The sequence below is a fragment of the Phodopus roborovskii genome, unplaced genomic scaffold (genome assembly GCF_943737965.1).
Source record: "Phodopus roborovskii unplaced genomic scaffold, PHOROB, whole genome shotgun sequence".
Lineage (NCBI taxonomy): Eukaryota > Metazoa > Chordata > Mammalia > Rodentia > Cricetidae > Phodopus > Phodopus roborovskii.
The window spans coordinates 78,670,879-78,874,994 of NW_026126418.1; the positions used below are offsets into that span (position 1 = coordinate 78,670,879).

A 204,116-nucleotide genomic window follows, 5' to 3' on the forward strand; every position below is an offset into this window, starting at 1 on the left:
CAGTGAGAGACCTGGCCTCAAAAATAAGATGGAAATTGCCTGAGTAAGACACTCAACATCAGCCTATGGCCTCCAGATACACAAACAGGCATACTCCCCCAACACACACAGGAATGTGTATATGTATATTCATATACCTGTACATACACTAGACAGACACACACACACAGAGGAATGTGTACATATCCATACACTATACAGACTCACACAAAGAGGAATGTGTACACACCCATACACTATACAGATACACACACATAAGAATGTGTACACACTCATACACTACATACACACACACACAGAGGAATATATACACTCTCATACATTACACACACACACACACAGAGGAATGTGTACACACCCATACACTACACTATATACACACACACAAAGGAATATGTACACACCTACACTACACGTTCAAGGACAGCAGGTTTTGTTTATTGTGTTTTTGTTTGTTTTGCAGAAGGAAAGTTTCATTTTCATCATTGTGCATATGTATGATGGAGAAGGTGTCATGGAGAGGCTGGAGGACAACTTTATGAAGTCAGTTCTCTCCTTCCACCTCTATATGATCAGGGGTCAAACTCAAGCCACTAAGCTTGCATAACAAGCATCTTCCCGTGAAGCTGCCTCATTGGCCTGAAAGCATTTTAATCTCAAGTTCTTAGAGATGACTTTTAGAACAGCTTTAGGCTTACAGGAAAAGAAATAGCAGGTACAAGAAGTGCCTCTGCTACTATCCCACCACTTCCCATACTGATTAATTTGTGAACACATGTTGCATTTGTGTCAGCTGATAAGTGATATGGATACACTCATTAACTAAAGCCCATAGTTTACATGGGTTCTACCCACCAGGTTACACGTTCCATGTGTAGCGAAAATGTATGACTAATGGATTCAAATTTAGTTCATTCATTATGAGTAACCCCTGATATTATGTAGCAGTCATTGCAGTATCATACAAAAGAAACTCACTGCCCCACATCTCCTGGGTCCTACCTCTGACAGACATGGACCATCTTACTGTTACCACAGTTTTGTCTCTTCCAGGACTTCATGGAGTTGGAATTAGAGCCCTTTCAGGCCTGCCTGCTTCAATTAGTAATTTGCATTTGTGCTTTCTTCATGTCTTTTCATTGCTTACTTTCTATTACTATAATAATATCATAATTATTATAATGTACATAAACTTTCTGCTGTAATTATTTTTTGTGTGCACATGTGTGGAGGTTGGTGTTTGTCTTCTGAGACAGGGTCTCTCACAACAATAAGCAGCTTAGAGTAGGAAAAGATTTATTTGGCTTGCAGTTCCTGATTTGAGTCTATCACTGAGGGAAAGTTAAGGTAAGGACTCCAATAGCTAATCATATCACATCCACAGTCAAGAACAGAGATAAATAAATGTACCTATGTTGTCTGCTTGTTCTCTGCTTATTCACTCTTACAAAATCCAGGGCTCTTAACCTAGGGAGTAGTGTTGCCCACGGTAGACTGGGTCCTTCTATATTAATTGTGGGTCAAAACAACCCCCCCACAGACCAACCTGATCAAGATAATTCTTCTATTGAAGTTTTCTTCTCAGATGATTCTAGATTGTGGCAAGTTGATAATTAAAAACTAGCTCTCATACCCACTGGACCGGAAGTTCCCCAATTCAGCTAAACTGGCCAGCCAGCAGGTATCTGGGATCCTTGTGGCTCTGCTTCTCCAGCAGTGGGATTACAAGTTCATGCCTCCATGCTGTTTCATGAATGCTATGGATCCAAACTCAAGTCCTCATACCTGCATAGCAAGCACTTTACAGATTGTGTTCTCTCCCTATCATCCTATTCAGCAATTTTAAGTTTACAGCTCAGCGACATTAACTCTATTTTCATGTGTGCAGCCATCACCACTATCTGATGTTCAAGCTGGAATTGCATACATGGTAAACATTAACTCACCATTCCTAGGCTCATTTGTTTTTTACCAGTAAGTAACATGCCACTGTCTGGTTGAGCCACAGTGTGTTTTCCCAGTCCCATGTTAAGGAATATCTTAGTTACTTTCAAGTTTTGCCAGTTCTTAAGAAAATCACTTCAAACATCTGTGTAGGCTTTTGCATGGAAATGAATTTCTAAGTTACTGGAGAATGTGTAATGTTAGACCTCTGTCTGACTTGATTTCACCATTACTAAGTAGAGAATGGCCAGAGCCAGGCAACACACCATGGAGGTTGCTTGTATTTAATTGCCATGACAACTGAGACCCAGAGCTGCTATCCCAAATTACAGATATGCAAACTGAGGCTTGAGGAAATGGAAACACAGAGCTGTGGGGCCACAGTTGCCCATCTGTGAACTCATGGGGCCTTCCGATTTGGAGATGTGAGCTAAGGACAAATATTGTCTCTACATTTCACTCATTCTGCTTTGTTTGGATTATTTTCTCTTTTGAACAAAATGAGCAGATCTGTTTTCCAGTCTTGATAGTTTTCTGTCAGCTTAGCAGCTGCACACGAATCTACTGATTTTAAAATTATCAGCTGCAGCCTCATAGCCAGCAGTCAACACCCTGCTGGCCACTTTGGACAGGTGAAAACCTGCTAGATGACAGAAGCTGAGAGGCAACTGGCTGACCTTACTTTTTGGTCAGAGACTGAGCAATGTCCATTCAATTGTCTGTCCCCAAACAAAAAGGCAGTGCCAAACCCAAGTCCCTGCCCTTTCCTTCCTGTGTGTCTTCTCTGTGCAAATTGATGGCTTCTCTATGGCAAATTCTAGTCAGCTAGTCACTAGTTCCACCCACTTACTCAAGGTAAGCTTTAACAGTCTTGGAGTGACACAGTGCCATCAAAATTCCCGGAACACAGTCTGCTTACTGGAGAAGGGATCTCCTTTTCTGCACAGTCTTTCTGTCAGTGGAAAAAATCCCCAACTCTGAAGCCACAGCTCATTTTTGGCTAGTACAAGAACTGTTATAGCCACTGTGCATCCCGAGTTCCCTTCTTCACTTGGCACATGCCAGAAACTTTCTTGGAAACAGCTGGTAATGGAAAAGTAACAGCCTCAGGTGGTACATTCTTTTCTCTTATAGAAGGACCCTCCTCTCCTGGTGCCCTCATGACTGTGAAGTCCCCTGGGAGAGGAACCTGGTGGAGGCACTGCCCTGATGTAGCAACCCCTGTGATAGTTCCCATGATGATCTAGGCAGATGAAGGCAAAGGAGTGGAAGCTCATGGGAGTCATGTCATCTTGGGATCATGAGAAAACACAACCATCAGCTCAGCAATCAGGCCCCATCACAGGCCTCCCTATGCTCCCACCCGGCCAGCTCCCTCCATCCTCAAGCCCCCTTAAGTACCAATAATGGAAGTGCTTACTAGGCCCCCGCAACAATTCACCCTTATCTTTTATTTATAGCTGACAAAGCTCCAAGCAGGAAAAATATAATCACACTTTAAATAATGGAAGTTGTAGGTATTAGAGCTATGCAGGCAGTTACTGGAGATGCAGAGATTCCTCCCTGCAGACCTGACAGGGGCACACCAACTGCATTTTTAATTTTTAAAACATATTTCTTCCCAAATTATTCTGCATTTCCGAGGAGCCACATTTATGGGGGTGATAAATTACTGTAATAAAATGCCTCTTCTTCAGATATATAGGACAAAACCACATTGTGCTCAGCCCAGCTCAGGTGGACCCGAGAGAGTGGCGACAAGTCCCACTGCCGCACTCCTCACTTTAATTATTTGGCCAGTGTGCCCTACATTTTTAATGCAGTCACAAGTTTTCTTTAAGCAAAGAATTCAAACAGGCCACCAATTTGTATTTGTAATGGCAATGTGCATATGAGGTCTTAAGAATGTGAGTGCCTGAGTGTGTACCCTTGGGTTGACAGTCATGTATGCACCTGTCATGAATGTGTCTGGGAATAAATACACTAGTTAATGCCTGTTCCTCTGTGTGTGTGTGTGTGTGTGTGTGAAGTTGGTGGATCCCAGATATACACATGCACTGTGAACACATCCATGAGTGTGACAAGCATGAACATGTGCATGTTGTGTGCATCTACATGCATTAGCTAAGCATGCCCATACATGCAGACTTGTGTACAGTGTCCACACAGATTGTGTGCAGGTGTGTGAACAGTATATTGGTGTGGCATTGTGTTTGGGCACATCTGCCTCAATTCACTCGCCTTCTTGAAGCCTCTTCTGTGTGTCCTGAGTTCTTTTGTATCAAGTCATCCTCTCCTTTGCACAATGAAGCCCAGAGTCTATCTCACAGACTTGGAGGACAGACTGCCTCTTGTTAGATATAGGGTCTTGGATGGACCATTTGGTGCCTCGGTTTCCCCATCTATAAAGTGAGAGAAGATTAATGGGCTTGGCACATGAAAAGCAGCTCACAGGCAGTGGGTATCAAGTATGAACCATTTTTCCTCCTCTTTCCTTCCCTTTACCTAGCTTCCCTTTCTCACTCACTCCCAGCCTTATGTTTTCTAGGTGGGCCCTGCATGAAATGGAGCATGCTACCTGGTGATAAGGAAGGCCAAGCAAGCAAGTAGAAGAGTGAGCACCAAGTTAGGTAGATTTCCTTTGAAGAGGACATAACTCATTGGAGCGCTTGGGATCCAGGGATGGATCAAGGGCCATGGACTAAACATAAACAGCCATAGTTCCCTGTCTTTGAGTGTATTAACTTGTCTTAGTTAGAGGTCCTATTGCTGTGAAGAGACAATATGACCACAGCAACTCTTACAAAGAAAAAAACATTTAATTGGTGACTTACATTTTCAGAGGTTTAGTCCTTTACCATCATGGTAGCACTCAGGCAGACATGGTGCTGGAGAAGGAGCTGAGATTCCTACCTCTTGCAGGCAACAGGAAGTGGTCTGCCACACTGGGAATTGCTTGAGCATATATGAGACCTCAAAGCCCAGCTTCCATAGTGACACTTCCTCCAACAAGGCCACATTTATTCCAATGAGACCACACCTCCTAAAGTGCCACTTGCTATGAGATTATGGAGGCCAATAACATTCAAACTACCACAGGACTCATGAGCAAATGTGGGGTAGAATAGACAGACATATGTGATACTTTCAGACACACAACTGGTATCTTCAGTGTTCTGGCTTCTCTCCCTAGCCCAGCTCCTCCCAGTCCCCAGTCTCCATGTGCTGGTCCCTCTGTTCTGAATTCCGATCAGTTTGAAAAAATCCCCCCTCATAAACCCATCATGGCTCAATTCAACCAACCCGGTACAGCTAGACTTCCTGTGTGCCCTGAGTGTAGTAATGCTTACTGGCTGTCAGCTGGTGTAACAGTAACTGTAGGTGTTGATACATCTGCCCCCACCAGTTCTGGGCTCCTCACAGCTGCTCAGCATGAAGGCAGTACCTCAGTTGTTCCATCTGGAATATGTGTGGTGACAGTGCCTACCACTCCATGTTGCTGGGAGGGATTGATGGATTGGTGTGTCTACATGGCTGTCCTGGAATAGGACACAGCTCTTAGAAACACTTGGCAGAGAAGGAAGTCAAGACTTCACTCAGGTCTGTTCTCCATATTTGTGCCCCAGCCCCCAGTCTTCTCTCCATCTTTCATCTCTCCAGCTGACATCTCTATCTTCTATGTCTATGTCTATCTTTCCATCTCTGGATTTCCACCTCTCTCCTCCTTGCCAATGCTCTCTCCCCTAAGCATGGCTACTAAGACTGTGTTAGAAAGAAAGACATAGATGTTGATGTTTGACTGAACCTAAACCCAGCCTGCTACTTGAACCCTCAAGTCTGAGAGTTAGGCCTGTGGTCTCTGATCCCTGGGTTTTGGTTTCCTCACTGTCTCCTGAGACATTTGAGACATATTTATCAAGACTCTGGGAAAAGCTGAAGCCTCAGAAATCTTCCATTGCATTGGCCTGTGTGTCCCTGTGTGTGCACATGAACCTGTGTGCACTCATGCAAGTGAGCCAGAGCCTGCCAGGTGTCTTCCTCAGTCTCTCTTAACTTACTTTTGGGGACATGGTCTCTGACTGAACCTGGATTCAGCGTGGCCTAGACCACTATCTCCGAACCATGTACACCCTAGGGTTTGAGTTGCAGAAGAGCACTACCACAGCAGCTTTTACATGGGTGCTGGGCATCCAAACTTATAACAAGCACTTTATCGACTGAGCCATCTCCCCATCCCCCTACACCAACTGCCACACATACATTTGCCTTGTACTTTGATCATCTTCTCACTCCTGTCCTCTTTTGTCTCCCTGCCCTTCCTGCTGGTCCCTTTCCTCTTCCCAAGTGACTCTTCCTTTTACTTTCATATCTTAGTTTAAAAAAAAAAAATCTAGATCCCATGAGAGAAAACACCAATTATTTGTTGTTCTGAGTCTGATTTTTTATTTTTTATTTTCTTTTTTGCTCACTGTGATGATCTCCAGTTCCAATGTAATTTTGTTCCTATCGACAGCTGAGTAAGACTCTATTGTGTGTGGGAAGCACATTTTCTTTCCCATTCATCTGTTGGTGGACATCTAGAGTGGTTCCCTGCTATTGTGAGTAGTGTCACAACAAATATTGATTGATAGTATCTCTGTGGTGGGACATGGAACCCTTTGGTATTTGCCTGTGTGGTGGTATAGTTCTAGTTTGTTTGCATTCCCCCAGAAGTGGCTGAGCATAGAGATGGAACTCCACAGGGATGGCAGAGCTCAGGGGTGGAGCATGTGCTTAGCATGTCTAAGCCTGGGTTCAGTCCCCAGCACTAAAACCAAAGCAAAGCTGGACATCCCAAGTATAAATGTCAGGTCCCCAAAGCTGCAATAAGCTCAGCTGAGCCAAAAGGCCTCAACACACAGTCCACAGGCTACACGACCCCAGGGTATCTATGAATGAGACCCAACACAGAATGGTAAATTTACAACATTATGGGAAAGTGTGTGTGTGTGTGTGTGTGTGTGTGTGTGTGTGTGTAGTAATGTAACTTGATTTGTGGTTCTCAGTTGTGAACTCTGTAGATGACAACTTTGTCTTATAATATCAGAAAGTTGAAGGCTCATGCCAGGTGATGGTGGCACACCACACCTTTAGTCCCAGCACTCATAAGGCAGGGGCAGGTGGCTCTCTGACTTAGAGGCCAGCCTAGTTGACACAGAAAGAGCGAGTTCCAGGACAGTCAGAGCTACACAGAGAAACTCTGTCTTGAAAAACCAAAAATAAATATATAATGTTTTTAAAAGATTGGAGACTCTTATTCAGCATATTACTGTGTTTTTCCTTTTTTCTCTTTGTGTGTGTGTGTGTGTGTGTGTGTGTGTGTGTGTGTGTGTGGTGGATGCTCGTCACCCAGCTCTTAAATAAATACATAGAGGCTTAGTCTTTCTTCTGAATGCCCAGCCTTAGCTTGGTTTATTTGTAGCCAGCTTTTCTTTTCTTTTCTTTTTTTAATTTATTTATTTATTTATTTATTATTTATTTATTTATTTATTTATTTATTTATTTATTATTTTACATGTCGATCCCAGTTCACTCTCCCTCCCTCCCTCTTTCCCTCTTACCCTCTCTGCCCCTTCACATGCACCCTAACCACCCTACCCCAATTCCACATGTAGGGCAATGCCATCCAGGTGGGGTCATGTAGATATGTCAAGTCATTTGAAGTGGGGACTAGGTCTTCTCTCCTGTCTCTAGGTTAAGGCAGTATCCATCCATGGGGGATGTGTCTGCAAGGTCCTTTTGTGCACCAGGAATACATCCTGGTTCCACTGTCTGAAGTCCCTTAGACTGCTCAGTCCTTCTGGCTGAGACCCATAATCAGGGGGGCCTGAGTCAGTCCCATGCTGGATTCCCAGCTATCAGTCTGGAGGTCTGTTAGCTCCTCCTTGTTCAGGTCAGCTGTCTCTATGTGTTTCTACAACCTGGTCTTGTCCTCTCTCTCTGCATCTGGATTCTAGTTCGACTCAGTGTTTAAGTATGGGTGCTTGCTTCTGTTTCCAACAGGTACTAGATGAGGTAGCCAGCTTTTCTTGACTTAAATTATCCCATCTATCTTTTGCCTCTGGGTTTTTATTTTTAATCCTATATACCTATATACCTTTCTTTACTTCTTTCTCCGTGACTAGTTGTATAGCTGGGTGGCTGACCCCTGGAGTCTTCCTTTCCTCCTCTTTCTTGTTCCTCCCTCTCTCCTAGATTTCTCCTCCTATTTATGTTCTCTGCCTGCCAACCCTGCCTCTCCTTTCTCCTGCTTAGCTATTGGCCATTCAGCTCTTTATTAGACCAATCAGGTGCTTTAGACAGGCAGAGTAACACAGCTTCACAGAGTTAAACAAAAGCAACATAAAGGAATGCAATACAGTTTTGCATTATTAAAACACATGTTCCATAGCATAAACAAATATGTAACACATCTTCAAATAATATTCCACAACACACTACAGCTGGGACACCATGGAATCTAGGGTAGTGGCAGACACTTCCCCCAACCCCAGGCTTTGCTAGTGTCAGGTCCCTTAGCATGGATAGTGACACAGGCCTAGAAGGGTGAAGGAACTTATGACAGAGACAGATCACACAGTGGATGTCAGGGTTGGACTTGAACCCAGATCTCCCATATGCAAGGCCAGACCTTCTGATTCTGTCTGTTGGCTGCCCTGGGGACAGAGGCAGTTGCTCAGCCTTGAGGCTTTGGGCTGCAGCTGGAAGAATGACTCAGGGCTCTTGAGTACCCCAGGGGGCAGGGGCAACTGTGGGTGGGGTTGCCCAGGAATGCAGCTAAAATAAGAAGTGGCTTCCTCTGAGAGGGCTCTGTGGTCTGTAAAGGGGAAGGAACTGAAGGCCGGAAACAGGAGTGGGCAGAGCAGTGAGAGGTGGAAACTGTAGCCTGCATCTCATAAACCAAGCTGGTGCACAGCAGATCCTGCAAGGCTGCAGCTCTGGGTCCTGGAGCCAGGGGACCTGAGAGAGCTTTTGGTCCTATTTCTTTCCATTCTCAAAGCATTGGTCTTTTTGCATGTAGTTCCCTTTGTCCTCCTGACACTCATTTAAGACACAACACCAAGATTGCTTCTGGGAAGTCTTTCCTTCCCTCTCTCTCTCTCACACACAAAGAGGCAGGATTAGGCAACCACAGACCCTTATCATAGCTGGTAGTGCTCACTTGTAGAAGTTGGCGAATCTTGGCTGCTTCATGTTTACATGCTCTACATGGATGATGTCATCGAATTTTTACAGAAACACAATACTGGGACTTGATCCATTGATTTCTTTTACAGGTGAGCAAGCAAAGGCTTGGAGACAATAACTAACTTCTCTTCATGGTTCTATAGTCAGTAAGTGGCCAAAGAGAGAGAGTGTAGCCCACACCAAGCAGCACAACTAGATTACCATCTAGTCAGCCTCGGTACATGTACAGTACCCTCCAAGTTGGGCCACATACCTGTAGCAAGAGTTGCTGCCATCATTTGTGAAGCACCCCTAGGGTAGCTGGGAGCTACAGAGAGTTCTAAAGAAAAGGAGAAGCCCAGGTGAAATGAGGAAGCATTTCCTTGTAAATATTTCTGGTAAATGTGTGGAGATATCACCAAAGTATGTAGTAGGCTTCTGTACTGTTTTCTATTCTTCCTCTAATTTTTTGCAGTGTTGTAATTAAAATTCAGGACTATCCTTAGTCCCAATCTTCACTTTTTTTTTTAAGATTTATTTTTATTTTGATGATGTATATATGGGTGTATCTGTTCAGGGTGTGTCCATGTGAATACAGTTGCCCATGGTGGCCAGTAGAGGGCATCAGTTCCCCTTGAGTTTGAGTTACAGGAGGTATTGAACTGCCTAACATCAATATTAGGGAACTGAACTCAGGTCCTCTGCAAGAACAGCAAATCTTCCTAACTGCTGAGCCACTGCTGAGCCACCTCCCCAATACTCACCCTTGGATCTATTCTTGTATTTCGCTGAGCCACCTCCCCAATACTCACCCTTGGATCTATTCTTGTATTTCGCTGAGCCACCTCCCCAATACTCACCCTTGGATCTATTCTTGTATTTCAGAAGAACTCCTTTTGAGCCAGCCATGTTGGTACATTCTTATACATACTCCCAGTATTTGAGGATGAGTTTGAAGTCAGCCTGGACAGCAGAGTAAGATCGCAGGGTGTGTGTCAGGAGAGCCTTTCAAGCTTGATGTCTGACCTGGTGGCACACTGTGACAATCCACCACACTGCCTGCCATTGCCCCCGCTCTCTCTAAGGCCTTTTCCCTTTCCCATGTTCTCATGATGTTGGGGTTTCCTGCTGATGGTCTGTCCCCTAGCCCACTTCCCTCACTATGGACTATGAGCTCTTTGTAAACATGAGGATCAAGGGAGATTTATTAGTGAGGAAATGAATGAATGCAGGTGTCCCTTTAATGACCATCAAGGGATGTAAAATATTCAATTCCAGCTTTGCATTCCAGCTCCAGCTTCTGTGTGCCAAGGCCACCAAGCTGCTGAGTATGGGTAGGGCTTGGCATAGGCCAGTGTCTCCTAGGAGGCACAGAGCCCCTTCTGCCATGCTTTACAATAGAAGTGACCCTTAGGCCTCAGCTTCCTGCCCTCAGCAGAGCCTGAGCTGCTCCTTGGGACTGAAGAGTCCTTCAGTGACAGCAGGTCAAAGGCCTTCTCCAGAGGAGGAAGTGAAAGTGTTCTGGGTGAGGCATTAGGCCCAGAGGGTTTGGTGCCAAGAGAGGCTAGGTAGAAAGCAGCACCAGAGGGACAGGGAAGGCTGGAAGTCACCTCCTGGGGCAGGTTTCCCTACACACTGGGGTTTTCAGATAGAAGTGAATGTGCACAAAACACCTTCTCTGTTCCTTGTATCTGAAGTGATATTGAGGGACAGACAGAACCAAAGGGCAGGTGTCAGAGGGTACGGGGTCTGAAGCATGATGGCCACCTGGTAGTAATGACAACCAGTGCAGGCAAGGCTGTCCCAAGTGTGGTCAGGGTGTGTGCTGCAGGGCCTTCAGCCTCTCACTAGCTGCAGTATATCAGATCTACACTCTGCTTCCTCTCTGAATGCCCTCTACTTCTGAGAACTGTAAGCCCACACTTAATGCAGAGCACCTGCTGCCTCGTTGTGGCTTGTCCTGAACAAAGCTTGCTTTCAAGCTTCATCCCCAGTTTTAAGGTCATCATAGGAGATGAATGTTTTCCTCTTGAGACTGGCTATTACATAGCAAATTTAGCTTCTTCTGCTCCAGCCCTGGTTTCATCTTTACACATTCTTCAACCATGTGATGTTATTCACTTTGTTGTGACACAATTCAGAACCCTATCAGAATTTTATCCATTGTATCCCTCCCCCGCCCCTCCCCCCACTTGACCACAGTTTGATCACCTTTCTCCCAGGCTTGGGGCTTAGGAGTCACTTCCTAGGTGTTTGAGACTTCCCCTTCTGTCTTCTAGCTGTGGGCCTTGGAGTGTCCATTTGGCTTCCTATTGCCCCAGAGTCTTCAACTGCAGTGTAGGAAGGAGGGAGCCTGGACTGAGTTTGTTGTACTACCGTGACAATGCCATGAAGCATGCTTAGGGGCATGTGGCACTAGACAAGGGGATAATCTGCTCATTGAGATCTTATCAGAAGTAAGCCATATTCAGAGTCCTGGGGTACTTACTGCCAAGCACTTTTTTTTTTTTCCTTTTCCAGAAAGTTCTTTGGCTCTGTGAAATGCATCATAGGCAATTGAGCAGGGTGCTACATGTTTGCTGGTCTGCAGGTCTGCTCATTTTCTGCAAATGTATTTTCCCAGACTCCTTCACCAGCTGGCATCTTGCTGTGTTGGGCCAATGGAAAGATTCAGCAGAATAAGCAAGAGGAGAGCAGAAGTTGGGATAGTTCTATCCACTGCCCACCCTCCTCACAGGTGTGTTGCAGCCATTTTCCCAGTACTGGCTGTTCTCTGCTGTGGCTTTAGCTCCTACAGAACCACCCATCCATCTACAATTCCAGTTCCACCTGTGACCTTTAGCCCTTCTTCTCCATGGAACCAGTTCCCTGAATTCAATCCCTGTTTCTGAAATACTCAGAGTGGCTCCAGTTTTTCTTATTGGCCTGATTTTTGCATCGAGCATTAGGTGTTTCCCTTCTGCCTGCAAATGTGCTCCCCACTTCTCCATCCTCACAGTCCTTGAGGGTCAGAGGCACGACCTTGAGGTCCTGTCATCTTTGGAATGCAGGAAGCTCTAACTCCTCCAAGCTTTTTTTTTTTTTTTTTAAGCAAATAAGAAAGCGTGCTTCTGAGCAGTCCTGCCACACTGGCTTGCTCTGAGACAGGGAGGGAGAGGGCCACACACTTCACTTCTTTAAGACTGACAGTCAGTAGGGAGAGAGGACAGTACAAAAGGGAGTCACCACCTCTTCCCTTTCCACATCCTGGGATTCAGACAAAGATTTGAGAAGAAACCCTGGGAGGGGGGGAATGCATGTGGAGTCTGTGCTCAACAATGGCCCTAGAGCCCTGCTCCCAAAGAAGCAGCTGCTGGGACAACTTTTAGAGCAGAGAGTGACTGTCCTGCCTTGCAGTGATGTCTCCCGGGGCTGTGTTTAGATATCCTGGAACTAGTCTCTCAGCTCCTCTCTGTCTGTCCAGAGCCTGGGCAGAGGTCATTTTAGTCATGAAGTTAAGAGAACTCATCCAGTCCAACCTGGTCCTCTGTGTAACACTGTGGCATTTGAGGCTCAGAGCAGAGCTCCTACTAGAATGTGGGGACTGAGACAGATCCTAAGGACAAGTGTCCCACATAGGCGATTATGGGGAAATGTGTGTGTGTTGTATGTGCTCACATGTATCAGAGAGGCCATCACAGAGACTATAGGCTCAGCACTGGGCCTTACACATTTCTAAATATACACATATATGTGCCCCAGTGGTTTACATGCCCACTCTGCACTTTCATAAGTACTCAGGCATGTAGTGACAAGCTTATATCTTATAGAATCACAATCCTATACATGATCTTACATGCATTCATTCTACTGTGTTTTGTAGACCAAACACAGTAGAATAAATAAAATCAATAAAATGACCAAACCCTGTCATTTTATTGAGTCCTAAACCATCAATCAAACTTAAAATAATCCTCCTACCTCAGCCTTCTGAGTGCTGGCAAAGTGTTTTCCCCTTCACTAGCTCTTCACCATACCCCACAGTTACGTTTTGACTTCTAGGTTGCCCCTTGGAGCTGTCTGACTGCCTTTGGGACTGAGGAAGTTCCCTGACCCACTCACCCCCATTCCTATTGCCACCCTCAGACACTTGATGGCTTTAGGTCCCAGGGGAAGAGGAAAGGCTACCAAGAGCTCAAGGTTCTGGGGCCAAAGTACTGTTTGCAGGCCCTATAGGAAATTGCACAATCTGCCCTAGCCAGCCAGTCACTCTCATTGTCTCTGGCTTTCTAGGGACTGGCTGCAGACCCAGTCCCTAGCAGCCCAGTGACCTGTTTCTCTGGAAGAAAGTCAGGTGCTCCTCTCCCTGCCCTGTGGTGGCCAGGGGGTGACTGAGACCCTGATCCAGAGGCCAGTCTTCCCTCAGCTGAGAAGCTAAAGCCTGGGCTAGGCAGATTCTTGCCTACATCCTACCAGCCCTTGGGACTTGATATTCACCCAAACTCATGACTGAAACATTTCACAGAAACCTGGTAGCTTGAATGTTACTGAGCAGAACCTCTCTGAGTATGGAAAGAGGTGACACTGAGGATGAGTCACCCGCCACACCCAGTGGCCATCTCAGCTGAGGGGATGCCCAGAGATCACATTGAAACATCCCCAGCACACCCCCAAATCAATCCATCCACCCTGCCTTCCATAGGTCTTTTTCATTTTGTAAAATCTCCACCAAAATGTATGAGGAGAGCAGGCAAAGCTTTTAAGGGCTGAGGGTAATCAGGACTAGTCCATGCCAGTTCTTCCTGGACCTTTATTCTATCTCCCTTCAGAAAGGGGGGGGGGGTAGAAACAAACAGATCATTCCAGAAATTCCCAGATATCTTCTAAAGCCATTAACAACCATGCTATGTCTGCTACCTTTTCCTCTCTCCCCTCCATCCCTGAGACTATCTACATGGGATCATTACACAGTCTGAGAAAGGTTTTCATTCTTCTGTGCATTTGAAGTTCCAGTGTCCTGGTGACAGGATGTCGAGGTCAGAGATGAACATCTGTAGAGGTGTACCATAGGGAAATGACATCATGGATAAGGGGTCTAGATTGCTCTTTGATGCAGAAGGTGCAGGTGTGGGAAGGGAGACAGGACTCTTCCTGTGTTAGCTTGGGCTTGGGGTTATCAATGAGGACATTTGGCTGGGGAGTGAAGTTATGATGTGAGAATCCAGCCTTTCAGAAGGGAACTTGCTTGATCCTGGTGCTGAGCCCAAGAGAACATCTGGCCAACTCTGGAGCATTTTATAATGTCCAGAAGCAGAGGGAATGCTCGACAAATGATGGGGACATGCCAGAGGACACAGAAGACATCTGGCAAGGACTGCTGACCAGTGCAGTATAATTTGAATATGGCAATAAGCTGGGCTAGAGAGATGGCTCAAAGGTTAAAAGCACTGGCTGCTCTTGCAGAGAACCTGGGTTCAGTTCCCAGTACTCATGTCGAAGCTCACAATTGTCTATAACTCCAGTTTCAGGGGATTAGATGCCCCCTTCTGGCTTCTGGATGCATGCAACATACTCACATACATGCAGGCAAACACCCATAGACATAAAATGAAAATAAAACAAACCTTTAAAATAATAGTGGTAGTAATAGCAACAATGGATTATAATGCATTGGATAAATTAAATCCACCTTGCTATAAATAAATGAATTTATGAACAAAAAGAAGAGAAAGATTTTCCTTACTATAGATGCCATGCAATAAAAGAGGAAAACCACAATTTGGCAACTATTACAATAATTATTTCATGTAAGAAACATCTACAGCCAGGTGTTGGTGGTGCACTTGGGAGGCAGAGGCAGGTGGATCTCTGAGTTCAAGGCCAGCCTGGTCTACAGAGCTAATTCCAAGACAGGCTCCAAAACAATACAGAAAAACCCTGTCTCAAAAAACAAACAAACAACAACAAAAAAGAAACATTTACAGATATTAGAAGCATTGGTGTTCATGGGATATTTGCATGATGATAAAGTATCTCCACATAATGTACTTACTGCTCAAAAAGTAATGTGTGATTTGGCAAGAGAGAACTGATCAAAGACCCCAAGTAAACTGCTCTGCTCAGTACTACTGCCAAGTCCCCATCAGGAGGCCAGAGAGATGGCTCAGGGAATGAGAGCACTTGCTGAGCAAACGTGAAGACCTAAGTTTATATCCTAGCACTCACATAAAAGCTGGGCATGGCACTGTGCTGGCTGTTACCCTGAGCTATTCCAGGTAAAGCAGTAGGATTATGGGACTTTCTACTTGTCAGCCTAGCTTCAACTTCAATGGTGGACAATGCCTCAAAGGAATAAGACAGAGAGTGATAGAGGGGACATCTAACATGCAAGAAATCAATAGCAGGTCCCCTCTACTCACCAACAGAATGTATGAAGAACAGAGTGACCTCGGGGACCATCTTGTCAGAACCAGAATGCAGGCACAATCACATGAGAATATTCTACCCTATGGTGGCCCTTTCATCTTCCCAAATATCAGGGGTGTGGAACTCAATATAAATCTAGGAATTGTCCTGGGAAGGTGGCAGGAGAGACCTAGCAACTCCTGGTATATGGTTCCTGTCTCTAAGAGACATGGGGCAGCTGTTGGAGCTTCATGAGGGGTCATGCAAAGGAGAATGGGAAACTCCATGCTGTGCTTGTCTTCTGCAATTGGAAATTCTTGCAAATAAAATGAATTCTACACCCTAGGCATCAGACTTACAATGTTGAAGGAAGCTTCTGAACAGATATTTCAAGAAGACAAAGAGGCAGAGGGTTGGGGGACAATTGTGTTGGGCACCCAGAAACTAAGCAAATGAGATGAGGAAAATTGTGTTGGAGAAAGTCAGAAAGCTGTGCAAGAAAGTATCATGCAACCTGAGTACCATACAAACCTGAGCTGTCAACAAAGTTCATGTGGTCACAAAATGAATCCACATATTCCTGACCAGCCTAGGCAATGTGACAACACCCTGCCTCAAAATAAAAATAAAACAAAATGAGGGAATATCCAATAAACACAAAAATATGAAATGAGCCTAAAAGGACACTGATCTTAGGGGAGGCAGAGTAGGGCTGGGAAGGAAGTGTCACCTTACAAAGTCATACTGAAAGCTAAAACTGCTTTGTAAGCAAGTTATTTAGAAGCACACAGGTAGATACAAAATAATGTTATTTCATGTGAAAACGTGGTTTCTCAACATGCTGTGGTGATACCCATCTTCATTGTCAGCATTCCAGAGGTTGAGGCAGGAAGATTGAAAGTTTGTTTAGAAAAAAAACAAAAAAGGGGACTTGAGAGTTCAATAACAACTGAGATGCCACCAAAGTGGAAAATGGTTCTGAAAAAGCAGGGGAGAGTGCACCTCTGGGAGTGACAGTGCTGACAAAACATCTCTGGGCCCTAAGGATGGTGGCAATGCAGTGAAGGTCAGACACATTCTATGTGAAAACATGGCAAAGTCATGGAAGCCATGGAAAAGTTAAAGTCTGGAATGAGATTCAGTGAAGGGGCTGCATAACACAGTGGAGATAAAGCCCAGATGAACTTTATCCATCTGGGGACTTGGGGGCTTGGGCTGGATGACCAGAGGGGCCATGGGGGAACCTGTTCAAGACTCAGCATTTGCTTTGCCTTTAAGTGGGATGGATAAACCTGCATTTAAGACACACCAGTTACAACCAGTTTTGAATAGCATATTATTATGGTTGAAGGGAGAAAATAAAATCACATGAAGGACTGAAAATAAACCTAACCTACAAAAAAGGTTGGGAGGGTATGGCTCGGTAGAATTCTTGACTAACATGAAGCCCTTCATTCCCTAAGTCAGGTACAGTAGTATGTACCTCTCATCCCAGCACTTGGGAGATAGAGGCTTTGGAAGAGGTGGGGGGAGAGGGAGGGAGAAGAAGAGAGGGAGGGAGAAGGAGGGAGAGAGAGAGAGGATTGAAATTTCAAGGTCATTCTCAACTACACTTGAAGTTCAAGACCAACCTGGGCTACATGGGAGCCTGTCTTGGAGGAGGTGGAAATCAAGGGCAAAGACCAACAGGAGATGGCTGGGTTTAAGTCTCAGAACAAAATGTATGAAAAACTTTAATAAAGGTAAAATTCAACCTATAAAAATATAATTACCCAGTCCCAATGGATACATCTAAAAAACAACTCCCCCACCTAAGGCTCAGAGAAAAGGGAGCAGAAAGACTATAGGAGCCAGAGTATGATGGAGTTTGCTGTAAGATTGTGTCTCCTAGTAATAGCAAAGTCTCACTAACATGATTGCCTTAGTAGTTGAGTAAGGGCCATGATAGTCATAACAAAGTGGTTGGGGGGTCCACAAGTATTCAACCGTACACAAAGAGCTTGCTGGTAGGCATGCAATGAATGCTTAGAGTAAGAGAAATACCCTCCCAAGAAGAGCACACTAACTGGTTCTCCAATACCAAACAGTCAGCCCTGAAAACATACATGACACTACACAGACTGAACAGGTTATAGTATACCTATTTATATGTATACACATATACATATATAACAACAACTAATAAGAGGCCATGAATTTGAAAGAGAGAAAGAAGGGGTAGGTAGGAGCATTTAAAGGAAGAAGGGGAGAATGTATTAAAATCTCAAAAATTGAAAGACATAATTTTTAAGAGAATATAATTAAAACAAGTATATTTTGGGCAGTAGTGGCACATGCCTTTAATCCCAGCACTTGACTGAGAGGCAGTGTTTGAGGACAGCAGGGCAGCAGAAAAACTGTCTCTAAAAACCAAAACTAAAAAAGAAAGAAGAAAAGAAAATGTTCTTTAAAAAAAAAAAAGAAAGAAAAGAAAAAAAGCTGGGCTGCCAGACAGTGGTGGTGCATACCTTTAATCCCAGCAGTTGGGAGGCAGAGGCAGACGAATCTCTTAAGTTTGAGACCAGATGGTCTTAAGAGCAAGATAGCCAGAGCTACACAAAGTAACCTTCTCTCAAAAGAAAGTGAATTTTGAGTTAAATAGTAAATTTGGACATTGAGTTGAGTTGGGTTGGCTGTGTAACAAAATCTATAAAGGAATGATGACCCAAATGTTAAATAAATGTTAACAAAACAGAAAATTGATTTTTTTCTGTGATGTTCAGAGAATTCATCTAAACACAAATTTCCCATTCAATACCATGCGAAGCATAGCCATCTAACCCTCTCTCTCTCTCTCTCTCTCTCTCTCTCTCTCTCTCTCTCTCTATCTATCTATCTATCTATCTATCTTTTTTCTGAGACAGGGTTTCTCTGTGTACCTTTAGAGCTTGTTCTGGCACCCACTCTGCAGCCCAGGCTGGCCTCAAACTCACAAAGATCTGCCTGCTTCTGCCTCCAGAGTTCTGGGTGTGCACCACCACCACCCAGCTCCAGGTAACCTCTTTAGGAAGAATCCATTTCCTGTTCCCTACCTTCTGACAGGTGGACAGTCTTCCAAATGCTCACAGTTAGAAAATGGATCCATTGGAAGACTCAAACTAGAAATGAACAGGAACATACAATAAATCACAACTGACTCCAGCAAGCTTTTGGGAAATTGACCCATTTATCATTTGGGGCAGGGTCCTTCATCAAGCTTTAGGAGAACTATCCATTCTTTTTTTCTTGTGTGTGTGTGTGTGTGTGTGTGTGTGTGTGTGTGTGTGTGTGTGTGTGTGTGTGTGTAGGAACATGTCCCATAATGCATGTACAAAGGCCAAGGACAACCTTTGTTGGACCTCGACTTCTGCCTTATTTGAGACAGGGTTTCTTGCTGTGTAAATCAGGGTAGCTGTTATATGTCCTAATTAGGGTTTCTAGTGCTGTGAAGAGACACCATGACCATGACAACTCTTATAAAGGAAGACATTTAATTGGGGTGGTTTGTTTACAGTTTCAGAGATTTAGTCTATTATCATGGGACATGGTGGCATGTCCAGCAGATGTGGTGCTGGAGAAGAAGCTTCAAGTTCTTGCAGGCAACAGGAAGTGGACTGAGACACTAGATGTGGCTGGAGCATATATGAGACCTCAGAGTTCACTCCACAGTAACACACTTCCTCTAACAAAGCCGTGTCTCCTGGTAGTACCACTCCATTTGACGCCCGTTTCTTTCAAGCCACCATAGCATCTAAGGATTCTCCTGTCTCCACATCCCATTTATACGGGTGCCGAGATCACAAACTGTACCACCACATCTAGCCTATGGGTATTCTGAAAATCCAACCTCAGATCCTCATGAAACATTTTACCCACTGAACTATCTCCCTAGTTTGAGGAATACCTTTTGCTGAGGAGTCAGCCTTTGGACATTTCATTGAACCTAGCTTGGGGCCATGTAGGCCTGCCCCCCTAGATCAGCCCCATTTGACCTGAAGCCTCTTGGGAAAAGAGCCTTACCTTACTTCCCTATATATTTGGTGGATGAGTTTATAATCCATTTTACAGATAAGAGAATAAAAGTTTGGAAAAAGCATTGTGGGAAAACTGAATCAATTGGACTTGGTACCAGCTCTGTTCTTACCCTATTCCTAGGATCTCCCATTACTGGCGCCAGACTCAATTACAGCCTTGCTGGCCCTTAGCTGATTGGCAGGTAAGTGTATCATCAGAATTTGGGACAATGGAAGTTCCTCCCATGTGTCATTAACTGTAATTACGTGAATTTGGGCTTCTGCATGGGTCTACAGAGCCATAGTGTCTCCATGAAGCCAATAGGTGGGGAAGACTCTTCTGAAGGATTTTAGTAACCTGGTCTCCATATCTGGGTGTGGGGGGGCAGGGGATAAGCTCTGGCCCCTGGCAGAGGCTGTAGTGGATCACTGTGTTGTCAAGATTTCTCCAGGATCTCTTCAGCAGTTTCCTGCAGGGGCAGGTAGTGGAGTAGAAGGGAGGGGATACTTAAGGACAGCCTCCACCTCTTACCTGACAGTCAGTCTGTTTGTATCTGCTCTGCCTCTCTGTCTCTGTCTCTAACACACACTTATGCATGCACAGAAATAAGGTTCTAGACTATGTATCTGAAACTTTGAGGAAGGAAGAGTCTGCTTCCAGTTTTATCAGATCCATTACATCAGCATTTCTAGGAAAGGGTGAGAAAGAGTCTGTGGTCCTGTCTTCCTGGCACAGATGGGTAATGGAAGGGCCCTCTGCATATGTCCACTTCATAAATGGATACTACTTGTAGCTCTAGGATTAGACATACAGTCCCTAGTTGGACAGTACTGGTGCACACCTTTAATTTTGGCCCTTGGGAGGCAGAGGCAGGTGGATCTCTGTGAGTTCAAGGCCAGACTGATCTGCAAAGTAAATTCCAGGACATCTAAGACAGTGAAATCTGCCTGAAACAAACAAACAAAAAAACAAAAAACCCACAATAACAACAACATGGAGAGAGAGAGAGAGAGAGAGAGAGAGAGAGAGCCTCAACAGGGAGAGAGACCATGGCTACACAAGTGAATGTGTTATGTGATAAGAGCATCTGAGACCCTCTCCCAAAGGCCCAAGATCCAAAGTGTAAGTGGAGGAATGATATATGGGTATAAAGAAAGGGGCCTGCCACTTCAGATGCCTCTGCTCTGCCATAACATTGCTTTTCTTTAAATTTAAATATTTAAAACATCAGGACTGGAGAGATGGCTCAGTAGTCAAGAACACTAACTGCTCTTCTAGAGGACCTGGGTTCAATTCCCAGCATTCATATGGTAACTCACAACTGTCTGTAACTCTAGTTCCAGGGGATCCAATACTCTCACAGAGATATTCATGCAAGCAAAACACCAATAAAATAAATTAAAAATCAAAACATCAAGGAAAGTATAGAAAATTACATGACAAATATTCACATATTTGCCATACATGTTAACAAATTAATCTTTTGGGGTGGTGAGATGGTTTAGCAGGTAAAGATATGTCTACAGCAGAGACAAAGAGGATATAACTCTCAATAATAATCCAGAACTACCTTGATATTGAAGCATAAAGAACTATCAGCCTAGCCCAGGAGGTAGTGTACACCTTGAATCCCAGCACTCACGAGGTAGAGGCAGGTGGATCTCTGAGATCAAGGTCAGCCTGATCTACAGGGTGAGTTCTAGGACAGGCAAGGCTACACGGAGAAACTCTGTCCTGCCCCCTCCCCAAATTACAAGCCTGCATTACTCAAGAACACAGATATTGAACAAATAGTATTGAACAAAATACTAGCAAATCAAATCTACCAACATAATAAAAGGAGAATATACAGAAACCAATTGGGCAAAAGGTAGGCCAGCCTTTAAAACGCAATGTAGAGGGTGGGTGTGATGGTGAACATCTTTAACCCTAACACTTAGGAGGCAGACACAGACAGATCTCTGTAAATTTGAGGCCATCTCAGTCAATATAGTGAGTTCCAAGTTAGCCATAGCCTTTACCTTGTCAAACACTCTCTCTCTCTCTCTCTCTCTCTCTCTCTCTCTCTCTCTCTCTCTCTCTCTTTCTCTCTCTCTCTCTCTCTCACACACACACACACACATACACGGGTGAGGGGGTGAGGGGGTGAGGGGGTGAGGGGGTGAGGGGGTGAGGGGGTGAGGGGGTGAGGGGGTGAGGGGGTGAGGGGTGGGGGGGTTTAATGTATCTTACCATATCAACAGTAAATAAGAGAAAACAAAATCGCAATGTAATAAACACAGACATAGCATTTGATAAAATTGGAAATCCACCATGATTAAAAAATAAAGAAGTAATGACAAGGGATTGGAGAGATGGCTCAGGACTTAAAAGCACTAGCTGCTCTTCCAACGAACCCAAATTTAGTTCCCAGTGAACCACATAGTGGCTCCCAACCATCTATAACTCTACTTTTGGGGGAATCTAATGCCCTCTTCTGGCCTCTTCAGACACCAAGCATGCACAAGGTACACATATATGCATGTAGGCACAACACTTAAACAAAACAAAACTTTTTTTGAAAAGGGGAGAAAAAAAAAGGAAAAAAAAAAAAAGGTCAATAAACCAGGCACAGGGAGATTGTCCCCAATCTGGTGAAGATAGCAACAACTCTGATAGTGAAAGACAGAACATTTTCTCCCTGAGGTTAGGAGCAACATCAGAATCTCCATGCTTACTCTTCTACTTGTGTGTCTTGGCTAGGACAATAAAATAAGTGAGGAAGTAAAGAAAATGATAAGTAACTAACTTGTATTGTCAAGATCAGGGTCATCCATGTGGAGAAACCCCCCAAAATTACTGAAAAGATAAAATACAAATTAGTAAATGTGCAAGACTTTGGACCAATATGCAAAAATATTTATGTGTAAAAGCAGAAACACAATAAAAACCAGTACTATTTATAATAGCATCAAAAACAAGAAAATTAAAGAGCAAATCTAGTGAAATAATATTTAATCACTGAAAACTAAAAATGTTTTTCAAGGCAAATCTTGGAAGACCTAAATGAATGGAAAGATATACCATGTTCATAAGACCTCAGTGTTCTCACAAAATATTAACAGTTCTGAAGAGCTGTGCCAGCTCTTCTTCAATTAGTTTATGGTCAGTGCAACCCTACTCAAAAACCTGGCAAGCTTTTCTTGATCAATGTTGACAAATTAATTCTCAGTTATATACGGAAATGCAAAGAATCTGAAAGAGGCAAAATAAACATTTCTTGAAAGGGTGAATTTGGGTAACCATTTCAAGACCCACCATGACGTTTCTGAAGACAGAGCATAGAAAGTTCCAGAAAATAAAGTAGGAAAACACCTTTGTGTCCTTGACAAAACTTCCTCAGACAGAATGCAAGTGGCAGAAGCCATAAATTTGAACTTGAGACTGTATGTGTCTCATTTGGTGGGGCACTTGTCTAATATGGTGGTTTGAATAAAAATGGCCCCTATCGGCTCATATATTTGAATGATTAGTCACCATGGAGTGAAAGTATTAGGAAAGTAGTGGGTGTGGCCTTGATGGAGAAAGTGTGTCACTGGGAGTGGGCTTTGAGGTTTCAAAAGTCCAAGCCAAGCCAGGGTCTCTCTCTCTCTCTCTCTCTCTCTCTCTCTCTCTCTCTCTCTCTCTCTCTCTCTCTGCCTATGGGTGAGGATGTAATTCTCAGTTACTGCTCCTTCACCTGCCTGCATGCTGTCATGCTCCCCACCATAATGATAGTGGATTAAACCTCTAAAACTGTAAGCAGCCCCCAATTAAATGCTTTCTTTTATATGAGTTGCCTTGGTCATGGAGTCTCTTTTCAGCAATAGAACAGATACCTAGTATGCATGAAGCCCTATGTTCAATCCTCAGTATTATACAAAATGTGGGAGTGCACTATGTAATCCCAGCACAGGAAAGTAGAGACAGGAGGATCAGAAGGTCAAGGTCATCTTGGCTACACAATAAGTTCAAGACTAGCCTGGGATATTTTAGACCCCATCTGTAACAAAGACAAAGATTTATAAATTGAGCTTTGTCAAAATTAAAAACATCTGCTTCCTGAAAGTCAGTGCCAAGAAAATAAAAAGACAAACCAAAAAATGGGAGGAAATGTCTGATAATAAGCTGCTCAGAATTTTAAAATAACACAAAATAAAAAGTTAAATCACTATATAATAAAATAGGTGACAGATTTTATTTTATGTGTATGGGTGTTTTATCTGCATGTATGTCTGTTTACCATGTGTGTGCCTGGTACCTGAAGAGGCTAGAGAATGGAGTCAGATCCCCTTATGTTGGAATTACAGTCTTAAGCCATCATATGGGTATTAAGACTCAAACCTGCTTCCTCTGGAAGAGGAGCCAGTGCTCTTAATTACTTAGCCATCTCTCCAGTTTCCAAATGGGCAATGGCTCTAAAGACATTTTCCCAAATATATACAGGTGAGATTCTGACTACAAATTTGTGGCCTTTGGAAAAGCAGAATAGAAGCTTTGCTCTTAAAATGGCTCCTGAGAACCAGGCCTGGTGGTTCAGACCTGTGATCCCACCTACTCAGAAGGCTGAGGCAGGCAAATTGTAGGTTCAAGGCTTGCCTGAGAAACTTAGTGAGGCCCTTTCTAAAAATGAAAAGAGGCCTGAGGATGAAGCTAAGTGGTTGAATACTTGCTTATCATGCTGGAGGCCCTGGGTTTAATGCCCAAACAGGAGAAAATGCCTCCTTGAGTACCCTGGACCATGCAGGACTTCCATGCAGGGTTACATTGGGATGTGTGGCAGTTGAAATTGTGTCTAGACAAACTCTGCCTGAATTTTGTGCTCTAGAAGTCAATGTTTTCAAGCTGGGTGTGAGTGCACACCCCAAAATCCCAGGACTCCAGGGTGATGGTGCACAGCTGCATCCCAGGACTCCGGGACAAGAGGGTAACCAGAAGTTTGAGGCCAGCTTGGTTTGCATGTTACCAGAAAGCCAGGGCAAAAGTAGGTATCTTCAAATTATTATATTAAGCAAAGTAATTGAAACTCAAAAAGACAACATGGGCAGACCCTGGATTTTTAACTTACACATAAATACTTAGGTTATGAAACAGAAAGGAGAACATGAGAAGGGGGAAGTATGTCTTAAGGAAGGGGAACAAGGCAATAGAATACATGCAACATGGAAGAGAAGTGTGGACTCCTGGGACTCAGGGTAGTGGTGGCAAGGGGAGGAAAGAGAATGGGAATAAGACCAGGGGTGGCAGAACAACAAAAACAAAGTATATATGGAGATGACACAGTGAAACCTAGTATTTCATTTGCTAATTTGAAAAAAAACCCACAACTTAAAAAAAATTATATTTTGGGTTTGCATCTTAGCCGTATTCTGCCTTGCATGAGGTGAGCCCCCATAGAGGTGGAGGCAAGGGCCAAGCTTCTCCTGCTGATCCAGCCCAGCCCAGGGCCTCTTTTGCTGTTGTGAAGGAAGAGGACTCCAGAGAGCTGAGAAAAGATGTATGCTTCCCCCAAGCTCAGTCTGCTCTGGAGATTCTGTCAGCAATCCAGGCTCCAGGGAAGGGCAGAAGGACTTTCTGCAGATAGACAGGGAGATCTCAACTCTGATTTGGTCTCTGAATGGACAGGATGGTAGCCCTGGGCCAGGCTCTGAAGCCATTATCCCATCTACTTTTCCCAATAATACCTTGATTGACAGAGGAAGGCTGAAAAGAAGTGATGAGTTGTCAAGGTCACAGGCCAAGTTCAGTGTGTGTTAGCTTCAGACCCAGATCTCCTGACACAGAATTGGGCTGCCTCCACCTGAGGGAAACTGTGAATGATGGCTAGCACCTGGGTCAGAGAGGACATCTGCAGGGACTAGTGAAGATGTGACCCAGTGGGAGGGACAATCCCATCTTCCCCTTTTGGTTTATCTTGGAAAGCTCCTTCTCTTGGCAGAACTATTTTCTAGTCTGTAATTTATTCCAAAGGCAACTGGAGGGCAGAGTTGACTTGACAGATTGAAGGGGTTTGGGCCAAAGGCTAGTCTCTCTTGTACAATTCCCACTAGGCCCCTACAGGTAAGGGACATGAACCTGTATTCATCCAAACCTCTTCTGGCCTGGGGGATCCCCTCAAACTCAGACTGCCTCTGCCCAAACACAGCTGTCCAAATTTCTCGACACTGATGGAAAGACCAGCTTTATAGATTTCCATATGAGTTCAGCTCTTACCTGCTGTCTGGCCTTGACCAACTGCCCCCTCCTTTTTGCACACTGATTTCTTCACCTGAAACTGTGCAGATGCTCATCAGAGGGAAGGGGAGAGCCTGACTGAGAGCACCTAACACTGTGGCCAGCAGGAAGTACTATCCACTGCAAAGTGGGAGCTGAGAGAGGTTTTCCAGCATCCCCTCTCCTGGAAAAATGGTGTGAAGAATGCCAGCCCTGTGGCCTGGGGATATGTTAAGGTGGGTCAGATTTTGTCTGTGCCTTTCAGAGCTCAGTCCAGAGAGATAGGTCAGCCAAACTGGGCAATGGCAGCATGTGGCATTATGCTATAGCCAAGGGAGCCAACCCAAAGAAAGAAAAAATCATGTCTGGGGCCAAGGACTTCACAAAAAAAGGGCTTTTGGTACAGGTCCTGATAGCTGAATAAGAGTTTGTGTCACCAGTGGGGAGAAAGGACACTCCAGGGAAAGGTTGTGCTAAAGTCTAATGACCAGGGGGAAAAAACCTGACATACTTGTATAGGGATAGAAAAAGGGACAAGTCCTTACCTGCACACCACAAATGCTCACAACCAACAGCCCCAACAAAAAACAGGCTAGCAGAAGGGAAACAGAGAACATTTATTTGATCATAGTTTGGCACAACACAGGAATTTTCAGACTAAAGTCTCCAGATGCAGGATGAAGCATTTGTGTGCTTAGCTTCAGTGAAGCATGTACGCACGTGCAGGAATGTGATTGGACCAACTGGAGTGAGTTATGGATGTGGGCTAAGTGGAGAAAACCAGCTAGGTCATAGGTCTGTCTGGGTGTTCCTATTCTCTTTGGCCCCTTAACTGTTGCATTTCTTCCTCCTTGGTGTGGGGCAAGATGCTTCCTTACAAGGTCATCAAGAAAGGCTCCTTAGTCTCTTACCCAGATAGGTAGGGGAAATTGGAGTAACATTTTGAGTCTTAGGGCTTGCATTATGTGGAGGGGATCTGGTTTCTAGGCCTATCTTGGGGGAAGAAACATTCTAGATTCTATGGCTTGTCTTGGCTGAGGAGGAGGGTAATGGAAAGGGAGTAGAAGGTCCCAAAAAAGTTTGCTTGTGAGACATTTCCTTTGGAACACCATTTTCCTGAGCCCCAGGCACAGACAGCAAGACTGGAGCACAGGGTGTATTCAGCAGTGAAAAGGGTACAAATGCCTGCCTTCACCTCCTGGGCATGACCCATGCGAATTCTATGGGTTCAAACCAAGGGCCTCGTGAGGGTTAGGCAAGCACTCCATTCTAAACCCAGGTAGAGTCTTGAACAGTTTAGGTGACACATCTCTGATGTGGTATTTCACACAGGTGATACAGATGAACAAACACTATCATGGAAGTTTATGGAGTCTGGATACCCAAGGTATATGACATCTGTTTGGTGATGGTGACTAGGGTCTGCCTGGGTCTAGACTCCATTCTTCTCAGTAGCTGGTGAGATTGATACTGTGTACACTGAAGGAGAATACTTCAAGGATGAGACTTACAAAAGGTAGCATGGAGTCACACTTCCTCAGATGCTCTCTGTGAAATCTAAGGTCAGTGGCAGTCATGGATTTTTCTCCTAGGAACTCTTGAGCATTAAAGTGCTCTACAAGTAATAAATAGCCATGAGCCTGTCTGCCCTGGGCAAGTAGGAATGGAGGACTTTGGTAGCTGATAGAGGCTATGAAATAGAGACTGAGAGACATGAGCAGATGAGTGTCTTGGTGAGTAAGGTGAGTAAGGAGTGTCTTGGGCAAGAGGGTGCTGTGTGCTCATCTTTTGGAAGCCTTCTGCAGGATGTGCAGGCTGTTGTCTCCTATGTCTCCCAGGTGTGGCTTTGCAGGCTAGGGTCTGCACTGGGGTCAGGGAACCTCTTAGGACCAGTACCTCTTCTTATGTTTTCCCTAGTTGGGGACTTGCTGCTGAGCCTGGGTTTTGCTAACTACCGGAAATTACTAAGTCAAGAGGCTTTTGGCCTAGAAGGTAATAGGCTCAGTAAATGTCTGGCTCTTTGACTAATAAGAATCCTTGTTGTGGGACCTGGTCCAGCACTGTTCTGAGGCACTTAAACCAACCATCTTTCATGCTCTTGGACTGGCTTAAGCTGCCCTACCTGCCAGTCCTCCCCATTCAGGAATTCTAACCTCCTGAAGCTCATACAAGAAGGCCTCTAGCCTGCAGACTGGCCATTCTCTCTTCTTCCCCATTGGGGGCTGTGTTGGGCTTGCAGCTGGTTAGGCTTAGAGGCCCCCTCCCAGACTGTGGCTCTGCAAGGCCCTTCAATATAAGCAGAGTGTACATTCTCTCACCCTCTCTGGGAACAAAAGGAAATGCAAGCCCTTCCATCCACTACTGACCAGAGGAGGTGGACCAGACTGGGTGGAGGGCCTCAGCTCCTGCCTTCCCTGAGAATGGAAACCCAAGGCCTCCCTTCCCTGTCTGACTGCCCAGGGAACCAAGCATTGGCCTTTGTTAAATCCCCTTATAGAGATGGGGCTGTAAGGCAAAAGAAATTACCCCTGTTCAGAACGATTTAGAAAGTTTCCCAAACCCACTCAGAGCAAAGGTCTTCCCACCCTGGTCCCTTCACCACTCCTTTAGGTTTCTAGAGTCAATCAAAAATGTGAGTTTACTAGTCCAGAGTCACAGAGCCAGGGAAAAAAAGGGAGTTAAAATCCCAGTTGGTTTCACAATTCCCTTCAACTCTTAAGTTCCAGTGTCCCAGGTACAGCTGGTGTTACCCACGTGTGCTGCACTCCTCTCTGGGGAGGGTTTGAAATTCCTCCCAGTAGGGTTTATTTGCTCCACTGATATAAGCTCACACTCCACCACACACTGGAATCAGGAGCAGAGGTCCTAAGCTCAGCGATAAAGTGTTGGTTCACCTGTAGAGGGTGTGGCTTCCATCTTCAGCCTGACTCTTTCTGCTCCAGTGAGTAAACTGAATCCTTCTCTTTCTCTCTGTTAATCTTGATGCCCCTAAGGAAGGTTATGGAAACTGAAGAAAGCAGTGGTTGGGAAGCAACCACAAAAACTGGCATTTGGGAGTTTCGGGCAAGTTGGCTGCCTTCTTCTGCCCTGGGAGTGCAGGGAAGAGGTACCCTATTCCTTCCCTTCATAAAGGTCACAGCCCACCTTCCACTACAGCAGACAGGTCAAGGGGCAGCAGGACAAGTTTATATAGGTATCTTTTCACAGAATATATGATGAAAAAAACAAGACAAAAACAAAAAAGCAAGCACTCAGCTCTACAGATATCAGAGCAGATAGGCGATGATGAGTTAATTGAATGAGATAATACAGGACAATGCCAGTTGCTAGACTATGAAATGTACAGACCTTGGTATTAATGTTATTTTCTGCTGTATATAGGATTGGTATTATTGGGGTTTGGAAATGACACCCTCAAAATAGAGGCATTAGCCACAAACTAACGATTGATGCTCTCTTAGCCTCTTGAATGCTGGCATTATGCCCAGCTGGGCATGGGAATCTTAAAGGGTAGATGGCTCACCTATAAAAGTTCTCACCTTAACTCAGCAGTAGAGTGCTTGCCTAGAACCCTCCACTGTGAGGCTGGGGGTATGGCTCAGTAATAGAACATCTGCCTAGATTCCTCTAGTTGTGTGCAGGGACATTGCTCAAAGGTCTCTCCTTAGTGGTCGTGTTGGTACATCTCCAGCATGAACAGGCTCAGCAGCTCCGAACAGTACTTTCACTATCGATATGGGTGAGTGGCCATTTGCCTTTGCTGCTTCCTCTTTCCTTCTCAAAGAGAGGGCCGGAGTCATGTCCGTGTACTTATTCACCAAGCGCTATGCAGAAGAGGAAATGTAGCACCTGCACCAGGCCTTCTACCACCTGCGTCTCAGCAACTGCTCTGACTACTGGGGCCAGTTTCTGCAGCCTGAGGCATGGCATCGAGGTCACAGCCCTTCAGACATCTCCAGTGACATCTCCAACCAGATGATGCAAAATTACCCTCCAGCCATCAAGTACCCCGACCACCTCCACATCTCCACTTCACTGTGCTGAGGGCCAGGTTTCCTCTCTCCTTTTCCTGTGCCATCTCCAGGCCCCAATCTATCACCCTTATTTCAATGGCTCCACCCTCTTTCCAACCTCTCCTCTTGGGTCCATCAACCTCTCCATGAGCCTGTTCCCTTTCCTGGTCCATCCCCACCCATTATTTCCAATCTGGTTTACTATTCTCTGGTGGTATCTTGCACCTAGCTACCCCCAAACTCTTCAGACTCCTGCTTCCATGCAGGGGTGTGGGGCTGGAGAGTGGGTGTGACTGTCACTGGAAATGCCCTTCAACTCCCTTCAAGTCTCTTCTGGCACAATCCCTCGTGCCCTTCATATCCCTGGTGTCAGCAGCGGGTAGGGAGAGGCTTGCTCTGCTCACGTCTGCTGGTTGGGTCAGGGGCTACAGGGATAGGCTTACCTTGATTTTTCTTTTTTCTTTTTGTCGCCTCCCGGAGATTCCATTCCCTCTTTCTTTTGTCCTCTGGAACTCTGGGAGGTAACCTTCTTCTTCTTCTTCTTCTTCTTCTTCTTCTTCTTCTTCTTCTTCTTCTTCTTCTTCTTCTTCTTCTTCCTTCCTTCCTTCCTTCCTTCCTTCCTTCCTTCCTTCTCCTCCTCCTCTCTTTCTTTCTCCTTCTCCTTTACCCCCCTCCTATCCTACTCTTGCCACTTCTGTCTTTTCCTTCCTTCACCTACTCATCCGAAGCCCCTAGGTGTATCCAGACTCTCACACCAAACAAGGATGGGATCCCAGGGTGGAGGGAGATTCCCTCATGCTATCTCCACACAGGCCTGGAGGTCCTGTCAGGGAAGGGAGGGGCAGTAGGGGGGTTAACACCCCCAAAACCTCTGTCTTCCATTTTCTGGTACCCCCTCTCATCCATGTCCTTCTGCCCATCTCAGATCCCCAACTCTGGCCCCTTTCAAGGGCCTATCTGCCCCCTTGGACAGTTTTGGGGTGGGATTGCCAGAAAACCACCCATTGCACTCTCTTTATTAGGGGAGGAGGGGTCAGGTAGCAGCACAGTGTTAACAAGGAACCAGAAAGGCCTGGGGTGGGGGGAGGTGGCAGGAGAGGGACGGTGGGTGGGGCTTTTAGTTTGCTTCTTAGGTAGGAGGAGGGAGGGGGAACTGCAGCATTTATAACCTGTCTTCACATAGGGATTTTTAATGAGGCTGGGGGAGGGAAGCAATAAGGGTGGGGAAACGGTCTGGCTCTGTTATTTACCGTGTAGCATATGTAAATACCGACAGAAACTTAAACAAACTTTATTTTAAACACGAAAAAAGAAAAAAGTTCTTGCCTTATAAAAGTGAGGATCTGAGTTTGTAAAAACAATAGGTGTGCTGATGTTTGCCTATAATCACTGGAGAGTCAGAAGCAGGAATATCCCAGGGACTCTGGCTAGATCCTCACCCAACTGATGAGCTCTGGACCAATGGCAGACCCTGTCTCTTGCTCTCCCTCCTCACCTGACGAGCAGTATGAACTAGACTCTTTCTTCTAAGTGTATCCCCTTTTCCTCAAACCGCACAGTCTAAAAATGCCACTGGAACCTTCCCAGCTCTCTTTAGAGCTAGCTGTTAATATACCTTATCTGACAGTAAGTCTCATGATCTTCATTCCAGAGGCATCCTGCCCCACACTCAGGGGGAAAGAATGCTAGGAAAGGTCTAGAAGAATCTGCACCAACAGGCCTAGCTGGGTCCAGCACTCTGCAGTGGAGTTTTGTCCAGTCATGACTCTGTCCATTGCCATTCAAGGTGGACTTTTATCTTATCATGATTCCACGTGGCCAAAGGACAGCTTGGGTGGGTGAAATGTCTCAGCTGGTAAAGGTACCCTTCTACCAAGCCTGATGAACTGGGTTCGAGCCGCAGGACCCATATACTGGAAAAGAGAATTGACTCCACAAAATTGTCCTCAGGCAGACAGACACTGAATAAATTAAATAAATAAACAGTTCGTCCCGGGTCCTTGAGTCTTTCATTTGAAGGTGCCTGTGTCATATAAAACTAGGACAAACACATTTATTGTCCTTTTCCCTCATTAATCTTCTTTTGTCCTAGGGCTGTGACCATTCATGATGGTCCTGGAAAGGACTGGAATGTTCTTCCCTGGGGTATCTTCCAATCCCAGCCTGGTAAGAAACATGTTCTCAATTACAGTTCCTGATGAGGGATGAGGAACTGACTTAAGGCCACATCACCAGGAACTGGGGAGCAGGGCTTTGAACTCCCTCCTGATTCTGGGTTTCTGGTTAGAATCCTCAGCCCCAGCTCTGCCCCAGGGGCATGGGTTACAGTATTATGGCTTTGGGCTTCAGGAAGAATATGTGGGGGCCTAACAGCTACTTGTCTCTGGGCTCTGCTGAGCAATTCTGGTCAGAGCCATAGGCTCTGGCTCCCACAGTGCTTATACCTGCCTCTGTCTTCAGAGATTTTGAAGGTCCTATACGCATCACCTCTCCTTCAGAGTGAGCATGTACCACCATATACTTTCAGGGAAATCTCCCCCAAACAGCAGGAGTTGTAACAGCTGGGTACTCAGGACAGAGAAAAGGGTTTCTGTTTTCTAGCTGTTTTTTTTTTTTTTTTTTTTTTTTTTTTTTTTTTTAGGATTTTAAAATTTATTTTTATGTTATGAGTAGATTTTTTCCACCAGCAGGGTCCCATAGCAGCACCAGCCCCAAATAACACACAGAGATGCTGTATTAGATATAATTCTGTTGGCCAGTTACTAGTTTCTTATCAGCTAGCTCTGTCTTAATTATTAACCCATTTCTATTAATCTAAGTACTTCCATGTGGTCTTATCTTACTGGAGAGAGGGACTGGCATTCTTCTCTCTCAGTCCACCATCTTGGAACTCCTCCCTACTACTATCTCTCTCCTCCTAGTCCCACCTATCTTACTTTCCTATTGGCCAACAGTGCATTCATTAACCAATATGAAAAACATACTTACAGAATGACATCTCCCATCATCTCCTCTTTTCTGTCTAAAATAAAAAGAAGGGTTTTAACCTTAGCACAGCAAAATATATCACAAAACAGTTATCAAATAAGAACCACAGTCAACAATGTTTAGTCCATTAACATTTAGCAAGATTTAAATATTTTATCATCTATCCTATCTTTGTGAGTCTAAAGTACTATATGTCTTTAATCCTATCTTTAATCCTAACTAAGGAAATCTATAACCATAACTATCTGTCTTCAACTCCTTCAAAGACCACGGAAGGATAATATATAAACTCTAGAAATGACAGAGACATCTCCCAAAGTTCTTCTGTAATATTCCATCTTCAGCCTGTAGGCCATAGTGTGTCTGGCGGACGCCTCAGCAAAGTAGGAAACTTTAAACTGTCCACCTTATTGGCAGTTTATTAGTCATTTTTCTCTGTGTCCTGTAGACTGTCTGGCAGACTCTTCCATGAAGCAGGAACCCTGTAGCAATGTCCATCTTCTATCAGCAGTCACTTTTCTGTGGGTCCTGCATGTCCAGTTTATATAGCATAAAGTCAAACAGTCCAGACAAGAGCAGTATCTTGCCCAAATGGCTGCTAGTCTTGCCATATTGGAAGTAAACTCCATAATGTGTTTCTTCGATGTCCATCTTCCTTTCTGATGCAGATTGTGTTGCCAGGAGCAGTTATGTCTCACTGTCAAGAAAAACCCTAAACCATTTTAAATGCCATATTCTGTAAGTCTTTGAAAGGTTTGAAGAATGCCTATTCATCTCAAATACATCTCTGTACATCTAGAAAACCTAACTCACCTAACTAAAGTTTTGACTATTATAGGTAACTATTTATAATCTGTACTAAATTATACATTACATTTTAAATGAGCTATATAAACACAATACCTAAACAAGAGAAGAATTATACATATCACAAAATTGACCTTAATTGTATCAAATGAAAATCCATTCCAAGGTAAAGTGTTCATATCTATACCATAATCCCCTTTTTACCTTTAAAAAGATTGGTGTGGTCATTAACCATTTATAACCAACCCCATATAAATGAAAACAAACATTTATAAACAATATTTGGGAATTTGGGCATCATTCTTTCCAAACTGCTTCCTGCTGGTAGGGGGCACTGTCATGGAGATCCTAAGAAGATGCAGAAATCTTGGCTGTAGTCTGTAAAGCTGTCTTGTCCCAACTGTTTTGAATGTTGAATCACCTGGGACGCTATTTCAGGGGGTTTTGCTTGATCAAACCATGTTAGTCTGGAAGGAATCCATAGCTTTTCATTTTCTGTGGAAATAAAAATAGAAATCCTTTTTCCCAGTAACCTGTCCTTAGACTTAAATTTTGGAGTCAAAGCACTTTTAAAATTTATAAATTGAATTAATCCAGCAGCATTTCTTTTAACAGTTGTTATTTCTTCAGCAGTCAAATAATTTAAAGACAACAGAACAGCATATACTATCCAAAGTTTCTCTGTGCTTTCCTTCATTACGTGGCTTTTTTACTACTCTATTTCTTTTACTTCTATTTTTTTCATTTTTTTGAGACAGGGTTTCTCTGTGTAACTTTGGCTGCCCTGGAATTCACTCAGTACACCAGGTTTACTTTGAAATCACAGAGATCTGCTTGCCTCTCTCTCCCCAGTGCTGGGATTAAAGGAGTGTGCCACCACACCCAGTTACTCTACTTCTTTTTTTTTTTTTTTTCTTTTTTAAACCATTGTATCCTTTCTCTTTCTCTTCCAAGCCTACATATATTTTAAAACACACTGTCAACCTTTATCGGTTTTTCTTAATGTGAATCTGTCTTTACTGTAAAATCTTTATCTTTTTCTGGCCACTAGTTTTTTATCTGGTAAACAACAACATTGCTAAAATGAATGCTACAGCTGTATTAGCCGTGGGCTATCCAAGATGACTGCGGCTATTTTACCTCCAGAACTGAGAGCTGTGCTCCCTGCCTTTGTCTGTGCAGCCATCCAGCAGCATGTTGCCAGCTTGGAGATGTGGTCACTGCCATTGCCAGCTCTCCTACACACATTCAGTTGTTAGCAGAGCTCTTTAAAAGACTTGAGTTTGTTTGTTTGTTTGTTTTTTTTTTTTTTTTTGCCACTTATGCTGAGTCAGGAAATCTTCCTTAAAGGAGCCACACAAATCTTTGCTTGTTTTAGCAAAACAGAGTCCAACTGAGAAAAATGCTGTTACCAAGAAGTCTTGCTTGTCTCTGTTCTTTTGTTTCTAAAACGCTTTTTATTTTATTTTATTTTTTTTTTTTATTTTTTTTTAGCTTTTGTTAAGTTTTAAGTGGAAGTTCTTATTAGCCACATGGGCGCCAGTTTGTTATGAGTAGGTTTTTCCCCTCCGGTCTGGTCCCACTACCCTACCAGCTCCAAATAACACACAGAGACTCTGTATTAGATATAATTCTGTTGACCCGTTACTAGTTTCTTATCGGCTATTTCTGTCTTAATTATTAACCCATTTCTATTAATCTAAGTACTTCCATGTGGTCTTATCTTACCGGAGAGAGGGGCTGGCATTCTTCTCTCTCAGTCCACCATCTTGGATCTCCTCCCTCCCACTTCCTCTCTCCTCCTACCCTATCTTACTTTGCTATTGGCCAACAGTGCTTTATTCATTAACCAATAAGAAAAACATATTTGTAGAATGACATCTTCCATCATTTTTATTTTTTATTTATAAATTATTTATTTCTTATTTATTAAATTATTTTTTACATTCCAATCCCATTCCTTTTCCCTCCTCTCCTCCTGTCCTCCTTCCCCCCACTCCACCTCCCATCTGTTCCTTGGAGAGGATAAAGAAATCTACTAAGTCTGTCCCATCATCTTGTAAGGCAGGACCGAGGACCCCACCCACCCAACCACCCCCATGCCTAGGCTGAGCAAGGTATTTCTCCATATTGAATGGACTCCACAAAGTCAGTTTGTGCATTAGAGTTAGATTTTGGAGTGGTCAGTGGGCCTCATATATTGTCCCACCTGCAACATTGTCACCTATATTCAAGGAGTCCAGTTTAGTCTTATGAACATTCCTGAGTTGTCAGACAGGAGTCAGTGATCTCTCACTAACTTGGGTCAGCTGATTCTGTGGGTTTTCCCATCAAGGTCTTGTCTCCTTTGTTCATATTATTGCTCCTCCCTCACTTTGATTGTCTTCCAGGAGTTTGGCCCACTGGTTAGTTGTGGATTTCTGCATTTGCTTCCATCTATTTCTGAAAGAGGGTTCTAGCTTCTCTGGGACTGAGTAAGGATTGTAGGCTGGGTATCTTTTGCTTTATGTCTGGTATCCACTTATGAGTGAGTGAGTTCATACTATGTTTGTCTTTGGGTTACCTCACTCAGGATGTTTTGTTTTTGTTTTTGTTTTCTAGTTTTGTGCCTGCAAATTTTAGGATGTCATTGTTTCCTACTGCTGAGCAGTACTCCATTTGTAAATGTACCACATTTTCTTTATCCATTCTTCGGTTGAGGGATACCTAGGTTGTTTCCAAGATCTGGCTATTACAAGTAATGTTGCTATGAACATAGTTGAGCAAAAGTCCTTGTGTAAGTGTGCCTCCTTTGGGTATATGCCCAAAAGTGGTATTGCCAGGTTCTGAGATAGGTTGATTCCTAATTTTGTAAGAAATGGCTATACTGATTTACACAGTGGTTGTACAAGTTTTCATTCCCACCAGCAATGAAGGAGTGTTTCCCTAACTCTATATACTTTCCCGAATAAGTGGTCATTGGTGTGTTTGATCTTAGCCATTCTGATCGGTGTAAGATGGAATCTCAGCGTAGTTTTGATTTGAAATTGCCTGATTACTAAGGGTGTTGAGCATTTCCTTAAGTGTCTTTATACCATTTGAGATTATTATGTTGAGAATTCTCTGTTTAGACCTGTACCCCATTTTTTAAAAATTGGATTATTTGGTTGTTTTGTGTCAGTTTCTTGAATTCTTTGTATATTTTGGAGACTAGTCATCTGTCAGATGTGGGGTTGGTGAAGATCTTTTCCCAATCTGTAGGCTCCTGTTTTGTCTTGTTGACAGTGTCCTTTGCTTTACAGAAGCTTCTCAGTTTCAAGAGGTCCCATGTAGTGATATATTATTTATGATTTATTAAAACTGGCCTGAGGATTCAGAAAGCAAAGTCAGCCACAATCCATAGAAGCCAGGCACACACACCTTTAATCACAGCAGCCAGAAGCTAGGCACACACACCTTTAATCCTAGGACTCAGTATTAAGAGATATATAGATCTCAAGAGTAAGTCGGTCTAAAAGAAAATTATAGCTCACACCTTTAATCCCATTAGGGAAGTATATAAGACAGAAGCAAGGTCTCAGAGAGGCATTCATTGTCCAGCCACCCTGAAGAGAGGCAGCAGTTTGAGACTTGGTGAAGAGTCCATGCACGGATCAGCCCTTTCAGCCTGAGCTAGAGGTGACAGCTAGTAGTTGGTTGCTTTTCTGACATTCAGCTTGAAGTTTAAGCACAGATACCAGTCTCTAGGTCAGTTATTTTTTGTGTTACAGTCCCATTTATTTATTGTTGCTCTTGGTATCTGTGCTACTGGGGTGTCCTATTTAGGAAGTGGTCTCCTGTGCCTATGCATTCAAGAATATTTCCCACTTTCTCTTCTATGAGGTTCAGTGTGGATGGATTTATATTGAGGTCTTTGATCCATTTCAGCTTGAGTTTTGTTCATGGAGATACGAATCTATTTGCATTCTTCTACTTGTCAACAATCAGTTATACCGGTACCATCTGTTGAATATGCTTTCCTTTTTCCATTTTATATTTTTAGCTTCTTTGTCAGAAATCATGTGTTCATAGGTGTGTGGGTTAATATCAGGGTCTTTGATTCCACTCCATTGGTCCACCTGTCTGTTTTTCTGCCAATACCAAGCTATTTTCATATAGCTCTATAGTAGAGTTTAAAGTCAGGGATGGTGATGCTCCCAGATGACCCTTTATTGTACAGGATTGTTTTGGCTATCCTGGGTTTTTGTTTTTTCATATAAAGTTGAGTATTGTTCTTTTGACATCTGTGAAGAATTGTTCTGGGAATTTGATGGAGATCCATTGAATCTGTAGATTGCTTTTGGTAGGATTGCCATTTTTACTATGTTGATCCTACCTATCCAAGAGCATGGGAGATCTTTCCATTTTCTGATATCTTTTTAAATTCTTTCTTTAAAGACTTAAAGTCCTTGTCTTAAATGTCTTTCATTTGTTTGGTTAGAGTTACCCCAAGATATTTTATGTTATTTGTGCTGCTCTGATTTCATTCTCAGCCTATTTATCATCTGTACATAGGAGGGCTATTGATTTTTTGTTGTTGTTGTTAATCTTGTATTCTGCTACATTACTGAAAGTGTTTATCAGTTGTAGGAGTTATCTGGTAGAGATTTAGGGTCACTATCATATCATCAGTAAATCGCAAAGAGTTTGACTTCTTTTCCAATTTGTATCTCCCTTTATTGTTTTATTGCTCTAGCTAGAACTTTGAGTACTATATTGAATAGATGTGAAGAGAGTGGACAGCCTTGTTCCTGATTTCAGTGGGATTGCTTTTGAGTTTCTCTCCATTTAGTTTCATGTTGGCTGTTGGATTACTGTATATTGCCTTTATTATGTTTAGATATGTTCCTTGTATCCCTATTCTCTCTAAGACCTTTATCAGGAAGGGGTGTTAGATTTTGTCAAAGGCTTTTTCAGCATCAAGTGAGATGATCATGTGATTTTGTTTTGTTTTGTTTTTCCCCTTTCAGTTTATTTATATGGTAGATTACAATGACAGATTTTCGTATGTTGAACTATCTCTGTATCTTTGGGATAAATACTACTTGGTCAAAGTGGATGACTTTTCTGATGTGTTCTTGAATTTGATTTGCCAGTATTTTAAGGAGTATTTTTGCATCAATGTTCATGAGGGAAATTGGTTTGTAATTCTCTTTCTTACTTGTGTCTTTGGGCATCAGGGTAACTGTAGCCTCATAAAAAAGAGTTTGGCAAAGTTCCTTCTGTTTCTATTGTGTGGAATAATTTGAGGAGTATTGGTAACTAACATCTGGTAGAATTCTGCCCTGAAACCATCTGGCCTTGGGTTTTTTGTTTGTTTGTTTGTTTGTTTTGTTTTGTTTTGATTGGGAGACTGTTTCTATTTCCTTAGGGGTTGTTTATCTGTTCTTGATTTAATTTTGATATGTGGTACTTATCTAGAGAATTGTCCATCTCCTTAACGTTTTCCATTTTTGTGGAATATAGTTTTTTGAAGGAATATAGTTTTTTGAAGTATGACCTGATGATTCTCTGGATTTCCTCAGTGTCTGTTGTCATGTTCCCCTTTTAGTTTCTGATTTTGTTAATTTAGATATTCTCTCTCTGTCTTTTGATTGGTTTGGATAAAGGCTTATCTATTTTTGCTTTTAAATTTCTCAGAGAACCAGCTTTTTGTCTTATGATTCTTTGCATTGTTTTGTTTTGTTTCTATTTTATTGATTTCAGCCCTCAAGTTGACTATTTCCTGCTGTCTACTCCTGAGTCAATTTGCTTCTCTTTGTTTTAGTGCTTTCAGTTGTCTGTTAATTCACTAATGTAGGATTTTTCCAGCTTCTTTATGTAGGCATTCAGTGCTATGAACTTTACTCTCAGCACTGCTTTCATTGTGTTCTATATGTTTGGGTATGTTGTGTAGTCATTTTCATTAAATTTTAGGAAGTCTTTTCTTTATTTCTTTGTTGATCCAGTTGTGACTCACTTGATCATTGTTCAATTTCCATATGTTTGTGGGCATTCTTAAATTAATGTTGCTGTTGAATTCTAACTTTAAGCCATGGTGATCTGATAAGATACATGGGGTTATTCCAATTTTTTTTTTTTTTTTTTGTATCTGTTGAGGTTTGCTTTGTTACCAAGTATGTGGTCTATTTTTGAGAAAGTTCCATGAGGTGCTGAAAAGAAAGTATTTCTTGTGTTTGGGTGAAATGTCCTATAGATGTCTGTTAAGGCCATTTGAATCATAACCTCTGTTAGTTCCCTTATAACCCTATACAGTGGTGAGAGTGGGGTGTTGAACTCTCCCACTTTTAGTGTGTGGGGCTTAATTTGTGATTTAAGCTTTAGTAATGCTTCTCTTACAAATGCAGGAGCATTTGTGTTTGGGGCATGGTTTTCCTCTTGATGGATTATTCCTGTGGTGAATACGAAATACCCTTCTTTATCTGTTTTTTTTTTTTAATTCTTTTTTGATTGATTTTAGTTTGAAATCTATTTAGTTAGATACTAGGATAGCTACACCAGCTTGTTACTTAGGTCCATTTGATTGGAAAAATTTCCCCAACTCTTTACTCGGAGGTAATGTCTGTCTTTGAGGTTGAGGTGTGTTTCTCGTATGCAGCAGAAAGATGGATTTTATAGGTGAGCTGAGTTAATGTCATTAATGACCAGTGATCACTAGTTCTTGTTGTTTTTGTTTTTGTTGTTGGTGATGGCATTGTGTGTTCAATTCCCTTTTTTGGGATTTGCTTCTGTAAGCTCGTTTATTGCCTGTGTTCCTATGGATGTAGCTGACTTCCTTTAGTTGGACTTTTCATTCTAGTACTTTCTGTGGGGTTGGGTTTATGGACAGATATTGTTTAAATCTGGTTTTATCATGAAATAACTTGTTTTCTGCATCTATTCTTATTAAAAGCTTTTCTGGGTATAGTAAGTAGTCTGGGCTGGCATCCATGATTCCTTAGTCTCTGCATAACATCTGTCCAGGACCTTCTGGCTTTCTTTGTTTCCATTGAGAAGTCAGGTGTAATTCTGATAGATCTGACTTTGTATGTTACCTGGCCTTTACAGCTCTTAGTATTCTCTCTCTCTCTCTCTCTCTCTCTCTCTCTCTCTCTCTGTTTTGTATTTTCAAAACAGGGTTTCTCTGTATTGTTTTGGAGCCTGTCCTGGCACTCACTCTGTAGACCATGCTGGCCTCGAACTCACAGAGGCCTGCCTCTGCCTCCCAAGTGCTGGGATTAAAGGCATGTACCACCAACACCCAGCTCCTAGTATTCTTTCTTTGCTCTGTGTGTTTATTGTTTTGATTATTATGTGGAGAGGGAACTTTTTTTTTTTTTTTTTTTTTTTTTTTGGTCCAGTCTATTTGCTATTTGGTGTTCTGTAAGCTTCTTATACTTTCATAGGCATGTCCTTCTTTTGGAAAAGTTTTCTTCTGTGATTTTGTTGACTATTTTTCTGTGCCTTTGAACTGGTATTATTCTCTTTCTTCTATCACTATTCTTCTTAGATCTAGTCTTTTTATTTGTGTCCAGATTTCCTGGTCATTTTATGTTATGACCTTGTTGACTTTAATGTTTTCTTTGATGATGAATCTAATTTCCTCTATTGTGTCTTCAACACCTGAGAGTCTCTCTTCCATCTCTTGCATTCTGTTGGTTATGCTTGCATCTGTAGTTCCTGTTTGTTTACCCAGATTTTCCATTTCTAGAATTCCCTCAGTTTGTGTTTTCTTTATTGCCTCTATTTCAGATTTCAGGTCTTGAGTCATTTCCTTCACTTGTTTGATTGCTTTTCCTTGCTTTTCTTTAAGGAATTTTTCAATTTCTTCCAATTTTTTTGTTTGTATTTTCCTCCATTTCTTTAAGTGAATTTTTAATTCCCTCTATAAGGGTCTCAATCATCCTTATAAAGGTATTTTAAAAGTTGCTTTCTTCTGTTTCATCTGTGTTGGGATGTTCAGGTCTTGCAGTTGTAGCACCACTAGTTTCTAGTGATGTGGTATTGCTCTTTATTCTGTTGAGTGAGTTCTTACCTTATTGTGTATGCATCTCTTTACCAGTTGGTATAGGTGGAGCTTGTGCTTTAGGGAGTTTCTCTTTCTCCAGTTGGTATATTTGGGTGCCGTAGTTCCACTGACTGCTCCTTCAGGTGCAGAGCCTCTGGTGAATGCTCCACCTTGTAGAAGTGGGCCCAAGGCTCAGGCGGTTGCTCCTCAAGGTGCAGGTGGGACTACAGCTCCGGTTGATGCTCCCCTCATTGGAGGTGGGGCCCTGGGCCCTGTGATTGCTCCTCTTTATAGGTGGGGCTGAGGTTACAGTGATCACTGTAGCAGCAGGGTATCTCGAACTGAGAATTGGCAGTGGATGCTGGCTGGGACACAAGTGCTCTTTCCCAGAGGAACTTCTTACGATAGCCTCTGGAAGCCACTGCTGGAAGCTGCTGCTGACCTCTCTGCTGCTGGTCACTCCCTGCTCCTGGGCCAATGGTTCAGGCCTCCTGAAGCTGCTCCCAGGCCTGAGGCTCAGACCTACCCTCTGGGATTTTCTTTCTTGATGAGGAATTCAGTTGACAGCTTCCACTTTGGCATGAGGATGCTGCTTTGGAGCTACATGGGAGTGGCAATGCCAAGATAGCCATATGTCCCTTCCCAATTTGGCCTTTAAGAGTCCAGGCTGGAGAATTGGTTCAGTGGTTAAGAGCACCTGTTGTTCTTGCAGAAGTCTGGGTTTTGATCTCCAACATCCACACAGCAACTCACAACTATAACTACAGTTCCAGGGAATCTGATGCCTGCTTCTGGCCTCCTTGGGCACCTGATGTACATACATCCTTGGAGGCAAAATATTCATACCCATAAAATAATAAAACAAAACAAAAACAAAACCCAGAAAAACTCCAGGCCTCAGGTTCACTTCTGTAACCACAGCACTCAGGAGGCAGGGGCAGGAGGATTGACTTTAAGGGTAGTCAGGGTTACATAATGAGACCTTGTCTCAAACAAACTAAGATTTGCAATCTCAGCCATCTTCCTCCCCATGTCACCTCTAAAATGGCTTTTGGTATGTGCTGGTGGCTAGGAAAATTACGTTCTTCCCCCCAGCAAACCAGGGCTGAGAAGCCATACCTAATTCCTACCACGCCATTCACTAGAGGATCAATGGTGTGTCACTGGACTTAAATCCAGCTTTTATTTGGAATGAGAGCAGCCAGCCTAGTTCAGGCCTTGGCCATGCAGGAAACTGTTCAGCCCAGAGCTGAAACTCCACTAGGAAATGTGGGAGGATTACCTGGCTCTCTTACTTGCTCCCAAGGTCAAAAGGACATTGAATGCCCAGAAAGAAACAATCAGATTAAGTAGGACTAGTTGACCTGCTTCTTTTATCTCCTATCCCCTCATATGTGGCAATGCAGAATGATGAAGTAAACAGTCCCGACCTACCATGTGCTCCTTATATATGTTAGGACTGGTGAGATAGCTCAGTCAGTAAAATGCTTGTCATGCAAACATGAGGACCAGATTTGGTGAGTTCCAGGCTAGTGAGAGACTCTGTCTCAAAGGAGGTGACACCATTTCTGAAGATGATATGAGGCTGTCCTCTGGTCTCCATGCACACAAGTACAAGCACCCACACATACCTTCCCACATCCTTATACTAGATGTCATGAGGATGTCCTCTGCACCAATTCCAGCACCTCCTACACACCCTCCCATACCCCCTCTCACATTTGAAAAAGGTGTCAATTAGAACATTAGTCCATTTCAGTAAGCACCAGTGTTCTTACTATTGAACTTTCCCATCTAAGACCGGATGCCCACATAGGGAACTCATTTGAAGGAGGAGAAAACCAGGTCTGAGTAGGCCCATTGCTCATTGGTGTTTTAAGTGGGCCAGCTGCTATCCATTCAGTATCTTGTGGGAGGCAGTGCTATGAGCAATTATCTGGTTAGCAGGTAGCACCATGTCCACCATGGGTGTATAGGAATTTCTGGGCTCAATGAATTCTGAGGCTTCCAAGGAATTTCAGAGGGCAAAGATGAGCCCTTTATTTCCCTTCTCCCAGAGGAGGAAGGAGACCAAGTCTGCAGTCTTTATCTCTCTCAGGCCAATAGCAGAAGACCCATGTTTCAACAACACACATCCTGAGCTTTAAAGGCCAATTAAGGGCTCAGGAAATAACTCAGTTAAAGTGCCTGCCAAGCAGACTTGAGGACCTGAGTTCAATCCCCAGCACCTATGCAAAAAGCCAAGCATCATGACATTCCATGTAATTCCAGCACTGTGCAGCCAAGACAGGTAGATCTCTGGGAATCACTGGCCAGCCAGCCTGGCCTAATCATCAAGTCTCAGGCCAGTGAGAGACTTAATTTCAAAAAGAAAGATGCTGGCTGGAGATATGGCACAGCAGTTTAGAGCACTTGCTGCTCTTGCACAGGACCCATGTGCAAATCCCAAGACCCACAAGAGCTCACAACCATCTGTAACACCAGTTCCAGAGGATCTGTTGCCCCCTTCTTACCTCCATAAGCACCAGGCATGCATACATGCAGGCAAAATATACATGCACAGAAAATTAAATTAATGTTTAAAAATCAAGATGAATAGTTCCTAAGACATAATATTCAAAGTTGACCTTTGACCTTCACACTCCAGGGGCCAAAATGACACCCCCAGGCCTCTTGCTAGGTTAGTGGTCATCTGGGAGCTACAAGCTGCCCATTCCAGTGGAGGAAAAGTGTGCAGCACAGCACCTCTAAAACTGCTGTGGTGTTCCAGGCTCTACAGAGGGTCCTCAAGGCGAAACTGAGAAGACTACTCAGGGTGTTTCTGCAAGGCTGAGTTCCAGGTGCTCACTACAGAGGATTCAAATCAGGATTCGAATCTATGACCTGAAAACTTGGGTGGGGGGCAAATCCCAGCACTGGGGAGGCAGAGACCGGAAGATTCCTGGAGATCTTTGACCAGCCTGGCTTAATGGAGAGTCAGGACACAATGAGACAGTGAGACAATGAAGAGACCTGGTCTTTAAAAGACAGGGTGTAGGGCTGGAGAGATGGCTCAGTGGTTAAGAGCACTGGTTGCTCTTCCAGAGGTTCTGAGTTCAATTCCCAACAACCACAGGGTGGCTCACAGCCATCTGTAATGAGATCTGATGTCTTCTTCTGGCATGCATAATAAGTACTGTATACATAATAAGTAAATAAGTCTTTCTAATTGTAAAATTTTTATTCACAATTTATATTGTCTTGGTTAACACAGATGGATGAACCCATACAGATAAGAGGAGGCCTTAATAGATCTTTTTTGTCAAAAAAAAAAAAAAAAAAAAAGGTGTATGTTTCTCAAGGAACAACACTCAAGATGTCAAGATGATCCCCTCCCTACTCTTCCTCTCTAACACACACACACACACACACACACACACGGGTTAACATAGTTCAGAATAGTCCTGCTATTTAAAAAAAAATGATGGCTTGGGTGAAGTTGGGATAAATCACATGTCCTGAAACTCCACCATTATCCAAATTTCCTAGAGTACACAGTATAAGAGATATTCCTAGAAGGCAAGGTCTACAGTATTGTCTTAGCCAAATTTACTATTGCTGTGATAAAACACCTTGACCAAAGCAACTTGGGAAGGAAACAGTTCATCATCAAAGGAAGTCAGGACAGGAACTCAAGCAGGGCAGGAACTTGGAGGCAGGTGCTGATGCAGAGGCCATGGAGGGGGTACTACTCACTGGCTTGATCTTCATGGCCTGCTCAACTTCCTTTCTTATAGAGCCCAGGACCACTTGCCCAGAGGTGGCTTCATCCACAATGGGTGGGGCTCTCCTCCCTCAATCACTAATTAAGAAAATATCTTACAAGCCTGCTTTTAGCTTGATCTTATTGAGACATTTCTCAACTGGGGTTCCCTCCTCTCCAGTGACTCTAGTTTGTGTTAAGTTGACATAAAACTAGCCAGCATGGGTACTCTTCGAGACCACTTTACCAGCTGCAAGTGGTGGGGGTGTCCTGACTATTTCTCTGGCTAGCCAGGTTCTCTGCTTTTAACACAAGATGCTGAGATGTGGAGCATGGAGGGCCCAGCAACCTTAAAGTCTAGTTTTGCACTTGAAATAACGTGAGGTCCTCCAAAGGAGTTCCCAAACAGGCAGGTGTCTCCAGATGGAGGGGGCTACGGTACTGCATACTTTTCCCTCCACCCTTGCCCTTCAGAAAGATGTATGCCATTGATCTTTCAAGTGGAATAATTTTCGGGACAAGAAGTTTGCTGTGGATAATCACAGCATATGGGAGGCAAACCTCGCACTCCAGACACCATTGGAATTGGTAAGGCCCAACTTCTTGGGAAGATAAGGAAAAAAGCTATCAGCTCCAGGAGTTCAAGGCTAGCCTGAGGAGCATGAGACATCCCCTATCTAAAACAAAACAAAACAAAACAAAAAAACCAAAATAATAATAAAAAAATTTTAAAAATTACTAAAATCCTACCAAGAAGCCAGTGATGAGACACGTAACTCCCATAGTGTGCCAAGATACAGTCTGGTTCTGGTTCTCATGCCTCCCTCCCTGGAACTGCCCTCTTGCATATATACCCCAGCAATTCAGGAGCAAATCCTACCCAGGCTCACACCTCTTTCCTTCTGTGAGCCACTGTGTCTTCATCTGCAGCCCATGAACTGCTGCCCTTGGGGAATAAAGAGAACAAAGGTCTCCCATAGAGGTCACTGCTAGCTGATTGGCAGGGCCAGCAGCAGAAGATCCTGGCTGCTCCCCAAGGAAGGTACAGAGATGGTCTCTCTTCCTCTATTGCAGAGCAAGAATGAAACAACACAACCTCATCCTGAAAGTCTCCTGGGCAGACGCAGAGTCTGCCCCTGAGACCACATTCCCAGTTGTGGCTGGCAGTGGGAGGCACCACAGGCAGACCTGGTGCACAGGGAGACAGCCATTCTAAATCTGGAAGGCATTTTGCAAGTACCTCTTCTTCAAAGTGACTCATTTTGGGACTCATTAAAACTCATGTGAGTTGAAAACAAAAGTGGCCTTGTACCTCCCCTCCTCCCCTCCCCTGCAGAAAAATGGGTGCTGCAGGGAGTGTGAAGAACTTGGAGCTGACTTGATTTTATGCCACAGTATTGTCAGCAGGGTCTGCATCACATCTGCTCAGTCCACAGCCGAAGAGAAGGGAATAGGAATGAGGAGGAAGAAACACAGGAACAGTGTGGGTATGACTTTGCCCACCTTAAGATAGCAGAAGCCATATGTAAGCTCTGCCCCTTCTCTCTCTCTCTCTCTCTCTCTCTCTCTCTCTCTCTCTCTCTGTGTGTGTGTGTGTGTGTGTGTGTGTGTGTGTGTGTGTGTGTGTTCTGTGTGCATTGAAGCTCTAAACACTCAGCCATGGGCAGCTTGCTTGTAGCCAGACCTTCCTCCCTGTAAGGGTCAGCACTGGCTGTGTGACCTAGGGACCTTTTGCTTGAGCTCTCTGAGCCTCAGTTTCATGCTTAGAACATGCCACAATCCACAATGTATATGTGGAAGTCAGAGACACCTTGCTGGCATCAGCTCCTGGCTTCCAGGAGCAGTGAGCAGCCTAGCTGCTCTGGGCTGGTGACCACATCTTTCTTACATCAGTATCCTAGAACAGGTTGCCTAGCAATAAGGTGCTGAAACCAGACATCTGTCTTCTGCTCCAGTTCAAGCACTCACCATCTGGAGGACTTTGGGCACAAGCCTCATGAACACCATATAAGAAACAGGCACAAGGGGCTGAACTCCACGAGGCAGGCATAGGTTATGGCCTGATTGCTGTGGACTCAGGTAGAGTAGGTTGCTGAAGCACACTCAACAGGATACCATCCTGTGCCTAGTCAGTGCAGCTGAGTAATGGAGAGCTGGCAGGTGCTCTGGGGGACATGGATAGTGGTCGAGAACAGTGAGAGGCAGCAATGCCTGTCCCAGCCAGGAGCATCCCCTCTTGAGTTTCCTTACCTTCTCCCCACAGAGGCTTGGGCATCCTAGCGGGGTTGTTAAGTATTCATAGATGAAGGCTTTTTTTTTTTTTTTTTAAATACACACACATCATACAATGTGCATGTATGTGAAGGACAAGTGGAGGTTAGAGACAATTTGTTAGAGTCAGTTCTTTCCTTCCACCATGGGGAATCAGATTCGGGTTCCCGCCGGGCTGTTTGAACGGCCCATTATGGAGTCATTTACTCCTTCCAGAACTGACATGGCTGGGCTGATGTTCCCACCCAGTCAGTATCACCAATAGACACCGGGGCGTGGATCTACCCTTGGAACCTACTTCTGTACCTATCTTGAGCACTACTTGGACTATTGAACACAGTGAGCACTATTTTTAAGACAGTGTCTCGTGTAGCCCAGGCTGACTTGGAATTTGCTACAAAGCCAAGAATAACCTTGACTTTCTCACATTCTTGCCTCCACTTCCCTAGTGCTGGGGTTACAGGTGCTGTAATTAGGAAAGCACTCTACCTAGTGAACTTCATCTCCAGCTTATAGGGACCCCATGGGTCTCTGCGAACCTGCATCTCAGGAGTTTGGAGCCCATATAGACGGGTTCAGAGGCCAGGACTTGAAGTCTGGGCCTCAGTCTCCCCACCCTGGCTGGTTGATCAAGCGTTCAGTGTGGGAGCGCGCCTCCGGCGCCCCCTTAGCCTGCGTGGCGGCGGCGCGCAGGGCTCTGGAGGTGGCGCGCACAGGCAGCGGGGAGGGGCGGGCGCACGGGCGCGCGCACGGGCGCGCGCACAAGCGGCGGCTGAACCAAGCGGACTAGCTGCGGCCATAGCGCCGCCAACTCCTGTGCGACCCGCCACCGAGAGAGCCACCGGCGCCGGTGAGTGGCCTGGAGCCAGCAAGGGGCGCGGGCCAAGGCGTGGGGCCGTCGCCCGAGGCAGTGGGAGCGCGCGCGTGCCTGGGGAGGCGGCGGGGACGCCCGCAGGAGGCCGAGGTGTCTGTGGCTGGGCTCCAGCCGCCCCGCTGCTCCGGAGTGCGTGCGTGTGCACACCGGGGGGGGGGGTGGGGGGGTCCGCGGTGGGGAGAACCGGCTGTGAGTTTGAGGTGGACCAGTGCGCGTGGACGGGCTAGGCTCCCGCTTATCCGTTTATCGAGTGTTTATCGTGGGTGCCAGGGAGTATATGTGCCCACGTGTCTGAATGTTCCCGGGTGAGTGTGGTCACACGTGCACGGGCAAAAGTGTATAAATTCCATACGAGTGTGTGTTTAAGATCCAGGCTGAGCACCCTACATTGTAGGCCAGTGTGTGTGATATACCGGCTGACCCTGTCCGGTGAGGGCATTGGATGGGTGCTGGGCCCGATCTTGTGAGTCTGGGGCTGAGGGACAGACTCAGATCCCCGGGTCTGACACCGCTCAGCCCAGCCTTGGCAGGACTCTACATGGCCACGCAGACTGGGGACGGGGCTATTCTGAACTTGAATTGAGGTTCCCTGGCTTTGTTCGGGCTGTCTAGCTAGGCCAGATTTGGACTCTGGCCGCCATACCTAGGGGTTAGGCCCTAGGGAGACCCAGGGCCCCAGATTCTTGGCCTCTCTGCTTGCCCCTCTAAGTTAGTCATATTTCCCTGATTTATCTGAGCTCTAGAGACAGTAGCAAATAGGTGACAGCATGCTTGGGACATGTACTCTAAGGGCTGCCCTTGCGGTTTTGACTGACAGTTTGTGTGTGTTGAAAATTTCAGTTGAAAGTTTTAACTGCTTTAAAGCAAACTTTAGAGAATTTGTGTTTGCGCTTCTCTCCATTGGTGACTCTCTAAGGGAAAATGACCATACAGGAGTCTGTTGTGTGTAAAGGGGCACATTAAAACTCTCTGTTGCTAACAGTCATTGAATAGGTGCCTGACTCGTACAAGAGGAACTTAAACAGTGAACTTTGGACATTATCTTTCAGCAGACAAAACCTGGAAGGAAACAACAACAACAAAAAGACCCATGTTCTTTTTCCCTCTTTGTCCTGAAAACTAGGGGAAAAATATCCCCACCTTCTGAATGTGTTGGAACTGTTCCCCTCCCCCATCAGGGCTAGGCCCTCCCTGGATCCCCCACCCCCAAATAAAATATGTCTGTAGGGAGCGGAGGAGTGAGTCACTCCCTGGCAGAGGGCCCCACAGCAAACATTTGGGAAGGTTCTTGCCTAACTTCCCAGAAGAAAAGGCTCAGGATTTAAAATGGTCCCATGGTCTGTGAGACTCAGCCCTGTCTGCTTCAGAAATGACTTAAAAAGTAATTTTGCTATCTCTGAAAACTCAAGTCTCAGACTTAAACGTTGGCCAGGACTTAGAGCTCTTTAGGTTTCTAAAAGTGGAGAGCCTGGTCTTTCCAGGTGGCATGTGGAGTGAGGAGGGAGTAGGGAAATGGGATTGAATCGTTTACAGAGTACCTACTGTGTGCTGAGCATGATTCTGGGGTCCTTAACTCTACCTGGGATCCCATTCTGGTTTTGGTTTTGTGCACAAGTAATCAGAATCATATAGAGATCAAACATGTCCTTGGGACAGCCCAGAGAGGGTGGCAGCCAGAACCTGAGCCATCTGCCTGCCTTCGAGGTCCTTCCTCCTTCCATTGGGCTTGGGACTTGATGTTTACTTGCTAATGTGTACAGACAGCCTGGACACTGAGGATACCAACACTCCTGTACTTATTAGGCCTCACCATAAGTCAGAGGCTATTGTCTCTGTTATACAGACGAGAAAACTGACACTATGAGAGATGGACAGGCTGGCATAGTTTTGGGAAAGTAGCACTATGACTGGTGGCCCCCATTATTGAGGATATACCCTATGCTGGGCTTGGTGCACAAAAATTTGAAGTCATTTCCTGCCATCTATGCTCACCAATACTGTAAGATGAGATCTGTCATGGTGCCCATTCTATAGATGAAGAAACTGGGACACAGAGAGACTACAGAGTATGCAGCAGACCAAGAATTTGAACCCAGGCTTGTCTGGACAGTCTGTAGTCTTCCCATGAACTCACAAAGTCAATATACAGGTAAGTTGATAAGCTGGTAAATGACTAAGTCAGGATTTAAACTCATATCTCTTATTCTAGGGCCAGCCTTCTTAACTTGAAGGCACACCGGCACCTTTATTGTGTTTTGCTCTTCTGGAATGTTGTAAAGCTAAGTGAGTTATGACAGGCCAGGTTCCACAGGGCCTACAGAGTTCCAGCATTCTAGCAGAGGTCTTTGCAAAGGCTACTTAGCCATCAGAATGAAGGGACTAGTCAAAAGGAGAGTAATATTTCCCTTCTCAGGCTGAACCAAAGAGGGAGGTGAGGGTGGAGGACTTGGTGAATCATTCAAGATTAGATAGCCAGGTATGGTAGTTCACATAGTCCCCACACTTTGGCTGAGGCAGGAGGATTGCTTTGATTTCTAGGCCAGCCTCAAAATACATAGCAAGTACCAGGCTACCCAGGATTATTCAAGACTCCATCTAAATAAATGTATTACTAATTAAACAGTCTAGATACAGGTTGGTACCTCTAAGCCCTTGTTGGAGACAAAGCTGGTTTCTGCTCCAGGAAGAGCTCAGTTCTCTGACCTTGTGGGGAGCTGAAGAGTGAGCTACCTCAGGGCTTCACTCTCATTCTGAATATCTGACACGATCATTTTTACAAAGGCTCCTTGTCACCTATCATTCAGAGCTGAGTCTGCCAGTCCCTTCCTTATTCACTTCTGTTTCTGGTGTTTGAAAGGAGGGATATATGTAAGGACCTGTGTGGTCTGGGCTATGCCTGCCCAGCTTTATGTCCTCCAGCAGTAAGAGTTATCTCTCCCCCTTCTAAAAGTGTCTGCAAACTGATAAGCAGTTGCAAAGTGCTTTGCAATGTGATGCCTTAATGTAAGGTGTGAAATAATAGATCTTATGGGAAGGCTTAACATCGGTTCCAGCATTGATAGACTTCTCTCCATCTGGCCTGTGATTTGCAGAAGTAAAAAATAGGCCTTGCTTGTATGTTTTTATTTAATTTAGTTTTTGCTGATGTCATTATAGGCAGCATAATGCACTTACCTTTTTGCTTGTCCTTTGGACTCTGGCCTCTGAGAAGCAGGGAGATTGTGGAACAAGGTGTCATTTATGATGGTTTAGGTATCTGTAAAGGGTTTGAAGTTTTTGAGCAGGCAGTGGATTATCTACTCTGTTCTCAGTTCTGTCACCCTGGTAATAACAATGTCATCTTCATTCTTTCCTCTTTCTTTCTTTCTTTTTTTCTCTCTCTTTCTTCTTTCTTTTTTTGAGATAGGGTTTCTCTGTGTAGCTCTTGCTGTCCTGGAACCGGCTTTGTAGACCAGTCTGGCTTTGAATTTAGAGATCCACCTGCCTCTGCCTCCCAAGTGCTGGGATTAAAGGTGTCAGCCACCACTACCTGACTTTTTTGTTTTGTTTTGAAAATGTTAGTAGAACACCCCACCTCACATACTCCCACTCCTAACAGCAACTTTTCCTGTTCTTGTCTGAATTTGGTGATATACACACAATCCATCTTCAAGCCAAACCTGTAGACTTCTCAGATCCAAGGTCCAGAAAGAAGTAGAATTGGGGCACATCTTTTGTGACATTAATCTTGGGAACTTGAACTTGAGAGTATGACCTGGAATTTTGACAACTGTCACTCTTAACAGGACTTGCTGTGTGAATACAGAACCACATATACAGGGCACACTTGTCTCTAATTCTTCACCCCCTCTTCACACACAGGTGACTTCTCATGTGGTCTGGCAACTGCAGAGCTGATCTCCTAGACAGGCTTCTTGAACTATGCTAGGCCAAATCACAACATCCCCAAATCTCTTAGTCCCACCCCTGGAGCTAGGCCCTGAGGGAGCTGTGAGATTGCAGGTGGGGCCACTGGGTATGAAATGCATTCAGTTCCAAAGTCTTTACCCACAAGGAGCTGTTCTTTCTCTCTTAGACTTCTGTGTTGGTGACCTCATAGAAAAGAAAAAGGGGGCTTTGTGTAGGAATTCCATGAGTGTGAAGGAATGCCAACTGAGAAGGGGGTGGGTAGTTGCTGTGGGAAGCCTGAGGTGCCTGCCTTTCCCCCAAATTGTTTAACCCTCACACTTCAAAATCAGGGTGGCCCCGGAGAAAGAGATTCTTTTTGTTTGGTTGGTTTTTTGTTTGCTTGTTTGGTTGGTTTTCAAGACAGGGTTTCTCTGTGCAGCCCTGGCTGTCCTGGAACTCATTCTGTAGACCCGGCTGACTTTGAACCCATACATATTCACTGGCCTCTGCAGGGATTAAAGATGTGTGTCACCACAATCTACTGAGTAACCCTGTGGTTGGAGAAGCTACAGGGATGCTGCCTCTCAGACTGTACTCTTAGCACGGTGGCAGAAAGAGTTGGAATTGTTCAGGATCCTTTATCAAACATCTGTCCTTCAGCCCCTTAAGCTGGGGATTTCTGGGAAAGAATCTGCAAGGGGACATGGCTACTTTCTAGCGACCTGTTTCAGTGAGGAATCCAGTGGCTCACAGTGCCAAGGAGAGCAGCTCACCAGAGCACAGAGTAGAGATGACCACTGGAGGCTACTTAGGGATTGGTAGCTGTCCATTTTACAGAACAGAAACTGAGGCCCTGAAAGGGTAAGATACTCATAATCAAATTAAGAATGTGAGCCTTGGGGCTGGGTAGATGAGGGGATAGTAGTTAACAGCTCTTCTAGAGAACTTGGGTTCCATTCCCAGCACCCACACGGCAGCTTATAACCACCTATAAATCTAGTTTCAGGATATCAGATACCTCCCTCTTCTGGTGCCTCTAAAGGCACCAGGCATGGACATAGGTGCAGACATACATGCATGCAAAACAATCAAACACATAAAAACAAAGAATTTGCTGGGCATAGTAAACAGCAGCAGTTTGGCAAGAGGCTGGATTTCAGTGCTAGAGTGGCCCCCATGCTATCTCAAGAAAAGGGTTGGAAATCCGTGCTTGCTCACCACAAGGCAAAACAGTGAGCCCCCTCAGTTGGGTATGAAGTTGGAAAGCCCCTGAAGATCCATGAGCTATGTCAGGTAAGGTGTTATGAATTGCAGTTTGTTAATTATTGATATAGTGTGCCCTGGCAGAGAGCTGTGCTGACATGAATGGCTGTCATAGACCTCAGCAGGACCAGAATCCTCATTGAGGACTCAGCACTGAGGGCCACTGGACCTGAGGGAGACCACATGTATTATGGGAATCTTCCTGGGCCATTTGAGGCTTTGTGAGATTAGCTCTGTCTGAAGGACAGAAAAAAAGCCTGACTTCTACCTTGGCTGTCCCTTCTCAGTCAGCTTTTGAGGACATTTGTCCAGTTCCTTACACCTGAAGCCTACCAGGCTTGTGAGGGGAAGTGAGGACACATGCTTGTGGAAAGCCATTCCCCTACAGAGGTCCCTGGTCTAGGCTTCACTCAGCCCCAGTCTCCCCTGCTTTGTCTATCAAGTGGGCTGTGTGCATCAGGCAGTGGCCCCCACTTCTCACACACAGACTGACTTTAGGATATGGATGTTGAAAAGAAAGGAGCCTGGGAAGAGCCATCCCCGAAATGCCACTGAGGATGGGTGTGAGCACAAAGGGAAGGGACAAGTTCCCTGCCTTCTTGTCACCTGTGTGCACAAGAAAGCTTTGCCCTGGACTCACTGTTAGGGAAAGGAACTTGTAGATACTGTTGAAACCAGACACCTGCTCAGGCCAGAGAGCAAAGGTCTGGGAGGAGGGAGAATGAGGCCTAAGGGCTTGATGAGTGCCAGGCTTCCTTTTGAGATGATAAAATGTTTTGAACTTAGGTAGCAACAGTGGATATGCAACATTATGGATGTACCAGATGCCACTTTAGAATTGTTAATTTGGGTATAGATCAATGATAGAGCACTTAGTTAGCATTTGTGAAACCCCAAGTTGGATCCCCAGTACCACATGCACCCACAAAGGAAAACAAAACTAGAAGAGATTCTGTTGCTTGACACAAAAAGCACCTTCTCCTGCCCCATTTATAGATAGGAACAATGAAGTGCAGAGGGCATGCCCATCCTGAGATCCTACATAGCTATCTCATGGTTTCAACCATACTACTTTTGACACTTTCAAGCCATGCATCATGGCTTCTGGGCCCAAGCTTGGGGTTAAAACAGATCGCTTACAGTCTGGAACAGGCTGAGTATACTTCGGTTTCAGAACTAGAGATTCTTGTGTTGGCTAGCATATGGCACACCCATGTGCTCATTCAAGAAAAACAATCCCACAGTATAGTGGTTAAGGGCACTTGCTCTTGAAGAGGACCCAGGTTCAGTTCTCAGCACACATATGAGGCAGCTCACAGTTGCCTATAACTCTAGTTCCAGTGCCTTCATCTGGCCTCTTTGGGCACCTGAGTATACATAGTGCACATACAGACAAGCAGGCACATGCATACATGTATATACATATAAAAATACATTTAAATGTATTTTGAGGTAAGATCTAAATGGATAGCACTGGCTGTCCTGAAACTCACTTTGTAGACTAGGCTGGCTTCAAACTCACAGAGATTTTCCTGCTTTTGCCTTCTGAGTGCTAGATTTAAAGGTGTGTGTCACTTACTGTGTCTGGCAAATTACAAAATAATAATAATGATGAATGATTTATCTATTTTTATTTTATGTACATTGGTGTTTTGCCTGCATGTATGTATTTAGGAGAGTGTTGAATCCCCTGGAACTGGAGTTATAGGTAGGTGTGAGCTGCCATGTGGGTGCTAAGAATTGAACCCAGATCCTCTGGAAGAACAGCCAGTGTTCTTAACCAACAAGACATCTCTCCAGCTCCATGTTTCAGATTTTAGAATGAACTGAATTTGGGAATATTGGATAGACCCTAAACCTGAAAACCTGAAATGCCCTCAAATCTGAAATGTTTGAGCACTATGTCACCACACTGGTGCACAGAAATATTCTGATAATTGTGCTCTTACAGTGTCCTGGTCTCTGAGGACACAGCTGAGGCCACACACCAAGTCTTGCCCTAGAGAATGACATTCCCATCTGGAAGAAATAGACAGCTGATACCCTATGCCCTCAGCACAGGACAATGGCACATGCTGTTTCTTACAGCTGCTTGGAAAGCCAAAATTAGGTACCCTCTTCCAGCCCACACAGTAGGCACTTCCAGAGGGCAGCAACTGTCCCCTGACTGTGTAGATTTTACCCTCTCCTGTGGTTCTCCTCACAGCACTGGTGTTGACAGTAAAGAACCAGCTACCCTGGGCTCTGGCTGTTTCTTCATCCCTGATGTGGATATATTGGTACCACACCATAGAACTGTTGGATGAAGTTAAATTACTGAGTGTAAAAGTTGGACTAGGGCATGACACACAGCAGACCGCTGGCACAGGGAAACCTCTGACAGGATGGAGACTGGAGGAAGTTCCTCATTTCATGTTTTCCTAGGTCTGCCTGCTGCTCTGGAAACTATCCATGGCCCCTGAGGTTCACTTGCCCTCACCATGGCCCTTTGAGGCCTCAACAGAACCTCATATTCCCTGCCACACTGCTACTCACTCTCCCAATTCCTCCTGCCTCCCCAGAGAGTGAGGCCCATCAGATCCCTCCTGCAGAACATTCAGACTCCTACACAGTTCTGAGCCTCAGCAGTGAGGACTAAAGGAGTGCTGCCCCCAAAGAGGGGATGTAGGGGCCTCTGAGCAAGCCCTACCCAAGGCCTCTTTTTAAAACAATTGGAGGGGGGAGGGCTGGAGAGATGGCTCTATGTGACTCTAGTTCCAGGGGAATCTGATTCCCTGTTCTGACTTTTATTGATACCAGGTATGCCATTGGTGCACATTCATGCAAGAAAAAAAAAAAATCCATACACCCAACAAATGAATAAGTAAAATCTGAAACTTTCATGTTCCCAAGCATTTCAGAGAAGAGATACTCAACCTACAGGAACAGCTTGAATTATAGGTTCCTTCCTGTGGTCCTTTGCTAAATATAAGGAGGGGTTGGGGTGCATGTACCTCAAAGTTGCCTTTCAATTTTGTTAGGGATGCCAAAGATTGAACCTAGGTTTCCTTATATGCCACGAAAGCTACACCTCCCCTCCCCTAACCTTAAACTGTGTTTTCTGTCAAATACTGTTGTTGTTTGGAGGAAGTGTCCTTTGTAGGTGGCTTTGAGAAGAGAATGGTGTTTACCTCTCCTGAGCAAGTTCTAGAGTTGCCTCCCACCCCCACCCCTTAACCCTACACCCCACCCCAAGTGGGCATGATTCTGAACCAACCCAGAAAGTGAAGAGCCTGGCCTTGTAAGAGGAAGCAAATCTCTTGTTCATTTGACCTTGGCAGGTATCTACACGGTAGCGCCCCTGAAGACCACATGGGAGCAGACAGCAGATGCAGGGAGCCTACCCAAGGGCTTTCTGGGCTTGCCCAGGTCCCTGAACCAGGTTACTCAGGCCCTTAAGCATGCACACACTTGCTGGCTGTGACTCAAGAGTACTTTTGCTGCTTTGTTCCTCTTCTGCAGGAATCTCAGTGGTCTTTGTGTTTGCTCTCAATGCCAGCCTCTCAGCTAGTCCACGAGAACATGAAGACTGAACTTCTGTCTGTGCACAGTCAGGGAACAAGGTGGGGATTGTGGCTCTTGGAGACAGCCTGTGGATGACAACATGACACATGATTTTCTATGAGGGATGTGGGCAGTGGGGTTCTGTGCTGCCTTTAGGTCTCCCAACAGGCAGGTTCATGGTGCTGTTCAGCCAGGCTGGAGCTGGCCATGTAGGCAAATAAAGGGATCAGACACAGACCTCTGCCCCTCTTCCTGGGGAATGTGCAGAGGAAGCACCTGTACCTTAGGCTGACAGCTATCCTTTATACATACTTTTCTTGTGTCCTACGTGCTCAGACTTTGATATCTGCGTACGATGACCCCACTTTCCTGGTCTCTAAGGATAGTAATATTTTAGAGTTGGCCAGGGACAGGAGAGACAGTCCTTAAAAAAGCATTCTGCCCCTAGCAGGTGAGTTCCTGGATACTCTGATGACTTATGGGACAGTGTCTTTGAAATCGCACACTGCTGAAAATTTCTGCACATATGGCCACTGTGATGTGCTAATGTTAGCAATTGAGATACTTAATTACATAAGGAAAAAACCCTTTTCCTACTCATAAGGGGTTACTGGAGAGGCTATATGTCTTAGACCTGAGGATCCTGCCCAGTATAAATCAGACTGGCAGATGGGGTATCATTATTGTGTATGAATTTATTACCTAATAAGTATGTTTAATCTGGTCACAATTTTACCTGGGAATTTCTTCAATTGCTATTATTGGCTCAGCTCTGCTTTATGCCTGACCTGATACTGACTGGGACTTAGGGCCAGAAGGAAACAGGATTATAATGGCCCTGGATCTTTACTATGTGCCAGCCACCCAGGTGGTACTGTGGGTGGTGGGTGAATCTGTTCATTTCTGGTGGGTACTGTGAGAGAAGCACACATCCTACTGTGTGCACATCCTTAGAGATGCAGGCATGTAGACCATCCATTCAGCATGCACTGGTTTGATGAATTCTTTGGGGCCTGGCTCTGTTCTTGCTATGATCAACCAAGTCACCCACTGTTCCCAGGCTACGTGATGACATCTCCTGAATGAATCAGAGACAATCCAGATGCCCCAGGAACTGACGTGAGAACAAGGCATCCTGTCACACATCAAGTCTTAGTTCAGCATCTTGCCACCACTCAGCATTTTGAGACAGAATGTGAGATCTCGTGGTTGGCTAAATACATAAATATTTTATGTCTCGATATTCTGAAAACGAAGCCCAAATGCACAGAACTGCTGCACATCAGTGCTGCTGATCATATGTTATAATAATCTGATGACATGTTGTTTAAATATTTATGGATGGATGCGACATAACAATGGGGGAAGAGGGGCGTTTGGGAGCAGAGTCATGGCAGATGCTAGAAAGAAGTGTGCATATTCTCTCCATTCTGAGATGTGTCAAGAGACACTGGGATATGGGGCAGTAGCAGTGGCTGACATTTATTGGTCTTTTTCTGCGTGCTGTACTTGTCAGCGACTTTATTTCATCATCACAGCACCCCTGGGAGGATGAGATGATTAATAATGTCAAGTTACAGATGGGAAACTGAGGCTCAGGGCAGACATGCAGCTAGTAAACAGCCAAGGTTGGCCTGATGCTACACTGTAAGCTCTTGCCACTGTGCCATTCATCCATGTGGGTGATGGGTCACACCAGAAAGACCCATGCCTGCCCCATACACTGCTCTGGAGGACCCCTCGCTACATGCTTGTTGGACTTTCCAAGTCACAAGAAAGGATGGCTATGTGTGTAAAGTGACAAGCGGGAATGGAAACCATGAACATCCAATCAAAGATGGGCTGCCATAGTTGGACATGTGTGCCCAGTATACACATCCTCAGATGTACTTCATTCTTAGTTCTGCAGTCATTGCAGGAGCTTGCTGCAGATGGTATCTCCTGGGGTCCTTGGTACCTGGCCCTTGCTGTGACCTTTCATCTTTGCTTCGGGCCAGTAAGTAAAGTTACCAGGTTCTCACTTTTCTCTTCACCTCCTAGGGCCAGCTTTGTCATCCCCGTCTTCCAGGAGCCTCCTGAACAGGCCAGCCAGTGAGATCATTCCCTGGTGACATCTGTTGGACATTCTCATGAGCATCCTGTCCTGAGTTAATTTGTTCTCTTAACCACTGTCCAGGAAGCTCCCTGAGAGCACAGGCCTCAAGGTTGTCACCTTAGCACAGGGCACATAAACAGTAAACTAAAGTTTAACAAATAAGCATCTTCTAGGGGTGACCAGCTAGACCCAGTGGTGCCTTTTACTTCTTCCAGGACTCTGGGGTTTCCCAAAGCTCCCAGAACCAGAAGGAGAATGTCATTGTCATGTAAAGAGAGGGTGAGGGCAGCTGTGCATTTTGTGAGGCCCAGGATAAAATTGAAATGCAGACCTCTTTGTTAAAAACTCAGCAAGGAGGGAGGGGCTGGAATGTGACTGGGTTGGCAGAGTGTTTGTCTAGCATGCACTAGGTTCTGTCCTTAGGTGATACATGTCTGTAGTTGCTGTATTTGGGGGTGGGGGAGGCAGGAGGATCAGAATTTCAGGGTCATCACTGGCTAACCTAGGCAGGTTGGGGGCAGACTAAGATTCATGAGGACCTGTTTCAAGCCCATCCCTAACCCTAAAAAAGCAACAAGAATCAGAAAACTGACTTTTCCTTTCTTTTGTATTTACTCTCCCTGCCTGTCATGATTTTTATGTAGTGTTTACTTCTTGGGTGCAGGGACTCTCAGGCTGAGTGCAGACCCTCAGAAGATCCCCGCCCTTTCATCCATGTGGGGTCTGCCTGACTTCCACTCTGCATGGGTGAGGGCAACACTGGGCACTTGTCCTGGCATGGCAGAACCAACATGTACTGAAGGTCCAAAAGCCCACACCCGCTCCAGGGTTCTCCCAGATGTCAATGATAGCAGCAATGCCAACAGTGGCTCCCTGAAGGGTTGATTACCATGCTAGTTCCACTTTCATCAGATGTCAGAACAAGTTGGTTCTCCAGAGTGCGGTTGTGGAGGCCAGATCATTTAGAGGAAATGATCTCTGTATGCAGACCACTGATCCCCTGGAGTGACCACTACCACTCAGCTAGCAACTCTCTCTCCTCTGGGTCTCTTTTACCAGATACACCATAGAAGAGCCAACCTATCACACTGTGGCTGGATGTAATTGCACCCACAAATCCATTCTGCCAGCCTTCCTGTCCTTGAGTGACAAGAATTATCCCTCAAGCAACCACATTTTTGACTCACTCACCCAGGAAGAGAGATTCTATGCCTCCGCTAACATAGACATGTTCCTATCCCTGCAGTCAAGGGAGCTGAGACCAGGCAATGGAGGGAACAGAAGTCTGGCATCTTGGTTGTATGTGTTTATGTGTTCTCTCTGGAGGAGAGAAATAAAGCTTCCTTAGTACCAACTATGCAAAAGTGTGCTCGGGACCCAGCCAGGTGCTGTGTGTTTTGCCTTCATTGATTAACCCTCCTGATCATGCTATGCTGGCTTCTTCTTTCAGATTAGGACAACTGAGACTCAGTATCAGTAGGAAGCCTTGAGCCAGGACCTTATGCCCTCAGCATGAAGCCCACAGTTACTGCTGCACAGCCTTCATCACTGCAGTCTGCTTTGTGAGTGTAGGGAAGGGACACTGGCTAAATCTCAGTGCTACTGCTTCTCAGCTCCTGCCTCTGGCTCCTGGCAGGGAGCAGATCCCAGGGCCAACCTCCAGTTTCAGTCATGCAAGACTTGGCCCAATCTACAGGCATCTCTGCCCAGACAGGGAGGAGGTAGGCAGTTGGTTTGGACAAGGCTGATGCAAGCCATATGTCCCCACTTTGCCCACAGTAACTCCTGGGTTGTCACCTCTTCCCAGGGTACCTACATTTTCTTGTTTGTGAAGCCAGGGGTGATAAAGTTTCCAGTTTTTTGTTTTTTGTATTTAGTCCTCAGTTCCATGCCAGGTCGTGGGCAGGACTGTGACTGACTGTGTTGGCAGGCAGTGCAAAACAGCAATCAGATGACCGAGTTACCAACCCACTTGCTTGGGAAGAGCAGCACCAGTAGACTAGAGCTTGGTGCCACTTGTGATGCTCACATTGCCCTGGGACATGTGGGAGGTCACTCAGCCCCTCACCCCTACCCCATCTCTTTCCTCCCATTTAGTCATTCATTTATCTGAATGAGCAGTGCCCTGTTGCACTGTTCAAAGACACTCATGATCACAAGGACAAAGTCCCTACCTTCAAGGAGCTAGTCCCAGGGGCACTAGGGAAATTCTGAAAGGGAAATGTCCAAGGGAAAGATAGGAAAGATAGGCTGGCTGTGTTTAGGACTGATGGGATTCCCCAACCTGAAGGGTGGCAGGGGAGTGTTGGGTTTTTCTTACCTCCTGCCACAGGTTGTAATTGCTCATCTAAGGGCCACTGGCACTGGGATGGGCTGGCCAGGTAGTCACACTGGATCCTAGTTGTGACTTGATGAAGCAAGTGCTCCATTTTAAAGATAAGAAAGGGAAGCTGAGTGTAGCTGGGTCATTTGCTCAGTACCACACAGTAGGGCCCCAGCTGAAGCAAGATTTGAACCCAGGTGTTGGGCCCCAAGCCTTCCTTTCTAACCCCTGCACACCTATTCCAGTGGGTGGCAGAGGAGGTCCAGCTGTCTTGCAGGGTAATGGATACCTTGGGAACCTACGGTCAGAAAAAATAGGGGCAAGCCACTGGTAGGGAGAAGTGAACATCCCTCATGAGGCAGGATTACATTAGCACCTTGTTTCAAGGTTCTTGGGAGGATGGGGTTAACCTTGTGCTGGGATGAGGAGGCTGAAGCCCAAAGAGGTTCCACAGACTGCTGAGCATGCACGCAGCCCGGCCTGTTCTGGTCCTGTCTCACAGTGCCTTTGTACCAGCATTGCCTTCTACCTTCAGTTTCCATTTGGCAACTGAAGCCTGACAGACACCTCAGTGACTTGTTTCCAAACTGAGATGGTGGGTGTGTGGAGCAAGCTCTTTGCATAATTGTGGAAAAGGACATGTATACCACTGCAAAAAACTCCTTTGAGATGCTACCCACTGCTGGGGCAGGAGATGAATGATAGCATTCTGCATCGGTGTTTGTGATGGTGAGGGACCTGTGTCAGCCAGGGTACACCAGGGCTTTATGGCATCTTGAACAGACAAGCCTTTTAGAAGAAATCTTCTGAGCCAGCCCATCCCATCATTGGCAAATGAGCCAAAACAGCCAAGGAAGCTGTGTTGGGTATTCACAAAGTGGGGAGCTGGCGTTTAGACACACTTATTTAAAGTGGGAGTCAGGGAGATGAAAGACTAAGTGGCTTGTCGCCCCACTGCAACTTGGGATCCAAGTCTTTGGGGTTTGCTTACCATTTACAGGGTTCTATTGTTGTTGTTTATTTGTAAAATGAGGCTTCTGCTGGCAAAAGCAGGTTTTAGCGTGTGCAGTGGCGCTTTCAAGACCTAATAAGGCCCCAAAGGAGGGTGACTTTCAGCCTCTTGTCCATTCTCCTCCCCCAGCCCTCCATTCCATCTTGCCTCATATACTCTGGGCACAGGGTACCATTCATCTTGCTTCCCATTAACAGAATTACTGCCATCATTTCTGCAGGACAAGATGGACCCTGTGGAACTGCCTTGGGGACAGAGGCAGGATTGGCCTCCAAGCAGTTTTGCTTAGAGGGGGAATGAAAGAGAAAAAAGAGAGCAAGCATGGACAGAACTCCTACCCAGTGTAGACTCCCTGGGTGATGAGGAGGACTGTAGGCTTTAGTGAAGGGAACCATCTGGCCATGTACTCTTAGGGGCAGTGACAGGGCCTATGCTGATTTATGCACAGATGTGACCCTGCTGAGTGCAGAGGGAGGAAAGGACATCCAGTATTTATGGGGTGCGCCTACATCCTCTGCATGATATTGGCTACTTTGGGTAGGTCTTGGAGTATAGGAATCTTTGTGCCCATTTTCCACTGAACAGCAGTGGCCCAGAGTTACATAAGTGGAGGTTGGGATATGAACCTTGATTTATTTCAATTTAGGGATATTCTTCTTCGGGGCTTCAGAAAGTAGCAGAGAGAGACCTCGTCATCTGATTGTCATCAACATGACCCATCTCACCCTAATTCCTCTTGCAAGTAGTTGACATCTGGGGCTCACTGTTGTTTCACTCTTGAGTACTCTAGTCCATTTCAGACCTGAGAGGACTTTAGAATATGAGACCCTGGGAGTGAAGAAGAGACTAGAGAGCTCTATCTTTATCCTATGTGCCCATTTGCTACAGGAATAGCAATGATTGTCACACCTAGTACCAGTTCTGATAGGTTGAGGCTGCCTGATATAGCTAGCTGAGGTGGCTTTGGAGACGGGTTGATTAGTAATATCTGCTGTGTTCATTGAAAGAAAGAGCGTACTACTCACCCTGGGCTCTGACCTTTGGGGCACCATTGCTCTTGGTCATACTGTGTGTCAACACAGTTAACTCCAGGAAAGAGGATGAGCTAAGAACACAGTGGGGAATCTATGGGTACTAGAAGAAAGGATTGATGAAGGCTTCACAGTCCCTGAGAGAGCTATCAAGTGGAATTCTTTTAGGGTAAATGTTTGTAAAAGCATTTTAAGCTCCTAGGGGTGAGGTTTAAGTGCCTGAAAATTCACCCAGTTCTGTCTCTGAGTGCCACTTTCAAACATCTTTAGCTTTCAGTCTTGGTTCCCTCATCTTTGAAGCTCATTCTCTACTCATAGAGCCATGGAGATGGAGGGCATGGAGCTCAAACCAATCAGTGACAGATGGCATTTAGATTCAGGCCCTGGCCCCATGCACTTGCCTTGTGCTGAACTCTAGGTTCCCCTGTTGGTCTCAGGTGTCGCTTGTTTTCTGACTCCAGAATTTGGCTCTGACCTGGACTGAGCAGGACTGAATCCTGCACTCTTCCCCTTTGTGCAACCTCCAAGGCCCAAGGATGGTTTTCTTCTGGACTAGGGGCTCCTCTAGGCCTAGGATGAGTCCACTATCTATGTGATCCCAAACCCTAGCCTGGTCCAGCCTTCCAGACAGTCCCCAGGAGAAGTAGCTGTGCATCCCAGGCCTGTTTTCCAGGGGAGCAACTAAGCTGTAGAGGCTTGAGTTCAAAACCTCCTGAAGGGCAGACAGCCCAGCTGGGTAGACTGAGCCTGGCTCTGTTGCAGACATACTGTACCTCAGATGTCTCCTACACTTACTGTGCATTTGTTTGTTTCTTGAGACAGGATCTTGCTATGTAGCCTAGCTGGCCTAGAATGTTTTGTCTCCAACTGTGGAGTGCCACTACTGTGCCCAGATATACAGGGGATTCTGTTTGTCTGGTTTTGAGACAGGTTCTTACTATGTAGCTTTGACGGCCTGGAACTCACTTTGTGGAGCAGATTGGCCTTGAACTCACACATCTGCTGCAAGGAAATTCTTTAGAGAATAGAATTGGGTTCTACCTGTAGTGGTAGGGCATTGGAAGGGTGTGGAGCCAAGGAATGGTCTGTGGCAACTGGGGGGCAGGGCACTGCAGATGTTAGGGTGGCAGGGACAGGTGGAGGACAGAGCTGGCTGGAGGGAGGGGTGAGTTGGGAACCCTGTGTGGGAACCCATGCCTCTCTGTAGTTTATTTGCCCCAGGTCTTAGGAGAGTTTCCTGCCCAAAGGCATGGAGCAAGTGAAGGAAGGACGGTGTACTGTCATCTCATGACTCTCTTTGGATTTGGGTGAGTCAGGTGTCCACAGTAGTCACAGTAGAAATCACAGAGTGATACAAATCCCAATGGCAAGTTGAAGGGACTGTGTCCAGAGGGGCCTCCATCTGACATTTGCTCCATAGTTTCCAACTCTCTCAGCAGTGTGTGTGTGTGTGTGTGTGTGTGTGTGTGTGTGTGTGTGTGTGTGTGTGTGTCTGTGTCTGTGTCTGTGTTTCTGTTTCTGTGTGTGCTTGCTCATGGGTATTAGATATATTTAAACTACAACAGCTCCTGTCACTACTGGTTGGTTCTCATCTCTTATTATTATTATTTAGTTAGGTGTTGTTTGTGTGGGATAAGGTTTTGCTATGTGGTTCAGGTTGATACTCTGTAACCCTGACTGACCTTGAATTCACAGTTGTTTATTTCATGGTGTTTGGGTGTGGGGTGTAGGGCATGCTATAGCACTTGTGTTGAGGTAAGCAGACAGCTTAAGGAAGCAGTCAATTCTCCCTTCTACCATGCTCTCACCAGCCTGATGCCCAATTTTGTAAAGTGAACAGAAAGGTGAAAAGGTAGACTAATTTACCTAAAGCAATTCTCAGCCCTCAGCTGTCTCCTCTGGAAACCCCTGAGCCATTGCCTTCCAGAACCAGTAGCCTTAAGTAGCTGAAACTGAGAGGCTTTGTGGAAAGACATGTCAAGCAGCTAGTGTTACCTGAGATGGGGCCATAAAGGTAACAGGTCTTAGGTGTGAGCATAAAGGTAAGAGGTCTGGGAGAGATGTGAGCATAGTAGAGGTGGACATAGGGGTAGGTCATGTCCTAGCCAGGGTGGATAAAACAAGTGCCCCAAAGCCTGCTAATGCCCAAGGCTGCTCTCACCCTGTAGAAGTTGCCACTTCTCCCCTGGGTGTTAGGTGGGCGGCCTCAGCACCCTCAGTCTCATAGCTTTGCTGTGAAAAAAGCCCCCCCAACTTTCTGAAGTCCATGTGAAAATGACTGATAAATATGTAAAGCTCATAGTTTGGGGGAAAGTGCCATAGATGTGTTATTTTCCCTAAATTTGGATATCTGCATGTGACCCTCCCACTCCACCCCATCAGAAAAGCTGTCTTGATTCCCACTAACAGGAGTGTGTCAGCCAAGCTGCCTGCCACTGATGCATTTAATCACAGGTTTCCCTGATTGTATCACTAATCTATAGGCATCTCTCCCCTAGTTAGCTCTGCCTCCTGGGGTGTGCCCATGTGGTAGTGGTGATAGAGTCCCAGCCTTTCTTATTTAGTGATTTTCGCTAGAAGAGTCTGAGGTTGTGCTCTGAGAGCAGCTGCTCTAGGGCTTAGTGCCCACCTGTGCTTATTGCATGTGCCAGGGGTGGGCCAGGGCCGTCAATTAGCCTCTGGCTGGCATGAAGTATCTCAGACAATGCCAGGGACTCCCAGGGTCACTTTGGGTATGTGGCAGTGTGATAGGATAGTCCTGTTGGTGACAGAATGGGCAGCTGAAGGGAGGTGAGAGCAATGTATGCTTTTTATGGGCCTGCTACAGGGGCTAGCGCCTCTGGTGGGCTAGTCTAGGGCATGATATCTGAAGAGTAGCTTTTCTGCCAAGAATGAGTGGGGAATCTCCTGAAATTAGGTAGGACTGGGGTTTCCTCCTGCTTCCTCCTGGGATACATGGGATTAGTTGAACCTCAAGCTAGCCCACCCTAGCCTTCTGTTCTAGGGAACCTGGTTCTGTTTTGCATCTCATTATATCCAAAGCAGTTTGCAACATGATCTTGTCTAACTATCCCAGTGACCCAGTAAGGCCAGACCCCTGATTTTCACCACCTAATTCAGTTGCTGGCCTCATCTCCAGCTGCTGTCTGAATGGCAATGTCTGTTGACATCTATGTCTGTCTTCATCTGGCAAGGTTGGGCTCTCTCTATCTTATCCACTTTGTGTCCCCAGCCCCTCAGGCATGGTGCTTTCAAGAAATGGCAGAATAAGCTAAATTTTGTCTCAAAAAGAGCACTGAGTGCTCTTGGAGAACAAGTGGGTCCCCAGCCACATCTTAAGGGGCCCAATGGGAGCCCTTGCCTATCTAGACTTAGCTGTGCCCCTCTCTGTCCAGCTTTGAACTTGGAATTCTGGGTGTGCCTGCATGTGTCCCCACACTTTCACACTGCCCAGAGACACTTCCAGTCCACACTTGTGGCTTGTTCTGCTTTCAAGAAATGTGTCCTGTGACTGCTCCAGGAATCTGGGCATTTAGCCCAGAAAAGAGTGCGTTTCCTGGCTTCCTGAGAAAGGGGCCCGCCCTGCCCCTGTTGGGGCACATGGAAGGGAAGGAGGGCAGATGGGCTCCAATGCCCTGGGAGGCTCTGCTGCATTAGACCCTATCATCTGAGGCCATCTGCCGCCCTGTGCCCATTGGCCCCAGCTTGGGAGTGTATCCGTTGTGGGAGCGCCCTAGGAAAGAATATGTGTCTCTTTGCTCTTTCTGCTTACTGCAGGGCAGATGTGGGTGCAGTGTTCTCAAAGCACAGAGTAACCCCTGTCCGTGGGTCATCAGGACATTAGGACCACATGTTTTGATAGGTCCTCCCTGAACACAAGGCACCTGGTCCCCGTGCTCTCCAGGGGCCAGGCTCAGGTTTATGAGGTGAGCTTGAATAGCCCTGGAGATGCTGGGCCCTCAAGTCTACACATGTGAAATTTCCTCACAAAACTGATGCTTTTTCTTTCCCTTCACACCCGCTCCCCGCCAAAGACTGGGGGCTGTGTCTTCCCTGGAGCTGGGATACTACCTGCCAGCAGTGGGCTTTTGCTGGAATTCTCACAGATTCCAACTGGGAGCACACCTTTGTTTTCCCACAGGAGGGCATGAGGAGGTCCAGACTCACCCTCCTCAGCCAGGCCTGAAGGGAATCTCTGGTACAGCAACTTAGTTCCCTGCACGGTAAATCCAGAACCAGGCTAACCCCAGACCTTTGGGATATAGGCACCTGCCTCAGTGAAATAAGAATGACAAGCCTGGCATTAAGGACATTCTGATGTCAAGTGTCCTTTTTCCTGAAGAATGGTGATAATGGATGGAGATTTTTATTTTAGATGCTGGAAAACATTGGCAGCCTTATGTCTGTCTTCAAAATTACAGGTCTTTGAACTCCCCTAGGTCCAGGAGCCAGTACCATGCTTCCCATGTGTGGGGAAGTGGGGGAGACAGAGTGGGATCCAAGCGGGGATACTAGTGTCTCTGCTTTGTGGCCAGCCACATCACATCTGGGCAGCAGTCTGCCCCAGTTTTCCTAGGACTGTCTTAACAACTTACCTCAGAATGGACAGCAAAACATAGAGGACATAATGCTCACTAATGTCAGGACCTGGTGTCTGGAACCAAGACACTGGGGTTGCTTTTCTCTTAAAGGACAGGCACTTCTGGCTTCCGGTGAACATTGTCAACCCTGGTATTTTGAGCTGTAGACCCATTGTGATCTGCCTTTCTTATCATATAGTCTGTCTCTTTCTCTCTCTGTGTGTGTCTGTCTGTCTCTGTGTTTCCAATCAGATTTTTCTCATAGAAAGAATCCATTGGATTAGAGTTTATCCTAATCCTGCACAACTTCAGTTTAACTCAAATGTATGAGCAAAAGGCCTAGGAATATTTCTCAATTTACAATCCAGCTAAGCCCATCATAAATTAAAATACCTTAATTCAAAATCACACTACTGGCACTCTTCCCTACTGTACCCTGTAGATGGATGGTGGGTTCCCCTCATGTGATTATGGGACTGCTAGAGCTATGCTGTCTCCGTCTAACAGCCTAAAGACCTCAGACTGTATGGCTAGCTTGGAAGTAGATTGAAATTAAAAATTGAAAGTTAGCCAGGTTTGGTGACACACACCTCTATTCCCAGCACTTGGGTGGTAGAGGCAGGCCTATGAGTTCAAGGCCACTATGGTCTCTAGAGCAAGTTCCAGGACAGCCACCACCCCCCCTCAAAAAAAATCAAAAGTTAGGTTTCTACAGACAGCTTATTCATTTTGTACCATTACATATTCAAAAAGTCATTAAGTTTGAACTATGGTTAAGTAAGACTACTTGTACTTCCAAGGTCATATTCTCAGATTCCAGGTAGATGGGACATTTGAGGGAATACCATTCTGCAAGCACAGGGAGCATCTGGAATGAGAGGAATCTGAAGCAGATAAGGACCCAGGGAATGGAGGGAGATGGGAAGGACCAGTCCTACTGCAAGGGAGGTCACTCCCTCTACCCTGCCTATGGGATGGGCCTGGGGTCTCAGGAGGGCAGGATCCTAACTCCAGAGGCTGTTCACCCTGTGCCTGTGGTAGGTGCCCGGGCCACATTCACCAGGCTTGTCTTTAACACAGGCCATCTTAGTCCTTTGGAGGCATCATCAGGGATAATTGAGGACCTAGAACTTCTCAGAGTTTAACATCAATCCTACTTTGGCTGCTCAGGAGGAAGAACTCTCTGGAGAGTGACAAAGGCCAGCATTCCCCTCCATTCCCAGCACTGGCAGCCAAGGAGTAGATAAAGGAAGGAAGGGAATCTGGCCCAGTTTGTTCATCAGGGACCCTTATCTGTTCTGGCAAAGGCTCTGTGGTCAGGCAGTTCCAGGTATTCCAACCATGACAACTCCCAGAGAGATCTTGAGCAAGCATACACATCCCAAACTCAGACCCTAAGTTTCACCCTGCCTCTCCTGTGAAGTAGATGTAACATTCTGATCCTGCCTAGGTCAGGAAGAGAAACTAGTTTGAGGGTGTGAATCCTTCCAACACAGGGCCTGGACCTTGCACACAATAGACACTATTGTAAAGGCTTGCTGAATAGAAGCTCTATGAGGACACTGTCAGCATAAACAGAACACTGCTCCTCAGGGCTTGCCTGTGAGCACAGCTCCCCAAAAGAATTCCTATAGGTGTTTCTTTTCTATTTTTCTATGAACACATGTGTGGACATCTAATGTGGGCCTGTAGCCATGAGCATGGGACAGGTGCTTCAGGCTTTGAAAGCTCACATGACCCATTTAGTAGCATATACCAACACTTGGTGTATAGGTAGACACAAGGCTCTGACTTATTGATGGGACTCCACTGCCACCTTTGTGGCTTCTATCCCCTGCACACTGCTGGATCTTTGCCATGCTGCTCCTTCTCCTACCCTGCCCTCCACTCACAGGTACTTCCTGTTTGGAGGAAATACTATGAAGCCCGAGAGCCCTCTCTGCAGTCTCCTGGGAGATGGAGGCTTGGTGTGAGAGGGTGGAGGGCCTGGGAGGAAGAGGGAGATAGTGGTGCCTGCAGATGGACTTTCTAAATGATGATCCCATGTTACTAAAACCATGACTAGAGCAAGGGAGTTTCCTGAGTGCTCAGCACAGCATTCCCTTTGTAGATCCCAGTATCTGGGGAACAGGACCCAGGTGGCTCCTAGATAGTTAACTCCAATTACCCTTGGGCCTAATGAGTGACTACCCTGGTCACACCTACCCTAGTACCCATTTTTAGAGGCTTCCAGATGCCTATAAAGGGAACACATGTGCACCCAGAGCCCAAGACCTATGTGCTAATCCCCAGAACTTTCCCTGCATTCCCATTTCTGATGACAGCACCTCTTAGTTTTACAGAAGATTCTGTGGGATTCTCCTCACACTTTACAAAGCCACACTGGGTTTGTGTGCGTGTGTGCTGTGTGTGTGGTAGTCACATTTTAGGCCTTACTTCTTTGAAAATGTTTCTCTAGACCTGGACCTAGGCAGGCAGCCAGTAAGTACCAACAATCCTCCAGTGTCTGCACCCCACAGCATGGGGTTACAGGCATGCATAATCACTCCCATCTTTTTCTATGAACACTAGTGATTAGAACTCAGATTCTCAAATTTGCACAGCAGACATTCTGACCCACTGAGCCATGTCTGTAATCCCTACCCTGGATTTTTGTTGTTTTGGATTTTTGTTTGTATGTTTTTTTCCCCGAGATAGGATTTCTCTGTGTAGTCCTGGTGTCTTGGAACTTGCTCTGTAGACCACCAGGCTGGCCTCAAATTCAGGAATCTGCCTATCTCTGCCTCCTGAGTGCTGGGATTAAAGGCATGCACCACCAGCTGCTGACTCTGGATTTTAGACCTTTCCTTTGTTGTCACACAGCACTGTGAGTTTGTAACTCTTGCAGCCCCAATTTCTTTCTTTATGAAGTAGACACTTCAGTGCTAGCCTGGTAGGGGTGAGTTGATGCGTCCATATACATAGCTTGTGCATGGCATGGGCATGTGATTTAGTGGCTGTTTTTTCCTTACTCAAGAGAGTCAAAGGAAACCACATTGGCTGGCTGTTTTTAAGCTAAAAAATGTTGGAAGAATGTTTGGGAAGACAAGCTTGGGTTTTAAGTCAGAACCATGCTCCCTCTGGAATTGCATGGTTGAATGTCCAGGCATATTTTAAAAGCTTGGTGGTCACGCAAGTCTTTGAGCCTTCCACATGGATGGTCTGAGGTCACAGTCTTCTGGAATATCTCACACAGCAGGTCCACTTATTGCGTCAGGAATGGCACTTCCACAGAACAACTATGTTTGACTATGAATAGATTTTTTTTTCCTCTCTTTCTTGGACATATGAATGGCAGTCTGCCTCCTGCAGTCCCGGAGGCTGACCTGTGTGTAAAACTCCAAAACAGACATCACAGTAGGGTCACCCATTCCTGTTTGCATGGGCACCTCTCAGGGAGACTCAAAGAGACAGGTCAATGGCTGCTGTGACTCAGGGGGCCTCCTGAGGGGCTCCTGGGCCCTGGTCTATAAAGGCTGCTAAGTGTACTGAAGAAATTAGACTTCACCAGTAAGCAGCAGTAGCTGAGACTGTCTCCAAACTGTGACTGCTGCCTAATTGGGGCCTTTAGTCACTGTGCAGTGTTCTCTTAGAACAGGGAGAGTGCCAGGGACCAGCCAGCTCCCACTTCAAACTGGGGACTGAGATGTCTGTAGCCAGAGTCATACATTGCAGAGACAGGTTACCTAGCTTCCACCGAGCTCAGGTAGCTTGCCTTTGTGCTTGTTTTCTTCCTTTTGCAAAATGGAGATAATGGCACGCCTGCCTCACAGGCTACTAAGGGGATTAAGTTATCACTCAAGCACATGGAATTGTCCCTGGTACAGAGGCAATAAATGAGGGTAAACTGAGACCCCCTAGAAGGCCAGGGACTCATTGGTGGCTATGTGGCTAGCCTGTGGGGCAGCCAGGGCTGCAGGACATGGTCTGTTGTCTCGTGGACACATCTTTCCTTCTTGCTCAGTCAGACTTTCTCAACTGTCTTCTGCAGAGGAAGTCCCATGACCCTCAGCCACAGGAATTCCAGCATCAGCGCCTGCAGTCTCCTTGGCTGGCTGAGGTCTTGCTTCCTACTATTCAGCTGCTGTGTTTCCATATCTTTCTTATAAAGCTTTGGAGGGTCTCCTCTGCCCTTGCAAATAGAAAAATTAATCTCTTGGCCAAGGAGTCTGAAGCCTGGAGTACCTGTTGTGTGTCCAGCCCTGAGACTGTTGTCTTGTCTGTTCTCTGACCTGCCCACCTGTGATTGCTACAGAAATAGACCCCAAACACAGGTGGCTGTGGATGGTCAGGGTAATTGCTGATTAAACAAAAGCTGATGACACATCCTTCTAGGAAATTAGGCATACCCCCAGAAATGCCACCCACTTCCTCTGTCTTGCTGCCTCAAAGGTTATCTGAGTCATCAGCACTTTCCCCTTTTCCAGTACCCTGAAGTGCACAGCCACCACTCTGAGCTAAGTCTGAATAGCTGGGATATCCCCTCTGTGGGCCACCAGGGTATCAGGACTGTAGTAACATCCTTGTTTCTACTGGGCACCCAGCTACAAGCTCTGGCAACTCCAGCCTAGGGTGTGAGTCTGACTCTTATGGGGGTGGGAGGATGTGAGTGGGGGAGGACAGTGACCACAGACTTTCAAAGCTGCAGTCAGTCTCTGCTTCTGTGAAATGTATAGATGAAGAACCCTTTCTTCCTTCCTACCCAAGAGACCCTGGATGTCACCAGGATCACCCAGGGCCACAACAGGTTTTGACATACCTTTTGTGGAGGTCTATGGGAGACTTGGCCATGCCAAGAGGCCTACAGGAGACCATTTGTATTGTATCAGGGTACTGAGAGTTTGGCCCTTCCATTGAATCCCAGAACCCCCAGGGGAAAGATGTGAAGCAAAGGACCCAGGAGCCCAGACTTACACAGTCTCCTGTCTGTCTTCTTCCTGGATGGCCCAGTACCAACAGGGGACTGTCTGGCTAACATGGGAGTTCCTAGGCAGAAGCCACAACAGGCCAGTGGGTCCAAGCCTCTAGTTCCTTTTCTTACCTTAGAGATGGGTCTCATTCCTGCAATGCATGTCTTCCAAGGCTGTCAGGAGCTCCCATAAGGTGGGTGACATTCCCTCTGCAGTCCATTAGGAGTGCCACATACAAAGGATGCATCATTGGTGCACATTCATACCAAAAGGACATCTGTTCAACTATGTTCATAGCAGCAATCTAGATGCCCCTCAACCAAAGAATGGATAACGAAAATGTGGTACATTTACACAATGGAGTAATACTCAGCAGAAAAAAACAAAACAAAACAAAAACAAACAAGCAAACAAAAGAAAACAAAAACCCAATGAAATCTTGAAATTTGCAGGCAAATGGATGAAACTAGAAGAAACCATCCTGAGTGAGTGAACAGAAAGTTTACAGAAAGTAAAGCATAAGCCTTCATCTAGTAGCTGATGGAAGCAGAAGCAGAGATTTATAGCTACACGCTGAACTGAACTTCTGGAATCCAACTATCCATGAGCAAAGCGATCAAGACCATGTTGGGAAAACCCACAGAAACATTTGATCTGAGCAAGTGGGAGCTCATGGACCCCAGTCTGATAGCTGGGAAACCAGCACAGGGCCAAACCAGGCCCCCTGATAACCTGGGTGTCAGTGGGAGGCCTGGGCAGTGGGACCAGTATTTATCCCTAATGCACGAATGGACTTTGGGAGCCCATTGCCTATGGAGGGCCCTCTCTCAACCTAGATACATGAGGGAGGGCATAGGTCCTGCCCAAAATGATGTGACAGACGTTGATGATCCTCCATGGGTGGTTTCACCCTCCCTAAGGAGTGTATGGGGGGTGGGATGGGAGGTTGGTGGGGGAAATGGGAGGACAGGAAGGAGAGGGAACTGGGATTGGTATGTAAAATGGATTTTTAAAATTTAAATAAAAAATTAATTTTAAAAAACCCAATAATGCAACATTGGTTACCCTAGGATGCTATTATGTCTCTGACTCATACTGTTCAATACAAAGTAGGTGCTCAGTGTTGAACAAGTGACAATAGCTGCTAGACATCACTAGGGAGCTTCTGTAGTGTATGGCAGTTCTCTCATACTCAAGGAGCTTAGGTGTGTGCGCATATTGTACAGAGGGAGGCTCTCTCTCTGTGTATGTATGTATGTATTTGTATACACACACACACACACACACACACACACACACAGAGAGAGAGAGAGAGAGAGAGAGAGAGAGAGAGAGAGAGAGAGAGAGAGAATGGCTGGGGCTCCAAAAGGGAGATAATGTGCTCAAAGTCACACTGTGTAGCAAGGAGTCACAGCTGACTCCTCAGCCCCTGTCCTCTCCCAGGTCCCCAATAGCCTGCTGCGGCACCCTTTCTGTGCCTAGAGAATGTTTAATAAAGCATTGTCTCTTGATTTATACTACTTGCTAATTTCTTCCCATGGTTGAGTTCAACTGTCTCATAAATCCCTAAAGACTTAACAAGCTCCTTGAATCAGTAATAGATAGCTCAGCACACCTCCATGCCCCAGCCTTGCAATGCAACACCTTCACCCTACTCCCACCATGGCCCCCCAAAGCCACCAGGAGTACACCTGGGCTTCAAGTATCTATGTCTAGGTACCTTCAGGCCCCCAATCTGAGGTTCTAGAATCTGTGTATCACACAAACACCTGGTGGGTGGATGAACCCAGAGGACAGTCTGCAGTACTACAGTTAGGATATGCAGCGTCCCCAGCCCTCCGTGTGCCATATTCCTGCCAGGCCCAGAGCAGAGCCCTGTAACTGTCAGGATATAATTGACAATAAAAATCATGGGGAAATAGTGACTCTCCTAGGACCACAGTCCTGCTGCCTGCCAGAACTGCTAGACCTGTGATCATGAGGCTAGATTGTCATGTAAATATATAGGGTCTGTTACCAGTCCAGGCCAAGATTTATGTATTAAAGTGGTGGGGGAAGGGATAGCTCAGATTCATCCTGGTAACTTGTGAAATGCTGTTGCCATCTCTTCTGGGTCCCAGCTTCAGGAGGATAAAAAGGGAGCCTGGGTGTCCTGAGGTTCACCCAAGACCCTAAGTGCATCAGGCCTGGGCCCTGGGAGACTGAGGAATGGCTTTACTGTGAAGGATTGGTTTCACAGAGCATATGCTGCAGGGATCTGGGTTTTTATTTATTTGTTTGTTTTTTGAAACAGGGTTTCTCTGTCCTGATCCTTACTTTGTAGACAGAGATCTCCTGTCTCTGCCTCCCAAGTGCTGGGATTAATGCATGTGCTGCCATTGTCCAGCAGGGAATTTGTTCTTGACTGAGCATGTTTGGCTGGGAAATTCATCCTCACAGTGTCACAGTAGCCACACATGAGCTCCTATGTATGCTTGGGCCACAGCAGGTATTAACCAGCATATGTTCATACATGGGAGGTCCTGTAAAAGCCCCTGTTTTCAGGAGACAGAACTACAGAGTTAGCTGGGACCCTGGCAGCATAGGATTTGAACCTGGGTCTCGGACTCCAGAGCCTGTGTTGAGCTACCTCCCAGAAGCCTCCTTGATCCTCCAAACAGCATTGTAAAACACTTTGGTCTGGTTGTCATCCCTTCACTCCCCCACCCCTACCCCCCATGCCAATTTGCTTCTTCTCAGAAGGCAAGGATGTAGCTCACCCAGGGGAAGTCACAGGTCTGAGTTCTCAGACAAGCTCTTCCCCAGCTGGAACACAGTGGGCTAGGCTATTTCTTCATCTGTAGGTGCACAAGACTGCCTTGCAAAGCAGCTTTGTGAGCATGATTACTGCCAGTGTCCTGGGGGGGGGGTCCTGGCCCAGAAGCTGGTGGTTAGGGGAACTCTGGGTGTAGCACTCTCTTTGTGCACTGCCACTGTGGTTGTGTTTGGGAGCTCATGGGGGACGAGTGCTAGGGACCCCACATGATGGCAACAGCATGCAGAAAGGGTTCTCAGGCCAGAGAACAGATCCTCTTGGCTCTTCCTTCCCTCCTAAAAGTAAGCATGGGATTGGATACTAGACTCCCAGTTCAGTTACAGGGACCCCAGGGGGTCACAAATTGTCCATCATTGTTGTCAAACATCGCACATAAAGGATCACCTCATATCCATGTTATAGGTGGGCAAACTGAGACCAGAGATAGTCTTGGACTTACCTGAGTCCTGGGCCACCAAGCAATGTACACCACAACTCAGAGCCAAAGTCCCTCAGGTGGAGTTAAAAGTGGCCACATATTAGAAGCTGAGAAGATAGCCTAGGGGATAAAACCCTTGCCTTGTAGGCATGAGGGCCAGTACCCAGTTCACTAGCACCTACATAAAAAGCTGAGCAGATGTGTGGTGCAACAGTAATCCCAGTGCGTGGGAGGCAGACAGGAGCCCCAGGGCAAGCTTCATGTTCAGTGAGGAACCCCATGTCAGCAAATGAAGTGGAGAATTGTAGGAGACACTGACTAAAAACTCTGGCCTCCACACACATATGTGAACATGAACATAAAATCACATATGTGCCACACCTTCACACATGCAAAACAAAAATTTACCCTTTGAAAAAATGACCACATGTTCCAGATCCAATTCATGCCCAGCAGATGTCTGATCAGGGGAGGCATAGGAAGTAGCTGCAGGACTTGTGGTTATGTAGCCATGTGGGTAGCAGGACTGGACTAAGGAGATAATGTCATGGGAGACTGGAGGGAACTCACTGTGGTTCTCATACCCCATTTATCTGGAACCATCTCTGTGAACCAGGCTGATGGGGTCATGCAAGAAACAGGTCTTTGACCACCTCCTTCTTGGGAAAATCATACCCAGGACCTGGCCATGGAGGCCAGCCCCTAAGAATGGATGGTCTGGGCCCAGCAGCTGTCACCATGGGAGCTGGTACTAGGCATATGCCCTGCATTTGGGGCCGGTGGGGAAGGTGTATTGACAGGTGGCCATGCCTCTGGGGCTACAGCTGCCATATGCCAGTATCAGTCCCCACAGTACTGGGCTTACAGATGGGGTGCAGGGTAGAAGTGGCTCTTGTTCTGGAGAAGGCAAGTGTGGCCTTTGGAGTGAAGCCTGGAGCAGGCCTGAGGACAATAAATGCTGTCCTCATCCCTTGTAAGAATATAGAGGACATGTGTGACATGAGGAAGAGCTAGAGCATGAACCCAGGCGCCACTGTGCTTTTGAATCCCATGTCCTCTGCTGGGGACCCCTTTCCCTCAGTCCAGTCCTGCCCACCTGTCTAGTACTGAGACTTTGGGGATGGATGGGTAGCAGTGATGAGAAGCTATGTGTGACAACCCTTACTTCTTGGGACACTGTTGGATGTTCTTCTGACTCATGACCCCAGTAAGAACAGGGGCCTTTTGTTTTTGGCATCCTGGGTTTTCAGTTGTTAGCATAGTTTCTACATAGAAGAGGCAGCTAGAAGGGCTTGGCAAAGGGGGAGAGGGACTGGGAACCTTCCAAGACCTCAATTTCTGGACCTCTGGACTTGTTTTAGAGAGCAAATCCCGATGCTGAGTAAGGGTGGACTCAGATGAAACAATGATCCCACTGTTTGGGTGTCTGTTAGGAGTCAGGCCCAGAGCACTTTTGACCCCAGTAATGTCATGTAGTCCTCTAGCATCCTGGGACAGTAGATGCTATCCTTGTCCCCATTTAATCTGTGAGAAAAACAGGGCACTTAGTGAGGGCAGTCATAGAGCCAGGGCTCAAAACTAGCCCTGGGGTTTGACAGACCCTCTTTCATGGCCTACAGATAGGTCTTGCCCAGCACACAAAGAAGAGGAAGGGGCAAGCTTTTGTTTTTATTAAAAATACACCCCTTGTAGGTGTTCATGCATACTTGTGTATGAATACATGTGGGGGGTCAGGAGACCAACTAAGTTGTCTCCCCTTGCATCCATCTTATTTGAAATAGTCTCTTGTTTGTGGCTGCAAGCAACCATGACTTCTCTTCTTACAGGGAGTTCTGGGAATGTAGACATACTTCCGTGTCCAGCTTACCTGGGTTCTAGGGATCTGAATTTAGGTCCTCACACTTGCTCAGCCCAGGAAGGACTGGGCTTTTAAAGGGACAAGGACTTTTTTCTTTTTCTTTTTCTTTTTCTTTTCTTTTCTTTTTTTTTTTTTTTTTTGAGACAGGGTTTCTCTGTGTTGCTTTGGAGCCTGTCCTGGAACTAGCTCTGTAGACCAGGCTGGACTCAAACTCAGAGAGATCTGCCTGGCCAGGACAAAGACTTTTATGCTTGCTGGGATATAGCACAAGGGACAAGGGAAGAGTTTCCTTGGCTTCCCTCTTGGATCCTAGACTGACTCATTGCATCCAATGTTCAAGTGCTAGGTGATGGATGAAAGTGATAGCCTGAAGGGAAAATCCCTTTGTATAGGGAGGAAGTGGTATCAGCTTGGGGACAGCATTGGTGTGTGTGTGTGTGTGTGTGTGTGTGTGTGTGTGTGTGTGTGTGTATCTGTGTCTGTGTCTGTGTCTGTGTCCAGGCTGATATTGGCCCTGTTGTGCTCATAGTCCCAAATGATCTACCTCTTACCCTTCTGCCTGGTGGATAAGATGAGAAGCTGACCAGGCCATCCCAGGAGGACTCTGGTACCATTTTAAACTTCTATATCATCTGGTGGCCACTGCCACTAGCTTGTACTCACTGGTAAGCAAGAGTCTCTGTGGGGGCTGTGACAAGTTCCATTCACCATGGAGGTGGCAGTCCCAGCTATTTTTGGAGCCCTGCGTGGTGGGGAGTTTCCTTTTGGAGGTACCTGAGGACTGGAGTCTTTGGAAGGGGAAGTCCCACAAGCAGACAGAGGGACCCCATGTCCCTCACCTGCCTTGGCACTGAGAGGCCTTTGGATCCCCAAAGGCTCTGGCACCTCACCAGTCCTCAACCCTCAGCTGAACAGACCTGCCCTAGAGCTGCTGCTCATTTTGGAAGGTACCAGCCCTGCCAATCTCCTGCTATAGGGAGCTCTTTCCCCTTTCTCGCTACTTGTATTCTGTGGGCTTGCCCAGCAAGTGACCAGGAGCCAGACTCCAGAGGCCTCCAGAGCCTGAACTCAGAGGGTCACCAGATTTAGCTGCATCTCTGCTATCCACTGGTTCCTCAACTGCCTGCCAGCAGGGGCAGCAAGGGAGTAGAGCATGTCACTAGCCTGAGAGAACTTTGACACTGCTATGGGGCAGGACAGGTGCTAACAGCCAGGATCCTGTTAAGTAGTTCCCAGTCTTTGCTAGAACTCCTGGCATAGTAGTGGGGACAGGTGGAGTGCATTTGTGTGGGGTGGGAGCTGAAGCTAGGGTTATTCAGGGGGCCACTAGGGATAACTGGCTCTCTACTGGGCCTCAGGGCAAGCTTGGGACAGAACTTGCAGCTGTAGCCCCTTGGAGCTGCTGTGCTGATTTTCTTGTCCAGCTGTTGGTTGTGTGAATAACAGTGTCTAAGAAAGGATACAGGGACAGATGGATTTCTACTCTCAAGAATTTCTTCCTTGAAGAGTGCCCTTCCCTAGCCCTGGCTCTCCAGGCTGCCAGGGATGCCAGTCTCTCCCTTGCAGCCTCTGGCAGCCTTTGCCTAACCCTCTTCTGTGCCCACTGAGTCCCAGAGGAAAGTGACTTGGTCTCTACCTTTGAGGGAAGGGAAGCCATGATCAGACAGAAACTTCATGAAGTACCAGAGCCAAGCCTCTAGTGACACACTGGGTGCAAGGGAGGGAATCCAAGAATTCTGCCTGGAGGAGGCTGTGCAGTTGGATATTTGGGGTGGAGTGAATTTTCCAGGAGACCATTCACTTCAGATATAAGAGAACCTGCCAAAGTCTTGAGAAAATTCATTTCTGAGGTGAGAGCTCAGCAGGAGTCACTGGGTTGGTGGGTTTCCTAGGAACCTGGGGACCCTGGGGAAATTGATCCTTAGCTTCTGGCTCCTGGTGATTTCCAAGGATTGCTCTAGGCAAGTGATAGAAATCCCAGACTTTTGGAGTAAGGGCTGGGATCACACAGGTCCCACTGTTTACCAACTTGATAGGTCATCTAACTTCTCTGTGCCTCAGATTCCTGATCTGTTAAATGGGGGTTGCAGACATCCACAGGTGGGGTGTGTGCAGAGTACACTTCGCATATCTCAGCTTTATCTTGAGCAATTTAAACCAGGGTCTAACCACAGAACCCCATTGTCTCACTGTTCCTTTAAGGAAAGACAGATGGTTATAGCCCCTTTGTTACCCAGAAACAGTAGCAGAAATGTGATCAGGAACTACTGTTGATATTCACAAGTCCTGGGAACCCCACAGTGTGTGGTATGGTTTGCTTTGGATGTTTTGGCTGAGCCTCTCTGCCAGGCAGTGAGAGTTTGTCTGGTCAGCTTTCATTAAGTTCCTTTTATGTCAGACCTGGGCAAGGCCGTGTGTGTGTGGGGGGGGCAGTCTCTGTGACCACCACGGTCAGCAGAGTAAAGATCTGTGGGAGAAAAGAAGGCAGTTTGGTTTGATACAACTTAATAGCCAGTGCTGATTCAAACTTTTGAGAGTCTGACCTGTAGTAGTTTATTTTAGACATATTTAAGCACTGCACTATTTGGTGAAATTTTTTTGGTGATTAATTAATTCAGTCCCATGTGCACAATAAAGCTTAAGATATAATTGCATCAAAACTCTGTAAAGTACATGTGACTGACATCTTCTATAAAGATGGGTTCTATATAGGGGTTGGAGAGATGGCTCAGTGGTTCAGAGCACTGGCTGCTCTTCCAGAGGACGTGAGTTCATTTCCCAGCACCCACATGGCAGCTCACAACTGTCTGTAACTCCAGTTCCAAGGGATCTGATACCTTTCCATCAACACAAAGTTAAATAAATTATTTTAAAAAAAGATGGGTTCTATATATTGACAGGCTCATGATAAGGGTCTGGGAGAGGATCTGGTATGGTCTCATAGCACAGAGGTCACAAGGCTATTAACCCATCTGCTCCCAGCCTTCTGGGAAGATTATGTGCCCCTCACTTTGAAGGAACAACCCTGGTTCCCTTTAGTGCTGCTTACCTGTGAGTGCTAGGACCTCCATGCCTTCCACAGCCTAGCAGCTTGGTCAGTTTCTGTTCTTGAAGTCCAGCTTCAGAAGCAGGTATGATGACAGGAAGCAATCTGTGTCCCTAAGTGTTGGTTTTAGGCAGAAATTCATGTGCAGCCTATCATACTGGGATCACCTGGCCATCCTGGAAGGTATGGGTGCCCCTGCATTATAAGGAACTTTGAGCTCAGGGAGAGAATGACACTTTCCCAATATCCCACAACAATTTCTGAGCCCAAGGCAGGCCATAGACTCGACCCTGGTAGGTAAGTGTGACTTTGTGAATTAAGAGGTCATGGATAGATCTTCTGGGTGAAGGCTGATGTGTGGAGAAGTCTAGAAGGACTGGGGTGCTATGAAAGGGCAGGGAGGTTCTGTAGTGTAGCTATGGTGGGGTGCCTGGTGGGTGGGAGTGTAGTGGACAGGCCAGTGCCATTTGGGTATGGCTTGGGAACATCTCACTCTGATCTGGGGGCTTTGCCTTGGAATCAGTGCAGACTTGTTGGGGTGGTTCAGTGGGTAAGAACACTTGCGTGTAAGCATGAACCTGAGTTCAGATCCCCAGCACCCACATACTAAACTTGGCATGACTGTACATGCCCATAACCACAGATGAGTGGTGGGGAAAAGACAGGAAGATTTCTGGGACCTGCTGACTACCAGCCTTGTCTCAAGGGAATGAATCAGAGACTAGAGGACTCCTGAAGAAGGCCTCCTCTGATCTCTCTACAGGTGTAGGGAAAAGAGAACCTGTGGTGGGCTGGGGTGGTGGTGGCAGGGACTTCTGGAAAGGGTTAAGTCTTGAAGGAGATTTGAGGGAGGGAGACTTTGGAGGCAGAAACATGATGATCATTCAGGGCTGTGAGGGAAGGTAAGGCTCTAGGTGGAACCTGTTTCTTGCTGAGATGGCTATTCAGGAAGGGCAGTCTGCAGCTGATCTGAGCATTGTTGAGTGTAGTTATGGTTGGGTCTGGAGTACCCCAGAGGGAGCCTAGATTGGCAGAAGGAAGTTAGATTTAGGTAGAGGTGCAGGGGCAGGGGTGCAAGAGAGGGAATAGGCAAGGGAAAGAAAGGGGAGAGGAGAAGAAAGTATGGGGGAGCCCTGTGTAGTTCTGGGCACCACACAGCTCCAGGGAGCTGGTTGCAGGTCTCTCAGGGAAAGGGACCCATGTACCTCAGCGTGGCCTGCACTTAGAGAAGCCAGCTGTCCATGACTATAGAGCTTCAGCATCTGAGCAGTATGTGTGCTTTGGAAGGGCGGAGTTGGAAAGGGCAAGGGGACACAGAACTAACCAGACACCATCTGTGTCTTTTCCAGCTTAATAGGCCTCCGGAATTTGGCTCTGACTGCTTCCTTCAAGTAATAAGCCAATAACATTTGCTTATCCTGAGAGTAGTGAAGAAGGGGCATTTGCCTGGGGAGTGTACTTTAGCTATAGCTGCATGTCTGAGCTGGATTCATTCATTCAGTCTACCTATTCACATATGCATTTGTGTCCCTCCCAAGGCAGTGTAGATGGACCAAACAGACTGAGTGTCAACTGTGCCTGTTGCCTCCTTTGTGACCTTGGGCCTCCTCTGCATGTGAATTCTGGTAATTGTATGGAATATACATAGTACACACCATGTTCCTTTCCAGGCAGTTACCAGTTGGATTTCTTTATCTCATTGCTTTGTGGCTTACTTTGTGGGCTTACTTTGACAAGGCCCTTTCTGGAGCCTCCATTTTATCATCTGCACAACAAAGGTAGTGGTACCTTATCTTAGGAGATGATAAATCACCTGTGGATGTTGGTTGAAGCTGTGCCAGTCTTGACCCCCGTGGGTGACTAAGAGCTGGGACCTTCTGTATTCCCACAATGGGCCTTGGGCCTCCAGCTCTAGGCTTCACCTTGGCCAATGCTACCCTGTGACCTCTCTAGGAGTTATAGGCTCTAGGAAGTGGGCACCAGGCTAGGCTTTTGTCATCAGGGGCTGCCTGCACATGTGCTCTGGGCAGGGCCCTTGCCCCAGTCTTGGGGCACAGATAGCCTCTGGGGACTGCTGGCCTCCATGAGGACTGGTGTTTGGCCACAGATAAAAGTGAAACTTACCCCAAGATGAAGATACCAGATACTGGGAGGCAAGGGCCAGGTGACAGTCTTAGGAGAAAGGCTACTTGGAACTTAGAGTTCAACCTAAAACAGCACCCATCCTGCCCTGACACCTCAGGGTTCCTCCCACATTAGTGAAAGCTTTGAATAAGTCAGACAGAGTGACCACAGTTTATATGAAAGAAGACATGTTCAATGGGATATCTTTGTGACTTGGGGCAAATGTCTGACTGAGCTACAGCCCTCATGACTGCCATGTGTAGAGGCAGCTACCCTTCATTACTCAGTGAGAGCATAAATAATGCTTACTGTAGCTAGGGCTTCTGGCTCCTTCCATGTATCCAGCTCTGTTCCTAGTGTACTGTGCATCTTCTAAAATATGCAGTCCATCTAGATACTCCTAGGGGTCCATCTGATGGTTTCCACACATTTCCCATGTGTGGAAACTGACACACTGGTCATAGGAAAATGAGCTAACACTTGAACTTGGCCATGCAGCTCTCTAGCAGACCCCTCCCAAGCCCTAGGTTGTTCTAGATTCTTCTCTAGCTGCCTGGTAGACACGTCACAGCTTTTTGTTGCTCTTCACACCAAAGACAGGAGCCTAGGTGAAAGGCCACATGGTATGTGCATGGTACAGCGCCTCACAGCACAGGCACTAGCTTGCTCGAGAGGAAGGTGGTCTGAGATGATTCAGTGAGGGCTGTGGCTCTGAGTCACATTCCACAGATTTTTGGCCCCTAGCTTGGACCTGCTCTGCAGCTTGGCAGGGGCTGGGAGATCCTGGAATCCCCAGGTTCAGAGGCTAAAAGTCTCCCCTATTATTCACAGCATGTTCCTCTGGTCTGCCCCTGCACTCTCCATCTCTCTCCAGATGCCCTTTATTGTAGCCTTCCTGCATCTGACTCTGGAAGAAGCAGGGGGCTTTTGTTTTTCTTTGTAGAAATGTGTGGTGTGAGGAGTTTGGGTTTTTATTGGGGTATTACAGAATGCAGGCTCCTTCAAGTCCTGCCCTTTGGAGACTCCTTGTGGGAGACAACCAAAGCCTTGAAAGGAGCCCCTGAAGTCTGAACTCAAATTTTCATCTGTAGCTTACTGGACAAATGGCTTTGAGCCTCAGTTTCCCTACTTATAAAATGCAGATGTGTGGGAAGCATGATCCATAAAGAAGGGCCTCCCTCCTTCCCTGATAGACTCTTTCCATCTGGAGTGGTCCTCTGGGGGACCTGGCCAGTGATCCTCCTGGGGAACACTGTGACAAGTGCTCCCGGGCTGTGCATGGGACTGTACTTTGCCAATGCCAGGCCTTTGACAGAAGAGATAATGTGGACAGTAGCTGGGTGTGATCTGGAGGGTAGTGCCCATTGGCTTCTATTGGATGAAAGGCCCTTTGTGGGCCAACCCTAGGGTTACCTACCCCCAGTCTTGTGCGCTGGTACCACATTGCTCTTAAGTGGAGACAGGGCTCATTTACAGAGTGTCACCGGAAAAGGTGACAGTGTGGTGGCCTCAGAAAAAGGATGCCACCTTAGTTGTAAGTCCTAGCCAGCCCCACTGTTTATCCATGTGACCCAGGCATGCCTTCAGCCTCCTTGTGCCTCAGTTTCTTCATTTGTTCAATAAGACGATTGCAGCCTTTATGTCATGGAGTTATGTTAAAGTTTACAGGGCCAATGCAACTACTGTCATCATTATCTGTTATTTCTGAGATGGCTTGGCCCCTGAGCTGTTTGGATGCCTGATCCAGGAGGCATGACCTTCCTCAGCAAGATATGCTCAGGGTCCTAGCTGCTAAGTTAAAGAGTACAGATTCACACACAACCCCTCACCCCCAGGCCCCTGGAGCTAGGCAAGACAGGATGAGGGAAGGGGAATTCAGAGACAAGGTTCAGACAGGCACACAAGCAGGAGAACAGATACATGAATGGCCAGGACAGGGCAACCTGTGGGCTCATTCTAGAGCCTGAGATAAAGATGGAACCTTCTCCTGAAGACAGTTCTCCAACTTTTTCCCAGAGGTACCCCTAAGGGCAGAGGATGGTGAGCATGTCACCTTGAGGGTGTAGAGGGTGCTGCCGACACCAGCTGCTAAGCCTGAAGGAGACACTGGTTTCATCTTCAAATTCATGTGCATTTTACATTGTGTTCTCCCCCCCCCCATACCTGGTTTGTTGTCACAGGCTTTCCCCCTGAGTAACAGCAATGCCTGAGGAAGCTTCTCTGTGCTTCTCTGTTTATCCTGGGGCTTTTTGTCCTCCACCATGTCAGCCTGGGAGAGGTGGTGCTACAATAGGGTGCTCAGCCAGATGGTGGGAGGAGGAAAGATTCTGAGGGCATCCGGGTCCATCTACTGTAAGGTGGTGGGTGGGTGCGGGGAGGGATAGGCCCACCCATGATGCCACATGTATCCCCAGTCAGAGACACTTAAGTGTATCTCCACATGTGAAGACAAGCCACAACAAACGTGGTTAATGTCACAGACAGGAGTCCGCATGAATGTGCTGGTCAGGCACGGCTAGCTGTCTTGGTAGAGGCCCTTACTGTAATGGTTTCTATCTGTAGAGGCCCTTACTGTCAGGGTTTCTATCTGTCTCTGCCCTCTTGTGGCCTCACTTTCTGTTGACTTTATGTGCTGTATGTAGAGTATGATAAAGTGCCCAAAAGAGCAGGAGGGGCTGGGAGACAGCTTAGTCAGGAAAGTCCTTACTGCACATATGAGAAGCTGAATTTAACCCCTAGCACCCACAACATGCTAACACATGCTGAGGAGATAAGAGAAAAGGGGGGATCCCTGGTCTCTCTGGCCAGCTATTGTAGCTAAGTCAGTGAGTTGCAGATTCAGTGAGACTATCTCCAAAAATAAGGAGGAAAGTTATTGATGCAGACACCATTGTCCACCTCTGCCCTCCAGGTGCACACACAGATATGCACCCACACACAATTTTTACCCACTCAAAGAGTAATGTAGGTAAAGGACTGCCCAGGGATACTGGAGGGATGGTGCTGGAGGCCAGGGTGCAGAGGGTTAGGTGCCCTTGGTGTACCCAGAAGTTACAATTGGTTCTGGCCTGTGTGGTTGGTAATGGACTCAGAGAGTTGGGGAGAGGCTTACAGCCCAACCAGATCTGCAGGGTATCTGTTCTAACCATAGCAGTGTGTTGGTTCCTGTCTTACTGCTGTTGAGAGATGGTAGGATCTTTAAGTAGTAAAGTTCAGTGGGAGGTCATTAGGTCATGGGGCACTGCCTCCAGGAAGGATTAAATTGTTATAAAAGCTCAAGTCTGACCCCTGAATGAATGACTGTTTGGCCTCCTGTCTGGCCATGTGATCTACCCTTTTCACAGGAGTCCCTGCCATTGTAATGTGAACTACCAAGTTTCCTGCCAGTGCTGATCTGACACTGGCTTCAAGCTCTTGGATCTCTAACACTGTGAGCTCAGGAAAACTTTTCTTTATAAAGTTGTCCAGACTCAGGCATTTTTGGCATAGTAACAGGAAATGGGCTGATGCAAACAATCTCTTAGCTAGGGCCCTACAGTGTGAATTACATGAGACAGGACAAACCAGCTTGTGTGCTCATTCCCTGGAGATGTTAGGAAGGTTATCCATGATTCATAGGGGCTTCTGGCTCCCTGGGGACTATCCTACAGCTGCTCAGTAGCCTGGGTCAGGACACCTGGAGTTCACACTAGGATTGGGACACAAAGGGTGGGTCTGTGGATACTATGGGGCTCTTACTGCCTGAGCTACACTGATGCCTCTGTATGTGTCTTGTGGGACCCTGAGCCCAGGCCTAGCACATAGAGGATGTTAAAGACTTACTGTGGGGGGTGCATGCAGACTTTCCCACACAAAAGGATCATGGGGTTGAGTACAGATCCTTCTCCAGCCAGAAAACTTCCATGCACGTCCACCTTGATCTTTGCCCCAGAGAGGTTTGAATGTTGGGAAAGCCAGAAGCTGCCTCTAATACCTGAAGTAGAAGTAATAATAGGGGATACAGTCAGTGGCCTTTTGCTCAGGACTAGGTACATAGTGGGACCATTATCAGGTCAGCACTGGACAGGAGAGCTACCCTGTTGGAGGTCCACACAGAACATGGGCCCTCCAGTGTTACACTGGGGTCCAGCAGGGATGGGGATGTGAGATCATCCCTGAAGATGCTGCCAGAGTCTGGTTTTGTTCTGTTTCCTGGTCACTCAGGCTGCCTACTTCGCTTTCTGTGGTGATGTTGGGAACAGCAAAACAGACTGAAAGTGTGTAGAAAAAAATTAGGCTTCAGTGTTTGGTAGTGTGTGGGTTGAATGTGGGATCTCATGGTGGTTTGAATGGGAAATGTCTCCAGTAGGCTCAGGTATTTGGACACTTGGTTCCAAGTTGGTTCTGCTGTTGGAGAGGTTTAGGAAGTATATCCTTGCTGGAGGAAATATGTCACTGGAGGTGGACTTTGAAATTATATAGCCTCAACCTAGTTCCAATTCACTCTCTGTTTCATGCTGTGGATGTAAGTGCTTAGCTCCCTGTCCTGGCTGCCATACCTGCTGCCACATTGTCCCTGCCATTATGGACTCTAACCATGTGAATTGTAAGCCAAAATAAACTTTATTCCTAAGTTGCTTTTGGTCATGGCATTTTATCACAACCACAGGAAAGTAAGTAATACAGGGCTCCTGGTGGGCCTGTAGTGGACAGTTCTCTTATCCCTGTAGAGTAACTCGGTTTCCCCCTTCCAAAGGACAGTCCTAGCAACTGAGGCAGTATATTATAGAGAGAAGGTATCCTGAGGGGTTGAGTCCTAGACTTGTGAGGAGAGTGATGTATGTGCTGTCTGCTCATCCATCTATAAAATGGAACAAGTGGCCAGGAGGAGAAAGTCACCAGCCCTTATTTTCTGTTACAGCCTGTGACCTTGTGAGGCTGGCATGCAGGATGGCAGGACAGCCCAGCCACATGCCCCGTGGAGGGAGTCCAAACAACCTCTGCCATGCACTGGGACCTGTGCCCCCTCCAGACCCACAGGTAAGCCCATTCTTTTGTCTCCCAGGCACATTGAGGGTCCCTCACCGAACCCCTCCCTCCCTATAGGAAGCTGCATAGCTGTCCATACAGAGCATTTCCTTGAATGCTTCCAGGTACTTAAGCCCTGTGCTTAAGTCAAAGATTTCCATTGAGGAGCAGCTCCATGTCTGCAGGTCTGTGCAAGGAGAGGAGGGACTCAGGAGTGAACAGAAAGCTCTGTTCCTGGGCCACTGTCAGCCTCTGATTTGGTCTGAATTGTGTTCAGCTGTCCTTAGTCATAAGAGGCTTAGAGGTTGTCTCCCTATGCTCGCCTCATCCTGGCTTTAGATGTCTCTGAGGGACAAGCAGCCTTTGGTACTGCTCTAAAAGTGGCTTTGAGTGTCAGGTACACTTAGTGCCTTTGCCCAATCTGTCCCCTGACCTAGAATGTCCTCCTGAGTCTTCCTCCAAACCACAAGGCCAGGTACTGCTCTCTGAGGAGATTTCCTGCCCTTGACCCATATCTACATGTGTTCCTCCAACACATGAGTTCCCCCATACCTGTGTGCATGCCCTCACATGGCTATGGCCTTGGGATGTTCATTCCTGCAGCAGTCTTCCTACTAGATGGAAGATGTCTCTAGCCCAATGCACAAAGGCATTCTTTGTGCCACCATGTCAGAGAAATACATCTATATCTTTAAAAAAAAATGCATCCTGTATGTGCAGTGCACTGCCTAGGATGTAATTATGTGAGGCAGGCCCAGGTCAGCTCTCAGGAAGCACATAGCCTCCAAGGATAGAAACATAAAAATACCAAACTGGAGGAACCCCAGGATTCCAGAGCCAGAGCAAAACACCTGATGCAACTGAGAGGGCCAGACAGTCCTCTGTAAGGAAGGGACAGGCCATGGCCTGCAGGGCAATAAGCTTGGTGCCTGGGCCAGATTCTTTAGGACCCTGTGGGCAGGGTCAGCTTTTTACCAAAAGGCCAAGAGACCTAAATCAGAGGGAGAGTCGATGGAAAACTTCTAATATCCTAGTTCCTTGTGGAGGACTAAAGGGTCTACCCACTGTGTAAATTATAAACACCACAGACTCATGGAGGTAAGTGGGCTTTAAATTTGTGTTTGCAGTCTTATTATGTTATGATCTATGGCATAGGGCTTTGTCAGCCCAAGAGAGGATCCTACTGCAGACCCAGAAAAACATGCCACATGAGCTCATGGACTGTTTGCAAGTATGTGGACAGTCCTAGGACATTTATGCTATTTGTACTCTGTGTCCATTGTTGGCTGAGATGTAATAGTCCTTTTCCAGGTAGAATTTTGGGAGGTACAACTCCAGAGCTAGGCCAGGACATGAGGATGATGGCTGGGGGCAGCAGGGCCTACTTAGGTAATGTAGCCATTTGTCACATTATGTCATTCACTAACAATCGAATTCCCCTTGATTAATCTCCCAGAATTAGCCAGTTGCATTTTGAGCAATTAGGGTTAATTACAGGCTCATTTGGCAGAGAAGAGAGGCCTGTAATTATTTCTCAAGTGAGGAGAAATGAGGAGGCAGCAGTGACAGTGTCCTCGGCAGCTTGTCGCGCATGTTGGAGTGGGTGATGACATAGTTAAATATAATTAGATTCAATCACTCAGGGTTGGCTGATCTGGGCAGTGGCTATCAGGCAGAGATGCCCCAGTCCCACCTGCATCTGGCCAATCTTGAAGACTTGGGGTACATGGTCTAGCATGCTGTGCAAACTCCAAGCTGGGACAAGGTTAGAGGACGGCCAACCTCTCTCACAAAGTGACTATGTTTCTACCCCATCTAGGGAGCATGGCAGCCAAGCCTCTCACATGTCAGCATACTAAAACATTTAGAATGGACAGTGAAGTTATGTCCCTTTATGGCAGGAGGAATGTGTCCTATCAGGCCATCATTAGAACCCAGAATGAGGCTCTGCCTGCTCTGAGGTTGGGTACAAAGCCTTTCAGCCTCAGTTTCTTCATCTGTAGGGTGATAATGGCACCTTTATCCTGAGACTTCTGTGAATGATGTGATATGCTTTAAACTCTAGCATAACACCCAACACCATGGATGTCAAGGAAATGCCATGTGTAGACTTCATTTTTATAATTGAAAAGTTATTGCCGTTTTCAAAGCCAAAGCTCCCACAGTTAAATCTACCCTCTTGAGGCAGAAAGGTCAGATACTCCTAACAGTCCACCTATGGCTTTGTTAGTCTTCTAGGCACAAAGCCAGTGGCTTTACGGTAGCTGAAAGAGCCATCAGTGTATGGAAATCTGTTTGCTGAACCATGTCGTTGACCTGTGAGGTTCACATACACAGAGGAAAGCTGGGCTTTACCTAGGATTCTGGTGATTGATTATATAAGAGTCAAGAATGATGCAGATTGTGTAGACGGGAGAGTTTCTTGTGTGAGAAGCTCCTGCTGACAGGTCTTCAGAAACCTCCTATGGGCAATCTGAGATCAGTTCTATTTGGAGTCATGTGCATACTTTGCAGGGACCTGGAGGCAGCTATCCATGGGTGTGTTTCATAGACCAAATCTATATGCAAACCTTCCCAAAGAGCTGATGATGGAAGCACTTGAGAAGCAGAGACAGGAGGATCTCTGTGAGTTCAAAGCCAGCCTGGTCTACAGTGCACATTCCAGGACAGCTAGGGATACACGAAGAACCTTGTCTCAAAAAAAAAAAAAAAAAAAAAAAAAAAAAAACCCAAATCAAACAAAACAAAAAAGAAGTGATGGTGGATGGCAAAGTTTAATGAGCAAATATTAATGGCTATTGAAACTCAAAGAGCTGAGAAAATAGCTCAGTCATTAGAGTGCTTGCCATGCTGTACACAGTGGTAACTTCTATAACTCAGCACCAGGAAAGTGGGGCCATATGAGCCTCTGGGGTTCACCCATTGTCCAGTCTAGCTGAATCTGGTGAGCTCTGGCTTCGGTGAGAGACCCTGTCTCAAAAGTAAAGTGGAGAATGATTGAAGAAGACAGTGGACATACGCATGTACACACATACACACACACACACACATGCATGCACGCACACATGTACACACACACACACTCACACACATACCTCTACCTCTTCAGCCAAGAGCAAAGAACTGGTGCTTGGTCACTTGAGTTAAGGAGGAACCTAATGTGGGTTTTGTAAAGATCCCTTAGGGTGGAGGCCTGAGACTTACAAAGGGTAGAATTGGGGCAGGCTGATGTGCACAGGGAAGTGCCAGCTGTGCTGGGGTGGTAGTGGAGGAGGACCCCCAGTGTTCACCTTCCAGTCTTTGCCCAGCAGTGCTCTCAGCTGGCAGCTCTCAACTCTAGGTACCAGGATCATCCTGTGGAGGCGGTACTGGTTTACTGCAGTTTGTTTAGTGCCTGTCATAATATCTCTATGCTACAAGCAATTCTCTGAACCAATGGCCCATGAAGCCTGTAGTAGACTTCTGGGATGATGGCAGTGACGAATTATGCTAACAGTGTGATCACTGAGTCCTTCTGCCTCAGAAGATAAGTAGCCAGTGCTCTGAGGTAGCAAGAATACCTTCATTTTTAGCTTTGCACTCTGTTGAGCAAGGTTGGCCTCACAATGTCTGACAATGTGGACTCTTTGTAAGTTGAGCCCTTTTATGCAATGCATATTTAAAACATTTTGCTTTATAGAAACCCAGTCCCCTGTAAGTTCCCTATACACATGGTGTCAGATATCTTTAAAGGTGAAATTCATTTACAGGAAATGTCATGCTGATGAAGTGTGCTTTTTAAAATCATAGAAACAGTTGCCTTAAAATTAATGATGCATCACCAGATGAGGGAGAAGAGGCTCATCCAGTGTAAAGATGATTAAAATTCGGGTCAGAAGTCTGACTCAGTCAGGCTAAATTTTTTAATGAGATTTCAAAAAATTAATTGGGTGAATGCATTTTTATCCTTCTAACATGTAATTTTATGCTCCTGTTTAGGGAGCAAGCATAACGAAAGAAGGGTTTTTCGATGGCCAAAGCGTATTATGGTTCAAACATTTTAAACTCAAATTAGCAAAGGGGTGGGGGTAGGGGTACTTGTGGCCCAATTTGATCTGACTTAGGAGAAAAAGCCTGACTTCTCTGGGCTTTCTGGAATAGGATGAGAGTCCTAGGGGAATCCTCTCCCATTGTCCCCTATCTATCCTGCCTGGGCTTCAGAAAACTAGTGACATTTCAAGGAAGGATGCAGCTGGGGACAGTTGCCATGGACCTCAGCTGTCTTCTTGATACCAGGCCACTCCTGTTGTCTGTGGTCAGGCTCTCAGAGGCTGGCTGCTCCATTCTCTTCCTCCTCCTGATGTACACCATCCTCCCTCTGCAGCTCAGGCCTTCTCTGCTAGGCAGCTGTGGAGGAGTGGGAGTTGTTGCAGGATCTTCAGCCTGCCTCCTCATAGCCCTGGACCCTGGCTGTTCCTCTGCCTTTGAGGAAGAACCGAGGGCCATCCCTGCTCTAAGGAGCCAGGAATGACTTCCCATTGTGTCATCCCTACCAGCAGCCTACAGTATGCAGTCCTAGTGAATGGATAGCAGGCTCGGAGTCACTCAGGTGCTTGGCAAACTGGACCATGCCCAGGGTACCCTGGGTTGAGAAACAGGCCTGGCAAGGCAGAGCAATACAGACCTAGCCCAGAGAGTGAGCAGACTCTGCCTCTACCCCCACCCCCGAATTAAATCAGGGTCGGAACTCTGATGCTCAAGAAATGTCCCACACCTAAGCAGAGGCTACCACAGGAGCACCCTGCTTAACAATTTGCTGGCAGTCTCCCACCCCAGTGGACAGGACATGCCCCCAGTGCACAGCACCACCCAAGGTTCACTACAGTAAATCACTTCTTTAACTAGGGTGAATGGGTTGCAACAGGAAATACAAATCTGGGTCATTCATATGCAGATGTGAACTAGAACTTCAGCCTCAATGTGGTTTTCATCCACCATTCCCCCAAAACTACCACCTCACATCCATTAGGCTTTGGAGCCACAGCTGAATTGGGCAATGTGGCCTCCCTGGCTAGGCAGGGTGTCACTGGGGCCTTCAGCCAACAGTCTGCCCACCCATTCTAGTGAGAAGGCTGGTGTTCACAGGGCAAGTAGCCTTGGTGCTCACCCTTCTCTATCCTTCACTGTTCCTGGGGAATGCTGAGGCCCAAGAGAGGAGGGCATCACCACAGGACCTCAAGCAGCACAGCCCAAGATCCAACAAGGAATCTGTTCTACTAGCCAGGCCTGTGTCTATAGGAAGAGTCCTTCCTTGAATTCTCAGGAGGAGTTCAAAGCAGCCCCCAAGTAGCACAGAGTAGATACCTAATATGCAACAGCACTTTGTCACCTCTGCAGATACTTCTATCCCTAAGAGCCACCTTGGTTCTTTCTAAGTATGACTTTAGCTGTGCTCCTGCAGCTGGCAATGCAGGCTCACTCCTACTGGGGCCTTGAAGGAAAAACAGAAAGTAGGAGCTGGCCCTGCTGCACCCACCTGTCCTCACTTTTCAGCACTGGAGAAGCACTAGGACCCCACTCGGGATCTCTCTGAAGGTCTAGTAAGTTGACATTGAGGTGGTAGCTGCACCATGTCTGACATGTATAGTGCTTGGGGAAGCTGGTCCTCTTAAGTGGCCACTTGGTGAGTAGGTACAGTACCACAGTTCCTTCAGAGATGTCCCAACTGAATCATCTTCCTCATGTTCAAGTCAATAGGCAGGGATCTCCCAACCACTTTCCATGGATGCCTCTAGATTTCAGAGTCAAGGTCTGCCCAGCAGTGACCTTTCAGAGGGAAGGAGATAGCGTGAGAGAGGGCTGGCATCCATAGTCTTCTTGACCCAGTCCCTCTGTTCCATCGTGGCTTTTAGTGTTAGCTCTGCAGTCTCCATAAGTCTGGTTTCTTTGTGTCACTGTGATGGGTGCAGGTTGTCCAAAGAAGCTCAGTTGTAAGCTACACATCTGTGCTTGCTTCTCCTTCCTGGTGAGGAATGGCTGGCTGTCCTAGCTGATGGTGGCTGACCTGTGGTTCTGGTGAGCCTGGAGTGAGACTAGAAGTATATTCTTCCCTTCTTGCTCTGACATTTGTCATACACTTTACTTAGCAGACCCATTATTCAGGGGTGTCGAGTGAAGTCCCTTCTTTGCTTAGAAGGTACTATTGGGGTACTGAGGCCCCAGCCATCTAGTCCCAGGCTTTCTGCTTCACCTAGCTGATCACCCATGCTTCTGTCTCCTACAGAGACACCCCAACACCCTATCTTTTCGCTGCTCACTGGCGGACTTCCAGATTGAGAAGAAGATTGGCCGAGGACAGTTCAGTGAGGTTTACAAGGCTACCTGCCTGCTAGACAGGAAGACAGTGGCTCTGAAGAAGGTACAGGTGAGTTCAGGGCCACAAGTCCAAGTGGCTTTACTGTTAGGATAAAACACAAGGGGACCTTGGTGGATTCCATGGCAGGCGAGGGTGACAGAGGCAGAAGGACAGACATGCCAGGCAGACAGAGCTTAAGTGAGAAGATTATTAGAAAGGGGAGGAAGGGGGAAGGAAAGAGAACAGAGGTAAAGAGTCATAGAGACAGAAAGCAGGGTCTGTCTTTTAAAGGGGTCTTTTGCACCTGCATGCAGACTACAAAACCATGGAACCCTGGGCTGACCAGGATACTACCTGAGTGCATTCTGCCAGGTGACAGGGGCAGCCCAGCATAATGCCTGAATCCTTACATTCACTGTGACCTTACCTCCCAGGGTACTCAAGTTTAGCCCCATATAAAACAAAAAGGGAAAGTATGCAACATTTTGTACCTACTGTATACAGGGATGTGCCCAGACATGGGACCCTGACAGTAGCCCTGTAGGCTGGGATTATGTTTTTGTTTTTTTGTTTGTTTGTTTGTTTGTTTTTGATGTGGGAAAATAGTAGCAACCCACTAACTCTATAGACCAGAGGGAGTTTAGGGGAAAGCAAGATACTCTCTGCCCCATCAGTCTCTGGCTCGATGTCCAACCTGCCCTCCATGACCCTTCTAAAGGAGGGAAGGGATATAGCAGCAAGATTGGGCTGGGAAGCATACAGCATGTGCCTGGGATCCTCCCCACAGGATGTTTCATTCTGCTGGTTCTCCTGCAGAGAAAGGTGAGCACCTTGGGGCCAAGAGTCCCTGGATAGGGAGGGCCACTCAGCCAGGCATCAGTGGGAGAGAATGGGAAGACACTAACTGCATAGTAGCAGCATTGACCTGTGACCCTCACATTCTCTCCAGGGCTCTAGGACACCAGGCTCCTGCAGTTGAGAAACTGTCTGCTCTTTTCTTCTCAGAGGGAGTTCTGGCCATCTGACTTCTTTTTGCATAATGACTGCTGGTGCTGGCATACTGTCAATGGCTGCCTTTGGTCTATCCCTACAAGTCTTAAGGTTCAAGTCCCTGTTGAAGGAGTGACATGCCACTTATCAGGGTGTGACTTCAGCAAGGCTCTGGAGACTGTGGTCCTCAGTTTCTGCTCTGTGAGGTGGATACAGTAACTCCTGCCCCATAGGCATCATGGAACCCAAGTGAACCTGGTAACATGGCCTCTGACTTGGCTGTTGCTGAGAGTTGGGACTCTGATTCTTGTGGTGTCCTTAATAATGAGCAGGATGAGTAGGGGCTTGAACCCAGTGTGTGGGCACTGGTTTTAACTGTTCCATTTCTGGCTTCCTCTTGCCCTAGATCTTTGAGATGATGGATGCCAAAGCCAGGCAGGACTGTGTCAAGGAAATTGGTCTTCTAAAGGTGAGTGGCCTGGATCAGGCCAATCTTGGTTGGGCCAGCTCTCTAGGTTTCTATGGATCAAACACCTTGGGCCTATCAGTATAGCACACATGGAACATTAGGTATGTTTGCAGTTGTCCCCGCCTCCTTCCTGATGAACAGAAATTGTAATGTTCTCTGATGGCAACCAAAGCTCCTGTTAGTTCCCAACAACCTTCTCAAAACAATCACAAAACAATTCAGTAGACAGACGAGAGTTGGGACAGGGTCCTGGGGAAATGGACATACTGACGAGAAAGAACAAGCTGTAACCCCTGCCTCACACCACACACATGACTGTGAAATGGATTAGTCTGAAAATAAAATGAAAGATCAAATTGAGGAACATTCTGTAGTCTGTGAGCAGATTAGAAAGTTAAAGCTAAGCCAGGTATGGTGTTACCCACCTGTAATTATATACCCTGCAACACAGAGAGGCTAAGGCAGAAGAATCACCTGGAGTTAAAGGCCAGCCTGGGCTATGTAGTGAATACCAGGCCAGTCTGGGCTGATGTACAGAGTGAGCTCCCCAAGGAATGAACAAAACACAAGCTAAGGCTATAATCAAAAGTTTATAAGAGAAAACTACAGGGACGGATCTTAGCTGGAACACACAGAGTTGTCCCCAGATACCAAGGGCATTAGCCACAAAAGAAGGCCAGAATCATCTATGTCTGTCATGGCCACCATACAGAGATGAAAATGCAAGTCACAGCAGGGAGATACCACCAGCAACCTCATCACCTCATTGACAAAGGTCTTATGCATATATGTGCTGACAGATCAATACTGATAAGTAAATAACCCAGGGTCTAATCAAGTCTGACCAGTTCAGTGTTTTCATAGCTCCAGGGCATCCAGGTCTCTACTGCCACGTTTCCCCATGCCCACTCCCCTATGCTCCTAGTACCACCTGCCTTACTCATTCATCAGCCACTCTGTCCTCTATTCAGCTCCTGTTCAGCCCCTGGGATGTACTATGTCCTCCTACCATAGGCCTTTGCACAAGCCATATCCACTTAGACCCCTGCCCTCAGGAATTCTCATTAGGCTTGAGAGCAGCCTTTCCTTCTGGCCCAGGCCAGCTTGGCTCAAAGGCTTCTCAGTAAACATGCTATCAGTCAGACCCTGGATGTCCACTGATAGATGAACAGTGTCAACCATGTTGTAGCAGTGTTGGTAGTCTTTTCTTGCTTCCCCAGATCCAGTAGCCATGTAGGTATAGTGTCACCACCAGGGTCCTCTCTGTGAGGTTGCACTAACTGATTTTTACCACCCTGCCTGGCCTCCACTCACTTTCTCAGCATGGAGACCGGAGGCAGGAACCTACATTGGGAGAGTAAGTTAAGGGTTCTTAGGGTAGGAAGGATTCTTAGGTTTCCAAGGGATGGCTGAGACATTGAGCAGTATTTCTGTCAACCCATGAGCTGAGCCTGGGCAGAGGCTGGCCTGATGCTGCACTGGAGGGGTCTCAGGGGTATATGTGCAGTGCAGACACATGCCACTCATCACTGGTGTGACCCACCCACCCACCCCATTTCTGGTACAGCAACTGAACCATCCAAACATCATCAAATATCTGGACTCATTCATCGAAGACAACGAGCTGAACATTGTTCTGGAGTTGGCTGATGCAGGTGACCTCTCACAGATGATCAAGGTCAGAGCACCCTCCTCTCAACCTCTTCCATTTTCCAGCAACAGCCTTGGCCTGGCTCTGACCTCCTATGTGCTGTCAGGCTCAGTGGGACACACAAAGCAAGGTAGACTGATACCTAGACAGGATGGTGACTGGGTAAGGGCCCTTTGGACCACCCACACTGCTCTAGTTCAGAGCACATGGGGACACTTTTCTTTTCAAGAGGAACAGGAACTTTTAAAGATCAGACTCCAATTTCTGTCTTAAGTTACTATTGCTGTGATGAAACACCATGACTAAAGCAACTTGGGGAGGTAAAGGGTTTATTTGGCTTACATCTCCCCATTGAAAGAAGCCAGGACAGCAACTCAAACAGAGCAGGAACTGGAGGCAGGAGCTGATGCAGAGGCTCTGGAGGGTGCTGCTTACTGGCTTGCTCCTCTGACTTACTCAGACTGCTTTCTTATAGAACCCAAGACCACCTGCCTAGAGGATAGCACCATCCACACATGGCTAGACCTTCCCCATCAATCACTAATTAAGAAAATCCTGCAGTCTGATTTTATGGAGGCATTTCTTAAATGAGGCTCCCTCCTCTCAGATGACTATAGATTGTATCAAGTTGCCATAAAACTAGTCAGCACAATTGACCCTTATCAGCTTGACACACAAGCACATCACTGTTGAGCCACAACCTTCCCTTTCTTGTCTTTTCCCAAGATCACACACTAATATCAACATCACAATATAAAACATTTCACAAACTTAAAAAAGTCCCACAGTACTCTACAAATTCAAACACATTAAAATTCAGGCCCTTTAAAAATTCCAAGTCTCTTTAAAAGTTCCAAGTCTTTCAGCTGTGGGGTCCTATAAAATAAAAAATAAGTTAAATATTTCCTTACTTTAGGGGGGAAGAGTAGGACACAGTGACAATGTGAACAAAGCAAAAACAAACTCCAGCTGAATAAATAGTGCAGTGTCCACTCACGATCTTCTGGGTTCTTTCAAAGGGCTTGGGTTACTTCTCCAGCTCAGTCCTCTGCTACACAGACAGCTTGCCTTCCAAGCTCAGGCTGGCTCCAGTCCACTGCTGCTGCTGTTCTCGGTGTGGCACTGGCATCTCAAACCCTGGAGTCTTCTGCTGCAGATGGGTGGCACTTTCACCAGTAGCCTCTCCTGGACTCTCACAGTGCCAAGCATCAGTTGCTCTCCATGTCCCCTGAGTTTCTTCAACCCTCCCCCCCCCCAGTGATTTTTACACTACCAAGTTCAGCTGCCAGTACAGGGTACAACTGGCCACCTCTGAACACAGCTCCTGTGTGCTGACTCAGAAAACATGTCCCAGAAGATTTTACCTCTCCAGTCAAACAGCATCCATTAGTCCAGCAAAGCAGAGGTTTCACTTTAGTGGCTCAGTCTCTTGTTAATCACAGCCAATTTTTCAACCCCAGCTGAACGGAACCATAGATTCGTAATTCAAAATGTGCAGTGGCCCCATAGAATCTTTAAGTGACATGTCCTATGGCTCCAGCTGCCACGGTTCTATAGTAGGGGAAAATGAAGCCCAGAAATGTTGGCTTGTCTGAGAATACTATGTGGGAACTCAGACTGTGTACCTGGCCTGGAATTGGTCAGAGGTTGTTGTCTCCACAACCCAGCCTTTGGACAGGTGTATTCATTACTACATAATGAGGATTCCATGCCTGACCTGTGAGAGCCTGAGCAACTGTGAGCCTGTAAAGCTCAGGGCCATGTTCTTTGATATTCCATAAACTATTTTGTTCCCCTCTCAGGACTCACAAGTGGTTTTGGTTTCAGGGACATGGTGGTTCCTCTGAGAGAGTGCCACCATCAGCCACAGACATGTTAAGTCACTGAGCCTATGGTGTCCTCAGCAAAGCTCAGAGAAGTTTAGTCTCAAGTCAAAGGCAACACAGCCCTAACCCATGACCTCTGATCCTTGTTTCTTTCTTGAGACCCTCATGTCCCTGATGGCATGGGTCCCCATCTCCAGCCCCTATAATGGACCCCCATTACCTACCTTCCCTGAACCTAGTCTGTCCTGAGTGAAGCCAGGCCATCCTCAAGCCCCATACTGGGCTTTCACTGTGTGTGGATATGAACAGACACAGATTCTATCTTCCCAGCAGGCACCGGGGACTGAGCAATTGTTTGTTAGTTGCTCTTCAGAAATTTGGCCCCTAGGAATATGGTGTCGTTGGGAAACGGCATTACTGAGCCGTTATCACCTGCTTTTATATTTCCGTTGACATATTAATGCATTTACAGGGCATTAATCTCCACGCAGATCCCTGGTGGGAATAGACGTGATACATCACGTCTTAGGTTCCTTCACTCATTTCTCATTCACTTGCCATCCCCCCTATACATACAGCTCTCCAACATCTTGCCATGTGCCAGCCCCCACCAACACCTCAGGGTTCCACCATTGCTGATGGTGCCCCCAGGAGCTTGAATTCTACCAGAAAGGCAGACTCTAGAGTGAGCCAGGGTAGGGTCTGTGGACGGGGCAAGGCTTACTGGAAGAGGTGGTCCCCTGAGCTGAGTTGACCCCAGAACAGGGTGTATAGTAGTGGGAAGAGCTAGACAAGTACTCCAGGTAGTGAGACGGTGAGATGCACTGTGGGCCAACACGGGACACCAGGTTAGACGGCAATGGTGTGGTCAAGTCATGGTGAGCTTCTCAGTTTAGGCTCAGGATTGGGTACTGCCGCCCAGTTCATAGGAGCTTCCTAGGAAGGAGATACAATGAGCCTTGTGTTTGGAAAACTGAGTGGCAAGCAGAGGGTTGGGTGGAAATGGAACAGGAGGAGCAAAGAGCTGGGGCCCCTCTCTGCTCTCCACATATGGACCTAAGAGTCCCCTGTGGCCTCTTAATCTGGACCTGAAGCAGAAAGCACTTGGCTGGGGGCTGAGCTCCAGTGTCTACCCTTTCCCAGTGACATTTTGGGAGAAGATTCTGAGAAAGGACTGTAGGTTCTAAAGGAGATGGACTTGGGGTCCAGAAAAAGCTGACTAGGTAATGTGGAGGCTGTTCCTGCCTGGCTTCCCTCCCTAGTGAAAGCCTCTCCTCCATGCCTGCAACCGCTGACTACACAGGCTTCCTTATAGGCAGGGCTAGGACTGTGGCAGCTCAAGCCAGAAGGGGAATTGGGGCACTGCCCTAGCTGGACATGCCTGGGGTGGCTTAGCAGGCCCCATGCTCAGTTTTCTCTGACCCAACACACTGTGTTGTGCCTTATAAGATCTGATGCCATACCCTTTCCCACTCAGACTTCTCTGGGTATCCAGAGAAACCCAGCCTTTGCAGCCAACCCCAAGCTTGGGTCATACCACACAGTGTTCCCACTGGCCTTAGAGGTCACTGGTTTGCAGGGGTGGGGGGAGGCTGTGTCCTGAAGGCTTACAGCCTCAGGGGCCAGTCAACCATGGTGCTGGCGTTATTTATAGGGCTGGTGAAGCCCGAAGCTGCCACTGTCTGAAACCCACCAGAGACTCTGTGCCTTCCTACAAAATGTCAGTTGGCACTTATAGAATGTGACATTTAGAAAATCACCACCCTCAACTGCACACGTCCCCACATAAACACTATAATGAGGACCAAAGAACATAATGGTGTAAATAACAGCCCGCCCAGCCTGCCACAGAGGCCTAGAGGTGGCCTGAAGCAGAAGTCTTCTGGGACACCAGGACAGCTAGCCCTCTGGCTCCTCCTAGAAGAGCCTCTGGAGAGCCAGCCACTGTCACAGCCTTGCATCTGGAGGTGCCCAGCTCTGGATCCCAGCTCACTGCACCTGCTGCTTTGTCTCTCTGGACAGACCTGGTCCCTCTCATAGGTTCCCAACATCATTAGATGTGGTAAAGGACTCAGTCTAACTGACCTCCACTTTGTAGCCCTCAGTGCCTTCATGCTTCTTGCTGAGGGCCCAGCTGCATGACTCACCATGGTCTGTGCCCAGCGGGCCTTCTCTCCACTCCTGTTCCCTCTACAGGTGGGGCAGGCACTCTGGTAGTTTCTGGATTCCTACACCAGAGTATTTGCTTGGCAATAGGCCACAGTGCTGCCACTTGCCACTAGAACCAAAGCTTGGTGACCAGGTAACTAGGGACCAGTCATTGCCCTACACAGGCCTGGTGCTTAGGAGCTCAGGTACCCCAACACACACAGCTGTTACCTCAGCTGTGCCTTAGGATGTGTTCCTGCATTGTCCTTCCAGAACCTTCTGTTTCAGTTCTCTCTCCTCAGTGCTTCTGGGGGAGTTGTTTTTTGTCTTTTTTCTTTCTTTCTTTTTTTTTTTTTCCTGAATATGGTTTACTAGGTCCTGGCTAATTTTATGTCAACTTGACATAGGCTAAAGTAATCTGAGAGGAGGGAACCTCAGTTGAGAAAATGCCTCCATAAGAACTGGCTGTGGGCAGGCCTGTAGTGCATTTTCTTAGTTAGTGACTGATGGAGGGCCTAGCCCATTTTAGGTGGTCCTGGGTTCTCAAGCTAAGCAAGCAAGCTAAGCAAGCAAGCTGAGCAAGCCATGAGGAGCAAGCCAATAAGCAGCACCCCTCTATGGTCTCTGCATCAGCTCCTGCCTCCAGGTTCCTGCCCTGTTTGAGTTCCTGTCCTGACTGGTATGGTAGTAGTAGATAAAATAAACCCTTTCCTCCCGAAGTTGTTTTGGTCATGGTGTTTCATTACAGCAATAGACACTCTAATGAGGACATTAGGCAAGGAGGGAGATTAATGCCCACTGAAACCAAGGGACTGCTTGAGAAAGATAAGCCAATCTCCTTGGAGTCTATGCCTTTAACAGTCACGACTCTGGGACTTGCTGGCTCTGAGATGCCTCTCAGGCATGGCTTGGCTGCCTTCCTCCCACACCAGGCCAAAGCTGAAGTTGAGTGTCCCTTTTCCAGGATCCCTCTGGGCCAGGCTGCAAACCTCAGTTCATCGAGGCTAAAGAGAGGTGTGGATACAGCATTCTAACCTCCTCGTTTGCTCAGCCTCCACCACTATGTCATCCCTCCTGGAAGCATCATTCTCATCCAGGCCTGTCTGTCTGTCCCCCACAGTACTTCAAGAAGCAGAAGCGGCTTATTCCTGAGAGGACTGTGTGGAAGTACTTTGTGCAGCTGTGCAGCGCTGTGGAGCACATGCATTCCCGACGTGTGATGCACCGAGGTGTGTGCCCCATGGGGCCCAGGGCCCCAGGCCTGAGATCTCCAAGCACCCCAGGAGCTGCCCTGAGAATGACTTAGGCAGTTTAGTGTTCCCCATGCAGGATACCCAACAGCTGCCTTCACATCTGTTCCATGTCAGGAAGCACCTGTGAGGGCAAGGGACTTGCCTGATGCCAGTAGTCATCATGTAAGCTTCAGGGAACAAGGGCCACCTCAGCACTCTGCCTGCACTCATCCCAGATGTGACCAGTTCTGGTACTGAGGCCAGTTTTACCCAGAGGAAGGAAGTTTCTAGTGGGCTTTGACACCTTAGTAGGAGTTGGCTAACCAAACTTCACCCCCATCCCACACCAGAAAGTGAGGTCAGACACCAGTGAATGCTTCTGAGAGACACCCACAGGTGTGAAGCCTGCTGGGAAGGTATCCAGACTGATGTCTCCATTTCTCCCTTTACCTATTTAGGACCTGTGTGTGAGGTGCTGCCTAGTCACTGGGGTACAGAGCTTGCTGACTGTGTAGTTGACAGTCTTCTGGCACTGGGAGACAGTAGTATAGAGGGCTTTGCACCCCACTCACAGCCAACCTGTGAAGGATGGGGAGATAGACTCATGTTATAGGTGATAAAATGAGACTTGGGGAGCAACTGTTCCAAGAACCCTGTGGGTGGCAAGCAGGGAAGCCTCAGGGAAAGGGACCTGCCTGTGGGCTTTGATGTGGGAGTTGACTTTGCCCTGAGTGACGATTTAACCCATCACTGAAAGGTCCTTTGTGGTCACTTTCAGGCCTGTGGCCTCCTATCCCTTCTAAGCCTACTCTCCCACACCAACCCCATGTCCTCGCCCTGCAGACATCAAGCCCGCCAACGTGTTCATCACAGCTACGGGCATTGTGAAGCTCGGCGACCTCGGCCTGGGCCGCTTCTTCAGCTCGGAGACCACTGCAGCCCACTCACTAGGTAAGGGGCCTGTGTCCCCTGTAGCCCCTGTAGGCCTGGGTGACCTGGCTAGAAGGGCAGATATTCTCCTGTGTGGGAAGATGTTTTTTGAGTCCCTAGAGTTCACTCTTGCTTTGGTATAGGTTCAGAATAGAGGAAATCGAGGCCCAGAGGGATCACAGGGGTCTCCCTGTACCCCCAGGTCACATCTTGAGTACTTCCTGGAAGGCCAGCAGACCCTGCCATATAGAATGAGCTGCATCTACATGCATCGTGGTCCTCTTGCTGTGCTCTTGTCAGATGGACCTGCTTGTAAGACTGGTCAGTCTTGGGGTCTGGGCAGCTGGACTGTGGAGGAAAAGCAATGAAGGAGAGCCAGGAAGGACCTATATTCATTTAGGGGAACCATGCATGAACTTTGGTGGCTGGGTACAGATACAGGCCTTGTTGCCCCTACTGGGAGTTGGAGAGGGTGGCTGTGTCAGCTTCCAGATCTGTGTACCTGGTGTGTAAGAAAGAACAAGAAGCATGAGTGACAAAAGTGGACCTTCTTCCCTGTAATTAGCTCATAGGAGCCAGCATAGCCAGCAGGTGTCCTGTACCAGGAATCCACGAGAGGCAGGCATCTCCCTGATTCTCCCCTAGTGAGTTCCTAGCATGTCTGGTCTGCAGTTCTACTCATTTCCATACCACTCTGCAGCTCCAGTCCATGTGTCTCCCATCTCCCACACCTGGGTGCCTGCAGCTAGCCACGTGCCAACAGCAGCTTCTGGTGGCAGCATGGGTGTTCTGTGGAGAACTTCCCTCTGGAAACTGTCGCTGTTCATTCAGCTCATGATGGCTTAGACTCAAGGCATGCACTAACGAGAAACGGAGAAACGAGCCAGCAGCTTGCAGGAGTGTGATGAGGGATGGGCTTCCACCTGGCCTGGGAATACCTGGGCTGGCCTCTCCCCATGACTCCTTTGATTCCCTGACCCCAAGGAAATGCTATGTAGGGAACATCCCCAAAGACATCAGGACAATTTATTATACTTCCACTGGCATTCAGGGGCCACAGGACCTAGAAACTGGAATTCAGGGAGTTGGGGTGATTTCAAGGTTACATGGTATCAAAACCAAGGCTACAATGCTGGCGTATCCTTCTCAGTGCCTACTTCTTCAGGGCCAGAAGTGTCCAAACAGGGATCCTTGGCTACCGACTCTGTGACTAGAAGGAAGCCTCACCTTCTGAAGGAGGCTCCAGGCCACTCTGACCTGTTTACAGAGTTAGGATGGTACCTTTTTTTTTTTTTTTTTTTTTTTTTTTTGTGCCTCCCACATGCTAGGCAAGTATTTGGGCAAGTGTTTGGCCCCTGATAACATACCATGACCATTTGGCTTAAGAGTTTGGAAAAGGACTTTGCGTGCTCCTCCCTCTTTCCTTTCTGCCGCCACCATGCCATCCAGACTGAGGAAGACCCAGAAACTCGGGGACCACGTGAGCCATGGCCACGGTCACACTGGTAAACACCGCAAGCACCTAAGAGGCTGCGGGAATGCTGGAGGCATGCATCACCACAGGATCAACTTCGACAAATACCATCCAGGTTACTTTGGGAAAGTTGGTATGAGGCATTACCACTTAAAGAGGAACCAGAGCTTCTGCCCAACAGTCAACCTGGATAAGTTGTGGACACTGGTCAGTGAGCAGACTAAGGTCAATGCTGCCAAGAACAAGACTGGAGCTGCTCCCATCATTGATGTTGTGCAATAGAGCTACTACAAAGTTCTGGGGAAGAGGAAGCTCCCTAAGCAACCTGTCATCGTGAAAGCCAAATTTTTCAGCAGAAGAGCTGAAGAGAAGATAAAGGGTGTTGGAGGTGCTTGTGTCCTGGTGGCTTGAACCACCCAGGGAGGTTAATTAAATGCTAACATTTTCCAAGTGAAAAAAAAAAAAAAGAGTTTGGAAAAGGTCATAACTCAGAGGGAAACTGTTAGCAAACAGCAAAAGCACTGCCTCCTAGGTCTGTCAGTCAGGCCCAAGCCTTACTCTGTCCTGTCTTGGAGAAGATGGCTGCAGTGGCTAGTCAGAGCTAGTTAGGATCGCCTTGTTAGAGATGGCAGAGCCCTGGCTCATCTGACAATGTGATTTTATCCACTAGGACTGCTGCACTTATTACATTAATGAGAAGGAACTGGGACTTGGAAGAGGCTGCCCCCACAAGCTAGGCACCTCCTGAGGCTCCTGAGCAGACCCTGCAAGATGGGTACAAGATGCCTTCCCATACCCATCCCTGTTCCAGGCCAAAGTGTACCACAGTCAAGTAGGCATCATGGAGCTGAGGGTGATCCACTAGTCTGAGCTTGCTGGACCAACTCTCGGAGTCAAGACCCTTCCTCTGTACCTAATCTGACATGGAGGTTGGCAGTGCAGACCTATAACTCAGGACGCAAAGTCTCTAAGTTCCAGAGGAAAGCACCCTTCTACCATCAGTTCTGTACACACCCAAATGCACACAAGTTTGGTTGGGCAAGAAATAGAACTAATTGCTATTACACTATGACACAGGAAAGATGTAGGGATCCCTCTCACTCTGTTTATGGCTATTAATTATTCAACCTCTGCATCTAATGTGCACCTACTATGTGGGGATGCTGGGCCAGTAGCCACATCGTCCTGGCAGCCTCCTCATCTCCTAAAGCTGCTGACCTCGAGCCATGTTTATGCAAATCCATTCTCTGCCTTCCCCTCCTGGCCCCTCCTTATGCTTGTATTTGCTAACAGAAGGCTGGCATGAAAGGGCATTAGTCAGTGCCATGGTCGGGCTGACAGGTGTGGTACCCAGCGGTGGCAGAGCGGCTGCCTCGGTGTCAGGGATAGGAACCATAATTAGAGCTCGGAACAGAATGAGCGTCAGACGAATTACCAGGCAGCAGATCATATTTGTCAGGCAGGATTGCATACATAAAAATTAAGTGACAGTACACGCCAGCATAATGAAAGGAAAATGAAAGATTTGCCTATACACAGCTCACAAGCTACAAGCATCTCGCTCTAAGCAACGGCAGTAGCTTCGAGACAAATGGTGGGTCTGAAGAGCAGAAATGTAAGCCTTGTGTTTGGCAGCAGTGACAGTGGTGACAGGGTGCCTCAGGCTGAGACTGGACAAGGTAGGAAGGGAGGTCGCTCAGACCCAGGCCTTGTGGGGTCTGCCTGGTCTCGCTGAGACTGGGGGAGCAGAGCCCTTTAGGGGCAACCCCATCAAGAGGCATGGCAGCTCCCCAGGCATTGCTTAGTGGTGGGCTTGCATACCATTCTGTTTCTGCACCATGCTAGGATGTATGGCTCAGCAGGCTTTTCTGCTTTCAAGGGGCCACAGGTTGGCAGAGAGAGGCTGTGAAAAGTTAGGTGCAATGCTTTCCCGAAGGCCAGAAGTGTATGTTCAAGTGTTAGGCGTGAGAGTCTAAACTCTGCCTGGAGGAGCCCAGTGTCATCCAAGATTGGCAGCTACCTTAGCCCCCAGCCACCCTGCACTTCAGTGTCACTCAGCTTACTGAAGGGGCAGGTCATAAGGTGGGATTTAGACATATTTGAGAAACATTTTGCTTTTATAAGCTCCATACCCAGGACCTTCATCCTCATTTAGCTGAGGAGGCTGGGGGCTGAGAGAAGCCATACCAGTGGTTACTGGTCATGGGCAAGGAAACATTCCTTGTCCGGATAGTCTTCAAAGGGTCACCAGCCCACAGTGTGGAGACAGGTAGAGAGAGAGGTCCCACCAAGCTGCCTGGGGCAGGGACACCTGGTGGGGACAAGCAGAGCTCTCCTTGTCATATGCCAGTGCTGCCATGCACAGGACCCTGATGTGTGCAACCACAGTTCTCTGTGAGGGAGATTTGTAGTCCACAGACACATCCCCAGGGATGCTGGCTCATTAGTGAGAATTCACCAAGGACTAAACACTTGTGATCCCCACTTTCCATTGTCCTGTGGGGAAAACCAGCTACTAAGCACAAGGGTATCAGTGGTGAGGGACCAAGGCAAAGAGGCATCTTGACCTTTGACCAGAGTGGCCAGAACAGGTCACACCAGGGGGCAATTTGCATAGCTCTGACTCCATCTTTCCTGGAGTCCTGGGTTCTTCGGCCCCACCTGGTGGATGATGCCATCTGGGGAAGGAGCTTGCAGACACTGTCCTTTTTCATGCCTAGTGTCTCAAACAAGTGAGCATTTTTCTAACCCTAGTAGTGTGTTTTGACAGGGGGCACATCTTGTGGGAGGACTCTTCAGTCAGCCTTCTACTTTGAGGTCCATGTTCTCTGGTTTCTGCCAGTTCAGGAAAGTCAGGCTTGGGTAGGCTCCTCTTCTGTGCAGGTCTGACCCCTGCTATAAGGAAGGACTGTGATCAGGCAGGGCTCACTCTGCTGCACATGTGAAACCAGATGGTGCAAGTGATCTATGTCCTCTGGGACAAGACACTGCCCTGGGAGATACCCTCTCCTGCCAGTTTCTCTCCTGGTTCCCCAGAATCGCCTTTTCCTGGGATCTAGAAACTCATCCTCCAGTAGCCTGTTGCAAGTGTAGGTTTCTTTAAAGTCTGTTGTTTCATCTCTACATACAAGTGATGCCTTATGCATCGTGTTTCCCCGTCTGTTGTTATCTGGGTAGAAAATTCAGGTGAATTTGCACAGCTGGAGACAGTGCCATACTCCCCACCTCCAAAGTATGGAACCCTCACAGCTTATGAGGAAGCCTGGGTCAGGGGACCGGAGGGTACAGTGGCCTCCAAGGAGGGCCAAACTACTCTGTTATTAATAATTCATTCACAGAGGAAGCAGGCAGTGAGGAAGGTTCAGGGGTTCCTCTCAAACTGTAGTGCTGGCCATGTATTCCCAGCAGCTTGGGAGAGGTGAAAATGTCCAAACTCTAGGCCTGGATAGTGCTATTTAGCTAAGTGTTTACTAGAACCCTTCTGGCGGCTATGCCAAGTCTTTTGCTCAGTGCAGGCCTGTCCACTGATGGACAGGCAGCTCTCACCTGAGGGTCCACCCAGCATAGGGCCACAGCTCCACCAACCACCAGATGGAAAGGCAGGTGTAGGGACAGACAGTGTGAATGGGTTCTGATGAGCAGGTAATAGATGAATGGATTGACTAGGATGGACGGGTGAAAGGGTGAATCTTGAAACAAAGTTCCTCCCTGGGCATGGTGGTGCACATCTGTAATTCCAGCACAGGGGGCAGAGGCAGGAAGAGCTTAAGTTCAGGGTCAGTTTAGGTTGCCTAGTGAGATACTGTTTCACAAAACCAAGGGCTGGAAATGTTCAAGGGTAGAACATTAGCTTGGGCAAAATCCAGATTCCAATCCACACACTGCAACAGAAAAAGGAAATTAAGGATGCAGGTGAGTGAGTTCAACTCAAGAACTATCTCCAAAAAAAGAAAGAAAATTAAAATAAACACATCAGTGAGTTGGGAGAGCAATGGTGAGTGGGGAAAGCTGCTCTCTTGCCTCTCCTCAGCAACCCTGGTGCTCGCATAGGCTGTGACCAGGACATGCTTTAGAGCCAGAAGGAGAAAGTGATGGCTGACCTTGCTGGAGCTCCCCAATGCACAAGCAGAGTGGAGCAGAGCTCAGAGGTGAATAGACAGGAGCTAGAATTGGTTTGGGGAAGAGAACTAAGGCTAGCAAAAGGCACTAGAACCCCTCTCCTCCAGATAGGTCTAGCCCAGGCTTTCTATGGATCACTGCACCCTAGAGTGCCTCTTGCCTAGGCCTAGCAAATATAAAAGGTGCTTGGGACAAGTGGGAAGAGCCACAGGGGCAAGCATTGCTGGGACACAGTTCTGACCCCTGTCTCATGTCCTGTACCATCATCCTTGTATTATGGGTACTTCCAAGTGTAGCCCCTGAGTGCTGGAATCCAGTACCACTTTTCTCTAGGTTCCCACTGCTTACCAAGACCTATGGATTCTGCCTTGTGGTTTGGCTGTGACACCTCTTCACTTCACACCTGGCCATTGGTTTGGTTTTTTGTGTTCTTGTGACTGGAGTACACAGATTTTTATTCCTGATATCCCACTTGCCCTTAAGAGGTCACAGCTGCACATATTAGCTGGCAGTTCCTTTACTGAGGAACCACCAGCCCCTGATTACCACCATAGAATATGAGTACAGGATAGAATGTCCAGTTCTCAACCATGTCTTTGATGCTGTCATGGTTAGACATGTGAGTTCATGGGGACCATGTCTCAGACCATTGTCTATTGAGTAAGTGGAGCATTAGGTTACAAAGAAAAAGAGTGAAAAGATATGCACAGCCTGTTACATAATATACCCGTGTCCCCTTGACTCCTGCTGTGGACTAGAGCTGTCCTCCCAGGGTGTTCAGGAGCCTCAGCCCAGAGAAGTTTATATCCTGCCATCTAGATATAAACAGAGGTTTTTACCTCACTCCCTAAAGATCCCACCACATTCCCAATTATGCCATCAGTTAGGGACTGTTAGCATGTTGTCTTTGGGGGCCTTTTTCAGACTCAAACCATCTTGGTTAGGTATTGGTTCATGTCAGGGAGACCTTAGGGTGATTTTCTCTGTCCCTGCTTATTAGTTATCTGCTTGTTGCTGTGATAAAATCCTATGACCCAGAAAACTGATTCTAGCTCACAGTCCCAGAGAGGGAGTCCATAATGGGGAGGCATGCGCAGAAGCTGTCCTGGCTAGTTTTATGTCAACAAGCTAGAGTCATCAGAGGAGGGAACCTCAATTGAGAAAATACTTCCATAAAACTGTACTGTGGGCAAGCCTGTGGGGAATTTTCTTAATTAGTGATTGGTGTGGAAGGGCCTAGCCTATCGTGGGTGGAGCCCGACCTGGGCTGGCAGTCCTGGGTTCTATAAGAAAGCAAATTAAGTAAGCCATGGGGACCAAACCCATAAGCAGCACCCCTCCATGGCCTATGCATCGGCTTCTGCCTCCAGATTGCTGCCCTGTTTGAGTTCCTGTCCTAGCTTTCTTCAGTGATGAACTGTGAATATGGAAGTATAAGCCAAATAAAGCCTTTCCTCCCCAGTTGGCTTTGGTCATAGTATCTCTTCATATTGATAGAACATTGACTAAGACAGTGGCAGACAGCCAGAGTGGGAAGCTGAAAGGTCATAATGACCCTGAAAATGGAGTAAGACTATACGTTCTTAACGCACACCCCCACTGACAAACTTCCTTCGGCAAGGCTGTGCCTCTTAAAGTTCCCTTACTTCCCCAAACAGCACCATTATTGGGGTTCAAAAGTTCAGTGCCTGAACCTACAGGAGACATTTCTCATTCAAACCATCACACTCTAGCTTGCCATTGGTGAACTGAAGTATCATGAAGTTGATCATTTTAATGGATTGTCCCCTTTTTGTAAGCCTCTTGACTTGCCTGAGCTTCAGTTTCCCCTCATGTGGCTTAGTCGACATGGACAGTTGTTCTCTCCTGTTGAGAACTTGTTCTGGACTGTCCTGACTGTTACCTAAAGATGTGGTGGTCACTTGCTTTTCTGCATTTAACCCTGGCTATATGGCCCCCAACCAATTCTTAAATCTGAGGGGTCCTGGGGATCCACTTAAATTTCTATTAAAATGGCCAACTATCTCAGCTGACCAAGGAGGGGTCAGGCCATATCTCCTCTCCCTGAGCCCCTGTCTTTGCCCCCACTAAGGCCCAGCTCCTGAATCCTACCCCTTGTTGTGTTGCAGTGGGAACACCATACTACATGTCACCAGAGAGGATCCACGAGAATGGTTACAACTTCAAGTCAGACATCTGGTCTCTAGGCTGTCTGCTGTATGAGGTAAGTTTCTCATGTGGCAGATTGGTGGCCTATGGGGACTTCCATGAGGGTATAGGTAAGACAAGCTTACCCTATCCACTTAGGGCAGTACCGGTGCTGCACATACATACCCATCTGCAGTTTCAGGACCCTTTGGAGACCAGTCCTTCACCCTTCAGCAGACACAGCAGAGACAGCCTCAGAAATGTGGTCAAGCATAATCCTTGCTGGAAGGGTGGTTTGCAGTAAGCTGTACTATAGGCTCCAAAAAGGGGATGGACCAGTGGGACATCCCCACTGCTCTTCTCTGATTTCTTTGGTAACCACATTTATGTATTATTCATTGGTAAGACAGGTCCTACACAGGTACTGGGAATGGGTATGGAGTCATGCCTGGCTCATACCCCTGTGTTACTACCCTACAGAGTACTCCAGGCCCAACAATGTGGGCCTTGCTGCATACCTTTCTCCTCCCTGGCTGTTTCCAGATCTGGTAGCCAGCCTGGAGCCAGAGACAAGCCTGTTGAGTCTCAATATGCTCCAGATGAGGTAACTTGACAAGCATAAGCCTCACTCATCTAAGGTAGCCACAGTGGGGTTCTGGGTCAATGAGGAGCACAGGTCACCAAGAGAGGTGAAACTTGGGCCATCTGATGTCTCTGTCAGTGGCTGCACCTCCCCACCAGGCTGCTGGGACCCATTGCTTGGCTCCCAAGAATCTCCACTGAGCCCTGGCTGCCTGATTAGAGCCTTAATATACAAGGTTATAGACAGATGAGGACTATGGGATTAGAACTGAAACCCTGTCTGTTTTTGCTAGCCTGGAGTTTGTGTGAGGGTTGTGAATCTGGGTTGAACTGGCCAACCTAATGAACCCCATTATTAAACTGATGGCTGGGAACTGACTGCAGCAGTAACACTCACGAAAGTGCCTGGGGCTACACCAAACAAATCAAAAAAAAAAAAAAAAAAAAAAAAAAAAAAACAACTAATTCCTTGACCTCTGGGGACTGTTCCATGACTGCTATGTGAGATGCAGGCACCCACTACCCTACCACTGGTCCATGCAGAGCCCTTTGGCAATGACACACAGCCTCCTGGCTTCCAGACAGACTGTCTGGGGTCAGAATTTCAATCTCCTTACAAAGTATAGTATAGAATTCAGTGTCTCTTTTTGAGCCAGGTGCTTGAGATGTGTTAAGGCAAGGGAAGGGTGAGAGGTAGAGATACTGTTACTGAGCCTGCACCCCAGCAGAAGGTGACAAATTTTAAATCCTTGGCTAGAAAAGATGCCTTTGTGTACTAGTTGTGTGGGTTACCTCCTAGGACTAAGTAGCCCCGTGTCATCCAGAAGGCAATTCAGGCCAGAACAGTCAACAGTGAGGAAAGCCAAGTGTCTTTAAGACTCTGAGGCATCAGTTTCAGGAATAGACCTGATGAGACTTCTGTGAAATTAGGCATGGCAAGTGCTGGGGTAAGACTCTTGTATCACAGAAGTTTCTGTCCTGCCATGTCCTATAGCTGTCAAGTCCCAAATAAACACACAGGGGCTTATATTAATTAGAAACTGGTTTTGGCCTATTGCTAAGGCTTATTACAGTCTGAATTAGCCCATAATTCTTATCTATGTTTAGCCACATGGCTTGGTACCTTTTCTCAGTAAGGCATTCTCATCTTACTTCCTCTGTATGTGGCTGGCGACTATGTCTCTGCCTTTCCTCTTACCAGAATTCTAGTCTGATAACCCTGCCTATACTTCCTGCCTTCTACTGGCCAGTCAGCATTTTATTAAATAGTATGGGTGACAAATCTTTACAGTGAACAGGAACATTATCCCACATCACTCTTGTAAGAGAGCATGACCCAGCCATGTTAGGTGCTGGGGTGACAGGGCAGCTGTTCAAGAACTGCCAAATACTGTTAAACATGAGATCAGTTAGAGTGAGCGATTTTTACTTCATCTCTGTGAGCATGCCCATGGAACTCCATTGGCCTCCTAGGACAGAGATGCAGTGTCCAGCAGGACCTCAGACAGGGCAAAAGGACCCAAGGTCCAAATCTCAGCAGCAGCAGCAGTCCTCGAAGGATTGGGGCTTCCCTTTGACCTCGTCTCCAACTGCCCTATGTGTGGGACAGTCTACTTGCCTTGTAGAGAGAAGTGCATGAGGCCCTATGATTGAGGTGCCCAGCTCCCAACACTCAGGCCTCTCTGTGAGCCCACTGACGAGCTGAGCTGAGCAGCTGGCGTTTACTACCAGTCCTTAGAAGCCCAACAGCTTGACACATTTCCCTTTTTGCTTTGGCCAACAGGAGGTCTTGGCACAGCTCAACTTGGGTCCTCATGGAGGGAGTCCCCTTTGACCTACTCTCATGTGTACTGTCCCAATCCAGATGGCTTATCTTTTTCTTTTTCCATCTGTGTTGTGTATTTTCAGAAGCTGCTTTCTGTCACCTTAGAGTCACGAGGGTCTCTAAACATAAATACATCCTGACTGAGAGGAGAGCTATGAGCATCCCTCAGGGCAAGTGGAAGACTGGAGGATGACAGCTGGCTCCCTCTGCTCCTGCCAGCCCTGTCCCCTGCCCAAGCCTTTGTTACCATTCCTCAGAGGCAGAGGCAGCCCAGTCTTGGTGTGCACCAAACCCAGCCATGGCTTTGGTGAGTTCCCAGCCAAGCAGGCTGTTCCAAGTCCTGACTTGATGTCTAAACACATACCCGATGAGGTGGCTTCTAGCATGGTGGCAGGGATCAGCTCAGCCAGTTGATTATCATTGATAGTGTCCTGTGCTGCATGCCTTGTAGCCATGCAAGAGCAAAAGGCAGTGGGAAGCTAAATTAATCAGTCAGTTCCTCTAAGGATATTTGCCCACAAGGACGGAATTGAAGGCCATGGCTAAGCATAAACTGCCCTTTGTGGTGATAGCAGATTCTGCTGAAGCTGGCAACCCTCTACCCTTACAGTGTATCAGGGAAAGAAGTGTATTATTTTCCCAGAAAGGGGGGAGGGCTCATCTGGGCCTGGTGCTGGGTAATTTGCAAGAGACAGTCATGGCTTTCACCTTCCAGAGACCACCTATGGTGTCTTACCAAGGCGTCAGCTTGAAGAGCTGGGACAAATTCCATCTTCCCACTCCCAGCCTAACTTAAAAATGCTGAGGAGTCTCATGATCCCCAAGGAACGCATGCCATGTCACCATGACCAGGGGCTCAAAGTGTACAAGGCCAGAAACAGTCCCCCAGGACTAGCTGAGGTCTCACTTGGTGCTAGCCCCTTGCAGAGGAACCTCAAAGGCCCACCTAAGACAGAAACCCAGAAAGACTGTGGGCTGGGAAAAGCTGCTTTGGAATTCTGGCTGCCCAGTAGAATGGCCTGGAAAGCCCCTCCCTCAGAGAACCAGGCCTCAAGTCCCCTCTAAATCACTTCACTCCAAACCATGCTTGGGAGAAGCTGGGTGACAGACAAGAAGGTGCCTGGGTCCTTAAGTCAAGTCTCATCTCATTCTCCCTGCACATCCTAGGTTCTTTGACATACACACACACCCCTACTCCTTACCTTCCTGAGTTGTGTCACACCTAGAGAAGGAAAATAAAGACATGTGACTAACTATGAAGACAGCCATGACTCTTAGTGGTCTAGTGGTCTAGAAGTAGCCAATACCTGTGCCCCCAACAGCAAGTCCTTTGCTCCAACCTGCCAGGGGCCTGCTGGCCCCCAGTTTGAGTAAATCTCACTATCCTGGGTAATCCTTATAATCCCCAATATCACCAGCAGGCCCTCAAGTTACTTCACAGCCTGCTGTGCTTATCAGGGTGGCAGGCCCAGGGCCAGCAGCTGGATGGTGAGTAATTCAGACATGGTTTCTGATAGAGCACGCAGTTGAGGCTGGAGAAGCCCTAGTGGCAGGGAGAGCCCACTGTCAACTCCGTGTAGAGGTGCTTTCTGGGCCATTTGGAGTTCCAAACGGTCAGTTTGTGAAAATCCAATCAGATTGGTCTGTTGGTCCCTCTCCTACTGGAAGACAGGAAGATGACAGCTGGCTCCCTCTGCTCCTGCCAGCCCTGTCCCCTGCCCAAGCCTTTGTTACCATTCCTCAGAGGCAGGGGCAGCCCCGTCTTGGTGTGCACCAAACCCAGCCATGGCTTTGATGAGTTCCCAGCCAAGCAGGCTGTTCCAAGTCCTGACTTGGTGCCTAAACACAGTCCCACTAATGCTGACCTGGTGATTCCTAACATTCAATATCCTATCTATCCACAAGAAGCCAGGACACTCATCTGGATCTTCCAGCTGTGACTTGGAGGTCACTAGGTCACTCTGAGGGCCTCCTAGGGGCCCCAGCTCCTCCCTACTGTGACAGCAAATGTCCTTTTGAAGTTGCCCAATAATCATTCGCACCAAGGCTCTCATTTTCATTTTTGGAGCTGTATCACCCATGTCATTCCATTTTGCAGGCTTTATGGCAAAACCAGCTCCTGGGTATGAGTGGGGCCTCTGTGTACTTGCCACTCCCTGCCTAGTACAGGAAGGTCATTGCAGCGTTGTTGTGCAGCCAGGGCTCATGAACCATTTGTGTCAACACCTGCACCAAACCCTAAACCAATGAATGCCCCCTATTTTTGAAGCCATCTATAGAACCACTGGCCCACCCCTGGTCCTTTCTGGAGATGGCAAGCTGTTCTTGGAACCAGGCTGATCCCAGGGGGTGAGCAGAGGATGGGGGTGGACCAGGAAACTAAAGCTGCCAGCTTCCTTGGATTCTCTCCTGCTCTAAGCTGGGACTCTGACCCACTCCCCAACAGAAGTCCAGAGTACTCAGGTATGCCAAGTGAGCCAAAGCAAAGGCATTGACAGCCTGGTTCCTCAGTAGGGTGTCAAACAGATTGGACCTGGACTGGGTGGGGCATGATTACCCAATGGCCCTTCACTAGAAGGAAGGTAACAGGAAGTGAGTGACAGGAAACACTTGAATGCCATTATGGATTTACCAGTAGATGGGTCCCTCATATGCCATGTTGTGCTACCTCCATGTTCCTGTAGATCCTCCCTGAGGCTTTTCCAGGTACCTTAAACATGGTGGGGAATGTGGGTACTATAGGAAAAGGGAGGCCTTAGAGTCTGTCCCTGGTGAGAACACACTAGGGCTACTGTCCTAGTCCTGTTGCTCCCCAGAGCCTGTCAGCCTGCCTCTTGACGGTGCCCAGGGTGGTATCTGATCCATGCCATACCCTGTAGGCTGGGGCTTCCAACTAAACAGCCACCAACTGCAGAGCCCAGCTTCTGTCCACCCCATAGTTTCCCTGAGAGAGGGCACTAGCCTGCACACAGCAGTAAAGGAAATGGTTACACCTCCCCCTCTCCACATCTGTCCCAAGAGCATTGGCCCTTCATGCATGGCCTTTCACTGAAGTTATCTTTCGGGCAGACATGTTCCCAAGAATGATACTGCCACCACTCTTTAGATAAATCCATCAGAGTCAAGTATGGTAATCACTTGCCCGTAACCTAAGCACCCAAGAATGTGAGGCAGGGTTACCACGAATTAAGCTAGCCTGAATGACACAATGAGTCCCAGGACAGCCTGGGATTCAAACAGAGATGGGCAGAGGAAGGAGCTCGGTTGGAAAGTGCTCATCTTGCATGTAGGACTTGAATTAGAAACCCTCGCATGCTGAAAAAGCTGTATGCTGTGCATGTGTACTGGGTAGGTGGAGACGAGCTGATCTCTGAGGCTCACGGGTCAGCCAGTGACAAGTATCATGTCAGACCCTGTCTTCAAGAAAAGGTAGATAGTGACCTCTACTGTCCCCCTACACCACACACCCACACCCACACGGGGCGGGGAGGGGGGGCGCACACGCCTTTAATCCTAGCACTTGGGAATTCAAGGCCTGGTCCACAGAGCAAGTTCCAGGGCAGCCAGAGCTGTTCACACAGAAAAATCCTGTCTTGAAAGACAAAAACTAAAAAAAAAACAAAATAAAGTAGGGAGCAGAGTCTCTTGTCAGCCAGACCATGGGAGGAGACCTAAGAGAGCTGGGGATGTGGCCTCAGAATTCAACAGCATTTCCTTATTGCAATCCCAACCTCCTTGGGCTCCAGAGAGGGAGAAGCCCACAAGACATTCAACTGCAATGGAGACCAACCAGTGGTCCCTCTGGCTTCTGAAATCCTTTAGACCTTGATTGAGGCTGATGCCCTTGTGTCCCTTCCCTTGCAGATGGCAGCTCTCCAGAGTCCCTTCTATGGAGATAAGATGAATCTCTTTTCCCTCTGCCAGAAGATCGAGCAGTGTGACTATCCACCTCTCCCAGGGGAGCACTACTCTGAGAAGGTGAGCAAGCTGGGGGCCAGTCCTACTGTACTTCCAGGAGGGGTAGTGCACAGCTGCAGTAGGACCTAATGCCAGGCTAGGGGCACTGAATATCAGGGAGGTGAAAAGTGGGCGCCTTGGGCTAGCTGGTTGGTCTGCTCTTTGAAACAAGCCTGTAACCCTGGAGTTTGGGCTTTCAGATTTAATGCTGGGTGCAGGGGCTCTGGACAGTTGTTGGCTTTGTGAAGGTCATCTTCAGATGGGTTCTCCTTCATGAATAGGGGGAACTGACAGGCCTCCTGGCACATTCCTGGTTCAGAGTACAGTCAAGACAGGTCTATATACTTCCTTCATTGCCATTAGTCTTGTTCCCCTCATCTATAACATGGGGACAAAACTAGAATCTCCTATCCAGATTCATAAGGATTAATACATGTATCTTGCTTAGTAGAGTCAAGCCAGCATCTACCACACCATCAAAAGTATCTATTAGAGGTAACATAGCTCTATGTAAATGTTGCTAAATATCACCTGTCACATCTGTTGAGAGCCTATGGTCTCTCACTCTATAGAACCCAAGGTCAGTGTCTCATGATAATGGCTCATATGTACAGAACCTTTCCCTCATTATGTTTCCACTAAGGCAGTGTTCTCAAACTTTGGGTTGCAACCTCTTTGGGGGTCAAAGGACCCTTTCACAGGGGTCACCTAAGACCATTGGAAAACAGAAATATCTACATTACAATTCATAACAGTGGCAAAATTAGTTATGAAATATCAACAAAAGTAATTTTATGGTTGAAACTCACCATAACATGAGGAACTGTATTAAAGGGCTGCAGCATTAGGAAGGTTGAGAACCACTGTACTAAGGAAAGCTACACTAAGGAACCACTGTACTAAGGAAAGTTGAGGCTTTACAAGTAATACCTTGTGTATGGGGGCAAAGCCTAAGAGGCTCCAAGCCAGCCTCCAGTTCCACTGGTCCTCACCTGTGCAGGTGAGGAGATCAGGAGTGTGGAGAATTGTACAGAACTTTTCTGCTCCAGTGGCTTGAGTTCTCACTAGCCCCTCCGGTGAAAAGATTTGTTCTGGAGAACAGGCTGGAACAAATGAAGAACGGATTACATTGTTCACTGGCTTTTTCCTTTGTTTAAACTAGAACTTCCACACTACAAAAAGACATGAAACTTGACTCTACAGTTGTGTGCCCCTATGCCAGTCTGCCACTGGATGCCATCCATTCCACTTCAGTTGCAAGGCAGAAATAAAGTCTCCAAAGCCCTTAGCTTTATCTCCCAGGGCAGCCATTCTGTCTCACTAGCACACACCCCTGGCAGGTAGCAGCTCCAGACCCTCCTACTCAGCACAGGGTGTATCCCTAAGTACACCCTATTTTTAAAGCACTATTGTATCTTAAGGTGTCTTGTCTTTTTTGTTGTTGTTTCTCTCTATGACTAGTAAATATGTATTCTGCTTTTAAGTGGTTGTAGGGCAGATTTCACCTTGACGTTGTTTTCATATTTTCACCTGATGGGTCGGCCATGGTTCTCTTTGCAGAGCAGCTTCAGAAGTCACTGATCTTGGACTCCAGATGTGCTACAAACACCACTTTCATCTGGTCATGGATTTCAGTGTTTATAAAACAGTGGGATCACAAAATGACCAGGCAAAGGAGGGAGGCACACCCTATGCTTCTATAGGCCAGTTAAGCCAGCTCAATGTGGCAGGAACTCCAGTACTGGCCCCTAGCTGGAGGTGCATGCTGTAGCCCTAGGGCCTCTAGAACATCCCTGCTCCCTCCTCAAGCTCTGCCTCCTGAGACCCTAGCTCTGGTCCAGGGCCTCCCCTCTCTACTTTTGCTAGTAACCACCAGCACCCCAGCAGCAGGCACTGAAATGGAAACAGCCTTCCCGGTGTCTCGCTTAAGAAGGTCATTATTTTAATTACCATTAAAATAACTAGCACTCTGGCTATCAGAATAAGAGGGATCAGAGGCTTAAGGTGCCCCTCCTCCACCCTGTGGGGCGAAGCCTCAGTGTCTGGATAATTAAAAGCATGTCTTTCATGAGCACAATAAGAGGCCAGGGGGTGTTCAGACTGCAGCCTTGCTGCATGTTAATGCATTTATTATGATCAATAAGCTCTTTCCTTGAGTTTTCTCTGGTTTGGGCTTTGTGTGACTGAGAGCAGACATATGTGCATAGGGTGGGTACTCACAAATCTGCACAAAGATGTACACAGGTGAAAAATGAAGATTATTTGAGGGTAACAACTCAGGGTTTCAAAGCTTCGACTTTGGAACTAGACAGGCCTAGGCATGCATGGACCTGGCCACCCCGAGAGCTGTGTGACCATATATTTTATCCTTCAAAGCAATCTTCACTTGAAAGGGGCCAACAGTACCATCTGTGTAGGTGCTGTGTGGCAGAACATGTGGATATGGGTAGAAGTACCTGAGCACTTTAAGACTGACAGAACTGCTCTTTCCTTGCAGCTCCGGGAACTGGTCAGTATGTGTATCTACCCTGACCCCAACCACCGACCTGATATCGGATATGTGCACCAGGTGGCTAGGCAGATGCATGTCTGAACATCCAGCACCTGAATGTGGCATGCCTCATCAAAGCCAAACACCACTTGTCTTACTTGAGTCCTCTCCCCAAGTGGCACCAGGAAGCCCCCACAGCCAAGACCAGAGGGCTCAGCATGCTACCAAAGGCAGCCTCTGCCTCTGCCACTGAGTTGAAAGCATGCTACCAAAGGCAGCCTCTGCCTCTGCCACTGAGCTGAAAGCAGCTGGGTTATGGTCAATCTCCAAAGTCCTTTCTTTGAACTGTTGCAGACAATCTGAGCTGGGCTATTAGTTGGGGGCTTGGCAGTCACTGAATCCCCTTTACCAACTGAAATGTGAACCTCTGCCTGGTTTCTTCAGACCTGTCCAGGCCCACACTGTCAGACTTGCAGGGAACGGGTGACTGGTGTGTGTCAGTGTTTGCAAACAGTTAACACCAGTTGGTTTAGTTCTTGGGACCTTTCCATACAACCAGACTATGTACTTCATTTACTCTCTTGTAAGGGGATACAATAGAAATAATGGTTTAGAGTAGAGGTTCGCTAATAACTTTCTCTGTATTATATAACTTGAGTGACAGTGAGGAGCACCTAGCATCGGGACATTGAGATGCATGGTGTCTGGGAGACAGGAAAGTCCTCCTCTTCTGAACCCTGCCATATACCATTGCCTCCTGGAATGCTATGGCTCACTGTAGAGTAAGTTTGCATCATTTTCATCCATGGGAGATAGCAAGAAAAACCCAAGAGCTTTGCCTTCACACGGGTCTTTACAAATTCTGATTCTATATCCTTCTAGTATGACTTGGGCAAGTTTGTTGGCCTTTTTGACAGTATCTAAAACAAAAGATGTTATTTGGACATGGCAGCCTAAGTTTGTTATCCCCGCACTTGGGGGATCAAGAATCCACCCTAGGCAATATGGGAAGTTTGAGACTGGACTCAAAAAAAAAGAGAGTGATGCAAATTAGCCGCCTGTCACCCTTTCAGAAAACAAGTCTGTGAACCATGAGAGTCAAGAATTAAAATACAACTGTATTATGTGCAGGAAAAGCAGAAATATGTTCATTTACTTTTTGTTTTCAATAGGATTAACTGTGAAGACTAATTTATAAATGTGAATTTAAGGAAACTTAAGTGCCGGAGGAAACAGTCTGAATTATTTTGTTATACTATGACAGTGGTATCAACTGGGTCACGATCCCTTTGGCAAATCTCTACCTCCGAAAAACATTTACATTATGATTCATAAAAGTAACCAAATTAGTTATGAAGTAGCAACAAAAATAACTTTATGGCTGGGGCTCACCATAACATGAGGAACTGCATTAGAGGGTGACAGTTTTAGGAAGGTTAAGTACAACTGGCCTATGCAATAATCAAACAGTACGCATTTGGTGGCAGGCCAGTGCTACTGTGTCTGGTCAGATGATGTTTAACTTGCTGCTGGGTGAACTTACTACCCAAACCTCTCAAAAATAGGGTCCCTGGATGGCCACCATCTTCTGAGCAGAGTCTGCACTCCAGGTATGGCTTCTGCTCAGAGCAAGCTCTCTGTGTTTTAGACAAAATGGGAAAAGGAGTGACTGCTGAGCAGCTCAGGGATGGCTCTAACAGCAAGTCAGCGTCATCTTGAATTGCAGACCAAACCTAGCACACAATAACAGCACAACTTCTTGAGGCACCTTTAGAAACAACTTGCCAGGCCCAACACAGTCCAAGGAATAAGTTCCCCCAAGTAATTTGGAGAATCAGCCAAGATGCCACCCACAACAAATCCACTGTACTCTCTCAAGCTGGCTCTAGCAGTTTCCATAAGGGAAGTGGGCCTCCAGTGGTCCACCCCATAATACTCATTCTGGAGAGGATCAATGTCTCTGTCTCCTGCCCAGCACTAACTCCTGAAAGTTTTCCTTATTCTTGGTAAGCACTGCATCTCTTCTGAGGCTCTGTTCTATCTGTCCTTGGCACAATTAGCCTCTGTAGAATAAAGAATTCCAACCACTGTCTATACCAAGAGAACCATCTGCCCAATAAAATGGCCCCTGAGGTGTCCAGAGTCTCTACCAATCATCATTCAGAGAGGTAATACTGATATGTCCTAATTATTACAAAAAATAGCAAACCCCAAGCATTCCTTCGATTGTCATGAGAATGGCCAGAGTGCAGCTCACCAGTTTCACACAGCCACGGGAAAGCCAAGTTTCCATCTGCCTTTTTCTAGACCAGAGCATGTATATAGCCCAAGAACTCAAACTGAAGGTGTCTGTCTGGTGTGTATGTAGAGGCAAACTTGGAGCCTTGTGCATGCAGGGCAAGCCATCCACTGTGCCATGCCATAGGTGGAGACTAGATCACTGCTTTCCACTTGACAGTCACCTGGGGCCACCCCCCCCCCCAAGTGAAAATGTAAGCAAGCACAAGTCTGGGTAATACACGTTCATTTGGAGAGCCAAAGTCAATCTGGTTTCAGGACATACCACAGACACTCACCAAAACATGGAAGGAGCCCAGACCCACAATCCCCACATTGCAGATATTCACTGGGTTTTGTCCTTTTTTAATTGAGCCTCACTGGGCCAGCAGTAGCCTAATGCGTGTTTTGGGGTGGGGTGGGGTGGGGTGGAGTGGGGTGGCCCCCAGTCACCCAGAGAGATAACCAGCTACTCCAGCACCATTCACGAAGTGTCCATGGTCTGGACAGTCTCTTCTAGCACCTCAATCTCCAGAGTGGTGACTTTCTCAGTGAGGACCGCTGTAGTGCCTTTTTCACACCTGTACCGGCCAAACCTGAGAGAAACAAAAGCAGTTAGGTCAGGACAAAGACATTGTGCTCAGACAGCAACAGGCTTGACTGGAGTCCTGGCTCTGGGAACTCCACCTCTGTGGCTTCAGGGAGTCAATTGCCCTTGACTTCCAAATACTACAAAATAGGGACACTTGAGGGGTATGTGTGGCAGACAACATTTAAACATAAAAAGCACTGCTTTTCCATTTTCCTTTCACACTCCGCCATCCTCCGTACATGTTAGAAACTACTTGGTCATCTAACTTCAGGCTATCACTTCCTTAAAACTCACATCCTTCTGTGCAGCAATGTGAATGACACAATATGGCCTTCTGCCCCACAACTCTAGAAGCACCAGCAATACAACTAACACAGTCCACAGCCAAGCTTCAGGCTCATCACTTCAGAACACACAAGGCCAAGTGTCCCTGCAGGGGCATGGTGAATCACCACCAGACACACCCACCTGACCTGCCATGATCATATGCTCCTAGGAAATTTGTCCATTCAAACAGACACTTGGGCTCCAACAGGGAGCAGAAGAAAGGGTACCTGATGCTCAGGTGGACTCTAGGAGGTACACTTTTTCAAAACACATATGTCCTTGTTTCCTTAAGGTTTAAAGATGTCTCTTGGTACCAACCAGGAAGGGCACTGGCAGTAAAGTGCTGCCCTGAGACCAAAGTTCCAGTGGCCCAAACAGCTGACTCATCTGACTTTTACTGTCTTAAAGGGGAGTGGACACAAGTGCCCCTGTACCTTTTGGGTAAGACTGTTGGCCTTAGCAGCATGCAGGGCAGCAGCCAGGTCAAGAGTGGTGATGGGCACAGAGCAACTGGGAAGCCTTTGCCCTCACTTGTTTTCCACTCTGGAGAGGGTTCCTTTGTCTAGGCAGAATTCTTACAGCCAAAGGACAGTGGGATTCTAAAGTGTGTAGATACCTGGTGCTGTCCCAAGGCAGATTAATGCATACCTTCCTGTGCTTAGCCCCTTCCTTATCATCTTACCAGCTAGCCCCCTTGTCATCTTGTTGGGCCCATACTCACCCCAAAAGCTAGGATGGAACCTGGAGCCTCACACATTCTAGGCAAGTGTTCTGCCATAAAACCACATCTCTGGCTCCACAGTGCTGCTATCTTTTGCAACCACACCCAGCCTTCAAAGGTAGCTTTTAGAATTCTCCACCTGAGGGACTGACTATTCAGTCCACATGGAACAGAACTACTCCCCAGTTCTCTGCCCAAAGATCAGCATCCTTTAGTAGAAGCCGTTCTCCCAAACCAGCCTGTATATTAGAGGGGGCTTCCCATTTCACTCAAAGCCTGGAGAACTCAGATCACACTAGCCAAGCTCTATCATTTCAAATACAGGACTGATACCCAGAGCCACCATGCTAACTAGTGGCCATCCCTTAACCCACCCCTCAAAACTGCCAGACACTAAGCTTCCACAATGCTGAGAGCAGCCTACCACAAAGAGCTGTTGGCACTGAAGGACACCCTTTCCTTGTGAATCTAGAGCTAGGGCTCCTCAGTGGATGAGAAGCAAGCCTTCCAGAGGTCCTGTGCTACTAACCAGTACCCATGTCCAGTTATTGCCGACTCACTCAGGTGGTTGTGGCTAAAATCAGAACTCAAGACCCAGAGTGCTAAAGCAGCTAAACACCCATAAGAGCTTTATTTCCATCAGTAAGCTACAGGTAAATGCAGACGCCAGGTCCAAGGCCTAGACCTAGAACACCTCACTGCTCAGATTCTGGCTTGCAACACAGAAGTGAAGCATCCATAGAGCATAGGCCACAGCTTCAATGGCATAACTCCCTTTTAGCATGAACAACACTGGTAGCCACCATGGCCACAATTCAAAGGCTCCTAGCCACGGACATAGAACGTTTAGGATGTCTTGGGCCAGCCTGAACAAAGTTTGTGGTCTGGCTACCACGAAACCCAAATACCTCACAAGATTCCATTCAGGGCTTAAGATGCTGAAAAAAACATAAGGGGAGGCAGGAAACAAAAGGAGAAGAAACCTTCATGTCCCAGATCTCAGCTTGAAGCTCTCTCCTGCTGATATGATAAATGAAGACACTTCTCTATGCCTGACCACAGCCTGTGATCATAAAGTAGCCTTGACTCAAGAACTGTTGTATAAGCTGCTTTAGAATACAGGTTTTCTAGGTGTGGGAAAGAATCCAGAAAGCCCAATCCAGATGGCATGGAGATTCTAAAGGTGACAGGAAAAATGCCATCACCTTCACTTACCTGGTCCCCTTCTTGTTGGGCACTGAGTATGGACGAAGAAAGTCCAGCTTGCTCTTGCTGATGACACACAGATCGATGTTGCTTCCAGACCCCAAGTCATTAAAGATGCCAGCTGCAATAGCCTCACTTACCAGCTTCTTGGCTTCTTCCTCCTGAGAAAGCAAAAGGCAGCCATGATGAGTTGTGTCCATGGAGAATGGTGGGCTGCCTGCTCAGAAACACATAGGATGGATGCTTCACAGGTGCATTCAAGAGTGGTGGTTAAAACGTCCCTACAACTAGGATGCTTTCAACACCCATTTTCAAAGGAAGAAAAGACAGCAAAGAACTCCATTTGGCTGGCCTAAAACTCTTCAGGTGTTAAGTGGAGGCTTGGGGCCTTTTAAACCTTTCATGCCCATGCCCCTTCTTCACCACAATGTCTTCCATCATATGTTGTCAGCCTCCATCATTTAAAGCAAGACTCAGTAAGTTCTTCTGTGAATTGAAAGAAAATAGCCCCCAAAGGGAATGCCACTATTAGGAGGTGTGGTTTTGATGAAGGAAGTGTGTCACTGAGGGCTTTGAGGTCTCATTTGTTCAAGCTACACTCAGTGTGGTACACAGTTCACCTCCTGTTGCTTGTGCATCAAGATACCTTCTTTAGCACCACATCTGCCTGCATACCACCATGCTTCCCACCATGATGATAATGGACTAAACACCAAAACTATAAGCCAACCCCGATTAAATGTTTCTCTTTATAAGAGTTTGTCATGGTCATGGTGTCTTTTCACAAACAAAAACCCTAACTAAGACATCTTCTCATAAGGGCTGGGCAGTAAATATTTTAGGTTGTCTGTTACAGCTATTCAATGCCACCACTTAGCACAAAACAGCCAAAAACAATACATAAACAGTATGATTATGTGCCCCAACAAAACTTTATTAACAAAACAGGTATTAGGCTGAATATGACTCATGGCCTTAGTTTAGTAAATGACCAAAGATACTGTTTATAAACTTTTTTTTTTCTTTTTCTTTTTTGGTTTTTCGAAACAGGGTTTCTCTGTATTGTTTTGGAACCTGTCCTAGAACTAGCTCTGTAGAGCAGGCTAGCCTTGAACTCACAGAGATCCGTCTGCCTCTGCCTCCCAAGTGCTGGGATTAAATGTGTGCACCAATGCCTGGCAATCAAAGATATTGTTGATATTTAACTATGATTCTAAGATAGAATCCTCTGACAAAGCTGAAGTTCATAAAATAAAGGAGAAAGGTTAACAAGTTCAGAAAAAAGTCAAAAACAAAAAATTAACTAAACCAACTTCCTCATAACATAATGGAGAAAATCAGCACTGTGGGGCTGAGGCAAGCTGATACCAAAGCATAACTATAGTTAGACTACTTACTTGCCCCTACAGAATTTGCCTCAACCCTACTATGAGCATACAAGTTCATTGAAGTAACTTGCTGTTCCTCCAAAAAGTTTCTCAAAACTTTTTTAGTCAAGAAAAGCATCTTAGCTGGGTGGTGATGACCACACCTTTAATCCCAGCACTCAGGAGGCCAGGCCAGCCTGATCTACAAAGCTGCAAAGAGAAACCCTACCTGGGGGGAGGGGGCATCCTATGCCAAGTGAAAACACTAGGGCTACACAGAGGTCTCAGAACTCACCCTCTTGAGATTTTAAAAGTTCACTGAAGCATCAAGCATCAGACCTATGTGACTGCTCCAGGGCATGACAAGGGTCAACAGAGTGTCAATAATGGCTGCCTCAGTGAAGCTTAAGAGAGGAGCTAAAGGCAGGATGTAAATAAACAAAGGCACCCAGGAAACTGGTACAATGCAAGTATGGAGATAGAACATGGGCCAATGAAGCTGAAACCCTTTATGCAACAAGGACAGAAATGAGCCAGCCTTTTCTATGTGCTTCATCTGCTTCAGGGGGGCACAACACATGAGCCCAAGGAAATGCACACATCTCACCAACTCCAACCCCCATGAACCAAATGCCCCAAATTTGGCCTAAGAACCTTGATGGACAAATTCAAGTTGTGAGAAAATCTGAGCCAGGCTGGAATATCAGTGATAGCACTGCCCTCTACAGACCCAGAGGAGGAAATACACAGCTCTGCAAGAGTGGGAGGGATCTTTACCAAACCAGTCACTGGGCACCTTTGTAAGGGCTATAAAGCAAGTTACTCTTATGGGCATGCATGTGCACAGTACTGTAAGAATTTACCCCAGAGGACCATCTATATCAGGAACTCTGTTGTGGGAATTCATTCTGCCAATAGCTTTGGGGTACCGGCCTTAAGGTGTGGCTTATTGTCTAAGGATGTGATCTCTTTTAAAGGAGAGAGGGACCCCCCGGGGGGGCCCCGGGGGCCGGGGGGGGGGGGGGGGGGGGGGGGGGGGGGGCCCCGCCCCCCCGGCCGCGCCGCGGGGGTGTGTTCCCCCCTCAGCATCTTTTAATGGATTGATACACACACACACACACACACACACACACACACACACACACACACACACACACACCCACGCAAACAACCCCCCTGAGTCAAACCCCTGCACCTACCCCTTGGGAAGACCCAAGTGAAGACCTGCATGTGCGCACACTGGGAGTGCCCTGCTTGCTCCCCTGCTCAGGGCTGCTATCCTTCCTCCCCCTTCTCTTTTCTCCACTTAACCATTGCCTTTCCTTGTCTGTTCTCATCTCTGTTGCTAGTGCTCTGAACAAGGCACTAGGGACAGGGAGGAAAGAACACAAACCAAAGGGTCGGCACCTAGCTCCCGGGCAGGATGAACTGGTCCATGACAGCTCTGTGAGTCTGTTTCCCCTCAGCAACAATCATTTCAAAAAGTGAAAATTTTAAATGTAAATAATTTGGATACACAAACCATAACAGAAGGGAAGGCAGGAAACATTAACCCCAATCTAAGGAGTTGATACAGACACCACCCCCCTCTCTCCCCTCTCTCTCTCTCTCACACACACACACACACACACACACACACACACACACACCATAATGTATTAAATACTGAGTCAGGCACCTGGATAGCCATTATCCAGTTTTACTCCAGTTCCCAAACATCTTCTGAGGCTCAGAATCAGAAAGAATTGTTGAGAGGGAGCCCTAAGGTCACACAGCTAGCAGACAGTAATAGTAAAACAGGTTTGTGGTAGCCACAAACCATATCAGCTAACAAGTAACCTTTCTTGGGCTCTGGACTATCCACTAATCAAGGACACCAAGGCTGTGTCACTCCCTGTCACTATGGGCCTCAAACCTGGGTTAAGTTTAAGAATGGTGGCTGCCAATTTCTGTCTGGTAAGTAGCAGCTCCTCTAGCAGGCATCTATCTCTATTATGGAGTATGGGGCCCTGTGCTTCCCACAATATCCATGGACCACCTACCTGACAAGGGCCTCTCCATGGTGCTGGAATAATAATGTTCCTACAATGCCATGTCAAGGATCAATATCAAGATGAAGGTCTTATTTCATGTCCTTCCCTTAACCACCAAACTCCCTCAAACACCAGGAGGTTGAAAATGTCTACACATTACTTATACAGTATCTTCAACAATTATTATTATTATTATTATTATTATTATTATTATTATTATTATTGAGACAGAGTGTCTCTGTAGCTTTAGAGCTTGTCCTGGAATTCACAGAGATCCACCTGCCTCTGACTCCAAAGTGCTGGGATTAAAGGCAATTACCAACACTGCCTGGCAAAAGAAACTGCTTTATATGTCAAATTCTGACTTAGAACACAGTACTTTATAAATAAACTTCTAGGCACAGATTAACCTGTACTATTATTTATTTGCAAAATTTTACTATAAGGAAAAAAATGTAAATGTAACTAACATGTGCTTCAATATTTTGGAAACTATTAAGAAAATCCTAAGAAGTGGAGAAAACACCACATTTTATCATCTTTGGCCCACAGAACATCAGGAAACACTGTTCTTCCTCTAAGATCCATTCTTTCTAGGGCTCTGCACCTCCCCTTTCTGGGTCCTGAGCAACATCTGCCTGGGACAGATGCTGCAGAGGGACTCTAACCCAGCCATGCAGACTCTATGCTCCCAGCTGGCCAGGCCCAAGTGCTATATTTTCTCCCTGCTTTGTGGATCCTCCTCCAACCAGCCAGCTGCTGGTGGATTTACATTGCTTATCTCAAGGGAACTTGGAGATTCAGTGTGTTAGACCTGCAGGACATATACCAGCTACAACAAAATTAGCTCTCCAGGATAAGTAAAGCTTCAAAACACTCATGCTGCACACCGCAACCCTAGTGATGGAAAAAACCCAATAGAGGGTCTCAGGTTCAAGGTCATCTAGCATACATGGTGGAAGCAGGCAGAACTTTATGTTCAGACTCATACTTCCTACTGTGTAGGTAGGGACCAGTAACCACATTTCTGAGATCACTCTTCTCTCTAATGTGATGACAAATTCTACCTCACAGGTTTGCTGCAAAAACTAGAAATCAAGTATAGAAAGCAACTGCATTAGTGACTGGTGCATGGCAAATGCTTAATGGGTAGTAATTCATTTAATAAAACAAGCTAGAGGGCTCTTATAGTCCACCTCTAAACAGCAAACTGCAGGTACCAAGCCTTAAGCCAGAAAAGGGTGGTCCAGACAAACCTGCTGACAAGACTTCACCCAGTGCCATAGAGAAGTTCCTGTTATAATTAAACCAAGCAAAGCATACTCCCTAAAAGTTCAGAGAATATAAAAGGAGCACTTCCTGCTTTATGGCTACAAAGACCAAACTAACTGGGAATATCAGTCCCCTGGGCCACCCTGCTTCTTAAATGAGATTACAATAAGAGTGATGTACTGTACTCCAAGTCAGCTGTGACAAGCAGCACTTTATAGAGCTATCTGTTTGTCTCCATCACTGCACCACACAATGTGTCCCTGGACTCCAATGTGCAGCTCCATTTACCGCTACATGACAAATGGGCAGCACTTGTAAAAGGCACAAAGAGGTCCACGTCGGCCGTGTAATGGTCACCACAGCTGTACCCGAGTACTTGAGGGGACAAAACAGACCCCCAAGTTCATTAAACTGACCAGTAATGGATCTTTCAAAAACTGCCTTAGGAATCATACAGAAAAGGCTAAAATAAATAACTCAGCATGGAAGGCTAATCTAAAATGGTGTTTGATAAATTATTTATACCACAGGCGATTGTCTGCATTTAATATTGGAGCTACTAGTAACATCTTTAAAAGATGATTTATGTGTTGTAACGCTATTAAACTTTATATTGGCCCACTGCTAGCTATAAAGTCTGCTGAGATTTAGAGAATGAGTTTTAAACTGTCACTGCAACATCATAGGAGATGGAGACTGTATTAAATCTTTACTTTAAACCTGTTATCTAGAGAGTTGTGTTTTGTAGACACTCACAAACTGATAGATTACCTCTGCATCCACTACATTGTGGGTCCAAATAGTAATGTAGAGAAACTTCTACATGTTATCCCACCTACAGCTATAATCCAATTCCTCTTCTCAGTAAGGTGATTTTTAGATTGGCAATGTCACCAGAGTAAAACGTAGGTGTACCAGCCAATGGGCACCCTGCACAGTTCAGCTTCAAATTAATCATCTTTAAAGAAACCCTGTGTAACCTGACAGCTTGATTATGCATACCAAATATACTTATGCTGGGAGCAAGGAAAATATTAAGTATGTATTTGACTAAAAGCCTAACATACCATGTTTTCCAATGCAAAAATATATGTATATGACCAGTCCTTTAAAACGATACTTTTATAACCAAATCATTTAGAATGTAAAAAGAAACAAAACTGGTTATTTGCAGGAAAATAACTTCTGTTATGTAGCTAGATGGAAGGCATGGGAAAGGGAGGAAGTGACCTCTGTGCCTACTGTTTATTTGTATTTGCTGGGGGTGGGGGATAGTATGCAAGGGGAAACCAGAGGACGATGATGGTGTTGGTGTCTTCCTCAATTGCTCCTCTACTTTTTTTTTTTTTTTTTGTTGGTGGGGGGGGGGGAAGAGATGGGGTTATTCACTGAACCTGGAGCATACTGGTTGGCCAGACTGACTTATCAAATAGCTCCAGGGATCTGCCTGTCTCTGTGGGTCCACTGCTGGGAATCTGAACCCAGGTCCTCAAGCTTGAACTGTGTAGCAAGTACTTTACCTACTGAGCCCCCAGTCCCTCAACATTTTCTCACAGCATCACAGAGGCATTTCTTTGCCTTCTATCCCCTCCACCGGGAACTGGAGAAAGTGACTCTTCTTCCTTTGTTTCCTCTAGTGATAAGAATGTGGGGTAGCATGGTAATCCAATTCTCACATAACTTCTATTACTTTTTCTACTTGCTACTGAATCTACATTTACCCTCAGTTGCCAACAATTTGCTCCTTTATTGACAGCATATATTTAACTCCTTGGAACCAAGTGTGAGAGGGCTGTATGGATGCTGGTCAAAGAATACAAATTTCAGTAAGGAGGGTTGGGTCAAGAAATCTCCTGTATTACATAATGACCATAGGTAATACATAACAAACATAGAACTGGTTGAGCATGGTGGTGAATGCCTTTAGTCCTAGAATTGTTGAGGCAGATGTAGTGATGGAGGCCAACCTGGTCTTCATAATGAGTTCCAGAACAGTTAGGGATACACAGTGAAATCCTATCTCATGGAGGTTAAAAGATGAAAGAAAGAAATGTTAAGAATCAGAATTTATTAAAATAATCTAAATTAATCTTGAAAACTTACATAATCTTTCTTTGCTTTAATCTGGAATGGCCTGCTGTCTTATGCTCGATTAAACAGAGACCTTGAACTCACCATCTTTAGCACTCAGGCCCATGCACACAAACACATACACAAGGAGTAATACAGCTTACTACTCTGATGATCTGAGGCAGAACAGGTTAAGTCTGGGTGTGGTTTGAGTTTGGCTCTTACAAAAGAGGACCACACTTTTGTACCTCACACCTTTTCCATCTTTGTATGCCAGGAAATCAGTATGCAACATGTACAGCAATAGATTAAGGAACAATCTCAACTTCAAATAACATACAGCTTTGCTAGACTCAAAGACAAAGCCATAGGACAGGCCAATACCAAAGAGAGAAATTCCAAATTATACACCAGTCTCAACTGGAGACCATTCAAGGACAATTAACAACAAGAAAGAAAGGACTTGAATATGACATTTTGTAGTGAACTGTTAATACATTGAGGTTTTTACTATGCCATTGATGGGGCCTAAATTTTATGGCTGGTAGGTAAATAAACCTTAAGGGCTCAAAAGAGTATTTTAAAAAGTTCCCTCCCCCAATAGTAGGTTTCTTGCACAAATCTGATATATCCCACATGTGGGCACATCCTTTATAGTGGAAAAGCTAATTTGTTTTTCAGACTGGGGTTGGGTGATGAAGTAAAGACATCCAAATTTCAGGTCTGGCTCGAGCTCTTGGGCTAAACAGGACTGCCTATCAAACATCTAGAAGTCACTGTGTAGAAGTAAACAGCAACTGTACCTTTAAAGTTATCAATTTCAGCAGATACCTATAATCTGAGCCCTTGGGAGACTGTGGCAGGAGAATCATCAAGCTCAAGACTAGCCTAGGTTAAAAGCAAACCTTTTATTTAAAAAAAAAAAAAAAACAAAAAAAAAAACCCAACCCCAAACTTAGGGGCTTGCTACTCTTGCAAAGGACCCTACCTTAGTTCCTACCTCCCATTCGAGGTAGCCTGTGACTCCAGCTCCAAGGGATCCAATGGCTCAGGCCTTCATGAGCACCTGTACTCATGTAAAAACAAACACACACATACATACATACATACATACATACATACATACATACATACACACACACACACCAATCTCTTTTTTAAGCCAAATTTAAAAAAAAAATAAACACAAATAAGTTAAAAAAAAAAAAAAAAAAAAAAAAAAAAGCAGAATGTGTCTTTACGATTGCAGTGATGTGGGCTATTCTCTTGGGACAGCTTGGTATGCTGCCCCTGTATGGGTGCTAGAGTACACCTGGATGTGGGTGATACAAATCACGAAGGAAAGCTTGTGGTGGATGCAAGAGAGATTTTAGGGGTACTTAGCAAGGATGGGAGGGCCCATCTGGGCTGTCCCAGATAACTAAGTAGGAAAGCCCTGACTATAGCTAGAAGCTTGGAATGCACCAACTGCACAGTCACAATAAGCCAGAATAGGCCAGGAAAAGTAAAGCTCTAGAAAGCCTGGTCACTCAATGAACTACAAGTAGTCTGTAAGAATGAAGACAGTGCTTCTGTCCAAGGGCAATGAAGAAGAATAAAAAGACAGGAACCCAGGCGCACAGGATTCACAAATCTTCTAGAGCTCTAGAAGAATGAAACTGTGGAGACTTATGTGCTGAACACCCATAATCACCCAGCCTGTTCTGCTTCTACAGGTGGACATGGGGCATACACAAAGCTTGGCTGATGCACCCACAGGCACTTGGCTGTGTGTGAAAAGAGCCAGGGATTTGTGCCAACCTAGTGCTTAGCAACACCAAAGTCTCTCCCTCATCCTACCATTAGGAAACTGATGGCGGGCAAGTGGTTTTGCTGGAATCTGTGACAGTGAATGGAAAGAAAATACCTAAGCTTCCAGAGGGAAAAGGACCAAAAGAGATGAGAACATATTGCTTTCCACAAGGAGAGGAAATCAGTGTTCACAGCACAGTGTACACAAATATACATTTCCAAGGCTGCACTGAATCAAATGTAAGGAGATAGAAAACATAAAGCCTAGGTTTAAAAAGAATGTGAGAAATATGCCCAGAAATCCTCAAAATCTATTTTTTCACTCCTGATATAAAATGGCCAGATAAGACAGTTGTTCACTGGAAAAGGGGAAGAAGGTAGGTAGGTTTGACATTGGGTTGGAATACAGTTCAGTGATAGAGTAAATGTCTCTTATCTGTGATACCCTAAGTTCAATTCTCAACACAAAAAGAGAAAGAGGGAGGGAAGAAGGCAAAGGTGTGGCAGGGAAAGAGATAAAAGCAGAAGGGAATCTGTACTATTAGGTCTCAACAGATGCAAGCCCCATCCTGTGGCCAGGTACATGCATACGCTCCAGGTCAATGTAGAGTATCGTCTGCAGCATCCTGCTTCCATAGCCTCAAGCTCTAGGAATGGTAGGCAGAAGGATGTACACAGAGAGCACACTTGTTCCAGGAAATTTTAAGATAGTCCCAAATAAAGCAAATTTCAAATGATGCAAAATTGTTCAGGTTCAATCAGCTCTGCATGAACTCATGCCTGGGTGTAAGCACACACTGCAGGCACCACTGTACTAGGGATGCGTTCTGAGCAGAGCCTGTTAGGGAGGAACATTCAAGCCCCCAAGGAGAAAGGAATAGCCAATCTTACTATGGTGAAATATGTGCTACCAAGAGACAGGCTTGACAAAGAAGTTGTGGATAATCAGAGATTTCACCAGTTAGGCCATGAGAACTGGGCCATGTCTTGAGATTAAAGGTAAAAGAAAGCCAAAGCAAAGGGCAGAAGGGGCGTGTCAGAAGGAGCCAGGAACTGGGATTGGGGAAAGGTGTGGTTAAGGCAGATAGTGCAACACAGTGTAACTGAATTTCTGAGACCCTTGCATATCACACAGCATCAGTCCTCTAAGCACTGAGAAGCCATGTACATTTTTAGCTGGGTGCTGATATGGTTAGATTTGTGCTTGCAGAACCTGAAACTAGAAGCAGTGGAAAGAGACCAAAGGCAGGTGCAGAACAGACACGTCAAGCTCATTCCTGGTGAGGACAGAAAGGAGGGAGAGGTATGAGTTCAAGAGGGCATCCAGGCCACTGAGCACTCCTCTGAATGAATGCAGCCTGCACACAAGGGCATCTGTAATTCCTTTACAACTATTTTTCTGGTGGGTTGATGAAAAAGACAATAATAATTGATATACTCTCTAGACAATGGTAGGCTTTTACAATAGATTCCCTAAAGGATATCTACAGGAAGGGACAAGACCAAGTTAGTTTACTTAACTTACAGTGAGGAGTAACAAATTCACAAGTGAAACAACCCATCTGGACAAGAATCAACTTGGAAATGTCATTTCCCATTTCATGAACAGCAGAATTATGAGAAACCCTGAAGAGCAGCTGAATGAGCACACAGGACTGGTTAGCTTGGGTACAAGAGCTCCAAGTGTGTAGAAAGAAGCGCTGAGGGCCAGCTAAGGAAGGCAGCCCTGTGTGAGGTCAAGATAGGAAGAAATGAAAAGGCTGAAGAATGGTTAACAGGTAGGCCATGGTGGTACACACCTTTGATCCCAGAAGGATCCCAAAAGGATCTCTGTGAGCTCAAGGGCAACCTGAGCTATATATGGAGCTCCAGGTCAGTCAAAGATATATAGTGAGGCTGCCTGAAGAACAAAACAAGAAAGAATGGCAACCTGGGGAAGGATAGGGAAGAGGGGAACATCTAGAAGCAGCTAACAACTAGGTCCCCCTCTGAGGACCAAGCTCATCACCTTTTCCTGGCCCTCAAGGCCCCAGTTCCTTAGGGGCAGAGAAGGTATGCTTCCAAAAGGTTACAAGGAAAGCCAGATGTGATGGCAGTCCCCTGCATCCCAGAACTCAAGAGGCAGAGGCCAGCTTGATCTAGCTAATCTTGGCTAAGCAGTGGTACCCTGTTTTGTGGAGGAAGGGGAACAACATGACCAGGACACAATAAAACTTCTAGAGTCTGAGTGTGTTACATTTAAAGGACTAAAGAATATTTTTAATTTTTTTTTTTTTAAACAGGCTGGGGGGTGGGGTGTAGCAAGCTTGGTGGCAAGCACCTTTACCATTGAGCCATCTCACCAACCTTGCCTTAACATAGGGAATAAAGACTAAGCATGAACCCGGCTCTACTAATCACTAGCTGTATGACTTCAATGGATTCATCACACAGCATTTTTAAGTCTTCCCTGCAAGAGGCCCTAATCTAGCACCCAGGGCTTACCTGTTCCTATGCACAGGAGAAGTTGCAATTTTAGTGCCCTTCCTTCATGCAGACAACCCATGGCAGCTGTTGCTGATCTGACTTCTCTGCTTTCACTAGCCTTTATCAGCAAAGTTACAAGGCAAGAGCCTCACTCACCCAGAACTGATAATAACAGCACCCAGCACAGAGCCAATAAATAATTATGAAAGCAACTATTATACTGCAAATGAAATTGGATATGAAGTTTTAAGTCTTAGTTGCCAATATATCTTCCATATAGAATTTACTACTATATTTCAGAAGTGTACCAAAAACCACATTTTACTTCTCTTCACTAGAAGGAAGTAGAGCATTCACATCTAATGCATTACACTAACCATGTCCCCATCCCCACTTATTCTTCAAGTACTGCTATCCTCTCTCACTCCTATTTCACAAATACAGGAAACCAAGCAGTAGAGAGTAACAAATGACAAGCCAACAGCATGTGACCAAAAACTGAAAGGCCTGAGATAAAACCTTCTGGTCTGACCCCAAAACCCTGAAACCAAGAAAACAGAACCTCCAAACAATCTCCCAAATTATGGCATTGGTGTGGATTAAACCATGCAATTCAGCATCCCTCCTGCGTCCAGCTGGATTAACATCTGGTAAAACTAAGAGCCTCTTGATGAGTTCAATGCACTATCTACAGGCTCACATCTCTAAAATATAGCTTTCCCAAAACAGAATGAATCAAAATGTTTTTCTCTTCACTCTGTGTATCAGCAATAAAGATAGCACCTAACTTTGTTTCCAAAAGGCCATTTGTTGACTGCAAAACAAAACAAAAAGGCAAGGACAAAACTTTCTTTAAAAGTTTTGGGGCAAGAGACTGAAGAGCAAGCTTTTGATACACTTGACTAGCAATTTACATACACAGTCTTCCCAAAGTCTCCCTTGAAGGGTTTTTCAATTCACAATAGCAGGCCTATACAGAGTTGCATGAGAAGCAAAGGCCCAAGGCACAAACTGGCACTTGAAAACCCCCACACCCCACCACACTGGTTACCCCAACTACTCATCTGGGTTTTTTTTTAAAAACCCTTCTTTTGGGGACTATTGGGTTGGGTTCTCAGTACCTACATGACAGCTCTCAACTGTAACTCCAGTTCTAGGGATCTTAACATGTTATTCTATCCTCCTTCGGCACCAGATACACATGTGCTGCACATGTGTACATGCAAGCAAACACTCACACACATGAAATAAAGGGTTGGTTTGTTTGCTTTTTAATTTTTTTCTGAGGCAGTTTTGCTAGGTAGCAACAGCTGTCCTCCTGCCCACCCTCTTAAGTGCTAAAATAGGAGCGCAGCTACTTTCATTAAAAGCTAATGTTTTTATCAAGTAATCAAAGTCAAGAGATTATGACATCTTTTTAATTTTCTGCTATTACCATAGTTCCAATTTCAGAGAAATGATATCCCAGTGCTGTGACTATCTGCATTCTATGGACACAGTGTGCTTCCTGTAAACATTTGCGTGCATGCGTGCGTGCATGTTTGTGTATGTGTGTTTAGCATAACTTAGTATCAGTTTTTAGTTTCCACAGTTTCAGGGCTAGAGAAGAATGGTATAAATTATCTCGCAAAAAACCCACAAGTAATATTATCTGTGAAGGTTAAAACTCTAACTACCTTCCTGAGGTGTGCTTCTGGGGTCTCATTACAGCTGGTAATCTCACATTCCAACATGCACAACACACTAAGCACCAGCATCTCCCAATTACACTGCCACATAAATCTCAAAGGACATCTGAAAAGTGTACACAACTCCTGCACCCACTGCTGAAACACAGCCACCTCTAATGGAATGTGGCAGCTTTCTAAACTTAAATATTCACACACAGGGACAGGGCTGCTGAGCTCCAGCCCTAGCACACAGTGAAGAGCACATGCTAATTAAAAGGCCACACTAACTCGGAATAAGACTACTCAGACAACTTTAGACAAATATGTTCAGCTGTCTAAACTTCTACGGTCACAAATGTTACAAATGACAGGGCAGGACCACACCGAGTACATTTGTGTAGAGTAAACTCCTCTTTGGACTGGTGTCCTACCCTTCCAGGAACCCCAAGACAACTTATGTGACAAGCTGCACACTCTCTGCAGTTGTCTCAAAGTCTCCTGGGGGAAATTCCACCAGTGCTGTCCGTTGTTTTCCCTCTCACCCCAGTCTCTTATTTCTAAAACCAACCCCCTTGCCTGTGCATGTCACCGCACACTTTCAGTAGTGTTTGTGTGCCTGTCCATCCTACTAGACTATGACTGCCACAGACCCTCATCAACAAATCTTGGCTGAATGCAAAGCCATTCTCCACATTTCTGCAAGACCATTCACCGTCAACAGCTTATACAGAGGGCTTCCAGGACTGGGAATAATGAATGGCCTACCTTTGCCAAGTTTGCTGTGCATTAGGAGTTTCTGAGAATGGGCGGGCACCTTTTAAACAGTCTTCACAATAAGCCAAAGGTATGACAGTCACTACTCTCTTACCATAATCATTTGGCCACTTCAGCTACCAAAACTAGCACTTGTACAAGCCATCATGAAACACCCTAAAACCAAGAGGTAACGGCTTTGGAATATCTTATTGAAGTCAACTTTAGTCACAAAACTCTCTTCTTAAGAATTGCAAACTCCTTCAGATATTGGCAGCTGTTTGTTCAGGTCTCGATACATGAAATTGCTTACTTTCCCCTGTGAGTAGACAAATATGAAAACCGAGGTTCTCCTTCATTTTGCTAGAAATGAAACTTCTCTGCCTGTGTAAAATACAGCGACTTTATTTTTTTTTTTTTTTAATTGTCATGTTTTAGATCAGAAGGCAAGAACAACCAATCCAGAAGCAATTTATAACTTTCTAGGCCATCCAAGCTGACTGGTGATGCAATGAACTCAGTGCAGGTCCACTAGGCCTCTTACTCTTGCAAGCAGCAGTCTCTCTCAGTGCTTAAACGCCTGTGTTACCATGCTTGCCATTTTCTATGCTAACCAGAATGTATAACATGAATCTACACAGATACATTTAAATGTTTAGCCCCAAATGTTATTTTAAGCATAATTTCTCCACAGAGCCACCTTATTTTTTTAAAAGGGGGGGGGAGCAAAAATTACTGGATGTGTAATGTTGCGTTGCTTTACACACCCACATGCCCACCACCTCCCCCTTCCTGATATGATACACCACACAAGTATAATAAACCATGTTAATATTTCATACTACTGTGAAATATGCTGGAGTACCAATTCAACATCTGCTGTCTTTAGGGCCTGGGAGTCCCGCAGAGACACTTTCAATTTGTAATTGAGCCCTATGCTGAATTAATCAGCAGTTTATCTTTTTTACTAAAATAATATCTTCACCACTAACCCAGATTTACATTAAGAATTTATGCCAAATTACCTGCCAAGGCAAACTTATAGGATTATAAGCAACCATCTAGTAACACTCAGTCCTATACTTCATCTCTTGTATCCCTCTAATCCATACACTAGAAAAGCAGAAATCCATTGTTCAAGAGGCTACAAGCTTCTGGCTCCAGACAGCAGCCAGGATACAGAGCCTCACTGTGCAACACAGAAATAAGCACTCATGCCCACACCCCGACAGTCACTTTTAGGTAGTTGTGATTAACACTTTTTTAATAGAGTTCTAGAGTTCAATGGAATCAGAAAAAGAGCTTCTTTTAGTCTCCTCCTAAGGAACTCTGTATTCCAACTCTTGGCTTCACCCAAGTACCAGAAAGATAAAGGCTACAACTTGGATCAACAACAAAGGCAATTCTAGACAAGAGAAAGTGAAGGTGCCATTTACTATTTGACATCACAATGCATAGTTATTTCACCAGAACTATCTTCTTTTTTATTCTACCCACACATGGAAGTCACCCAACACTAAATCCGCTCAATACCATCCCTGCATCAGGCTCCTGCCCCTCGGATCACATAATCCCTACTCACAAAGTCTTACTTTGCCTGCTGGATTTTTGCCACAGGTACAGACAGCAACATACTATGAAATATTTCTCCTACACGGTACATTTCTCTCTACATTTCACAGATATATGAAATATGTGAAGCAAAGGCATTTCAGAAGGAGCACCTGCTCCAAAGAAATGCATCACAAATAATTACCCATCGACCACAGCACAGGAGAATCCCTCTTCCCATCTGCTTTTGCTAATGGCTGCACAGGAAGTGTCCACCGCACTCAGGATGGCCTCTTCCAATCCCACTCCTGGACCAGCACCATATGCATCGTGCTGCATTCAGCTGTTACCAGGAAGAATCTGCTGAACGATCACACTGATTTTTTAGGAACATGAAACTCAGCACAGAAATACTTTTAAAGTATAAAGAAATTTTCTTTAAAAGACTTAAAGTCAACAAATTTACCAGGTCCTCAAATAATTGAACATATAGATACCCTTGGGATTCATAGAATCATTTTCCTAAGGTTAAGGAATCCCCTCCTAGTACCTGGAGCCTCAGGAGAACTGTGCCCTTCTCTCTCAGTCACCCTTCCTTTGCTTCTCAAGATCAAACATAACAGCACAAACTTCATCTTTCTTCATCTCATACCCCAGACATCAGACTTTCAACTTTTATTAAAAGCAGAATATAGCCAGTGGTGGTGCACGCCTTTAGTCCCAGTACTTGGGAGGCAGAGGCAGGTGGATCTCTGTGAGTTCAAGATCAGCCTGGTCTACAGAGTGAGTTCCAGGACAACCAGGACTACACAGAGAGACCCTGTCTTGATCCAAAGGTAAAAACCAACACTATAACAAAGGTGGGAGTGAAAACCATCCACCAACATTAAATTGGCATTCTAGAGACAGAGTTGTGAAGACTCGGACTTGCCAGAGGAACAGACAGCTAAGATACACCTCTAAGACAAGAAGACTCTAGAATCCCAAAGAACCAAAAGGAGAAAAACAATCTCTTACCAAACCTAAATGTTGTACAGAAAGAGGCAAAGTCTTGCTCCTGAATCATCAGACACAGACTGAAGAAAACTGCACTCTAAGGTTCCACAAGAATACCTATGAGAACAGGAAAACCTGGGGAGGCACCTTAATTCAGGAAGTCCCTTTCTGCTTCTCCAAGGTAGGTTGCTGATAGGTTTCAATTCAAGAGAACAAACTCACATTTTTAAGAAATAGTTCTATGCAGAGATTCTGGAATTGTATCTTAAGGGTTCTGACACCTCTAAAACCTTAAGTTGTATGTTAAATAAAACCAGAGAAAAAAAATTCTGAAGAAATTAATATTTTATCTTTTTGATCTGACAATAAAGACACAATTTTATAGCATCTAACACTTCTGGTCTTAAGAAAAAACAGTAAATAGGAATTATGACCAAAGGCAAACTATAGAAATAACCTCCAAAAAACTTTCCAAAGGGACATTTCACTATTTAAACAAATACACAATCAGCCCAATTATTGCCTGAAAACAGAGTTCACAAGCATGTATAATGTTAAACTGTTCAATCTACACATCCTCACAGTCACACTTATTCTTAATAAGGGATTCATTAAAACCGAAGTGAGACACCGTTCACCCACACCTGGATGATTGTACTCAAAATGACAGGTTGCAAGCACTGGTAAGGATGTGAAGCAATCAAAACCTTCCTATGCTGCTACCAACACAGAATTTATGGAAAAGTCTGGAAGTACCAGACAAGAGATGTTCAAAGCAGTATGGTAGGTAGCCAAACTGTAGAAATAATCCAAATGTCCACGAACTAATAAATACATATACAAAGTATGCTATAGTCCATACAATAACCTGCCACAACATGAATGAGACATTTTGAATATATTAAAATAAGTCTTACACATAAATACACAAAAATCACATATAGTGACATTCGTGAAAAACGCCCAGAACAGGTGGCTTGGTAGGAAATGACATAACTTTGATCTATAGAGTCAGAGGAAGTTTCAAAAAGTTTTAAAACTTATTATGGTGATAGCTATACAACACTTAATGAAATAGTAAAAGCTGCTAACTTGTACACAGGCAACTGTATGGATGTGAATTATGTACCAATAAAGTTGTCACTAGATAATATTGAGGCATACAAAAGAAAAAAGTAACCTACAAAAGGTCAAAATAAATCCATATTCTAGTAATTTTTAAAAGCAAAAGATCACAATAAACAAAAGAGCCAGCCCTAAACAAATTTTGGTTTGAATTGATTTTCCTCTGGATATTTATGTACCACATAAATACAAGCTCAAAACTGAAACCAAGTCAAGTGAAGTTCACTAAGTTGATACCATTCCTACTATTTGTTAGAGGTCGGGATTTTTTTTTAATTGCATTTAATTAAAATTGTGTTTGATGCCAGTGGGACCAAGCTGCACAGGAAGGCACTCTGCTAACCCACAGCCCTCCTTGATCACCACTCTCTGTGGTGTGGGCTCTGCCAGCAAACCTCCCAGCCAGTGGTCATCTTCCCATAGAGTCATTAAAGCTCTCGGTGTCAGCTGGGAGGATAGACCAGCAGCTTCAACACCTGAGCCCCTGTGGCAGGGACAGAGGCATTAGGATCAAGATCACTAATGAATACAGAGTTCATATGCTGCTTGTCAGGGTCCTGAGCTCAGGGTCCACAGATGTGACCTAAATAGGCTGTTGGACAGAGCAATTGTTGACGAAGATTAAAAAGTTTTGGCAGTTGGGGAAAGAGAGAGCACCTCATTATTCAAATATAATAGTATTGCTTTGCTTCCCCTCATTCCTGTTCAGGTTATTTGTGACTTGCTTCAAATGGACAAATGCCACTCACCAGCACTTAAAGACCTCTTGGTCTCATCATTAAATCTGAGGGTTATGCCATCTATACATTAGTCATCCAGAGAAAAAACTCTGTTATAAACATCATCAGAAAACTTTGAAGAGGAATAGCCACAAAATATTTGGGATGGAGGGAATATACAGATGGAAACACGGAAGAAAAAACAAACAAAACCAAAAAGCCTTAGATACAAAGAGAAGACAAAAAGCTCTGCCATAGCTAAATGTATTTATCCCTCCTTCCCCTGCCTCTCTTCACCTCTCTCTCCTGTTCTGGGCTCTTTTCTCTTGTTGATGTTTATGGACCCCTCTGACACAAGCCTGACTTTCTGCTGTCTTCACAAGACCTCAGGAGAGGAAAGGAACACTCTGGACTGCCTGTAGAGTAAGATATTTTCCTACTCTGTTGACAAAGAATTGCATATCAGGCAAGAGACACAAAAACAAAGTAGCTGATTTTAGCAAAAACTCAAGTCAGACTGATAGGAGTTCAAAATCTGACCTCACTGCTGACCCATCTATGCAACCTCAGACAGGTTATTTGATCTCTCTATAGGCTGATTTTCTTTCCTTCAAAATGTGAAGAACAAGGCACTGACTTCCAAGATTGTTGAAAAGTGAGAAAACACAGGGAGGCTGTTAGAATGGAGCCAGGTGCATTGTAACATCTAAAACTATGGCCACTACATGAATTACCTTCCCCCAAAAGCAAACACTTCCAGGGCACACAGACTTGTGTGTCCACATTGGTCTGTCTTAGATGGTAACCTTTCAGATGAGAAATAAGGCTCTCACTGCTCTATGCTATAAATCACTGGACCTGATATCAGATCCTAATGTTAGCAGCTGCTAGGTGACATTTCAATCTACTACTAACTAGAAGACAGTCACCATGTTTTTAAAAAACCAATTTTGTGTACACTACCATAGAAGGTGTTTTACTCCCACCATCTAATCCTCTTGACAACCTGTGGATAGGTCTCTGAAAATTGGCTCACAGACTAGAATCCCCAGTTGCCCAGGGTCATGCTGTGCATAAAACAGAAACAAACCAACAGCCCAATCCTCCAATGCCTAAGCCCCATCCCCCCTTCTAGCTAACTATATTCAATGTATGCTCTTGTTTCCTTCTGGGACCAGCCTATGTGATAATTTCAACAGATTTTTTTAAAGATCAAAATAATGCAGATCTCTGCCACTACTGCGTGTAGTGTAGTTTGCATCCTGTTTCTATTACTTAAATAAACACACACACACACACACACACACACACACTTCTAAGATTTGCTGTCAGAGCAGCATATTGATATCATCATCCATTATTTAAATGGATCTATAGTTGCTCACAATGACAGATTAATCCTGTTTCTTTGGTAGCTAGGTGTTTGGCATCACATTTGTGAAATAACCACAAGCCTTTAGGATGATAGCTGCTCACATCTTCAGCAATCTGCAGGGCTTCTCTAGAGGCCAGCACTGGCCGAGCAATGGAATATGACTCCATAAATCAGACAGCTGAAGTGGCACTTATATGTGTCACCATCTATCTTAGTACTTTCCCTCTGAAGGGTACAGGGTAAGAGCTCATCCCTTGGTACTACAACCACAAAAAGGACCAGCACAGTGGGTACTGACAAAGCATGTGCCACTTAAAACTAAAGCCACACTAAGACTAAGGGGAAAGATCCTGCTGGTGTTAGCATGCCTCGGGCAGTGGTAGAAACTTCAGCAAGTTATCTTCAAAAGGCAGAGAGCCAGAGCTCTAGAAACCTGCAAAAATTGGCTAAGCCTACAGTCTTCACTGCTTTAAGTTGAGCATCTTCAAAGTCTAGAATTCTAACTGTAGGGCACAGCAGCTGCCACTGCAGATCTGATCCTCTCAGCTTTTGGCAGCTCTCAACTTGAGATTCTAGCAAATAATTTTTCAAGTTGCTATTATTACTTGTCATGGATTTATAAATATTACGCACTATCTGCTGTGCCATGGCTCTCATGGGATACCAGGACGTGCCAAACGTGTAACAGAATGAAAGATAGTTTCTATTCTTCAAATAAATGCTAATTTTTAAACTGTGCTCACAATGTGTTTGGTGACCAGCTCTGATGGTACAGAGTACGTATCAGAAAGGGGGAAGCTGACTGTCTTCTCCAGCAGCATTAAGCTACTGCTTTTCATGAAGCTTGTTTAATTAGATTCCAGATGCTAATTTGCAAGTCGATACCAGAGGGTGCAGGACAGTTTGCCTTTGAATCCACTCCCTGTGATGTCAGGGTCCTGCCGCACTCCACTAGCCTTCGGCAGCCCTCGTACAGTATTCTGACAATTAGTGCAAAAGAGGGGACAGTATTGATCTTGACAGACTAAATATTAATCTTCTACCCATTTTAATAAATTACAATCTTCAAGAGTTGAAATTCCTCACCAACCCAATTAAAACAGTCCTTCTTATAGAGAAGGACTAGAAAGAGAAGTGTCCTAAGTGTCCAATAGCTTAACCCCCACCCCAGGGACAAGTCTGCACTTCTGCACCATCACTATATTTCCAGGCACTTTGGTCACATTCCTTACAATTGACTGAAAAACAATGTGAAAAGACTAAAGTATAATTAACACTAGATTTCCCACCCAGCTACCCTGTGGGTAACAGTCACCACCACACAAACCTTAACAGAGAAAAGAATCAGCAGTCATGGCAACTTGCAGCTCAGGATCACCAGAACAAGTAACTGATCTTGTCATCATGCCACCCCATTCATTTAAAACCCATCATTCTCATATAATGCCTAAGTGAGTATTTTTTTGCTGATTAATAAAGTAGGATACTATCACCAGTTTAAAAAAAAAAAACTATTTTGATAATTTTTTCATTTCTTTCTTTGATTTTTGTTTTTGTTTTATTTTGTTTTTTCCCAGACAGGGTTTCTCTGTGTGCCACTGGCAGTCCAGGAACTCACTCTGTAGACCAGGTTGGTCTCAAACTCAGAGATCTGCCTGACTGCCTCCTTGAGTGCTAGGATTAAAGAAGAGTGCCACCAGCACTTAAATTTTTTCATTTCTAATGCAGCTAAACACTATGAACACCAAAGGTAAAGTCTGAAAGCTGCTTCAAAGGAGGAACTGAGCACAACTTAATAAAGTTACTTCTGGCCCCTTTGTATCTATCTCTACCCAGCCACAAATACTGACAGACTAGGTATGCGCCATATACCTATAATCCCAGCACCAAAGAAACAAGGTAAGGAATGTTTAGCACCAACCTGGACTACATACTAAGAGCCTATCTCAAAAAGCAAACAACAACAAAAGTGGGTACCAACTAGTGTGATATATGTAGGAAAACTTAAATGAATACAGGCAGTCTTTACCCTCAATCCTCCAAGTTAATAGCAAGGGAGAAAAACAGGACAGTGAAAACTATGAGACTGCTCCAAGAAGCACTGAGGCATCAACTAGCTGAGAACCTTCAAAAGCTTTTAATGTGCCTTAAATTCACCAGCTAGCTACTTGTTTCTCAGAAACTCTGAACCAAGAGTTTTCACTTGAGGCAGCTCAAGGCTCAGATGACCTAAGAGCAGAGGTCCATCTCAGGGTGCTTAGAGGCCCCATGGATCAACAGCGGCTTTTCTGGACTGGGCCTTCTCAATGAGTACTTGCCCTGGGTACATAATGGAATGTCTATAGCACTGTAGAGAAGTGCACTGGCTTCTCTACAGTTGTGGTAACCAATTGGTCCTCAGGTAGTGTATAGCTTAGGATCCTACTGCCCTGACAAGCAAGCACTGAGAGAACAGAGATAGAGATGGTCTCACTGCCCCTAAAAACAGCCATCAAACATGTGGGATGGACTACATGGAGCACAAACACACATTATGAGAAGTCCTCTGAGGGCTACTAGCAGACAAAGGCAATCAGAAGTCAACAGCAAGCAAGATTATGAACAGACAAGAATGGTTGAAATGACCTCTGTTTCCCAATATTTTTCTGTTCCCTAACACTCAATGTTCACCCCAGGTGATACATTTCTATGAACGGCATGTACCCACTTTCTGGTGTTTTAGAGAACATTAAAACAAGCACATAATACCCCAATTTTCATGATACTAACTATAGCTAGAAAGTAAGCCTAAGATGAATTAAGATGGCCATGGGAAAGCTCAAGAAGAGGCTAACTGGAAAGGGACACTGGAGGCAAAGAAACTACAACATCTTGATTTAATGACAGTTATATATGATTACAATGCTAACACTAGAGTGTTAGCAGACCATTCCTCTGCACTTTATGACATCTAAGCTATACCAATTTATTGTTAAAATAAAGAATATTTTAAAGAAAAATAATAGCCTAGATAGAACCTGACATGGCAGGAAAACAGCACAGTACACAAATGGCAAATTCAAGACCCAAGACTAGATTAAGTCTCCCCAATAACTTTTGTTATTGTTGGGGTTTTTTTGTTTTTCTTTTTTTCTTTTCTTTTCTTTTTTTTTTTTTCTTTGAAACAGTCCTGGAACTCACTTTGTAGACCAGACTGTCCTCTAACTCAAAAAGATATACCTGCCTTTGCCTCCTGAGTGCTAGGATTAAAGGTGTGAGCCACCACCACCTGGAAAAGCTTCTTAGAGTACATTTAAAGTAGGATCATGTGAAAAGGGAAAAAAAAAAACTTTACTAATGTTTTTGTTTGCTGGGGAGGGGAGGGGGGCGAGTGTTCAAGACAGGGCTTCTCTGTGTAACAGCTCTGGCTGTCCTAGAATTTACTTCATAGACCAGGCTAGCCTCGAACTCACAGAGATCTACCACATTCCAGCTTTACTATTTTTATTTAATCAACATACCTACACTAATCATGGTGTGTACTGTGGGCTAAGAATCAGACTCAGGGCCTCACATGTGCTATGCAAGTGCTCTACTGCTAGGCCACACTCCCAAATCAAGATTATTTTTTTTTAAGTATCTATTAACATGAATTCAAGTTTTTATAGTATTATCTACTGGAAGTTATTAAGACTATCACTTGGGCTTTAAAGTGATTTTCACTAATTGGCAGTATTAAGTTTCAACCTAAAATTATAAATTTATATAATGGGAATTGTTTCAACCTGTCTCAGGGTCTCATGGGTAATGTAGAAGAGCATTAAATGTTTCAAATACAGGCATACTAAATCTAAGAAATACTCTCTTCAGAATGATAAAATCCCAAGGTTTACCAAAGGGAGGTTAATGCCTCTTCTCCCCACAACACATCCACCTTAAATGCATGGCCTTTGAACTATTTACTGTTCAGACTTGACACGGTATAAAATTACTCTGGCAAAGCATCAAGTCACTTTTAATAAACCTCAGACTTTAACTGCCATTTTCAGTTTTCTTTAACACATGGAGATTCTAATCAATTAAAAAAAAAAAAAAAAAAACTTCCAAGAAAATTTTAAAAGATTAATGTGGTTTAAAGAAGAGCTTGGCATTAAAAATCCTCTACTTAGAAAACTAGAGACTTTAGATTTGGTTCCTTTTCTTTTTAAGTGACCTAGTATACATAATTGTTTCTCTGTGTATTTAAGGACACCAAACAGAAAATAATGCTGATATAGGAATAAATTTTCACACTGAGAAATGAGAACAGAATTCTAATTTCATTTAGTTTTAGGCTCAGCCCTGCTTATTCTTCTTAATTGGAGTTCAGACACTATCATTTTTTAATAGAAAATATCTACCTAGACTCTATATGTTTTAATTCCTGTAGCCAGGAGAAAAGGAACAAACAGAACTCATAGGACATGTTACTTGTTGTGCTGTTGGCCTCTTGTACCAGGGACACAGGAGATACCTTTCTTGGCTGACCAGTTCTGTCTTTCACAGAATTTGGCCCAAAGCTAAAGCACAGAAAAAACTTTGGAATTCCATGACACTTACTGCTGCAATGACAATGACAGAATGGAAGAACAAAATATTTTTCATATGCTATCTTCCCCCAAAGATGATCAGGCACAAAATACTGTCAAAAAGTAATTCTCACCAGTATTTCTATCCTTTGGGTCCTAAACAAATTATTTACAAAATCAGAAAGGACAGAAAAGATGAGGCAAAACATCCCTTAACAGTTTACCTATGAACCATTTAAAAGAACTGATGCTCTGTATCAAAAAATTAACCATCAAGAAGACATCAAGTACGGGGGGGGGGGGGGTTTTGAGAGGGAGGGAGAAGGAACTGGGATCGATATGTAAAATAAGAAAATAAAAAAAAAATTTAAAAAAGACATCAAGTAGAAACAAAGAAACAGTGAAGACTGTCCTCAGGACTCTTGACCAGGGCTGGTTCAGAGGTGCAAATAAAGTCAGGGGCCCACAGGAGTTGGGGGTGCTGACACATAATGTGGCACAAACACACAGCACACTGACCACATCTTTAGGAGCAGCAACACAAGATCAATACATCTGTTACTAAAAGGATTTCTTTGGGCGACTCCATGGAAGATGCATCAATCATTAGACAGGCCAAATGTCTTTCACAAGATTCTATCTCTTCTACCACCAAAGCAAATATAATGAAACATCAATAAACTTGGAACATCAGATTCATAACACCCTAAGAGGACTCTACTACATGTGTACAATTTTGTCCCTACTTCTACCAGAGACTGTAAAGTCTACAGAGATTTTAAAAACTGACCCATTTTTAAGTTAGGGTTGTGTGACATGAAAGACATACACAGTAGCTCTATTTTTAGTGAGAAAGCAGGAAAACAGATTGTTCTAGTACCCTGACACAGAAATCTTAGTACACAGAAAAATATCCAACCCCGCAAAGAGTCTGAAAGAACCCAAAGCGGAGAAAAGCCAGACAGCACTGGTTCCTCAAGTGCAAGGCAGAGCACAACAGGGGCCACAAGGCCACCACAGAGGATGCTTTCCCAAGTAGCAGATCTCCCCAACAACTCTCTGTGTTAAAACATTCAAGTTTTGCAATCTCCAGAGATGGGATCAATCTGTAAATGTCTGACACACAACTGGGAAAATATCTGAAAGAAGGTCACTACAGGGGCTTACTTACATACCTCCATATCTGGCCTAAACTTATCTTCAAACACAGCCATTGCTGCCAAGGAGCCAGAACCTGTAAGAAAAAGATGCACTTTTAGTGTATTTTACCAACACTCAGCATCTCCACCTCAGTTTACCTTGGGTCAGCAAAAACAGTCAAACATGTCCAGTGTCACATTCAAGCACAGTGTAAGTGTCAACTCTAGAAGCCACATCCAAGTGCAAGCCAGTGTTCTTCCAAAGGCTGGAGCCACTAACTACCATTTAGGAAGCCCTGCAACTAGCCCTCTAATCACTGGCAGGGTTAACTGTGCAGCCGTCACAGTGAAATGCTGAGGCTTAAAAATGAGGTCATGGAGAATTAGTATTTTTCCAAGAGGTGAGTGCCCCATAATTTCCTCTATCCTATGTGAGGAAGCTTGTGCTCCACACTTGTTTTGGTGAGCTAATGGACACAATGCTAAATATCAAGCCTGTTAAAAAGACATTGTTTTAATGACGTGGCTCTGGTAAAGTCACCTTGGCACACGGGCAGGAAGATACAGCACTACCAATGGTAATGGGACTTGGAGCTGCGACATCAAGGTTACCCCAGCTACAACAGTGAAACACTGCATTCTGTGGCATTTATTTGGAGCTATTATTTTTAGTTTGTATTGTTTAAAGAGTAACAGCTGAGCAGACAAAATGACAAAGACACAAATATTTATTACAACAATAGCAAATGGTTGAAAGGCTATGCCTGCCGCACAGATATTAACAGAGCAAATGTATCCCTACCAAGGTTGGAAGTAAAGGCATTACAAATAAGCCTGGCCTCTGAGTGGACACAAAGGCAGCTCAGCACTATTTGAAAATGTAATTTTGCTTTGTTCAAAACCCAGAAAAGCTTTAGAAAATCGTCATCTGTCTACACAGGGCTCTGGCATTATTTCAGGATACTCTACTTTTGGAGAGAGGATACAGTTGCCCACAATTTTTTACTCCAATTAGAAGATTTTTTGGCATTTATTACTTTTTAACTTGTTTTGCATAACACTATCTATTTAGCTGGGTCACAGAGAAAACCATATTTTCTATTTAAAATGATTTGTGTACATCACTTGACCACCTCAATGGTTTAGCAAAGGAAAAAAGCAGCGATTAAACAGTTTCAAATGAGGTGTCCTGCTGATTTTATCAAGTCTGCTGAATGTATAATGAAAAAGGAAAAGCTGACAGCAACACTGCACTGAGGAAATACAGACTGCCATATCTGAACCATTTAAGGAGGTCCAATTATAGATCAAATTTAAAGGGTAGAAACAGCAGATTTACAGACACAAATCAATGAACATGGTAATCCCGATGAATATGACAGATACTCCTGTTACAGAATATTGCTGTGGTTGAGGATCATTACCTTCACAGCACCGGATACATCACATCTAAAGCAGTGGGAAACGTCAAGTGTAGACCAGCATTACAAGCAATGACTATTCATTTAGGTTCTGGGAGGAAAAGGCAAACTCATTTCCCCCTCTTGCATTTCTGTGGGGGGGGGGGGCACTAAAATGGTCTAAAGGGACATTATAAAAGCCCTTTGGAAAGGAGATGGACATTGAACAGATATAAAACTGGTGTATTCCAAAATACCCCAGCGTATATGCATGGGAAAGCTCACAAAATCAAGACTCTGATTTCAAAATAAACATTTACTTGAAAAATGTGGAAACAGGGTCATATCCCACCAATGGTTTCATTAGTCCCCAGCTGCCATGAGATCCAGGGGTTAAGGAGAGATGGATGGATGGATGGATGGATGGATGGATGGATGGATGGATGGATGATAGATGAGCGAATGATTGAATGAATGAATCAAACAAACAAATAAATAAACAGCCCTGGTTTCTGTTTCAAGGCACAAGTAGAAACTCAAATTCTCTAGGTCGCACTAGGAAAAACCAACCTGGTTTTGTATGGAAAACAAAGGACAGCTGTCAGAGGACACAAGAAAACTGCAAATGAGGAAATCTCTGGAATGGCCAAAGGCAGGCTTGCCTTCCAATGTGTCCAAGATTATCTATCTTGAGGAATAGCCCAAGGGTAAATGGAATAACAAGCTGAAAAATCAACATTTAAAAAAGGATACAAAAAGACAGGGTATTTACCCAAAAGCTAACAACTTTGTAGAGAATGGAAATGAATTATCATTAAAGAAACAAACCAATTGTAGCTTAAAGGCAATTTTTTCCTTGGGGAAAAAAATCTTGGCCACTTTTGTTTTCTAGGCACTCTTTCTTTCTTGGTGCTTTCACAGTAAGTACTTCTAATCTTTCTCCTAGCCATGTACTTGCTTCTGGTCAGCTTCATTCAATATTTTAAAAAAGAAAAAAGAAAAGGTCGTGCCCAATCAAACAATTCTTCCTCAATCAGAAGCTGTTTCCTGCTTGGCAGTAACACCACAGACATAATTTCTTTAAGTGGGACACACCAGAACTCCCAACTCCATGTTTTGGGAGGATGCAGTGGAGGGTGTTCCATAGTACAGAGTGGTAGATGAGTACAGGAAGAGCGTGAGCAAGGCATCTCTACGTTTCTGTTTATATCTCCATCCTCAACACACACACAAAGCATTTCTGTGTTCCTGTTTATACCTCCATCTTCAACACACAAACATTTTGTGGAAAAAGCCTCCTAAGCTATCCTTGATTCTGCTCCCTCTAAGGTCAAACACAAGAGGAATCCAAAATGACTGTAAAAAGAAAGAGAAATTCAACCTCAAGAGAATTTCTACTCATTTGCAAATTAAATTAGTTACTGCCCCAGCTTTCAGGAAAGGAAAGATCTGGCACCCACTTTGTATGAATCCATAGAAGTGCCAGGAAATGGCACAATCAACAGGCTTTTGACTGCACAAACTGCTAAAGACAAAGTTTGGGTAAGAACTCACACAGGACTGCAACTGTCAATGACACAAGTGGGAAGAGTAAAATCATCACAGAACTTCAAGGCAATGTAATGAGAGGCACAAGAAAAAGAGCTGCCATTTAAAAAAAAAAATAAAAGAAAAAAAGGACTCACCAAGAACAATATCGATAATGTTTATTTAAGCTCCCAGATCTTGGTCAAAGCCAAAAAATAGATACAACAAATCATCAGATAAATGCCAGACAGATACACCATATGACCTACAAAATGTTCACACACCCCTTCTCACTTTCCCCATACACCATTAATAGACACCCTGAGCCACTCACCATTTCAGCATCCAGCCCCTGTCCAGGCATTACCATATACAAAGCCAAGGCAGATTCTTTTCAAGGACCATTTACTTTATTTTTTTATTTTAAAAACATTGACCCCTCTGAGTTCCAAACCATCTGGTTTCCTATAAGGAAGGAATGTACATAAAGGCAAAGGACAGCTTGCCAGCAGCACAAGAGCGGATCCAGTAAAGGAGCCAGATTCTAATGATACCTACTTTACACTGATGGTGGCTGAGCTCTGAGAACACAAGATATATAGCCAGTGCTCCATGAAGTCTGACTCTGACAGGAAGGAAAGCACACTGAGAGAAAGCAATCAAGGCCCAGTGGTAAACACCAATGTGCCACATGTAATGTCCTATGTCACTTAGTTTCCCTTACAGCAACCCACTGCAGTGGTAATCATCTCACCCAATATTATAGGCCCAACATGCACAGAGGTAGAATTCCATCTCTGCTGTTACCTTATGTGGTCTTCTCACACAGAACATTCTATTTACAAAAAACAATTCAGAAAAGACTTGGTCATGACCAAGTCTTGCTACCCTCATCTCTCTCCTTCCCCTTCCCCAATGCACATACATCACACTCTACTATCACTTCCCAAATTCCCATTCTAATTTCGGCCTTCTCACTTTGGTATGTGGCAGTCCCTGGGACACTTGACAGTCCATGGCACTTCTAATCCCAGATGAGATAACACTTCTTCCCAAGAGTCCTCCTTCATTACCATGAGAGCTTACCACCCTCCTCCAAAACCTGTTTACCCTTCCACATCTACAGGCCCACACCAATCTGGCACACAAGTACCAAACAGATTCATGTTGGATTACACTGTGCTAAAGAGAGAATAAAACTGGCCAGGAGCTAGGAAAACTGAACAGGTCCTAAAGAGTGATGATAGCAACCACCATCTTACCAAGTATAAAAGAACATTTACTGTCTGGTGCCTAATTCACCACACTAGAAAGAATAAAAGGCAAACCCAAGTTCAATTTTCAAATATATGTTTTGTTTTGTTTTTTGAGACAGGGTTTCTCTGTGTAGCTTTGGAGACTGTCCTGGAACTAGCTCTTGTAAATCAAGCTGGTCTTGAACTTACAGAGATCCTCCTGCATCTGCCTCATGAGTGCTGGGATTAAAAGTGTGTACAACCAATGCCCGGCTACAAAAAGATGTCTTAAAACAACAAAACTATCTGATTTATTATCCAGTTCTAGAGTGGTCAAGCCTCTCACCACCACAGGAGTGAGCTACCTTTCCTGGGTTTCTGCATTCTACTAGCAAAGCTCTCCATCTTATCAGGAGTTTCCATGTAGCTGCTCCTTAGCAACCTCCACAAGTTTGTCTTTTTCAACCCATCCATAGTTATTGTTGCCTCCAGAACTCTTCCAAAGCTCTTAAAAACAGAAAAACAAGGAACAATTTGGTGACTGGCATTTAGAGATGAATTTGTGCAACCTCTGGAATGGCTACATATTCACTCTATGCCTTACCTCCCAGGCCCACTGTCTCCAAGTCCAGCCCTCACCAATTCAAAGAAGATGCCTAATTCTGAATGATTCTAATTCTACTTTTTCTTTTATTTAAAAATTTCTCTTTAAAAAGCACACATTACTTGTAAATTTTAAAGTATAAACTCAAGAGAAAACCTAACATTGTGAAAGGATAAACAAAAGCAGCAAACTACCAAGAACTTGCTATCATCACATCTTTCCATGTAACAAGAGCAGCAGCTCATCATGAAACCCCTGTACAGGCCTGAAGGTCAATCCATGATGAGTTAAGAAGACCAAGGAAGGGCAGCAGCCAGTCACTACAAATATGCCCTGTCCCTCTTTGCCTAGCAGAGCACACCAGCACCGATCTAGAAAGAGACAGCAATAGGTACATAATACTAAGGAATGACAAGGCATGCTAACATCCATTGGTGTTTTGGGCTCTTCAGACACTGTACTGGTCCCACTTTTTAAACAGAGAAGAGCTAATGACCAGCAGCAAAATCAAGAATTTTGAAGCCAGGCATGGTGGCACATGCTTTTAATCCTAGCAATCAGGAGACAGAGACAGGTGGATCTCTGAGTCTGAGGCTAGTCTGGTCTACAGACCTAGTTTCAGGCAGCCAGGGCCACAAAGAGAAATTCTGTCTTGAATTTTTTTTTTTTTTTTTAAAGACAAAATTTGAGGTTTTTTTTTTTTTTTTTTTTTTTTGGTTTGGGTTTGTTCACAATAGTCTTCCTATATAGCTTAGATTAGCATGGGGAAATAACACTCCTGACTGTTTCCTGTCTACCCAGAGTCTCTTACACAAGAAAGCCAAACCACATTTTTCCAAAAAACAAAATTAGTTTTAATTTTCTAAAACCTCAGAAGGTACTTACCAGCATTAGTACAGATTGAATAGCCTTTTTCCAAAATGACTGGGACCAAAAATAATTTGAATTTTGGATTTGGGGAAATATGCATACATATAATTATAATGAGATATCTTGGGATGGAACCCAAATCTAAACATGAAATCATCTGCTTCATATTCAACCTATACACATAGCCTGAAGTAATTTTATGTAGTATGTAAGGGGATCTTAGTTCCGGCTGCAACCTATCACATGAGGTCCAGTGTGATAGTCTCTATCTGCAGAGTCATGATATCCAGTTTCAGATTTCAGAGGTGGAATGCACAACCTATAGCTCTGCCTGAACCTGCTTTTCTGCAAAAACAGAACAAAATCTGATATGTCTTGTGAAAATTTACAGCCTCTTACTTGCTCTGTGTATTAAAAATGCCTGCATTAACACAGACTGTATGCAGGCCTGGTCTGGTGGTTTGCAACATATTTTTTTTCACATATCAGTGTTTAAATACTAAATCAAACATAGCAATTCTAGACAACTGGAAAAAACCAAAACTGAAATGCTTCTCCATGATGTGCTGCCTGGCTAAGCTCTAGAAAGTTGGCAGGTGGAGGTTTTCTCAGAAGATCTACATCCTAAACCCAGACTAGAAGAGAAAACATTTACTGATAGCCCTAAAGTCCTTAGCTCTGAAACTATGTGTTGGGGACAGTTCTCCATGTTGCAGACTAGAACTGATATTCCACTTATTTCAAGTAGTACTTATTTCAAGTAGCTGGTAAGAAGAAGAATGAAGATTTAAACCTAGATCCAGGAGCTAGGAAGCCCAGGGACTACTCTGAAGCAACACAGCTACCCAGTAGGGCACAGTTCTGAACTCCCTGGTTTCTCTGGGCACATCACTCTGAACACTACAAAGTGCTAGTACCTCAAAAAATGAGGTGTCCAGTGCAGCAGCTGCCCTGGCTTCCTTTCCCTACAGAGTCAGGATGGCATCGTCTTCAATCAGTGGCTCTCAGGATGAACAAGTCACTATGTGTGAAGCTGAATGCTAGGGTGTAGTAAGCTCTATGAAAGCTAGCTATTGTAATGACTCTGAGACAAGCTCCCTGTCCTCCAGCAGTGACTTGATACACTCATTCTCAACAGGTCCCTGAGTGGCAGCTTTAATGGGACCCAAGGTGTTCAAATTTTCTTTTCTCGATGTCAAGAAGTTCTGAGAGGCAGCATAAAATGGATTCCCACTGCTTTTCTGCAAATCAATTTCACCAGCACTTCACAGGAAAAAAGACTGCCCCTGCTAAGGAGCAGTCTGTTTTAAGCACCTGAGGACCTGTTTCAACTGTGGTCCGCCAAGGTGGAAGATGTATGAAGCGATAAAGGAGACACCACCGAACTTTCCAATCCATCAGTGTCAGCTCTCCCTGACAAAGCACTTACTCACACTTTCTCATTGTTAGTCAACTTGCTACTCTTCCTGGGGAAAATCTGGTGCTTTCCACAGACCTATAGATGGAGGTCATTTTTCACTTCATTTCTGCCTACAAGGCCTTGTCTTCTAGTAGTGGTGCTTGCACTGAGGGCCAGCAATGCCAGCATCTGAAAAGCTGATTTATGAATATGAAGCAATGCTGGTGCCTGGGGACTGTGCTCAGCCACTAGAGAGCAGTGGAGCACCTCTCTAGGCTCATATAGACTAAGCTACATACTTGAAAAGGTTTAATTGTATGCATGCATTTCATTATAAGCCTTGGCTGGCCAAAAGCTTTGGAGGCAGGCAGCAGCAGACAATCTTGCACGGCTTGCTGAAATCCAGATTTGTCCTTTGTCAGCATAAACAGTTTAATTTGATATTTTCACTCCTGAGTAAGCACTGAGTATTACATCTAAACCCTCATGAGGGGAAGAATGTCTCTTTTTCATCAACAAATGTACTTCAATGTCAGGGTCTACTTTTAATTCCCAATGAATTATTGAAAATGCACTCCCAGTTAATGTGCTTAAAAATGTATGTTCTTAATCATCCAACATTTTTTTGCTCAAAAACTAGAATCTCAAACAAAGCACCTCCTTCTCTACATATGTACTTTTAAGAAAATATTTAAAACACCACTTGAAGGGATCAGGATTTTCCTCATAATTGCAAATGTATGGTCTCAAAGACCTGACAGGTTATCAACAATCCTAAGAAAAGCCTGAAAACTGGGGGCATCTGGACTTAAAATTCAGGTTTTCTTGTTAATACATTTTGGTGACATGTAATAAGGTATAGAAAGAAATGTTCTCCCACAACAGAGTCACCAACTAACTCCATGCTTATTTAGGCTAAGATGGAGTAGGACAACAACCTACAGATAAATGTCTATCTTCCTGGTCACCCACATGTAGGCACCAGAACAGGAGGTCTGAGATTCAAGCACCAACTGTATCTGCCTGCAGCAGGAGAGGGAAGCTCCCTGGAGATAGGATTCCTTTACTCTGAGCTCCATTTCAGAACCACCTCCCATACTGCAGATTAGCCTGCTTTACAAGTCCTTCCCAAGCTGTCCTGTCCCTCAGAACTCTCAGAAAAAAGGGAACAGAGGTTTTAGTGATTTATACCATATCCCTGATTTGATCATAAAGCACTGTACAAACCACTTACTGAAAAAAATAAGACAGTTGCATATTTTTTCCCTTAATTCATCCTAATCTTCTTTTCAGACATGGAAACAATCTACATTTTGAAAGGTGAAGGAACCTACTCAAAGGTACACAGCTAGCAATGGAAGAATGGGAACCTGAGCCTAGCTCTGAAGACAGTACCATCCTCATCCTATGAACTACCCAGAAAGGCAGAGTGACTTTCCACTTCATCTGACTTAAAATCAGAAAGTAAAAGGTACTCTGCTTTTAGTTCCCAATTCTGAGACAAGGTCGGGGGAAAAAGGAATTAGTTAACCTTAGTCTCCCTGAAGTGGGATTGAAAGCAAAGACGCAAAACTGAAACGCTTTGTTTAACTGATCTAAAAATACTCCTGACAAGGGCTTTTATTTGGTTGTGGAAAGTTGAGTACTCAACTTTCAAACTCGATTTCATGGGAAAATGTCAGGGCTGAAAAAATTAAGATAACATTAATTCAGTGTCTCAGTGTTTTACTGACACCTTTAGTCTACCCTACAGAACCAAGAACAAAGTCCACTCTGGTCAAACTAGGTCATGAACCAGAAAAGGCTAGTTGTATTACTCTGTTCCAGGTAACATCATGATTTTACAAGAAAGGGTTTACTCACCTCTAGTCTAAGGGCACCATCTATTGGCTTGGTAGCACCTTTGCGGCAATGAGGAAGCCAGATACAGAATTTAACTTCCAAGGGTTTTCCGCTCCCAGCTGTTTTCTTTTTGGCATTCTACTGCTGCAGAAATCTTAAGATTTAAAATCCATGTGCTGCACATTTTAAATCTTCTAAAATGGACCTTACCTACTTACCTACACTAATCAAAGCAGGAAAGGGTGCCAGAGAAATCTTAACATCCAGAACTACACAGAAAGTGTGTTGGCACTAAAATGACTGCAACGCTACATAAACGTCCACTATGTGCTTCCCAGCAAGTGTTTTCACTCAGGACACCCACTGCATCTTCAAATCCTTCTCAAGGGGATAGGTCCTTTAACCACTCCTGTTTTTCTTTGGCTTAGAATTCTCAATGTAGCCAGCCATACTAAAACCCTCCTACCTTAGCTTTCATAGTACTGGGATTAAAAGGCATACATTTCCACATTCAGCTTCTAGCCACCATTTTACAGCAGAAATCATAGATAGCCTGCAAATTTTGGACTTAAGATTTAAAGCTACATTGATTCCAAAAATAAGCTTTTATGGTGCCTCAAAAAAAAAAAAAAAAAAAAAAAAAAAAAAATGGCACCAAGAGCAGCACACGTAGGTAAAAGCACACAGTGCTCAATGCTTCCCACAGTGTGTTCACATAGACATATCCCAGCACATTAGATAGAAAGATAAGATCAGCAGATGTGTCTCTGACCTCCCAAGATTAAAAGGCAAAAATATATTACCACCAACAAAACCATACCAGCTTCATTTTTTAAAAAAGTAAGATCTTGGGTTCCAAGAGGTTAGGTCCAAGTAGAGCTAGACCTAAAGCCAAAATTTCCACAGCTTCTTCCAAGGTTCTAAGTTACACCTCAGAACTTCCTGAAAAGGCTCCTCAGAGTCATTGCTATCTGTACAAAGCTTCCAAGAATAAAATTTCCTAGACTAGCACAGATCCTTCCTGGCTGCCTCTCACAAGATGCAAGGTGTAGAGAGAAAAAAAAAAAAAAAAAAAAAAAAAAAAAAAAAACCTATAGCAGTATATGCTTCTAAGACTCCCAAAGCAGCAAAAAGAACTCCCAGCAATACTTCAGTAATAAAGTCCATAGATCAGTCTTCTGAGAAGGTACCCAGTTATAGCTAAATCCATACCTGACTTAGGAACTGGAAACAAATATGAAAGAAACATTTTACCATCCTGAAGCATGCTAATTTGGGCCAATACAGGAAAACTTTCTAAATCAAGACATGTAGAAATACCACATGTAGCAGCACTTGTCTGTCATTCCAAAGTCAGGAGGCTGAGGTAGGACTCAAGTTTGAGGTCAGCCAGGGTTGTATAGCAAGCCTCAAGGGGGAGGGGGGCACAACAGGACTGGACATATCCACACAAAAGTTGTGCTATAGTGTAAAATATACTAAAGTTTTTGTTTTTGATTTTTTCTTTTTTTTTTTTTTTTTTTGTATAAAAAGTGATCCTCAACTTTTCTATATGCAGTGGTTTGAATTAAAAATGGACCCCACTGACTCATATATTTGAATGCTTAGTCATCAGGGAGTAGCACTATTAGAGAAAGACTAGTAGGTGTGGCCTTGTTGGAGGAAGTGTGTCACTAGAACTGGGATTTGAAGTTTCAAAAACTCATGCCAGGCCCAGGTTCTCTTTCTCCTCTGCAGATCAGGATGTAGCTCTCTCAGATACTTCTCCGGCACCATGCTCTTCAACATGATGATAATGGACTAAGCCTCTGAAACTATAAGCAAGCTTCCAGTTAAATGTATTCTTTTTTAAGAGTTGCCTTGGTCATGCTCTCTTCACAGCAATAGAACAGTAACCAGACACTATTGATGGTCCAGCCTAATTTTAACATTCATCTGTCTTAAGACAAGACACTGGTTTGTTTCTGCCTCTCTGTCCCCATCTTCTTCACTGCTAGGGCCCTTGTAAACTGGGGTTCAGTAGGTATATTCCAGTAATTAAGGAAGTGTACGCTCAGTTTATCTGGAGATAGACTTTACCTCAATGGCCCTTGTGGTAACCTTGCATCTTCCCTAATGATGCATGCCAATGTTTATTCCTTACCTAAAATTGTCCAAGGGCCTCATTTCCAGGAATGTTATGCTTGAAATGTATTCATGTTAATCCTCTATGTGGATAAGCAGGCAAAATAAGAATTTTATATAACATGCCAATGCTGCTACAAAGAGCACTGCCAACTTAACAAAAAGACGGTCCCCAAGCTTCTCCTGACGTGACTTCAGTCTGCCTACTACTAAAGGGAAGCTGGCAAGTCTACAGAATAAGCTAATTAAGCTGACAATTAAGAGCCTGTATTTTGTCTATCTAAAAAATTGACTAAAACCTTCTCTCTTAATTAAAAAATTAAAAAAAAAGGGGGGGGGGGGAGTCAGAGGCTCTTGTACAACTTCCACAAATCACATAAGCAGTCTGTTCCAAATTCATTTCCTAAAAGGGATAGCAGTAAATGAAAACTTTACCATTCCCTTTTCTAACTTATGAGCACTTCCTTGCTAGGTGGCAAGAAACCTTTGAGAGCCTCACTTTCTACATCAGTGGGTCAAATACAGATGCGCTATTGTCACTGTGGTCAACATGCTCTGGGACAGGGCCAGACCAGAGTGGTCAATGTACTCTTCTCCCCAGTAAATACTATAAAAGAGCAGGCTTTATAGAGGAAACATCCAGATCAGCAAGAGACAGATCACCTGACCAGCCAAATGAGGAAGACAGGATGGGTGACATCTATTCAACACAGAAACAGCCTTCAGACACCTGGCTAGTCACCCGCACTAGCCTGTGGGCAGGCAAACTTTAGGTACCCCTTTTTAGGAGTTGGGACTATTTGTGCTTACTGTCAAATCACCAAAAACAACAAAACACCTTATTACAAAGTTTGGCTTCTACTTCTCATAATGAAACTAGAAGACTGAAACTCCCCCAGGATGTTCACAGCCCAGGAAATTATGACACTCTCTGGCCTGAGGACTGTCCTCTGCTTGCTCCATCATGTGAGGTTTGGGCTGTTGTTCATCCAAAATAAGAAGCAAACAAAACCCATCAAATCCTGGCAATTCTAAAGCTCTCCTTCAACATCTAGCTCCCCACTCTCAACAGGACAGGAAGGGGAGGAAAGGGAATCAGCAGAATGAAAACACAAAACCAGAGAAACAAAAAACAGGTTAGGAAAAAGACATCGCACACCTCCTATCACAGGACAAAGCTATAAAAGCCCAAGGGTACAGAGGCAAGCCTAGGACACTATGAGATTGAATTTACTGCTTTTGCAAAGCTCTCCTTGTCACAATAGACATGGATTAGAAAGAACCAAAAACTAAAACCATGTTGCCTTAGGGTGACAGAATTATGAAAAATTCAAAAATGCTTTGATTCTACAAAACTATTTCAATAAATAGTAGGTGGTAGGTGGTCGTTGCTAACATGCAAGGGAAATCTACACATAGAACAATCAAAACACAAAAAACAAACAAAGGTCCTTCGGGAATTTGGAAAATACTTTTACTACTTAGAAGTAAGGTTTAGTTTAATGAAATTCAAGTTGTGAGCTGGTGACATCAAAGCATCAATGCTGTACTGGAACTTGCTTGAGGGAAGTCAAAGGTTCAAATCCCACTTTTGCCACTTACCAGCTGAGGCAGCTAAATAGCTACATTCCCTAAGCTTTGGGTTGATCATCAATAAAACAGCAAAAGAATCATTTGCATGGAGTTTAACAGAAGATAAGGTGGCAGTACCCACTAGACTGTGACATAAAGATACTATATAAATATGCTTTATTTTTAATAAAATAGTACCAGATCCAACAATAACCAAAAAAGGACAAGTCACATGAACAATGCTTTGTGCTATTTTCTTATAGCTAAACTGGAGCCACATACACAGAACAGAATTAACACTAACTCTATTCTAGCACTGCAAACCACTAGTCCACAGTGGACATCAGTTGAGAGTACTAAATTTACTGGCACAAACAAGTTACAAAAGCAGATCTGGCAGACTCTTAGGACAAGAGTTCACTCTCAGAGATCACAGAGTTTTACAGAGACAAAAAGGACAAGGCCAGGAGGAACAGAGTTTTGCTAAGGTATGAATCCTGAGATTGGGACATGCCACCTCTTCCTAGGGCTATTTAGGAGAGAATGGCTTGAAGCTGGACTCAGGTGATATGGAAGATGCTTCAGACAAAGCCTGGAGGTGGCAATAAGAATGTTCAGGAGAGAACAAGGGGTCTTTGCCATAGAGGTCCAGATTATATACAGAACAGGAGCAGAAAAACCAGACTAAAGGCTGCCCAGATAGAAGAGCTCCTGCCACATTGCAGCCACCAGCATGCAGACAGTGGCATGGAACAAGACAGTAAAGAACCAATACCAGAAATGCAAGGTCTAGCCTGTGATTTGACAAGCTATTGAGTGCTCTCCACAATGAGAGAGCCATTCCATAACTGCCACATGCCTCCATTTCCATGCCTCTTTTATGTCAATGCCAGACTAATGTCTCACAGCAAATCTAATCCTACTAGATTAAATTGCCTGGGGCTGGGAACCCACAGAACAAAACCAAAACATCTTGGCTTGCAGAATCTGGACCCCATCTAACCTCACTTCTGGCCCATCCTCACAATATTCATACATCTTTATCCAGCCCCATTTTTGCTTCTGCTGGGCCCCTTCCCTACCCACCCCCCGCACTGCTCCTGCCTCACCTCTAGAGCTTGGATTATCACAGAGAGTACTGTGGATAGAGTGAGGCAACAAAGTTCTTCCTGTTTTTCCCCCCTTATCAAACTGGAAAAAAGATCTGATGTTGGGAAGGCTTCTCCAGAAAAACATCTTTGTGTTCTCTTGGTGGGAGAATAAAAGAGTGCCATCTTTTTGGAAGGCAATTTGGCAATGGCTCTTGAAAGGTAAAATGTAGTGATAATTTGTTTGTAATCTAACAAATAAAGCTCTCTTGAAGATCAGAGTGCAGAACTAAGCCACACACTAGTTAGCCACACACCTAAACCACTAGTTAACCAGAGGACGGCAGTGGTGGCATATACCTTTAATCCCAGCACTCAGGAAACAGGCAGATGGATCTCTTTGAGTTCAAAGCCACCCTGCGCTACATGAGAATGAATCAGTCTTTAATCCCAGTACTAGGGAGGTAGAGACAGGAACAGCATGGCTGGGCGGAGAGAGGACTATATAAGGTGGGAGGAGGCAGGAACTCATGCAATCTAGGTAGAAGGACTCTGAGGTTTGATGGAAACAGATGCAGTCAGATTCAATTTGAGGATTCGTGAGGATACAACAGCCCTTCAGTCTGATACAGCTAAGAGCTAGTAGCTAGCCACTTTGCTCTTCTGATCTTCAGTTTTAACCCCAATATCTGTTTCTGGGTTTTTATTATTTGTGCTACAGTAAAACACCCTGTACTGCTTACCACCTGTCACTTCTGGGGGCTGCCTGCCTAGCAGCTATACTTCCTTTCTGTGTCTGGAGAAGTCCTCACATGAACAAGCTGAGCTTCATCCTCAGAAGCACTAACCCTTCCCCACACAGCTCTCTGGCAGTGTGAAGGACTGCAGCGTCACTCAGAGCCTGTCCATCCATCACTGCAGTGGTTCTACAAACACATCACTGTGCTCACCTGCCAAAGCCCATTCTCATGGGGGATTTTTTTTCATTGCTCTTGGCCCCAAATCCAGTTTTTGGTCTACCAGGTATATTAGAAGCCACCTGCTATCAAAACAAAACAAAACACCTCTTTTACTGATAATATACAAAAGAATTCTGACAGAGACATGAACACATCCTAATCCATAAATTTAACACTTAATCAAGTGCAATCAATACACTGGTAAAACTCTGAAAAGCAAAACATTCATTACTAAGACCCACAGAGGGACATTACTTAGACCCACAGAGAGACAAAATCCTTAAAACAAATTTATAAAGGGCTAGAGATGTGGCTCAGTGAAAAAGCGTTTTCCTCATGTACAAGACCCTAGGTTTGATCCCCAACACTACAAAAAATAAGACAAATCAATAGGAAAGGAACCTGTGAGACAGCATGGCTTCACCTAATTTTTAAAACAACAATATATACAGGCTGATATACAAGTCATACAGAAGAATAGGTTAAGACATACCATGAAATATTTTGGGGGGTAAGAAAACAAAAACCACACCTAACAGTAGTAGGTCTTGAGGGTATGAAGTAGACTTATTTTCCCTAAATACTTTGGCTCTCAAGTATCTTGTCATGAGTATCAGACAATGTTTCACCATCACCCAGACACCTCACACTCCTTCCTATTACTATTACTCTCTCTCTCCTTGGGCTCTTACCCAATGGGTTCCTTAACGTTGCATGTAATCACCTGCTTAATGCCATTATGAGCCACAAGGCTTGGAAGTAGCACTGTGCTGAGCACTCTGTCCCCAGCACCAAACACAATGCCTAACATTAGTGCTGGCAAATGACTGAAAGGACCTTGGTCTCCTTTTAAGAGTCAGCCAAACTTTTCCTGCTTCACCAATTCAGAAATGACACTTTCTTCCATGGATCCCACTCACTTTTATACCTACTGTCTTTGTTGACATCTATTATATGTCTCTCTGTAAAGACTATGCCTCTCTTGAGCAAAGAACCTCTCATACATCTCACTCAAAAATAGTTGAGGAACTGGCCTTAAGTATTAGAGCACAACTTTAGTCCCAGGAGTTGGGAAACTGAAGCCAGTAGATCTCTGTGAGTTTGAAGACAGCCTGATCTACATAGCAAACTATCAGACAGCCTGAGTTACACAAAAACCCTGCCTAAAAAATAAAATAAAAATCTAAACAAAAGAATAGTTGAGAAACAAATGGGTAGATGTACAAACTCTCAAAGCCAACAATTTTCTTGCATGTTAAATCAGATGTTAGTATTAATCCAGTCTTACGAAGAGCAAAAGCAGAGAGTGTAGAATAAGTGGGCTAAAGTAGAAATATCTTACAAGCTGGGCATGGTGGTGCACACCTTTGATCCCAGCACTTGGGAGGCAGAGGCAGGTGGATCTCTGTAATTTCAAGGCCAGCCTGGTCTAAGAGCAAATTCCAGGACAGCAAGGGCTATGTAGAGAGAGAACCTATCTCAAGCCTCCCACCCACTTTAAGAGCAAAGATAAAGCTGGGTCTGATAGCACAGTTCTAACACTTCTAGCTACTCAAAATGTTGAGGCAGGAGGATCACAAGTTCAAGGCCAGTATAGGCTACAAATTAAAAGCCAGGCTGAGCAACTTAGTAAGATAAGATGATATCTCAACATTAGAAGAGAGCTGAGGCTTGGTACCAACCTAACTCAGTGATAAAACACTTGCCAAGCATGATAAATATCTGGTACCACCAAGAAATAAAAGTCTCCTTCTACTGCCACTTTAAGGAATTAGAGGGGGGAAAATAAAAACAATGGAAAAAAATTTAACGAATCAATTTAGAACAAATTTCTTTTTTTCTTTTTGGTTTTTCAAGACAGGATTTCTCTGTGGTTTTGGAGGCTGTCCTGGAACTAGCTCTTGTAGACCAGGCTGGGATTAAAGGCATGCGCCACCACCACCTGGCTCAAATTTCAAATTATAATATCTTCATTTTTTTTTTTTTTTTTTTTTTAAAGAGCATTACAAAGACCCATCGACCTAGGGAGATGGAGATCTTCATCAGGAGTTCAAAGCCATATGAAATCCTATCTGAAACAAACAAAAACAGTAATTACAAGGTTCCCCAGCAAGGAGGGAACTACATCTACTGCACAGCCTTATAGAGAGCTAACACAATGGAATAGCAAGGTCTCCAATTTGCAACTTCCAACTGTGCAAAGCGACCATCTTTCTAGTTCCAGAGCCAAGACAAAAAGGTAGACAGTAAACATCAAGAAAAACAGCAGCCATATGTAATTGGATTTATACAATTTGATTTAAAAATTTAACATAAACTTTCATTTGAAAATTTCAATTTGTCTAAACACAATTTTATCACTTCCAGAAAAACTTTTAATAATAATAAAAAAAAAAGAACAAAAACAAAAGATTACTACTGTTGGTAAGCCAGGATATGGAGCAGATTTTTCCTGCATATGGTGCCAAACAACAAACTGGAATACAGGTATTGCTGACAATTCTCAGGTAGGAAACTAAGGTTCTCCACAATCCCTCAGACATTGTAGCTGGCAAAAGAGACCCTGTCACTCTAGCTTCATAAAAGAGCTTTCTGGCTGGTGAGATGGCTTAGCAGGTAAAGGAACTTGCCACCAGGCTAGATGACCTGAGTTTGATCCCCTGAATGCACATAAGGAGACTACTGACCCCATCAGTTGTCCTCTGACCACACGTGTGGTACATGAGCACCTGCATGCTGAAAGGTGAGGGTTCTACTCTTCCTTCCAGGTGGAAGGATCTGTACACTCCAAACTCATCTTTTCCCAGGGCCTGCCCAAGCTTTCCTGAATTCTCCCGTTTTCTACCTGCCCACCACTCCCAAATCCTCTTAGCATATTCATAACTTTTGTTTTTAAATCATTACAAATTTTACATAGATACAGAAATAACAATGAGTTCCTACATATCCTTGACCTGGTTTTCCCAAAGTTAACACCAGATGTGATTACAGTACAATATCACCTATACTATAGTGCTTCCTCTGAATATCTTTCACTTCCAAACATTGCTATTAACAAAGTTTTATACTTGTTTATTGTCTGTGGGTATCCAATAAAAAACTTCTTACAGGACAAGAATTTTTTAAATCTGTTCACTAAATTCTCTATTAAATTATATAAATAATCTTTATCTAAATTATCTCACAAGTGCAACCCATAGTAAGCATTGGAGAAACAGTACCTAACTGAATAACAGTACTGGAATGCACTCTTGCCTCCTCACAATAACGGGTACAGTTCTTCAATAGACCAATTGTCCTGAGTAGAGTCTGAAACAAGAAAAACAACACTCACCCATGGTAACATAAGGCAATTTATCAGTTGATCCATGAGGATAGATGCTGTAGAGATGAGGTCCAGTAACATCTACTCCCCCCAAAACAAGGGCTGCACCAATGTAACCTTGATACCTGGGATCAGAATAGACACAAGAAAAAAATAAATAAATTCAGATAGATAGCATCACTATAGCTACACAAAAGCTGCAAAAGCCAGACAATAGTTTTCCTTACATGTTTCATTAAGGAATTATTGCTTGTGCGGGAACCAAGCATTGAAGGGAACTGAAAATCTGGTGAACATCTACAATTAGCCACTGTAAACTATGTGAGGAATACCACATGACTCATTTCAGCTCAGCCACGAAGCCACCTTTTCAAAAGCACTATCATTCCCATTTTAGTTAAGAAAGAAAGAAAGAGAAAGAACCCACAAAAAGCTAGAAACATGGAAAATTTGTTTGGTGTCACTGAGTCAAGGCTGGCTTATTTCCAAAGCCTATTAGCACTGACCCCTTCAGCTCCCCCCTGAGGGGGCTGGTAAGCTAGCAGTCAAATTAGTTAACAGTGAGGAGCTGCTGCATTCAAGCCATTCAGCTGTTCTAAAAAGCTATTTCAATAAATAGTGGTTCATGTCACAACATCCTTCCCTCTAAATCAACCCACCACACAATAATCACAGACGCTGAGTAAAAACAGGAAGTGTTTCATCCTTCATAGCCTATGAACCTCTGTTGACCCACACAATGATATACCACCACCTCCCTCCCTTTAGCTGTGCACACAGGTTGTGGACGGTTTGCTGAACTCTTTTCCTAGTTAGTTATCATCTCCATAGATGCCTTTCCCTGCACTAGCTCAGATTTTCACTATCAGTATTTCTGTGCTACATAAACATGCTGGATTTAAACAAGAAAAATGAAACCAGCACAAGTTGAACTTGCCATAAAGCCTAATCACTAAAACATAAATAAAGGACAACACAAGCAAAGCTGTCGTTCAAACTAGAAAGGGCTCCATGACACCTAGAAACACAACTGTGAAGCTCAGAGTTTCCTTTGGCCTGTGATCACCAAACTGCTGACAATCTAACATTTTTCAAGTGAAAAATTCAAGAACAGGAAAGAATTTTAGGAGCAGCCTAAAGAGAGGCCAAAGACAGCCCAGCAGACAATAGTGCTTGTTGCCAAGCCTGGTGATCTGAGGTTCAATCCCCCAGACCCACATGGTAGAAGGGAAAACCAAGATGTCTTCTGACCTCTTCCCCATGTGCTTCAGGACATGCACACACATGCACATGCACACACTAAAAAATTAATTCAAAAAAATGTAAGGTGCCTGGAGAAATGGTTCAATGGTTAAGAATATGTACTGCTCTTGCAGAGAATGTTGATGGGAGATGTCATTCTGTATATATGTTTCTCATACTGGTTAATGAATAAAGCACTGCTGGCCAGTAGGAAAGGAAGATAGGAGGGACTAGGAGACAAGGAGGAAATAGGAAGTAGTAAGGAGGAGTCAGGATGGAGAGCCTGAAGAGAACAGAACTGCCATTCCTCAGCTCTCGGTAAGACCACGTGGAAATACATAGAAATGGGTTAATAATTAAGACAGAGCTAGCCGATAAGAAACTAGCACCAGGCCAACAGCATTGTATCAAATACAGAGTCTCAGTGCATTATTTGGGGCTGGCGCGGAGGCGGGACAAGACCAGTGGCGGCAGGCGGAAAAACCGTACTCCTTACAGGATGCTAGCTCCCAACACCCACATCCAAAGGCTTACAACTGCCTCTAACTTTGGCTCCAGACAGACTGTCAAGGACACCTGTACCTGAATATATACACACACAAAATTGAAAACATTTTTAAGAATCAATCTTTATGTAGGTATGTATGTAGGCCGTCATGGTGGAAACATCTGATCTAAGGTTTGTAAGCAACTGGGTCAAAACAGGAGCCTGAAACACTGCACAGAAAAGCCAAAATGGCTGACTATACAACACCCAGCAGTGCTGAGCCTGTTCAGGTACCTACTGAGGAGGACATCTGAACAAATTCATTTCCCACCCAAGATATAATACCCACTGCATGCCTTTAAAAAAATCTAAAATGACTGGCATTCTTAAGATCTGAATCAGTGGTGGTGTATGCCTTGAGAGGCAGAGGCAGGCAGATCTCCGTGAGTTGGGGGCCAGCCTGGTCTATATAGTGAGTTCCATGACAGAGAGAAAAAAAATCTGAATCAGAGAGCTATGGGTAAGGTTAAGTAGCAAAGCACATGCCCAACACAACCTGATCCAGAAATCCTGCTTCCAGGACTCCAGCCCAAGAATATGTTAGAGAAATATATAAAAATGTGTTTATCACAGCACTGTTAGTGACATAAAAAGCAGCTAGAAAAATGGATGAATAAACTGTTATACACAACAGAGTATGGCATGATGATTGATTGCGAAACAATCTTCTGGTTCTAACAATGTGTACCAAAGGCTAGCCTTTAGCAATCATGAAATTTTTTGGAGCCAAGGAATTTATTCTAGAATATAGCCTAATGAATTAATTATGCAGCCACCCAAAGATTCATGGAAATATCTTCAATTATATATATAATTATGTATAGTTGATATATATATGTGTGTATGCATATACATATATTGATAGTTGGTACTTAAAACTTGTGAGTCAGACCTCTGAAAATTTACTAAAATTCAGGAACCTTTGCCTGTAACAAGATTACACACTTAATTTTTTTTCTTATTATTTCATGTATTTCTAGGTCTCTAGAACTCTTCCCTGGGCTCAAAAGAACTTGTGAGTCTGAGTTCTCTACCTGTTTAGCCAGCTTATCAGCCTCTTTCTTTATTCTGTTCTCCCTGTGAGTCAAGGAGACAAAAACTATCATTGGCATTTTCTAAGAAAAAAAAAACAAAAAACAAAGCTATCTTTAAGAAGTGCAAAACAGTCCATCAGTAGTGGTCCATGCCTTTAACTCCAGCACTCAGAAGGCAGGACAGCCAGGGTCACACAGTGAAACCCTGCCTAGATGGATAGAAAGATAAGATGTAGGAAGGGAGGGAGGGAGGGAGGGAGAGACAGAGGGAGAGAGACAGAGAATGAATCAATCATTCAATTCCAACAGCCCAGGCAGGGTGGTGGTAGGTACACACCTTTAATCCTAGCACTTGGGAGGCAGAGGCAGGCAGATCTGAGTTTGAAACCAGCCTGGTCTACAGAGTGAGTTCCAGGACAGCCAGAACTACACAGAGAAATCCTGTCTCAAAGAAAAAAAAAGGTAAAGGACACGTGTAGAGCAATGTCTTAGCAGTTAGGAGTGATGCTTACAGAGGACCTGAGTTCAGTTCTCAGCACCCACATCAGGTGGCTCACAACAGCCTGTAACTTCAGCTTCAGGGATCCAAAGCCCTCCTCTGTCCTCTGTTAGCACCTGTGTGTGTACATGCCTGTACCCATAAAGTCATGGCTGGAAGTTCCTACCACAAAGCACTAAAGTCAGATGCAAAGCCTTTTTCCCTTAAGCCACTCTCACTTTATGTAACTCACCCAAAATATCACCAGATATGAGGGACAATACTACCTTGGTTTAAATTTTTAAATGTTCCTCTCAAAACATTTGATGAAATTTAACTCTGGCCAGGCATGTTGGTACACCCTTTTAATTCCAACATTTGGGGAGCAAAGGCAGTAGATCTCTGTAAGTTCAAGGTCAGCCTGATCTACACAGTAGATTTCAGGTTAACCAAAGATACAGTTAGAGAGACCCTTTCTCACAAAATAAGTAAATAAATAGCCTTTACAAATGGTACTAAATAAAAAGGAGCCACTGGAGAGAAAAGTGAGATTGTATAATTCTTAAAACACTATAGAGATTAAATATTTTTTAATTATTTTGCTAAATGTCTTAAATAACAAGCGTAAAAATCACTTTATATGTAACAGATCATGTGAGCCACCAGGGGGAGCTTTATATTTAAAACAAATATATATGTATATATATATATATATATATATATTTTTTTTTTTTTTTTTAATCAGTGTCTTAAATGATCAGTTGGTCTCATGCTGTAACTGGAGCATTTATTTGGTGGCAATAATTCCCCTGAATTAACATGGTGGCTTCATCTATAAAGTGCTAAACCCATGACTCTAGCTTCTGTTCTCATCTGTAAAGCAGGACCTACATCACTGTAGGTGCATAAACACCACTGAGAACACAGAGCTATGCCTTCAAGGACCTCACATTCTCATAAAAGCCAAAACACAAGGACAATACATCACAGCCAAATAAGGTCTATCGTAAATATACTCTTGCACCAAAGGTGACATTGACCATGAAATCCCTGAAAGTTACTGCCATGTTATCCTACATTCAGTTAATTTTTTTTTATTTTATTTTTTGTGCACATTAGTGTTTTGCCTGCATGTATATCTGTGTGAGGGTGTAAGATTCCCTGGAATTGAAATTAAAGACAGTTGTGTGCTGCCATGTGGGTGCTGGTAATTGAACCTGGGTACTTTGGAAGAACAGCCAGTGTTCTTACTCACTAAGCCATATCTCCAAATCTTAATTTAAAAAAAAAAAAAGTATTTTTAATTTACACCTCCCAATTTATACCCAATTTATAATTATTGGCCACTATTTTATTTTAAATGCCATATAAACCTTCTTGGCCTATGATCTCATGGCATTCATGGGGCAGGTCTCTGAAAAGAATGTAGGCCCTAAAGGTAAGACAGGCCCAGAAAAGTCAGCACTATTTCCACTGTGATAGACCTGTGAAGGCTTAACACTTAACACACCCAGGAAGTAACCTCAACTGAAGAACTTCCAGTCTGGCCTAAAGTCACTATTTTTGATTACCAATTATGTAGGAGGGCCCATCCCACTACACGCAATGCTGTTCCTAAGCATGTGGTTCTGAACTTGCTGCAAGCCAGCAAGCAGCACCCTTTGTGTTTTCTGCTTCAGGCTCCTGACTTGAGTCTTTGCTTTGATTTCTCTGTAAGATGAAGAAAACCCTTTCCTTCCCAAGTGGTTTTTCAGAGCAACAAAAAAGCAAACTAGAAAAATACTGCTTCCCATTATATAGAGTAAATGAAACAACCAACTTAGGACTTTAAAACTTTTAAACTCTGGGAGGTAGAGGCAGGCAGATCTCTGTGAAATCAAGGCCAGCCTGGTCTACAGAGCAAGTTCTAGGAAAGCCACACACAGAGACCCTGTCTTGGGAGAAAAAAAAAATTAAAACTATCAAAACCTATACAAACATAAAATAATAATGGTATTATTGAAGGGGGAAAGAAACAAAACTCCTATGAACTGTGTGTGGGAGTTAGCCAAGAATGAATTTCACATCAGGCAAATTACTATACCTCATTAAGACTCAACCAGTTTATTTATAATCAGGACATAACAATAGGCTTTAATTCAAAGTTTAAAAAAAAATAGGAAACAGTGACTAAAGCACTTCAGCAAGGGTCTGTAAGGCCAAGGCAGACTGGGTGAAATCAGTGTTATTTTACCCACTTTTATATGACTAGAAAGCCACTTCTTACTGCATTGTTACTTTGTTGCAAAAAAGGAAAGAAAAAACCGTTTGTTTTTAAGTGCTGGGGAAATGGGTAGGATTTACAAAACAAAAAGTTGTCTTACCCAATAGTATCTCTATGCTTCAAGAAATTATTGGCTACAATTCAGGGCAAATCATCACTTTAAGATACATCAGACCAGGGCTGGAGAGGTTCAATTCCCAGCACCCACATGGCAGTTCACACCTGTCTGTAACTCCAGTTCCAGGGCTTCTGACACCCTTACAGACATGCACTCAGGCAAAACACCAATGAATATTTAAAATTAAAAAAAAAAAATCAAAAAGATACATCAGAACAATCCATTTAATTATCAAATGCTTTTAAAAATTAAAAATGGCAGACAGGTGGTGGTGCAAACACCTCTAATCCCAATACTCGGGAGGCAGAGGCAGGCAGATCTCTATGAGTTTAAGGCCAGCCTGAGTTCCAGAACAGCCAGAGCTACACAGAAATCCTGTATCCAAAAAAATAACAAAAAACCAACAACAACAAACAAATAAACAAAAAAACAAAAATTAAAAATGGCTTTCTAAAACAAAATATGCTCTCTAAATACTTTTTTTCCCTAATTTCCAGGCTTCCTTGTGATAAAAATCTAAGATTAATAATAACAACAAAACAGACATTACAGAGATCCACACCTTAGAACCTTACCTGAAAAGCATCTGCTTCAACATCCGATTAGCAGTCACAACTCTCGGGAGGCGGCCAGTGGTAAGAGAGTGTAGCTCCAAGTTGGAAGAAATAAGCTGGGTTGTCATGTCTGTGTCTGCAGCTGTCCCAGCACCACAACAACTGAAAAACACCACAGAAACTTAGCTGGCATTCAATTATCAGAAGACTAAGTTAGAAATAGAGCTTCAATGGGTGGTGGTGGTGGTGGTGGTGGCGGCGGCGGCGGCAGTGCCCACGCCTTTAATCCCAGCACTCAGGAGGCAGAAGCAAATGGACGTCTGTGAGTTCAAGACCAGCCTGGTTTACAGACTGAGTTCCAGGATAGCCAGGAATACACACAGAGAAACTCTGTCTCAAAACACCCTCCCCCCAAAAAAAGAGAAAGAAAAATACAGCCTCTTGGCTAACTCTAAAAGTTCAAGTGCATGAGAGGGGTTCTGAGTAGTCTGCAACGTAACTTCTCTATCTAGCCAATCTTAAACATGAAATTGATGACACACACCTAATTACATGCAATGGACATTTCAAATAATCAGTTTCTCTGTTCAAATAGAGTGCATGTTTTAGTCCTACTACAAATCATCCAAATTATACAACAGAGCCAGGCAGTGTGTCAAAGTTTTACAATTCAATACTGACACTAGACAGTCTTGATTTATTGTTTCAGAACCAAGGAGGAATGGAAGAGAAAATCATAAAATGACATAAAATAACACAGGTTCAACAGGCCATGGGAAATTGAATAGCAGAGCAATTAACTTTTCCCTTTTTTTTTTTTTTTTTGGTCTTTACATGTACTTAGTGTATGTGTGTGTGTGTGTGTGTGTGTGTGTGTGTGTGAGAGAGAGAGAGAGAGAGAGAGAGAATATCAGAGAAAGACACACAGAGACACCTGTGCCATGTAAGCATGTGGAGGTCATTGAACATCTTTCAGAATTTGATTCTGTCCTTCCTCTCAGGTGGTCAGGCTTGGCAGCAACCATCCTTTCCTGATGAGCCACCTCATCAGCCTCAAGAGCAATGAACTCTAATTGTTTTTGTGAGCTGGGTTTGGAACAACAGAAACAGTCAAAAAAGGACAAAGGTTTTTATTTTATTTTTTAAAATCTTACTTATGATTCTATGTGCATGTGTCTATGTGAAAGTCTGCATACACTTGTGTGTGGGTACTCTCAGAAGCCCAAAAAAGGGTGTTGGATCCCTTGTGTGGGATATACCTATGTGTTTTACAAAGGTAGAACCTGTGAACTAAAAGCAGACATGCCAGTTAAATAACTGTAATTGTTCAGATGATAAAAAAGAACCTAAATAAAGGTCTCAGCAGAGGGGAAAATAGGAAGGAATGGATTCAAGAGGCACCCAGGAGGCAGAACCTTCTACTAACTAAATCAGACTGAAACAATAAGAGGACTTGACCATGAGGAGCACAGGTGACAAGTATATGGCAAAGTTTTAAGCTATTTGCTTGACAGAGTCTTATTTACCCTAGATTGGCCTCAAACTCACTTTAAAGACAAGGATGACCTTGACCTCCTGGTCCTCCTGCTTCTACCTCCCCATTGCAGGCATACATTACCACTCCACATTTTCTGCAGTGCTGGTGAAAAGAGCTAAGGATTCTGTGCATTCTAGCTAAGCACTCTACCAAATGACATACATCCCAGCCCAGAAAAACATCCAAGGGACTTAGAAAATACAGGCTGAACCGAAAGTGGGTGGCAGGGAGGATGTCAGTAGTAATTTTCAGAGTAGTTCGAATTCATCAATACTTACTAAATATTAGGAGATATGAAGTGAATTTTTGAACAGTTTTTGTCAGCAACAACCATCCCTTCAGTTGCTCTTGTGTCTGCTCCAAGAACTATGCCATCCTATTAAAAAAAAAAAAGGGGGGGGGAGGGAGATTCAACAATTTTATGTATATATTTAAGAAAAACAATGTTGGCCATTCTCTGCTCCCATAATTCCGTATCTCCAGCTAAAATTCCTACCAAAACTATTGTTCTACATTTTCAGTATATCCTTAATGTTCCTGGCTGAATCTTAAGGTTATTACTACTTATTTCCATTCAAACAAGGCTCAGGGATTCAGTAAATTCCTCACAAATTACAGAGCTAAACTGAGAAGAAAAAAAAATGAAACAAAGACCCACAATCTTTCCATTAAGATAGTAAGGTTGTTCATCAAGTGGAAACACTAACTGTGCAAGCCTAGAAAGCTGACTTCTACCCCAAGAACCCATATGAAGGTGACAATAGACTTAACCAAGTTGTTCTCTAACCTCTACACTCATCCCATGGCATATGCACACTCACACACACCAGACAAAATTAAGTAAACAATCACCTCTTTTAGGTTTCTTTCTTTTTACTTTTTGGGTTTTCAAGGTAGGGTCTTTCTGAATATCTTTTGCTGTTCTGGAATTTACATTGTACACCAGTCTGGCCTTGAACTCACAGAGATCCTACAGCCTCAATCTCCCCAGTGCTGGAATAAAAACCTGTGCCACTGTATGACTCTTCTAGTTTTTGAAATGTGTTTCTCTTCACCTATAACAACATTAATTACTAGCCTTTATGATCTTTACAGTTAAATTCAGGATTTATCGCCATTTGATGGATGAGGTTTAACTCTGCAAAGAAAGCTGAGGACATAGTGACAGCCACTTTTAATCCCTCGATCCCTGCATTTGGGAAGCAGAAGCAGTTGAATCTGTGAGTTTAAAGCAGCCTGATCTACATAATATGTTCCAGGACAGTCCTAGCTACATTAGGAAGAGGGGAGGGGGAGCACTGAACTGCCCAAAATTGGAAGCAGCATCAATGCATTAAACATCTAAACAAATCCATTTGATCCCAAATTCTACCTTTCCCCATTACAACCTCCTGCTTCCTTTAGTACCTTAAGAAAAAGCAAATTGCCCTCACATCAAAAAACTTCAAAATGAGTAAAGAACACAAACTATAAAGCATGTAAAACCTACTAACAAGACAGTTTCTAATGAAAGCCCTTTTCTTGATGTACCCTGTCATTTCCACTACCAGATCTAGCTGAAAACTTAGAGGAGTCCAAATGCCCTAGCAGCTAACTTCAGGCTTGTCCCGGCTTACCTTATAGACCACGCCCGCGATAGTAGTGCCAGTCTTTCGGGCTTTCGGAAGCTTGAACCCCTTCTTTGCAAAATCAGCTTCCAAGATGACATTCCTGAGGAAAAACGCAGAAATCAAATGTTCATTGGATTCTCCCACCATCAGCACCATTCGCGAAGAGTCACGGGTCGGGGCTCAGACCCGCCTAAAGCCACAGGGAAGGACCAAGACCTTATCACTGGTAAAAGGAGAGGGCCACGCGGGCCTCAAAAGGAGCCCGCGCTGGGGCCCGGATTCCCTGAGTCACACAGCCGCAGGCACCGTCCCCACACTCGCCTCATGTTCCCGCCCAGACTACGGCCTAGCACCGACCCGGGGCACAGAGACCCCACCCACGCTTCGATCGCGGCCGGTGGCATGGACACACCTGCGGCAATTATCAAAAGAAAACCCTCCGACTGGTGCCTGAAACACCGACACGGCCGCCATGTTCCCAAGAAAATGTTTCCGGGCCGAGGGTGGGGCGAACAAAATGATCTGAACACTTCCGGCGACGGGGGCGAACGGAAATGAGAGGGCGGGGCCGACTTCGAACTCGCGCTGTTGACCATAGAGTTTCTGAGTTCTCGCTCTCTAGAGAGGCTCGGAGAAGTTTCAAGTACACCGCCTCAAGTTCTGGGGAGAAAAAAACTAACGTCTGCGAAGGCATGTGGTTTATTAAATCAGATAAAGTTCCCCCAATTACCAAGTGTCCTGCCGCTCCGATCAGATCTGTTTCCACCGTTAATTAGAATCCAAGGTGCCTCATGAACATCAATTCCCAGGTCCCAGGCATAGCCGGTGTGCAAGTTCCTTTAACTTCTGTAGTTTCCTCCTGTCTAGTGGAGCGTTTGCCTTCCTCCGAAAGCCAAACAGGTATGTGAAAAGATGTTCCGTGCCATGAGTCATCAGGAAAATGCAACCCAAAATTCTAAATGAGATACTGCTTTGAACCTACTAAAATGGCTAGAATCAGAGAGAAAATCACAAATGATGGAGAGAAGGTAGAAAATTATAATTCTCATATGTGACAGGCAGGAATGTAAAATAGTCAGCAACTCCAGAAAATGAATTGGAACTTGAACCAAAATTATAACTGTCCTGAATACATACCCAGAAGAACTGAAAACCTAAGTTCACCAAAATGTCTACACAAAAGTGCATAGCAACAAGATTCATTACAGACAAATCTGGAAACAACTCAGATAACACTAATGGATGAATAAATAAACAAAATGTTGTGTGTCTACACAGTTGAATAGCATTCGGCCATTAAAGGGAAGGAAACATGGAGATGTCATTCTGTAAATATGTTTCTCATACTGGTTAATGAATAAAGCTCTGTTGGCTAATAGGAAAGCAAGATAGGCGGGACTAGGAGACTAAGAGGAGAGAGGAAGAAGTAGGGAGGAGAGGAGAAGTAGGGGTAGAACTCCAGGCCCTCTCTCCAGTAAGACTATGTGGAAATACTTAGATTAATAGGAATGGGTTAATATTTAAGACAGAGCTAGCCAATAAGAAATACTAGTAACAGGCTAACAGCTTTACAGCGTCTGTGTGTTTGTGTGTTACTTGGGGCTGGTGCAGCTGTGGGATTAGGCTGGCAGAAAAACTGCTCATAACAGAAAAATGATACCTATTAAATCAGGGATGAACCTTGAAAACAATTTGCTAAAATTGAGAGGCCAAGCCTGAAAAAAAAATATATATATATATATATAGTATATATATATTGTATAATTCCATTCATATGTGGTAAGCATGTTCACATGTCTGTAGGTACATTTGTGTATGCATCTGTGTGAATACCCAAGGTTAATATTGGGAGCCCTCCACCATCACTCTCCACCTTATTCATTAAGGCATGGTCTCTCCGTTGAACCCAGAGCTCACTAATAATACAAGATGGTTAGCCATTTTGCTCCAAAGATCCCTCTCTCTGCCCTCTGCCATTACAGGCTGAAGATACATCTACCCAGCATTTACATGCCTGGGAATTCAAACTCCAATCTTCATGCGTACATAGCAAGTTTATCAACCACTGAGTCATTTCCCCAGTCCTATATAGTTTCACTTATATCAAATCTATAGAGATATAAAGTGAATCCATAGTTGTTAGGGTTAGAGAAGGGGCACTAAATTGTTTAATGGGCACAGAGCTTATAATGTTACACAGCATTAAGAATGTAATGTTATGTGAATTTTATCACAATCTCTACTGATGGAAATTTAAGGGTTGTGGGAGTCAGGAAAGTTTTGCTTTTGTTTTGTTTTTTTAATTTACCTAGACAGACAATAAGTAACAGCCCCATGACTGTGAGTTAATTCATTTGCAAATCTTTATTAAAATAGCATACAAAGTATTGAGAACCAGTGTCACAACTATATATTTAATAAATGTTCATTAAAGATTAAATTCTCACCAGACATGGTGGCAAATGCTTTTAGTCCCAGCAGTGGGGAGACAGAGTCTGGAAGATCTCTTGAGTTTGAGGCCAGCCTTGTCTACAAAGAAAGTTCCAGAACCGCCAGGACTACACAGAGAAACCCTGTCTCAAAAAAACAAATGAACAAGCAAAAAAGATTAAATTATCTTTTACTACATCTCTGAATCTGAGATTCATTTATTTATTTTGAAGCCCTATCCCTCTGTGCTAAAATTAAGCTAGGAGAGTGGGTCCTAACCCAGCCTAGTTTGAGTCCTTATAAAAAGGGCAAGTTTGTTAAGTTCCTTTTCATGTTTCCACAGTTAAGGAAAACAAAGGCTACCCATCAAAGCCCCAGAAAACAGGCAAGGGGTTGAACCAAATTCTCCTATATGACCTCAAAAGGAAATCACAGTGCTTGTATTCCCAAACTCCTGAATTGTGAGATAATACATTTCTGTTGCCTACACCATCCAGCTTAGAGTACTTTGTTATGGCTGCCTAGTAAAGTTGGGCATATCACAAGTTTACAAGCCAAAGAAAAGAAAATCCTAGAACAGGTTCTTCTATTGCTGCTTTAGAAGCCTGGGGGTTTATCTCATCTGAGATAAACCAGATGAGAAATTACAAAACCAAACTCCAGACATGACTTTTGGGAGTCAGGGAGGAGAGAGCTGTGCCTGCAGCAGAGGGGGACACGAAGATGAAAAGATGCATGTGTCTTTCTATGGGATCTGGTGGGAGCTGTAGAGCCACTGACCAGCCAGACTGATGTGAAGTGTCATTGCTTCTGAAGATGGTCCGCAGAGCCCAGCAGAGGATAGCTGATAGCCTTCAGCAGAATAAGTGGTTGAGACAGAGGCCAGCCAATGAGTGACAGTTTCAGGCTGATCAGGCATCAGACACTATATTTCTGGCTATGATCAATGAAATTCTAGGCCCAGTACTAAAAGCCCTGTTCAGCTTTCTTGTTTAGCTTTGCTGATGTTTCCTAGAACTGCAGCCCAGCCCAGAATGCCCATCCTTTGTCCTGGACAATGTCCCACTTACTCCTTGACTGCCAAGCCTTACTGATCAGTGAAGCAACCACTTCTGTCCTATGTGACTGTGTGACCTCTTGGGAATCACCAAGTTCTTTGTGTCTCAGTCCCCAAGTAGCACAGTAACAACCAACAACTGTGAGCAGACTCAAGGTCCTGGGCTCTGTCCTGTATTCAGGATCTCAGGATCATCCCAGGCACCAAAAGGCACCAGACAGACACTGGAACAATAGATAATCTGGAGACAGGCACAGTGCCTGCCTTCAGAAGCTGACAGTCTCTAAGGACCCAGTATCATTTTTGTACAACTACACAAATGAGACAGGAGAGTGCAAGGTCTTAGTTCAAGCCCATAGTGTTGATGAATGCAGAGTCAAGATTGAACCTCAGAACGCATTCATCCTCACAACTACAGCTCAACTGGAACCCTGGCTCCTGAATCCACTGGGCTCTGAAGAACAGAAGTAGGGTTTCCTTCTCCCCAGCACCTACCCCTCACTCAGCTGCTTAACAGCCATGTAATCTCAGGCTGACCTCTTTGTAGCTTTTTTTTTTCTTTTTTCATTTTTCTTTTTTTCCCTTATAAAATGGGAAAACATTGCAGTCTCCCTCAGTGTATGAATGTGGTATGAATACCTGTTAAGCACTCATTCTGCTCACCATCAGCCAGGGCTGGCAAACACAGGGACCATCTAACTAAGCCTGTGCTCATAGCACATAAGGTTCTGTGGGTCTTGGGTTGGGGGAATCCACACTTGGAAGCATTGTCGTGTGCCTGGCTACACCTCTCCCCAATGCATTAATTTGTTCAAATTTTATTAAGCCCCTCCTTGATGACAAGCTTTGTGCAAGATCATAACCCTAAGAGGCATTGCCCCAAGAATTGTATGTCCAGTTCTCTGTGCTAAGTAGCTTAAGGGACACATAGGAGCATAGCTAGAAGGCTTGTGCATTCAAATAAGCAGACAGGCATTCAAATGACAACAGTTAACAAGAAGATTTGAAGAGCAGGCAGCACCTTCCACACAAGAAGCTCAACTATGCATGGCCCCAACATGCCTCTGGATTTTACAAGCACCAATAGAGCAGCAGTGCCCACTTTACCCAGTCTACAAACTGCCTGGGAACCCAGTGTGGGACAGGTGGAAAAGGCCCACCCCAGCCTCCATCATGATATACACAGTAGAGGGCTCCCCACAAGAGCTGACTTGGCCCTCTTCCCATTGCAGGGAGAGTGGTCCATGATGCTCCTGGTTGTCATGGCAACTGGGCCCTTGTTTTTCTTCCTTCATAAATAAGCTATAAATAGACAGGGCAACCTGTGTACCATCCTTTGCATAAATTAGCGCAGCTGCTCCAGGATCCAGGGCCCTTGGCCCAGCATCCAGGTGCCAAGCCGCCCTGCCTGGCCCCCAGAAGCCCAACTCTGGTGGGAGGGGTGCAGTCAGGTATATGACAATGCTTCCAAGTGTGTCTTCCCTCTACCCGAGACCTACAGAACCATATGCTCTATCACAGGCTGAGTTAGGTGACCTCTGTGTTTGCCAGCCCTGGCTGATGGTGAGCAGAATGAGTGCTGATTCTAATTCAGCCCTTATAAAGCCGATAGTAAAATTATCAGCATAGTCCCCCTTCTGTAGCATTCCCAATTTGGCTGAGTCATCCTGGTTGATGTCTATTTATTGAAATCTTTCAATATGTCAGTTAAGTACCTCCCAAATTACATCCCCATTCCTCCCTCACCCTGACTTTCTGATTTTTTTTTTTTGTTTTGTTTTCAAGACTCAGTTTATCTGTGTAACAATCCTGGCTGGCCTTGAACTCACAGAGATATGCCTAATTCCTCACAAAGAGGCGGGGGGGGGGGGAGAAGACAAGGGAAAAACACCATGTAGCCACCAGGGAGGCAGGATCCCAGGGCCAAGGCTATATGGTGATACACAGATTAACTGAAATGGATTAATTTATAAGAGAGAGATAGCAGTAAAAAGCCTAAGCCAATGGCTAAACAATTGTAACTGATATCAAGCCTCAGAGTGATTATTTCATAGTGGCTGAGGGGACCCGTGGGCAGAAAGAAACTGGTCTAGTGTGCCAGAGATGATGAATAAAAGTCTCCATCTCCACCACACCTACCTCTTCTTCCCAAGTGCTGGGATTAAAGATGTGCACTACCATGCCTGGCCCCCATTCACTTCTTTATCACTGGCTTGTAAGGAGAAAACTCTTCACCTGAATCGGAGAGGAACCAGCTCACAACATGCAGCGGATTCAAAGGAGAGTTGTAATTACCCAGGCCTGACATGTCCACAGAGCTTATTCTTAATCCCAAGTCTTTTAGGTCAGGAACCTGATTCTCTCCCACAAACCACAAGAGAGGGAACAACAGCTGAACCTTTTAAGTCAAGAGCTTTTAGAAGGCCAGGATCTGACCTGTAGTCGCACAGCAAAACAATCATCAGGACACACTCCAGCCATACAGGGCGTTGCAATGCAGGAAGGTACCATGGAGGGTATTTAACTATTAATGCAACACATGACATTTAAGTAAAGCATCACTCAAAGACAAGTCACCCTGAGGCTACTTTTCTGTTTGCTTGTTTGTTTGACACAGGGTCTCATGTAGCACAGGCTGTCCTCAAACTTGCTATGTAGCCAGGGATGACCTTGAACTTCTGATCCTCCTGCCTCTACCTCCCAAATATTATACCTGCGTGGTGGTTTGAATGTCCCCCATAGGCTTACATATTTAAATGTTTAGTCATCAGGGTACAGCACTGCTTGAGAAGGATTAGGAGGTATAACCTTCTTGAGGGAAGTGTTACTGAGGGTAGGCTTTGAGGTTTCAAAAGCAGAAGCCAGGCCCAGTGTCTCTCTCTTCCTGCTGCCTGTGGATCTAAATGTAGAACTCTCAGCTACTTCTCCAGCATCATATCTGCTTGCATGCAGCCACGTTACCCTCCATGCTCACTGCCATGATGATAGTGGACTAAACTTCTGAAACTAAGCAAGCCTCAATTAAATGTTTTCTTGTAAGAGTTGCCTTGGTAACTCTCTTCACAGCAGGAGAACACTAAGACAACCTGTTATGCAGTGCTCATAACTTTATGTACATTAGGCAAGTGCTCTATCAGCTGAGTCACATCCCCAGATCCTGGTTTCTTCAGTACCTTTGCAGGACCAGCCTTAACAGTGTCCCCCACTCCCAGGTGCCCCATTACCTTCTCCATGGTACAGAACTTCCTGGCTCTTCTCTCATTTGTTTATTCAGCTATTCCTTCATCAGACTCCAGTCCTGTGTCTGGCACCTTGCTAGGTGCAGAAACAGGGCTCTGTCTTCAAGGGAAGCAGATACATAAATAAAAGAGAAAATGAGAGGATCAGAGGGTTCCAGTAAGGATTGCAGACATTCACAGAGGCCCCAGGGAACTCCCTCTGGGGAAGAAACCCTCAGCAAGTGCTCAGGGGGAAGTGCCACTGCAGGCAAAGCCCCAGCACTGGATAGCTGGGGCTGAGAGAGGAAGAAAAGAGGGCTACAGCACACTGTGCAAAGAACTATGGAATTGCTAGGCCTGGATGGTAGCAAACACTAAGATGATTTCTAGGGTGGGGACAGGTGGAAACTTAGGCATGGCCAAGGCTGCAAGGCTAGGTGCCCATGCCAAAGCTGAAAGCTGGATGTGGCCATCTCAGCAGCATAGAATGTGTTTGATTTGGCAATGGAGAGGATTGAGAGTAGGGATAATGGAGGTTGTGAGAAGACAACAGGGAGGAGAGATGAAGGAGGCCTAGGCCAGAGTGGTGGTAGCAGGAAGGACAGAGGGAGGGGACAGTTACTAGAAGTAGTACATAATGCCAGATAGACAAAACAAAGGTGAAGGCTGAGTGGGAACAGAGAACAGAGTCCCTGTTATCTTTTCAGGGTCCAGCCTGTGTGTGGGAGGAGTGCTGATGGTGCCCAAAAGTCCACATGGGCACCATTAGGTCACATCACACTGGAACCGAAAAACCAATCTGTGCTGGGGATAGGGACAGAGGCACAAACCCTGGTGGGAAGTCCTGTGTTTCTTGGACTGTTCCCAATGTTCCACAAAGTGATGAAGGAGCACTCAGAGTTAGAGGCATGATGGTCAGTGGGCTAGGCAGGACAAAGAGTGAGCAGGACAGAGGGGCAACTGACTTCTTGTCTGATAATGACATTTGGAATTCATGATGTTATCTTAGAGGAAGACTTTTCTAAGTGCTACTAGGTGAGCTGAGCTGTGTGTGCCTTCTGAACACTTGGCCCCACAACCCCATGCAAAGGCAGTTGTGTGCCATTGTAGGGGCTGAGGACATGGCTCAGCAGGTAAGAATAATGAATGACTTTGAATTCCAAACACCCATGTAAAAAGCTGCGCATGCCTATACCACCAGCAGAGGGTGCATGCCTGTACCAGCCAGCCTAGCCCAGACACAGGCATCTGGTTCAGTGAGAGACCTTGTCTCAAGACAGCAAGAAAGATGAGTACTGGAGGAAGATACACATATCCTCCTCTGGTCTCTGCATGTGTTCATGTGAGCTTACATTACCTACACACACGCACACAGCACATATACAATAAATTTAATAAAGATGTTCATTGCTGTATTACTTACACTGGCACATACTGGAATTTACCAGGGATTATATATTGGGTTATAGATCACATGTTTGATATTAGAATGGATTATTGATAGCATGTAACAATATTATAGTGAAACTCCAGAAATGACTTTACTTTCAAACAATAGAATGGTTAAATAATGTATAATAGAATATATGAGACCATTAAAACTTGCATTTTCAGCAACAACAGAATGTAATATGTTTGAGTGGACAAGTGTGATTACTCCTTGATGTGTCAAAAGTGTCCTGTGTCCAGGTGAGATTCCTCCCTAGACAGATCTCAGATCACTCTTATTTTTCACCTCCTTTCAGCCTTCTGTGTTTTTTTTTTCAAATGCTGTAACCATTACTTTCCCCCTACATTTTATTTTGAAGCTTTCCAACCCCCCAGAATACCTCATCAAACACACAGCCCTGCTACCCTGCAATTGATAAGAGACCACACTCTTTTTTCCCTTACTGAGTGAGTATATTTCTGTAGTGTGTGTGTGCATGCATGTGTGCATATATGTGTGCATGCACATGCATGAATGTGTGCATATGCGTGTGTGCGTATGTGTGTGTGCTGTTTGTATGTGTGTCTCAAGGGTTGAGTGATGCATGTATGCATGCAGAGACAAAGGGAAACATTATGTTTCTTCCTCTAGCACTCCCTGTCTTAGCCCTTTGAAACAGGGTCTCTCACTGAACCTGGAGCTAGGCTGGTGGCAGGGAGCCTGATGATTGTCCTGTCTCTTCTCCTTATACCACTGGGGTTGCAGGCATATGTGGCTCCCCATTTTTTATGTGAATGCTAAAGATGAAGTTCTCATGCTAGTGCAGCAGGATTCTTACCCAGCCCCTATTGTCCATTCTTGGATGGTCATTGTTTTTCTATCTTCGGTTATCTCATACTTAACCCATGGGAGCTACCAATGTGATCTCTTTGCTTCCTTGCCCAGGGAACCACACCCAGAAATAGAGTGTAATAGTCACTAGGTCCTTCCTGCCACACGAACCACAGAAATAACCACCCACCTCAGGACCCACAGGACTTGGAAAAGGAAAACAGGAAAGAATGGCAGCAATGGAAGGGGACACAGGGTAGACAGCACAACATTCACTACAGGTTCTCCCCAAGGACAGAGCTAGCTGCATGAATGTGCTGTGCAGGCCCAAGGCACCAATTTGTTCAGGCAGCCCCTCCCCTGCTTTCATATCTTTCCATTGACTTCCTGAACACAGAAAGAAGTTAATCACAGAGCAAGGACGAAGAGAAGCTGCCTCATTTTGTGGCTTCCCTGAAGTAAGAAAAAAAGTTGAAAGCAAACCCTGATTTTCTAAGGAAAACACACATGATTGCCTGCAACAATGTTGGGGGGTTATATCTGTGAGTGTGGGATTTAAAAGTATGAGACAGCATTACAAGTGTGTGAACATGTGAGTGAACATGAGTGTATTAGTGTCTGTCTGTCTGCCCCAAGTTCTTCATCTTTCTAACTTGCTTAACTTTTTAATGGAGAAATACATGTGGCCCTAAAAAGAAATGTATAAATGAAGATAGAATGATGAGTTTGAAAAGATACATGTTCAGCACTTCAGCTGAGATCTAGAACCTTTCACCTCCTTCAAAGAGTTCTTGAAGGCCCCTCCCAGCCAATTTCCATAAAGCAACCATCTCTTGGTTTCCACTCTTGAAAGAACAAACTCTACCTTCTTACCAAACTATGGTGGTCATCCCACACTGTGTATTGCTCTGGGAATATCTTACTAGGGAGAAGAAGGCTAGCTGGCTGAAAAAAGGATTCAGGCAGGCTCACACACTGTCTGGAGGAATGATGGCCTTGGCAGGTACTGTCTAGCCAGGAGTTACACTCTGGGTCCAGACAGCCCCTGAGCCCTTAACAGCTAGGACCCCTGGGGACTATAGCACTGTCCACTTGCCAGTTATAGCAGAGCAGCATCAGTTCTCATGATGAACCTTGCTGTCAATCTGCCTGCAGCCCTGGGTTGTTTACTGGAAGCTGGCCTCTCTGCAAGGGTTCAAAGCCCTGGCCCTGGGCACGTCTGCGGCAGGAAGCAGGCCAGGAAGTAATTGGCAGTCTGGTCAAGCTAAGTGGCCAGGGCTGACCCACCATCCTCTTCCAGTAGTTGCCTTTGAGTGATTTCACTCTAGCCTCCCAGGTCTGTAGGGACTTCCTGTCCAGTGCAGAGCCAGCCAGCATCAGGAACAAATTACTCATTCCCTGAGAAATCTATTAAAAGGTGACAATAGTCTAGGGACAGGTGGCCTCCAGTACATGAAGCCTAATGCCTTCCATCCCCAAGGACCACAAGTCATCTCCCCTAAAGTGAGCAGCTCAGAGGACACTGAGCTAAGACTTGAACTTTTGAGGCCAAAATGATTCAGAGTTAAACAGACTGCTGCCCTTGGGGCCTAGATGTGGATTCATGAAGGGAAGAAGGTACAGACATTTCTTCCCTCCCCTTACCTTGGGTAAGGCACCTAGCCTTTCTAAGTGCACATGCTTCTCAAGGAAATAATCCCTGAGCCTAGGCTGGCACGAGGCAAGTTCATGTGCACAGGCAGACACATGGTAGAGTCTCTGCACGTCATAGTGGGTTGTATTTATTTTCTTTTCTGGCTGAGAGGGAATAACCTACAGTGCTTACATCCTAATCAAGGGCAGTGGCTGAGCCATGAGCTGGAACCAAGGTGGGGTTCCAGCTGCAGGGATGGCGGGAGCAGGCCATGGTAGCTTCTAGTTCTCCATGTAACAAGTTCCTGCCTTTTGCAACCAAATTCAGGCTGAGCCAGATACCACTAGGTGCATACACAAGCATGTTGGGGATGGACATCTCCAGTGTTACTACATGCAGTCAGTTGAATAATGATTCCTGAGGTAATGTGTTAGTTACGTTTCTCCTTGCTGTATGTAGTAAAGGGTTATTTTGGTTTAGAGTTTGAGGAGATACAGTCCACCTTGGTGCAGGGAGATCATGGCAGCTGGTCACATATAGTCACAGTCTGGAAGCAGAGAAATGCTCAGCCCAGTTTGTCCTTTTATTCAATCCTGGACCCCAGTCCATAGGATGGTGCTGCCTGCATAGGGCAGGTCTTCCCATATCAGTCAACTCCTTCAAGAAAATCCCTCACAGATAAACAGAAATTTGTTTCCATGGTGATTCTAGATCCCTACAAGTTGATCAAGATTAACCACCCCAGTGTGCAGATCTATATATTTTGTAGCTATAAACTGCTGGCCTTGAAAAGATTAGTATAAAAACCAGTGAGATGGCACAGCTGGTCCAGGGGTTTGTTGTGCCATCCTGGAACTGAATCCACAAAGTTGTCCCAACATCTACACTTGAGGCCATGGCATAAATACATGCAATCATAGTAATTTAAATATGATTCATATGAAGTATTTGTGAGGACCCAATGTAATCACAGGAGTCCTTAGAAACAGAGCAGAATTAAAAATGTACAGCAGGAGTTAATCCCAGCACTCAGGAGGCAGAGGCGGGCAGATCTCTGAGTTCAAGGCCAGCCTGGTCTACAGATTGAGTTCCAGGACAGAGAACCCCTGTCTCAACAAACAAACAAACAAAAAAAAAAGAAACTGTGGTAGAAGGAACATTTTATGGGTGGCCCTGGGAGTGACTTTGCCTGCCCTGAAATCGAGAGGCCATGAAAAGCATAAGGAGGAATTGAGCCTTGATGAAAATAGAGCTACAAGTAGCAAAGGACTCTTGGTCCCACTACCTTGGAGACAAGATGTGACCAACAGCCCGAATGCACTTATAGGTAGATACTCCAGGATCCTACGAAAGGCAGGCCGCACCCAGGGCAGAGAACACAGCAAAGTCATGCTAGGCTTTTGTCTACCAGACCTCAAAGCTGTCATGTATGTGGCTTTAGGCGACTTGTGGCAATCAAAAGTCCTCATGGAAAAGACCCTATAGGCAGGAATGGGACCAGCAGCTTCCCCAGTACCCACATCTGCTAGGGTTTTCAGCCTCTGCATCAGCCAGAAAGCCATTCTCTTGGGCCTTGGCCAAGTACAACAATGACATGGCAGCTGGTTTCCATGCTTGGGACACATCATAGCTTCTGACACCCTGCTCTCCATATTGTATTTTTAAAAATAATTTTATCATGCGTGTTTGTTGTTTGTTGTGTGGGTGTATGCATGCACATGCCCACGTATGGAAATTAGAGAAAGATTTCCAGGCATCAGTTCTCTCTTCCCACTATGTAGGACACAGAGATGGAACTCAGGTTATTATGCTTGGTGGCCAACACCTTACCCACTGAGCCATCTTGCTGAACCTCCATGTTTTGCTTTGTTCAGTTGACACAGCTGTACTCAAAGGTCCAGAAATTTTCTAAGCCTGGCCATTTCCCTGAGATTGGCACAATACAGTATCCACATAAGTCTCAGCAATTGTGAAGTGGTATCCCCAGAGTGGGTGAGACCAGGTGGAGCAGGATGTTCAGCAGTTATGGCTGTTTCAGTCAGAGCTTCTTATCAACACCTGGACTATGAGCAGATGCCAAATGCCCAAATAAATACCTCAGTGACTCACGTTTGCTTTCAATGACCATCATCAGAATTTTTTATCCTTAATAAAAATGAGTGTGCATGTGTGTGTGTCTATGTGTACACACTTTGAGCCTTTTTATTATGTAATCACAAATGGCCCTGACTTCATCATACCCAAAAGCTACCCCAGATAGAGCTCTGAATGGCATAGCTAGGGTCACAAGATATGTTTCAGACCCTGTCAAATTAATTCAGTGCTATTTGTTACCAAGGGTAAACAGCTGGAGTGAAGGGGAAATCCCCAGAAGAAAGCGTTGTCTGCACAGGGGGTGATGGGATCTGCTTGCCTGACTCCCTCACCCATATTTTCCCTGCATGACAGAGACTCTATCTTGGAGAAGGGTACCTGAGTCATTTCTTATAGGCTAAGATTGATATGGGTCTGATCTTTCTAAGGGAAGTTCACTAGAACTAATAGTGTGGGTGCTGTCTTGAATGTACTCTCTGGAACTGGCCTTGGAGTCCCTTTGTCCTTGTCCTTTTGACCCACACTATTAGTTCCACTACTCCAGCTAAGAAGTTAGGCCACTTGCTTTCTCTTTGATCTGCCTCTTCGACCTGTTCACCTCTGCCTTGATTCTTTCCCCAGACCTTCCCTGTCTTCTCAATCAACCCACTTAGCTTCCAGAAGGCCCAGCTCACCAGCCCCCAATATGCTCAGCCAGGGATGCTGCCCAGTGACCAGAGAGGCATTGGATACTAAAGACAAGCTTTCCCTGGGGCAATGTTTAAAAAAATAAAATTGGCTAAGAAACAGATGGGGTTGGATTTCCAAAGTACTGAACATGTGAAATAGAAACTTTCCTCCATCCCAAAGCTCCAGCCTGTATGCCTCCCTCCAGTAGTCTACCTGGTGAGGATTCCATCAGTAAACAACCCCTTGAGTTGCTATGTGGAACCATGATCCCAGAACTAACATCTCTGTAGATTATGCACTTTCTAGACCAAAGGACAGGGCTAGTAACCCTGAAAGACTAAGCCAAAAAAAATTATTATTATTTGATTTATTTTTTGTTTTTGTTTATTTGTTTGTTTTCTCCCAAGACATGGTTTCTTTGTGTAACAGACCTGGCTGCCCTAGAACTCACTTTGTAGACCAGGCTGCCTCACAGAGATCCACCTGCCTTTGCCACCCCAGTGCTGGGATTAAAAGCATGTGCCACCACTTCCAGGCTGATTTTATTAATATTTACATTTCATTTCCTTAATATTTATTACTTTAAATTTTTTGCATCCTGTGAGTACAGTCACATGACAAAACAGCATGTTCTGAGAAATACATCATTTGGGGGTTTTGCCATTGTGTGAATATCACAGTACTCACACACAAGCCCAGCTCTACTAGCCTGCACCACTTTGCTCTGAGGTGACAGACCCAGACAGCAAATTACTATGGTGAGTCCTGTGGGCAACTGTGATGTAATGAGATTTAGTTATCTAAGCACATAGCAGGGCCACCAAATTCCTAGTGGTAGGGCTTTTTCAGCTGCCAATATTTTCTTAACAAACAAACAAAACAGCTTAAAGGGGCGCTGGGAATATCAGCACACCCTACTAAATCAAGATTCTAGAACCATGAGTGCAAGGAACTTTCTGGATCCTTAGGACCTCCATCCAGGGACATAAAAGCAAACTTAGGCTATACTGAGAATGGGCAAAGCCAAGAGAAGGGACTTGGAGACGCTCAGAGGCACATTGTCCATTTCTGAACACCCAGTCAGAGCCCTAGCCACAGCTGAGCAAAAGCCTTGGCCAATAGCCGCGGTTACTCAGATGGGAGACCCCCAGCCCCCTCCTCCGCCTCCCAGCCTTCAAGCTGTTCAAGCTGCAGTGATGAAGTTGGAACCTGCCTCTTCAGGATGGCTCGCAGGCGTCCAGATCGGATTGACATAAGGCCATCGAGCAGTTGGTGGCAGGAGCCAGGGGACTGAGAGAGCAGGTTTTCGCTGGAGGGGACGTGAGCTTTATTTCCCTCTTGGTTGCTGACAAGGAAGCAGCTGGGCTTCCTGATTATTTTTACCCGGAGTCACAGCCACGGCTGCCGAGCCTCCCCAGCGACCACCAGCGCGCTTCCAGCTCAGCCACGCACCGCCAGCGCCACCTGCCGCCAGAGAGGGAGGGAGGGAGGAGAGAAGGGAGGGAGGAGAGGAGGAGGGAGGGAGGGAGGGAGGGAGAGAGAGAGAGAGAGAGAGAGAGAGAGAGAGAGAGAGAGAGAGAGAGAGAGAGAGAGAGAGAGAGAGAGAGAGAGAGAGAGAGAGAGAGAGAGAGAGAGCCCTCAGATCAGTGCTGACCACTGCCCTCCAACTGCGTCTAATTTTTGTCTTCTTTTATCGACCTACTCTCCTCCCTCCCCTTTTACCTCCCTTCTTTTTGTTTTGTTTTGTTTTTCAAGACAGGGTTTCTCAGTAGCTACAGAGTCACTCTTGGCTTCAAACTCAAGAGTTCTGCCTGCCCCTGCCTCCCGAGTGCTGGGATTAAAGGCATGAGTCACCACCGCCAGTCCTTCTTGTTTGTTTGTTTGTCTGAGAGAGTCTTTCTATGTAGCTCAGGTTGACAGTAAACTTCCCACTCTCCTACTTCTGGGATCACCTAGCTACAGGGGTGGTTCCAGTTAGCACAACACATCCACATCTGTAGGGTCCACCCTCAAAAAGCTAGATATATTGGTGTTGAAGAGAGCTCAGTGCGCTTGGTGCTCTTCCAAAGGATAGGAGCTGGGTTCCCAGCACCCAAATCAGTTGGCTGATGATTCTGACTTTGTTCCATATAGTATGATGCCCTCTTATGTCCTCCTCAGATACCTCACACATGTAGCATTTACCTACACAAACACATGCATATACACATAAATAATAAAAATAAATGAAAAAGAGAAGCCTGCATAAGTGTCAATCCACAGGTGGAAGGGGCTTTCCTAGAATCACACAGTGCAAGAGCAGGGGAAATGAGACTCAAACCACACTTTGCTTGACTCTAAATCTTGGCAGCACCCTTTTGTCTGTGTACCAGTTACCAATGCTCTCAGCTACAGATAATCACAGTGTTTTAAGTAAATGGGGACTTCTTTTCCTCGTTGGTAGATGAGTTCGGGAGCCACTCCACTATGTCAGGAACCAATTCTAGTCAGTCTTAATAATAAAAACCCACAGACAGATATTGGGGTTAAAGCTGAAGATCAGAAAAACAAAGCAGTCAGCCCCTAGAAAGTTTTCACCTCTGCCAATGCTCATGCTGAAAGGGTGATCCTGTCCTCAGACTGCATCTCCAGACTGCATCTGTCTCCGCCAAACCTCAGACTGCTCTGAGCTCCTGTCTCCTCCTGCCCTATATTTTTCTTTAGTGCTTTAGTGCTGGGATTAAATGTGTGGGACCCCAAGTGCTGAGGTCATCTTTGTGTGAGCTCTGTTTCTCTTTTAGACTGGATCGATTTTGTGTAGCTCAGGGAGACCTTGAACTACGAGATGTTCTGCCTCTGTCTCCCGAGTTCTGGGATTAAAGGTGTGGCCACCACTGCCTGGCCTCTATGGCTAACTAGTGTGGCTAGCTTTGCACTCTAATATTCAGGCAAGCTTTATTTGTTAGATAATAAATAAAATATCACCACATTTCAGTCTATACCCGTATTGCTACTCCACCCACCCAGATAGATTGTCTCTGGACATGCTTCTGCCTCATGGTTACAAGAGTTCTGAAGGTTTTTCTAGAAACCAGGTTTGTGGGGAGAGTGATAGAAGGAGGCAATGACTGAAGCTATGATAACATTGTTTATCAGGAAAGCAAAATATTTCCCTCATTTCCCCCCCTCAAAACTGTGGTTTATATTTCAGTGGTAATAACCCAATACTGTGAGGGAGGCCAACACTTCTTGGGTAAAGGAGGACAATACTGACAAATGCTAGGCCAGTCTCCACAGTATCTGTGCAAGAGCATGTGAAGTGACACTTAGTTGCAGTTATATCTCACAGAGGTTTGATTCTTGCTTCCTACTTTTTTCTTTTACTGTGTAGCCACTTGCAGTTTCCTTATCACTGTGTTTTGGTTTGGGGCTTTTTGAGACAAGTCTCACCATGTAGCTCTGGCTGGTCTAGAATTTTCTTGTAAATCAGGTTGGTCTCCAACTTGTGGCAACCCTCCTGTCTCTTCCTCCCAAATGCCAGGGTGATGGGCATGAGTTACCAGACTCAGCACTATGTTGTCTTCACCTTTCTCTCTCTCTCTCTCTCTCTCTCTCTCTCCTCTCCCCCCCCCCATCTGTTTTTCCAGATAGGATTTCTCTATGTAGTTTGTAGACCAGGCTGGCCTGGAACTCACAGAGATCCACCTGCCTCTGCCTCCCAAGTGCAGGGATTAAAGGCATGTACTGCTGCAGCCACCACCATCACCCAGCCTTTTTTAATTTTTTCTTTTCTTTTTTCTTTTTTTTTTTTTTGTGCTAGCTCTCATTTTTAATGGCTTAATGTGTCTTCAAGTGAACATTTCACAGTGTACTCATGAGGCATTTACCAAGCTACTGAGCTAGTTGGTCAGTTAACATCAGGGGTCCTCCTTTCTCTGTCTCCCCAGTACTAGGATTACAAATATATGTCTGGATGTTTATGTGATGCCTAGGCAGCAAATCCAGGTCTTAATGCTCGAAACGTAAATATTTTAACCAATTGAGAACCTATCATTTTCTTTATAATTATAGAGAATGTCCTAATCATTGCTTTCATAAATTGTGATTTTATTATTATTCTTATTTTATGTATAAGAATGCCTGAATGTAGGAAGGGTACCATGTACATGTAATACCTTAGGAGGACAGAAGATGGCATTAGATCCCCTGGAACTGAAGTTGCATAAGGTTGTGAGATGCCCTGTAGATGCTGGGACCTAAGTTGTCCTGCAAGAGCAGCCAGTGCTCTTAACCAGTGAGCCATCTCTCTGCCCATCTTCACTACTTTTATACACAAAGCATTTACCTGAGTCAAAGACTGTAGCATCTTTGCTGCAATCAATGTTTTACACTGTAGCAGCATCTTAAGTATACTTACTGACTTCATCATAATGTGCCAGCATGGAATTTTATGATTTAAGGGACTTCTTGCCAAATTAGTATCATAAAATGATGTCATAAATTGTCATGTTTTTTATTCCTTCATTTAAAATTAAAGAGGAGCTAGGCATTGGGGATGCACACCTTTAATCCCAGCACTCGGGAGGCAGAGACAGGCAGGCAGATCTCTGTGAGTTTGAGACCAGCCTGGCCTACAGAGTGAGTTCCAGGACAGAACCCAAAACTACAGAGAAATCCTGTCTCAACACCTCCCCCCAATAAATAAATAAAATTAGAGAGGAACATTACTACTCATGGTATTTATTATTATTATTATTTATTTGTTTGTTTATTTATTTATTTATTTTGAGACAGGGTCTTACTAGGTAGCCCAGGCTGGTCTAGAACATGTTGCTGTATAGATGAGTCTATGCTTGAACTTACAGAGATCTGGTTGCCCCTTCCTCCTTAGTGCTGAGATTAAAGGGGTACACTACCAAGTCCACTTCCCCAGAGGCATTTTTTCCTTCCTTCCTTCCTTCTTTCCCTCCTTCCTTACTTCCTTCTTTTCTTCTTCCTTCTTTCTCTCCTACCTTCCTTCCTTTTTTTAATGGTTATCCATGAAAGGGTAACCTATACACTAGTAAATGTTCTGTCACTAAATATCACCAGAGGTCTTGAAGTTTTCATTTGTATTGTTTTCTTTTTATATTTACACAGTATACATATATGAGAATATGAGGTCAGTGTTGTCAGGCATGTTTTTCTACTACTCTCCACCTTAATGTTTGAGACAGTGTCCCTCACTGAACTTGGACCTTGCCATTTCAGCTGAGCTAGCTGGCCAGCCCCTGGGATCCCTGTCTTTGCTCCCTGAGCACTGGGGTCCTGGCATACACCATTATACCTAACTTCTGGTAGATATTGTGAATCTGAACTCAGGTCCTCATGTTTGAGAGCAAGCACTCAGCCAGCTGCCCAACCCCACACTTGGAACTGACCTTAAACTGTACTTGTCCTCTTTGTTTGGTGAAGTGTTTGTTCATTTTCTGGAGTGAGAGACTAGTTCTTTTCCAGCATGATTATGGGCATCTGCCCTAAGAGTCTCATTGGGTCCTGTAAGCTATGGGGTGGGCAGGGGGAGGGCTAGGATCCAAGGTCTCAGATGAGCGGTCTGGGCTCATAAAGTTCATGCAGATGTTGAAAGCAGGCCCTCTTGGTCCAAGTTCAATGCCTTCTCTTCCCCATCACTGTCTTTTCCACAAATAGCAGATTTTCTGTGCATAGCATACCACCTGCCCAGTTAGAATATGCATCTCAGTGCTCTGTGGTAAATTCACAGTTGTACAATTTTCATCACAATCCATTTGAAAACATTCTTGTCACCCCCAAAAGGAACATTATGTCTAATGTACAAAGGTACCAGCTGCATAAAGGTGAAACTATCTTTAAGCTTGGAGGAAAAAGGTGGATGGAGGTGGGCAGGTGCTGTGTGAGGTTAGCCCAGAAGGCTTAGGCTATGCCATGGTCTTGCTACATGGATGCTGTTTCTTCCCTACTCTGGCTTTTGGTTTCATTCTAGTACAAAGAAGCATATTAGTTTTTTTTTTTTTATTTGAGACTGAGTCTCACATAGCCCAGGCTATGTTCAACACTTTAAGTAGCTTGGGACGATCTCGAAGTTCTGATCCTTCTACCTCGACTTTGCAAGTGCTGTAACCCCAGTGTTCCAGCACTGAGTTACAGTGCCTGTTTTATGTCTGATTTCTGCAGTGCTGGGGATGGAGCCCAGGCCTTTGTGCCTACTAGGAAAGTCCTCTACCCTATAAGCTTTACCTCTAGTATAGCTTGATCAAACAGTTTTGCTATGTAGTCCAGGCTGACCTTGAACTCACTATTGTAGCTCTAGGCCGGCCCCAAACTTGCAGCAATCCTTTGTCTCAGCCTCTTCAGTGCCTGGATTACAAACATATGCCACAACCAATTTCAAATAAACATGTATTGAGCACTTGTATGCTAGGCACCAAGATGCAGGTATCACAGATAAACCAAGAGTAAAGACTTTTCCCCATCCTTACATAGGTTGGTAGAAGAGTAAGAGCTGGAGAAGAAAGGTTCTGACAACAAAGGCCACTGCATCTGCCTCCAAAGATTTCTCAGAAACAGGTGGGGACAGGCAGGGGTAAGGGAAGAGCTTCTCTCTCTCTCTCTCTCTCTCTCTCTCTCTCTCTCTCTCTCTCTCTCTCTCTCTCTCGGGTTTTCTAGGCAGGGTTTCTCTGCATTGCTTTGGAGCCTGTCCTGGAACTTACTCTGTAGACCAGGCTGGCCTCAAACTCAGAGATCTGCCTGCCTCTGCCTCCCACCTGACTGAGGTATTGGCTTTCTTGCTGACTGGAGAGGAGTACAAAAAGAGATGTGAAAGTGCTCTCCTCCCCTCTTTTCCTTAATGGCACTAGGATTCAAGCCTGTATGCCCTACTCTGACAATCTTACCTAATCCTAATCACCTCCCAAAGTCTCCACTTCCTAACAGTAGAGTCACATTAAATGTCCACACAGTGGAAATTAAATATATGCACAGGACGCCTAAGCAGACACAGCCAAAGAATTTGAAAAGGGCCCCTGACAACCAGGCAGACTAAGGCTTTGTTTCGGCTTTCTCTTTTCCATCTCTCTCACTAGCTCTAGACACTGGGGCTGGGTGAGGTGAGAGCAAGTCAAAAATAGGAGAACCATGACCTACCTGTACACCAATGGCCCCCAAACACACTGAACTCTACCCCTAAGGTTATTTATTTATCTATTTGGTTAGATGTTTTGTTTGTTTGTTGTTTGTTTTTTTTTTTGCAGCCCAGGCTAGCCTCACATTCACTATGTAGCTGATGCTGGCCTTGAACTCCCAACCCTCCTGCCTCTGCCTTCTGAATCAATCCTCAAACTCACAGATATTTGCAACAATACTCAATGTTGATTTTTATTAAACAAAACAAAACCCTCAAACCCAGAGAGAAGTTGGAAAATTATCAATTATCACTAGTGTAATGTTGCTGGAGGTTCTTCCTGTCCTGCCAGGTCCCTCTGTTCTTCTCAACCCCAAATAAGCACACGGATGCTATATTAGTTAATAAACTGTTGGCTGATGGCTAGGGCTTCTTATTGGCTAGCTCTGTCTTAATTATTAACCCATTTCTACAAATCTAAGTATTTCCACATGGTCTTGGCTTACTGGAGAATGCCCGGACCTTTTTTCTCATTTGGTTGCTACATGTCGTCTGTTTCTGGTGGGCTCTCTGCTTCCTTTCCCAGAATTCTCCTCATCTCCTAGTCCTACCTATCTTCCTGCCTCATTGGCCAAACAGTGTTTTATTCATCAACCAGTAAGAGAAACACATACAGAAAGACATCCTCTAGCAGTGTAACATTTGCTTTGGTTCCCCTCTTTTCAAAAAGAAAGGCAGATGTGGTACACAACAGTATTTAGAGGCTGAGACAGAAAAATCATACCTTTTAGGCCAGCCTTGACTACTTAAGCAAGACCAAGAAAATAAAATAGAACCAGATATGATAGTGCATGTCTTTGATCCCAGCGCTGAGGAAAAAAGCAGGCTGACTTCTGTGAGTTCAGGGCCAGCCTGGTCTATATGGCAATTTCTAGGCCAGTCAAGGCTATATAGTAAGAACATGTCTCAAAAATAAATAAAATAAAGATAAATGTCAGGCTGGGCAGTGGTGGTTCATGCCTTTAATTCCAGCACTTGAGAGGCACAGGCAGGCAGATCTCTGTGAGTTCAAGGCCAGCTGGATCTACAGAGTGAGTTCCAGCACAGGCTCCAAAGCACACAGAGAAACCCTGTTTTGAAGCTGGTGGGGTGGCTCTGAGGTTAAGTGCACTGAGTGCTCTTCCAGATGTCCTGAGCTGATACACTGGGAAAGCCTTTCCCTGAAGCAGGGCTGTAAGCTGCTATGCTTACTGTGACCTGTGGTATGCCTTGGCTCCTGAATGCCAGAATACCTTTCCATCTGAGCTATAACACTCAGTATTCTGAGATTCCTGAGTGCCAGAATCCCTGTCCATCCCATCTGATCTGCAGAAATGCTTACAGTACTAACAGCCCTTTCTCTGCTGCTACCAAATAGGTACTTCTTGGCTGTGCCGGAGTTTTTCTGAAGAGCCACACAGCAGAGAAGTCAGGGCATTTATAATCTCCAAGCTTGAGAGCTCTACAGATCTACACAACAGGCAGTCAGTCCCAATCTGCCTGGGAGGAATCTCAGTTGTGTGATTTTGAACATCCTGCCATGCTGTACCTCAATTTCCCCATCTAGCACATTGTTCAATTCTCCAGACACTGCCACAGATGTGCTCTTCCTGTCCAGAACAGCACATGGGTTGTGTGTGTGTGTGTGTGTGTGTGTGTGTGTGTGTGTGTGTGTGTGATAGAGCAGACTGGTCCCTCTGTTGCCCAGGGCCCAACCTGGCCTCCACACTTTGCAGAGACCTATCAGCAGCTTCAGGACTTCTAGTCGTGGCCAGATCAGGATATCAATAGCAGAGTGAAAGCTTTGGCCAATGCCACTGTGGTAAAACCATCCCTGGAGCCTGGAAAGTCTCTGGTACTATGAGTCAACTCCCCATATCTTATCTTCCTCACCTGTACAGAGACACCACCTGAGGTGTCTACAGAGACACCCACCTGAGGTGTCCATGGAAATCCAGTTTGTTCCTACTACTGTTTGAGAATCCTTGACAGCTGGGAACTTGTGACAGATTTGATCCACTAAAAAGACTTTGGCAGTGCTCAGCTGTGACCCTGGAGAGTCACTTGTTCTATCTACATCTTCTCCCAAGTCCCCTCTCGAAGCCCCTGGGACTCTGCCCTTAGACAAGGAGTCCTGGGAGTCCTGGCAGAGGAGACAGATCCCCTGGGGTCTGTTGCCCTACTTGCCATCCTGCACTTCCTGAGGAGGGTGACTGGTCTCAGAGCTAAGGAGCCTGAGCTGCCGACCAAGCTCTGGGAGCAACTTGGCAGAGGATTCCTGTCTGTGACCAACCTGGTCCTGGAGTAGCAATCATCTAGTGCATAGCTGTCCATCACTGAGGTGAGGCCTGCAAGGCTCAGCAGGATCTGGCCTTGTGGCCCCTTTATCACTGTAGCTAAGTCAGCACCCATTTCTTGGCTTTATCTCTCCATCCCATAAGAAAAGCTACTTTTGTTGCTGTGAGTGGAAATTCCACTTCAATACTGCACACAGTAAAGGATAAGGACCCTCCCCATATCCAAGAATCTGCCAATTGCCTCAAGTGTGGAGTGGTCTGCCCAACATGTCTGTCTTAAGTACACAGGCAGGCACTCTGGAGAACAGAAAGTTGCCACCGGAAGGAGAGGCTATCATAAAATTCATCCTTGTAAATTACTGGCAGGCAGAATTTAGGAACAGGATTCAAGGGTAAGTGGAAATGGCGCTAAAGAATGGTTCATCTGGACAGGTAGCAATGTGTGAAGTCTGCCTGTAACTAGCAACTTAGAGCACTCTAGTAGACGAGGAAATGCCAGACAGTGGGCCTCAGTTTTCTTATTAGAGAATGGGTTTCTCACACTTGGCCTTGCTAAGGCAATGGAGAATGAACTGGGTGTCTTGCCCAACAGAAAGTGAACAAGCACTCAGTGAATTTTCTTGGTCCCCTCCCCTGTGCTCACTCCCTCATCATTTTGGGTTTGTTTTGTTTTTTAATGTGATACTTAAGCACCTATATAATGGGTTTCACCCTGAATCTGTAGTGGAGAGGGAGGTGGTCCAGACAGAGTGGACTCCAGTTGGCAAACAGGCCAGCAGCTACATGACATACTAAGAGATCTGCAGGCTGACTCAGTAGACAGAGTGGGAGAGATCGGAGGAGGCTGAAGCAGGCAGAGGAAGCCAGGCCTTGATCTTGAGGCCATTAAAGGTTTGGAGCTAGAACCCCAAGCATCTATGACTCCCAGGTCAAGGCCTGTGATGGTGGGGCCTGGAGAGGGAGCAGAGCTGCAGCTTCCTCCCAGGTGACTGGTGGACTTATGGCCCTGGTGATGACTGTGTAGCACCTGGGATCCCTGCTGAGTTCAACACTGATGTCTGTACAGCCTCAAATTCACATCCAGCAGTGTCTTGCTGGTGGGCAACCATCCAGTCCCACAACTAGATCCAGGCAGTCTCTGAGTGCTCATTCCCTATACCTCCATGAATTTCATGAAGTTTTCTTCCTTTGCCCAGGCTGTGTTTTCTGCCCACTTCTGCCCATTTCCCTTGATCTCCTAGCAAATTCTTCCCCTCAGAGCCCTACTTGAACACCAACTCCTCATCCAGAAACACACACACACACACACACACACACACACACACACACACACGCGCGCGCGTGCGAGAGAGAGAGAGAGAGAGAGAGAGAGAGAGAGAGAGAGAGAGAGAGAGAGAGAGAGAGAAAGAGAGAGAGAGAGAGGCCTTCCAAGACCCTCCATCAACCTGGTTACAGTCATTGCTCCTTAACCCCCTGCCCCAGACACCAGAACCCATAAAGAATGGCATGGAAGTTACAGTGTCATACACACACCGTCCTGGGTGCTCTCAGTCCCCTCTAGCTCACTCACAGAATCCAATACAATGTGTCGTATAAACAGTCATATTCTAGGGTCTGGTTTAGGGAATCATGAACAGAAAAAGTCTCTACATCTTCAGATAGAGGTATTTTTTGTTTAATATTGTTTAATTTTTTTGTTTGCCATTCTTTGATCTGTGGTTTGTTGAATGTATGGAGGCAGAGCCTAAGAATACAGTGAATAAACTGTATAAATATGCAGTTTAGCATACTACTTAACATGTTTTCAATTAAGTTTTTGGGGTTTTTTTTAGTTTGTTTTATTTTTGTGTTTTTGTTTTGTTTTGTTGTTTTTTGAGACAGGGTTTCTCTGTATTGCTTAGGAGCCTGTCCTGGGACTCACTTTCTAGACCAGGCTGGCCTCAAACTCACAAAGATCTGCTTGCCTCTGCCTCCCTAATGCTGGGATTAAAGGCGTGTGCCACCAATGCCTGGCCTTCAATTACGTTTTTAATTATCAGTTAAATAATGGGCTTCGTAATTACATTTTTATACCTGTGTATCATTCTACTCCACCCATCTGTTATCCTCATTACCCCTCCCTTTTGTGTCTTCCCTCCTTCTTTTGCTTTCATTTACATTTTTGTATGTGCACATATATAGTTAAATCTAGATTCCACGCATGAGTGAGAGCATGTGTCTTTCTGAATCTTCATTATTTCACTAGCATGGTAACTTCACTTCCATCTGTTTTCCTTGAAACAGCACAACTTTGCTCTTTTTGGCTAAGTAGAAGTCCACTGTGTACATGAACAGACTTTCTTTATCTTCATATAGTGGCTATAATGCAGCAATAAACGTGGATGTGCAAGTGTGTCTGTGTGAGCTGACCGAGATGCCTTCAGGAACCTGCCCAGGAGTAGTTTAACTAAGTCATATGATAGTTCTAACTTAGCTTTTTGGTGATCCTCTACACTGATTTCCATAGCGGCGGCACCAGTTTATATCCCCACCAGCAGTGTATAAGATTCCTCTATCCCTATATCTTTGCCAGTGCACATTGCTGCTTGTTTTGTTTTAAAGGATTTATTTGTAGCCAGGCAGTGGTGGCACACCTTTAATCCCAGCACTTGGGAAGCAGAGGAAAGCAGCTCTCTGAGTTGGGGCTCTACAGAGTGAGTTCCAGGACAGCCAGGCTACGTAGCGAGAGAACCTATCTCAACGATTAAAAAAAAAAAAAGATTTATTCGTATTATTTTAGATTATGTATACATGTGGGGGCTAGAGTGTTTGATTCTTTTCCTCCTCCACCCCACCCCTGGGATCTGTAGCTACAGGCAGTTATGAGTTGCCCAACATTAGTTCTAGGAACCCAGTTCCCATCATCTACAAGAGCAGTGTGTGCTCTTCACCACTAAGCCATCTCTCCAGTCCCATTGTTTGTTTCTTTGATGATACAATGGGTGAGACAAATCTCAAAGCAGTTGATTGACAGTTCCCTGGTGATTAAACATTTTATTATATTTATCAGCCATTTGTACTCCTCTTTGAAAACTGTCTGTTCAGTTCATTGGCCCATTTATGGAGAGCTGGTGTTTAATTTTTAGAGTCCTTTATAGATTTTAAATATTAATTCCTGTCATATGTATAGTTAGCAAAGATTTTCCCATCCTGAGGCCTGATTGTTCACTTGACCCAATGTCTCCTTTTTGTGCATCTAAAAAATTTAATTCCAGCAATCTCATTTGTCAGCTCTTTATTTTTAAAGATGTTTATTTATGTATTTTATGTGTAGGAATGCTTTGTCTGCATGCATGCCAGAAGAGGGCATCAG

At 45.0% G+C, this 204,116-nt stretch overlaps 2 protein-coding genes and 1 pseudogene across 4 annotated transcripts; 2 read left to right on the top strand and 1 right to left on the bottom strand.

Moving 5' to 3' along the window:
- The first annotated feature begins 50,502 nt into the window (after positions 1 to 50,502).
- Nek6 (NIMA related kinase 6) lies at positions 50,503 to 121,845 on the top strand. 3 transcript variants are annotated; one of them, XM_051185383.1, is made up of 10 exons: positions 50,503 to 50,646; positions 88,343 to 88,461; positions 94,712 to 94,852; positions 96,180 to 96,242; positions 97,810 to 97,920; positions 102,988 to 103,096; positions 103,943 to 104,050; positions 111,752 to 111,846; positions 118,042 to 118,155; positions 120,632 to 121,845. In XM_051185383.1, the coding sequence occupies exons 1-10, from the start codon at positions 50,532 to 50,534 to the stop codon at positions 120,725 to 120,727; spliced, it is 1,071 nt and encodes a 356-aa protein (XP_051041340.1). In that variant the 5' UTR covers positions 50,503 to 50,531; the 3' UTR covers positions 120,728 to 121,845. The 3 variants fall into 3 exon arrangements, with proteins under 3 accessions (XP_051041340.1, XP_051041341.1, XP_051041342.1); XM_051185384.1 differs by lacking the exon at positions 103,943 to 104,050; XM_051185385.1 differs by lacking the exon at positions 97,810 to 97,920.
- LOC127222869 (60S ribosomal protein L27a-like) lies at positions 105,468 to 105,941 on the top strand (annotated as a pseudogene).
- Positions 121,846 to 123,252: 1,407 nt separating the features above from the next.
- Psmb7 (proteasome 20S subunit beta 7) lies at positions 123,253 to 178,488 on the bottom strand. The gene is made up of 8 exons (XM_051185388.1): positions 178,363 to 178,488; positions 177,957 to 178,050; positions 176,619 to 176,716; positions 174,825 to 174,965; positions 168,577 to 168,692; positions 150,659 to 150,717; positions 125,758 to 125,909; positions 123,253 to 123,498 (listed from the first exon to the last, which is right to left on the bottom strand). Exons 1-8 carry the CDS (start codon positions 178,422 to 178,424, stop codon positions 123,387 to 123,389), a joined length of 834 nt encoding a protein of 277 aa, XP_051041345.1. The 5' UTR covers positions 178,425 to 178,488; the 3' UTR covers positions 123,253 to 123,386.
- Between the last annotated feature and the right edge of the window lie 25,628 nt (positions 178,489 to 204,116).

What these genes read in the sequence shown, in the direction of transcription:
- Nek6 (XM_051185383.1), top strand. Translation starts at nt 50,532, where the DNA reads ATGAAGAAACTGGGACACAGAGAGACTACAGAGTATGCAGCAGACCAA. An exon ending in CCGACGTGTGATGCACCGAG is followed by an intron (nt 103,097 to 103,942) that starts GTGTGTGCCCCA and finishes CTCGCCCTGCAG; the next exon opens with ACATCAAGCCCGCCAACGTG. An exon ending in CACTGCAGCCCACTCACTAG is followed by an intron (nt 104,051 to 111,751) that starts GTAAGGGGCCTG and finishes GTTGTGTTGCAG; the next exon opens with TGGGAACACCATACTACATG.
- Psmb7 (XM_051185388.1), bottom strand. Translation starts at nt 178,424, where the DNA reads ATGGCGGCCGTGTCGGTGTTTCAGGCACCAGTCGGAGGGTTTTCTTTT. An exon ending in TCTTTTGATAATTGCCGCAG is followed by an intron (nt 178,051 to 178,362) that starts GTGTGTCCATGC and finishes GTTTTTCCTCAG; the next exon opens with GAATGTCATCTTGGAAGCTG. An exon ending in TTCATATCTCCTAATATTTA is followed by an intron (nt 174,966 to 176,618) that starts GTAAGTATTGAT and finishes GGTGTTTTTCAG; the next exon opens with TTGTTGTGGTGCTGGGACAG.